The 226674-nt window shown below is 37.2% G+C and overlaps 2 protein-coding genes across 5 annotated transcripts; both read right to left on the reverse strand.

The window, feature by feature from the left end:
- Positions 1-21911: 21911 nt before the first annotated feature.
- PKNOX1 (PBX/knotted 1 homeobox 1) lies at positions 21912-188261 on the reverse strand. Of its 4 annotated transcripts, XM_078146502.1 has the most exons (13): positions 188117-188260; positions 157581-157753; positions 133221-133345; positions 116525-116634; positions 87855-87982; positions 81878-82049; positions 74213-74383; positions 71249-71348; positions 69544-69641; positions 52068-52196; positions 49133-49209; positions 45525-45697; positions 21912-25513 (listed from the first exon to the last, which is right to left on the reverse strand). In XM_078146502.1, the coding sequence occupies exons 4-13, from the start codon at positions 116573-116575 to the stop codon at positions 25302-25304; spliced, it is 1311 nt and encodes a 436-aa protein (XP_078002628.1). In that variant the 5' UTR covers positions 116576-116634; positions 133221-133345; positions 157581-157753; positions 188117-188260; the 3' UTR covers positions 21912-25301. The 4 variants fall into 4 exon arrangements, with proteins under 4 accessions (XP_078002628.1, XP_020829527.1, XP_078002629.1 ...); XM_020973868.2 differs by lacking the exon at positions 157581-157753; XM_078146503.1 differs by lacking the exons at positions 157581-157753; positions 188117-188260 and adding an exon at positions 142591-142854.
- Positions 188262-204944: 16683 nt separating this feature from the next.
- On the reverse strand, positions 204945-220550 carry NDUFV3 (NADH:ubiquinone oxidoreductase subunit V3). The gene is made up of 4 exons (XM_020973899.2): positions 220372-220550; positions 219262-219382; positions 208635-209591; positions 204945-205200 (listed from the first exon to the last, which is right to left on the reverse strand). The coding sequence occupies exons 1-4, from the start codon at positions 220417-220419 to the stop codon at positions 205049-205051; spliced, it is 1278 nt and encodes a 425-aa protein (XP_020829558.1). The 5' UTR covers positions 220420-220550; the 3' UTR covers positions 204945-205048.
- Between the last annotated feature and the right edge of the window lie 6124 nt (positions 220551-226674).

The following is a 226674-nucleotide window of genomic DNA, read 5'->3' on the forward strand; positions in this document are numbered from 1 at the left end:
GAAGAAACAAAACAAAACGAGAAAAAAAAGAGCAAATAGTATGCTTTGGTCTGCCTTCCAGCTTCATAGTTCTTTCTCTGGATGTGAATAGCATTTTCCATCATGAGACTTTCGGAGAAATCTAATTTTCTTTTAGAGGACATGTCTCTAAAATAACAAAGATGCACTAAATATGACAAGATTATTAGCTTGTTCAAAACAAAACTTGGGCTGGTTGGAAATATCAAGGTCTTATAGAGGAAGAGGCAACATCATCTGTTGTCTACCAATTATGTTACCAAAGAAAAACGCCTACGAGGCACACAGTTCAGCCCTGGTGTCAGAGGGGAGAGGAGCTCTGCTATCAGGGCATATAGTTCAGGATTCAGCACTTGCTTTCTATACATTCCCTAAGTAAAAAAAAAAATTGGAGATACAGGTTCAGCTGCTGAACCAACAGTCACATACATTCCTGTTAGGCTTTTACTTCTAAGGAGAGAAATGGCATGATGGAGGTACAATGCCCTCAAGCTAAATGCAGTACAAGACCAGAGCAGAGAGTGAAGCAAGTGAGGTGAGATGCACGAAGGAGGGTGCTTAGGATGGAAGGACACAAGGCAATATGATGGTGTCCTGGAATGGAGGGAGGCACTTGCCACAGACCATATGATGTGGGTTTTTATTAGATTCTTAATCTGGATCTAACAGGACCAGGCATGGAGAGCAAGGAGCTTAGACCAGAAGACAAAGGGTCAAAGCTCAGAACTGGTACTAATTCATGGTTGGAGATGAGCAGAGAGAAATAATTCCTAGTTGACATTCAAACTCCCTGTAAGAAAAAGGGGCTTCAGATTTCACTGCAGGCCTTACTCTTGCCTTATGGATGACAGTGGATTTTTTGAGCTTCCCTGTGACTTTTTAGCAGGTCAAGGAGGCTACTATTTATCTTCAATAGCTGTGGGCAATTTTTTTTTTTAAAAGATTGAGGACAAAACAGTCCTTGTTCTGGAGCAATGTGAGAAGTCCTGGAGAAGAACATTCTGCAATGCTTGAATTATGTTTTTATGAAAGTACAGTAGTCACTCAGAGCCAGTAAAAAACAAAACAACCCGAAAGCTAATGAGGAGTTTCTGTAGTCTGAACGTAGCATTGTGTTGGTTTACTGATGTTGGGCTTTGAGAGCAGTTTCCTCTAAAACCTTTCATACCTATTGATAAAAAATTTTTGAGTACCCCCTCCCATATGGGTATATTTACTCATGAATATGTCATATATGTCAAAATACTTGTTTACTAATTATGCACATATAAAACAAAAAATAGAAATTTAAGGTTTAGAATTCAGAAGTTCCCAAAGTGGGCTATGCTACCCCCCTGGGGGACACTGGAACAACTGGGGTGGGGGGGATGGTAGCCTCAAATGTAATTGGAGAGTGTTGAATAAATATAAGGGCAGTGGAAGCATAAGGAAAGAAGAAAATTTTGAAAAACCGTTCATACAAGGTTCATCTGTTGTGTAACAGTTAAAGTTGTAGTGATTACATTATTTCCCAAATAAACACACAAAATGCAAGTTATAACTGATCACTGGTCAAGTAGGCAAGCGTGTCTCGGACGTTGTTGGGAAATCCAGCATGCATCAGCAGAAATATGTGAGTGTAATGACTTGTTTACAATATGACACAATAGTTACATGATGCAATATTATGTCATCAAAGTTTCAGTATGGGAAAAAATCCACAAATTTACAATAAATTATTAAATTTAAGATGTGTCATTTAAAAACATTTTTAAATGATGCAAATTTTTAAAAATGTTTTTTAAAGTATTAAAATAAATTTCCATGGGGATGCTGAGTAATTTTTTTATTTTTTTATTATTTTTTTAATTTTCTTTTTTTTATCTTAATATAAATTTATTTATTTTTAGTTTTCAACATTCCCTTCCACAAGTTTTTGAGTTCCAAATTTTCACCCCATCTCCCCCCTCCCCCACCCCAAGATGTCATGCATTCTGAATATCCCTTCCCTTACTCTATCCTCTCTTCTATATCTCTCCTCTTCTCTTATCCCCTTCCCCTTCTATTTTCCTGTAGGGCAGGATAGACTTCTGTACCCCATTTCCTATATTTCCCAGTAGCATGTGAAAACATTTTTTTTAGAACATATGTTTTTAAAACTTTAGGTTTCAAATTTTCTCCCTTCCTCCCTCCCCACCCACCCTCATTGAAAAGGCAAGCAACTCAGTATAGGTTGTATACGTGCAGTTATGCAAAACACGTCCATAGTAGACATGTAGTGAAAAACTAACTCTATTTCCCTTAATCCTATCCTGCCCTCCCATTTATTCTATTCTTTCTTTTGACCCTGTCTCTCCTCAGAAGTATTTACTTCTGATTAACCCCTTTCCCAATCTGCCCTCCTCTCTATCATCCCCCTGCTCTCTTGTCCCCTTTCCCCCCTATTTTCCTGTAGGGTAAGACAGATTTCCATACCCAATTGAATGTGTATGTTATTCCCTCCTTAAGCCAAATCCTATGAGAATAAGATTCACTCATTCCCTCTCACCTTCCCCTGTTTCCCCTTCCACTGTAAGAGACTTTTCTGTTTTTTTTTTGTGAGATAATTTACCCCATTCTACCTCTCCCTTTCTTCTTCTCCAAGTATAATCCTCTCTCATCCCTTAATTTTATTCTCCAGATATGACCCCTTAATCTTCAGCTCACCCTGTGCCCTCTATCTATCTACATATACATACATATAATTTTTTTCCTCCAACTACCCTGATACTGACAAAGGTCTCATGAGTTATAAATATCATCTTTCCATGCAGGAATGTAAACAGTTCAATCTTAATAAGTCTCTTATGATTTCTCTTTCCTGTTTACCTCTTCATGTTCCACTTGAGTCCTGTATTTGAAAGTCAAATTTTCTATTCAGCTCTGGTCTTTTCATCAAGAATGCTTGAAAGTCCTCTATTTCACTGAATGACCATTTTTTCCCCTGAAGGATTATACTCAGTTTTGCTGGGTAGGTGATTCTTGGTTGTAATCCTATCTCCTTTGCCCTCCAGAATATTATATTCCATGCCCTGCGGTCCTTTAATGTAGAAGCTGCTAAATCTTGTGTTATCCTGATTGTGTTTCCACAGTACTTGAACTGTTTCCTTCTGGCAGCTTGTAATATTTTCTCCTTGACCTGGGAACTCTGGAATTTGGCTACAATATTCCTAGGAGTTTTCCTTTGGGGATCTCTTTCAGGAGGAGATCTGTGGATTCTTTCAATTTCTATTTTGCCCTCTGGTTCTACTATATCAGGGCAGTTTTCCTTGATAATTTCTTGAAAGATGATGTCTAGGCTTTCTTTTTGATCATGGCTTTCAGATAGTCCAATAATTTTTAAATTCTCTCCCCTGGATCTATTTTCCAGGTCAGTTGTTTTTCCAATGAGATATTTCACATTGTTTTCTAATTTTTCATTCTTTTGGATTTGTTCTACTGTGTCGTGATTTCTCATAAAGTCACTATCTTCCAATTGCTCTATTCTAATTTTTAAGGAAGTATTTTCTTCAGTAAGCTTTTGGACTTCCTTTTCCATCTGGCCAATTTTGCTTTTTAGGGCATTTTTCTCCTCATTGGCTTTTTGGACCTCTTTTGCCATTTGGGTTAGGCTTTTTTAAGGTGTTATTTTCTTCAGTATTTTTTTGGGTCTCCTTTAGCATCACTCTCAGTTTTTCCTCTACTTCTCTAACTTGCTTCTCAAAATTTGAGCTCTTCCATGGCCTGGGACCAATTCATATTTTTCTTGGAGGCTTTGGATGTAGGGGCTTTGTATATTTTGGTCTTCTTTTTCACCAAAGTAAGATAATATAGTCTGACTCTTTTTGCGCTGCTTGCTCATGATCCCGGCCAATTACTTGAGTTTTAAACTCTTTGTTAAGGTACAAATCTGCTTCCAATGTGGAGAATGTACTGTCCCAAGCTTCAGGGATTTGTACAGCTGTTTTCAGAGATACTTGTAGGGACCTGTAAATTTTCAGTTCTTCCAAGGTGGTATGATAAGGGGCTAGGTGTTTACTCCTTTCCTGGCCTGTGATTACAAGTACTACTTTCTGTCCTGTAACTGTCCTCTCCACAGCCACTGCAAGCTCCACCACGCCAGCGCTCCTCCTCACCCCAGCACTGCTGCCCAGAACTGTGGCCCAGATCCAAACACGGGCAAAGCAAGAGATTCCTGCCTCAGCACTGGCAAAGAGATCCCTGCAATCCCTCTCTGATCAGCCACTGGATTCCCCCTCAGTCTGTGGGCCGGAAGCTCGGGAAGCAGCTGCCCCCCCCACCACGCTCTTGGGGAATGGAGCTGAAACCCCACCTTCCTTTCTCAGGCACCGACAGAAACAGACTTTTCCCACTGACCTTCTAATTTGTCTTTGGCATTGGTGGATTGAGGAGTCTGGAAACCTCCACAGCTGCCCGAGATTCAGTCCTCTGAGGCCTGCTCCAGGTTTGCTGCAGCCCGCGCCCACACTGCGGCCTGCGCACCCACGCCACGCTGCGCTCCCAGCCCAGCACAATACACCTTTCCGATCAATCATCCAGGTTGTCTTGGGCTGGAAATTTGTTTCACGCTGTCTTTTTGTGGGTTCTGCTGCTTCAGAATTTGTTTAGAGCCATTTTTTATGAGTATTTGGAGGGGTTTGGGGGAGAGCTCAAGCAAGTCACTGCTTTCACTCCGCCATCTTGGCTCCACCCCGTAATTTTTTTTTAAAAGGGGGTGGTTGGCCAAATAAGTTTGGGAACACATAGCTTGGGCAGGGGAGTGACATGATCAGACGTGCACTTCAGGATATATTGGAAATGGGTTGAAGTAGAGAGGGATTTGAGACAGGCAGACTCATTTGGAGTCTATTACAAATACTGAGAAATGGTGTGGGCCTGAATGAGGGGGCTAGCTTTGTGAGGGTAGAGAAGGGATGCATGTAAAAAATGAAGGCATTAGAATTTACAAAACACAGCAACCAATTGGATATGTGAGATGAAGGAAGGTGAGCAGTTGATGATGCTACTTCAGGTGACTGGGGATATGGTCATGTCCTTTACAGAAATAGAGAAGTTTAGAAGAGGGATGGGTTTAGGGGGAAAGATAATGTAAGGCAATGTGCCATACAGATCATAATGCATCCATGCTTGATCATCCTGTATTACTCTGTACCCCTGAAAATGAAAAGGATGGGGATGTATTTTTCTTACTGGCCACTGCCTCCCATGAACTTTGATAGATGTCCAGCTAGCTTTCACAATTACTATCTTTCTTTTTTGCTTTTTTTTTTTTTTTGGCTAGGCAGCGGGGTTAAGTGACTTGCCCAGGGTCACACAGCTAATATGTGTTATGTGTCTGAGGCCGGATTTGAACTCAGGGCCTCCTGAATCCAGGGCCGGTGCTCTATCCACTGCACCACCTAACTGCCCCATTGCTTATACATTTATTTGCCTACTTTTGAATTATTTGTTTTTGGTTTGCTTTTCATTATGTCATAGAAATATTTCAAGAAACATTAAAAAAAATCCCACGTGTGTAGAAAGGGGATAAAAGGGATTAAGCAAAAATCATAGAATTTTAGAGTTAGAAGGAATTTTAGAGATTGCCTTATACCTTGATGGGTTATCCTCAAAGCTCTGGGGGACTGGGAGGATGGTGGTACCCTTAAGAGTAGTAGGGGAAGTGGGGAGAGTTTGAGGGGAAAGATAATGAGTTCAGTTTTGGACATGTTGAGTTCAAGATGTCTACAGAATATCCAGTCTCAGATGTCCATTGAACAGTGAGAGGTGTTAAGACTGGAGGTCAGGAGAGGTTAAGACTAAAGAAGTAGATCTGAGAATCAGCAGCATAGGGTTGATTATTAAATATATGGGAGCTTATGAAATCAAGTGAAAAAGCAAAGAGAGAAAAGAAGTGGGGTCAGTTCAGAGCCCTGTGGGACACACACAGTTATCAGGTAAGAGCTTCAAGAAGAGGGTGATCATCACAGGAAAAGACAGAAAATCCTATTACAGCAGAGGGAAAGAAGGGAGGGGGGTGAGCATTGTTTGAACATTGCTCTCATCTGATTTGACTCAAGAAGGGAATAACATAATCAGTTAGGTATGGAAATCTAACTTGCCTTATGGGCATTAGGAGGGAAAAGGCAAAAGAAAAAGGAGGGAGGATAGAAGAGAGGGAAGAAGTAGTAAGGGCAAAGGGGAAGAAAAGGGAAAGGGATAAGAGAAGGGAGGAGAGACTTAAGGAGGCAGGGGTCAAAAGCAAAGCATTAGTGGAGGGGGGAGAAAGAAAAGCATAAATGGGGGGAAAAAAGGATGGAGAAAAAGACACAGATAATAATCATAACTGTGAATGTGACTGGGATGAACTTTCCCATAAAACGGAAGCGGATAGCAGAATGGATTAAAAACCATAATCCTATAATATGTTGTTTACAAGAAACACATTTGAAAAAGAGCGACACATACAGGGTAAAGGTAAAAGGCTGGAGCAGAATATATTATGCTTCAGCTGAAGTGAAAAAAAGCAGGGGTAGCAATGAATGTAATGGAATACTATTGTGCTATAAGAAATGATGAACAGGCTGACTTCAGAAAAACCTGGAAAGACTTGTATGGTCTGATGCTGAGTGAAGTGAGCAGAACCAAGAGAACGTTGTACACAATAATAGCCACGTTGTGCGATGACTAATATTGATAAACTTAACCCTTCTCAGCAATACAAGGATCTAAGACATCTCCAGAGGCCTAGTGATGAAAAATGCTATCCCCATCCAAAGAAAGAACTATGGAAGTTGAATCGCTATCTTTTTTTTCCTCTTCTGTTGAGTTTTGTTTCCTCTTTCTGATGGTTCCTCCAATTGGTTTTAATTTTTACTTACAACTTCACTAATGTGAAAATATGTTTAATAGGAATGTAAATGTATAGCCTATATCAGATTGTGGGCAGTCTTAGGGAGGGTGGTGAGGAGGAAGGGGGAGAAAAATTTTCAACTCAAAAGCATATGGAAGTGATTGTTGATAAAGCAAGATAAATTAATAAAATAAAAAAAATAATGTTTATTGAAAAAAAGGAAGAGAGTGATCAACAGTGTTAAAGGTTGTGGAGAGGTGAGAGATGAGGATTGAGAAAGCCGTTAGATTTGGCAATTAAGAGGTGATTAAGAGAGAGAGATGGTTCTGGGAAGATGGCGGAGTAGGTCAGAAAATTCCAAGCTCTCAAGATTTCCCCCCAAAAAAAGAGAAAAAATAGCACCTCAGGGCAAACAAAGTGTGTATGTGGGTGTGGGTGTGGGTGTAAAAACAAATAAGAATAGGGGCACAATAGGGATCCTCCTGGGACAATCCGAGATTTGAAGAAAAGTCCCAGGAGGAGGTTTGGTCCCTGTCAAGAGTAAACACCTCCAGGCTAGAGTCTGCTTAAACAACAATCCACAAGTGCTGGGCTTAGCTGGGTTGGGAGGCTGCCTAGGCCCCTGCTGTAGGAACTTTCACCCTCAGGACAGTGAGGGGAGTTGGACGTCTGAGCCAGGGAGGATTGAGGGAACCTCTGCTGACAAGGAATGCCAGGCCCGGCTGTGCTGCAGAGAGCAGCAGCGGGCAAGTGCAGAAGCAGTGGGGCAGGATGCACCTGGCTGTGGGCACTTACTTTTTTGTAAACTTGTCTACCCCCTTCTACTTTTTATTGTTTCATGAGATGATAATCTTAATCTTATACTATTCTCTGCTATGAGATTTATAAATGAGTTTCTCTTTTAAATTAGCGTTGCCCTTTGTTGCCATATCTCTCCCTATAACCCCAAACATTGATTTTCATCTTTACTGACTATACATAGAGAGATGATTGGGAAAAGTGGTTTCCCATATTGCTAACCAGTTATTTCCTATCTGCTAAGATGTTGATTTCATCTTTTGTGACACCACATGGTACTTGCCACGTCCAGCACTTCCCAAAGCTTTCCTGAAGGAAATATTAATGATGTATAGGTATGAGTACTATGTTGTTTGTAAGCCTTGGCTCCTTTTGATTCTTATTCCTGAGCCATATTTTCCAGCATTTTGTTTTTTTCACTGTTCTCTCCTGTGTTCACATTTTCACTGAAGATACTATAAGTATTAAAGGTATGATTAAGTTATTCATACCATTTTTCCATCTCCTCATCCTTTGGAACAGGAGGTGGCATATAACTTGAAATTATCTTATGGTAACATAACACTCATCAATAAGTGTTGCAAAATGGGATGACCAAGTGTCTCATAAAATTGTGTTTCTTGTAGTTTTTGGACATACCATAATAATAAGGCAATGACCTTATGTGCCTCTGTAAGGAGAACCTGTGAGCCATCCTACCATTTGGCTGTAAGTTCTTTTTTTTCGCTGCCAAGTTCTTTTTGTCTTTTATTTATGAGAATGCCAATATTGTTTCTTCAATGGCATGTATATATATATATATAGATATAGATATAGATATCTATATCTATATCTATATCTATATATGTGTGTGTGTGTGTGTGTGTATGTGTGTGTGTGTGTGTGTGTGTAAGTCACTGGATCTCAAACTATTTTCAATACATAATGTTTGTAGACAAGTCTAAAAATGGACTCATGTTACCCTCTGCCTCCTTTTCTACCACTCTGCATCTATGGGTTGCTATGGACAGTCTGTGGTAATGGGATTTTGTCCTTGACTAGTCTGGGCCTTGGAAAGCAGACAGTCTGTTGCTAGAATTGTACTAGTCCAACACAATAGTACCTGCCAGAGTTTTTGTTCTGTTGGCATAGTATTCAAGAATTCAAGATCACCTCCATGGCAAAATAGGACTTCGTGAATGCCCGAGAGATTGGTAGGGATAGAACTCTGGGCCTAGAGTCAGGAAGCTCTCAGTTCAGATGTGCTCTCAGTCCCTTAATAGCTGTGTGACCATAGGCAAGTCACTTAATCTCTGTGCCTCAAGATAATATTTGTAAAACATTTAGCACGGTGCCTGGCATTTAAATGTCATATAAATGCTTATTCCTTCCTTTCCCAAAAACACTTCACCTACCTCAGAGAGTAGCTAAGGACAATGTTCTTTTCAGAATCTAAAAACTATTAGGGGGGCAGCTAGGTGGCGCAGTGGATAGAGCACTGGCCCTGGATTCAGGAGGACCTGAGTTTAAATTCGGCCTCAGACACATAACACTTACTAGCTGTGTGACCCTGGGCAAGTCACTTAACCCCATTGCCTTACCAAAAACAAAAAATACCAAAACTATTAGGGACTTCAGAGACGATCTAGTTTAATCTACACCTCATCAATATTCCCTTCTTTGACATCACCAACAAATGGTGCTGGGACACCTACTTGAAGATTTTGCATAAGCAAAGAGAAAGCACAATTATCTGTTTTGAGACAATATGATGATTTACTTAAAGAATTCCAGACATTCAATGAAAAATTTAATGGAAATAATACTTTCGGTAAAGTAGAAAGATACAAAATCAACCTACAATTATCAGCCATTCTGTATACTACTAACAATACTCATTAGAAGCAAAGAGAGAACTTCCATTCAAGCTAACTACAAAATCCATAAACCAGGACAGGAACTTACGTAAAAATAATTACAAAGCACTATTTACAGGAAAAAAGGAAAAGAAATACACTTAGGGATGATTCTTTACTGACGGCTAGGTGAGGCCAAAGTAATAAAGATAACTGCACTATATTTAGGGCTATAACAAAATTGAATCTCAAGGCAAATATATATGGATAAATACATACATTTATATTTATTATATATGCATACACATGTGTATTCATAATGTGTATATATATGTGTATATTTACATCTATACACATATATATGTGTATGTTTACATATATACACATATATGTCTATGTTTACATATATATACATATATATATTCCTCTGTGCAGAAGTTGTTAGGGAACTATACTGAATTGTGATGCCTTGTGAAGTGCACGTAAGGATATTATGTCATTAATTCCAGTTAATTGGGAAGAAAATTTTCCCATTATTTGCATATCCAGAATTGTTGGCATCTTCAAAAGGGCCTGAGTCAGCTCCAGCTGAGAGTGGTACCCTTGACAATAAAAGGAAAGTTTGGAAGAAAGGAGGGTTTTCGGTGAAAGATAATAATTCGGTGAAAGATAAGTTTTGGACAAGTTGAGTGTAAGATGTCTATGGGAGCTCCATTTCCATCCATCAGCAGCTCCGCTTTGTTTCCACTGAACATCATGCCTTCCCCAGGATAGGGGGATCATCTGAACTCTCACTGCCATGCTGATTGACTCAGATTTGATGCTCAACGGCTTCTCTGCTTCCTCAGTTGCCTCTTCCTTCTAATTGGAGGGTGAGAGGATGGGGCAATAAACTTCTCCCAAAACCTTTCTTTATAAACTCAGAACTTTTCAGAGGAATGAGTAACCAGAGATGGAATTGACTGGTTTGTGATGTTATTAGCTTCAAAACATCGGAAGAGTCATCAGAGGTCCCTTCAGCAACCAGAACCAGTAACAGAGAATATCAAAGCTGGCATCGGGCGAGTCTGCTGAAGAGCCAGCTCTACCACCAAACGATCTGTTTGCCACAGACCAGCAAGGAGTTGACCTTACAGAAAAGACATTATGTCCTTAAGGGAGATAATCCAGCTAAGCAAAGGAGCAACACAATGAAGCTAGCCTAGAAAAAGTCAAAACCATAGAAAGGCTACAAGGGACACAGCTAAGTTCAGAGCTGTTGAATGCCACATTTGGAAAAGGAGACATAGTTTACTCTTACAAGTATCCCAGGCCTTACTGGCTTATAACAAATACTTGAGTAATGTAAAGCCTACACATATCAAGGTAGGATAAAGTAATATAAAATAAAGAGGAGGTTAAAAAGAAGATCAAACAAGTATACAAATGAAGTGATCTGAGGTGTACACACACACACACACACACACACACACACACACACACACATTATACACATACACTAACGTGAACACCACCACACCACCAAGGGTGGCTGAATGTTGCTTTCTCCAAGAGGAGCATCTGATTCTATAACACATTCTATGAAAATAGAACGCAAAGTACACCTTGCTCCTAAAACTATTACAGGTTATAATGACCCATTGTAGATATGATTTCGAGTCAGGAAAAAAAAAACCCATCAAGAATTGCTTGCGTTTTGCTTTAAACATCTATTATCAGCAGAATGAAATGAATTCTCTGTTTAGAATTTGGGGAGAAAAACAGAAAATGACGGAGAGTCTCACTGACAAATGTTCCATAGAAGTAAACCTAGGGTAGTGCAATGTGGCAATTACTTTGATGAAGTAGACAATAAACCACCTCAGAAAAACCCCCAAGGGACTGGAGATGGGAGCCCAGGAATATTATTAGCTAGGAACTCTGCAAGTGAATTTCCTTAAGCTCCGTGAGTTTGGTGTCAGGTTTCTTTCTTTCTGTTTTTATGTCCTTTCACCACAGGCACAATTTTCCAGATTGGTTGCGCAGGTGTTGAGGTGTATGCTATGATTACAAAATAAAAGATTATAGGAGTAACATAATTCAAATATAAAGATGGTTTAATAAGACAAAAATCACAGCATAGTAGGGATTGATGGGAGGCTAGGAAAGCTTATGGGTCAATCACATTTAGAAGCCTCTTTGCAGAAATGTTTGTGTCATACAGTCATACAGCAGGAAGAAGCAGTGCAGTACAGTGGGAAGAATACTGGGGCTGGTCTCAGAGGTGTTGGGTTTGAATTTCGTCTCTGACACTGTAACTTTGGGCAAGTCATTTCAGCTCCCTCAGACTCAGTTTCCTTATCTGTAAAATGAAGGGGCAGAGGTGGACTAGATGGCCTCTGAGATTTCTTCCAGCTCCACCTCTATGAGCCTATGAACCGTTCAAGAAGAAGCATTCTGAAAGACAAATTAATAAAACAGCAGGTATCCCACACCTCCAGGGAAACAGGAACTAGAATAGTGACTTTATTACCTAGTTAGACAAATTCTCGGCTTTAAAACTTTCAATCCTCTAAATGAATGCCTAATTCATAATTCATAAACTGGCCTTTATTCTTATAATATGAGCAGAAAAATGAAAAGGATGCCAGCTTGCTTGCCATAACTCAAGGCATGTTATTTAAATGCTCACTGGAATCATAGCTTATGCTGTGGGCATTAATTTAAAAAAATCTCTCTGACTTTGATTCTCTTGTTTTATAAAGTTAAATAATTTAGACTTTCTTCATTATGATCCCTGAGGAGAGTTGACTTTTCTCCCTGCTCCTTTAACATATACTTGATTTACTCTTTATTCTTGTCCTTGTGGATATTTTGGCCTTGATATGAGCATAAGCAAACAATTAGAAATATTTATGAGAGGTTATGCTATGGTCTAATAGACTGAGCATTCAGGTGAGCTCAGGGGAATAAGGTTGAACTGGCTACTTTACTCCACTGGGCTGGCCACATTATTTAAATGCCAAATGTATGTTTGCCTAAAAGACTACTTTATGATCAACTCATGCAATGCAGGTGTTCACATGGTGGTCAGAAGAAGTGATACAAGGACATTCTTAAGTCCTCTCTTGAAGAACTTTGGAATCAATTGAGTGACATAGGAAATACTGGCAAAGGACCACTCCGCATGATGTGCCCATATCAAAAAGGCACTGTATGCTATAAGCAGAATTGCAGTAGCTCAAAAGAAATGTGAGATGGGCAAATCTAGAGACATCTCCACTCCAAATGTTCATATGAACTATTTGTGCCCAACTTGTGGTAGAGGCTTCCAAGCTCACATTGGTCTTAATTAGCCACAGTTGGATACACTGTATCTTGACTCCAACATGGTGATGTTATTTTGGTCCTCTTCAAGAATGAAGGACAACCATATCATCTGTAAAAAGTAACAATTTTATTTCCTCTTTGCCTGTACTTTTTTCTTTAACTTTGTTTTTTTTTGCTTATTACTATAGCTATCATCTCTAGAACTATATGAAAATAGAATAATAATGAACATCTTCACTTTACCCTGATCTTATTGGAACGACCTCTTAGCATTTTTCCATTGTAGGAAGAAATACTTGCTCCTGGTTTGGGATGGATACACTTTAATATATTATAAATGAGTATATTGATTCCTAAACTTTATAATGTGCTTAATATAAATGGATATTATATTATCAAAAGCCTTTTCTGCATCTATTGATATATGATTTTATATGTTATTAATATTATTAGTATATTTATCATTTTCCTAATATTGAGCTAAGCCTTCATTACTGGTACAAATCCTAACTGGTCACAGTATATAATTGTTTTATAGGTTACTGTAGGTTTACTAATATTTTATTCAGCATTTGAGTCAATATTCATTAGGGATATTGGTCTATAATTTTCTAACTTTTCTCTTCTCCTGGCTTTGATATGAAGATCTTATTTGTTTCACAGAAGGAATTTGCTAGAATTTATTTTTTCCTCTACTTTGGCAAAATTTGTGTGAGTGGGATTATTCTTTGCATATTTGACCAAATTAACTTGCAAATTAATTTGGTCCTGGTGTTTTTTCTTTGATAGTTCATTTATGGATTATTCAATTTCCTTTTCTGATATTATATTATTTAAATTCTGTTTCTCGACTTGTTAATCTGTGCATTCAAGATTTTTGTAAATAATCTTCCATTTCATTTAGTGGCTAGTTGTGTAGTCATATAATTGAGGAAAAGAGTTCCTAATAATTTCCTTTTCATTATGAATTTTCCTTTTTTCCTTTTTTGATTTTCACAGTTTGGTTTCCTCCCTCTTTTTCTCAGATTAGCTAATAAGCTACCTATTTCATTCATTTGAAAACAGGTACTAGCTTTAAATAAAGCTTAATTAAATTAATTGAATTAAATAATTCAATTTTTATTTTCAAATTTTCTTTTTTGCTTGTCTAGATTTTTTGGTGGGGAGGGTTTGAGGTCCAATTCATTGATTTGGTAAGATGAATTTTCCCTTAAGGACTGTTTTGACTTTATATTGTTCATTTTTTAAAAATGAAAGTATCTATCATTTTTATGATGTTGCTTGACAACAATTCTTTTGAATGAATCCTTTCTCCAAATTTTCCTTATTGATTATAATTTTGTTTTGTACTTCATAAAGTATATTTAATATTTCTACTTTTCTGCATTTATGATGTTTTTATGGCTTAGTACATGGTTAATTTTTGCAAAGGTGTCATATAGACTTGAACATATGTATACTCCTTTATCTTCCCATTTAGTACTCACCAGAAATTTTTCATAACTACTTTTTCTAGAAATCTTCTCAGGTTCTTAGCTTTTTTCTTGATTGTCTTATTAAATTTGTCTGAGTCTGAAAGGAACATACTGAGGTCCCCAATTAATATAATTTTGCTGTTTATCCTTGTCACTCAATTAACTTTTCCTTTAAGTACTTGAATGGTATGCCATTTAGCGCATATTTATTTGATGTTAATGTTATCTATGGTGCCTTTAAATATTATATAGCTTCTCTGCTTGTCTTTCTTAAATTTTTTTGAATTAGCTAGCATTTATCTTTTCTCCCTCCCATCCTACATCATTGAAACAAAAATTCATAGCCAAGCAAAACAAATTCTCACATTAGTCACCTCTCATTATGTATTGTTGAATCCCTCTCTTGTCAGGTGAGTCCCATTTATATTTTTTAAACACTTCTATTTTTGCTTTTAGGTAATGATTGCTACACTCCTTTTAAAAATTCATCCAAAGTTGTGAAATGATCCAACCGTTTTGGAGCACAATTTGGAACTATGACCGAAGGGTTATAAAAATGTGCATACCTTTTGACCCAGCAATAGCACTTCTAGGGCTATATCCCAAAGAGATAATAAAAATGGGTGAAGGACCCACATGTACAAAAATATTTGTAGCAGCTCTTTTTGTGGTGGCAAAAAAAATTGAGGGGATGCCCATCAATTGGGGAATGGCTGACCAAGTTGTAGTATGTGAATGTAATGGAATACTATTGTGTTATAAAAAATGATAAGCAGGCAGACTTCAGAAAAACCTTGAAAGACTTGTATGGATGGATGCTGAGCAGAACCAGGAGAACGTTGTACACAGTAACAGCCACATGGTGTGATTACTAATGTTGAGAGACTTGGCTCTTCACAGCAAAGCAAGGATCTAAGACATCTTCCAAAGGTCTTATGATGGAAAATGCTATCCGCATCCAAAGAAAGAACTATGGAGTTTGAATGCAGATTGAAGCATATTATTTGCTTTTTTCCCCCTTCTGTTTTGTTTCCTTTTTCTGGTGGGTCCTCTTATTAGTTCTAATTCTTCCATACAACATCACTAATGTGAAAATGTTTAATAAGAATGTATAGGTACAGCCTATATCGGATTGCATGCCATCTTGGGGAGGGAGAGGAGTAGGGAGGAGGAGAAAAATTTAAAACTCAAAAGCTTATGGAAGGGGCAGCTAGGTGGCATAGTGGATAGAGCACTGGCCCTGGACCTAGGAAGACCTGAGTTCAAATCCAGTCTCAGACCAGACACTTGACACTTACTAGCTGTGTGACCCTGGGCAAGTCACTTATTGCCTCGCAAAAAAAAAAAAGTTTATGGAAGTGATTGTTGATAAATCAAAATAAATAAATTAAAAATTCACCCAAAGCATAACAAATTCTGCACTTTCTTTTTTCTTAATGTTCGTTTCAAGTGTAGTTCTTGTAAACAACAATCTCTAGATTCTGCTTTCTAATCCATTGTTACGCTCTCCTATTTTATGAAGTTATCCCACTATAACTTGGTTATTTCCCTCTTTAATATTCTTTTACACATTTTCCTCTGTCTTCCCCACTTTTTTTTTTCCTTTTTGGTGAGGCGATTGGGGTTAAGTGACTTGCCCAGGGTCACACAGCTAGTAAGTGACAAGTGCCTGAGGCTGGATTTGAACTCAGGTCCTCCTGACTCCAAGGCTGGAGCTCTATGCACTGCTTCACCTAGTTGTCCCCCACTTTTTCCCAAAGAAAATGGTGAAAGTAAGGGTACATAATCAACACTAATTACCTCTAACTGAAATGGTTGGCTTCCACTCCAGGGCCCATTCTCTTTACCTCATCTACATTCCAATCACCAATTCTTACACGTTTTTTTTCTTTCTTTCTTTCTTTCTTTCTTTCTTTCTCTTTCTTTCTTTCTTTCTTTCTTTCTTTCTTTCTTTCTTTCTTCCTTCCTTTCTTTCTTTCTTTCTTTCTTTCTTTCTTTCTTTCTTTCTTTCTTTCTTTCTTTCTTTCTTTCTTTCTCTTCCTTTTCCTTCCTTTCTTTTTCTTTCTTTTCCTTCCTTTCTTTTTCTTTCTTCTTTCTCTTTTCTTTTTCTCTTTTTCTTCCTTCTTTTTTCTTTCTTTCTTTCTTTCTTCTTTCTTTCTTTCTTTCTTTCTTTCTTTCTTTCTTTCTTTCTTTCTTTCTTTCTTTCTTTCTTTTTCTTTCTTTCTTTTTCTTTCCTTTCCTTTGCAGTGGGGGAGAGAGTGCCGAGTACTCATTACAGGTTATTAGTTTGAGTTTTTAACCTTGCTTGGGTTCTTGGTCCTAGAGTGCAGAGACAACTGAAATTGTCTTATCTCTGGTGCATAATTTCTATTGTAGAGAGGTCTGAAAAGTCCTGAAGACAAAAGAAAATGTCTAGTCCTCCATCTTGTTGGTCACATGACCCAGAACGCTTCCATAAGATTTAAAAATGTTTATATTAGAAACTATTGCTCTTGGCTGCTATTTTTGCTTCTGCTTGGCAAGTAATTCAAATGCTTGCTAAGTCACTTCTAAGGAACTTTTAGTTTCCTTGTTATGTCAATTGATTTATGTCTGTTGAACTTTTGGTCTAAATTATAGAATTTCAAATTTGAAAGGAACTTTCATGTCTATCTCATACAGGGATCAGTAAACTTTTTGTTTTTCTTAGTAAGGTAATTGGGGTTAAGTGACTTGCCCATGATCACACAGCTAATACGTGTCTGAGGCTGGATTTGAACTCAGGTCTTCCTGACTCCAGGGCCAGTGCTCTATCCATTGCTTCACCTAGCTGCCCCCAATTGGTAAACTTTTTTATGCAAGGAGCCAGATAGCAAATATTTTAGACTTTGTGATCCAAGAGGCAAAATATTATGCAGATACTTATACACAAGAGAAAACAAATTTCCACATTTTTTATTGACCGTATTCAAAATATAAAAATAATGGGTACATTTTTTTTTGTAATACAGGTCTAATAATGATAAAAATGGATTTTCTTGGGGGGGGGAGGATAACATTTCACTTAATTGAGGTTCAAAGTTAGTGTTCCCTATCACCAAAATCAATTGCAAATGTTCACCTGTTAATGCTGATTTGTAATGGGGTTTTACTTCTTTCATCTTTGAAAATGTCTTTTCACACAGAGAGGTGCTGCCAAATACTGCTATTAATCCATAAATATGTGGGTTTAATTGAGCTGAAAGGCTAATTGTCTTAAACAAGTTTACTTTCTGTGGACAGATTTATTCAGCTGCTACAATCAAAGATGATTTAATTTACTCACCATAACTAAAATTCTTGCTTGACTAACAAATAAGCCACTCGGAAACTTATTTTGTAGCAATAACATAATGAATGTTTAGTCTAGTGATGTTGATGTATTTTATATTCTCTTAGCACAGTTATGATGTCACCTTAATAAACACAATGCTTTGCCATCAATTTGTTAACAAAATAATCCACCCTCCATTGTGCCTTAAAAGCATGACGTCTGAAATCCAATTTTCTTTTTGTTTTGACATAAGGAGTATGTGCTTGTAAATACACACACACACACACGTGTATATATGTATATGTATATGTGTGTGTGTATATATACATATATATATATGTATCTATGGATGTATGCCAATATGTGTATTAGAAACCCTGTCAAGTCATAACTATGTCACTGCAATGTGCGGTGAGCCAAGGAGCAGTGCAAAATGCTGAGAGCACCACATGCAGTCTCTGTAGCAACTATGCAACTTTGACACTGCAGCACAAAAGCAGCCATAGACAATATGTAAACAAAAGGCATGGCTGTGTTCCAATAAAACTTGTTTATGGACACTGAAATTTGAATTTCATATAATTTTCATGAATCACAAAATATTATTCTTTTGATTTTTTAAAACCACTTAAAAATATAAACACCATCCTTGGCTTAAGAGCCATACAAAAACAGGAAATGGGTCATATTTGGCCCATCAGCTGTAATTTGCTGACCATTGATCTAGTTCAACTCATTCAAGATTATAACCATCCGCCATCATGTATCCAATGATTGGTCACCCAGAAAAGCTTTGCTTGAAGGAGGGTTTACCTACCACTTCTTGAGGCAGCCTATTACACTTCTGGATAGCTCTAATTGTAGCAAATTTTCCATCCCATTAATTCTAAATTGGTTGCTTTGCTAATCTCTGATCGTTGCTCCTGGTTTTACCCCTGCTGCTATACAGAGCAAATCTAGACCCTCTTCCCCATCATAGCCCTTCAAATACTTTTGAAGATAGCCAACATCTTCATCATCATCACCAAGTGCTGTCTTCTCCAGGTTAAGATTCTCCAGTTCTTTCAACCAATGTTTACAAATTTACTTAAGAGAGCTTGTATTTGGATTAAAAACACCAGATTTACAAAATGAAGAGGCAAGGCTAGACATCAGTTCATCTGAAAGAGACCTGGAAATTTTAGTGAACTGCAAGCTCACTAGATGGAAAAGTGGGGTAATAGCCACCAAAAAGGTAATGCAGTTTTAGGATACGTTGAAAGGCATAGCTTTCCAGGAATAAGGAGAGGATGGTCCCTCTGTGATCTGTTCTGGTCAAGTCATAGTTGAATGACTGTGGTTAGTTCTGGCTGCCATATATTAGGAAGGACACTGGATAGATAGAGTATTCAGAGGAGGACAATCCAAATGGTGAAAAGCCAGTTCATGCCACGTTAGGATCAGTGTTGGAGGCTATGATAATGTTTATCCAAGAGAAGAAAAGACTTAAGGGGGTGGGAGGGAACTGCTATATTCAGCTATTTGAGGGCTTGCCATGGACAAGATGGAACTGAGGACAGAACCAGGAGCAATGGGTCAAAATGGCAAAAAGGCAAATTTAGAGATGATGTAAAAAAATTTTCCTAAAAATGAAAATGATCCAAGAGCAGAGATGGCTGCCTTCTGAGATAATTTGTTCTCCTAGAGTCTTCAAGCAAAAGCTAGGGAACCATTTGCTAGTTGAGTTGTGGAGGAATTCTTTTTCAGATGTGGGTTGTCCTGGATGGACACTAAGGTGCCATTTGAAATTCTGTAACTCCTACTTCAAATAAACTAATGAACAAAAAAGTACTTTGCAAATAGTTAGTATTACACAAAAGTCTAGCTATCATCCTTGGCTACAGAATGTCAATTTATTGTGGGACCATAGAAATACATACTTCTGGTTATCCCAAAGTTTTTCTCTTATTCTATTTTTCTCTTCAGAAAGCATTGTTTTCCTTCTTGGTACTCCCTTCAAATAAAGGAGAGAAAAAAGTAGAGATCTGTTACTTTAATATTTGCATTATTTTCTTCTCTCTCATTTTGGGATTGTAATCCTTTAAAACCTAGCTGCTGTTCAGAACTATCATCTCCCCGTATGGTTTCAGATAAATCTGGGAAGACATATATGAACCAATACAAAGTGAAGTAAGCAGAACCAGGAGTACGCTGTACACAGTAATAATAATGTTGTAATGATAACCATCTTAGCTACTCTGATCAAAATAATAATTCATGGTAATTCCAAAGGACTCATGAAGAAAAATGCTATCCTGAGAGAGAGAGAGAGAGAGAGAGAGAGAGAGAGAGAGAGAGAGAGAGAGAGAGAGAGAGAACTGATGAAATCTGAGTATGGGTTGAAACTTTTTTTTCACTTTTTAATTTTTCTTGCCTTTTTTTTTTGCAACATAACTAATATGGAAATATGTCTTGCATGACTTCACATATGTCATATTACTTGACTTTGCAATGGGTGGGAGAGAGGCTGGAGGGAAGGAGAGAATTTGGAACTCAAAATAAAAAATGAATGTTAAAACATGTATTTGGGAGATATTTAGCAAAAAAAGTAAAAATACAACAGAACATACATAATATTAAAAGAGAAACCTCCTATAAGCCTGTACTTGTGCTCAAATAATCAATTTCATCTCTTTACATTTATCTCCATTACATTCAATCTTATTAGATTCAACACAATGTTCTAACCTGTTGATATATTTTTAACTGTTCAATTTGGTGCACACTTTTCAAGTGGTTTATTATAGCCCATTATAAATGAAAATCTATATTTCCTTCAAATTTTATAGATAGTCCTTGACAAGAAAATAATATTCACATAATATCTTCTTTAGCTTTATTCTAGGAAGACTTTTTTTTTTTTGGTGAGGCAACTGGGGTTAAATGACTTGCCCAGAGTCACACAGCTAGTGAGTGTTATGTGTTTGAGGCTGGATTTGAACTCAGGTCCTCCTGACTCCAGGTCCAGTGCTCTATCCACTGTGCCACCTAGTTGCCCCTGGGTAGACATTTTAAAAACTGAGAATAAAAGTTATTTTTAATAACATTAAGGGCATGGCAAGAATTAAAGGCGTGATACTTAGGATTGAGAAAACCAAGTTATTTTGTTTAGAGGTCTAGATTTTTTTAAAGGGCTCCCACATAATGAATGAGTTTTCTTAGATTTTCCTTGATGCTATTTGCTTAACACAAAGTAGTAGCAAGACCCTTAAATGTTCAATCAACTCTAAGTTCAATCAAAAGTCTTTACAGAATTTTTTGCTACTGTTATCTTAACCTGAGAAGCACAGCACCATATGAAGAGAGCTGGCCTTGAAAACAGAAGATCTGGGTTTAAATCCTGCCTCTGACACATGTCACCTATGTGATCTGGGACAAGACACTTTCCCTCTGAGTGTTCTAGTCAACTTTCGAAGACTTTAAGTTGCAAAGAAGATGTCAACCCGCATTGGCAGGGAGAGTTTCCTTACTAGAGAGTTTCCCATACCAATGAAATTGCCAGTCTAGACCTGACCCTGGTCCCTATTCTCAAGTTTTTACCCCTTTCCCCTCCTGAAATATTTCCCCTTTCCCCTACTGACCTCTGAAATATGAGAGTTGGAGACGGTATCACTATAATTTGCAGTCTTCAATTCCGGGCATTACATTTTGGGAAGGACTTCAATAAGCTGCAGAGTGTCTAAAGGAAGACAACTAGGATAGCAAAGGGTCCTGAGATCATGCCGTGTGAGAAGCTGTGGAAGACGGGGAGATTTTTAACTTGGAGCAGGGAAGACTTAGGGGAGACAAGACAGCCTTCTAGTAGATGAAGGACCATCTCCCAAGCAAGAATGAGAGACTAGACTTGTTCTGCTTGGTCCCAGAGGGCAGAACCAGGAGCAATGGGTGAAAGTTACAGATACAAATTATATCTTGATGTAAAGAAAACGTTTCTAGCAATGAGGATTATGCAAAAGTGCACCTTAGAGGCAGTGGGTTTCCCCTTGGTGGAAGTCTTGAAACAAAAACTGGATGACTACTTGTTGGGTATTTTGTAGACAGGATTCTTGTTCAAGTGCAGTTTAGATTTGACGGGATCTGAGTTCCTTTCCAGCTCTGAGATTCTGCAGTTGTGTAATCTGAGCCCAACAATCCCAGTGATACATTAATTTTTGTTATGTGCAGGGATCATGCTAAATTCCTAAATGTCAAGGGACTGAGTTCTAAAACAATCTGAATGCTTTACTTAAATTAGGAAATGTGTTTCTCCAGAGAGTTGAGTTCCATTTTCATGTAATAATACATCATCCACAGAGCATGTTTCTATTTTTAATTATTTTCTTTGATAAATCAGTTGCTTCACAAAAATCCTTTTTAAAGACAACAATCCAAGAAAAACTTATTGTTACAGTATTCACATTTTAAAGATTGTCAGTTTCATAGACCAAATATATTTAAAACAAAGAAAGATTGCTGGGATATTTTTGTCACCATCTGCCAGAGACAGCCCTCTATATGGACAAAAGATTGGATGGTAGGCTTAAATTTGTGTAAAAAGAAAAAGTGCCCTACTACTTTCTCACACAGATTAGAAACAGAGATCATTTAACAGATTACAAGGAACTAATTCATAAGAAAGAATGCTGTATGCTTTCACACAACAGGTTACTAACAAATATTTGTTTGGTAGTCTGTCTAAACAGCATACTTGTGCTCTTTCCCAGTTTATTTCACATACTGGAGAAAAAGAGGAATATATTTCACCACCTGGGGAAAAATCCCCAAAACACTGAAGCAGTTTAGCAAGTCCAGCAGTGAAGAGTTGTATTTGGGTTCGGCAAAGCCAACCTAACGTATTGGATCTACAAGGGGACGACGGTAACAACGACGTCAGCAACAGAATTCAAGAAGTCAGACTTTAAAACACATTTGGAAGGATCCTCCTAAGGTAAAGAATTCAGTAAGAACAGAGTTCGGGATTCATTTTGTTCATTCAAAAAGTACTTCTCATAGATTCTCTTAGAGACATGGAATGGTTATGTTTTTGAGATACTGATTGATGAATTACTGAGGGAAAAACAAAAATGGCTTATCATATAAAACAAGTCTGTTTAAAGCATATTAGGAGATATGATCAAAAGTTTCTTATGGCATGTCCCCACAAAACCTAAATTTATCTTTTGCCTATTCTTTTAAGGTGGTAATTAAGGATTTTGGTTTGAAGGGAAACAATTTCAAGCATTTTAAAAAAATGCAAAGAAAAAAACAACCATATAATTCACTTAGCCTGAATCACTATTCAAACCACTAAAGTTTATGGAACTCCGATTCTCAATTTGCAAAATGAAAATAACTTCATATTCTCCAAACTACTGTAGTTTGGCACTCCAAGGAAGCACAAAGCACTCTGAACTTACAAACCTAATGCATCTATTAAATTTAACATGATTTCCAAATTCCTAGAATAACCGAAAAAAGCAAACATTCAAAATTGTTCATCTGAACCCAAAACTGGTGAAGAATGCTAGGAATAACTTTAAAAGGGAAGAAACAGTTTCTGTAGTTTCTGGTTAAAAAAAATCACCCAGGCAAGTTAGAGTTTAAGTCAAGTTGACATGAAAAATGAGTTTTCAGTCATATGTGTGTTTAATTATCTTAATAAAATTTACAAGGAAATAATCCCTGCTTTTAAAAAATGTATTTGTTCCCTTGCTAAATTGAGTAGCTAAGTAATTTTTTAAGTTAGTTTTTGAAATAGTCTTTAAAATAAACAATTCTCAGTGGACAGCTAGGTGGTACAGTGGATAGAGCTCTGGCCTTGGAGTCAGGAGGACCTGAATTCAAATCCAGCCTCAGACACTTGACACTTACTAGATATGTGACCATGGAGAAGTCACTTAACCCCCATTGCCTCACCAAAAAGCAAAAAAATGAAATAAAATAAACAATTATCTTTGGAAGGCTAAAAATATGCAGTAATTTAATGAAGACTAATTTACAGTTTAGTATCCAGTGGGGGGAAATGCTGCCAGAAAAACAAATCTTCATAAAAAAATACTTAATTACAATCTTAGTTCAATGACCAACTGGCTGCATTTGCATGTCAAGAACTGCTAACATCCAAACCATATAACTATCTCATGTAAACAAATTAAGTTGATTTTGGTTGGAAATCATTTAAAGAATGTCTTTCTATACTTTGAAATGAGTTGGTCTGTTGGGAGAAAAAAGAATAAGCATGTTTTTTTTCTTTTCACTAGTTATGTGTCAACTCAGAAGTCAAAAGCTCTAATATTATTCCAAATCTAACATTACCACAAGATCAAGAGGGGAAAATGATTTTTAGACTTCAAAATAGTTGACAGTATCTAGAAGTCATGCTTAAAACCGTATATAATGAAGAAATATTGACTTTCAGGATCAAAACCAAACAACTGCACAAGAACAACCACCGAAGAGCAAAGATGACTGGAAGGAAAATATGTAATCAAACCATAATTACAATGAAATTAATTTGTATCACTAGTTCATGAATACTTCAAAATCACTTGCAGGAGATTGTTTGCTATCTATCCTAGTGTCCTGAACTATCTGAAGAGAATGTCACGTATTTTACATAGCACTGTTTTTTTTTTAACTCCAAAGCAACAACATAGTTAATGTGGTAGAAAACTAATAAAAATATTTAAATGAGAAAAAATATGGACATTGAGTTGTTTATGACCTATTACTGGGTACCATTTTCACTTAATGTACTTAAATATATATTTAGCAAATACCTGTAGATATAAAGTTTAGATCAAGTGTGAAATGAATCTGGCCATAACATATAAAGTAGTATTTGAAGACATTAAAAATTTCATTAAATAGCTGCTGTTTCTTACCTCATTACTAAATGTAAATTATTATTCTGGGATAGCTCTGAGATATATTCTGAGAACCATGGAATACTAACTTTCAGCATGTTCATTAAATTTGGTCATTTTACAAACTTCCATTTTGAAATACTAAATATGTATTGTTCTCTAGAAATTATGTCCAATATAATCATAATCCCAATTAGTAATCAATTTATAAAAATAGTTTTTATCCAGTAATTCCAGCAAAGTAAAAATAGGAGGTTTTTTCTTTTTTTAAAATAACAAATGAAACAGGCTCTCTGAATGAGAAAATTAAGCTTATTTTAAAATGCCATATAATCACAACTTAATCGTACTTCTTTTATATTGGTGTGTTGCTGTTCACCTCATACTGGCAGTTTTAAGGTGCAAAAGCTTCTTCTAAATAGATGGGCCTGATATAATAATCCAATTTCACTGGCTATAGATTTAAATTAGCCCACTGAGAATCTGCTTTAAAGTACAAAGAAAAATTCAAACATCATAATTATTTAGAAAATGGTAGCACTTTCCATTGATATAATAAAGGGACTCAAGGGATGTTTGTCATTCATTATATTAGAGTTAAACCTTTAAAGAAAAATTCAAAAACCCCCAAAACAAAAAAAAACCCACACACACATTTGAAAGAAGTTGCTGTACCTGCAAAGACTGTTTAAGCTTACTATGAAATACAAAAAGTGCACCCTTCTATATCTACATATAAAACATTAGAAATAAAACTTGTGTAAAATGTTTGCTGTGCAAACTATAAAAAATCAGTGAAGTCCATTTTTTTTCCTAACTATGGTCACATTCTCTTGCTTCCTACTGCAGAGAATCACTGTTATCCAATACCAGGCCACTAATATTTGTTGCTGTGAGTTCTCCTCCATCATCTTCAGTGCTATCCACAGATTCATCCTCACTCTGTCCTCCCATCATGACTTGCTGCACTGCTAATGTAGCGCCATCAGATGACAGAGATTGGAGGCTGTCCACATTCATATTAACTGGTGCAGTAATGGTCACAACAGCTCCTGGGGGATAAATTCACATGTAACATTTATTTTAAGATTAGTACAACAAACCATGGAACTTTAGTATAAATAGGCAGATAGTACACCAATGTAAAATTTCTTATAAATTTTAACAAAATGTTCTATATGAATAAGTATGTGTATAGACACACATGAAACTATTAAAATGGAGTCTCAGATTATGTTGGTTCTGGCATGCTCTCTGCAGAAGGAAGGTTCCTTCCATATGGATCTAGAGAACAGGGAATATAGCCTTTTTTGAAGGGAAAAAATCAAGGAATAATTATAATAATAATATGCTCTAAAGTTTACACAATGTTTTACCCATATTACCTCATCTGATCCTCCTAACAACCCTGTAAAGTACTAAAAGTTTTGTCTCTGTTTTACGGTGAGGAAGTTGAGGGTGAAAGAGGAGAATCTAAAAGCTAGCTTGAAACTTAACATAAAAAACAGGAAGATCTTGGCATCTGGTCCCATCACTTCCTGGCAAATAGAGAAATGGAAGCAGCGTCGGATTTTATCTTCTTAGGCTCAAAGATCATTGTGGATGGCAACTGCAGCCATGAAATTAAAAGATGCTTGCCTCTTGGAAGGGAAATCTGGATAGCATACTAAAAAGCAGAGATACCTTGCTGACAAAGATTCATATAGTCAAAGCTATTGTTCTTCCAGTAGCAATATATGGCCATGAGAGTTGAACTATAAGGGAAACTGAGCACCATACAACTGATGCTTTCAAATTGTGGTGTTGGAGAAGACTTTTGAGAGTCCTTTGGACAACAAGGACATAAAGTCAGTCAATACTTAAAGAAATTAATTCAGACTATTTATTGGAAGGACAAATATGAAAGCTGAAGCTTAAATACTCTGGCCACATAAAGACCCTGATGTTGGGAAAAATTGAAGGCAAAAGAAAAAGGGAGCAGCAAAGGATGAGATGGATAGTGTCATGGAGACAATGAGCATGAACTCTGGGAGACAGTGGAAGATAGAAGGGCCTGCTGTGCTATGGTCTATGAGGACATGAGGAGTCAGACACTACTGAGCAACTGAACAACAAAAGCTGAGGCTCAATGAAATAAAATTATTTGCACATGTTTAAATAGCTAGCGAAACTCAAAATCAGGTCTCCTCTGACTCTAAGTCCAGAACCCTTTTTTACTAATGCTGCTTCCTCTAAAGAATCACAATCTCACTGCTGTGAGTTTGCCCTTCCTTCACAGGTACAAAATGTAATCTATTCATGTGCTCCTTACTCTTTGTGATTCTTGTCTACTTTCTTCCATAGATCTTCCACAGAGGATCCAGTTGATGTGCTAGAGGCCTTCTTCTAGGGTTTTGTACTAGTGGCATTTACGATATCTATTTGCTATCCTTTAATCAACACATGATCAGCTTTGCCTCCTTTTCTTTTAATATGTTTTGTTGCCAATATTCCATATTCAATGAAAAGATATTAAATATCTACTATTGCATTATGCTAGGCACTGGGGATACAAAGAAATGGAGAAAAGTCTGCCCTCAAGAACATTCAACCAAGGGGAAATGTGTAAACAGGAATGCACATGATAATTTTATAGGGGACATAATACAAACAACTAGAGGAATCAGGAAAGGTTTTTGCAGGGGGCAGAGAGAAACAATTCTGATGAGAAAAATGACAGTTGTCAGGAGAGACTGATCAGCTGAGACAGATCATCAGCTAACTTAAGATTTTAAAAAAGATGTGTAAAAATGGATGCAAGGGAAGTTAATGTAAGAATACTATTAGGAATTAGGATTTAAGCTGAGAATGGGCTAAATTTGTTGAGGAAAACTAAGGACAGCAAAGAGTAAGAAAAGATAATCCAAGAATAGAAAGGACTGCTGCTCCATGGTAACTGGAGTCGAGAGAGGACTGAGCTACTCAACCCTTATTTTGCTGGTTTTCTCAGCCAAAGAGAAGGATCTTTGCCTGGAAAGGGTAGAACAAAATAGTTAGGAGAGAAGGAGTCAATTTCCAAGATGAGAAAGGGTAATGTAAGTACCTGGCTCCTCTTGATATATTCAGGTTATCTGCCCAAATAATTTAAAATGTGACTGTGGAGCCATTGTCAGTAACATCTGAAAAATCCTGGAGAAAGGGACAGATCTCACAGGACCGGGGAAGGGCAAATATTGTCAGAATTAAAAAAAAAAAGATACTAAAGGCCAGAGAGTTGATTTCTAGTACATTATTAAAAGGTGGTTAAGAACCAAGAAGTAATGACACAGCTTCAGCAAGAACAAAATAACCTCATTTCCTTTTTTTCTTTCTTCTTTTTTTTTTTTAAATTAGGTTACTAAACTTGTAGATCAGCAGATTGCTTAAGAGAAAGTGAACCTAGATTTCAGCAAGGTGGTATGGTAAAGCATTGCAGAACCTTACCTCCATGTCTCTGATCACTAGCTCCTTCACCTTGTAGAAAAAATGGAAAGATGAAAACTAGATAATAGTACAGTTGGAAGGACCGGGATCTCATCGAATGACTGGTAGTTAACTGTTAATGGTTTAATGTCAATTTAGAAGGAAGCACCCAGTAGAGTGATCCAGGGACCTGTACTTGGCCCTGTGTGGGTGAACATTTTTATCCATGACTTGGATAAATACATAAATGTCATGTTCATCATACCTTCAGATGGCAAAGAGCTGGGAGGGATTGGTAACACAATGGCTGATACAGAATCAGGCCCTAAATGATCTTGATAGGTTAAAACATTGGACTAACAATAGTAAGATGAAATTTAATACTGATAAATACTGAGTCTTACATATGGATTCTTAAAATAAGCTTCACAAATACAAAATGGTGGGGGAGGGGGGCGGCGGAGCCAAGATGGCAGAGTAAAAGCAGTGACTTGCTTGAGCTCTCCCCCAAACCCCTCCAAATACCTATAAAAAATGGCTCCAAACAAATTCTAAAGCACAGAACCCACAAAAAGACAGAGTGAAGCAAATTTCTAGGCCAAGACAACCTGTATGGTTGATCAGAAAGGTATATCGCGATGTGCTGGTAGAGGAGCGCAGTGTGGCGTGGGCACGCAGGCTGCAGCAAACTTGGAACAGGCCTCAGAGGACTGAATCTCGGGCAGCTGTGGAGGCTTCCAGACCTCTCAACCCACAAACACCAAAGACAACTTAAAGGTCAGTGGTAAAAGCCTGTTTCTGCGGTGCTGAGAGACGAGCTAGGTCAGAGCCACCTCCAGAGTGCAGAGGGTGGGCACTGGGGAGGTGGCTGCGTCCTGAGCTTCCAGCCCACAGACTGAGGGAGAATCAAGTGGCTGATCAGAGAGGGATTGCAGGGATCTATTTGCCAGTACTGAGGCAGGAATCTCTTGCTTTGCCTGTGCTTGGATCTGGGTCACAGTTCTGGGCGGTGGTCCTGGAGTGAGGAGGAATGCTGGCACTGTGGAGCTTGTAGTGGCAGTGGAGAAGAAACCTTCTTTACAGTTCCAGGACAGAAAGGAGTGCTTGTGGTCACTAATAGGCCAGAGCACAGGCCAGGAAAGGAGTAAACACCTTGCACCTTATCATACCACCTCGGTAGAACTGAAAATTTACAGGTCCCTACAAGTATCTCTGAAAACAGCTGCATAAACCCCTGAAGCTTGGGACAGTAAATTCTCCACATTGGAAGCAGACTCTTACCTCAACAAAGAGTTTAAAACTCAAGTAATTGGCCGGGATCATGAGCAAGCAGCGCAAAAAGAGTCAGACTATATTATCTTACTTTGGTGACAAAGAAGATCAAAATATACAACTAGAAAAAGACAACAAAGTCAAAGCTCCTACATCCAAAGCCTCCAAGAAAAATATGAATCAGTCCCAGGCCTTAGAAGAGCTCAAAAGGGATTTTGAGAAGCAAGCAAGAGAAGTAGAGGAAACACTGGGAAAAGAAATGAGGGTGATGCAAGAAAATCATGAAAAATAAGTCAACAACTTGCTAAAGGAGATCCAAAAAAATACTGAAGAAAATAACACCTTAAAAAATAGCCTAACCCAAATGGCAAAAGAGGTCCAAAAAGCCAATGAGGAGAAGAATGCCCTAAAAAGAAAAATTGGCCAGATGGAAAAGGAAGTCCAAAAGATTACTGAAGAAAATACTGCCTTAAAAATTACAATAGAGCAATTGGAAGCTAGTGACTTTATGAGAAATCAAGACACTGTAAAACAAACCCAAAAGAATGAAAAATTAGAAACAATGTGAAATATCTCACTGGAAAAACAACTGACCTGGAAAACAGATCCAGGAGAGAGAATTTAAAAATTCTTGGACTATCTGAAAGCCATGATCAAAAAAAGAGCCTAGACATCATCTTTCAAGAAATTATCAAGGAAAACTGCCCTGATATTTTAGAAACACAGGACAAAACAGAAATTGAAAGAATCCACAGATCTCCTCCTGAAAGAGATCCCCAAAGGAAAACTCCTAGGAATATTGTAGCCAAATTCCAAAGTTCCCAGGTCAAGGTGAAAATATTACAAGCAGCCAGAAAGAAACAATTCAAGTATTGTGGAAACACAATCAGGATAACACAAGATTTATCAGCTTCTACATTAAAGGACCACAGGGCATGGAATATTCCAGAGGGCAAAGGAGACAGGATTACAACCAAGAATCACCTACCCAGCAAAACTGAGTATAATCCTTCAGGGGGAAAAATGGTTATTCAGTGAAATAGAGGACTTTCAAGCATTCCTGATGAAAAGACCAGAGCTGAATAGAAAATCTGACTTTCAAACACAAGACTCAAGTGGAACATGAAGAGGTAAACAGGAAAGAGAAATCATAAGAGACATATTAAGGTTGAACTGTTTACATTCCTGCATGGAAAGATATTTATAACTCATGAGACCTTTGTCAGTATTAGGGTAGTTGGAGGGGGAAAAATTATATGTATGTAGATAGATAGATAGATAGATAGACACATAGATAGATAGATAGGCAGAGGACACAGGGTGAGTTGAAGATTAAGGGGTCATATCTAGAGAATAAAATTAAGGGATGAGAAAAGATTATACTAGGAAAAGAAAGGGAGAGGTAGAACAGGGTAAATTATCTCACAAAAAAACAGAAAAGAAAAGGCTCTTACAGTGGAGGGGAAATGGGGGAAGGTGAGAGGGAATGAATGAATCTTATTCTCATAGGATTTGGCTTAAGGAGGGAATAACACACATTCAATTGGGTATGAAAATCTGTCTTACCCTACAGGAAAATAGGGGGAAGGGGACAAGAGAGCAGGGGATGATAGAGAGGAGGGCAGATGGGAAAGGGGTAATCAGAAGCAAATACTTCTGAGGAAGGACAGGATCAAAAGAAAGAATAGAATAAATAGGCGGGCAGGATGGGATTAAGGGAAATAGAGTTAGTTTTTTACAACATGTCTACTATGGAAGTGTTTTGCATAACTGCACATGTATGGCCTGTATTGACTTGCTTGCCTTTTCAATGAGGGTGGGTGGGGAGGGAGGAAGGGAAAAAATTTGGAACCCAAAGTTTTAAAAACACATGTTTAAAAAAAAAGTTTTCACATGCAACTGGGAAATAAGAAATACAGGAAATGGGGTACAGAAGTCTATCCTGCCCTACAGGAAAATAGAAGGGGAAGGGGATAAGAGAAGGGTGGGGGGAGAGACAGAAGAGAGGGAAGACTAAGGGAAGGGATATTCAGAATGCATGCCATCTTGGGGTGGGGGGAGGGGTGAGATGGGGTGAAAATTTGGAACTCAAAATCTTGTGGAAGTAAACTAAAAACAAATAAATTTATATAAAAAATAACAAAATAAAATAAAATTTTTTAAAAAAAAAACACAAAACTGCGGAGGCATGGTGAGACAGCTGTTTATCTGAAAAAGATCTGGCGGTTTTCAGCAGACTGCAAAGTTCGTTACATGCCAACAGTGTAATGTAGTAGCCAAAAAAGCTAATGGAAATTTAGGACAGACAAAGGGAGGCATGGCTTTTACAAGATGACCTATTAATTAATTAACCAATGACCTATTAATTGCAAAATTCAATATGCTTTTCTTAGTCTTTATCCTTCATCCTATCCTGTCTGCAGCATTTGGCACTATTACCCATCCCCCTGCTTAAATACTATACACTGTCTCGGTTTACATGACACTACTGTCTTTAAGTTTTCCTCTCATCTATCTATATTTTCCTTCTCAGTCTTCTTGGCTAGATCATCATTTTTGTTCTACTGCCTATATATGGCATCTCATAATGTTCACTTCTGAGTCCTATTCTTTTCAATCCCTAATTACAGCTAGCATTTATTTAGTGCTTTAACATTTGCAAAGTGCTTTATATATGTTAACACATTTGATTCTCATAACAACCCTCACAAAAAAGAAGGAACCTGCGAGGTAGGTGCTTACAGACAAAGAAACTGAGGCACAGAGAGAGTGACTTGCCCATGGAGCATCTGAGGAAGGATTCGAGTTCATGTCTTCCTGACTCCAAATCCTGGGCTCTGTCACCTAGCTACCATTCTCCCCGAGCTATCACTTGAGGTGATCTCTTCAGACCCCCAGCTGAATACCATAGAGATGAATTCTAGATCTAGATGACCAGCTCCAGTTTTTCTCCTGAACTGTATTTCTAAGTGCCTATTGGCCACTTCCAACAGGATGTTAGGCATCTCAAACTCAACATGTCTCAAAAACCCTAATTTTCCTTTTCCCCTAAAACCTCCCCTCTTCCTTACTTCTCTATTTTTGTTAAGGGGATCAATATCCTCTCTATCACCTGGATTCACAACTTCAGAATTATCCTTGATTCTTCCCTTTACCTCATGTCCCATCAGTTTCCACGTCTTGTTGATTCTACCTTCACAATGTATCTTGAATCTATCTTCTTCTCTCCAATCACATGACCACCACCCTAAATCAGGCCTCATCATCTCTTATTTGGACTACTGTAATAGCCTTAAATGATCTTCCCTCATCTGTTGGTTTTTCATATTTAAATATTTCCCTTGGTTTCTGGTTTTTCTCATTTATTGTTATTGCTCATTCCATCCATTCCCACTAGCTACTTTCCCATATCTTTCCTCCTTTCTGTGGCTAACCGCCTTGAGAAGGCCATTTATAATCAGTTCCTCCACTTCCTTCCTCTCCCTCTGTTCTTAACTAACTGCAGACTGGCTTCCTACCTCAAAGTTCAACTGAAATGGTTCTCTCCAAAGTTACCAATGATCTCTTAATTGCTAAATCTAATAGTCTTTTGTCAATCTTCATCTTTCTTGACCTCTCAGTGACCTTTGGCACTACTTACTGATCACCCTCTTCTCGATACTCACTTCTCTCTACGTTTTTGTGACAATCTTTACTCTGGTTCTTTCCCTACCTGTCTGACTGCTCCTTCTCAGTGTTCTTTGCTAGTCTCATCCAGAACATGCCCACTAACTGTGGGGGTCTCCAAGGCTCTGCTGCAGGTCCTATTCTATTCTCCCTTTATACTAATTTGCATGGTGATCTCATCAGCTCCAATGGATTCAATTACTACGTCTATTTAGATGTTTCTCAGAGCCATTTGTCCAGCCCTAACCTCTCTCCTGGGGCAGCCAGGTGGTACAATGGGCCTGGAATTCAAATCTGGCCTCTGAGACTTACTAGCTGTGTGATCCTGGGCAAGTCACTTAACCCTGTTTACATCAGTTTCCCCATCTACAAAATGAGCTGAAGAAGTTCCGGTATCTCTCCCATGAAAACCTCAACTGTAGTCAGGAAGAGTTGGACGTGCCTAAAATGACTGAACAGAAACAAACCTTTCTCCTAACCTCCATATTCCCATCTTAAACTGGGTGTCCTGTAGACCTCCTAAATGCAACATTTCCAAAACTTAACCCTATCTTCTTCCTATCCTATTACTGTTGAGGGCACCACCATCCTCTCACTCATTTAGGATCGCAATGTTGGTGTCATCCTTGACTCCTCACTCTCTCTCCTCCCCCATCCAAACTTCAGCAATCTATAGATTTTGCCTTCGTAAGATGCCTTGTATATGCCCCTTTCTTCCTCTGACATTGTCACCACCCTGATGCAGGGCCTCATCATCTCATGACTAGATGCCATAGCTTCCTAGTTGGTCTCCCTACTCCAGTCCATACTCCACTCACTGGTCAAAATGTTCTTCCTAAAGCACAGATCTCATCATGTCACCTACTTATTCGATAAACTCCAGTAGCCACACACCTATCAGACCGGATAATATGACAGAAAAGGAAAATGACAAATGCTGGAGGGGATGTGGGGAAAATTTAGACACGAATGCGCTGTTAGTGGAGCTGTGAACTGGTTCAACCATTCTGGAGCACAATTTGGAACTACACCCAAAGGGCTATAAAACCAAGCACACTCTTTGACTCAGCAACATCACTACTAGGTTTGTATCCCAAAGAGATAAAAACCAAAAAGAAAAAGATATGTATCTACAAAAAAAAAATCTGTATCAACAAAAATATTTAAAGCAGCTCTTTTTGTGGTGGCAAAGAACTGGAAACTGAGGGGATGTCCATTAATTGGAGAATAGCTGAACAAGCTGTGGTATATGACTGTGATGGAATATTATTGTGCTATAAAAAATAATGAGCAGGATGCTTTCAGAAAAACCTGGGGAAACTGACATGACCTGATGCAAAGTGAAATTAGCAGAAGCAGGAGAACACTGTACATAGTAACAGCAATGTTGTTATTAATGTTAATATTGTTATACAAAAATGCTATCCACTTCCAGAGATAGAACTGATGGAGTCTGAATGCAGATTGAAATGTACTTTTTTAAACTCTACTTTTCTTGTTTGTTTGTTTTGGTTTGTGTTTTGTTTCATAACATGATTAACATGGAAATGTTTTGTATGACTGCATGTGTGTAACCTATATCAAATTGCTTGCCTTCTCAATGGGAGGGCAAGGAGGGAGTGATGGAGAGAATTTGAAACTCAAAATTTAAAAAAATGAATGTTAAAAATTGTTTTTACCCATAAATGGGAAAAAATAAAATACTAAATAGAGAGAAATAAACTCCACTGGCTCCCTGTCACCACCAAGATCAAATAAAAAATCCTGTTTGGCATTCAAAGCCCTTTATAACCTGGCTCCCTCCTACCTTTCCATTCTTCTTATACCTTACTCCCTGCCAACACACTCTGTGATGTAGTGACACTGGCCTCCCCGCTATTCCATGGATAATATACTCTATCTCCTGACAGCAGCTATTTTCATTGTCAGTCTTATACACTTTGAACTCTGTCCTTGCCATTCTGGCTTCCTTTAAGACTCAGTCAAAATCTTATGTTTTACAAGAAACCTTTTACAATCCCTCTTCATATGCCTTCCCTCTACTGATTATCCCTAATTTATCCTATATATAGAGGAGATAATCAACAGAGGGAGATAATCAAGAGGCCACAACTGAATATAAAACATGACATTCAAATATAGAACTTAAGAGAAGCATAAAAAGAAAACATGAGTGAATATCACAAGGAATTAAACAAAGTTAAACTGCTGATATTCTTTTTTTTTTCCCTTTGGTGAGGCAAATGGGATTAAGTGGCTTGCCCAGGGTCATACAGCTAGTAAGTGTCAAGTGTCTGGTCAGAGGCCAGATTTTGAATGCAGGTCCTCCTGACTCCAGGCCTGGTCCTCTACCCACTGTGCCACCTCACTGGCCCATGCTGACATTCTTATACATGGAGTAACCCCTCAGAACTTTATCATCCCCAGGGGAAATTTAATTAGACAGATGACATTGGTGTGTTCCTATTAAGTCTGAATGATCTCAAAATAAGAAAGGAAAGGTAGGGAAGAAGTAAGCATTGGGAAAGGGGGAAAGAGTAGAAGGGGGAAGACTGGCTTATATACTGGGGTGTGCAAGGAAGAGGTTTATACAATTATACAATGGAGATGACAGTGGAGGGGAGAGTGGGCAACACTTAAACATCACTCTCATCTGACTAGGTCCAAGGAAAGAATAATAAATAAACACCCATAATTAGGTTCAGAAACTCATCTTACTCAACAGGGAAGTAGGAAGGAAGAAATAGTCAGTAAAACTATAACAGCAGGGAACCTGAATTGATCCCTCTCAAATCTAGATATAAACAAGAAAGAAGTTAAGGACCTGAATGGAATTTTTGAAAAGTTACATATAATAGACCTCTGGAGAATACTGAATGAGAATAGAAAGCAGTATACCTACTTCTCTTCTATGCACAAAATTGATCATATATTGTGGCATAAAACCTCACAAACAAATGCAGAAAACAGAATTATTAAATACATCTTTTTCTGACCATAATGCAATAAAAAGTACATTCAATAAAGGGCCTTTATAGCACTGATGAAAAATTAATTTGAAAGCAAATAACTTAATCCTAAAGAATGGGTGGGTCAAAGAACAAATCCTAGAAACATAATTTCATTAAAGAAAATGAAAATAATGAGACAACATACCAAAATTTGGGGGATTCAGCTAAAGCAGTATGTAGGGGAAAATTTGTAGTGAGAAAGAGTAGATCAATAAGTAGAGTATGCAGTTAACCCCCCCCCCAAAAAAAACAACAACAAAACAAAATTAGAAAACCAACAAGGTGAAAACTCTCAAGTGAACACCAAAACAGAAATCCTGAAAATCCAAGAAGAGATTAGCAAAATTCAAAATAAAAAAACACTGAACTAACAAAATAGGAACTAGTTTTTTTTTTAAATCAATTACATAGATAACCCATTCCTTTTCTTTAAATGATAAGTAATATCTATCTTAAACCAAGAACAAGTATTATCTGTAATGGGGACAAGTTAGAAGCCTTTCTAATAAGATCCAAGAGTATCTACTATCAATATTGTACTAGAAATACTATCTACAGCAATAAGACAAGAAAAAGAAATTGATGAAATAAACATACGTAATGAGGAAGCAAAACTGTCACTTTTTGCAGATGATATGATGGTTTACTCAGAAAACCCTAAAGAGTTAACTGAAAAACTAAATGAAACAACTGAACAATTTCAGCAAAATTACAGGAAATAAAACAAACCCACACCACACATCAGCATTTCTGTATGTTATCACAAAATGCAGCAGGAAGGCACAGAAGAGAAATTTCATTGAACATAACTAGAGACAGTATAAAATACTTCAGAGTCTACCTGCCAAGACTCACATATATAGTACTTATATAAACACAATTAAAAAATATTCTTCACACAAATAAAGACAGATCTAAATAGCTGGAGAAATATTAATTGATCATGGGTAGGCTGGGCCCATATAACAAAAATGACAATATTACTTAATTTAATTTACTAATTTAAATCAGGCAATTTAGTATTACCTAGTATATAGTGCTATTCCAATCAAATTACAAAAAAAAAACTTTATTGAGCTAGAAAAAATAATAACAAAATTCATTTGGAAGAACAAAAGGTTGAGAATATCAAGGGAATCATTGAGGAAAAAATGGAAAGAAAGTGGGTCTAGCAGTACCACATCTCAAAATATAGTATAAAGTTGCAATAAGCAAAGCAATCTGGTACCGGGTAAGAAAAAGAAAAGTTGATATACATATATAAATACAGAAACAAATGAGCACAGTAACTGTGTGTTTGATAAACTCAGAGATCTGAGCTATCGGAGCAAGAACTCACTATTCAACTAAAATGATTGGGAAAACTGCAAAGCAGTCCTGAAGAAACTAGGCATAGATCAACATTTCCTTATACCATATGGAAGATACCATATACCATATACCAAGATAAACTCTGATACTACCACAAATAAATCAGTAGAACATGGAAGAAATTACATGTTAGATACATGGATAGAGAAAGAGTCTGTGATCAAAGAAAAGACAGAGAGTTCATGGGAAGTAAATTGAATAATTCTGATTACATAAAATAAAAATATTTTGCAAAACAAAAGCAATTGCGACAAAATTAGAAGAAAATCAGAAACTAGCAAAAAGAATTTATTGCAAGTTACTTTGATAAAAGTCTAATTTCTAAGATATATAGGGAACTCAGTCAAATTTATAAGAATAAGAGCCATTCCCTGATAGATAATCAAAGGATATGAATAGGCAATTTCAGTGGAAGAAATCTAAGTTACCAATAATATAAGAAAAAATACTCTAAATCACTAATAATGATAGAAATGTAAATTAAAACAGCTCTGAGGTGCCATCTCACACCTATAAGATTGGCTAAGATGACAAAAAAAAAGGAAAATGACAAATGTTGGAGGGAATGTAGGAAAATAAGTATACTAATGCATTTGGTGGAGCTGTGAACTGGTGAGGGGATCAGCATACATTGCTTGTAGGAGGCAGAATTTGAGCTGACCTTTGAAGGAGGCTAGGGATTTTAAGAATTTGAGGTGAAGAGGAAGCATATCCTAGGCACAGAGAACAATCTAAGTAAATGCACAGAGATGGGATATGAAATGGAATGTACAGAAAAGAGTAAGCAGGCCAGTTTGTTTGGAATGTGTGAAATGAGCCTGGAAAAGTAGATACCAATAGTGAATTGTGAGAGATTTTATAAGCCAAACAGAGGCTTTATTTATCCTAAATAAAAAGAGAGGGAGCCACTGAAGCTTTTTTAAAAAATACTTTATTTTTAGAATTTACTTTTTCATTTTCTTTTCCAAATTCTGTCCTTCCCTCCTCCTATGAGAAGGGTGGAAAATAGAATCTATTACTGTCAGTTCTCTTGCTCTCAGAAATTACTTTGTACATCTTTGGAAAGGATACTGATAAACTGGAGGGTATCCAGAGGAGGACAACCAGAATAGTAAAAGGCCTCTAGTCTATCTCATATAACGAGTGGGAACTAGAGATAAATAACAATAATAGCTAACATTTATACAGTACCTTAACATTCATAAAGATCTTCACATATGTGTTCATATTTAAAAGTTAAGAAATTAAGACCTTATATTGTAGTCAGGAGCAATGAGATAAACACAGACTAAAAGTTGTTCTGAAATAGGCCAAATGGTAAAAGAGGCACAAAAATTCACTGAAGACAAGAAGTCCTTCAAAAGTAGACTTGGCTAAATGGAAAAAGAGGTACAAAAGCTCACTGAAGAAAATAATTCCTTAAAAGTTAGAATTGGGCAAGTGGAAGCTAACGACTTTATGAAACATCAAGAAACAATCAAATAATCAAAAGAATGAAAAAAAAAAGAAGAAAATAGGAAATATCTCACTGGAAAAAACAACTGACCTGGAAAACAGATCCAAGAGAGATAATTTAAGAATTACTGGACTACCTGAAAGTCATGATCAAAAAAGGAGCCTGGACATCATCTTTCTTTTTTTTAAAAATTAATTTGTTTTGAATTATCAACAATCACTTCCATAAGCTTTTGAGTTTTAGATTTTTCTCCCCCTCCTTCCCCACCTCCCTCTCCAAGATGGTGCACTATCTGATACAGGCTATACATATACATTCCCATTAAACATATTTTCACATTAGTGATATTGTAAGTAAGAATTAGAACTAATAGGAAGAACCACCAGAAAGAGGAAACAAAACACAACAGAAGGAAAAAAACTGCAAATAGTATGCTTCGATCTACATTCAAACTCCATAGTTCTTTCTTTGGATGTGGATAGCATTTTCCATCATGAGACCTTTGGAGATGATGGACATCATCTTTTAAGAAATGATCAAGGAAAACTGCCCTGATATTCTAGAACCAGAAGGTAAAACGGAAATTGAAAGAATCCACTGATCACCTCCTGAAAGAGATTCCAAAATGAGAACTCCCAGAATATCATAGCTAAATTTAGACCTCCTAGATCAAGGAGAAACTATTGCAAGCAGCCAAAAAGAAACAATTCAAATATCATAGAGCCACAGTTATCATTTGCCAAGAAAACCCCCAAATGGGGTCATGAAGAGGTGGACAAGACCAAAATGACTGAACAACAACAGATACTATGTGACAGAGCCAGAATTGGAATTAAGGTCTTTTGAATCCAAGTCCAGTGATCTTTTCAATACAACAATATCATCGAAGAAATATTTGACTAGAAAATGAGGTGAGGCAGTCATATAGCAAGGAAGTATAATATCAGACAGAAAACCTATGTGTTGTATTTGTACCCACATAATGTCAAAAGAAAAAGAAAAACGCCAACACTTGGATGGTCCCACTGAAAAGGAGTTACAGTAGGATATGGACAAGGATTACACAGAATAAAAAAGAATTGGTAGGTTTTAATCCATATTGTTGGAGGAAACACCTATGAGTTTGTGGATGCATTTAAATACTGAAATATAGGTTATATAAAGTTATATAAAACTCAGGTAGATTCAGGGAAATTTATACGTACCCGTGGCATCTGTAGACATGCCCAATTCACTAAACGAGGAGGCAACATTGGCTAGTCTTTGGAGTATGGATTGCTTAACATAAAGTCCTCTTCCTCCCCTACAATGTGGGTAGGGGTAGCCTCTTTTGATTGGCTGGCTGAGTCTTTAAAACTGGTGAGATTAAGCCCTACTCTCTTCTGCACTCTTTTCAACAACTCTCATCTGCTGCACCTGGAGGGTGAAGATCTCAAGTTTACCCACAGTGAGGATGCTCTAAATTGAACTAGTGAGAGGGGAAGGACTTTACTTCCCCTGCTCCCTCACTTTTACTGGCTCCAAGAAATGGGCCTGGTTCTATTTAGTTTCTTTTTCATGTTGCCTGACCTCCTCAGTTTCAGGTGCCAGAGATGATCCCCATGGAACCAGGAGTTCAAGCGATGGTGTCCTTGCGCCCAGGATCACAGGCAGGGAAGTGCAGGCAGCCAACCTGACCTAGAAGCAGGGTGCTTGGGATTTGAACTTGAGTTGGGTTTTGTACCTGAAACTGGGACTGTGCTCTATGGTAACTGAGTTAAGCTCTGAACCTAACCCCCTTTCCCTCCCCAGAGACCAAGGTAGCATAGAGAGCAGGGAAGAGGATAATGTCTCTTACCCACAGGGGATGGCTTTGAGGGACAGCGAAGTGTGAGCAGGATATATTAGGAAATGTAGTTAATATTAAAAAAAATAAAAATGTACTTTTAAAAAAATTTTACTTTTAAAGAAGGAAATAATATAATAAAACCTTGGTAGAACCAGAAAAAAACTGAATCATGAGGCTGACGTTCAGAGTAACTTATGGTGCCTTATAAGAAGTTTATGGCAAGTTTTTGACATAATTAGTTGTAAATATTTGCCCTGAACTTGTTACAGTTTTCTCTATCAGGTATCAAAGTAGCAAATGGGAAATATCTTTAAATATTTGATCAGACCTTGAGCAACATTTTGAAGTGGCTGAAATTTGTCATTGATAAAATACCACCTCTTTCCTTATTTTCCTCAGGATTTGGATGTCATAATGCTGCCTCTGGCTACTCAAAGCTTTCTAGTTTGGCATTCACCTGCCCTTCCTCCCAAGTCCTCAATGCTACACAATTACCCCTATAGTGATCTTTCTGCCACATCAAATCTTCCTCCCTTTCTTCTTTAATCCTGTTGCAAATTAATCCTAAAACAATGAACACATTTTGTAAAGTGCCTCAAGTCTATTTACTGAATTCAAACATTTTAAATAAAAAGCAGCCCTGCTTATAAAAGCAGTTTGTTTTCTAACATCCCCCATCCCTCACACAGGAAAATCCAGTTGCTGTTTGTAATACTACTTCAGTACGTTGATACATCTGTGATTTCATCAATGGTAGGTACTCCTTCCAGTCGTATTGATCTCAATCCTCTCTCTCATTCTCATTTGGGTAACTTTTTGCCTTGTTCTCCTATGCCTCTTCCTTAGGTAACTGACACAAAGTGCCAGGACCCTCCTTTAGATGTCTTGACACTGTATGGATACCACTGCGGTATCTGAACTGTCCACTGGTTTATCCTTCGTTTGCTGCATGATCGTCTCAACTCTTCTGCTCACGAATCTCTCTGATGCTGTCTCCACCTCACTTTTCCTGTGTACTTCTTCTTTGGTAATATGTTGTGGCCCAGTCACTCTCACCACTTGGCTACACTGACTTTAATTATTCAGAAACTGTGGTATTTCATGACTTGAAGCCATATATCATCAAATGGAAGAATACTGATGTTAAAAAGATGAGACTCTGTTTCAAGGAGAAGCATGGCATAGTTAAAACCATCAATGAAATCTAAGTCCTTTTCCTTCTCCTATTCAATTTTGGGCTCAGTTTATTTTCAACACCTAGCCTAAGATATCTGTACTGATGCAACATCTCTATGGATTTTCCATCCAACTGCATGTAACAGTCTCAGTAAGAGGCTTTCTTCATCCACTTATTTTGTCCTGTGGTTGATAGTTAGGCAGAACTCCTTTTTTGTGACAATGGGTCTCATTTAGGAGATTCTGTAATGTTATGGGTTTTTGGCAGTGAGTATATTGTCATCCAAACACAGGGCTATCTGGACAAGATCTCTCTCTTCCATTTGGAAACTGTTTTGCACAGCTTTTGCTACAAAAGCAAACCTCTTTGGCAAAAGTATGTCTCTTGACTACATGCCTTGATTGATATTAGTATCAGAGGGTTGTTGAGCAAAATTCTCTTTGTCACAATTGTCAGGGGTCTTGTATGATTCTGAAATATACAATGGAGCAACTTTTTTGGAAAAGACTTACTAAGGCTGTGTTTTGTTCTACTGATGCAAACGCCTTTTAACAAATAGTAAACAAACAATAAGTGTAGTGAAATCTTGAAACTCATACCTTTTAATTACCCGTGTTACTGTAAAGCTGTCTTCTGCTATAGAGTATTATTTGCAAAAGCTTTCCTGTTCTCTTTTCATAGTTTCATTCAAGATTGCACTTGAGGAAAGGGCATAATATTTTACCATTATAAAAATTTAGAAGAGATGAGAAAATGGAAATATGAGTTGGCAGAAACTGATATTTTTACTGTTTCCCATTTTTGGTAATTATAAGATTTCTTCCTAAGCTATTGATATCCTTTCTGCTTTCAGATAAATACAAATACAGGGTTATAATGTAGAGATAACAGCTTCCTGGTCAGAGCTGGAGTACAGCTAATCAAGGCTGGTAAAAATACATTTTCTAAAAAGCAAGGAAAAGGAAAAAGACACCTCTGTGTATTCCTCAGAGCTAGATCCCACAGATAGTAGGTACAATGAAGAGAAGTTGACACATTCAGAAGTTTACATGAGATAAAACCTAAGAAAGCAGCCAATTATATATCCCTTGGACTCAAAATGCCTATGCATAAACTTCCAAAGGTTAGGTAGCAAGCAAGAGGAACTAGAGATTCTAACATAAGGAGGCAAATTTGACCTCACTGAGACTTGACAGTGTGAAATCCATGACTAGAATATGGCTTTATACTTTATTGAAAAGGGAGGTGACAATAAGGGCTGTATGGTATGTATTTATTATGTGAGGAATAATATTCCTTATGTTTCAGGAAGAGTAGGGAGCATTCACTCGTCTTCTCTGTCTCTCTCTGCCTGTCTGTCTGTCTCTCCCAAAGCAGGTTATAATTTCTTGACTTAACTTAATGATAATTTTATTCTTCAAAAGGTGGAAGAACCAATAAGAGGGAATGCTATTCTGAATCTAATTGGATTTTTATTTTCTCACTAACAGAGAGGAACTGGTTACTGGTGTGAAAATGATAGAAAATTCCTTCTTAGAATTTATGATAGAGAAAAGGGGAAATCTAGACACAGTTTGACATGTAACTTAAATTTTGGGCAAGCAAAAGTCATAGGGTTTACGAGATTAATAGGATCCCATGGGTTGAAATGCTATAGGGTCAGTCAGCCCCTATTGGGATTGGAGTTGCTCATGAATGAAATTCTGAGGACACAAAAGCAAACAATTCCAATGAAGAGGAAAAAATGGAATTTGTCTGAAGACACCAATATATATGCACAGGGAACTCACTGACTAAAACAGATTTAAAAAAGAAATGTACAAAAGATGGAAGCAAAGTCAGGTAACAAGAGATGACCATGAGTGTGGCATAGTCCTGAAAAAATGTAGCAATAAGAATTTATTAAGCACCAATTACATGCCATGCGCTGGTAATATTATTTAGGCTTTCAGTCAGGAAAAATTTCCTAACCATTAGAGCTCTCTCAAAGTGTAGTGGGTTGCCTCAGAGGCAAAATTATGGTCAGGTCAACAAGCATTTTTTGGCATCTGCTAAGTGCCTAAGCAAGGCTAAACAGTCCTTGCCCTCAAGGAGTTCTCAGTGGTTTTTTTTTGGGGGGGGAGTGGGGGGGGAGGAGTAGGAATAGCATATAAACAACTATGTCCAAACAAGATATATGCAGGATAAATTGGAAATAATCTCAGGAATAAGGCACAAGATTAAGGAAGGCTGAGCAAAACTTCTTTCAGAAGGTGAGACTTCAGCTGAGACTTGAAAGAAGCCAGGAGGTGTAGAGGAGGAGGAAGAGTCCTGGCATGGGGGACAACCAGTACAAAGCACGGAGATGGGAAGTGGAGTGTTGTGCACAAGGAATAACCAGGAGGCCAGTGTCACTGCGTCACAGGATATGTTGGAGTGGGGAAGGAAGGGTGGTAAGGTTTCAGAGGGATGTGGCAAGGTGTAAGAAGACTAGAAAGACTGGAAGAGGTCAGTTATGGAGAGCTTTTACAAATCAAAGAGAGGATTTTATATTTAATCCAGGAAATAAAAGAGAGCCACTGAAACTGACTGAATTGGGACTGACCTGTCAGGTCTGTGCTTTAGGAAGATCACTTTGATGGCTGAATGTAGTATGGACTGTGCTGGGGAGAGACCTGAGGCAGGGAGACCAACCAATAGGCTACTCCATAGACTGCGTGTGAAGTGATGAGGGCCTGTGCCACCATGGTGGCATAGTCACAGGAGAGAAGGGAGCACATATGAGATGAGTTATGAACCTAGAAACAACAGGGCCTGACAAGTGACTGGATATGAGAGGGAGAGTGAGGAGCAGAAGATGAAAGCTAGGTTGCAAGACTGGGCGGCTATAATGTGGATTTGTTTTGGGTACTGGCTGAACTAGATGGTTGCTGAGATCCCTTTCAATTCTCAAATTCTATGATTTAGTGTTGCTATTGAAAGGAAAATAAAGTTCCAGTCCAGAGGAAAGTATGGTATAGAGGACAGTGAGCTAGCCTCAGCCCTTCTTCAAATCATGCCTCTGACATATACTGGCTGTGTAATTCTAGATAAGTAATTTTACCTGTCAGGGTCCCAGGCAACTCTAAGAGTCTAAGTTGCTAATCTGTATTGGTAGAGGGATCTTCCTCATTGGAAGCTCTTTCTATTGATGAAATCACAGGTCTAGTACCCCAACCGAAGTCCCATTTGTGTCCCTCCTCCAAGAAAGATCTTGACAAAATAGTTATAACAGCATTATTTGTAATAACAAAATTGGCAATTACTACTTCCAAGAATTGGTCAATAACTAAATGACCTGTGGCTGTATAAATGTTAATAGAGCACCACAGCAACATAGGAAAGGTTAAGTCCAAATAAATATATTTAGCCTTTTATGAAGTGTTAAATTGAAGCATCATAATACAATACATCATATACAATGACTACAACTCCATAAAAAGGAAAGCAACATCAAAATCTGAAAAAAAAATGCAAAGGAAAAAATTAAGAAGGGGATACAGAAGCATATAGGACCTTTTAATTATTCTCATCATGAAGTAAATATGCAGTTAAAAATAAACAGTGACCAATGCAGTTTATGTTTTTTATTCATTTGTATAGTTGAATTTATGTTGACACTTCTAAGTTCAGAATTTTTAGACTTGACAAACTAAAGGCTGGGGCTATTCACATTTACTAGCCTAATTTCCTTAGGACATAAATTCATTTTCTCAAAAAGTGCCATTATCTGGGACTTGTGAGTCATTTTTATTGATACATTTTCATCATGATACTTGTAATATCATTATATAAAAACAATAAGACTTTTTATTTCTCTTACCTTCTGACATAGTGAGTTCATTAGGTGGTTGCTGAGCAACCCCTGATGCAATAGAGTCGGGCCAGAATCTTTGAACTGGTCTATTCTGAGCTGTTTTTTTCTTTGTTTTTGGAGTTTCTGAACAACTGGAATCCAACATTGGCTGGAGAATTCGTCTTCTGGCATTGATAAACCTGATTATCAAATAAAAATCTCAGATAAGAATGACACCTAAAAAAACAAATCCACTGCCAAGATTGACACACAAGATTATCATGGTCAAGTTTCTTCTTTATCACTATTAATAATAATAAAAATATGAATAATAAAATATGGAAAACAGTTCATGAGGAACATATCCTGAAACCTTACAAACATATGGTGTTAATGTTTCCAAAATATTTCACTTTTATAGGTCTTGATGTCTTCCCACTTTCTCACCTACTAAATTATTTTTATTCTATGTGTGTGTGTGTGTGTGGGGGGGGGGTTACCTGTAAGGTTAATAGCTAAAGAAAATAAAAATCTTCTAAGGAGAGAATACCACAAAGGCATTAGTGCCTTCCTTTATTTTCTCTCAAAATACTTAGGCAATTTTTACTAGCAATTGCAGGTAGGGAATATGCCTTTGGTTATGATGATTTAAGACTAAGCCTTCAACTGAAACTTTCACATACTGCCTTTTCAGCTTACTGGTAGTTAGAGAACATGAAACTATGTCATATAAGAAACAGCTGAAGGAATTCGAGAAATTAAAAAGGCCGGTGAAGAGAAGAGATGGGGAGGAGAAATGATCACTTCAAACATAAGAAGTGTCACGTGCAAGAGTGATGAGACTTATTTGTGTGTCCCCAAAGTCCGAAACCAGGAATGATGGGTAAAAACTGCAGGTATGCATACTGCAATTTAATATAAGTGAGCACTTCCAAAGAATTCCTCTACTAAAGTCCCACTCCAATGTCACATTGTGGAATAAAGCTGATATGGCTTGAAAGCCATGCCAAGAAAACATAAGCACCAACAGCTAGAATAGCTAGTCTAAGCCTGAAGATGAACTATATTTCTGCTGTTTGAGGACCTATACACCTAAATTGGGAGAAATTCATCTCTAGACTATACTAGGATTATGATTTTTTAGTTACATCAACTCATAAAGACCATCTAACAAGTTATAGAGGAATTATAATCTGAATCAATAAAGGGAGTATGTTTACTATCACAATTATATAATTTTTAAAACAATTTTTTAAAAAAGAAGCTCTATATTACATTAACTGTTACTGAAGTAAAAAACTCCATTGTTATTTTTCAACATTTGTCACTTCTTTAATATTAGTCAAACCATTTCCTGAATAGGTTTCCCTAGCAAGCGGGTGCTTTGTGAAAACAAAAGGGAGGGAAAACAAAAAGAATGAAAGAAGGAGCAAATATTCATTGAGATTTAATTCAGAATTTATTTTTAAATCTTCTAGATCAAACACTTCTGATGCAAAACAACTATAAAACAATTTAGAAAACATAAACAAGGCCATTAGGTAAAGAAAAAGAAACCTGTAAACAGGTTAAACGTTTTATCTTTGTTTTACAAAAACTGTAACTGCAGAACCAAAATCAATCACTATTAAAATAATAATAATGATAATAATATTATACTGAATATACAGTATATGTAAATATGTAAAAAGTTTTATAGTAAGAACATAACCCCAAATAACATACTCCAAATAACATAAATAACCCCAAATAACATAACATGATATGTTCATCAGGAATATAATTCTGATAATTATGTTATGAAGAAACCATTCAATTATTCCTTATTCCTAAATGAATCAAATCATAATGCATAATAACAGAAATATTTAATGTAATATTCTATAGAATTATTCCTTAAGATAGAAATGCACCTGAGTGCATTTATAAGGAATTGTAAAATTATGGGGAGAATAAACTTTCCCTAAAACTTATTCCAGTTACCTATAAATGCAAACTTAAAGTATGAAGATACAAACATTTATATATGGCAGAATTTGTTCTCTTTTTTCTTAAATGAATGTTAATATTATTATGAGAGAATCATCACAAATTGAAGATCTATCTGTGGATACAAACCATTTGAGTTTAATAGGCAAAACTGTATATTATCATCTGGACAAATATGATTAAAAAAACCAAGTGAAAAATATAAACCTAGATACACACTTTGAAGTTGTAGGAGTATAATTTTTATAGGCTAAGGAGGAAACAGACATTTTTATTCTCATTTTGTAAATAAAGAAAATTCAGAGGTTGTGGACCTAAGTCATTTAGCAATGGTAGAGAAGTGAAACCCATAACATGTTTCATTTGTAATTTAAAAAAAAAAACCTAGTACAGAACATACCTTTTTGCCTGCATTTTGCTACAGGCGAAAACCACACATTTGGAAAAATGCTACATCTTCAAATTGTGAATTTCCATCACAAACATTAGTCATAAGACAGTCAACTACTATGCGATTTTGGAAATTCACCTCAATGTCTTTTTCCCAAGTATCCCTTCTTTTCCTAATTTTTTAATTTCTAAAGTTGGGTAAGAATATTTCCTTTTGAAATTTCAAATTAGCTCTCTCTGCAAGGATGCCAACATTAAGAGTCCTGTTTGGGATCAAGGTTATTATAAGTAAGATGGAAACTGGCTTCCCATATTTGTGTTCAGGGGTGAACAATCAAGAATGTATAGCTTGAAAGAAGTCCCTGGGCTGGGGAATAATAACGTCAGAGAGGACACTGGGTCTATAATTATTTATTAAGTAAGCTGATCAACACAGACCCCAACCTTTAAATGTGGATAATACAGGGGACTGAACTACAAATGTACATTTTAAAACCTGATATCTACTCATTTCAACTAAATGAAAACTTACTTATTAAATGCCTATTGTTTGTTCAAGCTACTGTGCTAGGAGAGATACAATAAGAAACAAAAGATATAATCAATCACTGACTCCCAAAGAGTCATTTTACTGAAGGGGATATACTTGGGCCAGTTGGTACAAAAGATTGAGTTAGGAGAAAGAATATAGAGTCTGTAAAGAGAACTAATGACAAATGAGACTAGAAAAGTAAGCTAGATTGTGAAAGGTCTTAAATGCTAAGATAAAAAATGGCACCTTGCTGAAAAGGCCAAAGGGCTAAATTAAATACAAAAAATTTGAACGGGAAACACATGTAGGTATTATCTATTAGTGTCTTCATACTATTTTACTATCTTCCCTCTATACCAAATTAAGGGAATTCAGATTTCTAATCTTTTATATTATTTGGTATAAATAGTTCAATGTAGTTTTCCATATTAATTTTTGTTGTTTAGTTGTTTTAGTCATGTCTAACTCTTTGTGACTCCATTTGGGGTTTTCTTGGCAAATATACTGGAGTAGTTTGCGATTTCCTTCTCTAGCTCATTTTACAGAAGAGGAAACTGAGGTAAACAGGATTAAGTGACTTGCCCAGTGTCACACAGCTAGTAAGTGTCTGAGGCCACATTTGAACCCAGGTGTTCCTGACTCTAGGCCTGGCACCTTATGCACTAAGTCACCTAGCTGCCCTCTGGATTCATAGGAATACTTATAGACTGACATTTTATCTTACCAATTATTAACTTGGAGTAGTGTCAGGTTGGTCTGAGCTGCAATCTGCTTTTTCTCATCTTCTGTTGGATAGGGATGCTAAAAAAAATTTTTTTAAAGTTACCCATAAGTTTCAATATTAAAAACAGGAGCTATGTAAGAGTTACTGTGGTAAAACATAAAACACAAATCATTATTAATAAGTCCTGGCAAATAACAATTAAGTTTTAAGCAAAAACTAATTTTGGCTTTAGCCAGGAAATGTCACCATTTTATTATGCATAACATAAAAGTAGACGCTTATAATTATAGTTGCCTAAGAGCTTTTGTCAGTTTAATCAATGATCAGCAAAGCATGCTATAAGAATTACACTGTCTGTTATACTGTATGAAAATTTGGTAATATAAGAGTAATGCCAAACATTTTTGTGGTTAAATAAAACTAGAGTAAACTGATCAAGGTAAGAAGTTTATACTGCTTTAAGAATTACGAGAAATACTTCTATTTGCTGATAGTCAAGAAAACTAACCCAGGAATTATCTTCAAATATTGCCCAATGAAAACATTTCTACATATTATTAGGTGTTATGTACTAGTTATTAAAGTCTAGATGAAAAAAACCCCACCATTTTATTATATACTGAGCAAATAATAACCTACCTGCTTTGGACATGAACTATTTGGCTATAAGTCACTAAATGGTATTAATACAATAATAGTTTGGTTTTTTTCATTAGCTTTTTTACTTTTAGAACAGCATTTAGAAAATTTGTATATCTTAAATTAAATTACTAAACTACTAAATAACTAGGTATAACAGATTTTTAAAAAGCTTTCTGTGATACTGAATATAAAAGACTAATTTTCTCTACCTGACTTACACAAAAAAGGTGGTTCTAACATTTTTTTAAAAATAGATGCATTCTTTTATAGTTGAGAGAGTGGGAAAGAGAATGAAACACAGGAAAGGACAGGACATTAATTTTAACATAGAAGACGAACTTGAATGTAGAACCAGGGCAGAAATTCAGAAAAAATAACATGAGTAATTGATCAGACTTCATATTTGACCCTTTAAATGGGATCTACTCATCTCACTTTCTGAAGGGAAAAGCTAAGATGGCCCCAGATCTCTATGAAGTCAGTTCTTCCCACTGGTTTTTAGAAAGGCAGAGCCAACCCTAGACAGAATTTTTAAGTGGCAAGTTTTTTTACCCCCTTTTTGGAGTCTTCATATGCTCCTCCTTTTCTGAACTAAAAAATATTCTTCCTTCTTCTGAGTGCCCTACCTTATACCATCTCTCATTCTGCTTTATGAATAATAAAAGCTTCCTTCTATGCCTGTCTACTATTGGTACCACGCAGGCCTGTCTTTATCACTCCTACCCTAAATTCTCTTGTTCCTATTTTTCCAAAGGTACTTCTGCCTCTGCCACTACAATCACTACCACATTGCTTTGAGCTAAGTTAATCACAATATGGTATCAAAATGAATAAACGTTAGGCACAGTTAACCCAAATAAATCTTTAGCTAGCAGAATTTCAAAAAAGTATAGGATAAGTTTTAAGGTAGGAAGCATTTAATATCCTACATGGAAGGCCAACTCCAGGAAGGAGGAGGGAAGGAATGAAATACAGTGCTTTCTGCAATAGTACTGCCCTTGGAACTTTGCTTCTCTAGTCCTATTAGCTTTGTAGCTGAAACTCAAGACCCAGGAAATACGAGTTTTGCCATTTAATGATGAGGCCACAATTACCACAGAAAGTGGAGACTACCCTTGTCTTACAACGTTCACTGTATCCCAGCGTATGGATGTTCCATGGTGGTCAAACTTTTGTCAAGAAGACCTCTTTAGCCACCTTAAACCACAGGTGCCCCTTGCTCAAGAAGCTGAAAACCCAGCTACTTGGATTATGGATCCAAGGATTTTTGGAAGGATCCAAGGGCAACTCTTTCCCTTTTCAAGTCCTCCTGACCTCTCCTCTTCTGCTCCTGGATCAAGGTCTTGCCCCCGTTTTTTTTTTTTTAAATTCAGCTGCATGTCAGACTGCAGCAAGTTGAGTTACCTTGGACTCAGGTCTTCTTCTACTACCCCGTTCTACCATCCTGCCCTGAGTGAATTCCACTACACCAGAGGACTTGCTTCTGGGGTAAATAGAATGGAGGAGTTGAAGGCTGACAACATAGTGGATCTCTCAGTAACTAAACTCTCTTAATATATACAAAATTATCATAGTTTGGTAGTATGATAATCAACTCATGATAAAATAAATTTGAATATATTATCATTCACATTATCTCAATTAGTGAGTATTTATTGAGCCCTTACTATTTTGTACAATCTCCTATGGGATACAAAAGAAGTGTAAGTTATAATTCCCCAAGGAACTTCCCATCCCTTTGGGAGAAAATGAAAGATTCACATGAAACAATTAAGCATAAGGGCATTAATTTTTGCCATAGACTACACATTTCAACCAAACAAATCTGCTAATTGACCCACATTTGCCAGTAATGCTACAATATACTTCCACCTAGAATGTTCTTTTCTTAATAGTACATTACCCTTTCTTTTTTCAAGACCTTGATCAGTGTGTATCTTGTCCATTCAGTCTTCACTAATTAAGCCTACCCAGCTCCAATCATGTTTACTCCATTTTCTTCAGTACCTATGCAATAAATCCAGTATACTATTTTAATTTTTACAAAATCATGTGCACTTAAAACTTCCCATGTCCTTTTTATCTGTTAGTCTAATTTCCATTAGCTTCTTAAGGGTGTCACCTTCATGTTTCATAATTCCTTTCCAAAACTGACTAATATTCTAAAAGTACTGACTTCTAGAATTAGGCCTAGTAGTCTGTAAAGGATTTTTTTTTCATGAAACATATCAAGCCACACAAAGAAACTATTCCAAAATCTTCTAAGATTGATTACAAAATCACAAAATCTTACCCCTATATGCTGAAAGAGCCAAGATCTCATAACATTTGTAGCATGTTTTGGCAAAACTCCTCTTTTATTCTTAGATGAGCCATCTTCTTGATGCAAGATGCTGAGATCTTGGTTTAACTGTAACTGAAGCTTTTAAATAAGTAGAAGAAAATGTTATAAAGCAACAAAAATTACATGCATTAACATGCATAAAACTTTAGTTAAAGAAATTATATGGAATGTTTATGACTGAAAGGATGACTGTCATTTAAACAACTATTTGTAATAATACTGGTATCTTTTTTTTTTAACATAGTCCACATGGATCCAAGCTGAAGGGATAGGGACCTTAATAATATAACAAACTCTTCACCTATTTAACTATCACATAGCCACAAATGTAGGTATAAGATAAATAGTCCTTTGAGCAGATGAAATAGTTATCATGTGCTTACTTAGTAAGCAAGGATTCATGTATTTTAGTCATAACATAATAAAATATGAATATTTATCTACATATATTCCTAGCCTATTTACCTTTATTTTACACACATTTCAAAGAGCTTTGTTATTCAAATTTGACCAAAGGGTTATAAGATGCATATTTGTTTAAAAAAAAAAGGGTCTGCATCTTGAAAAGTACTATAGAATATCCTAAAAGCAATTAAGTCTGTTCTCTTCCTCATCTTCAGTTCTGGCTTCACCTCATCAATGATGTTCAGTGTCTGTATAACACAATTAATGGGCCAGCAAAACAAGTTGTCCATACAGCTACAAATCAGACTAGATAACAGCATTGCTATGTTGCTAGTCTTTCAGTCTATAAATAGTATTCTTCATCCATTTTGGTTATTCTACTGTGGATACTCAGGCAGAACTACTTTGTCTAAGAAGGGATCCCATGTTCTAGGATTTGATGCAATCAAGATGCCATCTATAAACAGTGACTATCTGGAGGCCCTCATCATATGTATGGAATCTCTTTTGTACATGGATTTTGTACTGGTTATTTTTAATGGCAATGGCAAACAAACATATGTCTCCACATGAACATATTCTTCTGATGATATAGTGTTAACCTCCCGTCCCCCAAGCTGTACTTCTTTTCTGTCTTCTTCTTTATCCCTTCTTTTACCTTTCCCTATTCTTTACCTCATCTCCCCTCATATCACAAAGAAAAAAAAATGACTCCTTTAAAAAAGAGGAAATGTCTGTTTAATGATTTAAGAGTAATTTCTGCATTAGTTATCCATGTATGATACAACCACAAATAGCTCAAAGCTAAAATTTAAAAAAAAACTAATCTCAAATTAAAAGACTATGAAAAAGGAAATACAGTGCAGAAGAGAAGTAAATTCGAACTTGATCTATATAAACAAGCAATGATGCTGAAAATGCAAAATCATTAAAATAACATATCTGAGTATTAGTCTATGTTCATTTCCTAAAGAAATACAACCAATGTAAACAAATTGTCATCGTGAGGAGAACAAAAGAGACAGAAATTTTCCTTAACCAGCAAATACTTGTATTTTTCCCAAGATAAGAGATATGGTAGCCAAGGCAAATTTAGACTGTATACCCATTTGCAAAATCTTACAGGTAAAGATGGCAGAAGGTTATGAGCTGTATTCACCTCAATGGTGACTCAATGGACAGAAAAATCAGCTAAAGGAAATTATGGTGAGAAACCCAACTAACCAGATCAGGAAAAGGGCATAATGTTACTGTGGGAAAAGGGCATATGTCAGAATCACACAAGACCCCTGACAATTGTGACAAAGAGAATTTTGCTCAAGAACTCTCTGGATACTAGTATCAATCAAGGCATGTAGTCAAGAGACACACTTTTGCCAAAGAGGTTTGCTTTTGTAGCAAAAGCTGTGCAAAACAGATTCCAAATAGAAGAGAGAGCTCTTGTCCAGACAGTCCTGTGTTTGGATGACAATATACTACCAAAAGTCCACAGCATTGCAGAGCCTCCTAAATGAGAGCCATCGTCACAAAAAAAAAGAGTTCTGCCTAATTATCAAACACAGGACAAAATAAGTGGATAAAGAAAGCCTCTTACTGAGACTGTTACATGCAGTTGGATGGAAAATCCATAGAGATGCTGCATCAGTACAGATATCTTAGGCTAGGTGTCGAAAATAACTGAGCCCAAAATTGAATAGGAGAAAGAAAAGGGCTTAGATTTCATTGGTGTTTTTAACTATGCCATGCTTCTCCTTGAAACAAAGTCCCATCTTTTTAGCATCAGTATTCTTCATATTATTCGCCAAGTGGTAGAGTGACTGGGCCACAACATATTACCAAAGAAGAAAAACACAGGAAAAGTGAGGCCGGGGGCAGTATCAGAGAAATTCGTGAGCAGAAAAGTTAAGACGATCATGCAGCAAATGAAGGATAAACCAGAGGACAGTTCAGATGCTAGTAGTATCCATTAAGTGTCAAGACATCTAAAGGAGGGTCCCTGGCACTTTGTGTCAGTTACCTAAGGAAGAGGCATAGGAGAACAAGGCAAAAAGTTATCCAAATGAGAATGAGAGAGAGGATTGAGATCAATACGACTGGAAGGAGTGCCTACCATTGATGAAATCACAGATGTATCAACATACTGAAGTAGTATTACAAACAGCAACTGGATTTTCCTGTGTGAGGGATGGGGGATGTTAGAAAACAAACTGCTTTTATAAGCAGGGCTGCTTTTTATTTAAAATGTTTGAATTCAGTAAATAGACTTGAGGCACTTTTCAAAATGTGTTCATTGTTTTAGGATTAATTTGCAACAGGATTAAAGAAGAAAGGGAGGAAGATTTGATGTGGCAGAAAGATCACTATAGGGGTAATTGTGTAGCACTGAGGACTTGGGAGGAAGGGCAGGTGAATGCCAAACTAGAAAGCTTTGAGCAGCCAAAGGCAGCATTATGACATCCAAATCCTGAGGAAAATAAGGAAAGCAATAGCAAAAGAGGTGGGATGGATGGAGGGAGGCTGGGTTGTTGAGTTGGAGGAGCCCCCACAGCTCTTTCTTCCTGATATGTTGCACTGACAGGACAGGAGGGAGTCACAGGAGATGTATGCATCAAAGACACAAATCAGCCAGTAATGAAATCAGCTCTGGAATAATTACTGTGTAGACCAAAATCAAGAGTCAGATTAATCTGTACTAAGGAACTCAAAGAGACAGATGTCATAAATATTGATGTCACATTTTCCTTAGAAAATCTGTATCTTATTGCAGATAAGATGGGAAGGTTACCTTGTTACTTCAATAGAGGTTATAGTGCTACTCAAAGCTAAAAAAAAAAAAGACCCTTGAAGTTTAATAAAGGGAAAGACAAAAGTGCTAAACTAAAGGTATTTGTGTATACTTCAACAGCTTTAGTTTCATCTTCTAGAGTCTAGGGGTGGGGGCTGTGGGCTTGGGGCCACATGTGGCCTTCTATGTCCTCAAGTGTGGCCCTTTGACTGAGTTCAAACTTCATAGAACAAATCCCCTGAATAAAAGGATTTGTTATGCCAAACTTGGACTGGGTCATAAGACCACACCCAAGGACCTAGAAGGCCACATGTGGCCTTGAGGCTATAGGTTCCCCACCTTGTACCTAGATCAAATGTGACTACTTTCCTCACATTCAGCAGATGTCAAACTAAAAGAAGAAACGAATGATAGGAAGAAGAATATGCTGGAAAACCCTGAGGCACAGCTAGTTAAGCTGTTCTGTGTTGCAGAAGCTCTAAAAAAGGAAAAGAGAAAGAAGTGGAAAAAGTATGGAAGAAAAGGCAATGAGTAACTTTAAGGTGGAAACAGAAAAGCTAAAAGAAGTCTTGTCTAGGTGAGATGGTGTAGAATTCCTGTGTCTCTTGTGCTGAAGATTCATTAACAAGAATAAGAACTGAAAACTGATAAGTTTGTTTCATAGTAACAAATGGTTTGAGTGTGCAATAGAAAAAAAAGAAGAAACGAGTATATTCATTTTAATACATATAAGAAGGGGCAATAATGAAAAATTTTCATTTTATTTTATTTATCAATATGAAAAAAGATGCCATATTTCTTACTATGCTGGAATTGCAAATCTCTTTTTTGTGGTTTGCTTGAAAATATTACTGAATCTGTTTCAAAGAAGAGGAAGTTCATAGTGAATTTTTATTGAATACTTATGATGTAATTTTTAAAGAGGTCAATACTACAAATAGATTAATATAGCCTTAAAAGTAACTAGTAAAACATACTATGAGGAAGGGAAAAATCAGCTTACTAATAACTGTAGCAATTACTTTTCTTATAATGCAAAAGAAATATATGATATTTTATATATTTTAAAAATTTTTTAGCTTTCCCACCCCAAATTACAACTTTGTACCTACATCTGTACAATGCTGCATTTGGGTGATGAAAATAGGAATCTGTTAACTATAAAACAGATGAGTCACCTGTGCAAATAGTAATAACTAATCAAATAAACAAAATAAATTTGATACCTGAAAAATTTCATGTCAGTTGTAACTCAAGTTTCATAAAAGAAATTTATTCAACTATATTCAAGTCATTAAGCATATGAGATTTTCTAAAATCCGTCAAAGCCAAGAGGCCAGAAAGCTTTCCTTAGCTGAATATGCCTAGAACTGCAGCAAATTTACTATACAAATACTAGCCTTAGTCTGTATTTATCTGCTTATATAGTAGATTCAAATATTATCTGTCCCAAGGTCTTATGATTTAGCCTGAATCTTTTAAAAACAATATTAACAAAACAAAGTATAACTCTTTAGAAAATTTATTATGAAAGACCAGAGCAACCAATCTATCATATAAATGTTAAATTAAAATATTATTTGGCTAATAAACTAAGTAACCTTAAAAACCAAATATTGCCACTTTTTCAAGCACATTTTCATAAACCACATGGTTAGCATTAATAGCTTCTCTGAAATAATTTGTGATTATCTACCACAGCTTCCAAATAATTCTCTATGTTAGGTCAATATGGAAAATTTTAATATTAACTAGCATCTTTTCCCAAAAATAGGTAGTTTAGGGTTTAAGTTCTATTATAGCAAATGGCCTAAACATTTCTGTTTATGAAATTACATGATTGTAGAGCATGTGTCACCATGCTTCCATTTTATTTTCTATTCCTTAAACTTAAAATCTATTTAGCTTATTTATTTTAAAATTTGATTTTGTAACTGAAATGCTTCATGTCTTAACACAGAAAAACTTTTACAATAATGATAATAATATTGATTCACAAAGAAAGTTGAAATAATGTATATATCTGAGGAGGAAGTTAATCTTATGTTAAATGCATACGTTTTGCCTCTTTAAAAAGTTTGCAGGTTGTTGTCCTAATGAGACTATCACAAAACTGGCTGACACAATTCCTTGTGCATGACATGACAAATGAATGATAGTTTTTTGTGACCCATATCTCACCTTCAACGTGAGTCTTTATGTAAAGATTTTTAAGCTATATGTATGCTAGGAATTAACAGAAGCATGCCACATAGAGCATGACAGCAACCAGGAAGAGGCTGTGAACCAGGGCAAAAGAGGGTCCCAGACCCAGACCAAGGCACCCCCAGATCCACACTGGGGCACCGTGACAGAGACAGGTGTGAACAGGCAGCTTTGTCACATACTACTGATTTTGAAGTCAGAGATCTAGGGTAGACTGAGAAAGAGAGCTGCACAGGGGAATGGTATTCCCATGTAGGGAGACTGCTGTGTCTGGAGAAAGGAGGAAGCTCATACATGGTCAGCAGTAATGTGGCTCAGTTGATAGCTACAGAGCAGGGTCTCACTTCCAGCGTCAAGCTCACCTGCAGAGCTCACCTATAGCTCACCAAGGCAGCAATCCTAAACCAAAGGGAAACCTACAATCCTGCCACTATAAGCCAACAGAGCTTTCCAGCAGGCTTATGCATGGTGGGTCCAGCAGCAGTCTACTTTTAAAAAAACCCAAACCCAGGTTAAGATCTTGCAAAACTCAGACGGGGATTTGGGGTGAGAAAAGGGGAAGGTAGGACAGGGAAGACAGCAATAAGACCTTGCAATGGATCAGACCACTTTGGAAGCTCTAAAAAGTTGTAGCTCTCCAGACTGTCCCTGAGATCCTGGAATAACACAATACTTAATACCCCAAGAAAGTAGCAACAGGACTCAGCCTAGACCTTCCTTCCAGAAGTGCCACCAAGACCAGCACTGAGTCCCCAAGTCAGGAAGTAGGCTGGAAAAATTAACAAACAACCCCTCTCCCCCACTATAATGACTTATTATGGTGGCAGGTGTGCTCAAAACACGAAAGGAGAAGAAAAGAATGACTCAAAAATATTTACAGGCAACGCCTGAAAGAAAATCATAACTTGGGCACAAACTCAAAGAGAATTCCTGGAAGAGATAAGGCAAGAGTTAAAAAAGAAGAAAGAGTTTTAAAATGTTTTTTATAAATGCAATGAGAATGTTTGAGGAAAAAAATGGAAAAGAAATGACAAGCTATGGAAGAAAAAATTGGAAGGGGAATTACCAGCTTAGTACAACAAATATAAAACCTTACCCAAGCAACAAACTCCCTAAAAATTCGAATGGACGAAATAGAAGCCAATGATTCCCTGAGGCAACAAGAAATATCAAAATAAAGAAAAAGCTGAAAAAAAAATAGAAAAAAATGTAAGGTGTCTCAAAACAAAAGCAACTGATCTGGAAAACAAATAGAGGAGAAAAAAACTTAAGAATCACTGGACTATCTAAACGCCATTGCTAAAAAAAAAAAGAGGCTGAACATCTTAAAGAAATCTTAAAAGAAAACTGCCCAGAGTTCTTAGATCTGGAGAGTACAACGTAAATAGAAATATGTGGGACAAGTGAAAGTTTCTCATGTAAGATGTAAGCTATGCTCCATAACTGTAGTAAGGCTTCAGCATTAGCTGGGCCTAAGTTTCACTTTCGTTTCTGGGGAAGGGGGTTGTGCACCAGCTGCCCCCCCCCCCGTTTTGTAACCACCCCCTCTGTTGTTTTGTGCCTTAACTTTACCAAATAAGGCAATCATCTAGCTCCCAAGCTAGCTTTGAGTAAAATGTATCTCCTGGGTTCTGAATATAGACTGTGAGGTCTCTTGCCTCAGCCAATGAGGATAAAGAGATTGAGACAAACAGGTGGGGAGGGGGCTTTTTGGAGTGGTTTGTCTAAGACTATATATACTGCTTGCTGCTGTTTGTGCTTTGCCTCTCTACACCAGTCTGCCCTGGGTAGGAGATGCCCAACTCTCACACGAGACTTGCTAGAATAAAACTTTCTGTTTTCTACCTGGAGATATCTCTGAGTTTTTATTTGGGTAAGTGGTCTCTATTCCACTCAGAAAGAATCTACTTACTTCCTGAAATCCCAGAAATCCCAGGAATACCCTAATAGCAAAGTTCAGAGCTTCCAGGTCAAACAAAAAATACTGAAAGCAGCCAGAAAGAAAGAATTCAAGTACTAAGGAGCCATAGTTAGGATCACACATGATTTAGCAGCCATGACTTTAAACAAATGGAGAACTTGGAATACGATATTCTAGAAGGCAAAGGATAAGAGCTTATAGCCAAAAATAGCTTACCTAGCAAACTGAGTATAATGCCACAGAGTGAAAATGGTCTTTTAATGAAATAGAGGACTTCCAAGAATAGGAGTGAAGAAAAATATGTAAAGATAAACATGACTGAACAATGACAAAGGACTCAACAATGATAAACTGCTTACATTTAAACATGGGAAAGATGATACTTGTATCTCCTCTGAACCCTATCATTATCAGGGTTCATAGAGGGAGTGCCTCTGCTGTAGATCTTAGCGATCTTAACAAAATAATGGAATGAGGGGAAGAGGAATACACTGTGGGGAGTGGGGATGAGGTGGGAAAAGGAAAGCAAGATTAGGGAGAATTATCTCACATAATCAGAAAGTATAAGTAGACATCTAGAGTGGAGTGGGGTGGGGAGAGCAGCTGACACCTGAGCCTTACTCTTCTCTAAACTAAACAAAAGAAGGAAGAATATAACACACACACACACACACACACACACACATATACTTAGAGTGAGGTACAAAAACACATTTCACTCAACAGGGAAAAAAGGAAGGAAAGGAGAGAAGGGGAGTAGGGGAATGGGGATGTGTGTGCAGGGTAGGTTATGGGAGGTAGTAGTCCTAAGCAAAAGAAATTTGAAGAAAGTACAAAAATATTTATAGCTCTTTTTGAGGTGGCAAAGAATGGGGGTCTACAGGATGCCCTCATAGATTGGGAAATTGGTTCAAAAAACTTATCATTACAAATGTGATACTGAATTCTTATCAGTGTAATGACCAACCAAGATTCCAGAGGACTACTGATGAAACATGCTACCTGTCTCCGGATAAAAAGGTGAAGAACTCAGAATGCTTTTAGAAAGAGAAATTTTTTTTGACATGGCCAGTGTTGAAATTTGTTTTGATTGACTACATTTGTTTGTAATGGGTTTTGTTTTTCTTTAATTCTTGGGGGTTTGAGGGAGGGAATAGGGAAGAGTGATGGTGGAGGAAAGGTAAGAAGGCAGATCTTGGCCAATTCAAACAAAAAATGACATACCGATATAAATAATTCCTAGACTAGGAAACTGCCTGTACCAATGCAGTTCAACACTTTCTTTGTAACTGATAGTAAAGGTGTCAAACATGAGGCCCATGGGCCAAATGTGGCCTATAACACTCTTGACTGTGGCCCAAACCAGACTGAGAGATATTTAACAAAATAAATAAAAATATAACAAAATATAGATAATGTTACATATTAAAGCTAAGTCAATATGGGGCCCACAGGGATCCTTATGTACAGTTTGTTATTTTTCAGTCCTGTCTTATGCTTTGTGACTCCATTTGGGGTTTTCTTGGCAAAGATACTGGAGTAACTTGCCATTTCCTTCCCCAGCTCATTAAATGACTCGCTCAGGGTCACACAGCTAGTGAGTGTCTGAGATTTGAACTCAGGAAGATGAGTGTTCCTGACTCCAGGCCCAGCACTCTATCAACTATGCCACCCAGTTGCCATATGTACAGTTTAGTGGCCTCTGTTTCTGTTTGAGTTTGACACCATTAACTTTTAGAATTAAGGGGATGTCCATATTAAGCCCAACATCACATAGCCCATAGATGTCAGAGGCAGGACAGTATAAAGTAAGGAGAACAGTGAGAATGCATAAATAGGCAGTGTGTACATTTCTTCCATGGCTAAGTGACTGGTATTTCTGTTCAAGTGCCGCAGGCAGGTCTCCCTTCTAGAAGGTGGAGAAGTTCATGAAATCTCTTGCTACTAACTATGTCAGCAAGGAGAATGTGAAAACTGAAGCTCTTCTTCCACGTGAAAAGGAAGAGGGAAAAATAAAAAGGATCTGAAAAGGTAGAATAAAGATAGAAGAAGATAGATCTGAAAAAAAAAGACAGAAAAAGATAGATCTGAAAAGGTAGAAGGCAGCACTGGCATGTCAGGTTGTGAGCCTAGGGCAGTAGTAAGATGATGTCACCCCCTACAGTAATAGGGAAGGTGGGGCGGGGGAGGGAGGGTAGGGGTTAGTACAAAAGATAATGAGTGTGATTTTAGACATATTGAATTTAAGATGTCTACTAGACATCCAGTTCAAGATGTCTGAAAGGCAGCTAGAGATGCAAGACTAGAGGTCAGCAGAGAGACTGGAGCAGGAAAGGTAGATCTGACATTCATCAACACAGAGATGATAATTAAATCCATGGGAACTGATGAGATCACCATGTGAAGTAATATAGAAGGAGAAGAGAAGAGGACCCAGGACAGACCCCTAAGGGACACCTATCATTAGAGGGCATGATTCTGGATGTGGATTTAACAAAGGACAGAGAGGGAGTGGTCAGATAAACAGAAGAAGGACCAGGAGAGAGTGGTACCCTGAGAACTAGAGAGAAGAAAGTACCAAGGAGGAGAGAGTGATCAACAGTGTCAAAGGCTTTAGAGAGGTCAAGAAGAATGAGGATTGAGAAAAGGCCATTGGATTTGGCAATTAAGAGACCATTAGTAATTTTGGAGTGAGCAGTTTCAGTGTAATGATAAGACTGGAAGCCAGATTGTAAGGGGATAAGAAGAGAGGAGGAAGGTGAGCCATGAAATGTTTGAGGAAGGATGAAAAGATTTGGAAGAGTCCCTGTGGAGAGTGGGATAGTGAATTGATAAAGGAAGTACAATAGGATTGTCTTACAACAGGTAAGGTCCAGTTGAGGTTGTGTAACAAATTTGTAGAGGACCCAGTCAGAATGGCTGCATGATTTTTTCCACCTTCATTCATCAGCACATGTGTAAGTATGAAGGCATTATATGGTGGGAGTGATCCAAGGCTAAGACTTGGCTGGGCATAATTAGCAATATAAGGGGACAAGAGATTCAAGAGAGGAGGACAGCGTGAAGTTGAACTGATTCACCAAGAAATCAAGATGAAGAAAAGAGGAGAGTGGCCTGGGAGAGATTGAGGGGTCAAAGAATTGGAATTTATGACACAGATAAAGAGTAGGATATTGTGAGAAAAGGGCAGAGGGAGAGGTGAAAAGACAATAGATAAAAGAATTTCAGAATTCTTGAACATGGAGGTGGTATGTTTGTAGGTGATAAGAGCAAGTGTATCACCATTTTTGTGTGTGGCTGAGGTGGGGTGGAGGAGTAGTTTATAGGAGGTAAGTAGGTTAAGGAACTAAGTGGTGAGGGAGAATCAATGACAGTTGAAGTTCTCTAGAACGAAGGTAGGAGTGAAAAATTGTAAGCCAGGTACTGAACTCACTGAAGAAGGAAGGGGACTCACCTGTGGGTCAGTAGACAACAGCTACCAGGATTTTGATTGAGTGGTAGATGTGAATAATATGAACCTCAAAGGAAGAGAGGTTACTGAATGATGGAGGACGGGTTAATGGGGAGCAAGGTGGGCTGAGGAGTATAAGCAAAGATGCAGCTAGCACTGGAAAGGGTGACCAGGGGGGCCATATCATCATGGGGAAACCAGGTTTCAGTAAGAGCTAGCAGATGGAAAGAGTAGAAGAGGAATAGATTTAAGATGAAGGGAAGTTTGTTGCCTATGGAACAGGCATTCCCAGAGGATGCAATGGAAGGGTTGGGAGGAGTTAGGATGAAACTTTGAGGTGGTAGGACTGAAGGGATGAGAATGAGGAAATCAAGTGGTAGGGGCTGAGGAACAGGATTTGGGTACAGATCTTCAGGAGTTTGGAATTACTGGGATGTGAAAGAAATGACTAGGCTTGAGAATGTTTATTGTTGAGCAGAGGCTGCCACCCCTGTACCCACAAAGAACAAAGGAGGAGATTGGGGCCTGAAGTTGAAGGATTCTTTATCCAGAAGGATTTGAAGATCCAACAAAGGAGACAGAGAATGGGTGATCAGATAGGTAGAAGGACAACCAGGAGACAGTGATTTCCCAAAAACCTGGAGAGAAGAGAATATCAAGGAGAAGAAGGTGAGCAACAGTGTCAAAGGCAAGAGGTCCAGGAGTATGAGGATGAGAGAAAAGACCACTAGGCTTGACAACTGAGCACCGGTAACTTTAGAGAGAGCAGTTTTAGTTGATTTGGTAATGCTGGATTATGGTTTTGGAAGAGTAAAGTAGAAGGGTAGAACAGCTTTATATGCTTAAAAAATAATGCTCATGTAAAAAATGCTAGAAGCAGAAGGAAAAGAGAAATGGTAGAAAACATATGGATGAAAATCAACAGAGGAAGTATCAGAGGCAATGCTGCCAGAGTACAGTACAAACTACCTGAGGAGAAAGACAAAATGGATGAGGAGAACTTGTGAAACAGACTACAAATCTGGCAGGACATGACGAGGAAGTTGGGGCTTCGGTTATACGGATGTCTCTTTCTGCCTACAGCAGAGCAGCTAATAATTTCTTAACTTACATTAATTATAATTTTGTCCTTCAAAAGGTAGGAAGACAGGAACTTCTATTCTGGATCTGAGAATGAACTTAGTTGCTATGATAGAAATGAAGTAACTGATCCTTCTTAAACTTTATGATACAGCAAAGTATTTCTGTGATACACAGAAAGCTGGGAATAGTCTGACATATTTTAGGGAGGCAGAATAAAACATGTTCAGAAAAAGGAAGGGCAGAACTCCATTACCTAAAATTCTACAGGACACTCAGGCTCCCACAAAATAGAAAGCTCTCAAGAATGAAATGTTATGCTTCCAGCTAAGGTGGTCATGTAAGAACAAACAGATAAGCATAATTCTTCCACTTTTATTCCAGCAATAATCTAAAAAGAGCACCAAGTTGAACAATGATGAAGAAATTTGAAGAAAAATATCAGTAAGCTCTTTCATCCAGTGCCTCAAAGGGCAGTAACAAATTGTTGACAATGGAAGAGGGATCCTACTAGATGAGCTGGCTGTAGTGCAGGTAAAATAGGCCAGAAATTCAAGGTAGTCACTTAAGGTGCTATTAAGCATTTGTTATAATCCTTGTTAACTGACAGGGGAAGGAAGAAGGCCCAGGGAAGAATGATCATGGAGTAGCTTATCTGAGGATAGCTAACTCCAGAGCTCTGACCAGCCACACTGAAGCCTGGTAACATTGAAAGCACACTCACCAAGGAAAGTGGAAGCCAGGAGCAAGAATTTAGGAAAGCAAAGTCAGCATCATTCAAGAGTATAGGAAGAGGCAGAGCCTGACCTTGGTACAAAGTCTCAACTCACTGAACACTCTATAAAGTAACATTATGGATCAAAAGATACCCAAGAGGTAAACCTAGAAACAGAGAGTAACTTCACAACTGCAAATAGTGGCTCAGAGAAAAAAAAAATGACTTTGTAATAAAGATGACAGAAGAACCTGGAAGAAAAAATGGAATTACAGATGAAATAAGAGCTCTGGAGAAAAGAATTAGAAGGAGGAATAAGCAGTTTAAAATACAAGGAAGAAAACCATGTCCACATAACAGACTCCAAAAAAAAAAAATTAGAATGGACCACACAGAACTCAATGATTCCATTAGGTAAGAAGTAGAAAATAAAAGATCAAGCAACTAAAAGAACAGAAGAATGTGTAACATGTCTATTATCAAAAGAGAAATTACCTGTAAAACAGATTCAGGAGAGAAAATATAAGAATCATCACATTTCTTAAAAACCATGACCATAAGCACATTATATTTCAAGAAGTCATAAGTAAAAACTGTCCAGATAAAAATGAGATATTTATAAGTCACTGAGCACAGTGCCTGGCACATAGCACCATATAAATGCTAGTATTACTGTCTTTATTTATTAGGATCAGAGGGCAAAGTCAAAAATCAAATAAATCAAATCAAATCAAAGAATCAACTGGTCATCTTTTGAAAGAAACCTTCAAATGAAAACTCTCACGAATGTCAGACAAAAACCAGAGCTTCTAGGTAAAAAATAAAATTCTGTAATCTTCAATAGCAGCCAATCAATTAATCAATGCTAGAAAGAAATAGTTTAAGGACTAAGGAATCCTAGTCAGGATAAGTTAGAAGCAACTACTCTAAAGGAAAGAAGTGGGGAAGGAATAGTCACAAGGGAAACAAACATCAACTTTAAAGGATTGATGATAAAGGGAGGATTAAAAGGAAAAAAAAGTATAAGAATTAGTAATGGAGTCATTGCAAGGGAAAGAGAGAAAGGGCTAGTGGAGTGGAAGCAGATACCTTCAATTACAAATCTCAAGAGTTGTTCACATTGCTTCACTTTTATCACATTCTATGTAAGGAGGGGAGGAGGAAAGAGGGAAGTATATGAGGATATGTTAAAAGGAAATATACAGTTAACTGTTATAACCATAATATGAATGTAATTAATTTACCTATAGAAGATAGCAAAACTGTCAGTCAATAAGCATTTATTAAGTACCTATTATGTGGCAGGCACTGTGCTAAGCAATGGGGATACCAACAGAGGCAAAAGACAGTCCTTGCCCTCAAGGAGCTCACAATCTAATGGGGGAGACAACAAGCAAACAAATATTTACAAACAAGCTATATACAGGATAAATAGGAAATAATTAAAAGGAGGAAAGATGGTAGAATTTAGAGGGGTTAGAAAAGGCTTCCTATAGAAGATGGATTTTGAGTTGGGACTTAAAGAAAGCCAGGTGGGCAGCTAGGTGGCACAGTGGATAGAGCACTGGCCCTGGATTCAGGAGGACCTGAGTTCAAATCCACCCTGAGACACATAACACTTACTAGCTGTGTGACCCTGGGCAACTCACTTAACCCATTGCATAGCCAAAAAAAAAAAAAAGCCAGGGAAGTAAGCTGGCAAAGATGAGGATGGAGGGCATTCCAAGCATGGGAGATAATCACAGAAAATGCCCAGAGCTGAGAAGAGAGTATCTTGTTCATGAAATAGCAAGAAGCCAGTGGTACATGTCGGGAAGTAAAGTGTAAGACATAATGTATTAAAAAACAGAATCCAACAACATTTCATTTACGCTTAAAACAAATATTCACAGAATTAAAATGAGATTCTAGAGCAGAAATAATTATGTTTCAGATAAACTAAAAAAAAGAAGTGGTAACACTCCCAATCTCAGCAAAGCAATGCTAAAAAATGCAATCTTAGCCCTAGTCCCCACCCCACCTCAGACTGGGACCTGATAAATCACTATACCAAAGTGAGTCCTGAAATGAGAAAGACTAGAAAGTGCTTTGGAAAGGAAATTAGTTGCCTGAAGATCAAATATTGCCAGCTGGAGGAGGCCTTACATGTGTATCTTATTCACTTATGGGCAACAGGCACCGTCCTTGAAAATCTGTTCACAAGAGCCAGATTTTGTAAGTTGGAAGCAATAAATGAGGATTCCCTGTTGCCAGATGATTTTGATGCCATATACTGTTTAAGATAGCATTACAATTTTTTTTAGAAAAACTGCATATCTGTTTCAGCAGGTTTGGCCAAGAATCAGGTAAGATTGGCTTCCTAAAGTGAGTCCTCTGCTTACCTAATTCTGAAAACAGAATTAGGAAGGTGTTCTCCGTTTTAAAAAAGTTAGGGGTTTTCAATTAATTATACACTACTGACTATCTGAAGAAGCTTCCACCTCCTTACAAACTGAAGGCCTTAGTAGCCATTAGAACCAAGTTCCTAGGCAGCACTCATCCTGCCTGGAAGCAGTCACTAACTGGGAGTTTCCCCAATCCAGGATTGCACAGATACACTCCTAAATGCTAAACAAAAGGCAGATCAGTTTAAGTAGAACCATTCAATGTTGCTCTCCCAGGAAGTCTACATCAAAGGAACAGAGCAATTATATACTTGATTATGAAAACATATGTTCAGTAAAGAGACTGATGGCTACTAGGACAAGAAATGCCAAGGGAAGAGACAGAAGGGGGGCCTTGGCCCTGGTGTCTTGCTTGATTTCCTCAATGCCCTCAGTATCCTGTCTTTATGAGATTCGGATTGTTAAGACCAAGGTGGCTGAGCTTCCCAAAGATGCTTTATTCTTACTATAAGACTAATGAGGGCTCAGAGGCCTTATCCTCAGGTAACAGTTTACTGAGCAGAAAAAGGCATCTTTGAGGGTCAACTGGATATTATATATCTCTAAATCATACTTAATAGACTCCTGAAGGAGCCTACTATTCATAAGATAGCTATTCTAAAGGAATTCAGGAGACCCAAATCCCTAGGAAGTACACTCAGGTGAAACATGAGAACCCCCATGGAAGTAGGAGATTTTGGAGAAACTACCACATGAGGGGCAAAGAACATTGCTGGGGAAAAGGATGAGATCAGGAGTACAATCCTATCATTGAATACATCATGGGAATGGATTTGTTAGGTTCATGGTAAAGTGGTCCCAGTTCGGTTAGCCAAGTCCAATACAGAAAGGAAAGCTTGTGGAAACCTCTCTATCCTTTGCATCATTAACACTGAGAGATACTGCAATCCTCAGGGACAATGCTGAAATTTCCACTCACACAGCAGACTATCAAAGAGAGCAGATTTCTGTCACACCACATAACCCTCCATCATCACCAGCTAACTTAAATGGAGTGTCTCTCTAGCCCTACACCTCCTTAATTACAGCCATAGGAACAAAAGGAAAGGTGATGATGTATATTATTGCTCACCCTAATCCCAGCACCACCACAGGGCAATGTTTTCACCTCTAGCCCTGCTTTACTGGGAGCTGTGGTGCAAACACAAAAAGCATCAAATGCAGGCAATTTACTCCCAGGATGTTTCTCTCAACTACACCTTTACCTTTCTTCTGAAAGCCAAGGACGACTTGGGAGTGGACAAAGGAATAACAGACCCTGACTACAGCTTAGCTGTGAGGGAGCCAAAAAAAAAAAAAAGTTAAAAGTACACTGTTTAAGAAAGCAGAGAGACATGTGACTGTTAAAATTTTAAAAGTAAGATTCAGTCAGCTGAAAAATGTACCTTTGTGAGACACAGCTAAATGTGACAGCCACTATAGATAGCTGATTTTAAGTTTTCACTCAATACAATGAGAATATGCTTTGCCTAATGAACTCCTGCACATGGCAGCTATAATCTTCCTTTCAAACAATGTAGCAAATGAGCCCACATTCAATTTTTTAAAAACTACTCTTGGAATATAATTTCTACTTCATCTGTCACTTTTTTCTTATGGGTTCTCTCCCATTATCCTAAAACTAGATTCTTAAGCAACCTGAGAATTTTATATGTGGTAAAACAAACATTCAGAAACCTTGGAATTTAAAATAAGAGGTTTATAATAAGAGTGCTTACAGACATGTCTTACATGAAACATTATGGAGGGAGACTGGACCTGTAATTTCATCAGTGCAAGGAAAACACCACCAGAAGAATTCTTCTGACATGTGGACTGGCACCTTCTCTTCAACTTAATAGTCTTTGAGAGTTGGCTGGCGCACCGAGACATTAAACGATTTTCCCTGCTGAATTGTGTCTGAGGCAGGATTTGAACCAAGGCCTTCTTGACTCTAAGGTTAGCTCTCCATATAGTTTGCCATTTTGCCTCTTACATACACAAAATAAGTGTTTCTAATACAAAAAACTGAAAACTACAAACTGTTTCTGATTTAATCTTTATCAAAACTAAAAACTATTCAATAATATCACTTCATTGTAAGTTAGGTTTTCATCATCAATACTTCCTTAAAGTTAAGAGAAAGTAATCATCAAAAATAAAGACATTTATTTACTATAGAGTCTGTTCAATTCTCTTATTTATACTAGCAACTGCTTTAAAAAGTATGTCACAGCTACTCTTTAAAGTGCCAGGCTGCATGAATTGAAATCTCATCAGCAATATTTTCCAATTAACATTTGCCACAGAGATTACTTACATAAAATTCAGTCTGATTTAATACTAATTACTGTAGTATTGCTCAAATCTTTGGACCCTCCACTCACAGCAGCCAAAAATCAAACCAACCTTCACATCACTCCATGAGAATTAAACCCACCTGTGAATTTTGGATCCTAATGGTTCCAGGTGACAATGCCTGTGTAACAACTTGACCTTGTGGAGTGACCACTGTAACAGGCTGATATACTGTGCCACCTTAAAAAGGAAAAAAACATTAAGTTTGTACCTTTACAAGATTTGCTTTGCTACTGCCTGAATACCTATTAATATATCAGAAAATTCCTAAGTAATGGATCAATTAAAAACTTAAAATTAAATTAAAATCAAGTAATAGCACAGCCAAAACGGATACAGAAAGGCCAACTTATTCTATTCTATTTCAAATATCTGAAGTATTCATTACAACTAACCTACATTCCTTCATCCAGGATTATAGTGATTGTACTTTTCTACTTTTAACAAAATTCCTTACTGAATACCTACTATAGGTAGAAGGTTAAACCTTGATCGTGTAACTTTTCCCACAGAAACTCCACGAAACACCTTTTTTCCCACCTGTTTTGCAATTTCTTGAAAATACAAAATATTTCAGATAGTCAACTATCACAATCTGAGAAGTGAGGAAGTTAGTGGCAAGTCTTGTTTCTCACAGGACTTCATAAATAAAACCCTGCACAACATGAGCCCTCCCTGGGAAATCCTCTTTTCCTGTACATTTTAGAGGCTGAAGTGAATTGCCTAGGACCACACAGGCAGTAAGACACAGAACTAAGACTGGAGTGAAATCTAACTCTGAAAACAGGGCTCTTTCCACTGTCTCCAAGTGGCTGAGGAAATGAAGATGCCAATGGCTAGAGGAACTCCAGGTGAATTATTTTCCTGTATGATCCTGATTACTCTTTTCCCAAATTTTTTCTTCTTTCCAATTTCTTTCTTTACCTATTCTGTCCCTATTACCTCTAGGAATAAGTGCTGCTGCAACAAAGCAAGTCTCAAATAGGTCTATGGCTATCAGTCAACCTACTGAATATAAAAGTAGAAAAGTACAATCACTATAATCCTGGATGAAGGAGTATAGGTTAGTTGTAACGAATACTTAAAATATTTGAAATAGAATAGAATAAGTTGGCCTTTCTATATCTGTTTTGGCTGTGCTATTAAAACATCTATAGTATTCTTAACGTTACAACTATGCATTTTAATTTAACTGTATTTTCTATGAAGTGGCAGCAACTCATTTCATATTTGAATTCCAGATGATATCAATAGAATGATACAGATAGAAACCTCTTCTTAAAAAAACAAAAAACAAAAAACTAGCCTTGTTATTTCATTGGTATAAGGAACACCTAATAAGGGAACTCCCTGTATCAATGTAGAATTGCAACTCAATTGTTTGGTGGCTCTGAAAGACTGACTTTCCCAAAGTCACCAAGCCAGAAAATAAGAGGCAAGATTGAATTTGAGAGTCTTCTTGACTCTGAAATTAGCTTGCTATACTGTCCCTCTAGGAACTAAATTATTTGAAAATGGTGGATAGTTTTTGCTATGTAGCATTTTTAAGAATTACGGAAACCTTAAGGATTTGCAGGCTTTGATTAGCTGAAAAAATCATTTTGCATCAAGTATGCTTGATAGACAACAAGCACAAGAGTCATGCATTCATTTCAGTTATGCCGCATCTGGAACTAACAAAGAGAAAACTATTAATGAAAAAAATTCATGCTCTTTCTTAGTTATATGATGTTAAGAACACCCAATCAAATGAAACAAAACCGATTCACTTTTTCTTCCTGTCATACCTGCCACTGTTGCCATGGTTACATTTCCTTGTTGCAATGCTGATGCTGGCACCACTATCCCCTGGGGACTGAGTGTACCTGTGATGGCACTTTGAATTTGCTAAAAGTTATGAGGTAAAAATGGAATTATTATTCAAGAAAATGAAGATTCAATTATTGAAAAAGCAGCATATTTATATCATTAACAATGGAAAGAGGCACTTATTAAAGAAAACATTGATAAACTTGTTAATAAAAATTATAAAGCAAATAACATAAATATCATTACACAAACACAGATTCAAAATTTAATGATCATGAAATATAGTAGCCAACAATACATTAGTTTCAAAAAGAACTTATTTTTGCAACAATTGAAAGATAATTGTTAAGCTGAAAATAGACTGAACTACCTTTATACAAGTTTTAAAAAGCAATGAGGATTATTATATATATGTATACATGTAAAAATATATAAACTTCTTTTTTGATACAGACATCATTCATAGTTTGATGTACCAAAAAAAATCCATTATTCTAGGGACCCACCCCAGCCTGCATTCTTCCCAATACCCTCCCTCCAAAGTCTAGGGGTATTTCTGAAAACCCAATCCACCTTCAATATAAAAAAATTTGCTATTACTCTAATACTGAGGATATTCTAAAATGAAAAACAATCCAAAAGAATTCTAAAAATATTCTGGGCAATTTCCCTAACTGCAATAAGCGTATGGGCCTCCAAAGGTACAAACATTTAAAAAGCCAGCACTCTTTAAACATTCTTTTTTGTTTGTTTTAAAAGTTATTTGCAGCATCATCCCACTGCACATCCTTGAGACGCTGTCATTACAAAAAACTTTAAATACTAAACAGAAAAATCACAGGCTAACCCATCACAAGAACAAAATAAAATCTTTGTCACATAAAAGATGAAATATGGTTAGTCCTATATGCCAATCAGATAATGTTCAAATATACTATATTCAAAGAGATCAGTTTAATACTGGTTATGGACTCATAAGACCAAAAGAATATATATTTTTGACAGAGAAACAAAATCATAGGCGTATTCATACACTGAAAAAAAAAAACCAAACTAAAAACATGTAGCATTATAAAAAAGTCATAGTAAAAGTTGCCATAGATATTTGTCTGGTGAATTGAATTTTAAAAACTGAACTGAAAATTTAATTGACTAAATCTTAAACTTAATTTCAACATAAATCTTAACTTTAATCTCCTTTACTATGTTTTAAATATATAATAATCATCAGTGTGTTAAATGTCTGTTTCTGGGTCATGATGTGAAAAAAAAATTAGGGCCATATACTTCTTAATAAGTCAAGTTACTAATAGTGTCCACCGCCACCACGTTCCAGAGTGGAGAGATTTTTGTGGTCTAAAGTCATATAATAAAAAGAACTGAAACAGTTTTTCTTCTGATAAAGCTAATTTTCAAACACTAGAAGTAGCTTAAACTATTAAGCTATTAAGCATTAACTTAAGTATCAGTTAAAATTTTAATGACCTTTTCCTTGCTAATATTATGCCCTCTAGGGGTCCCAACAAAAAGATATTTGAGTCCCAAGATTCCAAGTATTAATGTCATGCTATAAAGGCTCGTTGAAAAGTCCCCAGATATCTACTTGGGGTGCAGATTTGGACCAGAAAAAGCCCAGGAGAACCTTTTCATATATTAGAGAGAATCCATTTCTAGCCTAGAGATTTAGAGACTACATAATGTCAGAAAAGTTTTTGAGACTCTCCAGCAATTCCAAACTGCTCAAAAGGAGTCCTCATAAATTGAATCAAGTCAACCAGAAGCCCTCTATACTATCTCAGAGTGCCTAAAGAAGTCCAAAAATTATCCTTCTAGCCCCAGCTAGGACTCCCTATCTGAAAGATACTGTCTCAGGAAATTTCAAAGACAATCCGCTGCCACCTAGAGTTTGTGGAGAGCTCTCAGTCTGCATAACCAAAATGATACTGCTGAGCTTATTTGTGTCTATAATGAGGAGAGTCCAGCAGCTATGAAAGAAAAATGGTAAGTAAAGTGGTATTCTCTGATAAATCTACTACTTTTTAACTCAGAGTTTTCAGCAGATATAAACTCTTATTATAAGAAATCATGGTAAAGCCTTATCTAGTATGTTTGAGGAATAAAGTATCCTGAATAATGGCAAGTTTAACCCTTTAAAAGTCTAAACCCTTTTTTTAACTCCCTCTGATGGAAAGGTCCATATTATTACACACACACACATAAACACATACACACACACGAAATAACTAATCCTTTCTTAGATGACTTAAAGTCATCATTATAACCAATTATTGCTATAAATTGGGACACAAAGCTGAATTGCTATCAGCACTAAGGCACAGGCTAGAGTTTTTGCTTTTTTTCTTTCTTAAATCCCAAGTATGACCTGAATTTCTTGTCTTTTGCCTTGAGTATAAAATATAAAACTTGAATGACCTCTAGTGCCTTGTTTCTTCCAGGCTACCTTTTTATAAAACTAATTATTGGCTTATAGGCTAAAGCAGCCTTTTGCCTAAGTTGTTTCCTTGTCCTTAATATCACTATAGATTCCTATGTACTTTAGAGATCTTCAGCCTATCGATACCACTACAATTCTATTAACATTTCAAATCCATCTCACCAGTTTTAACTTAAAAGATCACCATCTGGCAGACGATTGCTACTTTAAAAAGTACTAAAGTCAAGTTGTCCCCTTTTTTCCTGACATAAAAACATTCACGTGCTTTGGTGTCAAGAATATTCCAACAAGTTATTAATGCTATGATACACATCTTTGTAACCAAAGCTGCATATCAGTGAATTAATCTACTTTATTCTTCCAAAAATAATGTGAACTTAAAAATACAGCAATATTGCAAGTAAATAAACCACAAAGATTCTTCCCATATCACATCTAACTGGTACAAGTTAATGTGAAATCCTATTAAAATTAGCTTTAACTGTACCTGAGGTTGCACAGGGGAATAAGGGCTTCCTGGTTCTCCACTCAACAGAGTTTCACTGTTCATTTTAGTTTTTAGACAAGCAATATAGCGACTGCAGAAATCTTTACAGAGTTCATTAACCTTTTCGAGCTCGAGTAAATGTATGCGTAGAACCTGTATTGCTTTTACCATCTACAAGCAAAAAAAAAAAATTCAGAAATACAAGTTAGAGGATTATGATCTTAAAAGTTGGAAGGACCTTAGAGGTCATCTAGTTCAATCTCTTCATTTTACAAATGAGGAAACTGAAGCCTAGAGAGGTTAAGAGATTTGCCTAAGATAAAACTGGTAATAAATGGCAGAAGGAAGATGACTGAAATGCAGCACGTTATTTTCACTGTACTACACTCCTATCCCAGTAAGAGTACTCACTGCATAGTCAGAAAATCTGGGTCTGAATGCTGGCCTTGTGGCTTACAAGACGTTTGACTACGAGAAAGTCACAATGACTCTACACTTGTTTCCTCATTTGTAGAAAAGGAATAATGAAACTTCCAGTACTTACTATACCAGCTTACTGTAAGGATCAGTCAATTAACAAATGTTATTAAGCTCCTACTGTTGGCTAGGGGAAGCTAGATGGTGCAGTGGATAGAGCACTAGTCTTGGAGTCAGGAAGATGCATTTTCCTGAATTCAAATCTGGCCTCAGATATTTACTGGCTCTGTGACCCTGGGCAAGTCACTTCCCTCTGTTTGCCTCAGTTTGTTCATCTATAAAATGAGCTGGAGAAGGAAATGGCAAACCATTCCAGTATCTTTGCCAAATGGGGTAATGGAGAGTTGGACAGACTGAACAACAACAACAAAGGAATACATTATTAGAAAATATAATTCAGCCCATGAACTTACATCTTTTATTGGGCAGGAACAATGACAAAATAGTATTGTGCTGTAAGAAATAATGAGTAGGATGCTTTCAGAAAAACCTGTAAAGACTTACATGAACTGATGCAAAATGAAATGAGCAAAACCAGGAGAATACTGTATATAGTAACAGCACTATTGTGTGATGATTGAATGTGAATGACTTAGCTCTTCTGATCAAAACAATGACCCAATACAATTCCAAAGGACTTGTGATAAAAAATACTGTCCACCTCCAGAGAAAGAACTTATAGAGTCTGAATGCAGATTGAAGAATACTATTTTCCACTTTATTTTTTTGTCGGGTTTTTGGTCTGTGTTTTCTTTTACAACATGACTAATATGGAAATGTTTTACATGATTGTGCATGTATAACATATCAAATTGCTTACTGTCTCAGAGAGGGGGGAGGAGAGGAAGGGAGAAAGAGAATTTGGAACTCAAAAATTTTAAAAATGAATGTCAAAAACTGTTTTTACACGTAATTAGGAAAAATATTCAAAAATTAAAAGAAGACATCTGAGTGATGTGAAGAGGGAACTCTTGGTGAATGGCCTCAACTTTTTTTTAGTGAAGTATGAGGACAGGTCTTCAACTGAAAGGGTTGGGGTTGGTTGTGCCATGGGATGCTTGAAGAGGGATGAGAAGGTTTGGAAAAGTCACCGTGGTGAGTGGAATAGTGAAGGGAGTCTCAAATAGGAGGGCAAAGTCAGGTCCCTGAAGTAGCAGCACCCACCACTCTTCTTCCAAGTACAAGAAGGCAGTGTAGCAATGCTCAGTGGAACAAGGGGTGACGCTGTTGGGAGGTGGCTTTTTTTCTGGCAATAAGGAGGAGGTGAAAGTGTCTACTCATAGCCCACAAAAAAAGGGGAGCAGTCCCTCAGAGGTTTCCCATGGGGTGAAGATTTTTTATTTCCTCCCTCTTCCTACAGAGCATGCAGGGAATGGGAGGTCCTGGCTGGTAGGATAAAGAATTAAGTGAGTGATGGTATAAAGGCAATTCTCCCTGACCTGTGAAGAGCACTGGTGACTATCCAGAAAATGTCATCATGTTTGGCATAGTTCTAATGTTCCTGGTGCCACTCCTCTTTGTGATCACCTTTTTGCATTAAGAGCCCCACAATGAATTACAAAAATTTGACATTATATAGCACATGGACCTGGTGGTTAGACCTGGGAAGTGGGGCACACAGGCCTGGCTAGAGATTACCTCCAAGCCCTAATTCCCTAAAGAAGCACGAGAAGATTTTAGTACGGTAATACCTTGACTAGAGGAAGACAGTTTGATGTAGCATTAAGACCCTAACTGGAGAATTTTAACCAAAGAAGCATGTTTTATTCTTGGATGTTATTAAGCATGTACCCCACTCACAGCACCCTCATATACCTGTTTGTTTTTGTGTGAGCTACTCCAACTCTAACTTTTTACGCTAGACCTGTCATGATTTGTCTTTGAAAATACATGAATTCATGTCGAGGTCAGGAGAGAGGCTATCAAACCTTATCCTCATCAAACCCCACCCAGTTCTGAGATAGGTAGGGATTGAAATGAGTGGAAAAAAGAAAGGGATACCCTATATTTAATGCACTTAAGCCAACTCTGCACTTTCAATGCCCCTTTCTTGGACCCAAGCAGGGAGATAATCCTAGTAGCTTCAACCCCTAGCCACCATTCAAGATACATGCAAAGGGGGAACAGACAATAAAAAGAACCTCAGGGCTGTTGAGGGAGAAAGCTGTCTGTCAGAAATTGAATTTAAGGTGGAAAATCCGAAGCCAATTGAGAAAAACTTGAAAAAGCATATTCTCTAAATTCAAATGTCAGTTCATACATCTATTCTGTGTCTTAAAGAAGAGAAAGATAAAGGATAATTAAAGAAGCCATAAAAAGATGAAAGAATATCAAGGGGGACTATAGAGTAAAACATGAAGGTAGAATCGAGAAAGGAAAAGAAAAGGTAGTTTTGCAAAGGTGTTCAGAGCCAGGTCTACTCAGGCCAGGCCAGTGGTTCAGGTTTGGCAATGAAACATAGTGAGATGCTCCTCAGCTGTACAATATTTGGCAAAGTGAAATTCAGTCAAGCATAAAAAAGGATCAATAAGGAGGAAAAGTTGCTCAAGATAGAGGATACTTCTCTCCTTCTCCCTCCCTTCACCTTCCAGTCCTACAGCCGCAATGCTGAGTCAGCAAGACCTACCACAAGGCAGTGAGAATACCATCAAACCTCAGGATTCCAACTGCTTAAAGGTTGGACTTTTTATGCTTCAGGCAAAAAGAAAGTCATACGGGACCAACCAGGTCATGAGGGCTGCCTCTGTCCTCTTAAAGGGAAACCAGCTTAGTCTAAGTAAGACAGTGTCATCACTACCACATAAGATAAATAAGAAATGATAACAGGGACAGCTACAGGTAAAACAAATTGCTAAAATGGATTGTTAGGGGAGACCAACTGGTGAAATGATGATGATGATGATGATGATGATTGCTAGCATTTATATAGCCCTTTAAGGTTTGCAAAGTGCTTTATATATGTTAACTCATTTGATCTTCACACAAGCTTGTGACATAAGTGCCACTATTATGTCTATTTTACAGATGAGAAAACTAAGATATGATTTGGACAAGGTCAGGTCTTCTTGATTCCAAGTCCCATGCTCTATCTACTGAGCAAACTAGCTCCCTAACACTAGATGAAACAAATAGGAGTTTGATGCAAGGTAAGGTATGGCTGTGGAGTTAGTGTTGAGAACTGAGAAGGAAGATAAGTGGGTCTGTCAAATTAGTAAGAGGTGATAACTGGCTATAAAAACTTCACCAGATGCTTACCTTTGAGTTATAAACACCCAGAAACAGTTTTTTTTTAAAAAGATAAGAATGGAAATCTCAACCAGTATGGAAAGTAGGAAAAATTAAACAACAGTTTGATGCCACTGTTGAGTGACTATTATCTGGGTTACAAATGAAGGCTAATCTCCTTCCTGGAAAAAAAAGGTTAAAGAACTCAAGAATGCTTTGACACCCTCCAGGCTTGTAAAAGACATTGAAGTACTCCTAAAGGAAACAGAAGTGGTTCAGGCTTGGCAATGAAACACAGTGATTCAAAGGTGGGGGTGGGGGAGATTTAAGGTAGAAGACAGGAGACAACACTTGTCAGGAGTTTGGTGAGTTGACGAAAACACAGAAGGAAACGGACAACTCTAAACTTGGAATTCAAACACGGATTTGAAGCATCTCCTAAAAATGGGAAGCTAGACACGTTGAAAAAGTAGCTGCTTGTCTTTCCAAGAATATTTTATTGCAGATAAAGAAGTTATCAGTTGAGAAATTATTTGGTAAAGATTAGATAAAGAAGAGTAACAGTAGCTGGTAATTTCTTGCTCAGGGGTGCCAAGGCAGGGGCATGTATCCAAGACATAACAGAGAATACTGCAAGATTTATCAAAATGCATGACAACTACCAATGCTTCTGATGTCACCTGGATATAAATGATACTGCCAAAAGAAACCTAAAAAGTACAGCTACAGATAACCAAGTTGTGGGCAAACATAGGGCACCAGGTTGTACTTGCCCCACTGTTGCCCACTGAAGGCAGAGGAGAAGAAAAACTGATTTGGGAACTGAATACCTGGCAATGTCTAAGAAAGTGATGAAATGTAGGGATGATAAGATTCCTGGCCAGAGACAGAATGTGCCTAACAACGCTTATAATAATGTATTTTTCCTGAAGCCTTACAAAGCTAGGCCCAAGAACTTTAAACTAAAAAGGAAGTGAAAGCGAAAAGACTGCCTCTGTATATTCCTTAGAGGTAGATACCACAACTACAATCATTAAAAGTTGAGACATTCAGAAGATGAAATCCAACAATGACTAAAGTCCCTGGCCTCAAAATGCCTCTACACAAACCCATAAAAGTTAGACACAAGCAAGAAGAACCAGAGATTATGACACAAGGAAGCAAATTTGACCTCACTGAGACTTCAGCAGGATGAAACCCACTAGTGGACAGTTCTGCAGAGTTCATGCAGAAGAAACAAAGAAACAGTGAAAAGGGAAGTAACAATATGCACTGTATTAAAAGGTATAATTTTTTTGTGAGAAAATCCAAGAACTGGCTGTGACAGATGTTTTCAAATATGTGAAGGGCTGTCACGTGTAAAAGAGATTACACTTTGTCTAGTTGATTCCCAAAGAAAATGCAATGCATGGAAATTTGCAAAGAAGTCAATTGCTAAGTAGTCATATTTTATGGAAGACCTGAAAGAAGTCAAGGAAATGGGGCAGCTAGGTGGTGCAATGGATAAAGCACTAGCTCTGGAGTCAGAAGAACCTGAGTTCAAATCTGGCCTCATACTCATGATAACTCACTAGCTCTGTGACCCTGGGCAAGTCACTTAACCCCGACTGCCTCGCCAAAAGAAAAAAAAAAATCAAGGAAGTCAGGAGGTGGAGACAAAGATGCAGAGCATTCTGGGTATGAGGGACAGCCAGCGAAGAAACATAAAAGAGGCCAAGGGGACTGTATTGTAGAGTATGTGGAGGGAATAAAGTGCTAAGAAGACTGGAAAGGTAGAAAGGCATGAACGGCTTTAAAAGCCAAGTTTTTATTAGATCATAGAGGTAACAGGAAACCACTGAAGTTTACTGTTTAGTGGTAGGGTTTGGGTGGGTGGGAAGAGGAGAAGAGACATAGTTTGACTTGAGCATTAGGAAGATTACTTTGGCAGATGAATGGAAAATGGATTGGAGTGAAGAGGGGTTTTGAAGCGAAGAGACCAATCAGAACGCTACTGCAATACTCCAAGTGACGTAATGAAGGTTTATACCAAGGTGGTGGCAGTGTCAAAAGAAGCACATATGAGAGATGGTGTAAAGGCAGAAATGGCAGGCCTTGGTAACAGACTGGATATGGAGAGTGAAATATAGTGAGGAGATGAGGAAGACATTTAGGCTGTGAGCCCAAGTGACTGGAAGGATGGTGGTACCCTTAAGAGTAATATGAAATTTAGGAAGAAGGGAGGGTTTTGGGGGAAAGATAATGAATTTCAATATTGGACACATTGCTAGATGCTTATTGGCAGTTAGAGATGTGAGAATGGAGGTCAGGAGAGTGGACAGGGCTGGGTGAATTGATCTGAGAATAACCCACCACAAAAATCAACCACAAAGAGATGATAAATGAAACCATGGAAACTGATTGGGATCATCAGGTGAAACAGTTTAGAGGAATAAGAGGGCCCCTGACAAAGTCCTGTGGGACACCCAAGGTTAACAGGTGTGACCTGGAGAGAAATTCTGTTAAAGGGACTGGGGAGTGGTTAGACAGGTAGGAGGCAGCAACGTCACAAAAACCTGCAGAGCTGAGAGTGCCAAGGAGAAGAGGGTGATCTTCAGTGTCAAAGGCTATATATATAGAGTGGTCAAGAAGAATGAGGGTTGATAAAAGGGCAGCAGATTTGTCAATTAAGAGATCATTAGTGGGGCAGCTAGGTGGCTCAGTGGATAGAGCACCAGCACTGGATTCAGGAAGACCCAAGCTCAAATCTGGCCTCAGATACATACCATTTACTAGCTGTGTGACCCTGGGCAAGTCACTTAACCCCACTGCCTAGCAAAAAAGAGAGAGAGAGAGAGAAAGAGAGACATCATTAGTAACTCTGAAGAGAGCAGTTGCAGTTGAATGATAAGGCAGAGAATGGCCTCTTTACCCAGTCAAAAAAAAAATTAGATCTGGGAGAGAAAGACCCTGCAGGTTTCTGGCCAAAACAGAAATAATTTCTATTTACATTCATTCTGAGACAATCAGAGCCCAACCAACGACCAAGTGGGGCTTGACCTGGGTCCTACTGTTGGCCAATCAATGAGAGCCAAAGAGAGTTGTCCTGATCTATATCTGGCCACTGGATTCAGATGGCTCCAGAGGAAAAAGTAAGGCTGATAGGCTGGTGACTTTTCACAGTCCTCCCTCACTTAAATCCAATTCACTTGCATGTCATGGCATCACCTCCCTGACGTCATGATCCTCTTCAAGACAAACGACAACCTCTGTGAGTAGAAAAAAAGGCAGATATTTAAAAAAGACACTGAGAGAAAAAGAAGTAAAGGCACTAATTGTAGATGGTTTTCTCAAGGAGTTTACCCATGAAAGGGAGGAGACATTAGCAAACAGGATGGATGGATCAAGTAAGGGTGTACTGGGGGAATGAGGAGGAGAGGAATTTGTTTCTAGGTAGCAAAGCAGTAGCCTGTAGATAAGGAGAATCTGAAGATTATGAGTGACTGGGATGACAGAAGGGACAATCTAGTGGAGAAGATGGGACAAAATGGGATCAATTCTGCATGAAGAGGGGTTTACTTCAGCAAGGAAAAGAGCCACTTCTTCAGGTGGGACAGGGATGAAGAAGGAGACAATAGCAGAAGACATCTGAGTAATATAAAATGGGGAGATGGGGAGAAAAAGGGGATCTTGGAAAATGGCCTTATTTTTTTTTTCAGTGAAATATGAGGCAAAATTCTCAGCTGAGAGTGTGGAGTTCAGTGACACCATGGGAGGCTTGAGGAGGGATGAACAGGTATGTTTCATAAAGGTAAGTTTCATAAAGACTATGGATATCATTAATAAGGTGGGTAAAAAAAGTTAGTCATTATATATACGTGTGTGTGTATATATATATATATACATATATATATATACACACACACACACACTATTTAAATTGCTATATAAAAACATTAATTTGTTATATTAATTTTTACTTACCAAATTATCAGTTTCTGGATCTTCACAAAAAAAAGGCTTTCCTTCCTTTTCTTGCTTCCTAACAAAATTTTCAATATCTACATCAAAACTGGCAGAAGTTGTACCCTCTGAGCCTTGTGTAGATTGTTCACATTTTTCAAACAACAATGCTAATAATGGGAAGAGTGGATGTCTGAAGAAAAAAAAAAGGAATAAATTTGCCACATTCCATTTTAAACTTCAACAATTTTTAGAAATACTCTCAGAAAACAATGCTTTAAAAAATTAAACTGGTTTATAGAATTATGATATATAAGTTACAAGTGTCTGGAAAAGCCATATTATATAAACATTAACGTGTTCTTTTCTTTTTTAAGAATTTTTTAATAGAAACCAAATATGTAACAAAAAAGGAACATTTCAATATGCAAAGAACAGAAATGAGGATTGTACATGAAACTGAGATTATGTAGTTTTTTAAAAGCATCTGTTAAATTTAACAAAATAATAAGAAAACTACTCATCTGTATTCCTCTCACTACCCAACAACTGTCCACCACCCCTTTATCATCAGTATTCTGTCGTGATTGCATCAGAGTTCTTAATTCTTTATTTTTCAAAAAATGTTTAATATTTTTTGTCTTTGCATCAATTCATTTCCTACTACATTCTCCTTCCCCATCCCCATAATTTAAAAACAAATTAAGAAGGAAAAAAGTTCAGCTAAACTGACTGACTTAAGAAAAATTATATCTGACAAAACATGCACTATTCCACTATTATGGTCCCATGGCACTGTAAAAAGGCAGTATTAGGTGTCTTCTCATATTTCTTCTTTGGGGCCAGGTGCAGTCATTAGAATTTGACAGCATTCAGTTTTAATTTGTTTTATTGTTGTATTTCATTTTTGTTGTGTCATTGTATATACTGTTTCCCTGGTTATTCTAACTTCACTTTACATTAGATCATTTAAGTCTTTGTTTGTTTCTCTGTATTTATCATACTGTTTCCCACAGTACAGTAATACATTCTAGTCATATGCCACAATTTTTTAGCCATTCTCCAATCCATGAGCATCTACAATGTTTCCAGGTGCTATAAATATTTTGGTCTACATAGGACATTTTTTGGTCACTGACCTCCTAAGTGTATATTTCTGGGGCAATTTCTTTGCTAGAAATAATTCTAAATTGCTTTCCAGAATAGCTAGACAAATGCATTTGTTATTGATATTGTTCAGTCATTTTAGTTGTGTCCAACTCTTCGTGACCCCATTTGGGGTTTTCTTGGCAGATACTAGAGTGGTCTGATATTTCCTTCTCCAGCTCTTTTTACAGATGAAGAAACTGAGGCAAACAGGGTAGAGTGACTTGCCTAGGGTCACACAGCTAGTAAGTGTTTGAGACCAGATCTGAAATCAAGAAGATGAGTCTTCCTGACTCCAGGCCCAGTGCTCTATCTACTGCACCACTTAGTTGCCTGACAAATTCATAGCTCCCCCAACAATGTATTAGTGTGTCTGTCTTTTCACAATCCCTACCGCACTGACTATTGCCATCTTTTATCATCTTTGCCAATCCGCAGGGCATGATGTGAAATATCAGAGTCATTTTGATTTACATCTCTTATTATTAGAAAGCAACTAGCCCTGTCTGAAAAAAATTTTTAAATAAGTTTTTATCGATATTTTCTGTTTTTTAATCACCACACTTATCCCAAGTATCTGTTCCCTGGCCCTTCCCAGACAGCCATCCCAAATGACAAATAGTATTTTTAGAGATGAAAAAAAATCAGCACAACTGATGATACACTGCAAAAGTCTGAAAACAAATTCAATATGTAACACCTGTGGAATTCCCACTTCCACAAACAGGTTGGTTGGGGGTGTCCCTTCATAGCTCTTTATTAAAGTACAACTTGATCTTTGTAACTTTGTTAAATTTATTTTTGATTTGTCATTGTTCTTTCCATTTACATTGTTGTAGTTTTTGTGTATATTATTTTCCTTGGCTCTGCTTACTTCATTCTGCATTAGTTCATATAGACCTTTCTAATCTCTATATTTACATTACACATATCATTTCTTATAGCACAGTAATACTCCATTACATTCACGTACCACAATTTGTATTCAGCCATTACCCAACTGAGAGGCATCTATTTTATTTCCAATTCTTAGCCTTCACAAAAAAGTGTTACTATCAATATTTTTGGCACTTTTTTCTTATTGATAGCTTCCATGGGGTATAAGCTCAGTAATGGAGTCTCTGGCTCAAAGGTTTTGGATTATTTTAAGTTACTTTATTTGCTTAATTTCAAATTGCTTTCCAAAATGTTGTACCAGTTCCTTCAACAATTATTAATGGGCCTTTTCTTCTACAAGCTCTCCAATATTAACTGGTGACATTTTTTGTAGTTTTTGCCAATTTGCAAGGTATGAGGTAAAACTTCAAGATTGTTTTGATTTACATTTCTTGTATTATTAGAAATTTGGAGCAGTCTTTTATGTAGTTGTGAATATTTCACAGTGCTTTTAATAAGTGTTTGTTCACATCCTTTGATCATTTATCTTACTGGAGGATGGCTATTAGTCATATATGTATATACACATATATTGTTTACATATCTTAGATATCTGACTCTTATTAGAGAAATTTGACACAAAGATTTTTTTCTACATTTGACCACATCCCTACTTATTTCAGAAATATTAATTTTGTCTGTGCAGCTTTTCAGTCTCAAGTACTCAAGCTGTCTATTTTATCTTTTATCTTTTGTAATTGCCTCTATCTCTTTTGGTTAAGAATATGTCTCCCTACATATAGCTGTAAGAGGTATATGATCTGTTTCTCTTCTAATTTTTTTATAGTAAGATCTTTCATATTAAGATCACATTCCCACTTAGAATATATTGTGGAATAATTTCTGCCAGTCTGGTCCAGTTTTAAAGATGTAAACTTTTCCAGCCTATGCCAGTCATGATTAGGGATATAGAGTGCCTCCATGTAAGACACCTAGGTATGCCCAGAACATGCCCCATTATATATATTATTGTTACTTTTTTTTTAAAATAATTTTTATTATTTCATACAAGTCTTCCCAAGTTTTTCTGAATCCATCTCCTTCTTCTTTAGGATAGGTATAGGAGATGGACCTGTGATTTCATTGGTTATAGAACTCCCAAGTAAGAAATTGCTTCTATGCAGTTTTTGACCAACATAGGTCAATTCCTTCTCATAACTTGTCTTAGAGAGTTGCCAGGGTTATAAGACTTAAACCCACATCTTGCTAGCTTTAACGGCACACTATGCCTTATATTATATTCATAAAAAATAATTTGTTCAGCCTTTATTCAGTCAATGGGTTCCCACTTTGAGGGTTTTGTCATAACAAAAAATGAAGCTACTAACATTTTTTTGTACGTAGGAGTACCTTCCCTTGCAGTCTGAACTCTTTATATGTCCAGTATTAGTACTGTTGGGTAAAAGGTGATGTCCAGTATAGTGACATTTTGAGTACAGATTTGAATTTCTTTCCAGAACAGTTTGAACAATTCACATCTCCAGGAATATGTTGTTCATTAGTTTGACTGCCTTCCCATAGCCCCTTCAATAAAAGACATTTTAATTTTCCTTACCTTTGTCAATTCATTGGGTGTGATGAGGAACCTCACAATTGTAATTTGCAGTTCTATGGTTATTATTGATTTGGTGCTCCATTCTATTTTTTAGGTTGCCTACTATTTGTTTAAGGCTTCTCACTTTCTATGTTAAGCTGTTCTCCTTCCAACTGTTTTTTTTTCTTATGTGTTCTAATTTCACTTTTTAAAAAATATTTTGCTTTATTCTTTAATCTACTCTTGAAGTCCTTGAGGCTAAGTCATTTTTTTTTCTTAGCCTCTACTTGTCTTTATTGTGGAGCTATTCTTTTTCTGGCTCTTGGCCTTTTTTCAAAACTCCATAGTATTGTATTTAGAGTTTTCCTCTGCTTGCTCACATCTCTGTCCTTAGTTGCTGAATTGGGACTTTGTGCCAGTCAGGCTCTGTCCTGTTTCTTACTCCTGGACAGAGTGGCTAGGCCCAGGTCCTGTCCCTACTGTAATTTGGATGCTATTATTCCCCCATGCTGTAGTACTGAATGGGGTAGCTGGGTCCTGATCCTCTTCCTGCTTTCTTCTATAGCCTTAGTTTTAGACAAGGAGCTGGGCCAGGAGAGTAAAGCAGGTCTTGCCTTCTGCCTCTCTCTTCTTGAGCCCAATGCTGGCAATGGCCTTAGCTCCATCTCCTTTTCCATATGTAATCAACCTACTGGGAACTGCTTTGTTCCTGGATTGACCCTGACAGGTATCAACCCAAAGTCAGAGATCTCGCTGGCCTCCTGCAGTGCCTCTAGGCACACTGGGTACATGAGCCATCAGTCTCCTTGCATAATCTATGGTGAGTTGACTACATCTTTTGCTATGGCTCCAAAAGGCCTTGACTCAGACCCCTCTGGTTTCAGACAAGATCTGTGAAAGCTAGTGTTGCCTTCAGGTCCTCTTTGTGGGGCCCCATGTGGACTGACCTCATGTTTCTGACCATCTTCTTGTGCAGTCTTGGAATGTAGGAAGTAACTTACTGGTGTTTTTCTTTGGTTTTACTGAATCTTTGTTTCACTTGGTGCTTCTCTTTTTTTTTTTAATTTTTCTGAGACTTTCTCAGGGGAGCTAGACCGAATCTATCACATCACTATCTTTGCTGGAAATCCTCCTGACACTCTTCACCACTCACTCTTGGTTATTATCATTATTTATTTATTTGTTTTTTGCCTTTTTAGGCAATTCGGGTTAAGTGACTTGCCCAGGGTCACACAGCTAGTAAGTGTCAAGTGTTTGGTCTGAGGTCGGATTTGAACTCAGGTCCTCCTGACTTCAGAGTCGGTGCTCTATCCACTGCGCCACCTAGCTGTCCCTCACTTTTGGTTATTAGAAGGGCAGCTGGTGGCTCAGTGGATAGAGTATTGAGCTTAAAGTCAGGAAGTCATCTTTCTGAGTTCAAATCTGGCCTCAGACACTTACTAGCTATGTGACTCTGGGCAAGTCCCTGAACCCTGTTTGCCTCAGTTCCTCATCTATAAAATAAGCTGGAAAAGAAAATGGCAAACGGTATGGTCTCTCTGCCAAGAAAACCCCAAACAGGGTCACAAAGAGTCAGATATGAACAAGTAAACAACAAAAACAATTAGTTATTAAAAGTTCATAGCTAATTATTTTTCTAGCTTTATCTCATTAACTATAATTTTGTGAAGGTGGAGAAAAAGTTTATATCGCAGCAAATTAATGAACTCACTTTTTACCCAAAAGACCTAGAAAAAAGCCACTTCTTCACCTTGAAAACAAGTTAGATGATCATAAATGAATCAAGTTATAAGTTGGCATGTTTAAATGAAACGACCAGTCTTTCAAAAGACCTGGGGGAAAACTATCTAGAGCTCAATAGAACTGCAGAACTATGTGATGAAATTAAAAGACTTTACCAAGGATAGTAGTTCTTTTTTTGGACATAAACATATTCAGGCCCCAATAATCTTCCCCCAAACAATTTGACTTCCTAAATTAAAAGCAGCATGAGCTTAAAAGCTTATTTAAAACTTATCTCATTTCTAAAATGTGGTATCTTATGATATGAAGCACTGAAATTTAAAAAGCCAACATTATAAGTTAAATTATAGTTATTATATTTTAACTAACTTCAAGCTAAAGATTTATCACACATATCAATTTGAAATTTATCACAATTAATATATTTCAAAATTAGCAGACATAAGAAATACTAAATCTGAAAATTTTCACCTAAAAGGTCATTTTATCTTTCATAACAATCTACATAATTTCTTCATTCTGGTGAATGTTTTCTACTCCATATATTCCCACTCCCCTGCCCCTGCCCCAGCATATTTAAAATAAAAAATAATTTAAACAAAAAGACCGAATACATTGTATTTTAGTTGAAGCAGCTACCTATAAATGGCCTGCTTATCCGCATCCATTGGTGTCTGGGACTCCACAGGAGCAGGGCTTACTCCTTCTGCATCAGGGTCAGAACAGTTTGGCTCCCGCTCAGTTTTAAACTCTGTTACTACTTGCATCTGTAAAAGGAGAAGGATATACCATATCACCTTGGGCAAACTGACGGAAGAGTGTTTACTTTTCAAATAACTATCACTGAAAAGAGATAAGTTGTTAGTAATTTGATATTACATAACAATCAGACCAAAAAACTCAACAAAAACTCCTTTTGATCTGCCACTTCTTAACAGATAAAATAACAATCACAGAATTTCAATATTCTGTTGAAGAACTAGAATTACCACTACATGGGAAATATAGAAGTATGTTACTTATTTTCTTATTTGGTTAAATACAACATAATTCAACATTAGAAAAGAGATCTGTATCATACCACAAAAAACCTAAAGAAAACAATTCTTCCTACTATATCCTGTTACTATATACTTAAATGGATTAATGATTTCATTAGTTTTTTGAGGTTTCCTTCAATGGTACAGATCACAAGCTGTTCATGCCTGATTCTCCTATGGGAAACTTGTCTATGTTTTCCCACACTTTCTCTCAAAGAGCTGACCAAATGAACTCCTTCATTTTTTTCACAACATCACAAGGATATCTCTAGAGAACACAGACTATACTACTACCCACTAGGAGGATCAAAAACTTATTTTTTCATTGTTGCAGCTCATTCATATCTATCATGTGCCTCTCCATTGCATCTGTGTAGTACTAATTTCTAATTTTCTGGAGACTAGTGTCTGATGACTCACAATATTATAATAACAGAGAACAAATGAATAAGTCAAAGTTGTCTATTCTATTAAACAAAGTTAAAAATGCAATATACTACAAATTATTAAAAAGACTAAAATTTCCACTAATAATATATTCTTAAAACTAAGGATTATAGAATAAACAAAAATTTTCCCAAAATGAAATAGTAGCTATGTTTTTAACACTAGCATTTGTTCGTTACTGTCTTTATCATAGACAGCTTTAAAGTGCAAAACTCAAAGTAATAGGTAGAAATGGTAAATTTAGGCTGGATGTAAAAAAAACTTCCTAAAAGAGCCATCCATAAGTGCCATGAGCTGCTTCAGTATGTAATAGGTACTCCCCCCAGCAGAGGTTTTCAAACAAAGGCTGGATGAACCATTTTGGACTTGTCAGGTCCAGAAGCAATGTAGTTCAGTGAAAAGAACACTGGATTTTGAGTCAGAAAGCCTGAGTTTAAATCACTGGATCGGACATCTGCTTCCGGGAGCCAAGATGGCGGAATGAAAAGGTAGTCGCTCTGACTCTCCCCTATAAACCTCTGAAAACCCAGAAAATATCGCCCCAGAAAAAAAAACCCTGAAACACCTGACTAGAAGAAAGACGGAGAGCAGCAGTGCAGCAGCCCAGCAAATGGGTCTCCCAGTGCCTCAGAAAAAATAAGGGAGGCAGAACTACAAGGGGCCCCAGGCCGACAAGTACCCTACAGCATTCATCTGAAAGGAGGTGAAGAAAACAACCTAAAGACTTCCTAAAGCCCGGCCTTGCTGATTCCAACCCAACACCAGGTGAGCTGTGGAGCCCTGCAGCCTCCAAATGTGAAGAAATTCTGAAGCCCAGGTGGTAGAGCAGGCAAACACCAACACCTGGACCTCCGAGTGCCTCAGTGAGGGTGGGGGGAACCGGTGGAAACCAGCTCAGAAAACCACCAGGAGCCTCGGCACTCCACTGCAAAGGAATCTCCCAGTGCATTAGCAGAAACAGGGAGACAACACTGCAGGGGCCCCAGGAAGATAAACACCCTGCAGTACCCCTCTAAAAGGAGCTGAAGAAAGCTAAAGGAAAGGAAAAGCAGGCAACCTAGAATTGCCTGAAAGTTCCAGCCTTGCTGATTCCAGCCCAACACAAGGTAAGCTGCCAGAAACCTACAGCCTCCAATTCCCAGAACAAGAGGCCCCAGCACGCAAAGCCAGTGACCAAGACCTAGGCTCCCAACACAAGAAGCTTGGGTCAGTACCCTCTGTTCCCCAGCAGGAGAGCTCAATCTCTTTAAAGGCCAGGGAATAAAGAAACACCATGAGTAAAAAGAAACATACCATAGATTCATATTATGAGAAGAGTGAAGATCAAGACAGAAATTCTGAAGAGGACAACATTGTCAACAAACCCACATCTGCAACAACAAAAGGGAATATGAACTGGTCTGAAGCCCAAAAAGCCTTCTTAGATGAGCTCAAGAAGGATTTTAATAGTCAAATGAGAGAGGTAGAAGAGTCCTTCAAAAATACAATTGGCCAATTGGAAAAAAAATACACTGAAGAAAACAAGTCCCTAAAAAACACAATTGGCCAATTGAAGAAGGAAGGACAAAAACTAACAGAAGAGTACTGAAGAAACAAGTCCCTAAAAACACAATTGGCCAGTTGAAGAAGGAAGTACAAAAACTAACAGAAGAAAACAATCTGTTAAAAACTAGAATTGGACAAATGGAAACTAATGTCTCTATGAGAGAGCAAGAATCAGTCAAACAGAAACAAAAAAATGAAAAAATAGATGAAAATGTAAAATACCTCATCAGTAAAACAACCACCTGGAAAATCGACTCAGGAGAGACAATTTAAAAATTATTGGACTACCTGAAAATCATGATGAAAAAAAGAGCCTGGACAGTATCTTTCAGGAAATCATAAAGGAAAACTGCCCAGAAGTCCTAGAACCAGAAGGGAAAATAACCATAGAAAGAATCCACCGATCACCACCTGAAAGAGATCCCAAATTGACAACACAAGAATATAATAGCAAAATTCCAAAATTACCAGATGAAAGAGAAGGTGCTGCAAGCAGCCAGAAAGAAACAATTTAAATATCATGGAACCACAGTCAGGATTACACAGGACCTTGCAGCTTCTACATTAAAAGACGCAGGGCATGGAACATGATATTCCTAAGGCAAAGGAGCTTGGAATGCAGCCAAGGATCAATTACCCAGCAAAAATGAGCATCATTTTTCAAGGGAGGAGGTGGATATTCAACAAATAGGAGACTTCCAAACTTTCCTGATAAAAAGACCAGAGCTCAACAAAAAATTTGATCTTCAAGTACAGGACTCAAGAAGGACTTAAAAAGGTAAATGGGACAGAAGGATACAATATGTTGTTAATGGGGGGGGCTGTTTAAACCCCTACAAGGGAATATGAGACTTGCAACCCTTGAGAACTGTATTGTTATTACACCTTGTTAAAGGAGTATACATAAAGAGGGTGGATATTAGTTGACTTTGATGTAATGATAAAAAAAAATCTAATCAAGTGGGTTAAATGGATCCAAATAAGTGGATCAATCTGATCTTAGAAAATGTACTGAGAAAGGAGGAGGCAGACAAGGGTAAATTACATTACAGGAAAAGACACAAAATCCTATTACAGCAGAGGGAAAGAAGGGGGGGGGCATTGTTTGAACCTTACTCTCATCAGATTTGGCTCAAGAAGGGCATAATATAATCAGTTAGGTATAGAAATCTAACTTGCCCTATAGGCAGTAGGAGGGAAAAGGGGAAAGAAAAGGGAGGGGGGAAGAAGGGAGGGAAGAAGCAGTAAGACTAAAGGGGAAGAAAAGGGAAAGGGATAATAAAAGGGGGAAGGGACTGAAGGAGGCGGTGGTCAAAAGCAAAACACTAGTGAAGGGGAAAGGAAAAAGGAGAAAGAAAAGCATAAATAGGGGGAAAAGGATGGAGAAAAAGACACAGATAGTAATCATAACTGTGAATGTGAATGGGATGAACTCTCCCATAAAATGGAAACGGACTGCAGAATGGATTAAAAATCATAATCCTACAATATGTTGTTCACAGGAAACACATCTGAAAAAGAGTGACACACACAGGGTATGGGTAAAAGGCTGGAGCAGAATATATTATGCGTCAGCTGAAGTGAAAAAAGCAGGTAGTTCCTGATCTCAGACAAAGCAAAAGCAAAAATAGATCTAATCAAAAGAGATAAGGAAGGAAACTACATCCTGCTAAAAGGCACCATAGACAATGAAGTAATATCATTACTAAACATATATGCACCAAATGGTATAGCATCCAAATTCTTACAGGAGAAGTTCAGGGAGTTACAGGAAGAAATAGACAGCAAAACTATACTAGTGGGGGACCTGAACCCCCTCTCAGCACTAGATAAGTCTAACCACAAAATAAACAAGAAAGAAGTTAAGGAGGTGAATAGAACATTAGAAAAGTTAGGTATGATAGACCTCTGGAGAAAACTGAATGGGGATAGAAAGGAATATACTTTTTTCTGGCAGTACATGGCACATACACAAAAATTGACCATGTACTAGGGCATAAAAACCTCACAATCCAATGCAGAAATGCAGAAATATTAAATGCATCCTTTTCAGATCATGATGCAATAAAAATTATATGTAATAAAGGGCCATGGAAAGATAGACTAAAAAATAATTGGAAACTAAATAATCTAATCCTAAAAAATGATTGGGTCAAACAACAAATCATAGAAACAATCAATAATTTCATTCAAGAGAATGACAATAATGAGACAACATACCAAAACCTATGGGATGCAGTGAAAGCAGTTCTTAGGGGAAGTTTTATATCTCTAAATGCTTACATAAATAAAATAAAAAAGAGGAGATTAATGAATTGGGCATACAACTAAAAAAACTAGAAAAAAGAACAAATTAAAAATCCTCAATTAAACACAAATTAGAAATATTGAAAACCAAAGGAAAAATTAATAAAATTGAAATTAAGAAAACTATTGAACTAATAAATAAAACTAAGAGCTGGTTTTATGAAAAAACCAATAAAATAGATAAACCTTTGGTTAATTTAATTAAAAAAAGAAAGAAGAAAACCAAATTACTAGTATCAAGAATGAAAAGGGTGAAGCTACCACCAAGGAAGAGGAAATTAAAACAATAATTAGGAATTATTTTGCCCAACTATATGCCAACAAATTTGACAATCTTAGTGAAATGGATACATATTTACAAAAATATAAATTGCCCAGATTAACAAAGAGGAAGTAAAATACTTAAATAACCCCATCTCAGAAAAAGAAATTGAACAAGCCATTGATGAACTCCCTAGGAAAAAATCTCCAGGGCCAGATGGATTTACATGCGAATTCTATCAAACATTTAAAGAACAATTAATTCCAATACTATATAGACTATTTGGGAAAATAGGTGAAGAAGAGTCTTACCAAATTCTTTTTATGATACAAATATGGTGTTGATACCTAAACCAGGAAGAGTCAAAATAGAGAAAGAAAATTATAGACCAATTTCTCTAATGAATATAGATGCAAAAATTTTAAACAAAATACTAGCAAGTAGATTGCAGCAACTTATCACAAGAATAATACACTATGACCAGGTAGGATTTATACCAGGAATGCAGGGTTGGTTCAATATTAGGAAAACTATCAGCATCATTGAGCATATCAACACCAAAACCAACAGAAACCACATGATCATCTCAATAGATGCAGAAAAAGCTTTTGATAAAATACAACACCCATTCCTATTAAAAACACTAGAAAGCATAGGTATAAATGGAGTCTTCCTTAAAATAATAAATAGCATTATCTAAAACCTTCAGCAAGCATTATATGTAATGGGGACAGGCTAGAAGCATTTCCAATAAGATCAGGGGTGAAACAAGGATGTCCATTATCACCACTGTTATTCAATATTGTACTGGAAACCTTAGCTTTAGCAATAAGAGAAGAAAAAGAAATTGAAGGCATTAGAATAGGCAAAGAAGAAACAAAGCTATCACTCTTTGCAGATGACATGATGATATACTTAGAGAATCCTAGAGAATCAAGTAAAAAACTACTTGAAATAATAAACAACTTTAGCAAAGTTGCAGGCTATAAAATAAACCCACATAAATCATCAGCATTTCTATATATTACCAACAAAGCCCAACAGCAAGAGATAGAAAGAGAAATCCCATTTAAACTTACTGTAGACATTATAAAATATTTAGGAGTCTACCTGAAACAAACCCAGGAACTCTATGAACACAATTACAAAACACTTTTCACACAAATAAAATCAGATCTAAATAATTGGAAAAACATCAGTTGCTCATGGGTAGGCCGAGCTAATATAATAAAAATGACAATCCTACCTAAGCTAATTTACTTATTCAGTGCCATACCAATCAAACTACCAAAAATTATTTTATAGAGTTAGAAAAAATAATAACAAGATTCATTTGGAAAAACAAAAGGTCCAGAATATCAAAGGAACTAATGAAAAGAAATGCAGGGGAAGGTGGCCTAGCAATTCCAGATCTTAAATTGTATTATAAAGCAGCAATCATCAAAACTGCTTGGTACTGGCTAAGAAATAGGGAGGTGGATCAGTGGAATAGGTTAAATATGCAAGACACAGTAGTCAATGACTATAGTAATCTATTATTTGATAAACCCAAAGACCCCAGCTTCTGGGATAAGAACCCACTCTTTGAAAAAAACTGCTGGGAAAACTGGAAAAGAGTATGGCAGAAACTAGGCATAGACCCAAATCTCACACCATATACCAAAATAAAGTCAAAATGGGTTCATGACTTAGATATAAAGGCTGATACCATAAGTAAACTGGGAGAACAAGGAATAGTTTACCTATCAGATCTATGGAGAACAGAAGAATTCATGACCAAACAGGAGATAGAGAACATTATGAAAAGCAAAATGGATAATTTTGATTACATTAAATTGAAAAGTTTTTGCACAAACAAAGCCAATGCAACTAAGATTAGAAGGAAGGTAGAAAATTGGGAAAGAATTTTTACAACCAGTCTCTCTGATAAAGGCCTCATTTCTAAAATATATAGAGAATTAAGACAAATTTATAAGAACACAAGCCATTCCCCAATTGATAAATGGTCAAAGGATATGAACAGACAGTTCTCAGATGAAGAAATTAAAGCCATCTATAGTCATATGAAAAAATGCTCTAAATCGTTATTGATTAGAGAAATGCAAATCAAAACAACTCTGAGGTACCACATCACACCTATCAGATTGGCCAACATGACAAAACAGGAAAATCATAAATGTTGGAGAAGATGTGGGAAAATTGGAACACTAATACATTGTTGGTGGAGTTGTGAAATGATCCAACCATTTTGGAGAACAATTTGGAACTATGCCCAAAGGGCTACAAAAATGTGCATACCCTTTGATCCAGCAATAGCACTTCTAGGGCTATATCCCAAAGAGATCAAACAAATGGGAAAAGGACCCACATGTACAAAAATATTCATAGCAGCTCTTTTTGTGGTGGCAAAGAATTGGAAATTGAGAGGATGCCCATCAATTGGGGAATGGCTGAGCAAGTTGTGGTATATGAATGTAATGGAATACTATTGTGCTATAAGAAATGATGAACAGGCTGACTTCAGAAAAACCTGGAAAGACTTATATGGTCTGATGCTGAGTGAAGTGAGCAGAACCAAGAGGACTTTGTACACAATAACAGCCACGTTATGCAATGACTAATATTGTTAAACTGAACCCTTCTCAGCATTACAAGGATCTAAGACATCTCCAGAGGCCTCGGGATGGAAAATGCTGTCCACATCCAAAGAAAGAACTATGGAAGTTGAATCGCTATCACTTATTTTTACCTCCTGTTGAGTTTTGTTTCATCTTTCTGATGGTTCCTCCTATTGGTTTTAATTTTTACTTACAACTTCACTAATGTGAAAATATGTTTAATGGGTATGTAAATGTAAAGCCTGTATCAGATTGTGCGCTGTCTTGGGGAGGGTGGCAGGGAGGAAGGGGAAGAAAAATTTTCAACTGAAAAGCATATGGAAGTGATTGTTGATAAATCAAAACAAATTAATAAAATTTTTAAAAAATTGAAAAAAAAATAAATCACTGGATCATACACAGATTTAGAACTAAGAGGGCATCCAGGCCAACCTCCTGAGATTCAACATGAGGAAACTAAGATCCTGAGAGGTTAAATGATTTGCCCAAGATTATATAGATAAGAAGTAAGAGTCAGGATTTTAACAGAGGCCTTGGACTCCACAGCCAGTACTCTTTCCATTGTGCCACATTCTTAGGACCAACCTTAGTCAGTATCTGTGTGACCTGGGGCAAATCACGTAACCTCCCCAAGTCTCAATTTCCTCACCTATCAAATGGACAAGATGGCACCTACGGTTGTGTCAGCTCTAAATCTGCGATCCTGGGACCTCCAGGAGAGCTTAGTTCAAGTGGCCTCTGAGGTATCCCTCCCAGTCTGACTGGCTTATAGAGTATATGAAAGGGATTAATGGAGTAGGAGCTTAAAATGGCAAAGTAGAACAAAATTTTGAAGGGCTTCAAACACCAAGCAAGAGTTTGTTTTTTCATCCTAGAGGCAATAGCCAATGAAGTTTCCTGAATAGGGGATTGATATATTCAGAATATTTTGGAAGATTACTTTGGACAACGGAGAAGGGAGAGACTAGAAGCATGTAAATGAATGAAGAGGCTGTTTGTAATAATCCAGGTAAGAGGTAATGAAAATACTAGGATGGTGGCCATGTGATTAAAAAGAAGGCAACAGATGTGAGAAATAGCATGGAAATATAAATGACAAGATATGGCAACTTATTGGAAAGGAGTGGGAAAAGTAGGGTAAAGGGAAGAGTTGAAGATGATTCCAAGATCATGACTGGGTGACTTGAAGGATGGTGGTACTTCTCTATTTGTCACAGAGAAATCTGCCAATTTATATTGGCAAATAGTGAGATGTAAGGAAGTAGAAGCAACCAGTGTAACTGGCTTTTCCAAAAATTTTGCCTGTAAAACAGAAGAGAGATCTATATCTATCTATCTATATCTTCTATATACATGTAGATACATACATTATGTATAAATGTGTCCAAGGAGTTTGTCTGTAAAAATATAAATATACATACATATGTGCATATGCATATATGTATCTCTGTATGTGTGTTTGTATCTTCTCTATGTTAACATATCTTTTCCAGAGGTTGTCTGAAATAAATAAATTTCAGTAATTGGAATGGGATAAATGATGATGTAGAACTAAAATTATATTAAGAAAAGAAGAAACAAGTGCCAGAACCTTAATACCTTCAAAGGGTACTGAAGGAGATAAATGCATACACGAGGAAGAAGAAGGGGGTGGAACATGCTATTTCTTATGACTAGGGCACATGAGAAGAGTGGAGACACAGAAGAAAAAATCAGAGAGTGGACATCAAATAAACTTCACTCTTAAACAAAGGAAGGTTGAACACATGCATAGTTTGGTGTAGAAATACAAAAAACAACAGAGAAATGAGCATGAGGGATAAACAGAATAATACAGGGGTAAACAGAATAATACTAGGGAAAAACAAACTTACTGATTCTAAAGGAGGGGATAGAAAAGAGGAGAAACAAAGAAAAGCAAAGAACTAGAATCTAAAGAAATGCTTTGTATTGCTTCTTAGACCATTGTGGCATATGATATAATGGAATATTATTGCAATGTAAAGAAATGATGAAAGAGATGATTTCAGAGAATCCTAGGTAGTAAAAACTGATGCAGAGTGAAGTAAGTAGAACCAGGAGAACAATTTATACAAAGATCCAAACACTGTAAAGAAAGACAACTAAGAACTGATGAATGTAATAACCAACAACTACTTACCCCCCTCCTGACAATGACATGATGGTCACACAGTATAGAAGGAGACAAATATTTTTGGGCATAGCTACTATGTGAATTAGCTTTGCTCAAATATACTTTTGAAAAATGCTTTTAGAAGACCACTGAAAAATTTTTTAAATAAACAGAAAAGAAGCAAATTAATAAGGAAGAAAAAATAAGCAGGACAGTTTTGAAAGTAATGTATAAACATTATTTTATGTGTATATATTTTAAGTAAGTGGAATGAAACAGATTTAAAATCCCTTTTGTTCTGTTATGTGCATGGAAATACTCTTTTTCAGTGCCTAGGTTGAGAATTTTTTTTTAAGTAAAAAAAAATTAGTGGTAACTTTGGAGAGGGCATCTTCAATTGGGCACATGGAAGAAAGTACACACAGCACTGGAGTAGGTAGCCAGCAATTCTATCTATATTTATAGGTAATTAACACAAATACATAATCAACAGCCACTGCTTAATAGATAAGTGGTCAAAAGATATGAACAAAGTTTTTAAAAGAATTGCAAACTATCAACGACCACATGAAAGTAACAAAAGTAACAAAAATACAAATCAAAAGTAACAAAAATACAAAACTTGCTAACAAGCTCTTGATTTTCATCTTTGCTATCATCACATTCCAATTTTTCAAGAGGAAATTGTTTTATTTTATAGAAAGCTTCATAGACATGGAAAGGAATGTGTAATCAACTATGCCGATCATGAGAAAATAAATGGAAGAGAGAATGGAAACACCATAATTTCCACTTTGATAACATCAGCTGGATCCAGTAGACTTTTATCACTGTGGCCACAGAAGACTGGCCACAAGTGAGAATTCTGTGGATTGTGGCTGAGGAAGACCAGGGCCTGAGCTACAGCAACTGTGTAGAAATGGCTATCTTTTATGTGGTCTGCCTTGTTGGTCTTCCTCTTTTTTATCAAGATTTTTGTGGCCCTCATAATTATCACCTTCCAGGAGCAAGAGGACAAGATGATGGAGGAGTACCACCTGGAGAAGAAGAGGGCATGTATTGAAACTTTGCTATCAGTGCAACAATACTCACATGCTATATGGCCCCAAACTTTACAGTATAGTGCCTGGCACTTCACAGTGTTTCTGGCCTTCAAGTACATTATCATGGCCATGTTCACCTTGAATGCTGTGGTGCTGATGATAAAGTGACAAGGTGTCTCACTACTGTGGAAATGGGAGATTAGCAATCCTAACTACCTGATATTTGCTCCATATTGGCTTGATTCTTTTAATAGTGCTACTCTGCTTGTTTCACCTACAAACTGGTATTAAAGCAACTGAAAATTGCCTTCACCATCACACTCTCCCTAGAATGTATCCTAACTTTTGGTTTCTTCAATTATTTCAGAGATATCTTGAGTATCTCTGACTTCATTTCAGTCATCAGTACCATCACTAAAATGATTCTTACAGAAAGCTGGTGAGCACCAGTGGCTTTAACATTAGTTTTCTAAACTTAGCAAAGTTGGGTAGATGATCATGCTCCTCAGATAGGGCTATACTAGCCATATTTTGTGATGGAACTTTATTATGTCTTTAGTTCCTAACGTGGTCTTCTTTATTTATACCATAGTGAGGATACAGATCATTGAAAATAGAAATTTAGTTGAAAAAAGTCATATTAATTGGCATATCTACAGCTTTTTCAGTCCCTAATGCTGCTTGTCAGGAGGATCATCACAGGTGAGATGTGGCAGGAAATGCTATGAACTGGACACCATTATACCATTGGGGCAAAATGAGAATAAATGATAAAGAATTAATCTGGCCTGCTTTTATTTCATTTCTATCATTATTCTATGCTTCCTTCTTGATCAAAATATGGTCAATTTGATAATCCTGACCATTTAATCAATCAAATCAGATCAACTTCAACAGTTAATGGGGCCAGTTTCAAAAATAACAGATGCCTTGAAAAAATGGTTCCTCTGGAAGAAGGCTGACTGGCTATGTATCACGAGCATCAAAGCAAGTCTCATTCAATATGTTATTAATAATATCCAAAGTCTTTCTACGTTTTTTAAAGAGAGCAACAGATGAAGAGTACTAACACATCCTGCCTTTCCTATTGAGTATAAGGAGGCAACAAAGCATAGCAGAAAGGGCACTAATCTGAAACACTGAAAACCTACATTCAACACATTGCTTTGCTGCTAAAATCAGCAGTACAAGCAAGACATTTTCCCCCTTCCTTGCATCTGTGAAATGTAGGAACAAAATGCTTTTCATTCACTGAGGCATGACGAAGAAAATAAAATGGGAAGAGTATTAAGATGTTTTGAGTTTATTCCTATTACAGAGGTAACATAGTATAGTATGGAAGAGTGCTAGAAATCTGGGTTCAAATCCTTGGTCCAACACTTACTAGATGAAATGGCCATGGGAATATCACTTAACCTCTCTTAGCCTTAGTTTCCCCATCTGTAAAATAGAGATAATAAGTGTTCATGTTTGTTGATACTTGTCAAGTTCAGAATAACAAAAATTAAAATTAAAATTCTGAAAAATGGTAAAAAATGGGAGTAATAACACCTACTTTACAGGATTGTTATGACAAAATCTATTTGTAAGTTATTATGCAGTCTATAAATGTGAATCATTAGTAGCACTAATTATTATTATCAGTAGCTTCACAGAGTAGGCACAAAAGAAATTTATGAAAAAAAAGCAGAAAGCCCATTAACCTAAGTAATACATAAATAAGGCTTACCTCAGTGACAAAGAGAGAGAACCAGAGCTAAAAGTGATTTTAACTAACATCCAGGCAAGCCACCCCGGTCAAGATAACAAAGAACCCTGAGAGACAGGCAGGAAACATCATGTGCAAAGCCAGGAAATTCCAAAGAACCCCAGAAAAAGCAACATTTTTCAGGCCAAGTGCCCTGCTTCCAGCCTGGCTCCTGTAGCAAGTGTCCAGGAAAATAAACCCAAGTGAGACTCAACCTAGCAATTGCCTCTGCAGGTGCTGCAGCTCCCACAATAGCCACAGCTACTGAAGACCAGGAAAAAGAGTCACTAGTACTATCAAATGGTTTGAAGTAATTAAAGGATATGTTTTTGTCAATGGAAATGACACTAAGGAAAAGGTATCATCATCTGCACTGCCACTGCACCATAAGGATCAAAGAGCCATTTCATTTATCCTACAGCTGAACTTCTATATGCATCACCTCCCATTCCCATTAGAACATGAACTCCTTGAGAGGACAGACTGTCTTGATTCTCTATTTAAATTCTGGGGGCTTAGCACAGTGCTTGGCACATAGTAAATGTTTAATAAAGGCTTTTCCATTCATTCATTAATTCAAAAAACTCCAATATTTCACCTCACACTTGGATGATTCAAACCTTAAAAAACATGAGAAGATTTATATGAACTGATTACAAAGCAAACAACCAGAAAAAAGATATATTCAATAACAAATAATAAATGAAAAGAACAATAAAACAAAGCCTGTGACACCCACCGGCTGTGTCACCGTGGGCAAGTTACTTAATCTTTCTGACCCTCAGTTTTCTGATCTGTAAATATTTTATTTGTTTTAATTACCCAAAATATGCCTTCTGGCCCACTCACCTGAATCCTCCTCTCCCAACTGCAAACACAAGAAAAAGAAAACCCTTTACAAACATGTACAGTCAATTGAAATAAATTTCCACACTGGCCATGTCCAAAAAAAAAAAAGGCATCTTATTCTGCGTCCTGAGTCCTTCACCTCTCTATCAGGAGGTAGAGAACATGTTTCATCATTCATCCTCTGGAATTGGTCACTGATTATTACACTGACAAGAGTTCATCACATCTATATACCTTAAGTTGTTAATCCTTTCTCCAGTTGGTGGATAGCTCTTCAGATTCCCATTCTCTGGTGCCTCAAATAGAGTTACAATTTTGGTATAAACTCCTTAGAGTTTGTTTTGCATAGCACTAATCTCACACTTAATCTATTACCCCTCCCTCCTTCTCTATTTCCCTATTAAGTCAAATGTATTTCTGTACCCAACTCTGTGTCTGTGCTTTTTCCTTCCTTTTTTTTTTTTGAGGCAATTGGGGTTAAGTGACTTGCCTAGAGTCACACAGCTTGTAAGTGTTATGTGTCTGAGGCCACATTTGAACTCAGGTTCTTCTAACTCCAGGACCAGTGCTCTATACTGTACCACCTAACTGTCCCTCTTCCTTTTTTTTGACTAGTTCAGATGCGAGGTTCAATGTCAGTCACTCCCCCCGCCCCCATTTGTATATATGTGTATTTGTGTATCCTGATTATGAGGGACAATTTTCCCTAACCTCCCTCCTTTCCCTTACACCCAGTGTATTCCTCTTCCCTTCTTTTCTATTCTTTTGTAGAACGATTCTCAGGCCTTGTCTGATTGGATTCCAAACCCTGATGATGATAATGATCAGAGGGAACACATATCATTCTCCTCATATTTGAATATAAAGTTTATCTGTGTTTAGTGCTTTATTATTGTTCATCCATGTTTATCTTTTTATATTTCTCTCCACCCTTATGTTTGAACTTCAAAGTTTGTCTGCAGTTCTTATCTTTTCATCAGAAAAACTTGGAAATCCTTTATTTCGTTAAAGATCTATTTTTTCCTCTGCAGCATTATACTCAATTTGTTGGGTAAGTTATTCTTCACTGTAAGCCCCATAATCTTTGCCTTCTAGAACACAGTATTCCATGTTCTCTGCTCCTTTAATCAAAGTGATGGTTGCTGCTAAATCATGAATGCTCCAGACAAAGTTTCCTTAGTATTTTAATTCTTTCTATCTACCTATATTTTTCATTTGACCTAAAACCTCTAGATTTTGGCCCTAATGTTTCTGGGAGTTTGCATTGTGGGGGTTTTCTTTCAGGATAGGACAAGATATTCTATTTGTCTTCTGGTTCCAAGACTTTCCTTCTAAGATTTCTTGAAATAGAATCTCTAAGGCTGTATGTTTTTTGATCATGGCATTCAGTTACTTCAATGATTCTTTATTTTTTTTCTCCTCAATCTATTTTCCAGGTTGGTTTTTGCTATGAGACATGTTACATTTTTTTCCATTTTTCATCCTTTTGACCTTACATTATTATTTCTTGTTTTATGGAGTCACTGGCTTCTATTTCACCCATCTGAATTTTCAGGGAATTTGTTGCCTGAGCAAGGTTTTGTGCCTTTTCTGCTAAGCTGATAATTCCCTTTCTAATTCTGTCTTCCATGGCTTGAATTTCTTTTTCTGTTTTTTTTTTTGCTTGATTCATTTATAAAAATGTTTTTAAACGTTTAAAAACTCTTGTTTCATTTCTTTTAGGAATTCTCATTGAGTTTATGCCCAAGCTGTGTTTTTCTCTGAGGCATTGCTCATCAATGTTTTGGAGTCATTCTCTTCTGCATTTGCGTATTGAGTTTCCCTGCCACCACCACAAGGCATTATGGTGGGGACTTTTGTTTGGTCAGCCTGCTTCTGGACTTCAGACTTGGTATTAGGAATGAGCTTGGTAGCACTTCTGGAAGGGAGGACTATTGCTGTTTTCTTGAGGTATTAAGTGTTGAGCTATTCCAAGATCTCAGAGACCACTGGGGACCTGCAAGCTTTCAGTGCTCCTAAAGTGGTCTGATCCAGCACAAAGTTTGATTGCTGACCTTTCCTTCCTACCCCAGTCTGACCTGTGTTTGGGTTGGTACAACAGCAGACTTGCTACTGGACTCAGCCTCTACAGGCCAGCTAGAAAGCTTTTGGTTTGGAGTGGCAGAATTTAGGATTCCTTTGGTCTCAGATTCCTGTCTGGGTAATTCTTCTGCAGGCTGGGCTAGATTCTAGCTGGAAAGTGAGACCCTACACAGCACCTAGTGTCTGAGCAACATCACTGCTGTTGTTGATTCTGAATCTCTTCCTTTCTCTATAAATAATTCTGGGTCTTCCTACCCAGGAATGTCATTCCCCTGAGCAGGTGCCCTTCTCTGTTCAACATGGATTTGTGACATGAAACTGAACAAAGCTACCAGTAATGTACCTGTCCTCTTTTCAGTACTCCAATATGGGTCTGGGACCTCCTCTTGCCATGGTGAAATTCACATCCTCTTTCCCTGGGTACTGCAGGGCTCTGAGCAAGTCATGCTCCTGGCCAGATCCCATTCTCAATGTCCTCAGCTCTCCCTTGTTTGCCTCTCTATGACACACTGGATTAGAGGACTAAATTTTTTTTTCTGGATTTCTCCCCTATCAGGATTTGGTACATTTTCTAGATGTTTGGAGGAGTTTGTGGAAAGGAACTCATTGCACTGCTTCAAATAATTCTACCATCTTTGCTCTGTCCCAGTTTCCCTATCCATAAAATTAGGGAGCTAGATGACTTCTGCTATTCTTCCACTTCTAGATCTAAGATTGCAATCTCAGGGACAGGTAGGTGACACAATGGATAGAGCACCAGCCCTGGATTCAGGAGGACCTGAGTTCAAATCCGACCTCAGACACATAACACTTACTAGCTGTGTGACCCTGGGCAAGTCACTTAACCCCATTGCCTAGCTCCCCCCACTCAAGAAAATATTGCAATCTCTATTCCCTGTCACCTAGCCCAAATTGTTCGAGAGAAACAGAAAAGGTGAACTTGGCAGTGGAGTGGGGGACCAGAGATAAAATACCTTTTAGAGGGAGCCAAGCATCTATCTGTATATGAAGATCACAAGATCAAAAATGAAAGGAATGTGAAAGTCATCTAAGCAAAAAAAGAAAAGAAAGAAAGAAACTTGTTTCAGAATGGAAAAATTGAAAAAGGGTAAGCAAATTAGGTACTCTGGAAGAGTAGGACTGAGGTGGATAAAAGATCAGGGAGTGGTAGCAGGGACTTAGATTTTAACAAAGGCAGCCAACAACTCTGAATCACAGAATTTAGGAGAAGGAGAAATGGGAGTTAGCTAGCCATTGGATTGGGATATAGTAACATTTAACTAGGGCCCCAACCCTCAAAGGCCCTGTGATGATGAAGAATGACACTGGTTCTCCTTCAAGAATCACTGAATACAGGATAGAAAATGGTTATCTGGGTCCCTACAATCTGATAGCAAAATGTCCAAGGCTCTGATCCTGATTAAGAGTACTAGAAGTGAGGGCCTAATTACTGACTCCGGTCCTGAAGGTGAAAGGCATGATCTCCAAAGTGGCAGGTTATTTCTCATATTATGTTTTGTAACTGTATCTTCAGGAAATAAGAATGTCATTCCAATCATCAGTGGAGAAGAATCAGCAGAAACATCAAAATAGGAGGCAGCAGTACAGCCCAGCTCACTTTCAGACTACTCCAATAAAGACTGAAGAAGAGCACCAGACCTAGTGTGACTGGGAAATACAAGGAGAAACCCACAATGAGTCATTTTTCCAGCCCAGAGAGACAAGAAGCCTGCAGTCGGTGGAGAGCAAGGTCTAGCAAAGAAGGCTCATTAAGAGCCCTCTATGACATAGCCTAGATGGGAGCCTGCAGCTGTGTAACCAGGACAGAGAACACACAATAGTTGTTCGTATGTTTTCACCTGTATCCAACTTTTCATGACCCCATTTGGGGTTTTCTTGGCAAAGACCCTAGAATGGTTTACCATTTCCTTCTTCAGCTCATTTTATACAGAGGAAAGGAGGCAAAAAGCGTTAAGTGACTTGCCCAGGGTCACACAGCTAGTAAGTGCCTGAGGCAAAATTGGAACTTAGGAAGATAAGTCTTCCTCAATCCAGGCCTGGCACTCTATCCACTGCACCTCCTGGCTGCCTGAGATCCCTGACCATTGCAGTTTTACTGCCTATTTCTTCCTGTAATTAATTTAGCTTTCCCCTTTTAAATATTTAGATCCTGCCATCTGGTATATATCTTAAGCACTGGATATTAATTCACTGTTTATGGTACCTTTCAGCAAAATGTAGTTTCCCTTTAAATCAAATATGCTTTTGCTGTGGCCTTGTCTGAGTTCATGATTACTACCCTCTGCCTTTTTACTTCAGCTGACGCATGTTATATTTTGTTCCGGGTACTTATTTTGACTGCATTCGGCTTTCTTTTTCAAGTGCATTTCTTGTAAACAACATTTTTGGATTCTAGCTTCTACTCTGTTCCATGCTCTTCTATTTTGTGGGTGAGTTCATCCCATTGACATTCACAAAAATTACTGTGTGATTCCCTAAAACCTCTTCCCCTATATTTTTTGTACTTTTGCTTTCCACCTTCTCTTTATAAAGAAGGAAGAATGTGCTCATCTCCAGTGCTCTCCCCTCTTCCACCTCCCCACAGCCCACACAGTTAAATTATCCTTTTAATAATTTTAAATCTTTCTTCAAGATCCACCCCACTATGAGTTTGTTCTGCTTAGAACTAATCCCTCCCTCTTGTCCCTGCTTCTCCTTTTTCTGCCTGTTTTCCTATTGTAGTTCTGTACCCATGTGTGTGTACATATTCTTCTCTCCTCTAACCAGTCCAAATGTAAGTGAGATTCAAGTGTTGCCTGCTCCTCCCCCCACTTTCATGTTTGTATAGACTTCTACTTCTGTACCTGAATTATGAGATAATTTTCCCCATTCTTCCTCTCCTTCCCCCATCCCCAGTGTATTTTTCCCCCCTCACTTTTCATTTTTCTTTTAAGATCATCAAAACATAACAAACAAATCCCAAGACCTCTGTATTATTAAATTCCCTCCAAGAGCCCTGATAAGACAGTGTAAGGGGACACATGTATTATCTCCCCATAATACAACGTAAACAGTGCCTTATGCTTGTTTGCTCATGTTTATCTTCTTATGTTTCTCTTAACTCAGGTGTTTGGATTTCAGAGTTTCTATAAAGTTATAGTCCTTTCATCAGAAATGCTTAGAAATCCTCTAATCAAAGGTTCTCTTTTCCTTTCAAGGATTATACTTAGTTTTCTGTGTAAATTATTCTTGGCTGTTCAACTGTATCTTTTGGCTTTTCTTCTTTCAATGTTATTGCTTTTTGGTTTTCTTCTTCCAGATTGTCCTTTCACTACCCTGTATTTGCATTCCCAATTTTCCTCTCTTTTGTTTCTTTGGTGAGACTTGCCACTGTGATTTAAGTTTTTCTCCTCTGCTCAGTACTTCTGTTCTCACAATTCTTATTTTTCTTTTAAATCCAAGAACAACCTTCTATGGTTCCTTGCTCTCTTGGCAATCCACAGGGACCTCTGCCCCATCAGTTGTTAAATCACTTTCCTTCAATATTTATTCATAGATGCCTGAACTCTTTTACATGTTCTGGAAGTCATATTTCCTTCCCTATTGGTTTATCTGCTCACGCTCAACTTCTTTGAGTTTTCTTCTTCTTGGGATCTTTGGTAATTTCAGAGTTTTTCTTCTTATTTCCCCCTATTTCTCACTTTTAAATTCTCTCCCCTATGATGATGGTTGCCCTATAAGGTGGATTCCAAAATGTCTCAGCCTCCTCCCAAACTGGACAATTCACAGCTCACTAGGTTGTCTCTTCCCCAAGTGACTTCTGGGGGAAGAGAACTAGCCCCAGATGGATGTTGGTCTCTTTTCCTCAGGCCTAGTGGAGTGCTATCTAGCCCCACATACACTTCCTGCCCCCTCAGTGAATAAACATTTATTAAGCACCTATTATGTGCCAGGCACTCTGTTAAGTTATGCGTAAATGAAAAAAAAAAGGCACAAGATAGTCCCTGACCTCAAGGGGTTCACAATCTAATAGTGGAAGACAACACATAAAAAAGAAGCTGAGAAGTGAGTATCCAACAGGGAGCATGATAATGTCTAGCAGTCAGGGTAGGAAATGATCCAAGACGTTAGTTATACAGAGTTAAATTCATCTTTCAGAATGATGAGTTTCTGGAGATCATGAAACCCAGGAGATCAGTTGGGTCAGAAATGATGAGGTAAATTCCCTGGGTGCCCTCCTTAAATGCCAGAAGGAGCTCTTCAACCTCCTCTATCTCCAATCAAAGGAAGGGAGGAGCCCCAGAGGCAAGAGAGGCTGAGAAGGTGTGAGTTTCAGAATTAATGTCAACTTGAAAAATTATTTGTTTACTAGAGATTAGGAAACCTAGATCACCCAGGTGGGAATTTGTTACTAAATTCTCTGGCCCAGTGGTCCAGAACCCCCCACATTGTTATCACAGCCTGAGAAGATTTCTGCCATTTGGAATTTGGATCTCCTTTAGGGAGGGACAGAAGTAAGGGTGCAAAGTTGAGTTCTGTCGCAGAAGTAGACATATGTTCTGTCTATCCTACTCTGTTCCGTTTGTTGCTCTGTTCTGTGGCTAAGCTCTATTTTAGCAAAAAGTGCTGTCATGAAGCTATACTATCACAGTCTGAGCAAATTTCTACAGTTTGAATCTCCAGGTAACAGGAGGAGGGGGTGGGGGAGGGCAAGAGGTTGATGTAGAGTTGAGTTCTGTTGTAAGCTTGTGGGTCAGAAGGGGGACGGGTGGATTAGAGGGCTCTAGGTGAGCAAGTATTAGGGTTTAGGTATTATTATTCATCTTCTCTGTGGCTAGTTTATCAAATTTTTACCTTGTTTGGGTTCTTGGCATCTAGACTGGGGGGAGACCTGAAAGTGCTTTATCTCTTACACATATTTCCTATTTTGAAGAGGTTTGAGAGCTCATGAGGTTTTGAAGAAAATATCTCATCCTCCAACTTGTTCAGGTGACCTAGAAGTCTGACCTGCAAGCTGTCAAGGCCCCCAAAGTGGTCTGATCCTGGACAGTCTGATCAACGTCCTCCTGGTCTAAGCCCTTAAAGTTTCTTATCTGGGTTCAGATCTGAACAACACAGACTGTGTGTAGAATGTTGCATTTCTTTCCAAATTTTTTTTTATCCACTGATCCAGCTATTCTTCAAAGCAGTAATCAATGAAATTATTCATAGGAAATTTAATCTATTAGCTGAAAGGTACAGAAGCAAATAAACATATTAATATAATTGTTCAGTAAACGCAAATACTCTAACTACTGGAGTATAGTGACTCTCTATTCTACAAAAACTCTTGGGAAAACTGGAAAGGAGCTGGACACAAAATTAGATTTAACCCAACATCAAGGTACACATACTACAATAAGTGCCAAATGGACATATGACCCAGGCATAAAAAGTCCCAACACAAATTAGAGAAGAATGAAAATGTCTTTTGCATTGCTTTTATGGATAGGGAAGGGTTCATGACCAAACAAGGAGGAGAGAGGAATAAAGAAGATAAAATGGGCAATTTTAATTGCTTAAAATTGAAAAGTATTTGCATAAACAAATCAATATAGTCAAAATGAGAAGGGAAACAGTTCATTGGGAAGAAAAGCCTTTGCAGCAAGTTTCTCTGATAAAGGTCTGATATTCAAGATTTATAAGGAAGTGATTCATGTATAAGAATGATAGCCATTCCCTAACATAAATAGTGAAAGGATATGAACAGGTAGTTTTCTAAAGTAGAGATCCAAGTTTTCAATAGCTATATAAAAAAGTGTTTCAAATCATTAATCATTTTAAAAGTGGAAGTAAGTACAACTCTAAAAAGGGAAAAAAAAAAGAAAATTACAAGTTTTGGAAGGACTGCGAAGACAGGCACTGTTACGTGGGTGGTGGAGCTAGGAAGTGGTCTAGCCATTTTGGAAAGCTATTTGGAACGAATCCCAAAGTCACTAAATTGTGCCTACTATACAATACCTACAGGCCTATGCCCCAGAAAGATCAAAGAAAAAGGAAAAGGACCCATATATACAAAAACATTAATTGTGGCAAATAATTGAATACAAAGGGAATACTCATCAATTAGGAGATGGCTGAAAAATTTATAGTATATGAATGTAATGGAATATCATTACATCATTTTAAAAAAAGACAGTTTCAGAAAAACATGGAAAAGCATGAATTTATGCAAAATGAAATTTTAAACAACTGATATACTAACAACACTGTAAAGAAAAACAACTTTGGAACACTTAAGAATTCTGACCAATGAAATGACCAACCATGATTCCAGAGTACCAGTAATGACTCATGCTATTTACCTCCAGACAGAGGTGAGTAACTCAAGGTACACACTAAAACATACATTTTTGGATATATCAAATATGTGGATTAGTTTTGTTTTACTATGCTAATTTTTATATGTGTTGAATTTTTCTTTTTTTTTTTTTCATGGGGATGAAACTTGGGGGTGAAGAGGGAAGCTAGAGAAAATACTGCCAAAAAAATAAATAAATAAAAGAGGGCAACTGAAGCATTTTTTTAAAAAAATGCACTAGAGAGAACAGAAAGAATTTCATTAGAAAACAAAGTGGGCCAGCTTTGAAAATAACATAATAAGTTTGTTACATATTTTTTAAAAACAAATTATCTGTAGAAAGAGGATCATGCTTTCAATATATTCCTTTTTTCTGTTCTACTTTATATGTTTTGTTGCATATATGTTTATATATTCATTTGTTTATAAAATGTTTTGGTGTGTTTGTGAAGTTCAGAATAAAAAATTTAAACTGACAGTACTTACAGTAAATGAGGAAATATAAAAAGCAGATGCTATGGCATTACCATTATGCCACAGTCATAATAATATTAGGAAATCATACATTAGTTTAAAAAAGAAAATTAATATAACTAAAAGTGATTCTGAACCCATTTTTTCGTTCTTACACATTTTATATAAGGTTAATTGGTAGAAATTTTTTTAGTTTAAGAAAAAAAATTCAGGGTAAATGATAAGTCAAGTTCAGATCTATTTCATTACTATAAATGATATATTTTAAATAATAATGGAACTTCCAGGTGAAATATTTAGAAAGCTCTTATGAAGGGTCTTTATCCTGTCAATGTATTAAGATCGAAGACTATTAAGATAGAAGACATGTAGAAAAACGATTACAATTGGAGACAGTAAGGATGAAGAATGCTAACTAAAAATACAGTACACATAGTACTGCTTTTCATTGTTTTATATTCTAATATTCCAATTTTCCCCATTCCACTTATTTGGACCTATACTTTTACTTTGCTTTTACTTGCTTTTTCAACAGTTACCACTAATATCCAAACATATATTAAGTGACAATGTTAAAATTATACTTAAGATACAATGTATATATAATCATGATCTTTCATTAAGGTGATCTGCTTTAAGATGTCTCTAATAATGTGTTATATTCAAAAGTGAGGATAGCCTGTAAGAAATATACATATATACAGCACCACCCTTAGGAATTTACTTAATCTGTTTAACGTGTCGCTTTGTCCATCCATCCCCCACCAACAGACAATAAATTCCATGAGGTCAAGGGTTGTTTTTTAATTTCTCTATTCCTCTAACATCTAACACAGTGTTTAGCATATAGGAGATGCTTAATAAATGCTTGTTAAGTAAATGAAAGCCAGTCCCTTAAAAGAAAAGCTCACAAGTTTTGACTATTAAATAAACTGATATCATCTTTTTAGAAAAAAACTGGGAACGTTGCTGTATTTTACATCACATTTTAGATCTATTTAAGAGGCCTTAGAGGTTACTTTACAGATGTGCAAATGAAGGCCATGAAATGTTAAGTGACTTATCCAAAGTCCTATAACTTTAGTAAAGAGGCAAGATAGCAATTTAGGTTTGCTGAATTCCACTGCAATTAATTTTCTGCAATAAAATATTTTTTAAACTATGAAAAAACAATTTATTTTCTCTTTGGAAGCTGTCTAAGATAATATATATAAAGTGCCTTGCAAATCTTACTACACTTCATAAATATCAGCTGTTGCCAGAGACTGAAGGGAAAGATGAATTGAGAGATTTTCTCTTTTGTTTCAAAGTAAAAATTTATTATTCTGCATTCCAGATTCTATTTGGTTTGTACAACAGGAACTCCTATTCCATTTGTTAATTTTTGAGATTGTATATGTACAAACATATATATATATATATGTATGACAAAATATATGTATAATATATGTATATGTATATGTAATATGTATAATATATGTATAATGATAGAAATAGAAACAAAGAATGAGAGGAACAACAACAAAAATATAAGTGGGCAGCCAGAATGTTGTACTGTAATCTATTAGAAGATCTAATGGAAAGACTCCAGTGCTTTGGGTAAATACTGTATGTATGTATGTAAAGGCAAACAATGAGGATTGAAGGAGTTGTGATCCACATTGATATCCTTCAAAGATTCTTTTTTGCAAGTACTTTTTCATTACATAACTGATCCATGAGAGAGTCCATCCTCAGTAGTGTGGACATACTATAAGAAAGGGAATTTAAGATCTCTATTCCCTGAATCTGCTATTCTAACTCATTCACAGCCCCAAAAGAAACATTAACATTTTAGCCTTCATTTTTCTGTACTAAAGACACCCAATTTTTAAAAAAAATCACTCAGTATACTTTCATGTCTAATTAGCTAAAAGAGCCATGCTAATGGCATGCTAGGTCAAAAGCTTAATCTTAATATTTGATCTAGCAATACCACTATTAGGTCTGTATCCCAAAGAGATTATAAAAGAGATAAAAGGACCTACATGTACAAAAATATTTGTAGCAGCTCTTTTTGTGGTGGGAAAGAATCGGAAATTGAGGGGAGGCCTATCAATCACTCAACTAATCAAAGATTTATTGAAGAGCCACTGCATGTGAACCATTAAACTGTATGCTGTAACCTAAAGATGGACAAGGAGCATACTGATGGTACCTTCTAATTCTCCCTGTTGTGTCAACTTTGACAGAAAAATTGAAAGCCCCATAGGACTCCTGCATGGAAAGCAGGAAAGACTGAACAAGCTGTGGTATATGAATATAACGGAATACTATGGTGCTATAAGAAATGCAGAGCAGGCAGATTTCAGAAAAACCTCAAAAGATTTACAAGAACTGATGCAAAGCAACGTGAACAGAACCAGGAAAACACTGTACACAGTAACAGCAATACTGTGTGATGATCAACTATAATTGACTTAGTTCTTCTCAGCAATATAATGATCCAAGACAATTCCAAGACTCATGATGGAAAATGCCATTTACATCCAGAGAAAGAACTGATCGAGTCTGAACGCAGATCGAAACATACTATTTTCACTTTATTTTTGTTTTTTTTTCCTTCTGTAAACTGTAAGGTTTTTTTTTTTGCAAACTATTTCTTTTTTCATACCAACTAATATGGAAACAGGTCTTACATGATTGCACATATATAATCTGTATCAAATTACCTACTGTCTTAGGGAGGGGAGTAGCGAAGTGAAGGACGGAGAAAATTTGGAACTCAAAATTTTATAAAAAATGAATGCAAAAAATTGTCTTTACATGCAATTGGAAAAAATGAAATATTTTAAAAAATAAGCTATTTAAATGTTTTTCTATGGCCATAGTTTACATCCCTAATTCTTACCAGTCAAGTTTTGTGGAGTACCATTTAAAAAAAAAGCAACTGAATGAAAGATTGTAGATGGTTGATTAAAAAGAGATTCATACCACTACTGGGAAAATCATATATTATTGTCTATTTATAGTCCAGCATGCTACATGAATATTATTAATTTAACATGTCTCACCACAAGTAATTAAATTTTCTATTAAAGGAGTTTCCCTAAATGAACACAATTCCAAATTTATAAACAAAGCAGGGGGACAATTTAATTCATTCTAAATGAATTTACTTTGCATATAATCTCATCACAATATTATGTATTTTGTATTGAGACATTTCAGCAAGATTATATATAAAGTGAATGGTTTGTTTTCCTCTGACATAGAACAGAGCCTCAGTTCTTAAAGGCTATGGGCCAACAGACCACCAACTCAGGCTTGTAGTGCTACCAAGTTGGAAAGATATCAATTACGAGCCAAGTGATTGACTGACTATACCCGAGATCTAAGGAATAGCTTAACATAAGAGAGGCTCATGACCAAATATTTGGACACCACATAACTAATTCTTTTGGCCATAGCAATCAATAAACCCTCTATTAAGGAGGGATTTGGCTTGGCTTGCAACATAAGGGGAATACCTAAATGAATAAAGTCAAGTATCCTTGAAGCATTAATAATAAATGTTTGCTTACTTTATAAAGCAGATTATCTCTACAGCCCTCATGGCATTTTCTAGTCATCTCCTCATCATGCTGCTGGCACTAAAGAGTTCATCCTCATCTCCCTTCACCACCATAATCTTGAACTCTATTCCTGGGTCCCCCTGCTCCAAAGGGGAGTTTTCAACATATCTTTCCCAGAACCAGGCCTCCATGCCAAATCCCAGCCATCTCAATACCACCTCTACCCCTCCCTCCCTGAATAGAATGTAAGCTCTTCATAGGCAGGAACTCTCTTGATGGCCTATATTCATATCAAAGTAGCCAGCACAGAACAGCTGCTTCTAATAAATGTTGTATCTCTCTCTACACTCAGTTCCAGGACGAGAAAAGAACTAAGCCTACAGGTCAACTTTGGCTCAACAAGTTGTTTTCAGTTTGATTCTAAAGGATAAAATAAACCGAATCAACGTTGTTCACTCAACTAATCAAAGATTTATTGAAGAGCCACTGCATGTGAGGCATTAAACTGAATGCGGTGACCTAAAGATGGGCAAGGAGCATACTGATGGTACCTTCTAATTCTCCCTGTTGTGTCAACTTTGACAGAAAAATTGAAAGCTCCATAGGATTCCTGCATGGAAAGCAGGTCAATTCATAGCTAAGGCAGCTATCTGCTTGCTGTCAAACCCTATGTTACGAGGAGAAATAAACCTCTTACCACCAGTGTATCTGACAACACTATCAATATAAATTAGCGAGCAAACAGAAAAGGGATTTACATTGGCAAGAATTTGGTTTGGTTTTCCCTTCAGACAGAGCTGCACAGAGCAGACCCAAACTCACTTAATTTCTCTGAGACGCTGTTTATTCATGGGGGAGATAATAATTGTACTACTCACCTGATGGCTTTTTGTGAGGATCAACTGAGAATGTATAAAAAGCATCTCTTAACCAGAAACTACTGAATCAATAGTAACATGAAGAATAAAAATAATTTGCTCCAATAAGTTCAAAATAAATGTAAAAATGAAAAGATTCTGCTTACTTGAAAACATGTCTGATTCCAGTAGTATTATGGTGTACTGCCACTGGCATTGGAAAAGGCACTGAATTATCAGTCAGAAGCCTTCAGTTCAAATTGGGTTCTGCTTCCTACATGTGACATTGGGCAAGTCATTTCAAGGTTTTAATGGTACTGACCTCTTATAATTCTTTTCTCATCTGCTCTGTCTCAGTCTAAGTTTTTTGTGTGTGTGCTAGGCAATAGGGTTAAGTGAGTCGCCCACGGTCACACAGCTAGTAAGTGTCATGTGTCTGAGGCCGTATTTGAACTCAGGTCCTCCTGAATCCAGGGCCAGGGCTCTATTCACTAAGCCACCTAGCTGCCCCTGTCTCAGTCTATTTTGATAGCTCTTCCTCTATATCATGTCCCCTAAACCTGGGCATGCAGGAAGGCCTTGTCTTGAGCAATCTTTCTCTTTTTTACTCCATCTTGTTTCTCTAAGTGATCTCATTAACTTCTGGAGGACTAATTATACCCATGAAGATATTCATCCCTGCTGTCTCTCCTCAGCTACAGACCCCCCATCACCAACTGCCTTTTGGATACCCTCAACTTCACAGTCTTACCCCCCAAATAGCCAATCCATTGCCAAATCTTGTCATTTCTACCCATCTCTGGCATCTGTCTCCTTTCCACTCACAATAACCACTGCTCTAGTGCAGGCCCTCATTACTTTTTACCCTGGACTATTGCAGTAGCCCTCTGGTTGGTCCCTCTGCCTTTATCAAGTCTCTCCCACTCCAATCCATGCTCCCTTCAGCTACCAAAATGGTTTTCTACATCACATCCCGCTCAATAAGCTCCAATGCAGCCTATTACCTCCAGGATTAAATATAAACCCCTCTGTTTGGCGTTTAAAGTTATCATCTGGCCCTTCTTACAGTTCCAGACTTCTTTCACTTTACTACCCCCTCCAGGAATTCTACAGTCTAGTTACACTATTAGATGCTCCTTTCACATGGCACTCCAACTTCCATCTCTGGCCTTTGCACTGGGGCTGTCCCCCTGCCCGGAATGCTCTGCTTCCATATCCAAATACCCCTGACTTGTTTCCTCAAGGCTCAAGTCCTATCTTCTACAAGAAAGATAGCTCCTAGTACCTTCTATTCTCAGATTACCTTCCATCTCCTCTGTATATGTATCTTACATGTATCTAGTTGTTTAGATGATGTTTTACTCATCAGAATGATAGCTTTATAACTATGATCCTAAAATCCAATGTCAAGCACCTAACATAACAATGTCAGAACCATAACATTTATGCCAACATGAATGACAATATGTGAATCTTACCCTAATCCAAATTACAGCAGTAAATAGTTAATTTCTATGGTACCAAAAGATCTCTCTTGTCCTTCCAGGGATTAAAATCAAGACATATAGAGACGAACAAGTTGAATGTTGTTTTCTATACATAAATTCTTTTTTTTATTATGTGAAAACAGGTTTCCCATTTTTTAAAAATTGAAGTCCCACACTCCAAAGAGCAATATGTACAATATAACAAAGACTTAATCTTTAAATCTCATATTTATAGCTTAATTTTAAAAAATCAATAGAATTATTCAGACTGATATCAATTAGATTTTTACTTAACAAGCAGATTTCTTAGTTATAATTAATATCTAGTTGCTAACAATTTTTAAATTGCTTTATGTTTTATATTCACTTAAGAACTTAAAAGTTTTATGAATTAACCTGTCAAGACCAACATATAATTAAAAGTTAAGTAACAATCACATAAATTGATTTAGTAATTAACACTATAAAGGCTCTAGTCAATAAAACGAATAAAAGCATTTTAGGAAAATTACAAAGCTCTCACTTGTTGACCATCTTGATAGCTGTCTATATTTAATGTCTGTGTAGCCATCATGGTTAATGAAGCTTTTATTATAAGGCATCAAATCATCTTAATTCAAAAGCAACTGTATTCTGGAAAAAAAAAAGAAGCACAAAGATATTAGTTAATAGTAATTTTAGAAATCCTTCTCTTGTCCCCACCCAGATGCCTCACAATTTGAAAACAAACGTACTTTGTCAGTAGAAATTCAGAAGAAAATTCAGTTATAATATTATTCTTAAAGTCAATGACTTGCAATTTATTTATAGAATAACTTTCTATAGAATCAGGGCTCTATATCTGTATTTTTTCGTGTGTGTTTCTAGAGAGGCTGATGTTACTGCAAAGTACTATGAGTAGTTTAGCTACTGCTATCCAGAGACTATGAAAATTTTTCATTCCTGTGGGAAATTCTGCTGCCTTTGGCAGGAAAATGGAAAGCATCTAAAAAAAGCTGTTGTAAATCAATTATCCACTTACATGTAACTTTTTACTGAGAATGTCCCCAAGGTCCCAGTTGACTCCTGTGCATCAATGAGCTACTTTGTATACTTTCATTTATCTGCCAAGTTTGTATACATTCATCAATTTTCTAATTTTGTGTCTTCCTAATTTTATTTTATTTTTCATTATCAAAAGATTATAAATCCTTCAAGGATGAAGAGTTTGGCTACTGGTCAAGTGAACAAGATGGTAGACTAGATACTTTTCCCAGTCCCCATTTATTCTCAAAACCCAACCTAAACGAAATTATACATCTGATGAAGTAATTATAGGACAAAGAAAATCCCAACAAGGAAAAATCCTTGTAAATTAACAAAAGAGAAAGTATCACCCTCTCAGCATATATGATCCCAGGAAGGAAATACCAATCAGGACAAATTGACCTCCAGGCTTCCGTGAGTTGCCTACATTGAGTTGCTCTCCTGTTGTATAGGCTTTACAAACACTTCACTACATGCAAACCCACAACTCACAGCAAATTGCAGATACTTAGCCCTCTGTGGCTTCACCCAATCATGAAAAAAGTGGCAACGCCAATTCATCCCAACAAGAAGATGAAATGATGAAAGCCAAGAGGTGAAATGGGGCAAGGAGAGCCAACATCAGTGGCCACACTCAATCTGAAGGAAAGGGGCCTTGAGTTAGTCTTAAATCCTCAAAGACTATTAAGAACAGCGACCAACTTAATTATATCACCAACTTCCATGAATTCAATGATCATTTCTATACAGATGATTCCCAGACCAGTCCTAGTCTCACTTGAACTACAGACCCTCATCACCTGCTATAGGCATTTCAAACATATGTCCAAGACAAAACTGTGGTTTTCCCCCAGATTGTCCTCTCTTCTTAATTTGCCTGTTACATATCAAGAACACCTGCATGCTCCTGGTCACATAGGCTCAAATCAATGTGACACACTCAACTCCCAACTCTCTCTCACCACTCATATCCAATCCACTACCAAATCTTGTTATTTCTACCTTCACACCATCTCTGGCATCTGTCTCCTTTCCATTCACAATAACCACTGCTCTAGTGCAAGTCCTCATTACTTCTTACCCTGGACTATTGCAATAGCCCTCTGGTTGGTCTCTCTGCCTTTATCCAGTCTCTCCCACCCCAATCCATGGTCCCTCCAGCTACCAAAAGGGTTTTCTATGTAACATCCCACTCCATAAGCTCCAATGGCAGCCTATTACCTCCAGGATTAAATATAAACTCCTGTGTTGCATTTAAGGTTGTTTATCATCTGTATATCATCTGGCCCTTCTTACAGTTCCAGACTTCTTTCACTTTACCCCCACCCCCTCCAGGAACTCTACAGTCTAGTTACCCTACTAGATGCTCCTTTCATTCCAACTTCCATCTCTGGGCCTTTGCACTGAGACTGTCCCCCTGCTTGGAATGCTTTGCCTCCACATCTAAATATCCCAAATATCTTCTTTCCTCAAGGTTCAGATCAAGTTCTATCTTCTACAGGAAGCCTTTCCCTCCTTAACCCCCAGCTCCTAGTATCTTCTATTCTCAGGTTACCTTTTATCTCCTCTGTATATATTTTATATATATCTGGTTGTTTAAATGATGTCTTACCCATCAAAATGAGCTCCTTTAGGACACAGATTGTTTTTGCCTTTTTTTATTTGAACTTTGGTCTTAACACAGTGCCTGGGTCACAATTAATTGCTTAATAAATGCTTGTTCTCACTTTATCTTGCTGGGACTTAAATTCCCTACAAAGAAAAGGTTGTTCTACACCAGTCAGTCAATAAGCATTTATTAAGTGATTACTGTGTGCCAGGTACTATACTAAGGACTGGGGATACAAAGAAAGGCAAAAGACAGTCTCTTTTCTCAAGGAGCTCACAAAATAATGAGTGAGATAACATGCAAACAACTGTACAATCAAGCCAAATACAAAATAAACTGGAAATAACCAACATTTGGCAGGCATTATAAGGAAGAGGAATGGGAAAAGGCTTCCTGTAGTGGAACTTTAGCCGGGACTCAAAGGAAATGAGGGAAGCTTGGAGATAGAGATGAGGAGGGATATCATTCCAGGCATGGGAGTTAATCAGTGAAAATGCCAGAGCTGTGAAAGAGGGTCTTGATCAAAGAGCAAGGAGGCCAGTGTCACTGGACGGAAGAGTATAGAGTGGGGGTGGGAGAGTGCTGGGATATGTAAGAAGGCTAGAAAAGTGTGTGTGGGGGGAGGGGAGGGCTAAGTTATGAGGGGCTTTGAACACCAGAGGATTTTTTTATTTGATCCTGGACATGACAGCGAGATACTGGAGTCTACTGAGTGAGGCATGACATGATCAGAACTGCATTTTAGAAAAATAATTTTTGCAGCCCAAGGGAGGATAGACTGGAGTGGAAAGAGACTTGTGGCAGACAAGATGAACCAGTAGGCTACTGCAATAGTCCGGGAGTGAGGAGATAAGGGCCTGTAGCAGAAGAAACTGATACTGCCAGGCTAAGGTTCCTTTTAGTTTTATATTTATGTTTCTTATGATCCATTGTCAAGCACATAAGATATAATATCAGGACCATAAGTATTACTACCTAATTAATTAATTAATATATAAGTATTAATATTTAAGTATTAATACTGATGTAACATTGATGCCAATATGAATGACAATAACTGAATCTTACTTTAATGCAGACTACAATAGAAAATACATTCCCTGATACCCAAAGTACTTGGTTTAATAAATTCCTGTTAACCAACTAATTGACCAATGCCAGTGAAACCTAAGTAATTTGACCAGATCACAGTCAAGTGTCTGAGGCTAGATTTGAACTCAAGAAGACTTATCTTCAGGGGGCACCTAGGTGGTACAGTGGATTGAGCACTGGCCCTGGAGTCAGGAGGACCTGAGTTCAAATCTGGCCTCAGATACTTGACACTTACTAGCTGTGAGACCTTGGTCAAGTTTCTTAACCCTGACTGCTTCACCAGAAAGCAATTTTGATCATATAAAATTTAAAAGTTTTTACACAAACAAAATGAATACAGCTAAAATTAAGAGAGAAGAAAATGCAAAAAATTCTTTGCAGCAAGTTTTTCTGATAGTTTTCATTTCTAAGACACGCAGGGAACTAATTCAAATTTATAAGAATAAACACCATTCCCCAACGGAAAAACGGTCAATGGATATGAACAGGCAGTTTTTAAAGGAAGAAATCCAAATTATCCTTAGCCAGATTTTTAAAATGTTTTAAATAACGTAATGATTAGAGAAATGCCAATTAAAATAACTCTGAGATTCTACCTCACATTTATCAGATTGTCTAAGTTGACCAAAAAAGGAAAATGAAAAATGCTGGAGGGAAATGTGGGAAAACAGGCACATTAACGTACTATTCTTAAAACTGTGACCTGGTCCAGACATTCTGCAAAGCAACCGAGAATCATACCCCAAAAGTTATTACATTGTGAATATACCCTTTGACTCAGCCATACTGCTACTAGGTATATACCCCAAAGAGATGAAGGACCCATATGCATAAAAATATTTATAGTGGTTCTTTTTATTTTGGCAAAGAACTAGAAACTAAGAACCTGTTCCTCAACTGGGGAATGGCTCAACACATAATGGTATATGAATGTGATGGAATGACTGCTGTAAGAACTGATGATGGGAACAGTTTCAAGGAAACCTGGGAAAACTTGTATAAACAGAAGCAAAATGAAATGAGTAGAACCAGAAGAACACCAGCAACAATACTGGAAAAGAAAACTATAAAAGACTTAGGAATTCTGATCAATATAATCACCAATCACAATTCCAAGAGACTCATGATAAAACATACTAACCACCTCCAGATAGAGAGGTAACTGCTTCAGAGTGTACAATGAAGCATATATTTTTTGTAGACATGCCAATGAAGTAATTTATTTTGCTTGACTATGCACATTTGTAATGGATTTTATTTTTTTTTAACTTTCTCAATGGGTGGGGTACAAAGAAATTAAAAGGAACAGAATTTGATATTGAAAACAAAATTAAACTAAAAAAACTGAAGACGAGGAAAAAGAAGGAAAAAAGAACACATGATCCATATAAGCCAAAGTTACTGACCTCAAAGACAGGATTTATGAGACAACTTAAGGATCTCAGGCTTCCCAGAAGAGTATGATTGCTCAAAACCAAAAAGAGAAAAAAGAAACCAAAAAAACCCAACTTAACACCATCACACAGGAGATAATACAGTAAAAGTGCTAAGAAATTCTGAACAAAAAAAAAAGAAGTAAGCACTAAGAATGAGAGTAGGGTCTCAACCCAAAAGAAGGAAGGGATCCCAGTGAAAAGCATTCCCATGAGGAAAAGGTGTACACCTACAATAGAAAACACGGACTTCCCTTAGGAAGAATTTCATCAATCAAAATATATTCATTAAGTTCCTACTATGTGCCACATACCATGGCACATAATGAGACACAAATACAATGGAACAATCTCAAGAAGCTTACATTCTAATAGAGGGGACAAGTAGGCCACATATACTTTTATACAGGATAAGCATAACGTAGTTAATTAAAAGATCATTTGGAAGGGAAGAATTACAGTGGAAAGTGTTATATCTCCATGGACCATAATCCTACCTGAGGAGAAGAGAAATGTGAGCTCTCAAGGAAATCTGGTAACCAGAAGGACCGATTTGAAGGCAGACATGGATCTAGAGGGGAAGGAGAATAACAATGGAGAAGGGAGAGAGGGTAGAACTGAATCCCATGATTTGAAACATAGGATAATCTCTACCATCAGGTATTGCTTTGATCCACATTTTTACTTCTCTCACAAATTGAGATGTCTGAGAGTGAGGCACAGCAGGGATGATGTGACAAGACACAGAAAGGCAATAACTAAGAAATTTGTCTTCTAACAAGGAATTCAAGAGTGAACTCAAACTCTTAACTCCACGAGGATCACAAAAAGATTAAAGAAATAATAAACCACAAATTAGAGAATAAAATTTCAGAATAGAAAGGAAGAGAATTAACGGTTAAAACAAACAAATTGAAGGAAGTCTTCTTAGAAAAAAGCCAAAATAATAAAAAACAAAACAAGAAGTTGGGGGAAGGGAAAAAAAGGGAGTTGAATTATTCACTTAACTAAGAAGGAGGTAAAAAGCAAAAAAAAAAAATAGAGGAAAACAACTACATGAAAGGAGGGAAAATGCAAACTAAGAAAATAACTGACACAACTAGAATTAGAGATTGAGAGAGGCTAAGAACCTGTAGGGAACTAGGCTTGCATTAAAGTCATTTAAGCAAAATTATCATAAGGCCAAAGTAGTAAAAGTGGAAGAAATAAAATTTTAATTATATTTAAAACAATAATAAGAGGCACAAATGGAGGAAAATATAACCTTAACTTTCATGACTTTAAACATAAATGGGGGTAGTTAGGTGGAGCTCTGGCCTTGGACTCAGGAGGACCTGAGTTCAAATTTGACCTCAAGACACTTGACACTTATTAGCTGTGTGACCCTGGGCAAGTTACTTAAACCCCAATTGCCTCACCAAAAAGCCAAAAAAAAAAAAGTTAAAGAAAAAAAAACATAAATGGACCAAGTAAGCCAACAGAATAAAGAGTACAAAAAAGAAACAATGAAGAAAACATGCTCCCCCCTACAACATAGCACTGTGTCTATACTCCCCAAACCCTTTCAATGTCAACTATTTACATCTTGCATCTTTGCTGATTTGCTGCATGAGGTGAAACCTCAGTGTTTTGATTTGTTCTTCTGTTATTATTAGTGACCTGGCACATTCTTTCATATGGTTGTTTTTATTGTTGTTCAGTCATTTTTCAGTGATACCTGACTCTTCGTGACTCCTTTTGGGGTTTTCTTGGCAAAAAACAATAACAAAAACAAAAACTGAAGAGGTTTGCCATTTTCTTCTCCAGCTTATTTTACAGATGAGAAAACGGAAGCAAACAGAGGTTAAGTGACTGACCCAGGATCACACAGACAGTAAATGTCTGAGGCTGCATTTGAACTCATGTCTTCCTGACTTCAGGCCCAGCACTCTATTGACTGAACCACTCAGTTGCCCATATGGTTGTTAACTGTTTGCAACTCTTCTTCTGAGAACTGTTTGTTCATATCCTATGACCACTTTGGAATGAGTTCTGGTCAGAATATTTTTCTCTTTTTATCCATTTTTCTACCTTTTTATCTACATCAACATATATACATACATAGAAAATGTACATGCATATATTTGTTGTCTAAATATTTTGAAACCAATGTAAATCCAAGAGATTTTATATAAAGAAGTTTCCTAATTCAACAGCTTCCCTTCTTATCCTAGGTGATTTAATTTTGTTTGTGCAAAAGCTTTTCAATCTCAGATCATGAAAATAATTTCTTTCGTAACTGCCTCTGTCCCTTGTATTATTTCCTACCCATAGGAATAACAAGTTTATTATCTGCTTACTTTCTGTTTTATTGTATAATCTTTAATGTAAAGGCCGCATGTTCATTTTGAATTTATGAAATATGGTATAAAATATTGGTCTAAACCTAATTTCTACTAGATTGCATCTCAGTTATTCTAGAAATTTTAATGAAATAGGGAGTTCTTTCCTAAATAACTTATGTTTTTTGGTTTACTGAACATTGGGTTATTGAGTTCCATTACTTCTGATTTTCCCTTGTCTAATCTGCTCTACTCATATATACTATTTATATTATGGCTTTAAGTCTGGAAGTTCTATTCCCCTTTGTCCATACCTTTTTCATTATTTTCCTTGATATTCTAGATCTTTTGTTTCTCCAAGTGAATTTGTTAATGTTGTTGATGACAACAACAATAATAATATCATTTTAATGTTTGTAAAGTGCTTTACAAATATTATCTCATTTTATCCTCATAAGAATCCTGAGAGCTAAATGCTATTATCCATCCCTGGCCTCAAGAAGCTTACATGCTCTCAACAGAGAAAGCATACACATATAAGTATATACAAAATATGTGCAAAATAAAAGCAAATTTCTTGAGGAGTGGGGGTGGGGAAGCACCAGCAGCAGGGAAGAAATCAGGAAAAGATTCATGTAGAAAGTGGAACTTGGGCTGAACTTAGAAGTAAACTAAAGAAAAAGGGGCAAAGTTGAGAAGGAATTGCATTCCAGGGATAAGATGAATTATTCACTGCCAAGGCAAAGAAGTGAGAAATGAGTCATTGAGTGTGAGGAGCAACAAGAAGGTCAATTTGGCTGTTCTTCAGAGTGCATGAAGGAAAGTAATGTGTAAGAAACCTGGAAGATAATGAAGGACTTTAAATACCCTGTAGGGGAATTTGTACTTGATCCTAAAGTTCACAGGGACAAGATGGCAGCCTAAGCAGCAAATCACTAACAATTCTCCCATATTCACCTCCAAACAACCATAAAATAGCACCCCAAAACAAATCTTAGAATAGCAGAACCAGCAAAAAGATGGAGTGAAACAATTTTTTAGCCCAAGAAACTTGGAAGATCAGCAAGAAAAAGGTCTGTCTCACTGGGGTAAAAGTGGAACACTGCCCAGGACAGGAAGCGTCCCAAAAAGTCAGCAGCAAGACCCACCTCAGCAAACCAGAGGGAGATCCTGAGCCTCAATTCATGGAGCAGGCAAATGCCAACACCAGGACCCCCCACGTGCCTCAGCACAGCCAGGGGAATGGGAAGACTCCAGCTCCAAAAACCTCCATGAGCTTCAGCATAGCCCTAGGCAAACAGGCAACCTCTAGTAGCCAGACCTTCAGGTGCTTCAGCATAGCCCCAGACAAAAGGCAGCCTTTAGCAGCCAGACCACCACGTGCTTCAGTGTAGCCCTAGGGAAGTGCAGAAACACCCCACCAGACTCAGCTCACTCCAGACACCATCACTAGGACCTCAGCTCAGCACCAGGTAAGCTGCCAGACTTCTATGGCTTCCAGCAGTGCCACCCACATCCCACCCCACCCCTTCAGCACAGCACCAGACACAGGGGTCTCCCATGGGCCTCAGGGCAACATTAGTACAGCCCAGTTAAACAGCCAGGCCCTGCAGTCTCCGGCACAAAAAGCCTGAGACACTGCCACTTCCACCCCCGAAAAAAGGCCAAAAAAGATGAGCAGACAACAACAACAACAACCACAACAACAACCACAACAACAACAAGAATCTGGCCAAAAAAAGTTATTATAGTGACAGGGAAGATCAAGACACAAACTCAGAAGAAGACAACAATGGCAAAGCCTCAAAGAAAAATACAAAGTGGTCTCAAGCCCAGAAAGAACTCATGGAAGAGTTCAAAAAGGAGCTTAATAAATCATATATGGGAGGTAGAAGAAAAATTGGGAAAAGAAGTGAGAGTGATGCAAGAGAATTATGAAAAAAAAAAGTCAACAGCTTGGAAAAAGAAAACTACTGCTTAAAAAAGCAGAATTGGCCAAATGGAAAAGGAGATACAAAAACCTACTGAAGAAAACAACTCCCTAAAAATTACAACTGGCCAAATACAAAATACAAATAGGAAATACAAAAGCTAGCTGAGGAAAACAGCCTTAAAAGTTAGAATTGGGCAAGTGGAAGCTATCGGCTCTATGAGACATCAAGAATCAATCAAACAAATTCAAAAGAATGAAAAAATAGAACAAAATGTAAAATACCTCATTGGAAAAACAACTGACCTGGAAAACAGATTCAGGAGAAACAATATCAGACTCATTGAACTACCTGAAAGCCATAATCAAAAGGAGGACCTGGACAGCATCTTTCAAGAAATTATCGGGAAAACTGCTCTGATATCCTGGAACTAGAGGGCAAAACAGGCACTGAAAGAATCCACTGATCACCTTAGGAAAAGAGATTCCAAAATAAAATCTCCAAGGAACATGATAGCCAAATATCAGAACTATCAGGTCAAGGAAAAAATACTGCAAGTGGCAAGAAAGAAACAATTCAAGTATTAGGAAGCCACAATCAGGATTACACAGGATTTAGCAGCTGTAACATTAAAGGACTGGAGCTCATGGCACATGATATTCCAGAAGGCAAAGGAGCTAGGACTACAACCAAGAATCATCTACCTGCTAAAATTAAGCATAATACTTGAAGGGAAAAAAGTGGTCACTCAATGAAATAGAAGATTTCAAGATTTTATAAGGAGAACACCAGAACTGAACAAAAAATTTGATCTCCAACATCAAGACCCAAGAGTATCCTAAAAAGGGAAAAAAGGAAAAGAAAACATAAGGGATTCAATGGAGCTGAGCTGTTTATATCCCTACATGGGAAGATGATACTTGTAATTCTTAAAAATTGTACCACTAATAGTACATAAATCGAGGGTTCGGGTATAAAGTGAATTTCAAGGAATGACATAAAGAATATAATTAAAGGATGAGAAAAAGTAGTACTCTATGTGCAGAAGGAAGGGAGAGGTAGAGTGAGGTAAATTATTTTACATGAAGAGGCGCAAAAAAACTATAACAGTGGAGGGAAAGATGGGAGGGTGGGTGATGAGCATCACTTAAACCTCACTCTCATCAGTAATGGCTCAAAGAGGTAATAATATACAAAATTAGTTGAATATAGAAATCTATCTTACCTGACAGAAAAGTAGGAAGGGAAGAAATTAAGTAAAGGGGGAAGGTGGACTGACAGAAGAGAGGGCAGGCTGTGGGAGGCAACAGACAGAAGCAAAACACTGATGAGGAGGGAAAGGATGAAAGGAGAGAGAGGACAAACAGGAAGAAAAATAGGATGGAAGGAAATACACAGTTAGTAATCATAACTGTGAATATGAATGGGCTGAACTCTCCCACAGAATGGAAGTGGATAGCAGAGGGGAGCAAAACCCAGAATCATACAATATGTTATTTACAAGAAACACACTTGAAGCAGAGAGACACACACAGAATAAAGGACTGGAGCAGAATCTACTATGCTTCAGATAAAGTAAAAAAAGCAAGGGTAGCAGGCTTGATCTTAGACAAAGCAAAAGCAAAAATACCCCTAATTAAAAAAGATAAGAAAGGAAACTAAATCTTGGTAAAATGTACCATAGACAATGAAGTAATATCAATACTAAACATATACACACCAAGGGGTATAATATTCAAATTCTTAAAGGAGAAGTTGGGTGAGTTATAGGTTCATGACCAAAAAAGAGATAGAGAGCATTATGAAATGCAAAATAGATAATTTTGATTACATTAAATTAATATGAAATTTTTTTGTTTTTGTGGTTCAGCTGTGTCCAACTCTTCATGATTCCATTTGAGGTTTTCTTGGCAAAAATACTAGAGCAGTTTGCCATTTCCTTCTCCAGCTTATTTTATAGATGAGGAAATTGAGACAAACAGGGTTTAAGTGACTTCCCAGGGTCATAGAGCTAGGAAATGTCTATCCACTGTGCCGACAAGTGGCCTATGAACACCAAACAGCAGATTTTATATTTGATTTTGGAGGTGACAAAGAGTCACTGGAGTTGACTGTGTAGGGGATGATATGGTCAGACCTATGCTTTAGGAAAATGATTTTGGCAGCTGAAAGGAGAATGGAACAGAAGGGGGAAGAACCTGAGGCAGGGAGACTAACCAGCAGAGTACTGTAATAGTCTGGACATGGAATAATAGAGGTCTGTACATAGTGGTGGCAATGTCAGAAGAGAGAAGGGGATGAAGATGAGAGATATTATGAAGGTAAAGTCGACGGACCTTTACTACAGATTGAATATGGAAGGAGGAAGGGAACGAAGGAGGGGGAGAAAGACAGCCAGACAGACATCAAAGAAGATGCCTAGGTTATAAGCTTGGGCAACTGAAATGATGGTGATACCCTTGGCAGGAGTAGGAAAGGACGGAGGGCTTGGGGGGCAAAGATAATGAGTTCAGTTTTGGACATGGTGAGTTGAAAACGTCTACAACGCATCTAGTTGGAAATGTGAATCTGGAGGTTAGGAGAGAGATTAAGGCTGGACGTGTAGATTTCAGATCATCAGCATAAAGACGATTATTGAATTCATGGAGCTGATGAGATCACCAGCATAGAGGGAAAAGAGAAGAGGGCTCACTAGCTGTGTGACTTTAGGCAAGTCACTTAACCCCAATTGCCACACCAAAAAAAAAAAAAAAAGAGAGAGAGAAGAGGGCACAGGACAGAGCCCTGTGGGACACCCAAGATTAGTGGGCATAACCTGGATGAACTTTCAGCAACTGAGACTGAGAAAAAACAAGGTGAACAAGGTAGGTAAACAAGGATAGAGTACTGTCATGATGACTTAAAGAGATCAGAGTATCAAGAAGGTGGTTGATAGTGTCAAAGGCTGCAGAGATATCAAGAAGGATGAGGCTTGTGAAAAGGCCATTAGATCTGGCAATTAAGAGACAATTAATGACTTCGGAGAGATCAGGTTTGGATGAATTTTGAGGTCAGACACCAGACTGCAAAGAATTGAGAAGGGAGTGAGAAGAAAGAAAGTGAAGCCACCAACTGTAGCTAGCTTTTTCAAGGAGTTTAAACACAAAAGGGAGGAGAGATAGGGAACAGATCAAAGTGGGGAGGAGGTAGAATATGGGAGAGACATGGGCATACTTGTAGGTACTAGGGAAGTAGCCATGGAGAAAATGAAGATAAGTGAGAAAGTGGGAATGTCAGAGGGGACCAAGATGCTGGTGGGATGGAACGAGATCACGTGGCTTGTAAAGAGATTTTGTCTTGGCAAAATGGTTCAAGTCTGTAATATGGTTCGGTATGAGGGAAAAGATGAGTTCTGCTTTGAACAGCTGTGCAAGACTAGCTCAGCAAAAAGACTATATACGTATACAAATACATGAATATATATGTATATATTTATACATATGTATCTATATGTATATGTTACATAGTATCTACATAATATGTAGATGCATCGATTACATATTCAATACATAGTTGTGCAGAACTAGAGCTCAGCAGAGAGAGCTATATATACGTGTGTGCATACATATATATATATTTGTGTGTTCACTTTTGTTGTTCAGTCGTGTCCAATTCTTCATGACCCCATTTTGGAGTTTTCCTAGCAAAGATACTGGAGTGGTTTGCCATTTCCTTCTCTAGCTTATTTTACAGATGAGAAACTGAGGCAAAAAGGGTTATGTGACTTGCTCAGGGTCATACAGCTAGCTGCCCTACATATGCATATACATATATTTAAATATATCTATTTATGCATATACTTTGGGGTAGCTAGGTGGCATAGTGGATGGAGTTCTCACTGGGCTTGGAATTAGGAAGACTCATCATCATAAGGTCGAATCCAGCCTCAGACAGTTACTAGCTGTGTGACCCTGGACAAGTCACTTGACCCTGTTTGCCTCAACTTCCTCATCTGTAAAATGAGGTAAAGAAGGAAATGGAAAAACACTATTTTTGCCAAGAAAACCCCAAATGGGGTCATGAAAAGTTGGATGCAACTGGAATAAATGAACAAAAAAACCCAAATGTACATGCATCTGTGACATGGAGATGAATGAGTTGATAAGGTCAAACCCGAACAAGCACAGACAGAGAAGAAGAGAGTCTAGGATACTTTCAGGTACCCTTACAATTAGGGGCAGTATTAAGTTGCTTACCCATGATATCATACCTAATATGAGTCTGAAATAGATCTGATACCCAGCCTGACACATGAAACATGCTTACCATAGCTAGATCCTGATTAGTGTGAATAATGAATCCTGTGAAGTGGTCACATCTATTTGAATTCACACTATTTGAAATCACAATTATACAAAATATAGTTATTGGTTTTGGCCCAACAGAAATATGCAGTGTAAATTCAAATAACGCAACTACTTTGAGAGGATTCCTAATACATCCTAATCAGGAACTAGCTACAATATTTGTGGACCAAAAAACTCTACCCATTATACCACACGGCATAATCTCTCTAAGCCTCCATTTTCTCATCTATAAAATTAAGATAAGAGTCTAAATGATCCCTAAATCTATTATACTCTACCTGCCTGCATCTCAGTTTCCTTATGTAGAAAATGAAAGGTTTGGACTTCTATTTATGATGGTGATGTAAAAGACCTAGAAAGGAGCCAGCTCTCTCAAAGTTTTCAAAGCAGAAGAAAAAATGCTAAGGAAAACAAAAAGAAATAGCAAAAAGCTCTTTCATTCACACCAGAAGCCTACAGACCAATTCTGGGAATAGCCAAGACAGAGGAAGGAAAAGCCAGTATCATAAACCAGGGCCTAATCCAGTGACCCTCAGCTTTAGACTGTCGGAGCAGCATGAAACAGAGCTAGCCCCCATGGCTCACCAACCAGGTAGACAGGACCAAGCAGTACATGTTGTCCTTCCAAGATGCATCAAGTCAATGTCCCAGCAACCTGCACTGGAGCCAAAGCAGGAGTCAAGGCCAGGCAGTCTCAGCACAAGAACACCATGAAAGAGGCCTTAAATCAATGCTCCTATTGGAGCTACTGCAAAATAGAAGGAAGGTTCAACCAACCGGGCCCAGCAAGGGCATCATGTAGGAGGCCTGAGACCTGCAAAATCTAGGACACACAACTGGAGATATTAGATCAGAGGATGATGACAACTCCTATTTGTATTTTCTGATCAATAGCAGCCAAGGAAAGGCTAAGACTAAAAATTACATTGGGTCATCAAGAGCCAGGCTCAAAGCCATGGATTTTGGAAAAGGCCGGGGCCTAGTCTAATCACTAGAATTCATTCATTACCTCCTGAAAGAAACCCCAAAGTGAAAGCATGCACAAATATACATAGCCAAGGAAATTTTGAATGGAGAAGGCACTAACAACAAAGGCTTCATGCAGGAGATGGTACTTGAGCAGAATTTTAGGAAATCTAGGATTTTAAGGATAGAAGTGTTGAAAGTAAAAATAAGGAGGGGATCTATACAAATCAACTTCTATAAGAGGTTCAGTTATCTGTGGTGAAGATACAAAATGATGTAATAATGTGTTTTTTATGTAATTTTCCTCTGAGAACTGCTTTTACTGACTCCTGGGAATTTTGACAGGAATCAAAGTAAAGCTCACTATCTTAACGGTATGCAAACACCATCACAGCTGGATCTCCTGCCCGGTCTTCAACCTTCCTGAGGGAAACGAAAAATGCCGTTGTATTACACTGAATGCCCTTTCTGGTCTCCATCCTCCCTCCAGGTTGATTTCCTACCTCCCAGTCTATTGAGTATCAGACTGCTCCCTTGCAGGGAAGGGGCAATTCCCATCAAGTCTCCAGTCTAGTCTCATGTCATTGCAGAAGGGGAGTAACAATGATTCCTCAGCTCCCAGCACTAATCTTCCCTGGACTGACAAAGTCCATGAGAGAACTCTCCTCAGGCAAACCCATATGGACAATGAAAACCTAACAAAACTCATTCCTCAAAGGTTAATAAACACCTCTCCCTATCCCAGAGATCATGAACCCCCTCTTCTATCCTTCATGCCCAATCCTTTATTCTCATTCCCTTCAACTCCTACCCCTACCCTTCATGTACTAATCTAAAGCTATCCACTCCTTCCACTGTGCTCCCTGGAATGCCTGCTCTGCATGCAACAACTTTACTTTCATTCTTAATTTTTTCCTTTCACATTCCATCTACTCTTTGGCTGTCACTGAGACCTGACTTACTTCTCACATCACCTTCCCTAGCATCTCTTTCCAGTACTGGCTGTATTTTCACTCATTCCTTCCAACTAGACCACATGGGGAAGTTGGGATACTCCTTGCTCCTCACTGCCACTTCCAAGGTCTTCATTCTAGCACTATCATTTAGTAACCTCTCTCCCTTTGAGATTCACTCAATCCACACCTATCACCTAATCAAAATCCTGGTAGCTGCTGTCTATCAACATTCAGAACAGTCCTCTTCTTTCCTCAAAGAGTTCAGTGCCTGACTCACATCTTTCTCTCCTCCATAACTCCTGCCCCGACATGAAGGGACCTCAAAATACACACCGATATTCCTTCAAACACCCTAGTTTCTCAACTTGCTCAATTCACTAAATCTACTCCTCTACTTTACCTCAGCTACACACAGAGTTGGTCAGATTCTTGATCTTGAAATCATCCAAAAATGCACCAAGTCCATGTTCATGAACTCTGAAATTCTCTTATCTGATCACAATCTATTTTCACTCCACTGCTCTATCTGCCTTAAAATCTGAAACCCTGTTTTTCATCCATACTGTGACGTCCATTCTTTTGACCTTTCAGTTCTTTTGCAGGCCATCTCCCCTACCATACTCTCCTCCCTTAAATCATTTTGATCCCTTGGTGAACTAGTTCAACTCCACACTATTCATGAGTCCCTTACCCTGTCAAGTTTCAGCCTTGGATCATTCTCTCCATTTGCTGTCTTTATTCCCACACATGTGCTGTGAAGGAAGCTGGGGAAAATAATGAAATCACGCTGACTGGGTCCACTACAAATTTATGTTAAATAACATCAACTGAATCCTCATTTACACAAAGCAACCCTTTGACACCTCCCTAATAAACTCACTATCTCCCATTTGGTAAAGTCCTTCATAACCAGGCTGTTTCCTACCACTCCAACCTTCTTATATCTTATATCCCACTATATATTCTTCAATCCAATGATCCTCCTGGTTGTTCCTCACACAAGACACTCCATCTTGTGACTCCAGGCATTTTCACTAACTGTTCTCCATGACTGGAATGCTCTCGCTACTCATCTCTACCTCCTAGCTCTCCTGGTTTCCTTAAACATAAGCTAAAATCACAGTCTACGAGAAGCATTTCCTGATCCCCCTTAATTCTAGTGCCTTGCCTTTGTGAATTATTTCCAATTTAACCTGCATATAGTTCATACATAGTTGTTTACAAATCATCTACCCCATCAGACTGTGAAGTCCTTGAGAGCAAGGACTATCTCTTGGCTTTCTTTGTATCCTCAGTATGTAGCATAGTGTCTGGCACATAGTAGGCACTTAATGAATGTTTACTGAGCAACTGCCCAAAATCCATGGAGAGCAAACAAAAGAAAAGATACTGAAAGAAGCCAGTAACCAAGAGTTCAAGTACCAAGTAGTACAGCCAGCATCACAAAGAATATGCCGCAGCTACTCTATAAGGAGAGAAAATTTTGGAATCACACACCAAAAGGCAAAAGAACAAGACTTGCAATTAAGAATAACTTACCCTTTAAAACAGAGCTAATCCTACAAGGTAAAAAAATGGATTGTTAGCAGAACAGAAGACTTTGAAGAACTCCTGATGAGAAGCTTCAGGCTGGGCAGAATCTTTCAAATGCAAATGCAGGAAACCTAGAAGAGTAAAGAAGTAATTAGAAGGAGATAAAAGATGAAGTGTCTACATTCTAATACAGAAAATACAAGTATCTTTTCAAAATCCCAACTGTCTTTAGGGTCACAGAGAGATTAAAGTAAAAAGAACACAGTCTAGAGGTGTTTCTTTAAGGAATAGTTTAGGGAAGAAATGAGGAAGAAAGGGGGGGACTTAATAGTTTTATATAGTTGGGAGGCAAGAGAAGAGTATGTAAAGTAGGATCAAGTGGTAGGGGGAAGGAATCTCATGAATCTTAGCCTTGCTTATGAAGCCTTAATCACTGAATAGGACTTGCACCTCCAGGGGCCAAGATGGCAGAGTAAGAAGTAAGTCACTCTCTCTCCCTCACAGACCTCTGGAAGCCCAAAAAATATCAAACTAGGAAAAATCCTGAGCTAGCAAAAAGACCAGGCACTGTAGTTTTATAGCCCAGGAAACTTGGGAGATTAACAGGAAAGGTCCCTCATGCTCTGGGGGAGGGGGCGCAGTACAGGACTGGAGGCATCTCAGCAAGCCAGCAGCAAGTTCTACCTCAGCATACCAGAGGGAGATCCTGAGACCCAGATTGGTAGAGCAAGCAAGTGCCAAGGACCCCACTTGAACCTCAATACAGGAAGGGGAACTGGTAGACTTCACGTACATTCAAGTGTCTACACTCCAGTTCCAGAAAACCACCATGCGTGACTACGTTCTCCAGCAGCAAAATTACCAGTGCCTCAACACAACTCTGGGAAACACAACTCCAGAAGTTCTAGGCTAACAGACATCCACCAAAATCAAAATATCCCTGTATAAAGCCTGGGAGAGCAGAAGCCAAACATTCAAGTGCAAGGCCTGGGTGAGCAGGAAAAGAAGCTTGGGTAAGTGCTCTCTTCACTCCAGCAGAATAACTCAACTTTTTTTTTTTAAAGTCAGGAAACAGGCAAACACCATGAACAAAAAGCAGAAACAGAAAATAACCACAGATTCTTATTCTGGGGAAAGGGAAGATCAAGACACAAATTCAGAAGAGGACAACATTGTCAATATGCCCATATCCAAAACCTCAAAGGGGAATATGAACTGGTCTCAAGCCTAAAAAGCCTTCTTGGAAGAGCTCAACAAGAATTTTAAAAGTCAAACAAGAGAGGTAGAAGAAAAACTGGGAAAAGAAATGAAAGGCATGCAAGAGAGAGTCAATGGCTTGGAAAAGGAAGGAAAAAAATTAACTATAGAAAACAAGTCCCTAAAAAGTAGAATTGGCCAAATAGAAATGGAGGCGCAAAATCTCACTGAAGAGAACTCCTAAAAAGTAAAATGGGCAGCAGAGCCAATACGGCGGAGTAAAAGCAGTGACCTGCTTGAGCTCTCCCCCAAATCCCTCCAAATACCTATAAAAAATGGCTCCAAACAAATTCTAAAGCAGCAGAATCCACATAAAGACAAAATGAAACATATCTCCAGCCCAATCGGTATAGCTGATCAGAAAGGTATATTGCATCAGGCTGGGAGAGGAATGCAGTTTGGCGTGGCCGCACAGGCCTCAGCGAACCTGGGACAGGCCTCAGAGGACTGAATCGCAGGCAGCTGTGGTGGATTCCAGACTTCTCAACCCACAAACGTCAAAGACAACTTAGAAGGTCAGTGGGAAAAGTCTGTTTCTGCAGTGAGAGAGAAGCACTGGGTCCCAGTCCCATTCTCCGAGCTTGGCCCTGGGGTAGCAGCTGCCTCCTGAGCTTCCAACCCACAGACTGAGGGGGAATCACGTGGCTGACCACAGGGGGATTGCAGGGATCTCTCTGCTGGTGCAGGATTTTCTCTTGCTTTGTCCACACTTAGATCTGGGTCACAGTTCTGGGTGGCGGTCCTGGGGTGAGGAGGAGCACTGGCTTAGTGGAGCTTGTAGTGGCTGTGAAGAAGAAATCCTCCTCACAGTTCCAAGAAAGAAAAGAGTGCTTATGGTCATTCATAAAGCAGAGCACAGGACAGGAAAGGAGTAAACACCTTGCCCTTGATCGCACCACCTTGGAAGAACTGAAAATTTACAGGTCCCTAGAAGTATCTCTGAAAACAGCTGCACAAAATACCTGAAGCTTGGGATAGTACATTCTCCACACTGGAAACAGATCCTTAACTTCACAAAGAGTTTATAACTCAAGTAATTGGCCGGAATCATGAGAAAGCAGCGCAAGAAGAGTCAGACTATATTATCTTACTTCGGTGACAAAAGAAGACCAAAACATACAACCAGAAAAAGACAATGAAGCCAAAGCTCCTACATCCACAGCCTCCAAGAAAAATATGAATTGGTCCCAGGCCATGGAAGAGCTCAAAAAGGATTTTAAGAAGCAAGTAAGAGAAGTAGAGGAAAAACCCAGAGTGATACTAAAGGAAAAAATACTGAAGAAAATAACACCTTAAAAAACAGCCTAACCCAAATGGCAAAAGAGGTCCAAAAAGTCAATGAGGAGAAGAATGCCCTAAAAGGAAAAATTGGCCAAATGGAAAAGGAAGTCCAAAAGATTACTGAAGGAAATACTTCCTTAAATATTAGAATGGAGCAATTGGAAGCTAGCAACTATATAAGAAATCAAAGCACTGTAAAACAAATCCAAAAGAATGAAAAAAAAAAAGGAAAACAATGTGAAATATCTCATTGGAAAAACAACTGACCTGGAAAATAGATGCAGGAGAGAACTTAAAAATTATTGGACCATCTGAAAGCCATGATCAAAAAAAGAGCCTAGATATCATCTTTCAAGAAATTATCAAGGAAAACTGCCCTGATATTTTAGAACCAGAGGGCAAAATAGAAATTGAAAGAATCTACCGATCACCTCCTAAAGAGATCCCCAAAGGAAAACTCCTAGGAATATTGTAGCCAAATTCCAGAATTCCCAGGTCAAGGTGAAAATATTGCAGGCAGCCAGAAAGAAACAATTCAAGTACTGTAGAAACACAATCAGAATAACACAAGATTTAGCAGCTTCTACCTTAAAGAATTGGAGGGCTTGGAATATAATATTCTGGAGGTCAAAGAACATAGGATTACAACCAAGAATCACCTACCCAGCAAAACTGAGTATAATCCTTCAGGGGAAAAAAATGGACATTTGGTGAAATAGAGGACTTTCAAGTATTTCTGATGAAATGACCAGAGCTGAATAGAAAATTCAACTTTCAAATACAAGACTCAAGAGAAGTATGAAAAGGTAAACAGGAAAAGAGAAATCTTAAGGACATATTAAAGTTGAACTATTTACATTCCTGCATGGAAAGATGATATTTGTAACTCATGAGACCTTTCTCAGTATTAGGGTAATAGGAGGGAATATATATAAACAGAGGGCACATGGTGAGTTGAATATGAAGGGATGATATCTAAAAAGTAAAAGTAACGGGTGAGAGAGTGGATTATATAGGCAAAAGGAGAAAGGGAGAGGTAGAATGGGGTAAATTATCTCACATAAAACAGACAAGAAAAAACTTTTACAGTGGAGGGGAAGAGGGGGGAGGTGAGAGGAAATGAATGAATCTTACTCTCATTGGATTTGGCTCAATCTTACACTACAGGAAAATAGGGGGGGAAGGGGATAGGGGGGAGAATGATAGAAGGGAAGGCAGATTGGGGACAGGGTCAAAGGAGAGAATAGGATAAATGGGGTGTGGGACTGTTTGAAGGAAAATATAGTTAGTTTTTCACAACATGGCTATGATGAAGTGTTTTGCATGATTATATATGCATAACCTGTATTGAGTTGCTTGCCTTCTCAATGAGAATAGGTGGGTAGGGAAGAAGGGAAAGAATTTGGAACCCAAAATTTTAAAAACAAATGTTACAAATTGTTTTTACAGGCAACTGGGAAATAAGATATAGAAAGGGGTATAGAAATCTATCTTGCTCTACAGGAAAATAGAAGGGGAAGGAGATAAGAGAAGGGCGGGTGATAGAAGGGAAGGCAGATTAGGTGAAGGGGTATTCAGAATGCATGCCGTCTTGGGGGTGGAGGGAGGGGAGAGATGGGGAGAAAATTTGGAACTCAAGATCTTGTGGAAGTGAATGTTAAAAACTAAAAATAAATTAATTAAAAAAAAGATTTGTGACAAAACACAGTATAAAAAAAGAATTTAAAAAAGGGAATATCCCAGATATCTAACAATTTATAATCTCCTCCGACAATCTTAAACTATTTCATATGAATGTAACAGAATATTCTTGAATAAAAATATGAAAAACATAAACAAAAAATTTGATTTGTTGCAAAATGAGGCAACATAACTCTGACAAAATAAAAGTAATGAGATTTGGTAAATTTGTGCAAGTAATAAAACCAACCAGCAATCACTTATTAACGCCTACAATATGCCAGGTATTGAGCTAAGCCCTATGGATACAAAGACAAAAGTTCCTTCCCTTCTTTTGTGTCGTGTTGGAAGAAACAATATGTACATATATAAGTATATACAAAATAGCACTCTGGGGGTACTTAATCCCAACCTCCATTCTCACTGTCAACTTGAATCCCTACATCTTTCCTCAGGATTGATTCTAAGGAATAGTACTGAAAGGTTGGAGGGCATCTACTTTAGTGATACAGTTCACAGGCCACGCTGGTGTTTTTTTCCATCATGATTGTCACTTGATTATCAGTCAGCCCAGAAAATTGGCTTTTAGAAAGGATTACTTAGGAAGTGATCAAGAAAAATTTACCACATGTAATGTAAATGTACTAAAGTGAAATACAGTTTTTTTTTTAAAAAAAGTTAATATAAGCATCCTTCCCAAAAGTCAAAATAGGCTTAAGCTCAGAGAACACATGTGGCAACCCATGACCCCTGCTTACTGGAAAAATGGGAAAAAAAATTCCTTTTGTAGGGTTTTCAAGAAGTTCCTCTTAGGTATGATGTAGCATCTTTCCTCAACTGTTTGTGTAGCCATGAATCCACCCTCCTAAATCACATCCAATCTGTTGTTAGCTCCAGATGTTGACACTGTTATCATTAGTTGCTGTCCCAGAGGATAATGCTAGGATGATAAGAAGATAAAAAATCCAAAAGCTTCTAGATTCTTCAAAGGACCCTGAAATCCTCCTCTAGGCCTAGATGGAAGCTGAGGTATATGCTTCCCTCTTTTCCCGTACCAAGTGCTTCTTCCTTAGGGGTTTTGCTGAATACTCTCTCCTAGCTTACCTTGCTCTAACCTCATGAGTCCAAGTTGACCAGATATGTCTTAGATTGGCATAACCAATTTTCCTCTGCCAAGTTAAACACATTTCCTGCATAACCTCACTCCAGCTGACCAAAGACTTTAGCTTTAGTCTAAAGTCTTTAACTTAAATATGCTTTCCCTTAAGGCATCACTTCACTGAAATTGGGTAGAGTGATTTGATTTACTCATTTGAGCCCCATCCTTACAATAAATCAGATACAAGGTGATAGGAGAGCCTAGCAGCTGAGGTCATCAGAAAAGGCTTCATGTAGAGTTGAGACTTGAAAGGAACTAAGGATCCCAAGATACAGAGATGAAGAGAGCGCCTTCCAGACATGGGAGACTCTCTGTGCAAAGGCACAAAGATAGGAGACGGACTGCCCTATATGAGTAGCAGTAATCAAATGAGAATAACTATATACTGGAACATGGCAAGCAGACTAATATGTAATAAGGCTGGAAAGGTAGGTTAAGGCCAGTTTGTAAAGAATTTAAATGTCAACCCATGAAATTTATATTAGATCCTTGATGTAAGGGAATGAAATGGTCAAACTTCTACTTAAAGAAAATCACTTCAGTGTATTTTGTGAAGGATGGACTGAATTACAGGGCAAGACATTTATTGCCGCAGTCTAGGTGAGGGGCTATGAGGGTCTATACTATGGTAGTGGTGTAGAGAAGAACACAAACGAAAGAAATGTATCCGGGTAAAATCAAGATGTGGAAACTAATTCAAGAAATGTTCAGACAGATGGTTCCCTACACTAGCCACCAGGTGTCACCAACAGCCTAGGTCAGCAAGTGTACTGTGGAAGTTAGTATAAGCATTAAAGGGTTTAATGACTCAAGTATGCTTACATTTATCTATTTTATGCAAAAGAAAATTAAATTTATATTATTTTAAAATAGCAGGATCTTCTGAACACAAGTATGTTATAATACTAGAGTTGTATAATTGGCAATCCAGTTATATTATCCTGGTATTTAAGTATTTGTAAATTTTGTCATATGACTCAGTTTTAAAGAAAAGTACAATGGTATACTCCACAAAATGTTGTTCCAATAATACTCCAATATCATTCTTGCAAGAACATAAGACAAATTATATATGTGTGTATCTATCTCTATATATGTATTTACATATATGTGTGTGTGAATATACATGTATATCTATAAAACCAAGCCTTATAAAAATATCTCCAAACTCCACTATAACATTACCAGAAATTAGCCACACCATGTAACATTTGGCCTCAAATTATACATTAGTATGCCTATAATCAATTTGTTGAAATTTTCATTAAAGTAAACACTGCTTTAAAAACTTGCAAATCTTACATCTTCCTCCACTCTTCTAAATTTCCTACTGATACTACCTCACAAGATCTTTTAAATTTTTAACATTTATTTTTAGCATTCTTAAATTTTTAGTTCCAAATTCTCTCCCTCCCTCTCATATCCTCCCTCACCCACTAAAAAGGCAATATATTAATTATACATGTTACATCATGCAAAACTTATTTCCATATTAGCCATATTTTTTTAAAAAGCAAGAAAAATAAAGAAAGCAAGAAAATTATACTTCAACTTGCACTCAGAGTTCATAAGTCCTCTTTCTGAAAGGACACTATTTTTTCAGCATGAGTCCTGTCTCAGATCATTGAACTGACTGGAGTAACCAAGCCTTTGATAGTTGATCATCATTACAACATTGTTATTACTATGCACAATGATCTCTCTGTTCTTCTCACTTCACTTTGCATCAGTTCATATAGGTCTTGCCGTTTTTTCTGAAAACACTCACCTCACCATTTCCTACAGCACAATAGTACTCCATCATAATCATATGCCACCACTTGTTCAGTCATTCCCCAACTGATGAACATTCCCTAAATTTCCAATTATTTGCTACCACAAAAAGAGCTGCTACAGATATTTTTTGTACATATAGGTAATTTTCCTTGTAGCTCTTTGGGATACATACCTAGTAGTGGTATTGCTGGATCACCGATTTATAGCCCATTTGGCATAGTTCCAAACTGTTTTTCAATATCGTTGGACCAGGTAACAACTCAACCAATAATTTATTAGTGTATCAATTTTCCCCTCATCCCCTCCAGCATCAGTCATTTCTGATAGGTGTGAGGTGGTAACTCAAGAGTTTTTAATTTGTATTCCCTCATCAGTAGTGATTTAGAGCATTTTTTCATATGCCTATAGACAGCTTTGATTTCTTCTTCTGAAAACTGCCTCTATATATCCTCTGATCATTTAGCAGTTGGGAAATGGCTTATTTTTATAAATTTGACTCAGTTCTATACTGAGTATATATTTAACAGGTGAGGCCCTTATCAGAGAAATTTACTGTAAAAAATTTTTGATATTACTTCATTAGCTATACACCTTTTAGCATAATGTAGCTTCTCTGATTATCTGTTTCAATTAGATCTGGTTTTGTTTTTGCTTTGTCTGAGATCATGATTATTACTCCTGTATTTTTTACTTCAACTGAAGCATATTAGATTCTTCTCCTGTCCTTTATTTTAACTCTGTGTGAAACTTGAGTTTCTATTTCAAGTGTGTCTCTTGTAAACATATTGTTGGGGATTCTGTTTTTTAATCCATTCTGCTGCTTCCATTTTATAGGTGAGCTCATCCAACTCACATTCACAGTTATGATTACTGTGTATTTCCTTCCATCCCATTTTCTTCTATTTCTTCCTCTTTTTATCCATGTCCCTCCTCAAAAGTCTATTTTGCTTCTAACCACTGCCTTGCTTAATCTGCTCTCCCTTTTATCATTTCCCCTCCCTTCTACACACACACACTCTTCTCTTATCCTCTTCCCCCTTTGATTTCCCTATTAGGTAAGTTGCATTTCTATACATAACTGAGTGTGTCTATCTCTTCTTCCCTCTGAACTAATTCCAATGAAAGTGACTTCACTTCACTACCTACCCCCCCATTTTCCCCTCCACTGTAAAACCTTTGCTTTATGTGCCTCTTTCATGTAATTTCCCCCATTCTACCTGTCCCTCCTCCCTTCTCTCAATTTTCACCCCCCCACCCTTTTTGGAAATCATTCCAACATCACTGACTCACACCCGTGACTTCTTGTCTATGTAAACTCCTTTTGACTACTCTAATAATGATAAAGTTCTTGGGAGTTATATGTATCATCTTTCCATATAGGAATGTAAACAGTTTAACTTTATTGAGTCTCTTATGATTACTCTTTCATGCTTACCTTTTTATGATTCTCCTGAGTCTTGTGTTTGAATGCCAAATTTTCTATTTCATCAGGAATGCTTGAAAGTCCTGTATTTCATTAAATATCTATTCCCTCCCCTCCCCTGTGAAGAACTGGACTCAGTTTTGCTGGGTAGATTATTTTTTGTTGTAATCCTAGTTCCTTTGCCTTCTGGAATATCATATTTTTGACTTTTGACATGAAAGTCGCTAAATTTTATGTGATCCTGACTATGGCTTCCCAATATTTGAATTGTTTCTTTCTGGCTGTTTGCAATATTTTCTCTTCGATCTGGGAGCTCTAAAATTTGGTTATAATATTCCTGGGAATTTTCATTTTGGTATCGCTTTCAGGAGGTGAGATGGACATTCTTTCAATTTCCATTTTGCCCTCTAGTTCTGGAATGTCAGGGCAGGTTTCCTTAATACTTTCTTGAAATATGATGTCTAAGGCTTTTTTGGGGGGTTTTCAGGTAATCTAATAATTCTTAAATTATCTCTCCTGGATCCATTTCCCAGGTCATTTGTTTTTCTGATGAGATATTTCACATTTTCTTCTCCCCCCACCCCCCCACTCTTTTGACTTTGTTTTATTACCTCTTGACATCTCACAGAGTCATTAGCTTCCACTTATCCAATTCTAATTTTTAGGGAATTACTTTATTCAATGAGATTTTTAAATTTTTTGCATTTGGCCAATTCTGCTTTTTAAGGAGTTCTTTTCTTCAGTGAATTTGTGTGCTTTCTTTTCTATTTGGTCAGTTCAGCTTTTTAAAGAGTTCTTACCTTCCGTGGATTTTTGTGCTCCCTGCTTCATCTCCAAAGATCCCAATCGAAGCATTATCATCACCATGCTGGTAATTTATGTTGTTTGCTGCTCTTTTTGCTGATTGCTGTTCTATCCCTGTTTAACCCTCTCTTTGGATCGAAATCAACTGACATCTCAGGTATCACAGGCCTTGAGTAAAAGGATGATCTACGTGATTCACTACTATCTAGGTAAAGAATATAAGTCTCCAGATGTTAAAGCACTTCTCAATCCAAAGCCGGTCTGAAATCATCTATTTAGAGACCAGCTGCCTTAAATATTTACACTATATTTGAATTTTCACCTTATTCTAAAGTTCATTTACTACTGTAATTTGTATGTCGACTAAAAGAGTTAAAAGCCAACAAAAGTGTTAAAACTTTGGACAAATTGTAATACCCCCTTACTTTATTAATCATACAATTGTTTTCATTATCTTACACTTTTACTTCATATAAAAATTACTTACTCTTATGAGGAATTATCAAACAAATTACTTAAAAACTATGCAAAAATACTTTCAAAAATATAAACTGAATTAAAATATTTTATTTTTATCTATGTTTTATTTTTCCAGCCCCCCTGTGAGTTGAAATTTTGAAGAAAAGGTTCCACTTGCTTTAACAAATGTGACTGGACACAAACATCTTAGTGGTTTTTGTATGATAAAATTCTTGCCAATAGAAATATTATGCCAACAAAATGGAAACAGCACCTCATGGCTGTCCATACAGAATATGAATCTAAAGATGAAGGGTCTTTACATGTGAAGGAAGCTCACTTCAAAAAACCTGTGACACATCCAAAATTGGATCTGCTGTTTCACAAAAACCTTTTATTAATATCCTATAGGTGTTTACTGAATACCCAAACAAAAGAAGTCCCCCTCCATTGGAAGAGACTTTAGTAAAGCCATATGCAGTGGAAGTGGTCAAACTAGTCTGTGACCTAAAACAGAGGAGAAAATTGAAAGTGCTTCCAGTGTCAGATGATGTGATGCATCTTAGAAAAGTTGGTATTTCTTTTAACATTTTGAAGCAAGTTATCAAGGATTTGGCAGCTTTGCCATTCCCCTTGGGTATACAACTGAATCAAGTTACATACATCTTTCAATATTCCTAACTCCTTGCTGTTCTTCAATATGTGCACTCTAACATTATTATAATTCCTCTTTAGAAACTACAAAGTCTTAGGGTAGCTAGGTGACACAGTGTATAGAACACTGGCCCTGGAATCAGGAGGACCCAAGTTCAAATCCAGCCTTAGACACATAACACTTACTAGCTGTATGATCCTGGGCAAGTCACTTAACCCCAACTGCCTCACCAAAAAAAAAAAAAAGAAAAAAGAAACTACAAAGTCTGTCAATGTTTGAAAATGACAAAAAGAATTTTTTTTTTGCCAAGCAAAATTTTGTTTAAAAGAAAAGGTTAATAATATGTGCACAAATGGATTTCCTGAAAATATTTGGTGATAAATGTGGTTTTGCAATGTTAATGATAAAAAAAGAAGATCCTTACACTGCAAACAATGTGTACTCATACCTCTTTATATGGCAATCCACTAGCAACAAAGATTCTTCCAAGATCTCTGAAATAAAGTTTTGTTAACATCCATAAAAAGTCAACAACTGTATCAGAAGCAGGTCTCTAAACTACCACGTTTTTTCAAAGATTTTGGCAAAAAGATGGGAACAGAATATGAAGTACTTCCCTACCACACAGAAGTGCAAAAGAAGGCTTTTTAAAAGGACAAGTCATGAAGTATTTGTTCAAACTAAGAAGTTTCAAGTTATGTGAAAGAAAAAGAATTCATTTTTGAAACATTTTGTAAGAAAATATTTGATCCACTAGTTAACTTGTTTGAGAAATATTTTAAACATATGAAAGACATACATTTTTCAATTTAAACTCCTGAAGTCACTGTTATGGATGCTAGTGAAAAAATTAGAAGTTTTTTTCCCATTTCATACCACTTTAAGTATTTGATAAATTTTAATAAATTCAAAATTATTACATTCAAAACTGTTTTGCAGGCCTCTGCTCCCTTCTGATGATCTTTTTCTTGTCTTTTGCCCACTTTTCAAACTCTTTCTATGATCTTTTTTCCCACAGTTTAGTATTTAGTATTTTATTTTTTTCCAATTACATGCAAAAACAATTTTCAACATTCATTTTAAAAATGCTGAGATCCAAATTCTCTCCTTCTTCCCTCCCTCCTTTTCCTTTCCCTCACTAACAAGGTAAGCAACTTGATACAGGTTGTGCATATGCAGTCATGAAAAACATTTCCATCTTAGTCATGCTGTGAAAACACAAATTAAAAAAACACAGGAAAAACAAAATTCAAAAAGTATGCATCGAACTGCATTCAGACACAATAGTTTTTTTAATTTAATATTTTACTTTTTCCTTCATTACACACAAGGTCAATTTTTAACATTTGTTTTTTAGAAATTTGCGTTCCAAATTCTCTCCCTCCCTGTCCTCTCCCCCTCATTGAGAAGGCAAGCAATTTGATACAATTTATATATGTGCAGTCATAAATATATTTCTATATCAGGCAGGTTATAAAAGAAAACAGACCAAAAAAAAAATTACAAAAAAAAAGAAAGTTTTAAAGAGCAGGTTTTGGTATGTATTTAGATTCCTTCAGTTCTTTCCTGGAGGTGGACAGCATTTTTTATCATAATTCCTTCAGAACTGTCTTGGATCATTGCATTACTGAGAATAGCTAAGTCATTCACAGTAGATCATGCAATATTGCTGTTAATATGTACAGTGTTCTGCTGGTCCTGCTCACTTCAATCTGCATCAGATCATGAAAATCTTTCAGTTTTTTCTGAGAGTACCCTGCTTATCATTCTTATAGCATAACAGTATTCCAATGCAATCACGTACCATAACGTACCATAACTTGTTCAGACATTCTCCAATTGATGGGTATTACCTCAATTTCCAATTCTTTGCCACCACAAAAAGAGCTGCTAAAAATATTTTTGTACATACAGGTCCCTTTTTATTTTTCATCTCTTCAGCATACAAACATAGTAATGGTATTGCTGGGTAAAAGGGCATGCATGGTTTTATAGATCTTTGGGTATAGTTCCAAATGGCTCTCCAGAATGGTTGAATCAGTTCACAACTCCAACAGTGCATTAGTGTCCAAGTTTTCCTATGTCTCTTCTAACACTTGTCATTTTCCTTTTCTTTCACACTAACCAGGCTGACAGGTATGGGTTAGTACCTCAGAATTATTTTAATACGCATTTGTCTAATCAATAGTGATTTAGAGCATTTTTTCATGTGACTATAGCTTTGATTACTTCATCTGAAAACTGCCTGTTTGTATCCTCCGACCATTTATCAAATGGGGAATGACTCCTATTCTTAACATTTTGACTCAGTTCTCTATATATCTGAGAAATGAGGCCTTCATCAGAGAAACTTGTTATAAACATTTTTTCAGTTATAATTACTAATTGTGTCTTTCCCTCTATCCTATTTCCCCCCCATTTATCTAACTCTCTCTCCTTTAATCCTATCCACCCTCAAAAGTGTTTTGCTTCTGATTACTGCCTCTCCCAATCTGCCCTCCCTTCTATCAGCCCCCTGCCTTTTTTTTTTTCCATTTCCCCTCCTATTTCCCTGCAGGGTAAGATAGATTTCTATACAAAACTGAATGTGGTGGCAGCTAGGTGGCACAGTGGATAGAACATTGGGCCTGGGATCAAGAGGACCTGACTTCAAATCCAGCCTCAGACCAGACATTTGACACCTACTAGCTGTGTGACCCTGGGCAAGTCACTTAACCCCAACTGCCTCACCAAAAACAAAACAAAACAAAACAAAAAACAAACAAAAAAGCTGACTGTGTATATTATTCCCTCTTTAAATCAATTCTAATGAGAGTGAGGTTCAAGCACTCCTCTCACCCCCAAATCTCCCTCCCATCTTGCCCTCCACTATAAACGTTCTTTCACACCTCTTTCATGTGAGATAATTTACCCCACTGTACATCTCCCTTCCCCGTTGTCTCTGTGCACTCATCTTTCTCACCTCTTAATTTTTTTAGATATGAATTCATCATATTCTACACACACCCATGCCCTCTGTCTATGTATAATAATTCTAAGTGACCTAATAATGATAAAGTTTTAAGGAGTTACAGGTACCATTTTCCCATGCAGGAATGTAAACAAATTTAACTTTATTGAATTCCTTACGATTTCTCTTTCCTGTTCACATTTTTTTTCTTCTCTTGGGTCTTGTATTTGAAAGTTAAATTTTCTTTACAGTTCTGGTCTTTTTATCAGGAATGCCTGAAAGTCATTTATTTCACTGAATATCCATCTTCCCTCTGAAGGATTATTCTCAGTTTTGCTGGGTAGGTATTATTTGGTTATAATCCTAGCTTCTTTGCCTTCCAGAATGTCATATTCCAAGTTCTCCAGTCCTTTAATGTGGAAGCTGCTAAATTTTGTGTCAACCTGACTATGGCTCCATGATAATTTAAATTGTTTCTTTCTGGTTCCCTGTAGCATTTTCTTCTTAAGCTGGAAGCTCTGGAATTTGGCTATAACATTTCTGGGAGTTTTCATTTTAGGAACTCTTTCAGGAGGTGAGTGGTGTCTTTCAATTTCTATTTTATTTTCTGGTGATAGAATATCAGCGCAATTTTCCTTGATAATTCCTTGAAAGATGATGTCTAGGTTCTTTTTTTGATAATGGTTTCCACTTAGTACAATAATTCTGAAATTATCTCTTCTCAATCTATTTTTCAGTTTGTTTTTTCCAATGAGATATTACAAATTTTCTTCTATTTTTTCCATTCTTTTGATTTTGTTTGATTGTTTCTTGACATCTCATGGAGTCATTAACTTCCATTTGCCCAAATCTAATTTTTAAGGAATTATTTTCTTCAGTGTACTTTTGTACCTCCTTTTTCATTTGGCCAACTCTATTTTTTAGGGAGTTCTTTTCTTCAGTGAATTTTTGTACATCTTTGTCCATTTGGCCAATCTGAATGTTTAAAGAATTCTTCTCTTATCTGGATTTTTATGCCTGTTTTATCATTTGGTCTATTCTGTTTTTTAAAGGGGTTATTTTCTTCCCTTTTTTTGTGCCTCCTTTACCAAGCTGTTGACTCATTTTTCATCACTTCCTTGTATCACTCTCATTTCTTTTCCCATTTTTTCTTTAACCTCTCTTATTTGATTTTAAAATCCTTTTTGAGCTCTTCTAGGAATTCATTTTGGGTTTGAGACCAATTCACATTTTTCTTTGAAGCTTTGGATGTAGCAGTTTTGACTTTGTTCTCTTCTTCTGAGTTTGTGTTTTGAGCTTCCCTTTCACCATAGTAGCTCTCTATGATTAGGTTCTGTTTTTGTTTTTTGGTCTATTGACATTTAATTTTAATACAAAGTTGGGCTCTATTCCTAAGGTGGAGGGGGATACTGTCCCAAGCTTCAAGTTTTTTGTGCAGCTGTTTTCAGAGCTGGTTCTGCGGGATCTGTAAGTTTTCAGTTCTTCTAAGGTGGAAAGATCTAAAGAGGTGTGTTAACTACTCTCCTGGCCTGTGCTCTGGTTTGAGTGACTACAAACATTCTTTTCTGCCCTGGAACTGTGAACAGGATCCCTGTTCCTTTGTGGCCACAAGTTCTCGTGTGCTAGTGCTCCTCTTCACCCTGGAACTGCCATCCAGGACTGTGACCTAGATTCTCACACGGACAAAACAACAAGAGTCCTTGTAAAGGAGTACAAGGGACCCCTGTAATCACCATCTGACCATGACTCTTACCCCCCTTACTGTCTGTGAGCTGAAAGCTCTGTAAGTGACTGCTACTGATTCAATTGCCCTCAAGGCCTGCTGCTGTCTTGCCAAGAGTTGCCTGCACTGGTGCAGGACTGTGCTTTACTCTCACCCTGGTGAGACAGACCACTCTTGATGACCTTCTATGTTGTCTTGGGCTAAAAGATTTTTTCATTCCATCCCTTAGTGGGTTCTGCTATTCTAGAATTCATTTTGAAGCATTATTCAAAGTTGTTTGGAGGGGAATTTGGGAGAGCTCTGGTGAGTACCTGACTCTTCTCCACCTTCTTGTCTCTACCCTTCAATTACAAACTTTCTTGGCTAAGTTGCCAAAATGGAAGAAGAGAATAGATGTGGACATTCTTACTAGCTTTCAAATGCAGGGAGAAGAATTTTACAAAGAGGAAACAGGGATACAAAATTTGCTGATTTCTATTTTTGTGTGTGTGATTTCTATTTTTAAAGAAACATAGAACACCTGGAAATATTTCAGAACTCTTTTAAAAGTTATTTTTATCTTGATAAAAATAAAGTTGAACCATAGATCCACAATTCCTTATATTTCTGATATAAACTTTATCAGGTGTAGTCAACAATGAACTCATTGGATTTGAGGACAAAAACTTGCTACAACTGAAGATTAACTAAAAAAAAAATTGAAAATTCCTTTGTTCCTTGAGAGAATCCTATCCTTAACTATAAAGCAAGCTGTGGAAGCTTTAATTATGTTTGCAACAACATATGTCTGTGAATTTAGATGGGGACTACTTGTAGCCATTAAAACAAAAAGACTGAAATACACAGGGTATCTAACATTCAAGAGTCAAACACCACCCCACAGTTTATGTTAAGCAACAGCCTTCATACTGATATATCTTCAAAAAATAAAATTTAACTTTAACTTCCCTATACATTAAAAATATACAAGCTACAATAATTTAGTTTTTAAATATTTCATAACTATTCCAATATAGTTAGGAGTTTTTTTTGTTTTTGTTTTTTGCTTTTTTTTGGCGAGGCAATCGTGGTTAAGTGACTTGCCCAGGGTCGCACAGCTAGTAAGTATATCAAGTGTCTGAGATCACATTTGAACTCGGGTTCTCCTGACTCCAAGGCCAGAGCTCTATCCACTGTGCCACCTAGCTGCCCCATATAATTAGTTTTCTTTTAAATTCTACGTATTTTATGCATTTATAAACACATTCCTGAGAAGGGGTCTGTAGGTATCATCAGACTGCCAAAGGGGTCCAGGACACAAAATGATTAAGAACTCATGTTCTAGTCTGTGCTCATACTCCAACAAAGCCTCCTAGATGATATTCCTAAAATTCAAGTATGATCATTTAAATCTCCTGATCAAAATCTACTGATTCTCCACTACCTATAGAATAAAAATACAAATTTCAACTCTTGGTTTTTAAAACATTTTACAATTTGGCTACAGAGTACTTTGTTGTACTAATCACACAGCACATTTCAGGCTGGTCTATTTCCTACTCCCTGTACATAAAATACCACTCACTGTTCCATACTTTTCCATAGGCCTGAAATGCTGTCCCTTCTGACCTATACATCATACAATCTTTAGATGGCTTTAAAGATCAACTCAAGGAAACCAGGAAAGATGGAAGAGTGGGAGAAAGCAGTGCAGCCCAGCTCCCCTAACCATTTGATGACTTGATCATGAGTACAGATTCTACAATTCTGACACTCTAACCCATAAGAGGGGACCTCACGTACACTCCCAGGGTGACAGGAAGGAAGCAGAGCCTAAACTGGTCGTTTCCACCCCTATCTCCAAAGGGTGGAGACCTGAGATACAGCCTACAGACAAGGAAGTAGGGTCTCTGCCAGATCACTCCAATATTCACAATGGCAGGATATAATATTCTCACCACAAGGCACAAGAAACATGATGCTGTCCCTATACCTAGAAGAAGGGAATCTTAGAACCAGCTGCTCCCATATGACCCACTCCTACTCTCCCCACCCCAATCCCTCCCAGCAAAAATCACAGCTGTAGTGCTATCACTTTGACACCAACAGGACAATAGGTAAGGCACACCAAGCTCACTCAAGTCTACGACAATCTGTTCAGAAGTACCCAAAGCCCATCCCTAACACAAAATCCCAATCCAGGAACTAAGGATGGAAGAATGAGTACACAAAGATAAAGAAATATAAAGGGGATGCCCAAGACAAAACCCACAAAGAATGACTCTAAGACAATCCTAAGGAAAGCCTCAAAGGGAGAAAAAAAGAAACAGTTTATAAATAAGGTAAATTAGAATTCCCAGAAGAAATAATGCAAGAGTTAAAAAAAAGTTAAAATGATATTGTATAAATGAAATGAGATAAACGAAAGAGTTAAAAAAGAAATGAGAACTATGGAGGAGACACTTAACTCTGAGGTAGTACCTCACATCAGATTAGTGCAACTGATGAAAAAGGAAAATGATCAATGCTGAAAAGGCTATGAGAAAACAGGCACTTTAATGAACTGGTATGATCTAGAAAGCAATTTGTTTGTACTGTACCCAAAAAGATAGCGATACGACTACTAGGTATCTATCCCACAAAGAGAGTAAAAAAAGATAAAAATGATTCACATGTACACAAATATTTATAGCAATTATATTTGTGGTAACAAAAAACTGGAAACTGAAGGGATACCCATGAATTGAGGAATGGCTAAATAAATTACGGTACATTAATGTGGTATATGAATATAGAATGCTATTTTTTTGTAAGAAATTACAAAGGGGATGGCTTCAGGAAAAGCTGGGACAACTTAAAATGGTAATAATAATGTAACAATAATAGTTATGACCGCTGACATTTGTATAATGCTTATTATGTGCCAGGCAGTGTGCTCAGTGCTTTATAATTATTATCTCATGGATAGAATGGAAGCAGATGCTATTATCATTCTCATTTTATAGAGGACACTGAAGTTAAATGATGATGACATGAACTAAGGTATTCCTGACTGTAGGCCCAGTGCTCTGTGCACTGTGCCACCTCCCTGCCTTGTATAACAGGTGCAAAGTGAAGTCATTAGAACTAGGAGAACAATTTACATAACAAGAATACTATAAAGGTAAACAACTTTGAAAAACTAAGAAACTGAGAGAGAAGCCAAGATGGCAAAGCGAGGCAGGAATTCGTTTGAGCTCTCCCAAATTTCCCTCCAAAGAACTTTAAAATAACATCTCAAAAAGAATTCTGGAGAGGCAGATGCAAAAAACAGGATGCAGTTAAACAATCTTCCGCCCCAAGGGAACTTAGAAGGTCGACAGTAAAGTGTGTCTCACTGAAGTGAGAGTAGAGCACAGTCCAGTGCAAGCCAGTTCAGACTTTGGGGACAACAGAATCAGTAGCAGTGATTCGAAGGGCTCTCAGTCCACAGACAAGAGGCCAGACAATTGGTCAGAAGATTACAGGGGTTCCTTTGCTGGCTCAGTGTGCAGGACTCTGTTGCACTGCCCAGATAGGAATCCAAGTCACAGAAGTAGATCACAGGCCCAGGGTGAGGAAGAGCACTAGCATAATAGAGTATGGGGGTGCCATGGGGAGCAGGGATCCTAGTCATAGATCCAAGGCAGAAAACAATGTTTGTGGTCACTCACAGACCAAAGTACAAGTGGGAGAACAGTGACCACACTACTTCTTAGATCATATCACCTTGGTAGAACACAAAACTTACAGATACCCAGAAGTAGTTCTGAAAACAGGAACACAAAAAACTTAAACTTGGGGCAATATCTCCTCCAACCCAGGAGCAGAGCTCAATTTTAACATAACATTAGAGGTCAAGAGATAAGCTAGAAAAATGAGGAAGAAATAAAATAAGAACCTGACTACAAAAAGCTACTATGGTGACAGGGAAGAGCAAAACACAAACTTGGAAGAGGACAACTATTTGAAAACAGCCACATGTGAAGACTCAAAAGAAAAATGTGAATTGGAGTCAGGCCTAAGAAAATCTCTTGAAAGAGCTCAAAAAGGATTTTAAAATTCAAATAAGAGGGGTAGAAGAAAAATTGGGAAAAGAAATGAAAGTGACACCAAAAAAATCATGAAAAAAGAGTCAATAACTTTTTTTTTAGAAAAGCACAAAAAATATAGAAAAAGGTATACAAAAATCCAATAAAGAAAAAAACCTTAAAAAAAGAATTGGGCAAATGGAAGAGGAGGTACAAAAATTCACTGAAAAAAAGTAACTCTTTAAAAAGTAGAACTGGGGGCAGCGAGGTGGCGCTGCGGATAGAGGACTACACAAGATTTAGCAGCTTCTACATTAAAGGACTGGAGGGTTTGGAATATGATATTCCAGAAGGCAAATGAGCTAGGGTTATAACCAAGCATCATTAACCTAGCAAAACTCAGTATAATCCTTCAAGGGAAAAAATTAGATATTTAATCAAAGAGAGGACTTTCAAGTTTTCTTGATGAAAATACCAGAGCTAAAGAGAAAACCTGATTTTTAAATACAAGACTCAAAAGAAATATAAAAAAGTAAACAGGAAAGAGAAAATATAGGGGATTCAATAAGCTTAAATTGTTTCTTACATAGGAAGATGATGTTTGCACCTCTTAAGAATTTTGTTACTACTAGGACAGTTAGGAGAAGTGTACATAAAGGTCACAAATGTTAGATGACTATGATAGGATGGTATTCAAAAAAATCAAAATTAAGGGGTGAGAAAGAGGGATGCCCTCGGAGAAGGGAGAGGGAGAATGGGATAAATTATCTCACATAAGAAGAGCAAAAGAGATATTACAGGAGGCAGCTAGGTGGCGCAGTGGATAGAGTACTGGCCCTGGAGTCAGGAGGATCTAAGTTCAAATCTGACCTAGACACATGATAGTAGCTGTGTGAGTCACTTAACCCCAAGTGCCTCATTAAAAAAGAGAGAGAGAGAGAGAGAGAGAGAGAGAGAGAGAGAGAGAGAGAGATTACAACGGAGGGTTAGAAGAAGGATGGTGGGCAACACTTGAACCTTACTCTCACTGGAATTGGCTCAAAGAGAGAATAACAAACACTCAGTGGGGAAGGAGAAAGAGAAAGGGATAAGGAGGTGGAGGGGAACAGACTGATAGGAGGGAGGATAAATTAAGGAGGCAGTAGTCAGGAACAAAACACTTTGGAGGAGGGACAGGTGAAAGGAGAAAGAGAGAAGAATAAACATGGGAAAATAGAATGGAAGGAAATACACAGTAATCATAACGAATTTGAATGGGATGAATTCACCCATCAAACGGAAGCAGATAGAGTGGATTAAAAAACAGAATCCTATAATTGGTTGTTTATAAGACTCACCTGAAGCAGAGACATACAGAGCAAAGGTAAGGAGCTGGAGAAGAATCTGTTATGCTTCAGCTGAAGTTAAAAAACAACAGCAACAACTGAGGTAACAATTATGATTTAAGAAAAAGCAAAAGCAAAAATAGATCTAATTAAAAGAGATAAGGAAGGGAACTACATCTTGCTAAAAGGTACCAGAGACAATGAAATAATATCAATACAAAACATATAAGCAACAAATGGTATAGCATCCAAATTTTTAAAGGAGAAGTTAAATGAGTTACAGTAGGAAATAGTAAAACTATACTAGTGCGGGACCTCAACTTTCCCCTCTAAGAACGAGAGATAAATCTAACCACCAAATAAACAAGAAGGAAGTGAAGGAGGTAAACAGAATTTTAGAAAAGTTAGGTATGATAGACCTCTGAAGAAAACTGAATGAGAATAGAAAGGAATATACCTTTTTCTCAATGGTACATGACACCTGTACAAAAACTGACCATGTATTAGGACATAAAAACTTCACAACCAAATGAAGAGAAACAAATATTAAATGCATCCTTTTCAGATCTAATACAATAAAAGTTACATTCAACAAAGGGCCATGGAAAGAGAGATTAAAAATTAGTTGGAAATTAAATAATCTAATCCTAAAGAATGATGAGCAGGTGAAAAAAAACAAATCATGGAAACAATTTCATTAAAGAGAATGACAAAGAGACAATATACCAAAGTTTATTGGATGCAGCCAAAGCAGTACTTAGGCGGAAATGTATGTCTCTAAATGCTTACATCAATAAAACAAGGAAAGATTAATTGGGCACACAACCAAAGAAAAAAAACTGGAAAAAGAAAAAATTTTAAAACCCCCAGTCAAACATCAAATTGAAAATCCCAAAAAATCAAAGGGGAGATTAATAAAACTGAAAGAAAACCACTGAACTACTAAATAAAATGAGGAGCTGATTTTATGAAAAACAACAAAACAAAACAATAAAACAGATAAATCATTGCTTAATGAAAAAAAACAACAAACTACCAGTATCAAAAATGAAAAGGGTGAATTCATCACCAATGAAGAGAAAATTAAAACAATTATTTGGAGCTATTTTGCCCAATTATATGTCAACAAATGTGACAATCTAAGTGAAATGGACGAATATTTACAAAAATACATATTGTGGTGCACCCTAGGTGGCAAAGTGGATAGAGCTCCAGACTTGAAGACAGTAGGACCTGAGTTCAAATATGGCCTCAGACATTTACTATGTGACCCTGGGTAAGTCATTTAACCCTAACTGCCTCCAAAAAAATCGCAAACATACAAAACCCAAAAATACATATTGCCCAGATTAACAGAAGAGGAACCCTCTCTTAGAAACAGAAATTGAACATGCCCTCAAGGAACTCCCTAAGAAAAAATCCCCAGGGTCAGAGGATTCATAAATGAATTTGATCAAACATTTAAAGAATAGTTAATTCCAATACCATATAAACTATTTGGAAAAATAGGCAAACGAGGAGTTCTACCAAATTCCTTTTATGACACAAATACAGTGCTGATACCTAAATCAGGAAGAGCAGAAACAGAGAAAGAAAACTATAGATAAATTTCCCTAATGAATATTGATGCTAAATTTGATGTTAAATAAAATACTAGCAAGGAGATTGATTACTGCAATGTATAGCCATGACCATACACTATGACCAGATGGGATTTATATACAAAGAATACAGAGCTGGTTCAGAATTAGGAAAACTATCAGCATAATCGACCATATCAATAATAAAGCAACAGAAATCATGAGAATTATCTAAATAGATGCAGAAAATGCTTCTGACAAAACACAACATTCATTCTTATTAAAAACACTAGTGAGCATAGGAATAAATGGAGTTTTCACTAAAATGATAAGTAGCATCTATCTCAAATCATCAGTAAGCATTATCTGTAATGAGGATAACCTAGAAGCCTTCCCAATATGACTGGGGTGAAGCAAGGATGCCCATTATCACCATTATTGTTCAATATTGTACTACAAATTCTAGTTATCTCAAAGAGAAAAGAAATTGAAAAATTAGAATAGGCAATGAAGAAACAAAACTATCACTCTTTGCAAATGATATGATGGTATATTTACAGAATCCTAGAGAATCAACTAAAACTACATGAAATAATTAACAACTTTAGCAAAGTTGCAGGTTATAAAATAAACCCACACAAATCATCAGCATTTCTACATATTACCAATAAAGTGTAACAGGAAGAAACAGAGAAATTCCACTTAAAATAACTGCAGACAATTTAAAATACTTGAGAGTCTACCTGACAAGACAAATACAGGAACTATATGAGCACAGTTATAAAACACTTTTCACACAAATAAAGTCAGATCTAAAAAATTGGGAAAATGTTAATTGCTCACAGGTAGGCTGAACCAAAATAATAAAAACGATAATTTTACTTAAATTAATTGACCTATTCAGTGCCATATGAATCAAACTACCAAAAAAATTATTTTATAGAGTTAGAAAAAATGATATCAAAAGTCAACTAGAAGAACAAAAAGTAAAAAATATTAGGGGAATTAATGAAAACAAATGTGAAGAAAGGTGACTCAGCAGTACCAAATCTCTGTATTATAAATTGGTAATCATCAAAATACCCTGGTACTGGCTAAGAAGCAGAGTGATGGATCAGCAGAATAGATTAGGTACACAAGACATTGATCTAGTGTTTGATAAACGCAAAGATCCAAGCTTTTGGGAAAAGAACTAACTACTTGACAAAAACTGCTGGGAAAACTGGAAAACAGTATGGTAGAAACTAGGCATAGACCACTGTATACCAAGAGAAGGTCAAAATGGATATATGATTTAGACATAAAGGGTAATACCATAAGCGAATAAAGAGACCAAGGAGCAGTTTACCTGTGAGATCTATGGAGAAGGGAAGAATTTATGACCAAACAAGAGATAGAGAGCACTACAAGATGTAATATGGATAATTTTGATTATATTAAATTTCTAAGTTTTTGCGCAAACAAAAGCAATGCAACCAAGATTAGAAGGAAAGCAGAAAGGTGGGAAATATTTTTTACAGCAAGTGTCCTGATAAAGGCTAAATTTTTCAAATATAGAGAGAACTGAGTCAAATTTATAAGAATACAAGTCATTCTCCAACTGATAAGTGGTCAAAGGACATGAACAGGCAGTTTTTCAGATGAAGAAATCAGAAGTAGCATTAGTCATATGAAAAACTGCTCTAAATCACTATTGATTAGAGAAATCCAAATTAAAACAACTCTCAGGTACCATCTCACACCTATCAGATTGGCTAATATGAAAAGAAAAGGAAAATGATAAAAGTTGGAGGGAATGTGGGAAAGTTGGGACATTAATTAATGGACTGTTGGTGAAGTTGTGAGTTGATCCGACCATTCGGGAGAGAAATTTGAAACTATGCCCAAACAACTATAAAACCATATATACCCTTTTACCCAGCAATACCACTACTAGGTCTATATCCCAAAGAGATCAAGAAAAGACAAAGGAACTTATTTGTAAAATGTATATATATATATTTATATATACGTGTGTGTGTGTGTATATATATGTATATATATATATATATATATATACATATATATACACACACACACGTATATATATGCATATATATTTATTTACAGCAGCTCTTTTTTTGGTGGCAAAGAATTGGAAATCGAGGGGATGTCCAACAATTGGAAAATGGATGAACAAGTTGTGGTATATGATTTTAATGGAATATTATTGTGCTTATAAGAAAATATGAGTAGGATAATTTCAGAAAAATGTTGAAAGACTTACATGATCTGATGCAGTGTGAAGTGAGCAGAAGCAGAACACTGTGTATAACAGCAATACTGTACGATGATCAACTGTGAATGACTTAGCTATTCTCAGCAATACAACGATCCAAGACAGTTCCAAAGACTCATGATGAAAAATCCTATCCACTCCAGAGAAAGAACTGATGGAGTCTGAAAGCAGATTGAAGCACACAATTCTTCACTTTTTTTTGTGATTTTTTTTTTTGGTCTGTGTATTCTTTCACATGACTAACATGGAATAAGTTTTGCATGACTGTATATGTACAACCTATGTCAAATTGCTTACCATGTCAGGGAGGGGACAGAAGAGAGAAGGAGGGAAAGAATTTGATAGTTGAAATTTTCAAAAACTAATATTAGAAACTGTTTTTTTAGCATGTAATTGGGAAAAAATAAAATATTATTTCTTTAAAAAAGAGGGAGAGAAACTTAAGAACTCTGATCAACACAAAGGCCAAACACAATTCCAAAGGATTCATTACGAAAAACACTATGTCCATCCAGAAGAAAACAAAAAGCAAAAACCTGAACTCAGAATGCAGAGTGAAGCATATTTTCCTCTTTCTTTCCTTTTTCTTTTCTTTTCTCTTTTTTGGACATGGCTGATGTGGGAATTTATTTTGCATGACTATACATACTTGTAATGAGTTTTCTTTTTCTCATTTTCTCAATGGGTGAAAGAGAGAGAGGGAGAAAATTTGGAACCAAACATAAAATAAAACTGAATTTTAAAAAATGTTTAAAAAATGAATGAACAGATTGACCCAAGAGGTATATAAAACATGACCCTAACAATAAACTCTGAAAAATTAAAATTGACTAAACAGAAGTTAATAACTCCATGAGTCAAGAAATATTCACACAAAGACATGATATTTTAAAAGTAGAAGAAAAAATTAAGGTTATAACATTATAAACAAATGATCTAGAAAAAGATTTAGTGAGAACTTTTTTTTTTAAAGGCAACTGGGTTAAGTGACTTGCCAAGAGTCACACATCTAGTGTCAAGTGTTTGGTCTGAGGCTGGATTTGATCTCAGGTTCTTCTGACTTCACGGCGGGTGCTCTATCCACTGCACCACCTAGCTGCCTTGAGTGAGAACTAATTTAAGAATCACTGGATACTTCCAAGTCAGATGAGCAAAAGAAATAATATACTGGACACTCCCTCTGATCTCCATGACCTCTCAAAACTCTCCACAAACAATTATTACGCACCAATGATAAAGTAACTTCACCTGTCTTCATGGTCTACGACACTTAGAATCCACATAAGTAAAAACAAAACGAAACAAAACACTACAACCCTAAACCTAAGAATTGACACTCAGTGACCCTGAGCTCATTTGGCACCCTTCCCCCACTTCCTATGATCCTCGCAGACCCAAGCACAACACAGGCATGACATCAAAACAAACCCCTGCACCCTGACCCCAACTATTTTTCTGATGCTATGGAGACCCCTGCTCCAACCTATAGGTCTGCTTGCGTCCTAACAGCCAACTTTGCCACTCCCTTTTTCACCAATTCCGATGACAAGCAGGGTTCACGAGATCTCCCCTTCCCCCATCTTCCTCTCCAATGTAAGGGCTATTTTGTGCCTCTTTTATGTGAGATAATTTAGCCCATTCTACCTCTCCTTCCCTCCCTTCCAGTGCATTCCTCTTTTTCGACCCTTAATTTTTTTTTTAGATATTCACTCCATCATATTCATATTCATACCTATGCTCTCTGTGTATAATCCTTCTAAGTGACCTAATAATGATAAAGTTTTAAGGAGTTACAGGTATCATCTTCCCATGTAGCAATGTAAACAGTTTAACCTTATTGAATCCCTTATGATTTCTCTTTCCTTTTTATGCTTTTTTTACATCTTTTATTTGAAAGTCAAATTTTCTATTCAGCTCCAGTCTTTTTATCAGGAATGCTTGGAAATCCTTTATTTCATCAAATATCTAGTTTTTCCTCTGAATAATTATTCTCAGTTTTGCTGGGCAAGTAATATTTGGTTGTAATCCTAGTTTTTTTGCCTTTCAGAATGTCATATTACAAGTTCTCCAATCCTTTAAATGTAGAAGCTGCTAAATTTTGTGTTAACCTGACTATGGCTCCATGATACTTGAACTGTTTCTTTCTGGTTCCTTTCAGTATTTTTCTCTTTAATTTGGAAGCTCTGGAATTTGGTTATTACATTCCTGAGAGTTTTCATTTTGGGAACTCTTAAAATGTGAGTGGTGGATTCTTTCAATTTCTATTTTACCCTGCAGTAAAAAAAATCAGTACAGTTTTATTTGATAATTCCTTGAAAGATGATGTCTAGGTTCTTTTTTTCTGATGACGGCTTTCCTTAGTCTGACAATTCTTAAATTACCTCTTCTCAATCTATTTTTCAGGTCAGTTGTTTTTCCAATGGAATATTCCACATTTTCTTCATTTTTAAAATTTCGTTTTATTGTCTCTTAATGTCTCATGGAGTCATTAGCTTCCACTTGCCCAATTCTAATTTTCAAGGAATTATTTTCTTCAGTAAGCTTTTGTATCTCCTTTCCCATTTGGCCAGTTCTACTTTTTAAGGAGTTCCTTTCTTCAGTGAATTTTTGTATATCTTTGTTCATTTGGCCAATCTGGCTTTTTAAAGAGTTCTCTTCATTTGATTTTTGTACCCCTTCCACCATTAAGCCTATTCTGTTTTTTAAGGGGGTTATTTTCTTCAGTATTTTTTTTGTGCCTCCTTTACCAAGCTGTTGACTCTTTTTTCATGATTTCCTTGCATCACTCTCATTTCTTTTCCCTCCTATTTGCATTTTAAAATTGTTTTTGAGCTTCTTCCAGGAATTCTTTTTGGACCTAAGACCAATTCACATTTTTCTTTGAGGCTGTGAATGTAGTAGTTTTGAATTTGTTGTTGTTTTCAGAGGTTGTATTCTGATCCTCCCAGTCACCACAGTAACTGGCTATGGTCAGGTTCTGTTTTTGTTGTTTGCTCATTTCCCCAGCATATTTCTTGACTTTTGCCTTTACATTAAAGTTGGTTTCGGCTCCTGAGGTGGAAGGGGCACTGTCCCAAGCTTCAAGTATTTTGTGCTGCTATTTTTAGAGTTAATTCTGGGGGTTTATAAGCTTTAAATTTTTCCAAAGTGGTAAGATCTGAGGAAAGGTGTGTTTACTACTCTCTTGGGCTGTGAGCTGGTCTGGGAGCAACCACAAGCATTCTTTTCTGCCCTGGAACTGTGACCAGCATCTCCATTCCCCTGACGCCACAAGTTCTGGTGTGCTAATGTTCCTCCCTGCCCTGGGACAATGACCTGGAATGAGCCATGCAACAGAGTCCTGCACGTGGGGCCCCTGTAATCTCCATCTGACCAGTTGTCTGACCTCTTAACTATCCATGGGCTGAGAATTCCAGAAGCAGCTGCTACCACAGCTGATTAAGTCTCCTCCCCTTTCAGCCCTGCTGGCCTGCTACTAGTTTGCTGGGGCATGGACTGCACTGGTGCAGCCCACCATACGTGGCTCCACTCTCACCCTGGGACTATGGACCTTTCCTTCTGACCTTCTAAGCTGTGTTGGTCAGGAAAATTGGTTCACTCTGTTCTTTTGTGGGTTCTCTAGCTCCAGAATTTGCTTTGAGGTATTTAAAGTTATTTGGAGGGGAATATGGGAGAGCTGAGGAGAGTCCCTGCCCTTTCTCCACCATCTTGGTTCTCCCCCCTGCCTTTTCTGTTGCTAAATACTTTAAAAAAGAAATGAATATTTTGAGGGCAGAATTTCTGTCCTACAGAGCAACAATAATGGACAGAATAGAAAATCTTGATTCTGGAACGGCAAGTCATCAAAGAAACAAAAGAGAGAATAACAGACTAGGAATGCAAATAACAAAAGTGAAGGACAACCTAGAAGAAGAGAAGAAAAAGACAATAACATTAAAAGAAAATATACTCACCAAGCAAGCAAAACATAATGAACTGAAAAGTAGGATGTACAAAGACAACCTAAGGATGATAGGTCTCCTCGAAGAACATGACGGGACAAAAAACCTTAACACCACAAATCTGAGGACAAAAGATGGACCTTCAATAATAGAGAAGAGTTTCAAACATTTTTAGAAAGAAAACCAGAACTAAAGACATTATTTGCCTTTCAAACACCTCAAACGACAGAAATGCAGGAGGAGTGAATAAATGCATCAGGCAAGGACAGTAACAGGAGCCAGGAAGCCTTAATTTCAAATCTGACTTCACATACTTACTAGCTGTGTGAACCTGGCCAAGTCACTTAACTGTTTTGCCTCAATTTCCTCATCAGACATGACTAAAACAACCCAACAATAAAAAAAAGGGGGGGGGAGGCATTAAATCAGAAGAAAGGACAAAGGGTGAGAAGAAGACAGTCAGTGGAGAAAAGGTCAACCTAAAAAAAAAATTAATGTAAAGTAACTGAAAAAGCATAATACTGAGCTCATAGAAGAAGAGGGAACTGGAAACTGAAAAACTTCAGCACAGACAACATTAATGCATCTAGGATAAGAAGAGGAGTCTAATGGAATAAAATCTTTGTATCAAATTTCTCTCATTAGGGTTTGGTATCCAAAATATAAACAATTAATTATAATAGCACATTGTTGGTGGAGCTATGAAATGATACAATCATTTTGGAAGGCAGCTTAGAATTATGCAAATAAAGTGAATAAAAATGTCCATACCCTTTGAAGCAGAGATTCTATTATTGAGCTTATACACCAAGGAAACCACTGATAAGAAAAAAGTCTCCATGTAATCCAAAATATTAATAGCAGAACTTTTGTGTTAGCTAAAAATTGGAAACAAATGAGTTATCCATTGACTGGGGAATGCTTAAACAAATTGTAGTACATGAATGTGATAGAATATTACTGTGCTTTAAGTATGTGATGAATACATAGAAGCATGAAAAGATCTATGTGAGCTAATGCAGAATGAAGTAAGCAGAGCCAAGAAAACAATATACACAGTAATTAACAACAATGTAAATGGAAAGAACACCACACCAAAAAATCAAAAGTAAATGTAACAAAATAAAGGTCAAGTGAGACTCAAATGAAGAGATATGAAAAAGAGAACCTAGATACTGTATTTCAAGAAATCATAAGACTTCCCAGATCTTTTTTTTTTCTGAACCATGCTTCAAATGCTTTAGTATCAAAATTCATAAAGGAAAAATGAACTGAATTACAAGAAAACAGACAATAACAACACAGTAATAGTAAGAGACTTTAATGAAGTAACTAGCTCAGTAGATAGAGTTCTGGGCCTGTTGAGTCAGGAAAACCTGAGTTCAAATAGCTGTGTCACTCTGGACAAAATCACTTAACTTCTGCCTCAGTTTCTTCAAATGTGAAATGGAGATAATATCACCTAAGTCCAGGGGTCATTGTGAGGGTAAAATACTATTTGTAAAGTACTTAGCACTATCCTGACAGTGCTTATTAGTATTATTATTATGTCCATCTCCAGTTTGGGATAAACTGAACAGAAGATACACAAGATGGAAAATATGTAATTGAACAAATGCTGGAGAAACAAAACCTACAAGAACTGTGATCCTCTTTATTCCCATTCAGTAGTCACCAAAGCTCTATGATATCGGACTTTGCCAGAATTCTATTCAGGTCTTTAAGTTCTTTCTTGATTTTTAAATTAACCTCTCCATGGCTTTTCCTCTCCCAGTCCTCTCAGCTGAGATCACTGCTTCTTATTTTACAAACAAATTTTACGTTTCCAATTTTCTTACAACTTACTCACCACCATGTAGTCTTTAATCTAGTGACACTGGCCTGTTTGCTGTTCCATGAACAAGATATTTCATCTCTTAGCTCCACATATTTTCTCTAGCTCTCCCCCATGCCTGAAATACTCTCCCCCCATCAACTCTACCTACTGATCTCCCTGACGTCCTTCAAGTGGTGCTGAGAAAATACACCTATTCTTTAGCAATCCTATTTAGAAGGCATCGTGTGTGTGTGTGTGTGTGTGTGTATGTGTAATATACAGATCATTTTGAAGTGGCAAATAACTGAAAATTAAAGGGGTGCCATTAATTGTGGAATGGCTAAACAAGTTATGGTATATGAATGTAATAGAATATTATTGTGTAAGAAATGACGAAAGGGCCAATTTCAGAGATGCCTGAGAAAACTTATATGAACTGATAAAGAGTGAAGTGAGTATAACTAGGACAACAATTTGCAATATATCAATATTATAAAAAAATGATTCTGAAGAGCTTATGACCTCTGATCAAAGCAATGATCAATGATGATTATGATTATAATTTCAACTGGGCCCTCACTTTAGCAATGCAATTCTTTTACACATCTCTTATCAATTCACTCTTTCATTCACTAGAGCAGCTTTTCCAAGCCTTTTCATCCTTCCTCATACTTCCCAGAGCTTTCCCTCACTAAACCCTTTCATCTGAGAACTTTGTCTCATATTCCACTGAAAAATTGAGGGTATTTGCCAAGAGTTTCCATTTTTTCCATCTCTCCTCGATGCCTTCCGCCACTATCTCCTCCTTTATTCCTGTCTCACATGATGAAGTGATCCTTTTTGTTAAAGCAAACTCCCTTACACACACAAGGGAGCCCATTCCATTCTATTTTCTCCAGCAGAATGCCAACCCTATCATCCCTGTTTTCTCAGTAATCTTCAATCTCTTCATGTCTACAAGCTGCTCTCTACTGTCTACAAATATACCATATCTCCTCTACCCTCATAAGAAATGTCACTTGATCCATCCACCCCTGCTAGCTACTGACTCATATCTCTTCTTTTTTTTTTTTTGTGGCTAAACTTGAAAAGGTGCCTCCACTTGTGGCTTCCTACCTCTAGCCAAATTGTTCTCTTCAAATTACTAACAGATTTCTAAATTGCTAAATCTAATGGCCTTTCCTTTAATTCTCATTCTTCTTGACCTCTCTGAAGCCTTTGACACCGCTGGTCATCCTCTGCTCTCTAGGTTTTTGAGACACTACTCTCTCCTGGTTTTCCTCCTACCTATATAACCACTGCTTGGTTTTCTTTGCTGGGTTTTCACCCAAGTTACACTAAGCCTGGATGTCTCTTCTTCCCCCCAGTCCTGACCCTGGGGCTCTCTTCTCTTTACTACTTCACTTGGTGATCTCATCAGCTCCCATGGATTCAATGATCATCCTATACTTATAATTCTCAGGTCTATTTATCCAGCCCTAACTTCTCTCCTACCTCTGGTCTTGTTTTCCCAACTGCCTATAGGACATCTTGAACAAGATGCACCATAGCGGGGCAGGTAGGCGGAGCAGCAGAGAGAGAGCACGGTCCCTGGAGTCAGGAGGACCCAAGTTCAAATCCAGCCTCAGACACTTGACACCTACTAGCTATGTGACCCTGGGCAAGTCACTTACCCCCCTTGCCTAGCAAAAACAAACAAAAAACAAACAAACATTTTAAATTCAACATTTCCAAAGCTAAACTCATTATCTCTGCCTCCTAAACACTTCTTTCTTCTGAATTTCCTTATTACTGTCAAGGATGCCACAAGCCTCCTGGCGCCATAGGATGACAACCTAGGTGCAATCTTCAATTCCTCACTCCCCCACACCTCACCCTTATCCAATCAGTTGTCATTTCCATCTTCATAAAATCTTGTATATATACTCCCTTCTGTCCTTTGACACTGCTAGAACCCTGGTCCAGGCCCTAATCACCTCACGAAATGACCTGATGGTTTATTTCCCTGCTTCAAGTTTCTCCCCACTCCAGCCCATCTTCCATTCAAGTGTCAGTATCATGTCACCTCCCTATTCAATCCACTCCAGGGGCTCCAAGATCAAATATAAATCCTTTATTTGGCATTCCCTTCATACCCTGGCTCTTTCCTACCTTTTCAGTCTTCTTACATTTTATCCCTCCTTCCCTTCCTTCTACCCCAGGTACTCTGTGATTCAGTGAGTGATTCTCCTTACTGTTCCTAGCACAAAATATTCCACCCTCTGTCCCTGATCAAAATGGCTGACCTTCATGCCTAGAACTCTAAATCCTCATATTTGCCTCTTAGATTCCCTAGCTTTCTTCAAGCCTCAGCCAACATCTCACCTTTGGAAGAAATCTTTCCCAGCCTTTCCTCTGAGAGTATTCCCAATTTAGGCTTTTGTTTGTACATATTTGTTTGCATATTACCTCCTCTAGCAGATGGTGAGCTCCTCAAAAGCAGGATCTGTTTTCTGCCTTTCTTTGCATACCCAGCTCTTACTTAGCACAGTGCCTGGCACATAACAGGTATTTAGTAAATGTTTGTTGACTGACTCCAAAGGGTCAATAATGACGCGTCTCATGAGAGAGAACAGACAATATGGGAACTTGTTTTTGCAAAACTATACTGTCTTAAGGGTTTGGTGTAGTCTATCTTTCCCACATCCCACAGGGAGAAGGTGGGAGAGGGAAAAAAATAAATGCTTGATAACTGCCCCCCCAAAAAAAGTTCAGCTTAAGTACCACTTCTCAAAGGAAATCTGTCTTCATCCCCCCAGTTACTAGTATCTTCCCCTTTTATTGCTTTGCACACTGTTTGGTGTATGCCTTTCTGTGTACATATTATTTTCTCCCAAAAGAATACAAGCCAAAATTGGGGGCAAAGACTGTCTCATTTATGTTTATATAGTATATTTGGGTCAGAGAATTGGAATTGTAATGAGCTTTAAATTTAAATGGAAAGTTTGTGTTTTATACTAGATGTAATGGGGAGCTACTGAACCTTGAGCAATGGTAGTGTCATGGTCAGACCTATGATTTAGGAATACCAACCCTGAAGATGTGGAGGATGGTTTAGAGAAGAAAGAATGGAAGTAGGGACTTCAATAAAACCATGCTAATAAGCTGGGCAAAAGATAACAGGGAACTAAAAACTAGTGTGGCTGTGTTATAGAGAGATGATAGATACAAAGCATGCTGAAGAGGTGGAATACATAAGACCTGACAAGTGACTAGATATAGGGAGTGAATGAGGGTGAAGAACCAAAGAGCTATGAAGGGGCACAATTACTCTAGACAGCAATTTGGAATTATGCAAAGAAAGTGACAAAAATATTAATACTCTTTGACCCAAATACAAAGAAAGAACTCACCTATGCCAAAATATTTAGAATAGCACTCATAGCAGCCAAGAGCTAGAAACAAAGTAAAACAAATTGTGTTACATAAATGTAACGAATGTTAAAACAGAGAAGCATGAGAAGCACAGGAAGTATGGGAACAGGCTGAAGAACAGTAAAGTAAGTAAAACCAGGAAAACAACATATTCATTGACTACAATCTAAACAAAAAGAACAACAAACTAAACCAAAATTTCAATCATGATGACACCAACTTTTGTGATCCTCACTGTCACTCCTCAATACCTAAATTCTTTCTTTTTGGCTGCTTGCAATAATTTTTTTTTGAACTGGAAGCTAAGTCTTAATTTGAAGGTTTCTTTCCAGCAGTACCCAGTAGAATTTATTTCCACTTTGCCCTTTGGTTCTAATAGATCTGGGCAGTTTTAAGAATATGCTGAAATAGGATTTTTAGATTCTTTTTTTTTTTTTTGGTAATGGCTTTCAAGTAGTCCAATGATTCTCAATTTTTTTTCTCCTTCCTGTTCTCTAGGTCAGTTAAGTTTTTCTTAGACAGCTTACGTTTTCTTCCACTTTTTCAGTTTCTTTACTTTGCTGTAATATTTCTTATTGTCTCATGGAATCATTTGCTTCTATTTGGTCCACTCCAATTTTCAGGGAGCTTTTTGTTTGGGCAAAGTTTTTTATCTCTTATGCCAAATTGTTAATTCCCTTTCCAATTTTTCTTCCAGAGCTTTCATTTCTTTTCCATTTTTCTCTTAGCACTCTCATTTCATTTATAAAAATTTTTTTTTTACTTCTTTTTAACTCTTGTGTCATCTTTCCAGGAATTCTAGAGAAATTTATGCCCAAGCTGTGTTTTGCTTTGAGGCATTGCTTTTAGATGGTTTTGGAGGAATTTTCTTCTTCAGGGTTTGTGTCTTGAATTTCCCTGTCACCATAATTTTTTTATGGTGGGATTCCTTTTTTTTGTTGGCTCATCCTTCCAGCGTACTTCTTGATTTTAGACTTAATACTAGGGCCAAGCATTGCATGTTTCTGGAGAGAAATGCTGAGCTGGTCCTGTTACTGCTTTCTGCAGTCTTTCAGGTACAGCTGAGGCTGGGGGCCTACAAGCTCTCAGTGGGCCCAAACTGGTTTGACTCAGGGCCTTATCTGATCACTGTCCTCCTTGTCTGAGCTCTGCTAGCTCCTGGCCTGGGTTCGGGTCTGAGCAACAGGAAACTATTGCTAGAGTCAGCCACTATCAGTCAGCTGGGAAGTTCTGCTAGTTCAGAGTAACAAAACTGCTTCCTTGGCTATTCCTCTGCAGGGGCTCTCTTCTTGGCTAGATGTTAGATCTGAGACCTATCTCTGCTCCTGGGATTCTGAGCTCACTCTTCTACCAGTTCACAGCCCAGGGTCTCCTACCACTCCTCACCCTGGACTAATAGCCCTAAACCATAGGCAAAGGTCCCCTCTTCTGTCAACTCTGCATCTGTGACTCAGAACTGGATAGTGAACAACAAAGCTGTCACTTGCCACCTGTTCCCGCATGAGGTCATGGTGCCCATATGGGTCTGAGACCTCCTCTTGCCTTGGAACACAGCCTCTCCCTGCACTGGAATGCTCTGTATGGTGTGCTCCTGGACAGACTCCCCTCTCCAGTTTCTGTCTCCATATGCTAATCTGGGCTAGAAAAATGATTCACTTTGACTTTTTCTTGGACTTTCCCATCAGAATTCAGTCTGGTATATTTTCTAGATGTGTTGGGGGTGGGGAGAAGAGCTTATCAAACTTCTTTCTTCTACTCCATCATCTTGGTTCCATCCTCACTCTGTGCTATTTTTAAGCAATGACTTGGCTAAGGCCATATATCATACAGTAAGATCAGAGATTCAGAGCTTAAAGGGACTTGTAGGGTTACCTAGTCTACTCACTATCCCTAACAAGGAAACCAAGCCCCAGAAAGGTTATTTTACTCTCTTAGGTAAAGCCAAACTGGCTTCCTTGCTATTCCTCACAAATGACAATCCTTCATTTGTACCAGCTGTCCTCCATTCCGGGAATATAGTTCCTCTTTACCTCCACATCTCAGGAACACACACATACACACAACCACACACATTACATATATACACACAGACAGAATGAGTACAAGTTAGTTTGGTATATGTGTGTTTGTGAATGTCTTCCCCAACAGACTCTCAAGATCCTAGGGGAAAAAAATTTTCAATTTCATCTTTGTGTTCCTCATATCTAACAAAGTGGCTGCAAACAGGTGTTTAATATATGCTTGTTGAGTTACTGTTCAAAGTCACACAGGTAGTAGCTAGTAACAAGGCCAGTATCCAAACCAAGGTTCTCTGACTCAAAGGCCAGTGCCTTACACACTGCACAATGCTACCTACTTATCACATTTACAGATGATACAAATATGGAAGGGATAGCTAATATAATATACTAGGTTCCAGTCATCACTCAAAAAGATTTTGACACACTAGAAAACTGTCAGTTCTCTCATCTGTAAAATGAAGGGGTTGCACTTAATTCCAAGGTCTCTTATAGGTCTAAATTTATGATCTTAAGGTGAAAATTAATAGAATTCAAAAGAATTAATTGCACAAACAACAAGATGGAGGAGTCACAGCTAGATGGCAGTCTGCCTGAAAAAGATCTGGGGAGGAGAGATTAGTAAACTCCCAAGCTCAATCATGCGATATAGCACCCCAGAAGGCTAATATGATCTTGGGTTGTATTGAGAAAAAAGCATCCAAGAATCACAGTTCCACTGAACTCTGTCATGATCAAACCACATTCTCAAGTATTGTGTTAAAATTTGGTCATCACATTTTATGAAATGAATGTATAAGGTGGAGGTTGTCTAAGGGAGGGCAACCTGAGAAGTGAAGGGCCTCAAGTTCGTGCTATATAAGAAAGATTAAGGATGGTCAGCCTGGAGAAGACTTAGGGGGTGATATGAAATCTGCCTTTTTCTTTTTCTTTTTTTTTGGTTAGGCAAGTGGGGTTAAATGACTTGCCCAGAGTCACACAGCTAATAAATGTTATGTGTCTGAGGCCAGATTTAAACTCAAGTCCTCTCGACTCCAGGGCTGCTACTCTATTCACTGCGCCACCTAGCTGCCCCCTGCCTTTTTCTTTAAACCACAATATCAATTTATCAGAATACTTTCATCAACTGATCAGCAATACCTTTCCCAAGAGAGAAGTCTGCTCAAGAATACAAGTCAAAAATAGAGCATTGTTTGATGATTACAAGGGAGCTGAACAACTTTTATTGCCATTAAAACATAAAAGCTTGATATACCCACTTTAACCACAGGTACAGATATATTTGTGAAGTGGTCCAGGATATTAATTTAAATTGGTCACAGCACTCTCTTCTCTACACAGTGCAAGACCCCTACAGACAGATTTTTATTTCTTGATTCACCTTTTAGTAGTTTTAGTACAGATCAGTACCCTGCTATTTGTATTTGCTATACTTTCCAAGAGTACAGTTTACTCTGATATTAGCTATCTTTAGACTCATGTGATCTGGCAATATGATATCTGCCTTTGAGAATTTCAAGCTAGGTGCCAAGACTCTGTCCACTTACTAGGCAGGACCAGGGGGTGGTCATCTGCTTTTCTGTTGTCCCTTCCCTTTCATACACTGCCAGTTTAGGTCCAAAGACCCCAATCCACCCACCCTGGATATGATAATGCCTTAAGCCCTGGGGAAGAGTTCACCTGAGGATCAAATGAGTATCTTAAACATGCAACATGCTTCTATAACTTAGGACTTAGAACTCCACAACCTATGGCCCTGACCCTAAGGCAGGATATCAAGGAATCAACATATCCATTCTCCCTTTCCACCTCTTGCTCAAGATTAATAATCAAATCAACATTAACACTACCAAGGTAAAGGGTACAATTTACTACCCAGTTTTCTGCTCCACTCAATTCCTATGATTCTGAGTTTATAAGCTGTCTATTCATTTCTGGTCCCTCATATCCACCCATGTCAGCCCACCTCTCCCTTGTCCCTATCACACTCTGCAAGTTAAGCAGACAAAATTTTCTAAAGTTACCACACATTTACCTATAAGTAAAATAGTACGGAATAATGTACAAATGAGGGGGAGAAAAGAAATATTTTTTGACTATTCATCATCTTTGCATGCCTTCAGCACAATCTCACTGAGATAATCTATCAACTTAATTCCAGATGAGATTTCACAGGAAAAAGTTAAACAATAAACAAGATTTTAATCTTATTTTAACATTAATGTTCCAATTTTTAAGGCAGAACAAAATTCCAGGCATAAGCAAAGCCAAACATTAAGGGAGAGGAAGCTGGAGAAAACTGTGGCTTAGTATCATGTTTGCTTATTTTCTTTCAATTGTAAAATTCTGTAGGTATCTGGAGTGAGCCCACCTCAAAATATGCTAGCAGTAATTAATTTTTTTTTTTGGTGAGGCATTTGGGGTTAAGTGACTTGCCCAGGGTCACACGGCTAGTAAGTGTCAAATGTCTGGTCTGAGGTCAGAATAGAACTCAGGTTCTCCTGATTCCAGGGCCAGTGCTCTGTCCCAGCTAGTAATAATTCTCGAAATGTAAATACTTTTCTTCAACCCCTATTTACAAACACTGCCAATTCAAGAGTGTATAGAAGCTATGTAGTTCATTGTACTAGTGTGGTTATAGGAGAAGTTACAACACATAGATCTTACATAAAAACCTATAAAATGATAGATCTTATAATAAATTAGATGGTTTTGGGGTGCTACAGACAAATTGAAGGAAACAGAGAGAAACTCAGAAGTCTGTTGTTGTCGCTTTTCCTCTACAACTAGATTGCTATTTGGGAAGAATGCCATTTCAGCTTTTGATTCAATAATTAGTTTTCAAAAAAGGGAAATTATTTCCATAATGCTATCCCCATAACATTAATGAAAAAGAGTCAAATGATTAAAAAGTAAGCTGAACATCAGGGGCTTTTTCAAGAAATTAAATTCTAGGCCAAGTCCTAAGATCAATGACTCTTCTACCCTATAATTTTAAAAGCAGCTGACTTTATATAAATTTCTTCACAACTCTGTGGGTTAGGTAGTACAGTATTATTACATTCATTTTTCATACAGAATGAGTAAAGACCTATGTTCCACACTATCTAATCTGCATTGTCAGTTATGTCAATAATATAATCAATTATTGTTGTTCAGTTGTTTTTCAGTTATGTCCAACTCTTTGTGACCTCATTTGGAGTTTTCTTAGCAAAGATACTGAAATGGTTTGCCACTTCCTTCTCCAGCTCATTTTACAGATGAGAAAACTGAAGCTAACAGAGTTAAGTGACTTGTCCAGGGTCACACAGCTACTAAGTGTCTGAGGCCATATTTAAACTCAGGTCTGCCTGATTCCAGGCCCTGCACTCTATCCACTGAGCCATCTATCTAATCTGTACTGTCAGCTACATAAATATTATAATATAAAAGTATTATGCCCTTGATGACCCTAAGATATTATCATCAGCATACTATGCTTTTGGATTCAGAGATACATAATTTTGGAAAAAGCCATCTAAAAACTCTAAAGGTTTGACACTTAAAGGATTAAATTTATAGATTCTTTTAGAATTGTCCTTAGAACAGAGCACCAAATTCATCAATGATGATAACTGACATTTATATACACTGCTTTAAAATTTATGGGTACAGGGACTAGACTTGTGATTTCATTTTGTTACTTAACTCTTGAGTAAAGAAAATCCCTCTAACATCTCACATAGGCACTACTTTCCTTAACCTATGGTCAGAAAGCTGTCTAGAGCACTGAGAGGCTGTTGCTTTCCCAGGGTCAGACTGTCAATATTGTCAGTGGCAGGACTTGAACCCAGGTATTCCTGGCTTCTAAGCTAGGTCTCTATCCACTATGACAGGCTGCCTTACAAAGAAGTCATTTGATCTTCAGCAACCTGGTGAGAAAGGTACTAAAAATATTAATATTTCCATTTTACAGATGAATAAACAGACTCAGAGAAGTTACTTCATTTGATCCTCACAACAACCTTGTGAAGTAGGTGCTATTATTAAACTGCCCTCCCCTTTTTTTTTCAGATGAGAAAGCAGAGTCTGAGACAGATTATGTGACTTGCCAGGGATCACAAAGCTAGTAAGTGTCTGAGGCTGAATTTGACTTGTCTTCCTGACTCCCAGTCCAGCACTCTATTCACTGTACCACTAGCTACTCAAACGCTCAAATGAGATTACATTCAGTGCTTTGCAAACCTTAAAAAATTATATAAATGCTCTGCCCTAACATGTAAATCCCTCTACAACCTAATATTTCAGTATTATCTCATGCTACTACTCTCTATAAAGATTCTTAACTTTTTTTTTGGGTCAAGGACCCTGCTAAGAGGCTGGCCAAGCCTATGGACTCCTTCTAAGAATGAAGTTTTTAAATGCATAAAATACAATACACAGGATTACAAAGCAAACTAAAGGTTAGTAAAAATTAAAATGTAATTTTTTTTTCTCCTCTCTGTGGTCACAGACCCCCTGAAATCTATCCATAGACCCCTGATTAAGATGCCTACTTTAAGCTAAATCTGCCTCTCTAAAACTGTGCACCTGTTATCCCTAATTCTGCCCTTTGAGGCCAAGAGACGGCTATCATTCCTCCACACAAATCTCTGGTCAATTCCTTCAACCAATCTTCATATGGCATTATTTTTGAGGACCATTACCATTCATCCTGTTCTCTAGATGAGCAATCCAGTTTATCAATGGCAAGTACTGGGTACTTTTTAATTGCTTGTTGACTTGACCTATCATCCAATTACCCAGGCCTACCTCCCATTGTCAAAACACTCTACAAGATAAGTGGATGGGCAGAATCCCTAAATCTCCTGCACCAGGATTCGTGAGATGCTTGATAACAGACATGGGTTGTCAATGTGTCAATGCATTCCGAATTTGGATGTTAGGCCTCCTCTGGACACTTAAGGAAAAAAAAACAACAACAATCCACAATCATTTCCTTGTCAGGGATAGTTGTAACAAAAAACAACCAGACCTCTATCACCCACATACAAATGTGTGAGCACATGACAAAAATGAGAGAAACCTGGCTGGGATGTATTCCTGGGAGCAAAGCTCAACAAAAGTCTTCAGTAAGAAGATAAGTGCTTTAGCCATTGGCTAACAGGACTGGCTTAGAAGAGCTACAATCCCTTCTCTGGAGCTAAGAAGATACTTACCAACCACAGTGTATCAGGCCTAAAGAAAAGATCTCAGCAGAGGACAAGACCAAAGTACCTTAGATGTTTATGAAGTTGAAACAACTGGTGACCTTTGTTCCATTTCCCCAAGCCCACACGATACATCTCAACCTGATCTTTCCACACACAAAGGACACTACTAAACCAACAGAATGGTGAAGGTTATTCAGACTTTATCCACCATGCCTCAATCCTCTCCAGATTATTCAACAGGGAACAGGTAAAGGGAGAAGTATGAACTAAAAAAAAAAGCCAAAGATGATTAATGAATTCACAGGATATAGTGAATATAGTACCAAATACATCATACAAACTCAGATGTATGCTTATATTATTTATCAGTGATGGTATGTTCGTTCATACAGCAATGGAAATTCTATTACCTGATTACTAAGGTATATGGACAAAATTTCATCGACTATAATCTTCCCAGGCCCAATAACAACCCCCTCCCTGCAAGCAAATTCCCTCAGGACTAAGACCCATTAAGTCAACAGGCAAATCTTGTCATATCCCTTTACTACAGATCAGTCTTGAAGTTAATAAATTGTTGAGAGTCAATAAATTGCTGTGAGATAAGTTCACAGAGTGTGATCCAGATATTTTTCCCAAAAATTCATAAATAAAACTTAAACATGGGAAAAATTATCCATTCAAAAATAATTCTAAGCAACATGATTGTGACAAAAAACTAAAAACCCATTCACCCATTTTTTTAATAATGGCTAAACAAATAGTACATAAATATAACAGATTATTACCATTAAGAAAGGCCAAATTACAATTATGGGAAGACATACATGAAGTGATACACCTCACTACTGTAACCCGAGTCCCAAAGACCACTGGTATGGGACTCTCTGTATGACCGTTTAAGGGATTCAGAATTGGTGAGAACAGGAAAAGGAGAGCTCTTCAGTTTTCTTCCTCGTAGCGCTTCTTTAATCTCTCTTTAGAGTCCCTTCTGTTTCTTCAGGTTCTGAAATCCTTTCAGGTGCTTATACCTTCCGGCAAGAAAATACCATGTTGCTGAAGGAAAAAGCTCTGGGAAGAAGCTGACATGAGAGAAGAAACTAGCAGTCTCCATCATGTCCCTGCCCCCAGCTTGCTATACTAGAGACTGTGGGGAACGTCTCCTTGGTGAGATCCAGGACTCTCTCTTAGTTGAGTCAAGTTAGCTCACTCACAGAGGGAAAGATCCCTCACTCTGTATTGTCTGGTATATATTCTCTTATGAATAATTTCTCTGATTTCCATTTTTGCTATTCAACTTGGATAAATGGATTTCTTTGCTACCTGTCATGTGTGTTCATTGTGGAACTGGTATTTGTGAAGTGAGCTGATCCCTGGATATAAAGCTTGAGGTTCTCCTTCCCCCATTAATAAAACAGCAATCAGAAGGTAGCTTGAACCTGGAAACCACATCCCCAGCCTAGAAAGAACAGGTAGTTATGAATCTAACCTAGTAACCCCTGTCTCTGAGGAGAACAAAATGGTCAAGTTTCTGGTCTTCACCATGTGCTTTTTCTGGCAGGAAACAGTCTCCTTTGGAGAAGGGCGCGGGAAAAGAGGCTAGAGATGTCTATTCTGCCCTTTGTCAAGGCACCCGACATCCCCATGCTACATGTAGAAGATAGCCCACACTACATTATAATTATATAAATTACATAAATAAAAGTTAGATAAAGCCATATAAAAATAAAGGGTACACAAAAACAAAAAAGACCAAATAAAATAAAATGTATTAATAATAAAATGAATGGAAGTCTACAGTTTCATTCTCCATCATTTATAAAACTTTTTCTTTAGTTTTTATTTGTGTGTTTTGTCAGTGCATGCTGATTGTAACAAATTAAAAAAACAAACTTAAACAGGGGCTTCCCCTGGCTCTTAAATAACTTAATACCTTAAGCAAAGTGAGATAGTTCACAGCTTGCTACAAAATACTGTACAACATAATAATGTGTAACCAGCAGTCTTTATTTCAATTTACACCAAGCTTTTGAATCAAATAAATGTTTTTTACAACAGCCAGGATGAATTTCAAATCAAAATGAAAACATATTCGAAGAATAATTTTAGGTCATTGACTCAAAAAACTACAGTACAACCTATACCTGACCAAGAATGCCTTCTTTAATATCATCAACGAGCAGTCATTCAGCTTTTACCCAAAACAGTCTATTCAACTTCTGGATAGCTTATTTCAAGCCTCAATTTTCCTCTGTAATTGTATCACATTGTTATTATTTCTGCCCTCTGGAGCCAGATAGAACAAGTCTAGTTCTTGAGTCCACAAGAATCTGTTTAACCCTTGTGTTAAGATTTTTATCAGTGACTTAGATAAGAGCATATATATCAAACTTGTAGATGACAAGGCTGGTAGAATACTCTGGATAAGACTAAAACACTATGCCAAATCTAGTAAGATGAAATTTAAAGGACACTAATACACTGCTGGTGGAACTGTGAATTGATTCAACCATTCTGGATAACAATCTGGAATTATGCTCAAAGAGTTTTAAAACTGTGTATACCCTTTGATCCAGCAGACCATATTAGGTCTATTTCCCAAGGTGATCAGGGAAAGAGGAAAAGAACCTATACGTTCTGAAATATTTATAGCAGCTCTCTTTGCGGTAGCAAAGAACTAGAAATCGAGGGGATGCCCATCAATTGGGGAATGGCTAAACAAATTGTGGTATATAATTATAATAGAATACTACTGTGCTGTAAGAAATGATGAGCAGGTTGATTTCAGGAAAACATGGAAAGACCTACATGAAATAATGGAGTGAAATGAGCAGAACAAAGAGAACAGTTATACAGAGGAATAGCAATACCATTCAAAGAATTAACTGTGAATAACTAAGTTATTCTGAGCATTAATAATACTCAAATCAACTACAAAGGACCTATAAGGAAGATGCTATCCACCTCCAGAGAAAATACTAATAGAATATATGCATAGTATGGTTTTACACATATATATTTAAGTACATATGTATGTGTGCGAGAGAAATGTTGGCCTTCTATAGTGTGGGGTGAGGAGGGAAGGAGGAAGACAGTTCAAAACTTTAAATGTAACAAAAAAATTTTAAAAAAAAGAAATGAGTAATCAAGGGAAAATGTGTCATCTCTACTTCTTTAAGAAGAGAACCGGCATCCATGCTGGTTTAGAGATGTTTCACTAAAGACCCCTTAAAGATCCTTCTAGCTCCAGGACACTATGAAATTAATTTATATCACTGAACAGCTCTGAAATTCTCCCTCTCACAAAAAAAAAAGAATATAAAGTATTACACTTTGACTTTCCAACTCAGAGATTCTGTGATTGTATAGATACACTCTGCTACCTGCATGCATATCCTCCTTACATCCAGTACGTCACCATATTTTAATTTTTAAAAAGCCTAACAAGTGGATTAGGATCAAGAAAATAGTATGTAGGCATATTTCAGACTTGAAGATTCCTTGAAAAATTTAATAGATTAGTAGCTTATTCAATGACCCTGTGATCACTGTTATCATTCATAAAAAGAAGATGTATGCTCTCTAAAGGTATTCTCTCCATTGTCACGGAAACGATCAAGTGCAGAGTCCAACTTGAGGAGGAATGTCCCACAGTTCTTCTAGATGCTTCTGTTTCTTCGATAACTTTGTGCTAATTGTTGTAAAGTCCACAAATATATCAGATGTTCCTGAATGATAGCTATAAGCATTCTAAAGGAGTGGTTTTAAAACTTTAAGTAGTAATGACTACCTCTCCTTTTTATTTTTTAAACAAAAAAACCATCACACACTCCTTTTTAAAACAATCTATTAGAGTTAACCAAATTTATTACAATTTTATATAAAAGATTTTAAACAAAACAAGCTATTTTTGACAAAATTCTCTGCACTATCAATCTGTGCAACATAAATATCAATCATATCATGGGTTAAGTAAGCAGTGGTTGAGATTGTTCCTCAGGAGTTCTCAAAAATGTGGTGTGATTGATACTCATAACTCTTTTCACTAATCAAGATTGCCATGTTGTCATAACTACAACAGAAAACTTCATTTGACACCAATGTTATGAACAGTAACAAATTTTTTATTTTCTTGTTTAATAAACCATAAATTCACCAGTAAGCCAAGACATAGCAAGATTTTCAGGTTCAAATGCTTGCTTCAATGTACTATCACAAAACAAATATATTAAGCATTCTTGACCAAGTTCTGAAGTGTAAATTTTATAAGCAAATTTATACAATGGAATCAATCCTTTTGATGTCACAGATGTAGTTACTGTTATTTAAAATTATCTAATTTTCTCCAGAAAAATTCTCAATGTGCCAATATATTTTGCATTTATTAAAGACATCAGATGATTAGTTTATATGCTATCTGCAGCTAAAGTATTCATAAACAAAAACAGCAGTCTTTCCTCTCCATCAGTTCTTGAGAATACCAATAATTGATATATCAATAAAAATTTATATATACATATAAAAGCTACACATGTATACATAAATTTGCAGTGAGACTGTATCTTCTGGGTTTGGGTTACTTTCTATTTTTTTTAATCTACTTAAATTCTCTGTCCCCACTGCTTCAATAACATCAGTCTATTTTCTCTGCAACCTGGTTATATTTTATCCATTAAGGCACACTGCTTCACTTTAAAAAAAAAATACACTGAACTGACAGAAGGTATATGGTCAAAAGTACTAAAAGCTCCAAGGAGGTCGATTGGAAAAAAAAGCCCTGGTCAGTTAACAGATTGTTGGTAACTGGAGAGTACAGTTCCAATACAGTGGGATCAGAAACCACATATTTATCTTGGATGGATACTGTGTATGGTTAATAAGCTGGGTCCAGAATTAAAACAGGAGAAAATGAGGCCTTGAGGAAAATACAAAGATCTTAATAATGTCACCAAAGCTTCTTCCTGAAATAAAACCCCTTATTCTTCTAACGTTGTATGGCTGGAAGTCATGCAATGTTATAGTCCTTGAAAAACTGAAATTAAAGATCATTCAAATGGCAATGGAAAGGTACACAGTGGACATAAGCAGGTTGTTATTCGTGACGAAAAAAGAAATCAAGAAGTATTGAAAAAGTTGTAATAAAAAAGATAGGCTAATAAAATGGGAAAAGCAAGAGATTCTGTTCAGTAGTTTTCTAGTTTTATCTGACTTTTCATGACCTTTTCTTGAAAAGATACTGGAATGGTTTGCCATTGCCTTTGTCAGCTCATTTTACAGATGAGGAAATGGAGATACAACAGGATTAAGTAACTTGTCCAGGGTCACACAGCCAGATTTGAACTTAGGAAAATGAATTTTCCTGATTCCATACTGGCACTCTATTCACCCCCTACACCACCAATCTGCTCAAAGCAAGAGGTATAATTGATGTTTGCATTAAGAGTGAGGAAAGTTAATGGCCCATTGGGTGGACTCATTCTTGGCAAGCTTACCATAGGAGGACTCCCACAAGAGTTGCATAAAATAGGCAGGCACAGTTGGACTGTGATCTTCAATATTGAAAATAATTCTGGTAACAATGAGATCACAAATCTATTTCAGTATCAGTATTCAGTGAGGACTAACTGAATACCTATTAGCAACTATAACATTTTAAAATATTTCTGCAATAAATAGCAACCAAGTTTACCATGAATATTTTTTTTAAATAAAGTTTTAGGGGCAGCTAGGTGGTGCAGTGGATAGAGCACTGACCCTGGAGTCAGGAGGATCTGAGTTCAAATCTAGCCACAGGCACATAATATTTCTTAGCTATGTGACTCTGGGCAAGTCACTTAACCCCAATCGCCTCACCAAAAATAAATAAATTTTTTAAAAAATAAAGTTTTATTAGTTTCTAAAAAGTGACATCAAAATGAACTTCAAAATAATTGGCCTCGGGGTCAAATTCCTTAATTTTACATATTGAGGCTACACCCTTTCAATTCATTTGCCAAAATCCACACAACAGAGCCAATGTTCCCCATTCTGACATTATTTCTATCCAAAAAAATTATATAAAAGCATCATATATTTATCTGAACCATACTTATGCCCTCTCCAATTTAAAAGTAAAAGTTGTGTCTCTCAGATCCTTTAATTAAATATCTTAATTAGTTAACCCAGGTAGTAACAGTTGTAAGGGTTGTTTGCCCAGCCTAGGTACTTAGCAAGCAGATTTTAGTGATTTGATCACCCAGAACAAAGAGGACATTTAATTTGAATACATAAATAACTATCCTTTCATAGTTATTAGTGCCCAAAGGCCTAATCAGGTTGGGTCAAAGAGGATCAATTCTTCAGAAAGCCAAAGAGAAGAGAATGAATTTTTAACTAATCCAAACAATTACTCTCTAGACTCATTCTCCTAAACTGTATATAATGCAGTACAATTATAAAGCACTTTTCACATGTGAACTTTATAACTGTGGGGAGGAGGCAGTTCAAGAACACTTTGTACTGTTATCACTATTCGACCGGTAGGAAACCAGCTTGAGCTCTTGAGGGGTTAAATGATTTTGTCAAGATCAGCAAATAAATGGCAGAGCTGGAATTCCAAATCCAGATTTAAGTACAAATCCACTCCTATTATCCACTATACTAATGCCTCATTTATGCACTTTTGGTGAATTCTCAGAAAGAACAACTACTTAATTTAGCACCTAAATTTTTGTTTTAATCATTTTTACAGAAAATTGTTCTCAACTGTATACTTTCTTAAATGAAGCATACTGAATATAATTTTTTTTATTTTTGAGAATTTGGGGTCATATGTATAACAATTATGTGGTGCAATATAAACCCTCTGAGGCTGGTAGAACTGTTTCCCCTTCTACCACAGTAAATAGCAACTCACATTTATACAAGATATTTCTCAAAAGCCCATGAAGATGTACAAATATAATTATCTTAGTTTTTACAAAAGGGAAACAGGTCAGAAAGGCTAAGCGACTTGCCCATGGTCAGAGATATTAGAACTACGGTTTGAACACACATCCTGACTACAAACCTAGCTCCTATTCTACTATTTCATGTTTCCATTTTTATATGAGGTGAAATAGCATTTTACTAACTGCTAACTATACCCTATGCTCTCTGTAAAATGTTCAGAAAAATCTAGAAAATCTCTGCTCTCAAGGTGCTCACACTCTAAATGGAGATGACAACACATGCAAAATTCAGCTACAGGAGAAACTGAAAGGCCTGGAATTTTTAAGGGCACAAAATGACAGAGCTCTAACACTGCCGGTAATAGAGGAAGGAAGGCTGTAAGGCCAGGAAGCCATTAAGAGATAGTGGTAGAGCAAATGGTTCAGACCTAGCGGTCCTGAGTCACAGGAAGATACAGAACTGACTCCCAACTCATCCAAATCACATCAAAAGTTAAGCATCAAAGAAAGAAGGCACCCCTAGTCATGGTAAATTCTCCCAAGCTAACAGTCACCAGTGGGTTCAGCTGGGGAAGGAAAGGGGGGAGAGAGGCACACCTGATGATGACAGCTTAGCTTTCAGTACACAGGGACAAGAAGTCTCTATGCTGTGTTTTACCTGATACAAAGGGACCAACCTCAGTGCACTATGCATAATTATGGCACCATGTTTATTTAACTAGACCTTGGCATATAAACCAATTTGGAGTACGGTAAAGAGCTCTATTCCCTCTCTGGTAGGCAGAGTTATTCCTGGAAGTTCCAGAATCTGAGTAGAAACTCCCTAGAGAGCTAGAGGATCTCAGGGATTGAGGTGGCTCAGGATCAGTTGAGATCCCTGTTAGTGGGGTTGGTGCTTGGGATCAGTCAAGATTGGCAACTCAGAGTCAACAGGATTAAAGACAACTTCCTGCTGTGGAAGAGGAAAGGGTCAGCTGACCCAGAGAAATTATCTGATTGAGCCTACAACACAAAAAGACCCTTACCACTTGCCCAAAGTAGCTCCAAGGGCACCTGGAGAGTTGCTATTTAGGTTATAAATAACAAACAGTTAATAAACACCTATTAAGTGTCTACTGGTGGGCAGCTAAATGGTGTAATGGATAGAATGCCCAGCCTAGATTCATCTTCCTGAATTCAAATCTAGCCTCAGACACTTACTAGCTGTATGACCCTAGGCAAGTCACTTAACCCTGTTTCCTCATCTGCAAAATGACTGAAGAAGGCAATGACAAATTACTCCAATCTCTTTGCTAAGAAAATCCCATATGGGGTCATAGAGTTAGACATGACTGCACAACATACAACAAGTATTCACTATGTACCACAGTCCCTGCCCATAAGGTATTCACAGTTTACTGGAGACAATGTGCAAATAAGTACATAACGGATAAAGCAGAAATAACCAATAGAGAGAAGGCACTGGAATCAGGAAAGGCTTCCTATAAAAGGTATCATTTTAGTTACAACTTGAAAGAAACCAGGAGGTAGAGAAGAAGAGGGAAAGCATTCCAAGACATGGAAAATAGTGAGTGAAAACACCCAATCAGAAGTGGTGTCATATTGGAGGAACAAGGAGAAAAGTATAAGAGAATCACAGGGTACAATAATGGAGTCTAAGATGTAAGAAACTGAAAAGGTCAGGCAGGGAGAGGGGAGTCAGGTTATGAAGGTCTCTGAATGCCAAACAAAGGATTTCATATTTGATCTTGGAAGTGACAAGTAGTCATCGAATAGTAAAGTGACATGGTCAGACTTATACTTTGGGAAGAACACTGACAGATGAGGGGAGGATGGCCCGGAGTGGGAAGAGACTTGTGTCAAAGAAACCAACCAGCAGACTACCGAAACACTCCAAGTGTGAAGTGATGAGGACCTGTACCAGAGGAAAGAGGGCAAGGCTATTTCCTCGACAGCGGCTAGGAGCTGACGCTAAGGTGACCACCATCTGGGAGATATGGTTCCTCCTCCTGCTTTCTCCAGGCTTCTAACTGCTGGGCTCTTGCTTTTTTTTACAGTTGTCACAGAATCATAGATTTAGAGCTAAAAGACACATTAAAAGCCAACTAGTCCAACCTGTTCATTTTACAAACGAGGAAACTAAGGCTCAAAGAAATTAAGACACTTGCCCATGGTCACACACAGACAATAAATGTGAGAGGACTCCAGCTCCAGCACTCTAACATCCTCTGCTCTCTGAACTGCCTTTTTAACTGTCAATCTGCCAGTAGTCACTTATTACTGCAGTCAGCATATCTGACCCCAACTAATTTATCTCATCTGAAAAACCAGTTAACTAAAATTATTAGAATTCTGTGTAAAATAATAGTAAACAGTTTCTAGTTCAGAGCCTGGGGTGGCTTTCCTAGAAGAAACAGTGTAAATTTTATTACGTATATTTCATAGTCATCTGCTTTAATTCCAAAGAGATGAGAATGACAATTAAATGACATCTGGGTAAATAAAGTATGGATGCCTAAGTCCTGTACTTTGGGGAAATTAAAAATATACCAATTTTCTGGCATCTGTAGTTTTTAAAATGCTATTAATTTATGTGAACTTAAAGAGAAAGAACCAAGATATACAATATTTACACCCTAAAGTGTTTAAATCCACAGAGTAGGTAGCTTAAAACTTGAGTATATTATTTAAAGCATGCATTATTTTTTGCTTCAAATATCCTTCTCATCTTCATTTTAAGGAGGAAACTGGGGGGAAAGATTCATACCAAGTGAGTGGAACTGATTCGAAGAACATCTAAGCTCCTTGAGAACAGGAGCTATATGGATTCTGTCTTTGAATTCCCCAAGCTTAACACAGTTCCTTAAAACAGGGACTTAATAAATACTTGTGGGAAAAATAGAACCTAGAACTGAAACTGTGTTCCTTCTTCCAAAATCAATGCTTCTACCACAAGATTACACTGCTAATGAATTTACTAGCACATTTTTCTTGACAATTTCTTAATTGTGCAGTTAAAAAAAAAGACATCAAGATCCTGTCTAAATATGCTCGAACAATAAAAACATTTTAATAAAGTTGTTTATATTACCTTTAAGTGGAAAAAGCACATCTGAAAAATGCCATTCCTGTAAAACATTTCCCCATAATACTATAGGTATACCTCATTTTATTGAGCTTAGCAGATTATTATTTTTTTTTTTACAAACTGAAGGTTTGTGGCAATCCTCTATCATGAAAGTCTACTGGTACCATTTTTCCAACAGCATACGCTTACATTGTGTCTGTGTCACATTATGGTAATTCCCAAAATATTTCAAACTTTTTCATTATTATATCTGTGGCGGTGATCTGTGATCTTTGATGTTACTAAACTACACCCGTATTAAGATGGCAAACTTAATTCATAAATGCTGTTATATGTACACACATATCTAAGTTTGCATATGCATTTTACATATGTTTCATGTACAGTTTATGTATGATCTAGAAATATCTATGGCCACTTCTTGTATTATTTAACCTAAAGATTTATGTGGATCGAGGAATTCCAAAGTCTCAAGGCATAATTTTTTTCCCTTGACTTTCAATATGAAGATAAATTAAAGCATATTTGTATAAAATAAATGCACTTAAAAAATAATTTTAGGGTTAATAGCCACAAAGACACCATTACTAATTATTGTTCTTTTAACCTCACATCCAATCAATATGTGGCATTTCAATAACTCATGAAGAGCAACTGAAATAGTTGTTTTTTGGTGACTTGTTGAGCTCTCTAAGGAAGGAAAATAAAAACAAAGACCGGTAAAGCCCAACAACTGCTGTCTTCTCTCTCAAATTACCTACTTGAGAAATTATGGCATTTGAATGTAATGGAATATTAACCTGTCACCAAAAAAGACAAAAATAAGTTTCAGTAACTTTTTTTTTAACGCACTGAAGAGAACAGAAGGAAGGCCAGAATGAAACACAGCCAAGCAAAACAGCTTGGAAAGTTACAAGCTGAATTTATTATATAATTAAAAGGAAAAACAAGCTGTACTTAAGAGATTCATAATTTCATGTACATGCTCTTTTTTCTTGTTCTTCTCATTTGGTGGTTCTTAAGTTGAAAATAAAAAACCATCAAATTACCTACTTGATGGAAGACATATCACACCAATTTTTTAAAAATGCAGTCTATAATAATGAACCGCTTTCCAGAAAAGCGGTAAACTACAAAAATGAGGTATATTTTGTCAGACATAGCCAAGTTTTCTTTTTCTTTGTTACAGAGGGACGCTTCCCCTTTTTTTGAGGTGATCATTGAGAAGAGTCAGTTTTATTTTCAAAAATCAATAAAATAAGCCTTTTTAAGAGAGGACAAGGGGAATAGATAAAGAATCCTAGGATAAAGCCTTGAAGGACACCTATAATGAAGGACACCTATGGATGACAAACTATCATAAGAAATTAATGAACAACAGTGGGGGGAAGGGAAGGAACGAGAGGGGGAATGAAAAGGAGAGGAGGAAGAGGGGAAGGGAGAGAGAGAACCATCTCAAAAATCTAGAGAGGAGACAGCATCCAAGAGGAGATAATAGCCAACAGCGTCAAATGTAAAGAAGTCAAGAAGGATAAGAACCAAGATAAAGTCATCATATTTTGCAACTTAGAAGTTACTAATTGATGCAGAGTACAGTTGCTTCTTCTCAGAAAAGGATGGGAAAAAACTAGGAAAACAACATAAACAATGATAATAAAAATGGAAGGAATAATTGACCAAGCCTGGTTATAAGAGCTATGTAAAGACTCCTTTCTTATATTTTTTAAATTTTAGCCATGGAGGGGACCATGAGTGTGGAACACTGCATATATCCAATTTTTTTTGATATGCTTCCTAGTTTCACAAATCTTTTTTTTCCCTTTCTTCTCTTTCATTATTTAAAGTCACAACTCACTAAGAATATTAAGTTGCTGAAAAGATGCCAAGCTGTGCTGATAGAATCATAGGTCCAGTCACCATCCTTACTCTGTAAGGGAGGACTCTGGGAGGGGAAGGATACAGTAAATAAATTTTAAAACAAAATGTATCAACAAAATTTACTTTAAAAATTAAGGTGACTTTTAAAAGTTTCTGTTGAATGGATGAGTTAGGAAAGTCAGAGTATCAAACCAGAGAAGTGAGAAGACTTAAAGTGGAGGCAACACATATGTGGGTCAGATCTTTCAAGTAGTTAAATAGGATTAACAGTTTGTAGGGTTGATGGTCTAGAAAGGATTTTAAGATAAGAGTTGATTTCAGCAGGCTTGTAGTTAGTTGAGAAGAGATCAACAGGTAAGGTGAATACTAGAGAGCCCAAGGATGATAATGGGACCAGATTCAGCTAAAGAAGAAAAGGATGTTGAGATTGAAGGCAAAGGTGGAAGGTTTGGCCTTGGAAAGGTTGGAAAAGGCTGGGATATCCAAAGAGTACTAAACTTGGAGTCAGGAAGACTCCAAGGTTTAAAATCCTATCTGTTTATTAGTAGTAAGGGGAAACTCAAGTCACTTAAACCTCTCTGAGCTCAGTTTTCTGACCTGTAAAAAGGGGATACAAACTGAAGTGTCTACTTCACAGTTGTTAGGAAGTCTGAGATCTATGCGAAGCACTTCACCAACTTCACAAAATGTATGTAAATGTCAGCTATTACTGCATAGCAGGTTCCAAAATGTTTAACTGAGTCAGCCTTACAAGGATGACAAAAATTGCCAGATTCTATTTGGAATCATAACTAAAGACTGATAACTTTCCCTCCAGCCCTTCTATGCACTGACCACTGACTAGCTCCCTGGATTCTAAGATCTAAGTTTTAAGGGGAACATTTTAGCTTGTCTAAGACACGAGGTACAGAGTTTTAAAAATTATTCTTCGTTTTTAACGATCTGACTCGGTAAAAAGGTATTTGGGAAATAGGAAGGAAATAATCATGAAAGATGCAATGAAGTTTCAATGTTTATGGTCCATGCGGGGGCTCGGTATATTTGCATTATTGTAGTGATTAACAGCATTTTGGTCACCAGTTCCCCATCTAGTGCAAAGTTTAGTGATGGGAACAAACTACACATCCCACGACAGTGCACGTGGAAGCTAATGGCTCAAGCTCAGAGGAGGGGAAGGCCACAGAAAAGCCAAACTAAATTGAAATCTGTCCCATGGCAAGGATCGGAAAGCCTGTTATTTGCCAGATACAACTCCTGCCTGTAAGCATGACCACAGCTGAAGGGGGGGGGATCCTCACAAAACTGGCGCACCCCAATCTCCCGTCTGCACACAGGCCAGGGAGGTGACTGCCACCCCCCTACTCCTCCTTCCAGGGCTTTCCCTGCCCCCATCCTAAGAGCAGGAGGAGCCGCCATCTTCCACTCTTCCTTCCACCATTATACAACCTCTCTTCTCCCCACTGCCCTCGCCATCCTGCAGCCTCCCTTCCCCCCTCCCCCCCAAGAAACCCCAAAGCCCAAAAAGCTGCACCAGGCTGGGTCGGTGGAAGGAGTAGGGACGGAGCTTCTCGCCGGCCCAGTCCCTTTAAACGGTTCTGCACCCCAACACCTTAAAAAAGTCCCCCCCCGAGGCCCGTGCACTCCCCAGCGGACGCGGCGGAGACCGCTCGACTGGAGGCGGCGACCTGCTGCCGCCCGTATCCACCCCGGCTCCCTCGTCCCCTCCCAGCTCCCTCCCGCCGGGCTGCGCACCCCGCGGCGCGGACGAGCGCACCTCCCCGTGCCCCCTCCCCGACTCGGCCCTCCCCTCCCCAGCCGTCCGCCTCCCCCTTTTCCCCGCCCCGTGCAGGAGCGCGCGCAGCGCTCCACAAGGGACGGTTTAGGAGCGCGCGCCTCGCAGCGGGGCCCAGCGCGGCGGCTCCTTCCAGAAATTTCCTCCTCCATAAGCTCACGTATTAAAACAAATACTGTTTAAACCCTATCAAGAGTGCAGGGTGGACCACCTCCCTCTCTGCCTTCTTTTCCCCCCCGCCTTTCTGGTCCCTCCTGCATTCAAACGCGCCCCCCCTCCCCTTCCCCGTCCCTGCTCCATGCCCTTGGGCGCGGTTTATGTGGCATCTCTTCTCCCCACGAACGACCTGGGCGGCAGCAGTGGGGCGGCGGCAGGGAGGCCGGTGTGATTGATAGGGACGGCGGAGAGCGGCGGCGGCGGCGGCGGCGGCGGCGGAGCGGTTGAGTGACAGCTTACCTGGGTGCCAATCTTCATCACACTGACAAGCGGCTGCAGCAATCGGGACCCGCAGTGCCGCACCCGCGTCCAACCGTCACGCCGACGCCGGGCCACGCGACACAGCCTCATTCAATGGAAGGAGGGCTACGCCGACGCTCACCTTATCAATATTCAAAGAAGAGGCGGGGTCCTCGCAGAAAGGGCTCCTCCCACCCCGCGAGTCTACGTGCAGGGGGTGGGGACTCTGCGAGAAGGGGCGGACTGGGAGGGAGTTCTGAACGCATCCTTCCCTTTCTAGGCTCTCCTGCCCCTCCCCCTCCGCCTCCATGCTTAAGATGAACAGGCCACACCCCTAGACCTTTTTTTTGCTGCGCAGTGAGGGAGGAGCCTTTGACCACGCCCACTCTCCGTTTGGCCAAAGTTCCGAAGGTTTTGAAAATGTGCTTTTTGGGTGGGTGCTTGAAGTCCTCGCCCACGCCTTTTTTCACCCGACCACCACAGTCTCCCTCCTTCCCTAATGGTAGTCTCCTGGCTGGCGTGCACGTTTGTGCAAAGCCTTAGAGGAAGAGATCCTTAGATGGATGAAACCTTCTTCCTCAAACGGGAAGAGAGACTACTACCAATACATTGCTTTCCCCCAAACGCAGAATTTCACCCTCTTGAAAGAATTGATTAGTTTTCTTCCATCACCAGCCTAAGTTACAATGCTTATTAACCTAGCAACCTTTTTACAAATTATTGCACGTTCCTTAAAAATTAAAGGTTCGCGTTGACAGCAAAGTGATCGCTCGGATGATTTCGAACAAGACCACCAATACAAAACTCAAGAGGAACTTTTCGAACCTTCCTGTTCCGACTTCGGGCTGCATTTCTTCAGAGATTGTGAATTGAAAGGGACCTCAGTGGCCATCTTGTCCAATCTGTACCTGAAAAAAGAATCCCATTTATGGTACATATGGCCCAGTCTTTGCTTAAAAATCTCCCTTTGAGGAAGAACACACTATAGGAATGCAACCTATTCATTTTTGAATGACAGTAAATTGTTAGGAAATGTTTCCTTATTTGAAGCCTCGATTTCCCTCTTTACAATTTCTGCCCATTGCTCCTATATCTACCTACTGGGATAAAGAAGAATAAGCCTATTACCTTTTACAGGCTACAAACTTTCAAATATTTGAGAATAGAATAGCTATCATGTCTCTTTGAGTCTTCTCACCATGCTAAGCCTTCCTCAGTTCTTTCAATAAGTTCCCATATGTCATGAACTCAAGGTTCTTCATCATCCAGCCCATAAATGTCTTAGCTAAATGGTGGCACCTAGGAACACTCTATATGTGGTGTGAGCAAAGTAGAGTATAATTGGACTATCTTTATCTAGTTTTGTAGCTTAGAAACTATATCCAAGATTAGCTTTTTTTTTTTTGCTTCTGTGTCACACTCTGAATTCATCTTGGGTTTATAATGAAAGGAAAGAAACTAGCATATTAAGTATAGGTGTTTTACTGTACTCACAACACCCTTGGAAGGTAAGTGCTAATATTATCAGCGTTTTACATTTGAGGAAACTAAGGCTGACAAAGGTTAAGTGACTTGCTCAGAGTCACACAGCTAGTTAAATGTCTAAAACAGATTTGAACTGAGACTTCCTGATTTCAAGATGAGCACTCAATCCGCTATGCCATCTAGCTGCCTAACCCATTAAAACTCTTACCTTTATGCTTATAATTATGAAGTTGGTTTTCTTGAACAAAGTTTAATATTTTATGTTTACCCAAATGCTCAAATAGATATATGTTCTCATTAATTTGAAAATTCCATTCAGGGGTGCAGATTACACAAATGCCACCCATCCTGTTCAGTATTTATCTATGTCCTCTCATAAATTCACCAAAAGGGGGAAGCTATCCCTATGTTGGGTTGATACTACAAGGATGGCCTGTAGAGGCCTCTTATTCCACCAGTAATGACTTGTCTCTCTATGTGACCAGCTCATCTTCTTTCCCTAGCACACATTTCCTTGATGACAATTTTTATTATTCTTTGAAGTTCTTCATTGGTTATTTGTCATGTGTTTGCATCTCTCCATTGCCTTCTGTGTGGTGTTTATTTTCGATTGTAATATTTATGAAGTGATTTGCCTTAAAAAGCTATATAAATAAAATGTTATTATTCAGAAACTGTTGTATCCCATGTCTCACTTCCATGCAGCAACACTAATAGAATGTTGGTATTAAAAAGAAGAAACTTTGTTTCTAGGGGAAGTTAGGACTATTAAAGGTGCTTTGCAATTTCTCAAAGGCTATACAGCATGCTCCCCTCTTCTTGTTCAACTCTTAGCCCACATAATTGTCATGAGAATTCTGTTTCAGATATATACCTTGATGGACAAACTTTATAGTTTGTCCATAAAAATGTCATTATCTAGGCAATAGACATTCTTCAGCCATTTGGCTCTTTTCTTTGTGGATTCTTAGGCTTAGAGGTTATTTATCTCTATTAGAAACCTCTTCAGTGTTCCTAAACTGGATATAACCAGTAAACAACAAACCTGGAGGACATCGCCATTTATGGGTAATAAATAGATCTTCAACTTGAACTTTATACTGGATCTACTCCAACACAATAGCAACTACTTTTGTTGAGCATATGTTTCTTTTATACGTTGATACTATTTTTTAAGAACTTTTTTCACTTGATGAAAATCCATCTTTCTCCCTCCCATTTCCCCGTCTCATGAAAAGAAAAACCCTTATAAAAATATTCATAATCAAGCCAAACAAATTCATTCATTGGCCATGTTAAAAAAATGTATCTTACTTTACACTCTGAGTATTTTACCTCTGTGTCAGGAGGTAGATAGCTTATTTCATTGTGAATTTTCTGGAATCCTCATTGGGCATTGCATTGAGTACAGTTCTTAGATCTTGAAATGTTTATCTTTACAATGTTATTGTTATTGCATAAATTGTTGTCCTGATTCTCCTCAGTTCACACAAATCTTCTCAAGTTTCTCTGAAAACTTCCCTTTTAACTTTTCTTAAAACACTATAGTATTCTGTTACATTCATATACTATAATTTGCTCAGCCATTCCCCAATTAATGGATGACCCCCTAGTTTCTGCTTCTTTGTCATTACAAAAAGAGCTGCTATTTTTGTGCATATTTTGTGCATTTTCCTCTTTCTTTGATCTCTTTGGGGCATAGGCCTACTTGTGTTCTGGAAGGGTCATACCACACACTCGTAACTTTCTGGGCATAGTTCAAAATTGCCTGCCAGCCCACCAGAATGGCTGCACAAGTGCTGTTGTTGTCATTGTTGCTGAGCTTCATTCTTGAAGACGACCAATTCAATGCCCCAGGAAAAATATCAGTGCAATTCAATGTCATATGAGGTATATCCTGTTAAAACATTTTTACAATGATTAGATTTCCATTGAAGATGGTTTGTGATGCTTTTATGGTCTGAACCAAGGAAAAGTAAGATGAATTAAATTTTTTGCTTAGACTTTTCTAGAAAACATTTTTTTTTTGGCTAGGCAATCAGGGTTAAATGACTTGCCAAAGGTCACACAGCTAGTAAGTGTCAAGTGGCTGAGGTCATATTTGAAGTCAGGTCCTCCTGACTCCAAGGCTGGAGCTCCATCCACTACACCACCTAGCTGCCCCTAGAAAACATTCTTTTATTTTTTTTCTTTTTCTTCTTTAAAATTTTATTAATTTATTTTGATTTATTAACAATCACTTCCATATGCTTCTGAGTTGAAAATTTTTCTCCCCCTTTCTCCCCCCCCACCCTTTCCAAGACAGTGCACAATCTGATATAGGCTTTACATTTACATTCCTATTAAACATATTTTCACATTAGTGAAGTTGTAAGTAAAAATTAAAACCAATAGGAGGAACCATCAGAAAGATGAAACAAAACTCAACAGAAGAGAAAAAAAAAAGAGATGGCGATTCAATTTCTATAGTTCTTTCTTTGGATGTGGACAGCATTTTCCATCCCAAGGCCTCTGGAGATGTCTTAGATCCTTGTAATGCTGAGAAGGGTTCCATTTAACAATATTAGTCATCGAATAACGTGGCTGTTATTGTGTACAAAGTCCTCTTGGTTATGCTCACTTCACTCAGCAGCAGACCATATAAATCTTCCCAGGTTTTAGAAAACATTATTTTAAACGAGTACATAAAGATTGACAAAATCAAAGAAGTTAATCTTTTTATATGCATAAATGTATATGTTTTCCAACAACTCCTCTAATATTCACCATTTTCCTCTTTCATCATCTTTGTCAGTGTGATAAGTGAAGCAAAACATTAAAGTTGCTTCAATTTGCATTTTTTTATTAATGATATAACATTTTTTATATTTTGTTGATAAGATGGATTTGTTCCTTTGAAAATGGCCAGTTCATACTTTGACCATTTATCTATTGGGAAATGACTCTTAGTCTTATAAATTCGAAGCAGTTCTTTATGTATCTTGTATATAAGACTTTTATTTGTTAAAATTTTTTCCCTAGTTACTTGCTTCTCTTCTATATTTATTTGTTAAAAAAAAACTTAAATATTATATATTCAAAGTTGTCCATTTTATCTTCTGTGATAACTTATTTAATTCCAAACTTTTCTCCTATACACGAATCTAAAAGGTAATTTCTTCTTTGTTCCTCTGATTTGTTTATAATCTAACTTTTTATCTAGATTATATATCCATTTGGAGCTAACTTGCTGTATGGTGTAAGTGGTTGGACTAAACTTAATAACTGCCAGAATGCTATCCAATTTTCCCAGCAGTTTTTTATCAATTAGTGTGCCTTTCTCCCAGTAACTAGTTTTTGTATTTACCAAACACTATAATTTTTGTTTGCTTCTGTATATTGTATACCTTAATCTGATACAGTGATCAATCTATTTTTTAAACAGAACCAAATAATTTTAATTATTACTACTTTATATTACAATTTGAGATTTGGTACTGATAGATTCCCTTCCTTCCAACTTTATTTTATTATTATACTTTAGATACTTGATCTTCTAGTTTTCCGTATGAATTTCATTAATAGGTTAGTAAATTAATAGATTCATTACTAGGTTAGGAAAATATTATTTTGGCAGCTTGACTAATATAGTACTACATATTTGAATTCAGGTATTTTCATTTTTGTTAAATTGGCTCAATCTATCCATAAATAATTAATGTTTCTCCAATTATTTAGGTCTATCTTACTTCCTGCAAAGAATATTCCATAGTTAGATTCAGAGAGTTCCTTGGTAAATCTTGGTGGTTACACTCCCAAATATGTTATAGAATCTATTGTTATTTTGTATGGAATTTCTCTTTCTCCTAGATTTTGATGGATTTTTCACACACACACACACACACACACACACACACACATACTGAAGATTTATATGAACTTATCTTATGTCATCCAATTTTGATGGAGTCACTAGTTATTTCAATAAATTTTAGTTGACTCTATAGGGTTCTCTAAGTAAGCTATCATATTATAATGTTGCAAAAAATCAATAATTTGCATTTTACCTATGCTTATTTCCTCAATTTCTTTTTCTTGGCATTACTACAGCTAGGCCTTTAATTCTTCTCCTTTAAAAATAATGTTTGGTTTTTTTAAATTTAGGTAGATATTATTTACTATATTAAGGAATGGCCCATTTATTTTTATGCTTTCTAGATTTTTTATTAAAATGAGTGTTTGATTTTGTCAGAAGTCTTTTCAACATCTTTCAATATAATCATATTAATTCTTAAATTTATATTATTAATATGATTTATCATATTCATAATCTTCCTTATATTAAACCAACTCTGCTTTCCTAGTATAAAATCTTCCTGGTCAAAGTATATAATCTTTCTAATATGTTGTTGTAGATTGCTTGATAGTATTTTTTTGTTGTATGTTTTTCAATCAGCAAAAATCCTCTTTGTCACCCTCCTACCTTAAACCCACCCCAACTGAGAACAACAACAAAAACCATTTGTTAAAAACATGTATTGCCAAGCAAAACAAATTTCTGCATTGGTCATGTCAAAAGAATGCACTCTTGAATCCTTCACCTATCAGGAGATAGGTAGCATGTTTCATTATTAGTCCTTTGGAATTGTTTGGCCATTATATTGATCAGAGTTTCTAATGCTTTCTAAGTTCTTTGTTTTTAAAATATTGTTGTCATTGTAGAAATTACTCTCCTAATTTTGTGCATTTCACCCCTCAAAAATTCATGTAAGTCTTCCTAAGTTTCTCTGGAACCCTCAACTTTATCACTTTTTATGGCACAATAGTATTCCAACAGATTTGTATACCATAACTTTTTCAATTACTGCTCAATTTATGGACACACTGAGATTCCCATTTTTTGCTACTTCAAAAAGAGCGTTAAATATTTTTGAACATCCTTAAATAAGAGTTTCTTTTGTTTATGACTAATCTTTCCCTTAATTCCTCTCATTCCTCCTCTTCTTCTCTTTCCCTCCTTTTTCTCTGTTGACTAAAATGTACTTCTGCATGTAATTATGTGTATGTTCATGCATGTGTATTTTTTCGTTCCTTTTGACAGTTCAGATGAAAGTGAGTTTGAAGTGTTAGCTGAGTTCTATTCCTTCCAATTTGTTTATATAGATGTCTAATTTCATACCCTGATTATGTGGGATAATTTCTCCTAAACTTTATTTCCTTTATTCTGCCCCCTTTGCATTCCTTTTTTCAATCTTCTTTTAAGATGATCAAGATGTAACAGAACCAATCCCAGGCCTTGTCTACTTATGCTTCCTCTATACCCCCTGATGATGTATTAGAATGTAAGTATTTTTACCTTGTTTAGTTCCTTATCATTATACATTTGTGTTTACTTTTTTACGTTCATTCCTCTTAACTCACATGTTTGAAGTCAGTATGTAGCTCTAGTCTTTTCATAAAGATTCTTAGTAAGCCTAATGTTGCATTAAAGGTCCATTTCCCATGCCAGTCTCCCCTTTGCCCCCATAGTATTATACTCAGTTTTGCTTGGTAAATAATTTTTGGCTATATGCCTACACCCTTTGGTTTCTGGAACATCGTATTTCAAATTCTCCACTCCTTTATAATGGTGGCTAATAAATGATGTGTGCCATTCTGACAGGGGCTCCTTGGTATTCGAATTCTTTGCTTGATGGCTGCTTATACTTTATTTTTTTTTTAACCTGAAAAGTCTGGATTTTGGCTATGATGTTCCCTGGAGTTTTTATTTTGAGGTTTCTTTTAGGATATTTATGGGAGTTTTTATTTTGGGGGTTTCTTTCAATATTTCTACTTTGCTCTCTAATTCTAAGAGATATGGGCAGTCTTTTTTTAAGATTTCTTGATATAGAATTCTAGGTTCCTTTTTGAGTAATGGTGCTCAGATAGTCCAATGACAATTTTTTTCTTCTCAATCTTTTTTCTAGGTGTGTTTCTTTATGTGATATCTTACATTTTCTCCTATATTTTCAGCTTCTTGACTTTGCTTTCCTATTTCTTGTTCATGTCATTGACTTCTATTTGGTCTGTTTTAATTTTCAGGGAATTTTTTGCTTCGACAAAATTTTGTTCCTTTTGTTTCAAGCTATTAATTCCATTTACAAATTTGTCTTCTATTATCTCTCATTTTGTTTCCACTTTTTTCCTGAAGTGCTCTCACTTAATTTATAAAGACGTTTTAAAAATTTTTTTTAACTCTTGCTTCATCTCCCTTCAGGGATTTTAGTTAAATGTAGGTAGCTACAGTGCATTTAGAGTATTAGGCCTGGAGTCAGGAATACTTGAGTTCAAATCCAGTCTCAGACACCAGCTATTTGACTTTGGACAAGTCATTTAACCTCTGCTTGCCTCAGTTTCCCCCCCGACTGTAAATGGAGATTATGATAGCACCTACTGCCTAGGGTTGTTGTGAGGATCAATGAGATAATTGCACTGCACTTAACACAATGCCTGGCACATAGTTGTTCCACCTTCATTTTCAAAGAGGACCAAAAACATCATTGGGCAGAATCTGCATGAATTGGATTTAAGTAAGAGAAGGGTTCCACAAAGTTTTCAGCCTCACTCTGTCTTCCTGAATCATTGAAGTCCAGTGGCAAGACAAAAGTCAGGAAGACTAATGATGGCCCAGGATGCAGTGGATGATCTTGGTGTTTGTGATATCTGACCAAGCTCTAAGCACACCACAGTGCCTGCTTTAGCTGCCTTCTTGGTTGTTGGAACAAATTGTTCTCATCTATTCATTCTGCCAGAAAGAAGTCTTTATATCCTTGCGGTAGACATCCCGCTAATTCACCAACAGGTTTGAGGCCTGTTGGTTACCCTCAGCCTGGTTTAACTCATTTGCAAAATGGTTTTACTAGGTGTGGCTGTTTTGGCATGCTACAGCTTCTTGGAGCCACAAGTAAGAGTTGGGTGAAAGGTGGACACCAAAGGTAGGTGGGCAGCCCTGAAAAGGGCTCAGTAAGCTCTCACACTAAAGGTGCTAGTCCTCCCTAAACACCACATACACCTCCTGGGCACACAGTAGGTGTGTTTAAATGCTGGCTATAATTATAAGTATTATTACTTTGCCCAAGTTGGGTTTTTCATGATATTTTGGTGTTATTCTTTTGCCTCTGTTTTGTGTCTTAAACTTTCCTGCCACCATAATAGCTCTTTATAGTGGGATTCTTTTGATTGCCCTTTCCTGACTTTGGACTTAATGTTAGAACTGGGATCCTTAGCACTTTTAGAGGGAAGATCTAGGCTGTTTCTGTTGCTGCTTTCTTGGGGGTATTGATCATTGTGTTATTCCAGGATCTCTGGGAAAGGATGGGAAGTTACAAGCATTCAGTACTCTCAAACTGATCTAATGTAGGACAGCTCTAATTGTGCCCCTCCCAACCCCCTACCCCCACCCCCTTGACCCCCCTCCCCAACTCTGCAAGTTCCTTTGTTTGGTTCTGACTATAAATAGAATACTGTTGTACTTAGCCCCTATCAACTAGCTAGAAAATTCTGTTGATTCAGAATAGTTAGAATGGAAGAATTGTAGGGCTCCCTTTTGGTCCAGAATTCCTGCCTTCATTGGTTATTCCTCTGCTAGCTTCAGACTGGGCTAAGTGCTGTTAGATCCTCTTCTGCTTCTGGGGTCTGAGCTGCTTGCTTTTGATCCTTCTCTTTCTTGCTCTTTTCTCAATATACTGCTTAGGGCGTCCCTACCAGAGAACACCATCCTTAGGATGCAGGCCCCCTTCTCATCAGCCATGGATCTGTAACTCAGAACTGGTAGTGGGTACCAAAGTTTACACTTGCCCACCTGTTCCCACACCCCTGTGAGGATCTGGGACTTCATCTTTCCTTGAGCATTAATGTGCTCTGCCTGGCATGCTCCTGGCCACACCACAAACCCAGTCAATCAATAATCATTTATTAAGCACCTACTATATGCCAGGCACCGTGCTAAACATTGGGGATATAGAGAAAAGCAAAAGATACTCCTTGCCCTTAAGGAGCTCACAATCTATTGAGAGAGACAACATACAAATACATACAAATAAGTCTCTTTCTCTTTCCCTCTCCATAAGATATATATATATATAATATACATATATATATATATATATATATATATATATATATGTATACACACACACACACACACACATATACACATATACGTATACACACACATATGGAAATAATTAACAGAGGAAAGGCACTAGAATTCAGAGGAATTGGGAAAGTCTTCCTGTAGAAGGTAGGATTCTAGCTGGGATTTGAAGGGAGCCAAGAGGCAGAGATGAAGAAGAAGAGAATTCCAGGCACAGGGAACAAATAGGGAGGCTAAGATTTTCCCCCCTCCAATACTTTACCTGGGCTTCTTGTGGGGACTCTGTCCTATTTGGGTTTTGCCCCTTGGAAATCTCTCAAACCAAAGTATTTCTTCATGGAATTAAGATTTTTTTCTCTTCATTTGATGTTTAGAGAGCTTGCACTTGGGCTCTGCAAATGAATGGTGCCTACCTGGTCTTGAGTATAGTGGACCTGACTAGGCCCCTCAAAGAGATTGTAAGACTACTCTGATACTGGTATATGCTTGGGATTCCTTCTTGCCCTAGAGTTCCAAGACCTCTCCTTGTTGTAGGTCTGCTTGGAGTCTTTCTCCCCTTCTGCCGGGTTTGGGGTTACTCCTACCCTGGATTTTCACAACAGACTTCAGGGCTGGATTTTGCTTACAACCTTTCTTTGACAGCATTGCTTGAGTCACTAGTGTTCCACTTGATTCTGCTAAGAAAGCTCTGGGGCTTCTCTCTCTCTCCTAGACTAGGACTTGGTTCTAAACCTGTTGGGACTGGGCTGATTTCAGGATCTGTTTGTCTGAGACCTTGAGTGTTACTTTGGACCCTTTCAGAATGCTCCATGGAAAGCTGAGACTGGCTTCGGTACTGTTTGGCTTAATCAAGGAATGCCCCATTGGACTACCCAGAATGCCACTAAGTTACTCTTCTACCATTAGAATGGGAAATGTAATAAAGAAGAAAATGACAAATACAGGAGCCAGACTGTCAAAAGATTTAAGAGAGTGAGAAGAAAGGAAGTGGAGGCACCTATTGCAGATGCCCTTCTAAAGGAGTTTAGCTATGAAAAGAAAGACAGATATGTGATGATAGCATGAATAGATAGATGAGGTAAGGATGGTGGAGACATGGGCATATCTGTAGGCAATAAAGAAGCAACCAGTACATAAGGAGAGATTGAAGATAATTTGCAGTGGGGAAATTTGGGGAAGACAGGAGGGAAGAGATTCCTTTTTCAATGGATTTTCCCTGGCAAGAAGAGCCACTTCATCATATGAGACAGGTAAAAGTGAAGATAGTGGCTGAAAGCATCTGAGAGATGTGAATTGAATAAGAGGGAAGAAGAGGAAGCTCTTTTCATATGGTCTCAATTGATTCAGTGAAGTATGAGGCATGATTCTCAGCTAAAAGAGTGGAAGAGGAGGAGCTATGAGAAGTTTGAAGAAAGATGAAAAGGTTTGGAAGAACTGCCATGTTGAATGGGATAGTAAGTTAATTAAGGAGGTGTAAAAGAATCCCCAGATTTTTTTTTAATCACAGGCTATATTTTTTCCCTTTAAATGTTCATTTCCAGCTTTTTCAATTTATTTTCCTGAGATTGCATTATTTCGTTTCTCTAATATTCTCTTTATCTGAATATATTATATTTTTGCACTCATACATTTCATTTGTTGGTTTCACTGACATAATTGGGCAAAATAGTTTTGAATAATTTTTTCTATTTCACTTGCTGTGAATGTTGTTGAATCATTTATTTCAGTTGTGACCAACTCTTTGTCACCCCATTGAGGTTTTCTTGGCAAAGATACTGGAGTGGTTTGCCATTGCCCTCTCCAGCTCATTTTACAGATGAGGAAACAGAGGCAAACAGGGTTAAGTGACTTGCCCAGGGTCCCACAGCTATAAGTGTCTAAGGCCAGAATGAACTCAAGAAGATAAATCTTCATGACCCTAGGCCCAGCACTCTATTCTCTATACCTAGCTACCCTTTTGATGTGAATGCTTTTTTAAAAAACCACTTTTTGTTTTATCAGCTTTCAGAGATTCTGATGATGCTTAAATTATCTCCGACCTTTTTCCAGTTTTTTTTTCTTAACTATCACTTCTTGTGTGTTATTTTAAAATTTTTAATATTTCTTATTAACTCATGGAGTCATTAACTTATTTGGTTTTCTGTAAGTCTGTTTCTTGGATATGGCTTATCTCTTCCTGATACAAGGTATGCTTCTAATTCTCTCTTCCAGAGATTTTATTTTTTATGTCTTGATTAATTTTTTTCTAGGTATTTATGGAGTCTTTTTGGGACACTAATTTTTTCCTTTGAGTTACTGCTTACAATTGGTACAGTGTCATCTGCCCCTTCTTTGAGAGAATCTGTGGATCTACAATAATTTTTATACTTTTTTTTCTTTGATTTACTCATCTCTTCAGCTCGAGTTCCTGACTTGGAACTTTGTGCCAAGGTCAGGTTCCACCAACTTGTGCTTTCTGGGGGTTACATGTCCAACTTGTTCTCACCCTGAATTCCTGTGCTTGACTTTTACCTCCTGGAGCTGATCCCCACTGAATCTCTGAGGTTGTGATAGATCCTTAGGGAACTTTCTGGCATGTCAAGACAGAGGTCAGGGACCCTGGAGGCCATGAGTCTGGCATGGCCCAGTCTAAGGACTGCCCTGCCACTCTGGCTGCTGCCCAGTTCTTGGGCTCTACTCTGTCTTTGGCTGAACTGTGAAGCTAGGCACCCACTTTGCTAGTGGCCCCCTTTCCTATTGTCCTTGGGTTTCTGTCTCGACCTTTTAATGCAATTCTAAGGGGGGAAAAGAAATCACTTACTAGAGTTGCTAAGTTATTTCTTAATCATTATTTAGTCTGGTATGAATTCAGGTTTTTGTTGGAGTAGTATAAGCTGGCCAGTCTGCTTGCTATTCAGGCAGCTATCTTGGTGATAGTTCAAGGGTGTGATGTTGATGATAAGCCCACAAAGGAGATTAAGGAGTGATTAGACAGGATGAAGAACTTACTCTTTACCTCAAAATATCTCAAAACCCCTTGATGCCATCTCCCACTGTCTTTCTTTTCTCCAGACCCTGATAATACGGTAGTCCTCTTCACCAAAACCAACCCCATTTCACATGCCTTTGCTCCCATCTTCTTCCTCCTTTGCCAACAGAATGCATCCTCAACCATACCTCATCTTAAATCTTCAACCTCTCCCTATCTACTGGATATTTCCCTATTGACTTCAAAATGCCCAACCCTTTAACCTTCTTAAAAAACTTTTACTAGACTCTACCATCCCCTCAAGTTAGAATCCTGTACCTCTCCTCCCTTATTCAACAAAACTCCTTAAAAAGACTGTCTACACCTCATGTACAAAAATACTTATAGCAGGTCTTTTTGTGGTGGCAAAGAATTGGAAACTGAGGGGATGCCCATAAATTGGGGAATGGTTGGACAAATTGTGGTATATGAATGTAATGGAATATTTTGTGCTATAAGAAATGATGAGCATGTGGATTTCAGAAAAACCTGGACTTACACGAAATGATGCTGAGTGAAGTGAGCAGAACCAGGAGAACATTGTACACAGTAACAGCAATGTTATGCTGTGATCAACTTTGATAGACTTAGGTCTTCTCAGCAATACAATGACCTAAGACAATTCCAAAAGATTCTTGATGGAAAATGCTATCCACATACAAAGAAAGTACTATGGAGTTTAAATGCGGATTGAAGCATAGCATTTACTCTTTTTTCCCCCTTTCTCATGGTTTTTCCCTTTTGTTCCCTCCTTTCCCAACATGACTAATATGGAAATATGTTTAATATGATTGTACTTGTACAGCCTATATCAAACTGCTTGCCATATTGAAGTGACTGGAGGGGAGGGAGGGAGAAAACATTTGGAACTCAAAATTCTATAAAAGTGAATGTTGAAAACTATCTTTACATGTAATTGGAAAAAATAAAATACTATTAAATGAAGGAAGAAAGACTGTATATACAGTCTCCACTTTCTTCTCCTTTTCTTTATAATTCTATGTATTTTGTTTTCTAATATTCTATTTTCTCCCCAATTGCATGTAAAAACATTTAAGATTCATTTTTTAAATTCTCAGTTCCTAATTCTCACCCTCTCTCTCTACTCCCCCCCTTCCCTTAGATGGTAAGCAATCTGATATAGATTGTACATGTATAATCATGTAAAACATTTCCATGTTGTAGAAGAAAATTAGAACAAAAAAAATGAAAAATAGTATGTTTTGGTCTACATTCGGACACCATCAGTTCTTTCTCTGGAGGCAGACAGCATTTTTCATCATCAGTCCTTTGTGATTGTCTTGGATCACTGTATTTCTGAGAATGGCTAATTATTCACAGTTGTTCATTGCACAGTATTGCTGTTAATGTGTATAATGTTCTCCTGGTTCTGCTCACTTTACTCTGTATCAGTTCATGTAAGTCTTTCCAGGTTTTTCTGAGAGCATTCTGCTCATCCTTTCTTATAGCACAATAGTATTCCATCACAATCATCTACCACAACTTGTTCAGCCATTTCCCAACTGATGGGTATCCCCTTCAATTTCCAATTCTTTGCCACCACAAAAAGAGCTGCTAATATTTTTATACAAATAGGTCCTCCCCCCTCTCCCTTTTTTTCTTATTTCTTTGGGATCCAGAACAAGTAGAGGTATTGCTGGATCAAAGAATATGCAGTTTTACAGCTCTTTGGGCATATTTCCAAATTGTTCTCCAGAATGGCTGCATCAGTTCACAACTCCAACAGTGCATTAGTGTTCCAATCTTCCCATATCCCCTCCAAAATTTATCATTTTCCTTTTCTATCATATTATCCAATCTGACAGGTGTGAGGTGATACCTCAGAGTTGTTTTACTTTGCATTTTCTCTAATCAACAGTGATTTAGAGTATTTTTTCATAAGATTACAGATAGCTTTGATTACTACATCTGAAAACTGCCTATTTATATTCTTTAACCATTTATCAATTGGGGAATGCCTTGTATTCTTATAATTTTTACTCAGTTCACTATATTCTTTTTTTTTTTTTTGTATTTTTAGGCAATTGGGGTTAAGTGACTTGCCCAGGGTCACTCAGCTAGTAAGTCTCAAGTTTGGTCTGAGGCCAGATTTGAACTCAGGTCCTCCTGACCTCAGGGCTGGTGATCTATCCACTGTGACACCTAGCTGCCCCAGTTCACTATATTCTTGAGAAATGAAGCTTTTATCAGAGATACTTGCTGTAAAAATTTTTTCCCCAGTTTTCTGCTTTCCTTCTCATCTTGGTTCCACTACTTTTTTTTTTCCTTTTGGTGTATGCAAAACCTTTTTAATTTAATACAATCAAAATGATCCATTTTATATTTTATAATCCTCATTTGTTGTTCCCTTATCCATAGATCTGACAGGTAAACTATTCCATGCTCTGCCCTAACTTGCTTATGGCATTACCTTTTATGTCTAAATCATGTACCCATTTTGACCTTATATACATGTATATAGTGTGAGATGTTGATTTATATCTAGTTTCTGCCATACTGCTTTGCAGTTTTTGTCAAATAGTGAGTTTTTGTCCCAAAAGTTCTCATTTTCTTAAAATCTTTTCCAATCTAGCTTCTGATCTTATTAACTTAACTAAATCTGCTCTCTTTAAAGTTATCAGCAATCTCTTAATTACTAAATCTGATAGTCTCTTCTCAGCCCTCATCCTTCCTATTTGTTGCATTTGATACCACTAACCATCTTTTCTTCCTGGATTCTATTCTTTTAGTTTTTATGACTTCTCTCCAGTTTCTTCTCTTTCCTATGTGACCATTCTTTATCCATATCATGCCCTCTGTGTTCCCCAAAACCTTTTTATATTAGATATATATCTTTTTATGTATCACCTATATGCATTATGACTCAATCTATGACTCACAGATTATATTGTAAATATTTGTTCAAGTCTCTCCCCTGAGCATCAGTACTGCACCCTCAATTACCTATTTGATATTCCAAATTGACTGTCCTAAAGATATCTCAAACTCAATATGCCCAAAACTGAATTAATATAACCTATTTGCCTATAATCTAAGTGTGTCTGTATCTTCCTAATACAGGAACTGGTTAATTAAAAATCATTCTAAATCTAAGAAACAAAGCTGGATTTAACAATAGGCAAAATTTACCGACTTTAAGTAATGATTTCTGGAACTCTAGGAATATCATTCTCACCAGCATGCCTTACATCCAATCAGAGTTTTTCTTTTAGCTTAAAGCTTACTAAGATCTATCAAAAAATAAATGTCTCTAGAAGGTATGACACTATGTTATTCATCTTTTATACCTTAGAATTAGTTTCATACACTTTTCTACTGGCAGATTTTGATGGAGGAAGAAGAAAAAGAACATGAGGGTGCTAGTCACTTAAAGAAAAGGACAAAGGTGGGAGAAAGAGTGAAGAATAGAGAGAGTTTACAAGGCCAAAGACAAACTTTATCTATTATGCAATTTTTGCCTAGGGTTAACCCTTACCACAAAGTTACTTTAAGAAGGGCATCTATTAATTATAGCATTTAGGGGCCTGTGCCCTCAATCTAATGGCTAAATGATACCAATTAGTACTTTCTAACTGTTCACAAATACCATATTTATAAAAACTCCTTTAACAAGAAATACAGAGTTCCATCAAGATAGCAAAGTGAATGAACCCAGCTCCCCAATTTCTACTTCACAGATGAAAACAACTTTAGATAAATAAATATAAAAATAAGTGTAGGAAAAGGTTTGAGATAAACCAAAGAAACTCAAAAGATAAAAGCCCCTCATATGCCATAATAAATTACAAGTAGACACTTGACTTAAGAAATAAAAGGCCAGATCATTTTATAAATAGGCTAAGAGAATTTTTAACTGAAGAACAGCGTAAATAACAAAATATAACACAGATCATTTAGATTACATGAAATTGAAAAGCTTTTTCACGAAGAAAACTAATAGTGCCTAGGATAAAAAGGGAACTTAAAAATTTTTTTTGCATTAAATATCTCTGATATGGGTTATCAATCCAAGATATTTAAGGAATTTAATACAAATATGTAAGACCAATAGCCACTTCCCCATTGAGTAAGTGGTCAAAGAATTTTCTTAAAGAATTTTCAAAAGAAATGTAAACTATTAATAATCACAGGAAAGACTGTTCCATTAATTTTTTGTTGCTGTTGCATTAATTTTAAAAAGATGAAGTAAGGCAAATAAAATCTTTATGCCGGTAAGCACTGAACTGACTTTATTTATGGAGGAGAAAATGAAGCAACAATGACTCACAAGTTGAATCACAGAGAAACTTGAAATTTTTCTTTTAACTCAGTGTCTAGGTGACTCTCGTCCTGAGGATGGCTGAGGCAACCTAAATTTCAAAAGATCCAGGTTAAAATCTAAGAAGGTGTAAGTGTTGTAGTCATGATGTTGAAGGTTCTTGTAGGTAGAATTATCAAATGCCTCAGCACTTTCGGTCTCTGTGGAAGAAAAATAAAGCTATTAAGTTTAAGACTAGAAGAATCAATTACTTTTTGTATAAGTCAACTAACAAGTATTAAGGCACTTAGATGTTTAAAACATTTTCCACATACCTAATCTAGTACAATGTAATTTAAAATGACTGAATTGTTTTTAAAAAAAGAATGCTTATTTAGTTTAAAAAAAAAGCAACAGTTGTTCAAAGCAAAATGAAATTAATCTTACTTACATTTAAAAAAATAAGTATTTCAAAGATCAAATTAGTATCTATGATTGGATTATATCATTAAAACTTGCCTTATTAATAACCTCATATTTCTAGTAACATGGCTGCATGATTCATAATACTAACCAAGAAAATGCATAGATGCACTTTTAGCAAGCTTGAAAATGAAGATAAAGCAATAGTGGAATATTTTTTTAAAAGTCAACAAAAGCTGAACTAGTTTCCCCTAGTCTCAATAAGTATAGCATTTAGACAAATTTCATCAGTAAGCTGTTTTAAAAATATTTTCTTGGTTATAACTACAATGAATAGATAAGATAATTTAATACTTTTTTAAAAAATCACTAGTCTTATCATTAAAGCCATCGGATTTGCCTGTGTCCTTTGCTTTTTCAAATTTTGTTTTTCAGTGCTATAGAATATAACTTTATTTCTTCATTCAAAAAAATATGGAAGTACCCAATGAAATATTTGAATAACAATTTGACAAGAACATTTTAAATAATATTCCCCCCTCCAGCAAAGGTTCATCTATGAAGCTGAAACTTTCTATATGTGTTGTCTCCCTTATTAGAACATCAGCTTATTGAGAACAAGGACTGTCTTACAAAACTATTTATGTCTCTAGTGCACAGCACTGTGCATTATACATAGTAATCACTTAATGTTTTTTCATTCCTTCATTCAACTAAATATTTAAACAGTTTGCTGCTAGTTGTAAATCCACTCAAAATAGAGAAATAACATCCTTTCCAGAAACTGACTATGCCACATAAAATGAGAATAATGTTATGTGAAATGATACATTATCTTTTCTGTTTAAAGTACAGCTTTTAATAATTCCGGGTATTTGAAACTAATGAGTTCATCAAAAATCTCTCTTCAATTTCTATTTCTTGAAGCCAAGAAACTTATCTTTGTAAAAATAATTCCTGACTTTTTATAGCACTTTAAGGTTTACAAAGTGCCTTGCACACGGTCTCACATTTGATCCTCTACAACAAAACAATGTAGGTATAAACAGGTATTACCATTTCCATTTTTGAGAAGAGGAAACAAGCTCAGAGAGATTAAGAGAATTGCATAGAAAAGCAGTGTTAAACAGAACCTATCCCTGAGGGCCCACAAATTGACTTAGAAAACCACAAATTAATATTATTTATGTAGTATTATATTTTTATTTATTTTCTTAAATATCTCCAATTACATTTGAATCTGGTTCTACTCTGGGGAGCTAGGAAGGGGAATTTTGTGGCCCTAGTGCCCCCTAGCACTTTGGTTAGACACCTCTGGCATAGAGTCACACAGAATATTATATCAATTCAGATTCCTACCAACTTTCATTCCACTGCTCCCCCCTTCTATTATACCATATTGTCTCAACCCAGTCTTTGGTCCTTTGCTTTCTAGGTCTAAGTTAAATTAAACATGACAAAGTATTGTTTCATTTAAAAGGCATTTAACACTAACTAAATGTACCCAGTGTCTTCACTGTTGTATAGTTAAATCTTCAATAATACTTGAATATAGCTGTATCATTTTGAAAGAGATTCACAATTATAGAAAAACCTTATTACTATAAAAAGTCAGTGTTACAAATTTTCCCCTTTTAAATTTTCACGTCTTCTTTAGAATTAACAGAGGGGGAGGAAAGAATTCTTATAAGGAAAACATCCTCAAAAACTTTCTGTATATAAATAGCCTTCTCTTCCAATAAAATTTCTGCTAACTGAAAAAACACATTGAACTCACACAATATAACTCATCTTAATTCCAAAGTTTCTAGTATTCCTGGCCAATTCAGAGGATGATTTAAAATGGAAGTATCTGAAAATATTCTTTTTGTAAGCCTGAACAAGTTCTATAAGCTAATAGCACTATTTGCATGATAATATTAGAATAAATTTTTTAAAAATTGTAAGAATACAGAAAATTTGTAAATTTGGTAAACGTATTACAATCTACAAAGGAAATATACTAGATAGCATATAAATTAGTGGGCTTTTAACTAAGCTGTATATAGAGGGAGCAAATAATCTTATTAGTAAATATTATATTTTAGAATAGTGTAAAAGGGTAGTACTTAGAGCTTCTATCTATAGAGAATGACAGCAATATATTAATAAAGCAGTATATACATACATACAATCCAAGCAATAACTCTACTAAACAACTCACTCTGAAATTCTTCTTTAAAGTAGCACACACACCTAAAAGTTATAGGAAGCTTTCCAGTTTAATGTTCAAAGGAAAAAAAGATTAAGCAAGAGCAAGCAAGCTGTTACATTTGGCTCTATTTTAAAATATTTTATCCAAAATTCTTTTATAAAAATAAATCTGAGAAACAAAAAAAAATCAATTCTCCAACAGTGTTTCCATGGTAAGTCAGAGAAAGTAACATAGTACACTAACACTCTGTAGCCTGCAATCCCAACAAAGGGCAAGTCTTGCAACCTTTTAGAACTGAGATTTCTCTTTTTCTTTTTTCCTTTTCAGGGGTGTTGTGAGATCAAGATAGATGCCATTTGTATAGCATTTTAAGGTTTACAAAGTGTTTTACAAATATTATCTCATTTGATCCTCACAAAAAACCTATAAGGTAGGTGCTGTTATTATCCTCCTACAAGTCAGGAAACAAAGGCAGACTGAGGTTAAGTTACTTGCCCAGAATCACACATCTAATCTTCAGGTCTTCCTGAGTTCAGGACCAGCACTCTAACTGCTGCTCTATTAGCTACCTTAGATACTTAGGTGGAAATATACTTTGAACTAGTAAGTATGAAAAACAATTAACAGAACCAAAGACCATAGTCTTTAAATGATAATGCTTAACTAGATGATCACTCAATCACATGACATGACATGAAAACACATGACTATGTCCTACATGCAAAGTTAAGTCAGGGAAGAAAGCTGTATCACTATTAAAAAATTATAACTGCTATACAATCCAGACTACATGTCACCTTTTCTCACCAAATGGCAACATACATTAAAAATATTGTGGAGGTGTCCAAAGTATAAGATTTAGGGGAAAGAAATTATTAAATCTCCTAACCAGAGACATTCTAAGAAGCCATATTTTGGTAAGAGAATGCAATTAAACAAAGTATAACATAATGATTTATAAATTTAAAAAAATTCTTTTGATCATGAAATCTCCTTAATGACATAATAATACTTTGGATCATAAATTAAAAGTTGTACCCGGTATGATGCCTTGATTTTTCAACTTCATTGCCAACTCTTCCTTTGCACCAATGGTTCCTGTTGGCACATTTTCCTCTAAAATGTTTTCTTTGGTCTGAGGAGGTGCTTCCAAATTTGGAATGGGCACTTGTTCTTCCAAAATGTCTTTGTTCTCAAAATGATCTGCTGTAAAATCAACAGCTGTTGGTTTGTCTTCCCTGTTTCCTTCCTTCTCTTCCAACAGTTTTGTTCCTGTGTCTAACTGGGTTGATGGTCCTCCTTCCATTTGGTCAGATAACTTCCCATGAATTTCAACTGGCTTTTGGTTTTCTTTAGTCATTTCATTCAACTTAAATATAGTATTTTGCATTTGCGCTTCTTTTGTACTTTGCTCACTAAAAGATTCTATTACTTCTGATTTGGGTATTTTAGACTCTTTATAGGCTTCTGATTGCTCAACAGTCAATTTCATCTCTGATTGATGAGGTTTCTCCACACGTATAGAGTCCACGTGTGCTTTCTGGAACTGAGTCTTCTCAGTTGATTTCAAAGTTCTTTGGGTCTTAGTCTCAAAAGCGTTCCCTTGTGAAAACTCTCCTTTGGTTTTGCTGGCAATCTGAGGTTTCAAGACAATTTCTGAGACACTGTCTTCTCTATCAGAATCTGAGTCAGATGAAGAGGATGATGAATCACTAACATCTGGTTTCTGGGTCTGTTGGTGGGTTACTAAAGAAGTATCCTTTGCTCTAAGTGAAGAAGTTGAAACTCGTCGAGGAAACTCTACTACAGTCTTTCTTGGCAAAAGTTTCCCGATTTCTTCATCTGTCTGTTGTTTGATGTCATCAGAGTTAATATTAACTATGGTCTTGTCTTTATTCATAGCTGATGGGTAAGAATTAGGTGATGATAAATTTTTGGGAAATTCAGCTCTTTGGGATGGTAATAGCTTGACCCCTTCCTGTGGTGCCACTACATCTAGGAAATGGCATAAAAAGGAATATTAATCTTCTTTCCAATATAATTTTTATATGAATATGGTTTTAAATATTCATAAAATATAAACTAAACCATTGCCCAATGGGCTCAGATGCATATAACCCATCAAAGTCAGTTTAAAACCATTTACTTAGATATCAAACTAATATCTATACTGCTTGGAGGTCAGGACACATGTACAGCATAATCAGAAAGTTTAAAATGTATACTTTTCAACCTAATGTTTATATTACATGTCATTACATTCACTGGGTATATTTAAAGGATTGTCCCCATAATACAAAAACAAAGGAAAGCTGTTCAACATAAATAAAAAAGAACAGCAAAACACAATCTATTCATATATATTAACAATAACAGATTTTATTGAAATATTTTTCTTCAGTAGTAGAAAGAAAAAAAGCTTAGTAATTAGTATATTTATCAATAGGAACAATGAACAGTCACTAATGAGTTAATTAATTAGTGCCTATGCAATGGCCCAGACACTTTTCCCGCTTAGAGCAAAACATCAGTAAATAGTTTAAGATATAAAACACAGTGAAGAAACATTATTGGGTCAGATAACAATTTTACAAAAAGGAATTCAGAAAAGTGTAACCCTACAACAAAAGGCAAGCAAAGTCTCAAGAAAAAAATGGCTTGAACACAAAGATTTCTTTGAGTTGTCAACAAAATTGAAGCATGAGATAAAGAAATGAAATCAGAAGTAATGGTTCAATGAAAATAAAAATAATAGAATAAGGTCAAATGACTGGAAAAATGAAAGAAAACCTAAGATGTCATTCTCTCTCTCTTTCTCTCTCTCTCTCTCTCTCTCACACACACACACACACATACACACACACACACTAAAGACCTGGAAAACAAGTCAAGAAGAGAATTAAAGAATCATCAAACTCACTGAGAACCATGACCATGAATATGATACCATATTTCAAGAAATTATGAATGAAAACTGTCCATATCTATTAGAAGCAGAGAGAAAAAATGAAAAAAAAAAGAAAAGTTAAGAATTAATAAGTCACCTCCCAAAAAAACCCCAAATCATTTTGGCTAGGAATGTCATAGCCAAAATCAAGAACTTCCAAGTCAAAGGAAAAAAAAATACCACCAGCAGACAGAGACAAATTTCAAGTACCAAGAAACCTGGGCACCAAAAAGGAAAGAAAACATATTACAAAAGGGGGAGGGAAAGCTTACAACTACAAACAACTCAACCTGAAAAATTAAGTATAATCCTAAAAGCAGAAAAATGGATTTTTACTAGGATATTGGACTTTCCCAATCTCATGAAAAGACTAAAACAGAGTGGAATCTTTGAAATGCAAACACAAGAGACAAGAGGAACCTAAAAAGGTATAACATCTGAAGAATGGAAAAGATGAAGCAAAGTGCTAACATTCTAATACATGGAAAACAGATAAGTATTTCTTCAGAATGTTGTTTGAGGCCCTTGACAACAGGGAGATGATACCATGACATGCAAATGAATTGGATTTAAATGAGGGAGGGCTATATATACAAAGTCACTTTCTCCTCTGGAGCCATCTAGGCCCAGTGATGAGATACAGAGGAGGATGACTGGAGATAGCCCTAGATGCCATGGGAGACTGGCCTTTTTAAGCTAAGGTCTTTAACAGGTCTTAGTTTAACTGAGGTAATGTCCATTCAGAATATTAATTTCTGCAAGGATCACAGAAGGTGGTAAGACAAAAAAAAAAAAGGATCTGAGTTTGGGTTTATTCATTTGGTTGGTTTTTAAATATATGTGTATGCATGTATGTAATATACACATACATATTTTATTCTGTAAAATATTTTCCATACATGTAAACAAATTTTTAACACTGATTTTTAAAAATTTTGAGACTGAAATGCTCTCCCTCCTCACTCATACCTTGAGGAGGCAAGGCAAGCAACATATCAATTACACATGTGAAATCATATAAAACATACTTCCATGTTAGTCAAGTTGCAAAAGAAAATACATACATGTACACAAACAAGAAAATAAATTTTTAAAAGTATGCTTTATTGTGGACTCAGAGTTTTGTCTCTGAAGATGGATAGCATTTTTCTTCATGGATCCTTTGGAATTGTCTTGGATCATTGTCTTGATCAGATCATCCTTACAATACTGCTGTTACTGTTCACAATGATCTCTTGGTTCTGCTTACTTCACTCTGCATCAGTTCATATAAGTTTATCCCAGGTTTTTCTGAAACCATCCTGCTTGTCATTTCTTATAGCACAACAGCATTTCATTGCAATCATATACTGTAACTTGTTCAGCCATTATCCAATCGATGGACATCTCCTCAATTTCCAATTCTTTGCCACCACGAAAAGAGCTGCTACAAATATTTTTTGTATACACAGGTCCTTTCTCCTTTTCTTTGGATATGGATATGGACTTGCTAGTGGTATTGTTGGGTCAAAGGGTATGTATAGTTTTATAGTCCTTTGGGTGTAGTTCCAAATTGTTCTCCAAAATGGTTGGACTAGTTCACCACTCAAACTGCGCATTAGTGTCCCAATTTTTCCACACCCCCTGCAGCATTTGTTATTTTCCCTTTCTGTCATGTTGACCAATCTGATAGGTGTGAGATGGTATCTCAGAATTGTTTTAATTTGCATTTCTCTAATCAGGGCAGCTAGGACAGCTAGGTGGTGCAGTGGATAGAATGCAGGGCCCAAAGTCAAGAAGGCCTGAGCTCAATCCGGTCTCAGACACCAACTGTGTGAACCTAAGTAAGTCACTTAATTCTGTTTGCCTTACTTTCCTCATCTGTACAATGAGCTAAAGAAGGAATTGGCAAACCACTCCAGTATCTGGGCCAAGAAAACCCTAACTGGTGTCATAAAGAGTCAGACGTAACTAAAATAACCAGTAGTGATTTAGTGATTTTCATGTGATCGTGAATAGCTTTGATTTCTTCTTTTGAAAACTGCCTGCTCATACCCTTTGACCATTTATCAAATGGGGAATGGCTCTTAACGAAGTTTGCAGCAAAACTTGCTGCAAACTCCTCCACCCTGGTTTACTATTTTCCCTCTAATTCTGCCTGCATTAGTTTTGTTTATGTAAAATGTTCTTAATTTCATGGAATCAAAATTAACTATTTTACTTCCTATAACCTCTTCTATCTCATTTGGTTATGAACTCTTCCCTGGCTTATAGATCTGACAGGTACATTTTGCCATGCTAATTTATTGATATCTTTTTTTTTTTTGCTAGACAATGGGGTTGAGTGAGTTGCCCAAGGTCACATAGGTAGTAAGTGTCAAGTGTCTGAGGCTGGATTTGAACTCAGGTCCTCCTGACTCCAGGGCCAGTGCTCTATCCACTATGCCACCTAGCTATCCCTTGATATCATTTTTTATGTTTAATTCATATATATCCAATTTGACCTCATCTTGGCATGTTGTGTGAGATATTGGTCTATAGTTATTGTCTTCCCATTTTCTTTCCAGTTTCCCCAGCAATTTTTGTCAAAAGGTAAGTTCCTGCCCCTAAAACTTGGACTTTTGGGTTTATCAAACACTAGATTACTACAGTCATTTACTACTATGTATTGTGTACCTAATCTATTCCACTGATCCACTACTCAAATTTTTAGCCAGCACCAGATTATTTTTCTGATTACTATTTTGTAATATAGTTTGAAATCAGGTACTCTAGGCAGCCTTCACATTTTTTTTCCATTGATTCCACTGATATTCTTGAACTTTTGTTCTTCCAGATAAATTTTTTGATTATTTTTCTAGCTCTATAAAATAATACTTTGGTAGTTTGATTGGCAAGGCACTGAATAAGTAAATTAATTAGGTAGAATTATTATTTTTAATCACATTAGCTTGGCTTACCCATGAGCAATTGATATTTCTCTGATTGTTTAGATGTCTTTATTTGTGTAAAGTGTTTTGTAATTGTATTCATATGGTCCCTGGGCTTGTCATGACAGTGAGATGTCTTAAGTGTTTTATATTGGCTACAGTTGTTTTAAATGGAATTTCTCTATCTCTTCTTGCTCAGTTTTGTTGGTAGTACACAGAAATGTTGATTATTTCTTGTTGTTCCTATTACTGTTCAGTCATGTTCAACTCTTTCTGACCCCATTTGGAGTTTTCTTGGCAAAGATACTGAAGCAGTTTGCCACTTCCTTCTCCAGGTCTTTGAATAGATGTGGAAAGTAAGGTAAACAGGGTAAAATGACTTCCTCAGGGTCAGACAGTTAGTAAGCATCTGAGATTAGATTTGAACTCAGAAGATAAGTCTTCTTGACTCCAAGACCAGCACTCTATCCACTGTGCCACTGCTGATGATTTATATGACTTTAATTTCTGTAACTCTGCTAAAGTTGTTTTTGTTTTACCTTTATTTATGTATTTATTTTTAAATTATTTAGCCTTAGTTTTCAACATTTGCTTCCATAAGCTTTTGAGTTTTAAACTTTCTCCCCCTCCTTCCTCATCTCCCTCCCCAAGATGGTGTGCAATCTGATATAGGCTCTACATATACATTCCTATTAAATATATTTTCACATTAGTCATGTTGTAAAGAAGAATTAGAACCAACAGGAGGATCCACAAGAAAGAAGAAATAAAAGAGAATTTTTTAAAAAAAAGAGCAAATAGTATGCTTTGATCTTCGTAGTTCTTTCTTCATAATTCTTTCTCTGCATGTGGATAGCATTTTCCATCATGAGACTTTTGGCGTTGTCTTAGATCCTTGCATTGCTGAGAAAAGCTAAGTCTATCAAAGTCAGTCATTGTACAACGTGGCTGTTGCTGTGTACAATGTTCTCCTGGTTCTGCTCACTTCATTCAGCATCAATCCATACAAGTCTTCTCAGGTTTTTCTAAAGTTGACTTGCTTGTCATTTCTTATAGCACAAAAGTATTCCATTACATTAATATACCACAACTTGTTCAGCCATTCCTCAACTGATGGGCATCCCCTCAATTTCCAATTCTTGGCCAGCACAAAAAGAGGCTGGTATATGTGAGATCTCTCCTTCCTCCATCTTCCCCTCCAATGTAAAGGCTATTTTGTGCCTCTTTTATGTGAGATAATTTAGCCCATTCTACCTCTCCTTCCCTCCCTACCCATGTATTCCTCTTTCTCACCCCTTAATTTAATTTTTGTTACATATCATTTCATCACATTCCACTCATACACCTGTCCTCTAAGTGTACTCCTAGTTGCTCTAATGATGAAAAGTTCTTAGGAGTTACAAGTATCATCTTCCCATGTAGGAATGGAAACAGTTTAATCTTATTGAATCCCTTATGACTGCTCTTTCCTGATTACTTTTTTATGCTTCTCTTGAGCCTTGTGTTTAAATGTAAAATTTTCTATTCAGCTCTGGTCTTTTCATCAGGAATGCTTTGAAAGTCCTCTATTTTACTGAATATCCATTCCCCACCTCTACACCCCCCCCACCCCTCAGAAGGATTATACTCAGTTTTGTGGAGTAGGTTTTATTGGTTGTAATCCTACCTCTTTTGCCCTCCAGAATATCATATTCCAAGCCCTCTGATCATTAAATGTACAAGTTGCTAAAGCTTGTATTGTCCTGACTATGGCTCCATGATATCTGAAATGTTTCTTTCTGGCTGCTTGCAATATTTTCTCCTTGACCTGGGAGCTGTGGAATTTGGCTATAATATTCCTGGGAGTTTTCATTTTGGGATCTCTTTCAAGAGGTTGATTGGTGGAGTCTTTCAATTTCTATTTTACCCTCTGGTTCTAGAACATCAGAGCAGTTTTCCTTGACAATTTCTCGAAAGATGATGTCTAGGCTCTTTTTTTTTGATCATGGATTTCAGTTAGTTCAATAATTTTTAAATGATCTTTTTGGATCTATTTTCCAGGTCAGTTGTTTTTTCAATAAGATATTTCACATTTTCTTCTATTTTTTTCAATTTTATTTTATTGTTTTTTGATGTCACATGGAGTCACTAGCTTTCACTGGCCCAATTATTTTCTTCATTGAGCTTTTATACTTCCTTTTCCCTCTGGCCAACTCTGCCTTTTAAAGGATTTTTTTAAAAAGTGAATTTTTGTACCTTTTTTTCCATTTGGCCAATTCTTCTTTATAAGGATTTCTTCTCTCCAGTGAATTTTTGTGCTTTTCTTACCATTTGACCTATTTTGTTTTTTAAGGTGTTATTTTCTTCAGTATTTTTTTATGCTTCCTTTATCAAACTGTTGATTCTTCTGGCAAAAAATGATTTTCTTGCTTCATTCGTTCAAAAATTTCCAAATTTTTCTTCTACCTCTTATTTGATTCTTAAAATTCTTTTTTTGAGCTCCTTTAGGAATATTCTGGACCTGAGACCAACTCACATTTTTCTTTGAGGCTTTGGATATAGCACTTTTGACTTTTCTTCTAAGTTTGTCCATCTTCAGGGTTTTTTTTTTTGGCTCATTTTCCTAGCCTATTTCTTGACTAAAGTGGGGCTCTGCTCACAAGGTGGAGGAAGAACCGTCCCAAATTTCATACCTTTTTTGCAGCTACTCTCAGAGATAGTTCTGAAGGTCTGTAAATTTTTAGGTCTTCCAAGGCTGTGTTATCTAAGGAGAGATGTGGTTACTGCTCTCCTGGCCTGTGCTCTGGTCTATGAGAGACCACAAGCATTCTTTTCCACTCTGGAACTATGATCAGGGTCCCTACTCCCCTGCTGCTGAAGCTCTAGCGTGCTAGTGCTCCTTCTTGCCCAGGGACTGCGACCAAAGCCTGCCATCCAGATCTGAGTAGGGACAATGTAACAGTCCTGCACCCAGCTGAAGCAAAGAGACTGGTGTAATTTCTTTCTGACCAACTGTCCAACCCCTTTGCTATCTGTGAGCTGAAAGCTCTGGAAACCACTGCACCCATTGCTGTTTCAGTTGCCCCAGTGACTGCTGCTGGTTTACTAGGGTGCGGCCTGCACTGAACCATACTGCTCTGGGCTCTGGAATGTGCTCCACTCTCATCCTGGTGTAACAAACCTTTACTGCTAACTTTTGTCTTGGCTTGGAAAACTGTTCCACCTCTTGGGTTCTGCTACTTCACAATTCATTTGGAGGTATTATTTTAAAGTTTTTGGAGGGGAATTTGGGAGAGCTCTGCCTTTTCTCCACCATCTCGGCCACTGATGCAAAAATTTTAAATATTAGCAAGCAGACTATAGCAACATATCACAAAGATTATACATTATGGATTTATACCAGGACTACTCTAATGTTAGAAAAAGTATAAAATATATAAATAAAATATATAAAATATAAAAAAACTGTAAAAACAATTGGCCAAATAAAAAGAAAACAACAAAAACCAAATGATCATATGAATAGATGCAGAAAAAGCTTTTGATTATATACAACATACATTAGTGTTTAAAACACTAGAAAGCACAGAAGCTTTCCTTAATATGATAAGTACTATCTATCTAATTCCAAGTGCTAGAATTTTCCGAAATGGGGATAATAAGCTAGAGGCCTTTCCAATAAGATCATGGATAAAGCAAGGAAGTCCATTATTAACATTACTATTTAATATAGTTGTAGAAAGGCTAGTTATCACAATAAGATTTTTAAAAAAATTTAGGGAATAAGCCTATGGAAGGAGGTAACAGAATGATTAGTTTTTGCAGATGATAAAATGGTTTATATAGAGAACCCTAGAGTCAACTAAAACACTCATCAAAACAAATAACTTCAGCAAAGTAATAGGATATAAAATAAATCCACACAAATCATCAGCACTGCTATGTATTACCAACAAAATCCAGCAGGCAGAAATAGAAATTACATTAAAAATAACTACAGACAATAAAAAATACTTAGAAGTCTATTTGCCAAAGACAGACAGAATGTTTATGAACACAATTATAAAACATTACTTCCCTGAAAAAAGACACCTAAATAGCTGAAGAAATATTAATCCCCTCATTGACAAGTCAAACCAATAGAATAAAATGATCACACTACCTAAATTAATTTACTTATTCAGTCATATCAATCAAACTACCAAAGGATTATTTTATCGAACTGGAAAAAAAATAACTAAATTCACCTGGAAGAACAAAATGTCAAGAATGTAAAGGAAGTTAATAATTAAAAAAATACTAAGAAGGAAGGGGGCCAAGCAGTACCAGATCTCAAAGTATACTAAAAAACTCTAATGATCAAAACAATTTACTACTGGGTAAGAAACAGAGAGGCTGATCAATGGAACAGATTAAGTATACAAGATGAAGAAACAAATGAACACAGTAACCTAGTGTTTGATAAACTCAAAGACCCCAGCTATTGGGACAAACCCCTCAAAATTCAAGAAAAACTGCTGGGAAAACTGGAGAGTAGTCTAGAAGAACCTAGGCATAGAACAACATCTCATTCCCTATATTGAGATAAGCTCCAAATGAGTACATGATTTAGACATAAAGGGTGACATAAAAAATTAGAACATGGAAGAAATTAACTGTCAGATCTATGGACAGGGGAAGAAGAGTTCATGACTAAATAAGATAGAGAGTGTGCCAAGGAGTAAAATGTACTATTTTGATAAAATTTAAAAGTTTTTGCAGAAGCAAAACACTGTCACTAAAATTTTAAAAGCTGAAAACTGGGAAAGACTGTTTGCAGTAAGTTTCTTTAATAAAGGTCTCATTTCTCAAATATATAAAGAGTTCATTCAAATTTATAAGAATAAGAACCATTCCCCAAATGATAATAGTCAAAGGATATGAATAGGCAGTTTTCAGGGGAAGAAATCCAAGTTATCAGTAGACATGCTATTGAAAAAATGCTAATAATTAGAAAAATGAAAATTAAAACAATCTTAAAGCTTAATCTCATACTCATCATTTAAATTAATTTAATTTTTTAATTATTTAATGGTAAATGCTAGATGATTTTCAATAAAACACTTGACATAAAAAAAGGGGGTGGAGTTCAATGGACTCTGCCCAATGTCCTCATGCTTTGGTTGATTATGTTCCATTCATAAAGTCATTGAGAAAAAAGAAGAAGAAAGCACTGAATGTTACATGGAAAAGTAAACTGCAATTACCGTTTAAGGAACCAAGGAGGAGACTCACCAAATAAAAATAAAAATATAATGATACATTGAATATCATAAATATAATGAAATATAAATATAAAAAATATGAGACTCACCAAAAAAATTACTCACCAGTGTATTTTATCCTCACACTACAAAAACACCCACAGAATAGTATATATGTTAATGAGAAATGGCTAACAATAGAAAAAAATGACATATGAAGTTTGAAGGACACAAACATTTCAAGCTTAGAAGAAAAAAAGCAGGGTAACCAGAGCCCTAGTTCGGAGTATTATGGGATTCCACTATAAATGAAGGCATAACACATACTATGTTCTAATACAATAATATTACACCTAGAATACATAGAAATTATTCAGAACAGCGCTAAAAGCTGAATGGCAGTTCAATATATTGCTGACTTGCATGGTCCTAAATTTCATTTACAAATTTTATGTCTAATGTTAACCTGGGCAATATACAGAAAATGAAGATTCATAATGTAATGCTATTTTTAAAATGACTATTTTATGCATGGCATGATTTATTTACTTTGTAGAATCTTGCTTTTATTACCATAAAAATCTTACTTTTTGGTGGCTCTTGCATTTTAGACTTCTTTTGTTTTTCCTTTTCGTTGCCTCCTGATTTTGTAGAGAGAAAAGCTGTTGAAGCAAATTCTCGAAGCCCCCATGCTTTCAGCTGTATGGTCTGAAAAAAATGTAATCGTAGGTATTTCTTAATACAATTTCAGTCAATTAATTTCATGTATTCTGGCTATTATCGTTTTGTACTCACTGAGTATAAGGAGGAATTTTTACACTCATCTTCTTACTGACAAAAATCTAAGGTGCATCTGCAAAACATTATCACTTCGTTCTGCTTTTAACTTGAATCAGAAAATCAAAAGTAGCTTTACATACACAGAGAAAATATGAATGGTTAAAAAAAGCTCCTAGTGCTTGTTCCATAAAAATTTATAAGCTTTAAACCAAATTATTTTGTGATTTGACAATCTATCTTAGATTTTATTCCTTCCCCCTCTTCTTTCCCTTATTAACAAACCATTTTATGTCTTTATTTACTAACCCAGATTTTACTGACACAATATTCACATTTTAATGTAGGCTCTTTTGGGCAAACACAATCTTCTTTCTCACTGGCCTGTGCAAAACACGGTGTGTTGGTGCCAAAGACAGACTGGTATTACCTTGGGTAAACTGATTTAACCAAGCCTGACTTCAGTTTCTTCCCTTGTTAAATGGGAGATAAAATATATTTTAATCACATAAATCATGAGCTAACGGGATTGACAAAGATGATGTCTGTAAATCACACAAAGCTCTTGTGATCAGAGAAGAAGATGTAAAATAGGATGTGAAATTTCTGTTCTTGCCCTGGGTAAGTGGAATTCATTCTCCTTTTAATGGACCAAAATACGAAGTCAATGTCAAATTAGCCTACAGAGATTCCAGCAAGACAAGACTCACGTGACATCTCACTTGGCCGAGGGTGACCTTCATCCGCCCGACTTACATACGCACAGGAACTAACCCGCCTCCCTCTCTCCCCCCGCCCCAGTCCCGACGCGCCCCGTCGGAGAAGACCCGGCCCAGCCCAGCCCTGAGATCAACTGCGGAGCTCCCCCTTCGGAGCCTCTAACGGATACTTCTACCTACACAAGCCCCTCCCGACCTTACCTTCAATACCGCCCCTCGGCCCAGTCCCAGGACAGAGGAAAAGGCCATGGCAGTAGAGTAGGGGGAACTCTAGCCGAGGTTAACCCGTCCAGAGGACGTCGGCTGGCAGCCCCCAGAACTATAGCTCCAGCTCGCTTCCCTTCGCCTAGATGCTACCACGACTGGCCAATCCCAAGCCGGGGGCGGGGCCAGAGCTTGACTTCCGCGGAGGGGTGGGGGGCGGATGGAATAGGGGCGCGTCGCAGCTCAGGGCCCACGTGACACGCAGCCCCTCCCCCCCTCCGCGTCCACGACTGACCCCGCCCCAGTGAAAGCAGTCTTGACCCCGGTTCGGTTTGTCCCGAGTACAAGAGTAGGACGTAGACTGTTTTTGAAATCAATCAATGTCTGGTTTTACCAAGCAAACAAACAAAAACAAAAACGAAGTCATAGTTAAGAAATACCCTTAGCAGCAGTTTATGCGCTGGTTGGGAGTCAGTTCTAGTGGAATATGTGTAATGTCTTTTTCAGAACCTTAAAACACTACATAAATCTCACTTCTGATTTCTGTGGGTCTTTTTCTCCCCCCAACCTCGTTGCCCAAGACCAAAAGAACTGGAGAACTCCACTCATCCAGTAAACTTTTTTTTTTCCCTTAAATTGTCCAAATGTATCAGGTAGAATTCCCCCCCCAACCCCTACTCATCTAGCAGAGTGCTCTGCATTCACTAGGGCAATTTGAAGGATGGCTCCTTGATTTCATCTGGTGTAAATACTGCCTCTACTGATGGAGAACTCCATTTTTGTTTGCTTCCTTTCTATGGCATTCTACAAATCGGTAGAACACACACCTCAGTGTTTTTGTGGACTTCCTCTGATACTTTTAATATTTTATGGACACCAATTAACACTACAAGTTACAAGTTTTTATATTTTACATTTTTAATTATTTAAATTTTAGGTTTTATTGATAACTTAAAAATTTACATCACCGTCAATTAAGTACAAATATATCTCTCCCTGGCCTTACCTCCACCTAGTAATCCTTCCCTTTAAAAGAACAATAATAACAAAACAGCAAAACCAACCAACACAGTGAACTCATCTGACCAAAAAATTTAAAAGCCTGGGCTTGCCTGATCTCCAAACAAAGGAGACATTTCCTCATCTCTTCCTCAGGGATGATTGGACCTTATAATGACACAGAATTCAACTTTGTTTTAGTGTTTGTTTGTTTTTTTATATTATAGTAGTCATTGTGGATTTCCCCTCTCCCCCGCCTCAGTTTTGCTTGCTTCACTGTTCATGCAAGTTCATACAAATCTATGGGTCTCTAAATTTCTCATTTGTTTTGTTTCTTACACAATAATAATATTCTTTTTCATTGATGTACTACAGTTTGTTTAAGCATTCCTCAATCACTGGGTACCATTTTGTTTCCAGTACTTTGCTATCACACAAAGTGCTGCTATGAGCATTTTGGTTATATACATATATGTGCGTGGATGGAATTTTGGTTTTTGAATTCCTTGGATTATATGCCCAGCAGCATGAAATTGATAAAAAGGTATGGATATTTTAGTCATTTTTTTCTCATAACTCCGAATTGTTTTCCATAAATTTATTAGTATGCCTACCCTCCTGTAGCCCCTTCCAACATTAGCTATTTCCATGTTTCATCATCATTGCCATTTTTTTGAGTGTGATGGATATCTTTACAGGTATTTTAATTTGCATTATTAGTGCTTTGGACCAATCTTTCATATAATTGATGATAGTTGGCAATTCTTTTGAAAACCATTCTGATACTTTGACTACTTTTCTATTGGGCAATGGCCTTTTGGTCTTCTATATTTGTGTTAGTTCCCTCTGTCTTGGTTATCAGGCTTTTATCAGAGGTGTTTGACAGAATTCCACCACCTCCCCAATTGATAGTCTTTTTTCTTATTCCATTTTAATAGATATTACTTATGTACAAACTTTTCAAATTTTAGGATAGGAATTGGACCTATGATTTCATTTGTATAGAGAATTCCCAGAAGAGGAAACTCCCTGGGTAGGGCCTGAAGTCAGGAAGACTCATCCTCCTGAGTTCAAATCTTGCCTCAGACATTTACTAGCTGTGTGACCCTGGGAAAGTCACTTAACCCTGTTTGCCTCAGTTCCTCAACTGTAAAATGAGCTGGAGAGGAAATGGCAAACCACTCCAGTATCTTTTCTAAGAAAAATCCAAACAGGATCACAGGAAAACTATTGTACAACATGTTCACTTTCTTTGCAATTCAGTCTTGGAGAGTTGCCTAGAGCACTGAGAAAAGTGACTTCAGGGTCACACAAAGCAAGCCAACTTGAACTCAGGTGTTCCTGGCTTCAAGGCCAAATCTCTATTATTTTGTGCTGCCTGTTTTTAATTCCATGCAGTTGAAACTGTGTATTTTTCTTTTATAATCTTCTTTATTTGTTTTCTCTGTCCTAGTCATAGTTGAGAAAGATACATACTTCTATGCTCCTGTATCTTTTTTGTGATAGTACCTTTTATGAGAGGCAACATGGGGTAATGAATAGAGAGTTCTGGTTTTAATGTTACAACTTCAAGACATACTGGCATGTGTAACCCTGGGCAAGATAACCTCTCAATGCTTTAGACAGCTTTCTAAGATCCTAAGTTTCAAAGGAGATGGCAACCTAATTGGTAGAGCTCTGGAGTTTCCTTTCCTAGGAGTTTCCTATACCAGTGAAATCACAGGTCTAGTCCCTATCCTTTTCTCTATAGCTTTTTCATATTTCCTTTGTATATCCATTTGAAATTGGGAAGGCAGAGAGTTATATGGTATTAGGTTCTCATACCAGTTGACAAACTGGTCTACCTGAAGTATAACTCTAATATTGTGCAAAATGGCACTCAACACATATGTTGAAGTGTGTTCCTTAAAAAAAAAAAAAACCAAAAACAATTGGGGACTATGGATCTGTGATTATCTGTGTAAGAAACTCCTGGAATAGAAGTTTACTCTGCTGAAATAGACTGGTGAACCACAAGTGGGATCAATTAATTTATTGCCAAACTTGATGGTTTTGAAAAAAACCTCATTTCTCAGTAATCATTATAACAAAGGTATCTATCTACTCCTATGACTTCCAGTTCCACTTAATAGACTACAGTATAATGCAAACAGAACCTTTATATGTACTGGGAAGCCAACAAATATGTGTGACTCGATTTACTTTGGTAGTCTGGAACCAAACCTGCAATATCTGTGAGGTATGTTTATAGCCTATAGAGATAAAGATTTGGGAAATGAATTGGATAGTCAACGTTAAAGTGGGCATCTTTTGCCAGAGACTTAACCTTGAAACCAGTTTGTGTTTCAAAGAAGTAATAACACCAGGGTTCCCCTACCTCCCCCCATCAAAAAACCCTTTCCCCCACAATAGGGATTAGTTTCCTCTGGGATCTGTTTGATCCATGCTTCCCTTGTTACAGCTTTTTGGTCATTTAAAGGCATAGAAAGTCTTACCTATAAGGAGTTGGGGGGGTGAGAGGAGGGGGGAGATTTCTGATGTGGTGAATGTCTGAAGACCACTCAGATCATCATATGATGATCTGCTGACCAGGTTCATCTCCATTTGGAGGAGGGGGTTGGGGCACATCTAGAGAATACCTGTTGCATATCCTTGCCTTTAGGGCAAAGTCAACCTACTTTTGTTAACTGTTCAAAGACTTATGAGTGCCTTATTGGGTCCCCAAGCCAAACCTGAACTAACAGGTTGTTGATGTCAGGCCTATCTGTAACATAAGAGCATTTGGTACTATGGCCATGAAAGCCTTACATGATGACTTGGGACCCATAGGTCAACCTTAGGGCTACCAAGTAAGCCTTACTAGATTTTACTAATCCAAAGCTGGCTGCAGATGTTGCCAAGAAGTGTGAGGCTTGTACTTTCAGTGTGCAAAGAAAAGTACTGCCAACTTATGCCCCATGTTTGGAGATTATGCTTTTGAAACTTGTCTGTATTGACTTTCTGTCTCTGGAAGGAAAAAGAACAAACACCATATTTTGGGAGGGGGTAACTTTTCATTTGGTATGCACTGACATATCTAACCAAGAACCATAAAGTTTCCATGGTTGCTAAATATTGTGATATAATTAATTCTTGGTTAATTTGGTTAATTGATTTCCTGTCAGAGTCCCCTTTAACCAAATCAGAAACTTTGAAAGCATACTACTAACGGAGAAGTTAGCCTTTCCTGGAATCAAGAAATCTAAAACTAGGTGTTACCACTCTCAAGAGAACCCATAGTCTGAGCATTTCAGCTACTCATTCCTGAACACGTTACATACCCAGAGATGAGGTCAAAAAGTCTCAAATAGTGTTAATACTCAATATAACTAATATATGTATATAATACTAGGAATGATTCCACTGACTTTCCACTGTACCTACTGATATTTGTGTGAGTACCATGTCTATTTTTGATTTTTGTTTTGGGGTCTTTGAGGATGGAAAGAATATAGGCACTCAAAACCATTATTTCTCTTTTCAAAAGAGAGAAGCAGAAAGTTTACTACCTAGTTACAACTTTATATAGCACTTGAAGGTTTACAAAGTGCTTAACAAATATTACTTCATTTTATCCTCATAGCAAGCCTAAGAGGTAAATACTATTATTATCCCCATTTTACAAATGGGAAAACTGAGACAGACAGAAGTTAAGTGAAATACCCACATCAATGTCTGAGGCTGGATTTGAACTTAGTTCTTCCTGATTCTAAGTCCAGTTCTTGATCTACCTCCTAGTTGCTTGCAAATGACAAGTGATAGTAAACCCAATGTCAGGGATCACTTAGACACTTGTATGGGCCTATCTTAGGTTCTGCCCTTCTTGCTCTTCCCTATAACCAATTAGTGGTTGTTTCACTGTTGCTGTGCTGACTGCCTCAGCAACCACAGCTGCCTACCCACCTACCATTGGTGCTGCTAAGTATTAATGCATCAGTAGTAAAACCTCCTTAAGTGACTCTTGAAATTACTCCTTCTTAGAATTCAAACCAGCTGGAAGGGCAACAGGTCAAGCTGGGGATTCAAGTAACTTCCCTTAGTCTGTGGGCTGATGGCCAGAGCTGTGACTAAATGCACCTCCCTGGATGGAGGATAGGCAGCCTCAATGCTATTTTCCATCCTTCCTGGACAGAGCAAGAATCAGGCTACTGATCCACACATTCCTGTGGTAGGGACTGTTGTGCTCACTAGTCTTAGCTCATGAACCATTGTTGCAAACAGGGATCATTCAGGCAAGAAGCTGCACCAATATCCTGATGACATGGCACTATGATTAGGCTAGAGGTCTCAAAATCCTTCCTCAGCAATAGGGAACTCCTTTTCCCCCGTAAAGTTGCTGACCAAGGTTGTGACCAGAACCTCTGGCTGCAGGCATCACTGGGACCAGGTCTGCATGTATCTCAGCAATAGGGAATCCTCCCCCACTGTGATCAAGACAAGGCCAGTGCCCTACAGGCAATTAGGCAAATTCCCCCCTCCCCCTTAGAGGCCCCTACAGAAAGACTGGTAGCTTTTTTCACAAGGGGTTCAATAAGGGACACCTCACCCACACCAAGGGACTCAGAATTACCAGAGTCAGCTAGAAGATTTTCTTCCAAGTTAGTTTTCTTTCATGTTATTTATGTAGCAACAGTTTCACCTCTTTCATGCTATTAGAAATTAAAATACTTCCCAACAATACCTCTCCATGGTCCCCCAAGTCCTCTTTGGGAAGTATAAGTAAGGTGAATTTCAGTGTGTGTAAAGTGGATTTTTTTGTTATTCTTTCTGAGAGTTTTCTTCCCAGGATCCATAGCTATAACACTTTCTGCTTCCTAGGTGTTAGACATGAGTACCCACGATCATGGTTCCAAACAGTTTCTACTTTGCATCGCTATAGATATAGGGATGAAGTAATGTAAAATTGTGAGGTTATTGCTAGCAATATGCCTTCTTTCTCTGTTGCCCTATAAAGCAAGTGGGCACTGGTCAGTGAGTGGGGACCCCCATAGGGGTGAATGTGCAGGCTGGAATGCTGTGTGTGCCTCGATCAGCCCCCATCAAGGCTTATGAAGAGGAATCTGTGTTTTTGCCTCAACTGGCCCCCATTGAGGCTTGAGGGGATTTAGGGGAGTGCAGAAGTTGTGCTGGTCTCAATTGACCCCATTGAGATGGAAGGGTTATTGCCTCCCCTTCATACCAGCCCCTGTGAGAAGTGTTGTTAGGGTTGGTGCTCCCATTATCAGCAAGCTCCCTTTGAGAAGACTAGACCAGAATTAAATA

This window comes from Phascolarctos cinereus, unplaced genomic scaffold, assembly GCF_003287225.1.
Source record: "Phascolarctos cinereus isolate Bilbo 61053 unplaced genomic scaffold, phaCin_HiC Scaffold_726;HRSCAF=1367, whole genome shotgun sequence".
NCBI lineage: Eukaryota > Metazoa > Chordata > Mammalia > Diprotodontia > Phascolarctidae > Phascolarctos > Phascolarctos cinereus.

Excerpts from the sequence above, each read along its gene's own strand:
- NDUFV3 (XM_020973899.2), bottom strand. The coding sequence starts at position 220,419 with ATGGCCTTTTCCTCTGTCCTGGGACTGGGCCGAGGGGCGGTATTGAAG. Across the intron at positions 209,592-219,261 it reads AATGCAAGAGCCACCAAAAA|ATGTAGTGGCACCACAGGAA; the intron begins GTAAGATTTTTA and ends GCCATTTCCTAG. Across the intron at positions 205,201-208,634 it reads AAATCAAGGCATCATACCGG|AGACCGAAAGTGCTGAGGCA; the intron begins GTACAACTTTTA and ends TTTCTTCCACAG.
- PKNOX1 (XM_020973870.2), bottom strand. The coding sequence starts at position 116,575 with ATGATGGCTACACAGACATTAAATATAGACAGCTATCAAGATGGTCAA. Across the intron at positions 71,349-74,212 it reads ATTCCCCTGTGCAACCTCAG|CAAATTCAAAGTGCCATCAC; the intron begins GTACAGTTAAAG and ends CATAACTTTTAG. Across the intron at positions 49,210-52,067 it reads GGCTCTTTCAGCATATAGGG|CATCCCTATCCAACAGAAGA; the intron begins GTAAGATTTTGT and ends AATTTTTTTTAG.